This window comes from Anopheles bellator, chromosome 1 (assembly GCF_943735745.2).
Source record: "Anopheles bellator chromosome 1, idAnoBellAS_SP24_06.2, whole genome shotgun sequence".
Taxonomy (NCBI): domain Eukaryota; kingdom Metazoa; phylum Arthropoda; class Insecta; order Diptera; family Culicidae; genus Anopheles; species Anopheles bellator.
This window is the reverse complement of record NC_071285.1, coordinates 36753916-37035955: the sequence shown is the minus strand read 5'-3', so window position 1 is coordinate 37035955 and position 282040 is coordinate 36753916. Positions and strand designations below refer to the sequence as shown.

General features: G+C 48.5%; 17 protein-coding genes and 1 non-coding gene across 20 annotated transcripts; 7 read left to right on the top strand and 11 right to left on the bottom strand.

Annotated features, from left to right (window-relative positions):
* Positions 1–886: 886 nt before the first annotated feature.
* On the bottom strand, positions 887–1772 carry LOC131215527 (ovochymase-2-like). The gene is made up of 2 exons (XM_058209916.1): positions 1172–1772; positions 887–1098 (listed from the first exon to the last, which is right to left on the bottom strand). The coding sequence occupies exons 1-2, from the start codon at positions 1770–1772 to the stop codon at positions 887–889; spliced, it is 813 nt and encodes a 270-aa protein (XP_058065899.1).
* A 2200-nt stretch (positions 1773–3972) lies between these two features.
* Positions 3973–4844, bottom strand: LOC131215526 (anionic trypsin-2-like). The gene is made up of 2 exons (XM_058209915.1): positions 4808–4844; positions 3973–4739 (listed from the first exon to the last, which is right to left on the bottom strand). The coding sequence occupies exons 1-2, from the start codon at positions 4842–4844 to the stop codon at positions 3973–3975; spliced, it is 804 nt and encodes a 267-aa protein (XP_058065898.1).
* Positions 4845–8562: 3718 nt separating this feature from the next.
* Positions 8563–9405, bottom strand: LOC131205235 (trypsin-like). Its single transcript, XM_058197251.1, has one exon. It carries the CDS (start codon positions 9403–9405, stop codon positions 8563–8565), a length of 843 nt encoding a protein of 280 aa, XP_058053234.1.
* A 222-nt stretch (positions 9406–9627) lies between these two features.
* Positions 9628–10525, top strand: LOC131215524 (trypsin alpha-3-like). Its single transcript, XM_058209914.1, has 2 exons — positions 9628–9661; positions 9717–10525. The coding sequence occupies exons 1-2, from the start codon at positions 9628–9630 to the stop codon at positions 10523–10525; spliced, it is 843 nt and encodes a 280-aa protein (XP_058065897.1).
* Positions 10526–12069: 1544 nt separating this feature from the next.
* LOC131215523 (serine protease 55-like) lies at positions 12070–12929 on the bottom strand. The gene is made up of 2 exons (XM_058209913.1): positions 12893–12929; positions 12070–12824 (listed from the first exon to the last, which is right to left on the bottom strand). Exons 1-2 carry the CDS (start codon positions 12927–12929, stop codon positions 12070–12072), a joined length of 792 nt encoding a protein of 263 aa, XP_058065896.1.
* A 38813-nt stretch (positions 12930–51742) lies between these two features.
* Positions 51743–52495, top strand: LOC131215522 (trypsin-7-like). Its single transcript, XM_058209912.1, has one exon. It carries the CDS (start codon positions 51743–51745, stop codon positions 52493–52495), a length of 753 nt encoding a protein of 250 aa, XP_058065895.1.
* Positions 52496–54023: 1528 nt separating this feature from the next.
* Positions 54024–54725, top strand: LOC131215521 (trypsin-1-like). The gene has a single exon (XM_058209911.1). It carries the CDS (start codon positions 54024–54026, stop codon positions 54723–54725), a length of 702 nt encoding a protein of 233 aa, XP_058065894.1.
* Positions 54726–55977: 1252 nt separating this feature from the next.
* LOC131215520 (chymotrypsin-1-like) lies at positions 55978–56739 on the top strand. Its single transcript, XM_058209910.1, has one exon. It carries the CDS (start codon positions 55978–55980, stop codon positions 56737–56739), a length of 762 nt encoding a protein of 253 aa, XP_058065893.1.
* Positions 56740–83563: 26824 nt separating this feature from the next.
* Positions 83564–106146, bottom strand: LOC131205282 (homeotic protein empty spiracles). Its single transcript, XM_058197315.1, has 5 exons — positions 105429–106146; positions 95834–96382; positions 95652–95756; positions 95473–95576; positions 83564–84223 (listed from the first exon to the last, which is right to left on the bottom strand). Exons 1-5 carry the CDS (start codon positions 106144–106146, stop codon positions 83564–83566), a joined length of 2136 nt encoding a protein of 711 aa, XP_058053298.1.
* Positions 106147–152526: 46380 nt separating this feature from the next.
* On the top strand, positions 152527–167854 carry LOC131208400 (lysosome membrane protein 2). Its single transcript, XM_058201142.1, has 10 exons — positions 152527–152735; positions 159613–159701; positions 159780–159937; positions 160882–161020; positions 161087–161293; positions 165471–165726; positions 165797–165925; positions 166000–166118; positions 166181–166306; positions 166387–167854. Exons 1-10 carry the CDS (start codon positions 152612–152614, stop codon positions 166846–166848), a joined length of 1809 nt encoding a protein of 602 aa, XP_058057125.1. The 5' UTR covers positions 152527–152611; the 3' UTR covers positions 166849–167854.
* LOC131206761 (U12 minor spliceosomal RNA) lies at positions 153159–153343 on the top strand. The gene has a single exon (XR_009156817.1). It is a non-coding gene; the product is annotated as a U12 minor spliceosomal RNA (small nuclear RNA).
* A 1682-nt stretch (positions 167855–169536) lies between the features above and the next one.
* Positions 169537–182638, bottom strand: LOC131216167 (LHFPL tetraspan subfamily member 3 protein). Of its 2 annotated transcripts, none has more exons than XM_058210583.1 (8): positions 182582–182638; positions 178379–178973; positions 174560–174693; positions 174173–174299; positions 170737–170877; positions 170550–170651; positions 170386–170488; positions 169537–169860 (listed from the first exon to the last, which is right to left on the bottom strand). In XM_058210583.1, the coding sequence occupies exons 2-8, from the start codon at positions 178518–178520 to the stop codon at positions 169785–169787; spliced, it is 825 nt and encodes a 274-aa protein (XP_058066566.1). In that variant the 5' UTR covers positions 178521–178973; positions 182582–182638; the 3' UTR covers positions 169537–169784. The 2 variants fall into 2 exon arrangements, with proteins under 2 accessions (XP_058066566.1, XP_058066567.1); XM_058210584.1 differs by having other exon boundaries at positions 170562–170651.
* A 788-nt stretch (positions 182639–183426) lies between these two features.
* LOC131214980 (adenine phosphoribosyltransferase) lies at positions 183427–184446 on the bottom strand. Its single transcript, XM_058209337.1, has 3 exons — positions 184242–184446; positions 183941–184178; positions 183427–183874 (listed from the first exon to the last, which is right to left on the bottom strand). Exons 1-3 carry the CDS (start codon positions 184328–184330, stop codon positions 183638–183640), a joined length of 564 nt encoding a protein of 187 aa, XP_058065320.1. The 5' UTR covers positions 184331–184446; the 3' UTR covers positions 183427–183637.
* A 3450-nt stretch (positions 184447–187896) lies between these two features.
* On the bottom strand, positions 187897–205788 carry LOC131206501 (uncharacterized). The gene is made up of 4 exons (XM_058199075.1): positions 204923–205788; positions 188832–189018; positions 188293–188765; positions 187897–188206 (listed from the first exon to the last, which is right to left on the bottom strand). The coding sequence occupies exons 1-4, from the start codon at positions 205786–205788 to the stop codon at positions 187939–187941; spliced, it is 1794 nt and encodes a 597-aa protein (XP_058055058.1). The 3' UTR covers positions 187897–187938.
* Positions 189562–204846, top strand: LOC131206502 (carbohydrate sulfotransferase 11). The gene is made up of 6 exons (XM_058199076.1): positions 189562–189729; positions 194555–195131; positions 201762–202044; positions 202146–202351; positions 202907–203074; positions 203142–204846. The coding sequence occupies exons 2-6, from the start codon at positions 194997–194999 to the stop codon at positions 203517–203519; spliced, it is 1170 nt and encodes a 389-aa protein (XP_058055059.1). The 5' UTR covers positions 189562–189729; positions 194555–194996; the 3' UTR covers positions 203520–204846.
* Positions 205789–206782: 994 nt separating the features above from the next.
* Positions 206783–221200, bottom strand: LOC131216273 (transcription initiation factor TFIID subunit 4). Its single transcript, XM_058210727.1, has 11 exons — positions 220049–221200; positions 217542–217703; positions 216284–216538; positions 214624–215109; positions 214438–214551; positions 214023–214361; positions 210616–211113; positions 209983–210540; positions 209718–209891; positions 209515–209640; positions 206783–209451 (listed from the first exon to the last, which is right to left on the bottom strand). The coding sequence occupies exons 1-11, from the start codon at positions 221198–221200 to the stop codon at positions 209296–209298; spliced, it is 4020 nt and encodes a 1339-aa protein (XP_058066710.1). The 3' UTR covers positions 206783–209295.
* A 1238-nt stretch (positions 221201–222438) lies between these two features.
* On the bottom strand, positions 222439–242084 carry LOC131216284 (sensory neuron membrane protein 2). Of its 2 annotated transcripts, XM_058210738.1 has the most exons (9): positions 241810–242084; positions 232384–232541; positions 232164–232311; positions 231500–231634; positions 229061–229315; positions 228753–228982; positions 228484–228683; positions 223184–223302; positions 222439–223115 (listed from the first exon to the last, which is right to left on the bottom strand). In XM_058210738.1, exons 1-9 carry the CDS (start codon positions 241918–241920, stop codon positions 222765–222767), a joined length of 1707 nt encoding a protein of 568 aa, XP_058066721.1. In that variant the 5' UTR covers positions 241921–242084; the 3' UTR covers positions 222439–222764. The 2 variants fall into 2 exon arrangements, with proteins under 2 accessions (XP_058066721.1, XP_058066729.1); XM_058210746.1 differs by lacking the exon at positions 231500–231634.
* A 2409-nt stretch (positions 242085–244493) lies between these two features.
* On the bottom strand, positions 244494–274532 carry LOC131216301 (autophagy-related protein 13 homolog). The gene is made up of 4 exons (XM_058210757.1): positions 274211–274532; positions 262246–262603; positions 250686–250881; positions 244494–247456 (listed from the first exon to the last, which is right to left on the bottom strand). The coding sequence occupies exons 1-4, from the start codon at positions 274349–274351 to the stop codon at positions 246562–246564; spliced, it is 1590 nt and encodes a 529-aa protein (XP_058066740.1). The 5' UTR covers positions 274352–274532; the 3' UTR covers positions 244494–246561.
* Between the last annotated feature and the right edge of the window lie 7508 nt (positions 274533–282040).

Here is a 282040-nt window from a genome sequence, read left to right as displayed (position 1 = left end):
TGTTCGTAGTTTTAAAAGAGTTGCCAGCAAGTTTCCAATATTTAATTGTCTTCTTTGTGAGAGGTGAAATTTAAGATTTAAGACTATGAAACCGAACTGTGTCGATTGATGGCTCTAGCTGCCAATTTTGTCCTATACATTAAGTTAAGGCCACACGACCCCAATGTGTAATGCCAAATCGTATACGCTTATTTAAAATAGTTTATACGTCCACGGAGACGTAAAACCAAGCGTAACACCGAGCGTAAACACTGTTTGCAAATGCTTTGTTTACAAACAGAGGATAATCTAAGTTATTATTTGTGATGTTTTGGGAATTTTAACTATATTTTTGTTGAAAAAATAAAAAAATATTCAGAAATCAACTTACCTTTTCGATTTTTATTTTCTTGGGCCAAAAACACGAATATAAACACGTTTGACATGTCGTTGTAAATAGTTTTTATATTTTTAGCCAGCCACACGAAGCGTTAACGATCCGGCATTACAAATTAATATTACGCTAGGTTTAACGCTTCGTGTGGCCCTAGCTTTATGTTTTACTGGCAACATTACCTTGTTTTTACATCAGGCAAATGCTTTCAGATAGAAAAAATTAGTTTGCAACTTATCTTTGAAAAATTGTTTATAGAATACAAAATGGAATATAGAATTCTGTTACAATCCTGCCGAATATGCTCTCCTGTTACTTTTTCAATTTTCGAGGCGACAGTCCAGTGAAACCCGTTCGTTAATCCGTTGATTATTTTATTCGATAAAGTGGTTGATTGGCCCTTTTAACCATCTATTACAAGGTTTTTCGGATTACCCGTTCTCCTTTTCTTTCTTGGACGCAAATGTTGCTCTCTCAGCCGAATCTTAAGGAACGAAATAGACAAGTCTTCGGCTAGACCTTGTTGTTAGAACTTGCATTGGCAATGATTCGATCGATCCAATTTGTGTACTTTGCTGCGTTCAGCAAACTGGCCAAGGTGTTGATGCCGCACCGATACATTCCCTTCGCCAACGTGCCGAACGTGGTGATGCCCTGCAAATAGTAGCGGCCATCGACGTTGACGTAGAATCCACTGCCACCGCTTCCGCTGCATACCGGAGTAACTGAGGAATGGGAACCGCAATCGGGATTTAAAAATCTGACCGAAAATCAGCTGCAGCTGGTCGCGCTCATTACCCGCACAGAAAAACTGATTCGCTTCGAACAGCTCGGCCGTGAACAGTTCGAGACACCTTCGCTTGGGACACACCGTCACGTTGGCCACTTCGAGCACCGGCGTGTAGACATTGCCCTGTCCAATGCCCCACCCCACGCTGGTACCCCGGATTCCTTCCAGCTGCTCATCGACAGTTGGCCAAAGGCAGGCCGGTTGAACCAGTTCACCAAAAGGTAGAGGATCTCGCAGCTCGAGCAACGCTATGTCGTTGCTGAAATCTGGCGCACGGTAGTCCGGATGTGGGAAGATCTGCGCCACAATAATGCGACCTCCCTGGTCGGGGTTGCTCAGGTTGTAGGCACCGTAGCGTACCGATACCTGCTCCACCGGACGCCCCTGGACGCAGTGGGCCGAACCAACCACGAACCATACGCTGACAATCGTGGCCCCACAGAAGTAGTGCCATTCTTCGCCCACCGCTTCCTGCAACCCGACGTGAAATGGCCAACCTCTCGTCCCTGAGCTGCGCACTCCACACTCGGTACCGACGTCAACCTGCCCACGTACCAGAGACAGCGCCACACCGAAGCACACCAGTTGGCTCCGTGAGAACTGCCACATGTTTCCTTGAACGGGGACCCGGGGAAAAAACCGGACACGCTGACGCAATCAAACAGGTACACGCACCATACGTGGCTGGCAGCGAGTGAAAACGAACCTGAGAGCCACAGAAAAAAAACCCAGACTCTAAATCAAATCCTCTGACCAGAGCTGACGGGACGGTCTCGCCGGCAACCGGTACCGCACTGGGACTTTGGTGCTCCCGGTGTGACTACCGGCCCCGGGGCAGCGTCGGACGACACGTTGATAATCTAGTTTCGGCGAGCGAAAGCAGTCATTAAAAAGTCATTACTGTTTATCGCAGCGCTTAAAAGTATAAAAAATGGGATCATAACAAGAAGCGACGAGTAATAAAAGCCGAGAGTGGCCACACCGTGCGCGGAAACGAGATCTGCAGTGGCACACCCGGCAGGCATGTGCCGGCGAGGACCGAGACTCCGAGAGTGGAAAAACGTCTAGATCTAAGCTGGAAATGGTGAACGGGCAGCCGGAAAAATTCCCATGGCTGCGTTTAGGTTTAGGCCAGGGCCACCCCAGGACCGGGTGGACGAACGCTGTGACAGAAAGGCTTTGGGGAATATAAATTACCGCGGCTTTTATTCCGTATAAGGCGCTCGCCTTTGGATGGTGGATTTAATTTCAAAAACAAATAACATAAATTTATCCATTTGTTAGGTTTTGCCAATAGCTCATTCAGTTATCGTGCTATGCTTCAAACTCCTCCTCGGAGTCAGTGCTATCGAAAGCGAATATACTGTCGAAGGTCTCAGCTACATCATCAACAGGTCTTTCAGTATTCAATGTCTGTCACATTCATTTTGTTGTGAATTTGTTTCTATGCTCGTCTGTGCTTCTTGTTTTCCTTTACGCTGTCGCGCGACCTGCGTCTGTCTATCATTGCTTATCGACGAATCAGTCAGATCTGGTCTTAGCTCGACGCGTGCCCAAGACTTCTTGGGCACAGTTCTTGATACAGGTTCTTAAAGCGTTCAAAATATCGTTCGAAGTTGCTTCTTACGTCAGCGTAGTTGCTTGTGGGTTAACTAGTTAGATTATTAAAAACGGCTAAACGGTGCTGCTACGAGCCTATATTTTTTTGTTTCATTGGTACATCTATATATATAAAAATGGTTGTTTGTCTGTCTGTCTGTACCGCTTTTTCTCCAAAACTACTAAGCCAATCCGCGTGAAATTTTGCACAGCGTATTTTTGTGACCCCGGATTGTGAATAGGAAAGTTTGACCATCCCACACCTCCGGGGAGGGGGGGCTCCCATACAAACGTAACGTAACGTAACGTCCCATACGTAACGTCCCATTCCAACGTTTTCGAGCAAATCGAACCAAATTCGGTAGGCGGGAGTTTTAGGGGTGGAGAAATGTTCTGCCGAATGTTTGAAACCCCTCCCCTCTTTACAAAGGTGGGCTTCCATACAAAATCTAAGCTCATTTCAGTTAAACTCGGATAGTTTCCAAGGAATTTGAGCCAAATTCAGCTGGTGCAAGTTTTGACATGTATTCAACGGGAAGCCGATCATGTACGTCACTGAGAATCGCGATGAAAAGGGATGAAAACGATGAGTAACGGGAAATGAAAAGGGAAGCCGATCGTCCGAAACAAAGGAATAACGGGAGGTGGGAGGGGAAGCCGATCGGACCTTCATCTAGAAGTCCGATCTTCTGAAACGCCGGATAGTCGTGAAATGAAAACGAAATGGGGCGTGGCGAAGCTCGCCGGGACCTGCTAGTTCTTTATATGAACGTATGTGAAGTTTCATTTCAATCGCTCACTTAAAGCTTTGTTTATAAACCATTTAGTATTTAGAACAAATCAAGTATCGTGCATTGATTAAATTTTTATTTTTGGAAGGTTGCAAAGGAAATTTGTGAGCGAATGTGGAAAATGTATAGGCACACTTCAATTAGTACAGGGCTCCTCGACGATTCATGCGCTGTAACGCCGGAAGCCATCAAACTGAGGAGAGCTAAGCGAAAAATCGCGTTTTGTTCAATGGCCGATGGAAGAGAAAGATGTGGATAAGCTTCACCGGAAAAGGAAGTACACCAGCGATCGGTTTGGGTATTTTTAGAATGCCGCCCAAGCGTTGGAACTCGTTATAGACATGGCTTCGGAACAGAACTTCTCGACACATTTATTCATCCAAATCGTAGACCGATCCCCCGAGCTGGTACATCCCGGTCTAAAGCTGTCCCGGCGACCAGCCAAAGGGACGACCCTCGGTCTCAGTGAACTGCTGCTCGATCCACGGGTTGTTGAAGAGGATCTGCGTGAAGACGGGCAGATTGTGAGGAACGTTGCAGTTGGTGCCGTAGCTCAGGATGCCAACGAGTACCCGGTCGCAGTACAGGCCGGTGCCAACGTTCGCGGTGCACGACCCCGAGATGGTCGCACACAGCATGTTCTCCAGGACGCGGCCCGCGTGGAAGTAAAACTGGTTGCAGATGTCATGGTCCATCGGCGGCGTCTGTATGAAGCGCTGCTGCACGTAGTCCGGAACGAACCCACCGACGAGCGAGACGCCCCATCCGGCCAAGTAACAGTCTACAATATACGTTACAACGCGCCGGGTTCGGTTGGCCACGTTCAGTGTGCTGGAGGGCAGTTCGTACGGACGGTCGACGCGCAGCACCGCCAGATCGTTCTCGAGCGTCTGGATGTTGAACTCGGGATGCGGGAAGATCGCGACCACCTTGCGCGTCTGCCGGTGGTGACTGACCCCGCCGAGATTAATGTCACCTGCCACGATCGTGATCCAGTAAGGATCGATCAAGCGCCGGTTGTCGCCGAAAACACACTGGGCCGCCGTCAGGACATGCTGGCGATCCACGATGTCGCCGCCGCAGTGCCGGAACGTCGTGTTGATCGACACGGCCGACGGGAACATGCCCCAAGGCGCGTCGACGCCGTCGTTTATTCGCGGGGCCGAATCGTCGGCTCGGATCACCGCTAGTCGGGGAAGGAAACAGAATCAATTGATCCTCTCATTACATTGGAATCATTGGACGGTACCTTACCGAACGTCAAACAAAATGCAAACACCAGCCACTGCATCGCTTCCGGGCGTCAGATCGATACTGAATGTTCTAAAGACGAAATCGGATTACTCGTGCCGATCTTATCGGGATCGCCGGTTGCGAAATCGCCATCTTGTTTTAATTCGACCAATAGACCATGAGCAGTTTGGAATGTTTTACTTTTTGGCACTGATTGCGGGCATTTGCGAAATTGGAAGCTCGGACGATAAGATAGCTTGTCCGGCTTCCCGGAACCCGGACCCATGTTATCTCTCCCGGTCGATAAGGCAGGCTTTAAGAGGCGGGTCCGCGTCAGATTTGGGTTCCTCGCTGAGCATCAATTTATGCAATCGACCACAAATTACCGATCGAGCGGATGACGGATGTGGCTTCGATTTTCATTAAGCAAACAATTAAGGTTGCAGTCGCAGCTGATTGATGCAGTCGCAGCTGATTAGGGATGAATTTCGCGAAAGAATTGAGATAAGCTTAATTCCCATACTCTCCCAGTTGCTACTCCTGGAATAGCAGCCAAAAATAATGAATGTGAGTGAGCGAGCAATCTTATCGGCTAAGAATACAGATGTACAGAATACATACAGAATACAGAATACGAACTACATAATGATGAATGATTAAAAGTCCCACCTCTTATCCCTGCATAGGTTTGAGAAGGACGGACTTATCAATAGATAATTACAAAAATAACAAAATCAGCGAGAGGGGGCATGGGAGCAAACTCCTCAGAACCATGGCATCTAACTTTTCTCCTTTCTAATACAACGGTTGCCATCCCTTAAAGTGTTAGAACATGACAATTCATGATATCTCCCACTTAAAAGGGAGGGACCATTCTCCGGAATGCAGAAGGTATCTCTTGCTCTTTTAGTTGTTCACACCTCCAGTTTCCATTGGTTCATAACGTGGTGACACTATTAAGCATAAAACCTGATCATCTGCTTTGAGCTAATTGACACCAATGATTCTATTCGTACAGAATGCCCACCACTTTCTCAATAGCACGCGCGTGTCTCAAATCCATGTAGTCATTACTATTATTATTATTTTTGGTATATGTTTTCTCAATATTTTTTAATCTTATCATCATCATAATGAAAGCTGTTTTTGTTAAAGTTAAACGCAAGTTAACGAACCTCTCTTGTGTATGCGGAACACAATCGTTTGAAGTCCCTCAGATCTGCGGCTTGGGTGATGTGCCTCGGCATACTATTGTACCATTATACCCCTTGAAGAACAAGGAGTTACGAACGTTTACTGACAAATACGTTGGTAGTCTCGGATCCCCCGCTCTGCGATTATAGTAGCGGTGAACGTTTGACCCCACGATTATTTGCTCCCTCAAGTAGAATGGCACAATCCCTTTTACAATTTTATACACAAAAATGGCCGTTTAGTACGCGATTCTCTGCCTTACTGGCATCCACTGTAAAATATCTAGCATGACAAGCATAGATGAAGTGTACCGACCACAACCCAAAACTAGCCCCATAATTAGGTCCTGCAGGCTTTGCAGCCTTTGAAGCTGTGTTTGGTTTCCAAAGCACAAAATGGAGGCACAAACATCAAAGTGAGGAGACACTATCGATTTGTATAACTAAACTTTCGCGAAAAAAATCAGATTGCTGTTCAACCTACAGCTCAGTTCACACTTCTTTGCCACTTTTGAGATAATATAATCCAAAGGTAGTCTATACTTCGTTCTATCATTCAAAACTACTCCCAGATATGTCATTATTGATATTTCAAACCTTTTCAAAAATATTGACCATGTGGAACGAAACTCGTTCGCACTAGTAGCACCTGTCACTTTGGGAACAGGGATAACTGTCGACTCCTTCCATGAGGCCGGGAAAATACCGTTCTCCAGAGATTGGTTAATCACCGAAAAAAGCATCCGCCCGATCTCACAGAAACTGTCATGCAGTACTTGAGCGTTTACTTACTTTACTTTACTATGAGGTTTTTTCGGTGACCTGCTACCGCTTTGCAAAATTACCTTGTGGGTCCGTAATGCACTCTGATTCTTTTGAGCTTCTAGTATCCCTTTACGCTGTCCCTTTACGCCTGTCTATAATTGGACTGTATCTAATGTTTTTCGCTTCCGTCACATGTCTACACTCATCGTCCGACCAGCCAGATTTGGACTAACCTTGACGTGTGCCCAAGACTTCTTGCGCATAGTTCCTGATACATGTTCTTATAGCGTTCCATCCCTCGCTCGTGGTCGTTTCTTTACTCAGTGTAGTTGATAGCGGGTCAGCTAAAAGCGGATTAATATTTTCCGATCGTTAAACATTCATTTAAAAGGTTCATTCATAAAATTTCTGTATAAAATACAATTTTAGTTGCCAGAAATTGGGAAACACTTATTTCCAAAGTGGTAGGTCTTCAACTCAAACTGTCAAACTGGCCAAAACCCACACGTCGTGCAAGCCAATGCACCCACAACAAGTGACTGTTTGGTGCGGGTTTGATCTGGCGGCAACATCGGTCTATTTTTCTTCGAAAATGGATAAGGAGCCGCTACAATTGTCAACGTTAACGAGCAATGTTGGCTGATTGGTTGTTTGGCGAAATTGAAGCTTGGACGACATTTCGGAAACCATCTTCGGAATCCTTACACTACCGGGGTGTTCAATAAATTCGGGGCCTCGATAACAGAGGGCTCTGCTATGAGCCTAATATTTTTGTTATATTGGTGCACTCTTCATTTGAACGTATGTAAAGTTTCATTTCAATCGACGTGTCACAGTGTGTTTTAGAATGGATAAAATCAAGTATCTTGCACTCATTGAATTTTTATTTTTGGAAGGATTTAATTGGAAGGAAATTTATGAGCGAATTTGGAAAGTGTGTATGGATTCTTCAATAAGTACATTAAAACGGGGATTTCTGAGTTTCAACGTACCACGTCAGAGACGCCCAAAAACAGATACAACACCTGAAATCGTAGATAAAACAGGATACCGTTGAGGAAAATTTTCGAATCACTGAAAGAGATTTAGTAGAAGTCCTAGGCATCTAATATTTTGACCGAAGTATTGGGTTTCAGAAAGCAGTGTGCAAAATGGGTACCGCATTCGCTAACCTTGGAACAAAAACGCATTCGAATGCTACTCTTTGAGTAACTTTCAGATCTTTTCCTAAAGGATAAAGTGTATTTTGTGTATTGACTCATCACTATGGATAAGACTTGGGTCTTTAAACCTGGTTCTTCGGGTCCAAAATGAGTTCGTGTCCAGAAATCGCTCAAAAAGGTGTTGGCATCAGTTTTTGGGCTGTGAATGGAATTATGTTAGAGGGTTACTTGCAAACTAATGAAAAAATATGTTTTGATTGCTGTTGTAATCTTTTAGAACAGTTGAAATGAAAAAAATCGTGAAAAAGTACCCGGTTTGAAGAAGAAAAACATCCTTTTTCACCAGGCCAATGCAGCATTTTGAAAATAGTATGAAGAGCATTTTGAAAATAGGCAAAATCCATTAATTAAAGTTCGAATTGTTGAAGTATCCACCGTATTCACGGGATTTGACCCCTAGCGACTTCCATATGTTTCCAGACCCAAAAACTATCAAGTTTGGAAAGCCTTTTTCATCAAATTATGACGTTTTAACAGAAGCGGAAACGTATTTTAAAGCCAGTCCAGTTTCTCACTTCAGGGAGGGAGTTTCTAAACTGTAGTCTTGGAGCAACTGATGCCTTTATTTCACTGTTTTCGCCCGGACATTTCGATCTCACAACGGTTCCGGCGGAACCCAGCCGGCCGGTGGGTCGTCGGTGCGCGTGAACTGCGACTGGATCCACTGGGCGTACTGGCGCACGTCGATGTAGACACTGGGCTGGTTGGCCGCTCCGCAGCCCAACCCGAACGCGAGGACCCCGCTCAGCTCGCCATTGCAGTACAGCCCGCCACCCATATTGCCCAGACAGGCCGAGTTCTCGGATGCTGCCAACGATCCGGCACAGATCATCGTCGACTGCACGCGGTTGTTGTGCACGTTGGCCGCATTGCACGAAGCCGTCGGGAGAATCGGCTGCGTGATCCAGTACTGCGACGCCCGTACGGCGGCCGTCGTCTGGTTCTCCGTTGCACCCCAACCAGCGAACCGGCACGGCGTGTTGTCCGACAGGAGCCGCGTATTGAGGAGCGCCGGCTCGAGCGTGTTGTGGAACTCGGGGAACATCTCGGAGACGCGCAGGACCGCGATGTTGTTGTTGTCCGTCAGCCGATTGTAGTTCGGGTGGACGTAGCTCCGCATAACGTTGCGCACCACGCGCCTCACCGACACCGGCACGATGTAGACGTCACCCCCGATGATGCGCAACCAGACCGGGTTGATCATGGCGAAGGTGGTCGGGTTCATGACGCAGGAGGCCGCCGTTAGCACGTGCTGACGGTTCAGCACCGTCGCCACGCAGTTCTGGGCGATGAACGGAGTCTCGAGGATGACGGCCGCCATGAACTGACTCGGAACGGCACGTGTTCCACCGGTGATCCGAGGGCTGCCCTCATCGCCGAACCCACTGCCGGTGAGGGCCACCACCAGCAGGCAGGACACTAGAATCGGCTTCTGCATGTCTGCTAGGCTCTTCCACAGAAACCTTCCACACCTGGCGTGTGCTGGACGACTATTGACGGCATTCGCCACCGATTCAGAGGCCTTAAGCGAGGGTCCTAGAGTTCGCTAATTGGCCGGACGTTTATCTTATCGATCCCTGACCGTTCCCTGTGACCTTAGCGACCAAGGCGATCGCTCCCGTCAGTGTTCCCGTAGCGTCCGTTGGCAGCGCATCGAACTATGAAGGGAGTGGCGTACATTCTGTTGGCTCTCGGTAAGATGGAACACGGCGAAATACGAACTGAAACTGAACTGAGTGTCTTCCACAGCCATCGCTGGTCATGCGGTGGCCGGCTACCGACTGCAGGACGAGGAGGATGAGTTTGTGCCGTTCATTGCCAGCGGAACGAACGCCGTGCTGGGTCAGTTCGCGTCGGTCGTGGCCGTGGGTCTGCCGGCTCCCCCGACGAACGCATTCTGCGGCGGAGTGATCCTCAACGAAAACCACGTCCTGACGGCGGCCATCTGCGTGCTGACGCCTCAGCACACCCTACTCGAGACCAGCGCGGTCACCATCCTGTCTGGGGCGCTGCAGCTCAACTTTGCCGCGGATCGCATCGGGATCAGCGCCATGTACGTGCATCCGCAGTACAATCCGTACACGCTCGAGAACAACGTGGCGGTGCTGCGGACCAACACCAGCTTCCTGTTCCCGGTCGTGCCGGTGCCCAGTCTCGAGGTGGCCACCATCTACGAGGAGGTCATGTTCGACGGTCAGGCTTGCCAGGTGGTGGGTTGGGCCAACGGGACGGCCACCCCGGTCCAACAGTTCATCAACACGCCCATCCTGAACCGTGACACGTGCAACGAGCTGGTGGTCAACTTTGGCCGCGTCCAGGACTCGATGGTTTGCGCTGGAACCACCGGAACCGGACCGGGTGTCTGCGCCAGCAACCAGGGCACGGGTCTGTTCTGCGAGGGCCGGCTGGCCGGTATCCTGGTGACGGGGCTCGGCTGTGGCCAGGCCAACAATCCGGGCATCTACGCCCAGCTGCGCTACTACCTGCCCTGGATCCGGGAGCAGTTCACCCGACAAGACATTCCCGTCGCGGGCTCCTCGCCAATTCCTGCGCTGTAACTCCGATCAATAAAGTCAATAAACCCGGGGCGAACTAAGCGAAGCGAATCGCCTAATTTGTTTCCCTAGCTTCGGTTCCCCTTACTTAAGTTCTGGCGCGATAAATTACAAGACCAGAAGACACGAGCTTGGAATAAATATTCGGCTGTCAGCCGTAGGACTTCCACTTCTGAGTTTGTTGAAAGCATCATTCACGGTGGATACGATTGGCCGATGGAAGAGAAAGATGTGGATAAGCTAAATCGGAAAAGGAGGTACACCAGCGATCGGTTTGGGTATTTTTAGAATGCAGTTCAAGTATTGGAACTCGTCATGGACATGGCTTCGGAACACGTAACATAACTTTTTGACACATTTATTTATTTATTTATTTATTTATTTCGAAAGCGAATGTTTGGCCATATGATCGGCCTTAACATTTGGTGCTTGCGAACTAGGAGCGGACATGAACACATTGTTTTTAAAGCTAGCAACCGACATATTAAAATCAAATAAACTATAATTACTATTAAAGCTACGCATAACATTCGAAATTGGGTCATTGTTAGGGTGTCTTGCTGGTTGCGGAACAAGATAGTCACGGTTTCGCATCGGCCTGGAAGGCGCGTAAATATTTATGCGGGCCAATAGCTCCGCGGCGTCTATCCCTCCTTTTAGCAGCGCTGCCACGAATACACTTTGGGCCACTTTGCGCCTAAAACTAAGTGGTTGCAGTCCTTACAGTAAACATCGAGTTCTGTAGTCAAGATGAAAAGACACAGTAAGTGAAAAAGACCTTAGTGCAACCCTAGTAAATTTACGTTGTACGGCTTCAAATTTGTTAATCCACAAAGCAGTATTGGGGCAACATAGAACGCAGTTAGTTTCCAGGACGGATCGGACAAACGATACATAAAGAGCTTTAAAACATGTTGGGTCACTAAACTCCTTGGTCAACTTAAGTATAAAACCTAACATTCTTAGCGCCTGGTTAACAGTTTGCTTAAAATGTGCGTTCAAATTTATTTTACTGTCTAATATTACACCTAGATCACGCATCTCATTACAACGTTGAATTGGCGAGTTTAGCAGACAATACGAATGGTTCTATTAACCCTAAAGTAAGTGACTATACGACATTTATCAACAGCAATACAAAGATCATTTAGTTCACACCAGCCACAGAAGTTATCACATATCTTTTGCAGAGCTGCACAGTCCGTGGATATCGTGGAGACAGGCATATACAATCGGACATCGTCGGCGTACATCAAACAAGCGTTGGTAGGTGAAACAGAGACTACGTCATTAATGTACAGCGAGAATAAGAGAGGGCCCAGGTTACTGCCTTGTGGAACCCAAGACGTGCTCGCGAACTCTCTGGAGGTGAGACCTTCTAAATTTACCCGATATAGTCGTCCGGTCAAATAAGATTGGAACCAACCTAATAAATGCCGTTCAAGCTTAGCCAGTAGTATTTTAATATTTACGCGATCGAATGCTAGCTTTAGGCTTATTTATTCACCTAAATCTGAGCCCGATCCACCGAGCTGGTAGATGCCGGTCTAAAGCTGTCCCGGCGACCAGCCGAAGGGGCGACCCTCCGTCTCACTGAACTGCTGTTCGATCCACGGGTTGTTGAAGAGGATCTGCGTGAAGACGGGCAGATTGTGGGGCACGTTGCAGTTGGTGCCGTAGCTCAGGATGCCAACGAGCACCCGGTCGCAGTACAGGCCGGTGCCAACGTTCGCGGTGCATGACCCCGAGATGGTCGCACAGAGCATGTTCTCCAGGACTCGGCCCGCGTGGAAGTAAAACTGGTTGCAGATGTCACGGTCCATCGGCGCCATCGAAATGAAGCGCTGCTGCAGCAAGTAGATGGCGGTCATGTCTTCCCATCCGGCCAACTGACAGTTCTCCTGTAACGACACGACGCGCCGAGTTCGGTTGGCCACGTTCAGTGTGTTGGAGGGCAGTTCGTACGGACGGTCGACGCGCAGCACCGCCAGATCGTTCTCGAGCGTCTGGATGTTGAACTCGGGATGCGGGAAGATCGCGACCACCTTGCGCGTCTGCCGGTGGTGACTGACCCCGCCGAGATTGATGTCGCCAGCCACGATCGTGATCCAGTACGGATCGATCAGGCGCCGGTTGTCACCGAAAACACACTGGGCTGCCGTCAGGACATGCTGGCGATCGACGATGTCGCCGCCACAGTGCCGGAACGTCGTATTGATCGACACGGCCGACGGGAACATGCCCCAGGGAGCGTCGACGCCATCGTTCACTCGCGGAGCCGAATCGTCGGCTCGGATCACCGCTAGTCGGGGAAGGAAACAGAATCAAATGGTCCTCACATTACATTGGAATCATTGGACGGTACCTTACCGAACGTCAAACAAAATGCAAACACTAGCCACTGCATCGCTTCTGGGTGTCAGATTGATACTGAACGTTCCGGCCACGACGTGAGCTGCTAGAGAAGCGACTCCTGCGTATTCTTATCTTGCTACGAACAGCTTCTCGAGCAGCTGACGGATTCGAGTCGATACCCACCGGACGGATGATGGACTAAAGACGATATTGGATTACCCGTTCCGATCTTATCGGGATCGCTGGTTGCGAAATCGCCATCTTGTTTTAACTCGACCAATAGACCACGAGCAGTTTAGAGTGCTTTACTTTTGGGCACTGATTGCGGGCGTTTGCGAAACTAGAAGCTCGGACGATAAGATAGCTTGTCCGATATCCCGGGACCCGAAGCCATGTTATATCTCCCGGCCGATAAGGCAGGCGTTAACGGGTAGGCCCCCGTCAGATTTGGGTTCCTCGCTGAGCATCAATTTATGCAATCGACCACAAATTACTAATTGACCGATCGACCGGATGACGGATGTGGCTTCGATTTTCATTAGGCAAACAATTAAGGTTGCAGTCGCAGCTGATTGATGCAGTCGCAGCTGATTAGGGATGAATTTCGCGAAAGAATTGAGATAAGCTTTATTCCCATACATATTCTGTTGCTGCCAGTCGCCAAGACGGTGCATGTTTTGTTGCCACCTCACGAAGCTTAAGCGACCAATCTGCAATAAGTCTTGAGAGGAAAGCCGAAGGCAATCTGCGAGTCTCTTGCGAACGGATTTTCTCACGCGGAACTGACTGCGCGGAGCACTTGCTTATTTCCGTAAGTAATTTTAATAATCGGGAAGCATTTATCGGTAGGTATTTACTTAATAAAAGTGTACCGACATAATACATAATTAAGCTTCATGCGCGGTAGTTCATTGGTCAGGTTAGAAATGAATGACATACTTAATCGAGAATTGCAGGAATTAGATTTAGCAGTTAAAAAGAATTAACCCCGGTTGATTCCCCAACAATACGAAGTTTATGATACATTTATGAAGTCGGGTGATGATGGAAATGAAGGTTTATATTCCTTGGATGCCTCTGGTGAAACTGGTAAGACATTTTCAATGTTCAGTTTTAGCCACTGTTCGTGCGAGATCCAACATTGCGGTTGCAGTTGCTTTTTCTGCAACGTCTCGTTCAGCATTGAAATTGCTTTTAAATGTTCAAACTATTTAAGAATCAACATGTGATATTACAAAACAATGGCCACTGTAAAATGATTTTTCTGTCTGGCGATTTCCGTCATTGTGTAAGTAATTCCAAGATCGACGGCTGCCTATCGGTAAAGGTTTGATCAAGCGGATTTGTTTAATTTCCTCGGAATATCCGAAACTTTGTCTCATCGAAACTTCCAATCATCATTTCCAGCTCCAAAAATAATGAATGATTGAGCGAGCGAGCCAGTTACCGGTTTCAACGGTTAAGAATACAGATGTAGATAAACCACACAATTCAGTATAAGATCATTTGAACAAAGCATTCATTCAAATCTATTGACTGTGTAACAAATGCAGATGTAGCCACCAACTATACAATTGAATTTTCAAACTCTTTGGAGTTGTCTGGCTTACCATCGCACAATCTACGCCTGAGGGTTGGCTCCTAGTCATCATGCTTCGAAACATCGAAATCAACCAAAACTGTGCAACGGTGCCCGTTTGGCGGTAAGAAAATTGACTCACAATATGATTTGCGAAACGATACTCAAAGGAACATTCGAAGGTGACGATGTTCTCATTACCAGGATCCCGATGATCCCAACCAAAATGTCGTTTGAGTTTAAAAAGAATTCAAGTTCCAAACCGCCTTCATTCGCTATGACCATTATCAAATCCCAAGGTCAATCCTTGAAAGTATGTGATCTCAATTACGAAAATTATTGTTTTTCCCATGCTGTTTGTTCTTGCGCCTGGTAATAATACAAAAAATCTAGTGTATCATAAGGTGCTTAACGGAAGAAAAAAAAGAAAGCCCAAAAAGTCTGAAAAAGTCTATTAATGAATCGTTAAAATACTATATTTTTTTAAATTTATCCTAAACCTAATAAAAAAATAAACTTGATAAAATCCACAATCTTCTTATCCAGTTACATTTGCCTTTACTACAAGCTACAGAAAGCGTTAGGTAACTAAGAAACAATAGAATTTAATTTAACAATATCATCTACATTTGATGATCGTTTGTTATCGGTTGATCAACATTCAACGAACCGGTTGAGTATTTGCTGCACAGTGAAATATAACAACTCAGTATTCACAATTAAAATAAAAATTAAATTTTTTATTATAATAATATATTGATTTATGTTTATAAAAAATGGTAGCAATGTATCAACAATTCGTAAACTGCACTTGTGTAAGTCAAATGTTCATATTTCATTCATATTTCTGTTCCAATTGTTTAACAACTTGCCGATGACCGCAATCCAGAACTAGCTTCGTACTTCCAACAAAAAAAGGTAATCGTAGTGCAACTCCACACTCCTGTGCCGCTCTCAGAAGTTCTTGCGCGGCTTGCGTGACTTACAGGAAGCGACGGTCCCGCGACTAACTGTGGTTCAACCTCATCAAATCAGAATCACCCTTCAACCTGCCGGCTCGTGACAGGGTAAAAGGGTCCGAAAGTTTGCCTACTTTTTGAGTGCGTGCTTCGGTGTGATATTTTATTCCCCTTCCCCTGCCGGTGGGCCCCGCCAGCCCCAGTAGCCCCCGGTGATCGCGCATTAGGCCATGCCTAAGTGGTCAGCGCGCGGGAATTCTCTCTCTCTCTCACTCGCTCGGGACGGTGGGACGGCAGAGTCCCATTTTGGTCATTACCGTAATCGGGGTGTTTTGTGAGCCGCTTAAGATTAGATAATGACTGCTCATCGCAGTCGCGAATGCCGGGGCCCGCCGACCGGACCGGAAATGGCGCCATTGCGATGCGCTATTTGTGAACGCTTTGATTGTCTATTATTCAGGGGGTCTGTTAAAAATAGAGACACTGTTTGCAGTGGCCGGGAGTTTAGAAAAGTAGGCTCTCAACGAACGGTTGATAATTTATGGCCGCCGCTCGGGCACTCGGGAAGGCCTGCACCTGAATCGGACCGCCGCATAATCGTTTCACGGTGCAGGGCACCCTTAATGGCGTTACCGTCCGACAGGAGCTAGTGAGAGAGAGAGAGAGAGCGAGAGAGAAAATTCCACCCTCGGGTTTTTGGGGGAAAATAATCTCCAGATGCCACCGAAAGGAACGAACGATCGGTATCGGTGGGATGCCCTCGGGAAATCCTTCTTCTTAACAGGATTAGAGATTGTTTTTCTCCTCCCCTGCAGCCTGCCAGTACGCCGGAAGCCGGGTTTCGATTTCTCCGGCCGGTCTTCGAATGTTTCGGTTTCGGATTCCCAGGGCTCGGCCAGAAAATGCAGTGTGCGGGTGCATCGATTTTAGTTTAATTGAAATTTGTACGCCCATTCATCACGCGGAAATCCCTTCAAAATCTATTTCGGAAATTGCACGGCCACACGCGCCCGACCTTGGTCAGGGGCTTATTGCTGGCGATCCTCTGCGGTAAATCTCGTGTACGCCCAAAATTTATGGCTACGAGTTTTCAATTTCCGAAAAATAAAATATTCACTGCGGCAACTCGAACCCGTTCCTGGGGCCGTCTTCTCGCCGGCCGTCGACGCATATTAACTGCAGCGAGGAAAGGTTTTCGGGGATTTTGGTTGTCATTCCGAATGGCCACGTCCTTGAGCTCCGAACGTCAGAATGATGAAATCAAAATTGGGCGTTGGACAAAAAAAACGCTCATCTAGGGAAGGGTTTCAAGCCCGCCGGATGACGTCGGTGATGGGCTGCAAATTAAATGCTTTCTACCCTACCAGCCGTGGACCGTGGTCAGGGGCTCGGACGGAAGAAAAATGGCCGCCGTCGAAAATCAAATCAAAAAACCGACGGCGGTGACGGCGGGGACAGTTTTCGGTGTGATTAAGGTACTTTCCAAACCCGGCGAAGGGCGGGGGTCCTGGCAGGAAAAAAAGGGTCCTAGCAATCGCAGCGCAGGGTCCTTCTGGCCCGTTCAGCCCGGGAGCATCAAACGACGGAGAACGCGGAGAAGAAAGCAGCGAGCCGAGCTTGTTTTTCTTTTGCATCAAACTTGATGTTGGACTTCCCGGATTTCTTCGTATTCCCGGATGCTTCTGCTGGCTGGCAGGCTGGCATTTGCTGCCTTGCTGAACCGGCTGAAGACGTTGTGCTTCGTTTATTTGCTCAAGTTTGAACTGTTTATGCTGCCGGTTTTTTTTCTCGCTTTCCCCAAGATTCGAGATTGCTTTGCTCACTTTGACTCAACTTTGCAATTTCTTGGTCCCTACTGTTTGGACACTTGAGCTGCAATTGTTCTGGCCGGAGTTGGATTTATTTACCCTATACACTATGCCTCCAGAACGGGCCAGAACGGCTACGGCATCAGCAATGCTGCTTTACTAGCATCCGCAACGCCGGATCGCCATCTCCGGAGTCCTTTTGCCCGCACATCAGCTTTAATCACTTCACATGAACACCACTCGGAGTCCCGTTTCATGTGGCCCGTTACAGGGCCAGCCGCGGGTTCAGGGCCGAGGAGAAGCCTTCCCCGGGTGGGGCAAAAAACTCCAGCCAAGATAATTGAGGTGCTTAATCTAATAAAAATAATGAATCTCTCCGCCCCGAGAGCCGCGCGGAACGCGGCAAGCAGCGTGGCTACCGGAAGCTTTCAGCAGATTGAAGAACAGGATGCTCGGAGCACACACACACACACACGCGCGCCCACGCACAGACCGGGACACCCCCATGGACACTGTCCAGCGAGCGAAAGGCGAATCAAGGCGGTTTGGGCTGGCGGAGTTTGGTGTTTTTCTTTCGCCCGGTTTCGGCCACGGACACGGACGTCAAGGACGATAGCACGTGGCCTCAAGATGTCCACTTTTTGCTTCGCACGTGCCGGGGGAAGGGAGCAAGGAACGTAAAAACAGTAACATTACGCACCTCCGGCCAAGCGAAAGAAAAAGGGACGGTAGGCTCCGCCGTCGCTGCCGGGCACAATGGTTGGCTAATGAATAAATTAACCTAACAAGGGTAAATGCGTGCCGAGGGCTTCGATTAAGGGGCGTCCTTTTGGCACAAAAAACACCCCGTTGTCTGCGAAGGCCGCTACGGTCAGAAGCTCGGTGCGAAGTGATGTAAATTCCGGGCGGCTACTTTCAATTACATTATTACAGTGGAACATTTGCGCGTCTCTCGATGACGCACTTCGGGCAACGGACAGTGGCCACAGGAAAAATGGTGGCGACAGAAAACAAAAGGCTAAAGGGAATGCACTTTCTCTTCGACGGAGCAGCATAATTCGATAACGTCGGCGAAAGTTTTCTTTCCCCCTCAACCCTTGGGGTCCTTTCGACGACACGCTCCAAAGCCAAACAAACGCCACAGAAGTTGGGTGTAATTCGCGTGTGGCTCAATTGGCTTTATGTAGGTCGGCGGCTCGTCGGGTACCTCGGCCATGGCTGACTCCTGCAGCATGCCTGCAGTGGGGCCACGGAACACGGGCAAAACAAGCAAACCGCCGACGGGTACGCCGAAAAATGTTAAATTCCGCTTGCTAATTGCCACCCATTTGGCCCTAGGCCCCCGGCAGTGTTGGCAGGCCATCCCGAGGCCTCGTCGTGACTGCGGCACTGGCGATGGACAACACTGGCGATGAAATGTAAATTGATTAGCGCTAATGGTGCTCGCACCGTTCGTACATAATGTGGCCGCCGAGTTGCGAATGGAGCCGAGCACTCACATTTGGGCTCACAGGTCCGAATCTTAGATGCCGCCAAATGGGATGGACCTTTGACACGAACGCTTGGTTCGCTTGGCCACACAAATAGGCCTCGGTTTCTGTTGGCCACAGTCGGTGGAAGATAGGAACGAAGATGGGAATTCAAACGGAGTATCGATTTAACTTAATCCAAATGTGGAAGCGAGTAGCTTGTTTGAAGCCCGGAGGCGGTAGGGAGTGCATGACATGACCTTGATGAGCCAACGGCTGCTGTTTAGATTGAAATAAAACCGTGTTTATTGCGACCGCATTTCGTGGCCATGCGTGGAGCTAATGCGAAAAAGATGTCCTTTTAATTTCGCACCAGCCAACCATTAGCCGCACATAAGGGTACCGCTCGAACGACACCTTTCGCTGTCATCAGCCCCTCGAGTGCACCCCGAGTGTTCCACCGTGGCGCACATTATTTGATTTTCTCCCATCCCGATGCTTTGACCTCATAAAAAGGATCCGAGATGTCGCGAGTGCACGAAAGCAGATGGTGTGGCGCTCGTTTCGATTCAAGTTTTACGACACCGTTCGAAAGCCCCTCACATACTGGCACGCAATCCCGCTTTCCCGAGACGTGTCGTAAAACAATCATAAACGCTGTTTCGAAAGCGTGAACCAGCGTGTAACAGCGATAGTCAGGTCTAGTGTCGAAATGGCTCTCGATTTCGGGACGCCACCACCACCTAACGCTATCGCTCGGCTCGGATCCGTGAAGCGCGTGATTCAATAGTTTTAGCCATATCTTACGGCGCGGCGTGGCACACACGAGTTACACGAGAATTTATGCTCGGCTTGGCCCGATCCAGGGCGAACCCCGGGTGCACCAGCCAGCCCCAGAACCGAAGGTGGCACATGGCAGGCAACTTGTAAATTCAAATTATCTGCTCGTCGTAATAGAATCATTTATGCTAAATATTTCTTCATTTCCGGCACCATCCTGGCCAGCGGAGCGGTTCCCAACCGACTGTTGCCATCTGGTCCCGGGTCCCGGAATGGACTGCCAGGCCAATGGCAGGCCAAGGATACGTGTCCCACTAACATACTTACGAGCGGGCGACGCTAATACACACGGCCAGCCTGGGCCGTGATGCCGTTCGGCGTTTGCATAAAAGGCGCATAAATAAGGTGGCACACCCACCAGGGAGGCGACGGGAACAATACACCAATCGAGGGCCCGAAAGCCCATTTGTCTTCATTCCGATTGCAACGCCACGATCCCGGCCTTAAGCCGGGTTTTGGGCTGGTATAGTTGCCCGGACGCAACAGCTTCTCGGTGGCGTTCAAGAAACCCCGGCAAAGAAGCTGCGGAATTCTTGGCAGGCTGGCTGGCTGGCTGGTACCCGTCTTCCGGATTGTATTTTCCACTTTGCAGTTCGATTCGCGCCCGCGAACCTAGGCACCAGAACCCGAAGCTTTGACACGACGCAGAGCTCCTTTGGCAGGCGTTGAGCAGCAACTTTGCATAAATCGGAATGGCGTTCCGTTTGGTCCCGGGATCCCGCTGCTTAGTGCAATTTGTACGAAAGTATTGTGAGTTTTCCGTCGTCGGCAATCAGCAAACTAACGGGCGGGTCTGGCAGGCCGTACGCCACAGTAACCTGGGAGGGCTAATAAGTTTCATCATTGTGTGCCCCAAATTGGGGCTCCAATCTTCTCTCTTAAGGCCCCCCACACGGACGCCCCACCGTCGCTCGGTAAACATAAACTAATGAAACACTGAGTGAGTGTCCTTCTCGGTGCAGCACTGCAGACGGGCTGGCCCCGCCGACTGGCGGCTGACTTATAATTTCACCACAACAAACCGAAAAGCGGCAGCCCTCGGTTCGGTTCAGCAAACCAAACCCTTCAGGATGCCAGCTTGCCTTTATTTAAGCTTGTTTACGGACCCAACAGAACGACGGCCGAAGCCGGGCGAAGATGTTTTCCTCGGCCGGCCGCATCTACCCAGAAATCAGTGCCCCGGGGGAGGGCGTAGCGGGGCAGGAGTGTAACTGTAAGTGTGCATATTTTATGTGCATTGCGCTCTGGCCACTTCCAGTCCAACGCGCGTCCATGTTTGTTCCCCAGGCGGCCCCACGTTTGATGAAATTCCAAGATGGTTTTGCACTGCTAAATTGCCTCTAACTAAGGGAACGGAAGCTGCCCACGAAGCACACGAGTGGTGATAAAAACTGTGAGGAGCTCTGCAAACAGGACAGGGAAATGAGTTGAAGCGCTCTGGTCGGAGTTGATGTATGAAAGTAGCATCATTGTGGCCAACGTGCGACAGGCCTGGAAGGTTGGCCTCCCGTACAATGTGTGTGGTGGCAGGATAATCGCCGGCAACTGCTGGCTATCTTCCTGGGGATCGCCAGTTTGGGAAGTTCGGACGTGCAGAGAAGAACGATTCGGCTTGATTCGTAGATTAAAGTGTCAATGCTTGGGAGAAGTTGCTTTGTGGTTCCACGACGATGTGACTTGTGTTCTACGAATCGAATGGATGTGAACACTGCCAAATACTTGTTCCTTCTCGATGAGTGCCGTTAGGGAAATGATTAGGCGAATTGAGCGAATTAGGATGACTGAATTCAGCACGATTCTTTAAGTTCGTTCTCAAACTAAGGATAACTGACAAGTCAGCCTAATTAGGTATGGAGATTTCGCACATCAGATCTTGACTTCCCATATTCGGATAGAATGACTCGTTACTAGCTCGTTGTCGTACGTACATATAACAATTGCACGTCACTTCTTGGCTTCAATTTGTCCCTTACACTTTATTATTCGGTATGGTTTTCCCGAACACTTGTTCCAAGGAGATTTCCATTTATGAATTTCATCCTAGAAGTGAGAATCTGGAAGAGCTTTGAAATACGCTTACACAGTTTGTCAGTTAAGCGGCCGGCAATATCCACCTGCCCGAATAACTGTCGGCCACCAGAGCCCGCTCCAAATGGGCACCTGCGCGAAAAAGCGATCTCGCTCCATCTCTCGCGGCCCAAGCTAATCTGGGCCGATCGGGTGAATGTCCTTCGATCGGCCTGGACAGGGACTTGAATTCCGAAAGCGACCGCGAGAACACGGAATTTTTTATCCGTTGAGAGTGTAATAAGTGGCCGTTAAAATTGTAATAACAGGCCGTGAATAAAACCTAAATAAAACGCGTTAAGAAACGTGTCGTGTAATATTAAAACCGCGAAAGAATCCAATACAGTTGTTATGACCTCATCATTTGATGAAAAAAAGGCTTTCCCCGCATAATTTTTTTTTGGTCTGGAAAAAGATGGAAGTTGCTAGGTTCTATCCTGTATTTTTACAACGATTTCAGGTATTGCTACTGTTTTTTGGACGCCATAAATTAATTAATTCAGCAATTCATCTTTCTTCAGTACTGAAAATTGTAGATGAAGATTCGTTGTATTTTTTCAACATTCGTTTATAAATTCACTTTAAAGCCTTCCAATACAAATTAAATCATTGCACAACACTTATTTTTTTCAGTAGTAAAAAATATTGTGACAGTATCGACTCAATGGCTTCTTAACAAAAATTTAGAAACCGATTAAAATCAAACTTCACATACGTTCATATGAAGAGTGTACCAAAAAAACAAGATAAAATAGATTCAAACTCAAAATTTACCGCTACCGATGCCGCTGAACTCACTGTATTAGTCATTTATCAGTTCCTAAATCGGTAACCTGCTTTTGCTTTCGTGTAGTCAAAGAAGATCAGTTTTGCGATTAGTTCTAACGTAGTCCTTAGTCCTTATAGGTAAATAAATTAATTTCGGCAATTTATAGGCAATTTATGGTATATCCGCGAGTTGTATTATAAGAGATTCTTATTTTACTTCTCAAAATTCACAAATTTTGCATTACAAAATCATAAGCTTCCAGTTCGGTCTGACTACACAAAGTAAAATGCTAGAACAATTGATGGCTCACGCTTGTCACCGACAGATTTCAGGTAATTAAGCCAATCTCTTTTCTGGTGAAAACTTTAAGTAAATCCGTTAGGCAAAGGTATTCTTTTTCCTTACAATCTATGTTCTGTTTAAACTTTGGACAGAAAAGCTCGCTTCGTTCGTGTCCAAAAATCGACACTCCGATTGTATTGGAGCAAGACAAACTATCTCTCCCTAACTGTGCCTCGTCGAGCACTTCTTTTTAACCTCAAAAATCTGCACGCGAAAGCGCAAAGCACACCTTGCGACACACGGCCGCAGTCGCAGGCAAGCATCGACACCATCGGTGGCACGATCGCCGTATAATTCATCGCGTTCAGCCGTAGTTTCCGCAGATTATTTGCGGTTTAATTTTATGATAATATTTATGTTTCATTAAAAATCAAATTAAAGTGTGGCCGCACTCGACGGGCGGTGGCGGCGAGACCCCGGAGAGTGACGCTCCGGCAGACTAGAGCTTCGGGATCGCCGCGATTGTAGCGCTGTGGCGACACCTTCCCTGCGCGCTGATGGTAGAAAAATCGGTACGACCCTCCGTGCTATGCGCCACAGCCATCCTGGAAGGACGCTCGGACGCAAGCACTGCATTTCCCGGCAGTTCGCCGGGTGGGCTAGGGAAAAAAGCTCGGCACTGATAGCCCGACCACAAACCACCACCACCGTCGTCGTCGCCGTCGTCCTCGGTGTCGTCGTCGGGAACGGTTAGCATGAGAGGGAACCGCTGTCGCGAGCATAACGCGAATTGTGCTGCCACATGCTCGGTGCCATGCGATGAGGCATCGGTGGTTTTGGTTTTTTTGTCGGGGTTTTCCGTCTCGTTTCTTCCTGCTCTTGATTTCCCGTGCGATTTCTACGCCATTCTCTTCGCACGCGCCGCCGACTGTGCCGTGGCTTAGATTCATCAACACACATACCCACAAGTAGAATGGCCACCACCTCTAGACGAGAACATCGAAAGTGGTTGTTGAGGCAATTGGAGAAACCGTTTTCTTGTTCCGATCGCTGGCATCGCTGGTACCGTCGTTGCTATTTCGATCCCGAGGGACGTATAAACGGCGAAAGATGATCGGCCATTTTGTGGTAGTGTTAGTAGCGTCCTCGCGGCCCAAGGACCTAATCGGTAGCGACGGCTGCTCGTAGAGTGTTGGTTGAGAATTTAACTAACCATCTTCACGCGAACGGGGCTGTCCATTCACTCAGGCGACACTCCTTTCCGTCGATGGCATGCTACGTGGGTTAATAAGTTCCGCACCAGATTTCGGTAAGATATGATTCATTCGAATGGTCTCTTTTAAGAGCTGCACGGTCGCTCTGAAGGCTTTTCTAAATAATTCACAGTCCATTACGAACAAGATACCATTTAAACCATTTAAAATTATATGAAGCCATTTAAGGTTAGTGTTTAAAAGAGCCGCGTTAGAATCGCGGCTTATCGATCGCTGTGATATGCTTTTATCTTAGTATCGAAAGGGTGCGCCCCAAGCGCTGGCCCACCGACCGACGGCCGGTAGAGAACTAAATGTTTTACAATGTTGCAGGGATTTTCAGCGCAACAAAATGGACTGTACCCGCTCCGCTCCGCTCCGCTCCGCTGTGTGTTGCTGGTTGATGACGATAATCGTAAAGAATATGAAATTTAATTTCAAGCTTGGTTAAACAACCAACAACATCGGTCGTTCCTGCTACGCTCACTGGGGCGCTGATGGTCATAAAGTATCGCGTTGCACGTCATAAAGAACACCGTCGGAGGGGCCTCCGGGCCACCGATGTGCATTCGACGTGGTTGGAGGATGCAAATGGGTAGCCTGAGTGCTGCACCCCTTGAAAGCGTATGCCGGAAATCGATAACGATGTTTAAAACGGCTCGACCGTAGCGCGTGGGTAAAGCCTGTACCGTGGATTACTTAGCGTTTATGAATAAATGTAGAAAAAAGAATTCAACCTCTACAAACCCTGTGCTGTAACAGTGAAATGGCGAGGCATCGCTCACATTCCTCTCCGTGGGCTGTGATTTTGAGAGAAAAAGGATGCCATCGCTGAGGATTGCCCCATTCCGTTTCCGTGTCGGACCATGGCCGTTGGTTGGGGCAAAAAATTTAAATCAATTTTCGTTTCATTAGCATAATTATCGTCATCTGTTTGTTTATGCAACCCCGCCGTTCGAAGGACCGAGCCCATCCTCAGCCCATTCATCCGGATTCATTGCTCCGGGCTCCGAGACTTCGAGACCGTCTGGGACGCTGTACGTTGAATGGTTTCATCGTTGGCACCCGACAGGCAATGGTGACATTCGTAGAAATGTGTGTTCGCACAAAGGGCAGCTCGCCAACCGCCGTCGTGTTCTTACATTCCGCTTGCTTCCCCCCACATTTTACCGCCTTTTTCGGAGCGCCCTCGGTTGAGAGCAATTTTTCGTGGAAACGGCTTTTGCGGCCAGAGATTCGGTTGGCCCACGGGCACCAAAGGCTTGTGCCTGGCCCACGGCCCAGCATGTTGTTTGGCTGATTCATTCTGTTTTGGATCCTGAGCTCATCCAAAACGTAAAAAAATGTACAAAAATAAGAAACATAAAGCCAAGGACCGGCACGAAGTCGTTTATTTGAAGCTTGGGTGCTTCGCTGGGTATGGTCAACGCTACACAAAATTGGAACTCTTGGCGCTCTGCGAGTGTGTAATGTCATAGCGAACTGAGAAAGGACGAAAGGCACCGTTGAAGTCTGTCGAAACGGGGCATCTTTTTGGCCAAACTGACCCATCGGTAGCGGTAGACTGTGGACTGCAGGAAAAAAAATATTTCAACTATTCAGTATGTAAACAGCATGTTGCAGTATGTAAATAGATGTTTTTCATTAAGCTTCATGAATAAAATATTTCTCTCTCGCCATTTTTTTTTTGGATGTCGTTCAGTCAGCGGCGATGGAGGCGCCTGGTGTTTGATCTCCGTGCGAATGATGCACTCACCCGATTCGGGTTCGCAAATTTGTCTTGCCCACTCTGCCACTTGCCATGGGCGATCAAATATCACCAGTCAATTGGTAGAGGCTAAGTTTACTTCTAAATGAGGTTAAGTTGAGTTGAGGCCATCATTTCTCGTTGGGAAATTGTTTAAAGTAATTTATGTTTCCCGTTTTCGTTTGCCAATTCCCCGTTCGGTGGCCACCTTCCCAGAGATGTGTCTCCAAATGTCAACCACCAGGGGGTCAGGAATGACCATGGCACATGTATTTTCCGTGGAATGGTATTATCACTAATAACGAGCACTCGGAGAAAGCAAACGTAAACAGAAACTTTGGCCAGATTCCATCAGCAGCTGACACGTGATCCTCGGCCAAATGCCAAACCAGCAACCAGAAAAAAAGGGACAGGCTCCAAAAACGCGACAAACCAGGAAGCAATAAGCCTGTTGGCCACTGGGCCTGCGTCACTCCGCAGGCTGTCCACACCGAAGAAGAATGTGCGGGAGGGATGCCCGGAACGACGCAAAGCTTTCCCCAAAACTCCAACCCCTGCCGCCAGTTACGTGCGACGGGATGAATGTCTTTTTGGGCGGTTTAGTGCGGTTAGCAAGATATGCCAACGGCAAGGAATGGCTAGCCCACCCTGCACCATCCCGGCTTTCGCTGCCCCAAATGGGTGGATGCTTTATGGGGCCAAAGGATTGCTGGTCCGTGCAATGCGGTGGTGCAACATACCAGCGGCATTGGCATTGGGATGAAATAAATTGGACCAACCGGCTGTGCCGGGGCCGGGGCCAGGGCCAGGGCCATAAACCGACGGCTGCCGGCCGAAGCAAAAGCCACCATAAAACTAGCGGACAGCGATAAACAACGGCCGGTCCCTGATCCTGGTCACGGGAGTCACGGCTGGCCAGGATGGCATTCGAAAGCCGGCACCGGGGATCACTTATCGTTGTATCACACAGTTGCGCAGGACGAGGACGCGGAAACGATAATTGTTTTAGATGACTCCACGCTGGCTGGCTGGCTGGCTGGCTGGCTGGCTGGCTGGCTGGGAGTCGGTAGAAGATCCGTAGCGATGCTGCGTACCCAGACCCGGGCATGTCACATGCCGGCGTTCGGCTTCTTTTCGCTCAGCGCTCGCTCCGAACTTCATTATGCACGATAAATATTGTGACAGGCCGACGCCCTAGGGAGCGGGGCCGACCAAACGTCATCGCATCGGTCCATGCGTCCCGGATGGGTCAGCTAGCCCGGTCAGTTGGCCGGGTACAAGTGTCAATAAGCGGAATCGGTTAGCGTGTGTGGTCCCGGATCCCGGATATCCTTTACTAGCCCAGGATCCGATAGCAGCGTGGCGATTGTCGAATGCTCATCGCCTTCTCGGCGAGCCCGGCGAGTGCGGCTCCGTGACGTGTCATCAAATGTAATTAAAATTGGTGCATAAATAATTATGCTCACCCAGCGTGAGGCTACGTGAGGCTGGCGCGCATCGAGCGCGTTCGAGTGGGAATTTATTTCGACTTCGCAACACCCAGCACCCGACACTCCGGTCGGACTCAGACTGCCGTTGGGACGAGAGACTGTAATGGATGGTGTGGTGTGCATCGTAGATGAGTCACCTCTCGTCCTGCCAGTCCAGCTCGAGCTTACAACGACCGCCGTCGGCTCAGCTCGGTCACTGGGCCGTGTCACTTATTCATGGGCCAATGGGCGAAAAGTATGATTCGATGCGACTTCGACAACACTCGACACGAACGGCTCGGACCGAGTGACGACTCGGACCGGACTCTGGTTGCGTTCGACCAAACAACCCATTAGGCACGTCTTGCCGAACTCCACGGGCTGCACTCACCAAAACTCACCCGGCCTCGAGAGCTACCATAGCCATCGGGCGGGGAGGCAACATTTTATTCGAAATGGAATGAATAATTTATAGCGCGTTAACGAGATTCCGGATGCAGTTTCGTTTCCACTCTACACACACTCAGCTCGACCGGGCTGACCGCTGGGAAGTGCGACCCGTGTCCGCCTCGGTGAAGGGCATTTTGGCAATCAATTTATCAAACGGCAGAGCAGAGGCAGAGCAGTGACACCGTGTTCGTGTCGTGTAATGGGGCTTGGATTGCACCGCACACGCCTGCGCCCAGCTGGCACAGGGGTTGATTAAGAAATAAACCTAAAATTTACCACTACCAACTCCGACTCCGAACTCCGTAGTTCGGGGTGGTCATATTTCATCGCCAGTGAAAGTGCATCATGTGCAACAACGCTCACACAAATACCTTGCCTTGGGCAGCTTCACTATTTATGGTCGCATGTCAGTTCGCCCACTCGGCAGCCCGAACGCTGCGGAATGTGCTCGGTTCGAGCGAAAAAAGCTATGTAGGCGTCTTGCTTAAACCTCAGCAGCTGCGCCCAAGTGAACGGGATTTTTTTTCTAACTATCACTCCCGCTAGTTCGGTGAAAGTGCAACCAAATGGATGAGTCGGATATTAAAAACAATTTGCACGGGCTTGTGAAAAGATTTGCCTTTCAAAGTGCGAATGTTTCGAACAGGGATTGTAACAGGTCTCAGTTGATCATACTAATACAACAAAGTTGGTGACAAACACCTTAAGACAATAGATAAAATTATACAAATTATTTACTCGAGATTATTGGGGACTTATGATTTTACCATGACCGTTTAAGATATTAAACATTAATTGGAAGCTGAACAGTTGTAATTAGAAATGTGAACCAAAAGCTTTATGAGTGTAATGAATTCCATCGGAGATTGATTCACATCATTCAGCCATTCATCGGAAGCATACTCTCTGTCGATTTGACCAAACGAGGTAGCTTGTGATTTGAAAAGAGTAGTTTTTCATGGGAAAGATCTGGTATACTATGGCCAAAAAATATCGAGAAATCGCTCATAAATCGTAAAATCTGTCTATTTTCTTCTAAATCTATCCATGCCTATATTTGTTCCTAGATTTGGTACGGTCCAAAAAGTTCTTTTTATGGAATAGCCTTCAACACATTGTTTGTTCGATTCCTATCAAATCTATTGACTTTAAAATGGACGCTCACGGAGTGGCTTCTTGCGTTTAGTGACTAGCCAGAAGTCACGTGGTGTTGGGGAACGGTCATGGTCGAGTTTGTGAGAAATGATATGAAGTGATCATGCAAATATGATGCAAAAATATGATGCAATCACGTAGAAGTTGAATCCAGAATTGTTTCACCAGAAATCCGATCCTTTTAGGCCCTCATCGTTACGCAAACTACGCCCAACACTTAAATCTTATTGTTGTTGTCAGTTTGGCCGGTTTGAAAGAAATTCATGATAATCGACACCCATAAAAACCCTATAAAACCCTAGCTTAGGGATGAAACAGAAATAATGTCGAGACGAGGACAATGAAATGGTTACACCTTGAAGTATTATTAGGAAGACGTTATATGAATCAAAATGACGATACATGAACACCGTGAAGTTCGTGGACGTGGACACCAACTCTCCACCTTAATTTTTTTCCTTTTCTTATAATATAATCAGACGCCGATCCCTTGGCGCACGCATGCCAACGAACTCTGTTCCAACGAATACTGGGTTCTCTAGTGTTTTCATCCCTTATTGCGCCAAAATTTGCTATGATTCATCATGCCGCCTGCATATTATTTACGTATCCCGAGGTATTTCGTTTCGTCCTTTTTCTTATCTCTTGGTCGTTTCTCTGGTTTTTGGTGCAATTATCTGTCGTATCCCTTTTTGGGTCCTTCCTGTCTTTTTACTATATTGATTATTCCAAGGAAAGGCCTATCTAATTTATTTATTATTCAATTTATATATTTTTTCTAGAAGGGAGGGCATTTTCGGGCAACACAGATACTTTATAAGCTTACAAGGTGACCGTAAGGTTTCTACGTGTAAACAATGTGTTTGTAGATTGTAGGGTCCCGAGTTTTTATACGTTCTTCCACTACAAAGTTCGTGGCTAGCGATGGCGTGGCTAGCGAGATTTTTGTACCACGATCACCAAAACTATTTCCCGTTATTTTTTGTTCGCAGTAGTATTCAGTGGAAATTCGTGGATCTGGCGCCAGAACTAAAATCCAGGCTGCTAATAGAATTTCGCCAATGCACTGTAACATGGTCGTACTTCAGGAATTACCTAAAACAAAACCGGACAATTGTGAGTTGACAAACGGACACTGAAAGCATAGAACTTGCCATTCTGCTTAACGGCTCCCCAATCTATCTCCATTGTTGTCCCTTCTCCCATTTTTTTGTTCCTTCTTCAACGAGCCCAGAGGATGTTTGCTTTGCCCTTGGTTCACATTATCCGAGGGATTGTTGCGCTCCGCACGTCACACCATTTGGCCAACCGTCTTGATTAAGTTGCAGTTGAGCCTCGTGTCCGTGCTGCGGTTCGGTTGTTTGTGTTTTCGAAATCCTTTCGGCTCTGGTTTTTTTGTTGCTGGTTAAGCCCACGTCATACGACCCCGACCGCACGCCGATGTGGCACCTGGCGCAGGGGGTTGCACTCTCCCGGCACACGTTGTAAAATGGGTCCCGTGCCGGTGTGTGTCCCCGTACATCATACATAACTCAATTCCGCTTAAGCCACCCAACTAGTCACGGGCGGTGCGATAGCATAAACGGTTTTGGCAGAGCATGGCAGAAATGGTCAACCATCCTGGAGCCAAACGGGTTATCCACGGGTGGGCGGGTGGTGGACATTTTTCGAACGCGCCCTTGCAAATAAATTTATGCTGGCGTTTATTTACGTGGGCATGGTGTGGGTTTTTTTTTGCGTCCGCCTTTTATTCTGCCTTCCGCCTGCTCGTGTCCCATTTATGTGCGTTTCATTGGCCGTTCCGTGCCCTGGGCCGGAAATCCTCATTTTCGGGCTGCGCCTGGGAGGCAAACGATTTCATTATATTTTCAATTTTTCCTTGCCCGTTGTTCGTTCGCGTTCGTGTTGCTGGAGTGGCCCCTGGAGGGCCGCGAGCCACCGAGACCGTGATTGGCCACTACGACAGCACCGGAGCGTCCGAACGAGGAGCGTTTATGTTTTCATTTAAAATCCAAGCGATGCGATATTTGCATAAGCTGACCTACGGCGGCAGGCTCCCGGCCGGGTGGTGCAGGCAAAAAACGAGGCTTGTGAAAAGCTCGGGGATGAAAAGAGAAAATCCAAATTGGGTCACTATTATGCTGATTTCATATCGCGGATAAACAGTGATAAACAGCGTTTGCGTTTGGCATAACTCGATCCAGCTAAAAGGCGTTATGGCGGAAGACGGAAGACCTATTCTGATTTGTTTCCTAGCATAAAACCTTCATAATATAAAAAATTTCCACGAAGAACGATGCTTCGGAGGGCACTTTGCTGTACATTTTCTCAAGTCACTCAGGATGTCTGGATGATTTGACCGTTTTGCTGCCGTAACGATGATGCTGCTTCTTCTCAGCGAACCCGATCCGGAGCGGGTGATTTATGACTTTGCCAATTCGGTGCAATGCAATTGAAGTTTTCCCCCGTATGATGCCTGCCTGTATCGCAAAGTACTACACATTACACAATTAACCGACGATGTGGCTTCCGCTTGGCCGGCATCGGCTCGGTTGCTCGGGGAGCTCTTTTTAATATCGTGTTCAGCAAGTTTAATCTTTTCGGTACACCGGCGGCTAGATAATCCGCTTAAGCTGCAATAAATTCTCCAATAATTGTTTTCCTGCGTATCGGCGTAACGCTTTTCAAGGTATTATCTCTGCTCCGCCCGTGCTGGCCAGTCATCGGCCAACAGGATCCGATGGAGCGCGATGGTTGTTTTTCCCCAGCAAACAATCAACAAACGATTAAAACGGGTGAATTAATTTCTTTCACAAGCGAACGAAATGATTGCTAAATGATTGAACTGATTTTGTGACGGCCTTCAAGAGTGTGGCTGGAGTTCTCAACCGCCCGATTGGAAGACCCGTCCCTTCAATCATAATTATGTTTCGTTGGCCCACGTAAATCACATGATTCGTAGACTTACAGCGTATTAATGCGCCCGTGGATGTCACATAACTCGATGACCAGTCCGAAACCAGAGCACGCGCGCGTCACTAATGTCGGATCGAAACGGAACCCCGTCACGGGCATGACTGAACAGTAAGAACGGGAAAAACAAACACTAAATACCGGGAGTGGCACGGGATGGCGAAGGAGAAAAAAAATCAGTCCGTCACCATGCGACTCACCCGTCGACCGCCGTCGAGAGGATCAACGTTGGAAAGCCTCAGCTCCCCCAGGAGGCCCATTGCGGACCGACCAGAAACGAGTGTTTCTCGGACGCGGCCGACTCTCGAAGGAAGGATGTCAAGCTCGAGTACGATGTCTGACGAAGGGCCACCGGCATTCCGGCAGTCCGGCACTGCTCCAACCCTGGCACGGGGCTATAAATTCAACAAAGAGCTCCTACAGCGGCAAACTGTAAACCGGCGTTACTCGGCCAGCCTCGGCCAGCAAACGGCATGATGGGTCATGATAGCCATCACCGGTCTCGGCCGCACACGGTGCACCGTGGTTGTGGTGGTTTTTCGGTAAATCTCCTCGAAATTGGCGCTGCCATTGCACAGGATCTTGCGTCAAATTCGAAACAACCCAAATTAACGAACTAGCAACCAGAGGCGGTGGCCACCGTTTAACAGCCGCCTGTTCCGTGGCTGTCCTTTTTCCTTGCGATAAGGTGCCCTTCGGATGCGGCTCCGAGTGGCTGGAAAGGACTCTCCAGAGCGAAAGGAACCACGGCCCCGATGTCGGGGCAAGCGAGCAGATGAAATAATCGAGCAAACGGGCGGCATCTTTTGGACGTCCCGGGACACTCGGGAGATGATAGTGGATGGGTGGCTGGGGGGTCTCTCCTTCTCTCTCTAACCGGGGCATCAAATCGTAAACCAGGCGAGCAGAAAATTATTTACCACACCACATTCCGATCCGGCGTCTGTTCAGGGGCCATCGCTGGACGAGCAAATTTATTGCTGCGCTAAATTTGGATGGGTTTTATTTCTCAATTAAAAATGTTAATACCATGTCCGCTTGCACCGTTCGTCTGATGCATTTTGTTCTTTTTAAGGAACACAGAGAGAGATAGAGAGAGGACTCGAAGTGATGCTTCAAGTAATTGGACTGTTGCGTCGCGCTAGGATCGAGGCGGTTAATGCTCCGGACAATCAATGGTTTGACGAATCGTCCGTCGGGGCCAGTCGGTGATGAAGATGCTGCCCCGAAATGAGGCCAATGCGGTGGTGCATAGAAATGTGTCGCAAGCTGAGTCTGGGACCGAGTAGAGGGTTGTTGTCCGATGAGGTACTAATGCACTTTCTCGTAACGCTTTGGCGCATGAATTTTTGCAGCCCATTTCGGTATGCAGATGCTGCAGCCTCTGTGTTTCGAACGAGACACAAAATTATGTTGTAATTGGTTTGCTTTTTTTACATTCTGTGCCTTTATGCTTGCTCAACTCCAGCTCCCGTGGGGCCATGGATTAACAAATTCATTAGTCGGAGGGGTTTTGCCGGTGGTCTTTTTAATGCGAGCAGATAAACGGCTCATTAATGTTGCACGAGTGGTCAGAGCTGTTGCCGACTGCATTTTTACAGTGAACGGTGTCACTGCTAATTTTCAAACAATTGTTAAATAAATAATTAACAAAGACAAAAATGCACGAAACTATTCGTTGGATCTGTTTTGTCTCGCCGGATGGTCCTAGTTTAATTGAGCATGCTCTTAATTGGGTTGCCGGTAAAATGTTGAATTGATAAAAGTGGTCACCATCTCTCCATGAAATGCTGAACTTATTATGAATTTTACCAGCTTGGTATACAATAGTTTTACGATAAAAAAAAGAGATTTATTTGAAGCATTCAACTATGAGAAATCAAAATATTTTCAATACAACTATCTAACTCTAACTTTGACAAAGGTCTTCCGATTGATCCGAGTTGACTTCAAGGCAGCATTTGACAGAGTTTCACATCGGTTATTGACCTCAAAACTGGCCAAATTTGCTGTCTGTCCATTACTTGTAAGGTGATTCGTCCCACACCGTGTCATTCGTTTCAGGGGTTAATCAGACCTTGTCCTCTGTGTTCTCAAATGTCACCGGCGTTCCCTAAGGAAGCAACTTTGGTCCACTCTTGTTTTTGCTGTTCGTCGATGGTCTTACTCTTCGGTTTCCTTCTGAGTATGATTTAGTTCATGCTGACAATCTTAAGTCGTTTGTGCCAGTTCGAGATCCATCTGACCCGTCTCATTTTTTTATTTACTACATTTATTACCAACAATTATTTTATTAATTAGGCCTAAGACTATAAAATCAGACTCTTAAACAGAATGCTCTAGCTATCTTTTTGGTCTACCTAATTATATTTTTTTGGCAATATTACCTTGTTTTGACATCAGGCAAATATTTTCATGCTGAAAAAACATTTGGTTTGCAACCTATATTTGAAGAGGTTAGACCATATCGACCTCGGGTGCCTACAAATGACGTTTTGCGAGGATATTGAAGGAAACTGCTACAAAATCGCATCAAATGCTTGTCGCGGCTTGTTTGTGGAAGATTGCAGTACTTTAAGTGGTTAAAAACATTTGAAATTGACGACTTTGATTTAACAAGCAAAGAGGGTCAGAGGATTCTAAAAAATACTCTTAAAGTAAAGCTCTTCTGTTAGTCCCCGAGTTCAATATTAGGTTCGCTAGGATCGCTGCTCTTAGACTTGGTTGGTCGAAACCGCTGATCGACTGAGTTGTGTTATTGGTTCTAAGTTAATTCTTTAAGTTACCAGCCAGACTACGTTGGCCGTTGACTGTACTTTGTAATTAAAAGTACATAATAAACTATCATAAGAATTATTTATCCGTGATTTTCATCGGGAACAATGTCTGGTAAATATTCTATGGTGTTTTAAAAATATGGACAATGATAAATTATTTTCAATGCAAATATTAGAAATAACAAATAGATTCCAGTAAATTTTATATCCGATGATTGAAACTCAAAAGTGGCTGATATGTTCACTTGTTAAACTGCAGATATTACTCTGTAAATGCTCGTAACTACATATTCCCAGCGAATCGCTATTATTGCACAAATAATATGCACAAAAGACCATATTTGTAGGACAATCCTTCGCATGCACCATCGCACTGACGTTCGCCGACATACTGCCCATAAAACATCTCATTAGAGGCAAAGTGAAAAGATAGATATCAATTGGCGGCATCCAGCATTCCGGCTACGGTCATAAATTTATGCCTATCCTCCGGCCCGGAGCAGCAGCCGTCCGTGACCATGGCTCCGGCAAATCAAATCACTATAAATCGCAGCCGCAGTGTCTCGAGAACGCATACGATCACACCTCCAGCAGCACATCGGGCGATGCGGCCACCCATCCCAGGCCTCCTCCGGCCAAACATAGAGTTTATAGCGTCTTCATTGAATTACTTGCTGCAACTCGGCCTTCGCTGTCTGCATTCGCCTGCAGAGCCGTCCATTTGTTCACTTACTGCCGGCGGGCCCGGGAGAGAAGCTCGACATCCGTTCCAGAGACGAATGCGCCAAACCGAACCGGCTTCGAAAAGAAACCTTTAAGGGCCATAATCGTCTCCGACTTGCAACGGACGATATCGTTTGGGGCACCGGACGGAAGGAAGGAAGTCAGGACCAGGGCTGCTGGAAGACGACGCACAGACGACGGGTCTGTATTGTCCGGGTCTCTCAATGCCGAGCACTCCATCTGTGCCTTCCTTCACCAAAACCCGGAAGTCGTCACCGCAGACACACACCGATGCAATGTGGTCTGTAATTTTATAACCCCTCTCGCCCGGTTACTGGATTATCGATGGAATTTATGTCTAAAACGAGCATTGAACTATTATCGGCTTCGGTTCGACTCTTCGGAAGCGGCCCCATAACGTGGCGTGTTTGAAGAGACGGGTTGGTTCGATGGCCGGACAATACTTGAGTCACGTTCTCAGGGTGGAAGATTGCAGATTGCATGCCGACTACCGGAGGGCGATCAAAGGCTATCGGCTTGGGGCGGTCCAACAGGAATCACTTCCTCACCCGGAGCGTCAGAGGAGTCGAGGAAAATTAAATCGGATCGCTACCGTTTAAGTTGTCGGCACCGAAGACGTGCACGCATAACTTTAAAGACCCCGTTTCCAAGGGGTTTTCCTTGGGTCATTTCCGTTAGCTGGCGTGCCCCTTCGAATGGCAAGTTACGGGTGAATGTGCGTGGCAAAAATTAATAACTGTTCCGGAGGCCGCTTTCGGCAATGTCAGCCAGTTTCGTTCATCTTGACCTTCGGTAGTTGAAATGTATTAGGTTTTTTTACCTTTCACCACTACCGGGAGACTTTACCGAAAGCCATTAGCACCACCTGTTTGTATAAATATCAATAAATGGCGGTCCGTTGCCGATTGCTCGTTGACCGGTGGTTTGTTTGCCGTTCCGCTTTCGAACCCGGTACGCAAACGCGAAGGTCACGCCAAGGGTGACATTAGCAAGGATTAGAACTCCTCAAAAGCCAAACCGACAGTCGATTGAGTCGAGGATTTTCGCACCGCAATCGATTTCTCCCGAGCCGACGATGCGTACGAAATTGGAACAGTGTAGAGAACATCCCGTCGAATGTCAACGGCTTACGGCAGCCCACTAAGCGGTTGGCGGCCCATTGTCCTGAGCACCACCCGCCTGGAATGTGGTTTCGTACCGGTTTCCTTGAGCAGGGCAATATAAATCACTACCCACAATGGTGCGGCCGCGAACCGCCATAATCGAGGCATCAATATTAGTTTCCGCGATCCACTCGGCAACTGCGTTCAGATCTTGGCCCGCGTCCGTTGGAAATGGGCGAAATCAAAGGAAAATATTTCGTAACCAGCCGGGGCTTTTCTTCTTTCTTTGGCCACACCGAACTGGCCAGCGAATTCGCCGCGTTGACCCTGGTTCGGGGTTTTTCTGCACCTCCAGCAGAAAACAACTGCCGTACCGTTGGCCACCGTAACGCCATTTAGGAGGTTGCTTTCCGTACGCCCATTCTTTCGGGGCCGTTTGCTTGCGCAACACTTTATGGCCACCACCGGTGTTGGGCCGGTTTAGGCAGGGGGTTCGACTGGCGCGTAAAGGCCCCTATCACATTTCATGCGATTTTATTTGCGCTTCGTCCTTCGGAGATAAAACTACACCGTGGGCCGGCAAGGCCTCGGTGTATCGAAGACGGTTCGAATTTTGGTAATTTTATGACCCGATCCGTGGTCGTAAAATTGTCAAATTTGTATCGACGAACCCGTTCGCGACGGCAAAAACGCAGAGCTACCCCACGGTGGGGCCGCTCTTTTTATTTACCCATCGATGGACCCATAAAGGGGTCACATTAGTATCGGGGGGGGGAAAAAAGAAACAAACGGACAAACAACAAGGACGACGACGGCGCTATGGTAATGTGACAGATTTTATGCCGTCGTATGATCGATAGTGTAGTGCAGTCAGCCTTTTATCAGCTGGCCCGTCCCGATCGGCAACTCCTCACCCGAACGGCATTTATATAAAATAATTAATTTCTTTTGTTCCGCTGAATTTAATATCATTTTGCAGCGATCCACTCGCAACAAAAGCGGGTTCCGCTTTTGCGGAATAAATTAATCCGAAAGCCGAACATCAAGCCCGATCCTGAACGAACGGTTCGCCCGGCACAGCACCCGGTTGGCTATATTACACTGATTTATGATTATGTTTTCCATCATTTAGAGCTTAGCGGCAGCATACGCACGGGGTGTATGGGTCCTTGAAGAGCCACCGGCACCGATGGGGATTCAGTGAGCTACCCAGGACCGCAGACAAAAACCCGGTCGAACCCCGTCCCAGCATGGCCTCGGGACGGGGAACCGAGATTTTGATGTCAGCTTCGTGTCAGGCCATGTTTGAAGTTAAATGAAATGCAAATGATACATCACTCGAAATCAAAGCGCGTTCCGGATTTAGATGCGGTGCTGGCCGGTGGCGGTGCTTTGCGTGGTTTGCCCTCCTTTCCGACTGCCCGTCCAGTATCCGGTGCCCGGGTGGCCCCGCCAACTGGCAATAAAAGGACATTAATTTGACTCAACGTTGTCGAATTCCAATAACCAGCGCTCGGGCGCACTAGTTAATAATTCGCCCACCGTTTAGCCGCAAAACCGAAACACCACCGAACGCCGGTCCTTGTAATGGGACCTCCCTTAAATTCGAGACGATAATATTTTCGGTCGTTTATATGATTAAAATGCGCCGGCACCGGAAACGCGGTCCATCCACGCACCAACCATAAATTAGCTGAAGCGTTTCGTGCGTGCGACTCTTCGACGGGACCCTGGGGCCCATTCGGTACGCCGTTTTGTTGTGAGCAAAGGACATTCCTTCAAATTTAGTTCATCACACTGTGACCAACACCGGACACTGGACACGCCAACCGCATTCGGACGCTATCGGATCGGCTACGCCCGGTGCCAATTACCAATTTTCACTGCACCGACTTCGCAAGCCCACCAGTTAATCAGCTTAAATCCGCACGTCTCAACTTGTGTAATTAATTTTTGCTCCCAACCCACGTTGCTTGAACCGTCAACTTGGTGAGCGTTCCTTTTTGCATTCTGCCCCTTCCGGTTGGAAGGAAGGATAATGGAGAAAGCCACGCCCCGGGGGCCACTAACGTGGCCACTATTTACCCCGAGGATAGCTCGAGCCCGCGGAGCGTACACGACGAATCCTCCGCAATCTAATTAAGTAATTACACACATTAAATTTTATATACCCAGAACTTTTTATCCTCAGCCACTCGCGCCGGGAGAGACGGTCTTACGCTCGAGAAGGGCTTTTGTAGCCAGTGTAGGCGACTTAAAACGCGAAGTAGCACTCGCTACCTTCTTTTTTGCCTCGCCCTAACCTAGTCAAAGCTTGAGTCGCTTGGCTGCGACAAGACGTTCCGTTTCTCGTGGTGCTCTTGCAGCGACCATTAAGGCGGAAGCGGTTTCCGTCGGCTGAGAAGGTCCGGTCACTCCGGTGCCTTTCATTGTACTGCTTTCTTACCGACGGAGAGCGTTTTCAACGCACTGGACGGATGCAATCTTTTTTGCACTCCATTCCGGTGTCGAGCTTCGGCGGAAGACGGGGCTTACACCGAGCACCGCTGGCCTAAATGAAGACCCCGGTATTAGTGAGCAGCTCGCTGCATGGCGGGTTAAGCGAGACTAAGAAAAATGTAAATCTATCGTCGCTGCTTACGCGATTAATGCACCTATTTAGAGACCCCATTCTAGTGGCACCTACAAGCCAACAATGTTTCATTCAATGTTGAACGCCATTCTGTAGAACAGTGTCCCGTCGGATGGGAATGCCGTGCCTTCGCGAAACGAAGGAAAAAAATAAACATAAGCTAAGTTCGCCAGGGATTTGATTTTTTCCATCACCAAGGGCAAACGTTTCACAATAAAACTAATGGCTTAGTTTACAGTATCGCATAGCAGTCCTATTTTAAAAATAAAATGCGATCACTTCTGATAGTTCTTCCCCATTCATCATAATCGACGACAACTGACAATTTTTAACTATGTGATTGTTTCTGGATTTTCCATTATTTTTTGACTGAAATAGATTTTGTACTTATAAGCTATCTGGAGCTTCATTTATAAAAGGTTAGTACTAACAATGATATAATTGAGGAGATTCGCGCTACGGTGCTAGCAGCTAACATTCGGCAGGTCGTTCTACTTTTCACGGATTGTAATTCGCTCACATCGCGTGTTAAAGCTGGGATTATACAGTACTCACTTAAGCATCTGAGGCATAGACTCTGTCAAAAACTGATGAAACCCTCTTAGCCGAGTCCGGGAGAAGATGCTGTACAGTACGGAAAATGTTATGTTTCGTTTTTAATACACATTTTTAAAATCTCTTAATATGTGAACTTATTTGTAAATCTTTTTTTTTTTTAAGAAATATAAATTATTAAGGATTGTAAAGCAAGACTCAAATGAAAAAAAAAGCTTAAATAGTTTTGTGACAGAAACACTTCAAAACATATCCTTAAAGATTTTATGTTGGCCTATTTGGGACAAATCGGAATACGCACATACAATATTCATGTTGAACTTATCGATTTGACTTCTGCTAAAAACATTGAACGTTTCAGCGTTTAATGTAGAAATTCTTTTCGATTACGGTTCGGAGCCGTCAATGGCATGTTTCTATTTGCCCGCGCTTCAATTTGCATCCCTCCTTCTTCTCCCTGGTATCATGGCGATATCCGTTCCTTGCTCTGCCGGCTGCCCCGCGACAATCGCAACCGCGCATGGCACACGAATCATACGCAATCCAAATGCAAATGCGTACCGATAGAGCATTTAAATAAATCATGGAACACTCAGGCGAACATAATTGAATAAATATTTTTCGTTTTATAATGAGATTAATAATAAATTTAAATTTGAACGAATGTGAACGGCGAAAAATACTGTTTTAATGCACAAATTATTATTCACCCTCTCACCCAGGCCCCGGTACCGGCTCCCAAGTGGCTGGCGTCCGATTTCCACGCCGTGTCTTTTTTTTGTTTTGTCACAGGCCCACCCCGAAGGACACACGCCGTTCGAAGGTTAGCACGAAAAACAAAGTTTTGTGAAATATAAAAATCCATTTCCGTCAGTTCACCGTGCCGGGCAACACCAGCCCGTTGGGAATGGCTTTATTTCGAACAACTTTAACGGTCAGCCGCTGACGTAGCACTTGCACACCATGCCTTGGCCACAGTTCTAGCAACCATCTCACGAGCCGAGGGCGGGCAATTAACTCGGGGGCGCATTTGAATCGCATCCATATTTATAAATAATATGATACGAAAATGTCACCCGGTTGCACACGGCCGCGGAAAGTACCGACGAGTGTATTTCTGCATTTCCGAACGCATGCTGCGTACGCGACAACGGTCTCATTATTTGCAACATCAGCGAAGACCACCGCCGAAAGCTCAAAGCCAGCGCCGGGTTCGAGTGGCGCGAGAAGATGGGCGCAGCCGGCTCCGGCATTAACATCCGGCAATCGAAATAAATGAAATCGCCAACTCAATGCATGTGGGCCGTCGCTTATGTTGAGTGAAAAGTATACCGAGCTCAATTTATTAATCAATTAAAATCTCCATTAAGGGGCGAGCGCACGCCACACTTACAAGTGTACCCGACAAACCGACCGCGGCGCGTGGAACATGTTGCGACGCAGCACCGTTTTTCCATTTGCAACGTTTGCAGTCCTTTTCATTTTCGACTGTCAATTTGGTGCCATGTTTTTTTTTTCTCGTTTGCGTCCCGGGCAAATGCAAATGCCTGTCGGAATGGGCGGCGTCGACCGCGGCGGTCGAGAAGCGAATAATCAAAATGGAAATCTAAATCAAATAGCCACGCGTTCGTCAATCGTAAACGCGTTGACCGTTTGTTTCTTGTTTTTTCGCCACAATGGCTAAGTGCTAAAATTCATTTGTCGAATTTTCCGAATTGAATCTCCGTCGCCGGTGCGCTGCAAACATTAAATTGCAGCTGACAATCAATCGCTTTGATCCCGCCAATCGTTCCACGGCGACGGATACGGATTTTACAGCGCCCAATTGTTGTCCGAATCGAAATGGAATGACATCTGCGTCCGCATCGGCAACGCATCGATTTGCTGTTTGTTTTCTTGTTGTTTTCCGGGGTGAATTCTCTGGTTTTTTTGAGCCCGCCTTTTATTTTCCCTCGAATGATGGGGAAACAACGGTTTCGCTGTACAGTTTACGGACCCTGCGTGGCTCGGGGTTGAAGCTTACCACACCATCGATCAAATGTAATCAGACAATCGATGGAGCCACCGCAAATCGAACAGCTTCTAGTGCTCAGCGACTTTCCACGGAGCTTATAGGCCAAGAAAGTTTAGAGCGTTGAACAAAAAAGGTATTAAAGGTGTATTTCAGGACTATTCACCACCATCAAGCTGGGGAATCGTATTCCACCAGGTTAAGCCTTGTAGGTTATGTTCCCAGCATCCCACCAGAAGCATGCATTTCATTATTAGTTCCAACATAGTGAAGTAGTACCAACATAAGTGTTTAGCGTTTATTATCTCTTGGTGATTGCTTCTATTACCCGGCGTCCACACTATGAGAAACTTGGCAAAAATGTATGGTAAGCCTAGAAACTTTTCATTTTTTGCGGGAGTGCCGTGAGTTGCTTTGAGTTGCTTTGAGTTGCTTTTGAGTTCCTTATGTCTATCGGTTATTTTCCCGATGCGGAATTTTTTTTTTTAATTTCACAGATTACGCGAAATTTCGGCAAGTTTTTTTGCTATCCAAAAATATGGCCGGTTTTTCGACAGGGGATCAGATTTTGACAAAGATGCCAATAGAAGGAGAAAGAATAAGCTAACAAATAAGCTAACAAGAGGTGTATTTCAGTACTATTCACCACCATCAAATCGAAGTGTTGCTGTCCCCCGGAAATGTTGATGGTCGCACTGTCCGATTACTTTTAACCGCTCCTGTTGGCTACAGAGTAAGCCCAGGATCTGTTCCGTGCGCTCCACAAACGCGGCACGGCGTTGGTTCGGGATTATTGCGATATTGCGACTTCATCGTCGTTCGTACTTTTCACGGCCCAACTGCCACAGCGTAGATGTCACACGAATTTCGCACAACACACTGCCATCGTTCACATTGAGGCCATTTTTTTTGTTGGTGCTACCCGTACCTGCCTACGTGCGTTTATCTTTCACCCTTCGAAAATGGTTTGTTTATCGTTCGCCTTACGTGAGGCGGCACCAGGAGGCTGGCCTCCTGGTTCTGGTTTCCTCACGCATGCACGCCCCGATAAGTCCACCACCGTAGTCGGCATTGTGTAAGTATGTAAAATCCCGGACGCATCCCGACGCTACTCTGGCGGACGTGCTATGCCTATTTTTCACCATTTTATTATGTAGCCCAGCACCGCATCCTGGACACTGGAGCGGGAAGTGAATTACGGTCAATTTATGGAGCCCATGATAATGATGATAGCGTTAATGATGATGATCGCCGCCCACCGAGCCGGGGCCAGAGTTGCTGTTGTGCCGCTCACGCTCAATGAAAACCCTGCACAGATATGGAGTTGAGTTGTTTACCTTGGGTTTTTTTCCTGCGATGCGACGGCATTGCGATGATCGCCCCAAGTCTGCTGTCTGTTGGCCTCATTTGTGGTGTCAGTTTCATCGTCCCTTTTCCTTTCGCCGGCCTGGCCATCGCACACGCCTTCGGTATTAATTCTCGAAACTGCGGTACAATTTCATTTGCAACCCGCCCGGAACGTCGCGCGAATGGTGGTCGGCCTTTATGGTGCCATACGTTTTGGGGAAATTGCGCCCGCGGCCTCGGCCTTCCTTGTCGGCCGGGCTGTAAGAGCGTCTTCAGCTGCATCAATTAGCATTCCCAGCCCGGGGGGACCATTTTCCGCAGTACGGACCGGTAACGGCTGGACCCGAAAGTGCCATCCGCTGCGCTGCATGTGCCATCTTTATGCATTTTCACCAAGCGCCGGCAGCATCCCTCTGCCGGAGGACACGGCTGCCGCTTTTTGGTGCATTATTTAAATTTCGTTAACGGCGCCGGGAATCTTTGCCGCCCGGTGGCCCGGCCAAAATAATGCTTCGCTGCGGTTCCCCCTTTCCCGCTCAGTAATCTTTGGCCCCTTCTGCGGGCCGAGCAGAAGTTGAACCGGATGTTGGGTCCGTGGAGGGTGCTGTAATTTGATTTTGCATGCCTTTTTCCCTCCCGAGTGGTCCCGAGGCGGGCAGGGCGGTGTACATGCAAATTGCGGCTGCGAAATGGGGCGGCCAATTTTCCCACCCCCAACCACGGAACGGAACGGATGGAAAGCAACGGGGACCGCCGGCGGTGGGGGGCGGGCGAGTCTCAAGCCAAGCCGACCCATTAATTAGTTTACCGTAATTAAATTAGTTTTCATGGCATTCAATCACGTTTCATCCGTTAAATTGCGACGAATTGAATTTCATCACCTTCTGGCTCCTGCCAGTCCGCTCGGGCTCAGGTCGCCGCGGAAGCGAGCCGAGGGGGAGTTACTGGCCAGAGGGCCGGTCTCGGTTCTGGTCTCGCACCCCTGAGCCCGGGAACGTGCGTGCCGAGAACGCGGCGGACGCGCGTTCTTGCGTTCAAAGCTTCGCGTTTCCGGCGAATTGCGGGGCGAGACTTTTAACAACCGCTGCGCGTCGGGTGTTAGCCCTAACCTTAAGGCTCAGGTTCCGTTTCACTGCGACGCAACTGGTGGTTGGTGCGAGGGTTTACTTTTTACCTTTTTTTCCGGTACCGTAGCCCGAGATCGTGAGGGAGCGCCAAGCGGAGCGGTGTGAAACCTGAAGCAGTCTGAGGCAGGTGAAATGGCATTACATTTAACCGCAAACGGAAGGGAAGTCAAGGAAGTCACGAAACACAGCTCAACGCGCTGGCCGCTAGACACGGCGTAGTACGAAATTTTCCGATTACTTACATGCAGTAAGCATGTTCGGAATCATCAAAGTGATGTGCCAGAGAAAAATGACTGTTCCGTGAGCATGAGCCTTAGATAGGCCGAAACGTTAACGCAAGACCAACATTGATCGCCTCAAACCGAAATTTCTTGGAATAGAATCAAGCGTGACACTGACTTGGCACAGGACCCAATGCCCAAGGATAAGTCAAAGCTTCGCTTGAAGACTTTTGACTTATGTGTTGAATTTTTCTTTCGATAGAATGCTGCACGACCGATAGGAATATAAATCAGGACATTTTTTTTAAAACCGTAAACTATTACTGATTGATTGACTATTGCTGCCTCTGTGATTATCTTCCATTTATGATATTTTACAAAGTAGAGTGGTAGAAAAATTGCTTAAAAAAGAGAATCCGAACAATCGGATGCTTTGGGCCATAAAATGAAGTAGCGCGAATATTAATTGGTTCAGATCATGCACTAGAGCTGACCGGATGGGTTAACCCGTGTGACAAAGACTCGTTACGTCAGTCAGACTCAGTGCATCATAACAGCTACCTGAAATCCGTGACTTATTAAGTGCAATTTGGATGCGACAGAAACTCAAATGAGATCATAAAATATCAGAGCAGATAGAAACACAATTCAACAATCTGATCCAACAAAGGATCTGAACGGCTCAGAAAATAATACCGAATGGAAATAAGACTATCGCAACCAAAAATACGCAGAACGCAGCGTGGCGTGGCTAGCGAAAAGAGGTATAGGGAAATCCGTGGAATTCATAATTAGAACATTGACAAATACTGGAATAGAAACCTTGGTTTGCGTGCGCCACAGGATTCGCATTTTTACCATAAATGCCAACGCTGACTGTGTGATCTTAAAACACAGCTAACGTCAAAACGGTAGGTTGGGCACCTTTCATTCAAGCACAAAGCTCCGCAGCCCCAGGCTTTCTACATACGCTTAGGGCTTGGCACAGTTTTGTTTTTTATTGTATTCATAAAGAAAAAACCCATTTCTTTTGTAGAAGACCCCAGACCCCATAGCCTAATTGATAGCATACAGGCTTAACATACTACTTATAACCTCATTTGCTTGTATCAGTAAGTGCGATGGCATGAAGATAAAAATATTTTGAGGCTGTCTGGGCGACAAATTGAAGCCAAGAAGTGACGAAAAATAGGTAAAAGTAATATGAAATAGCTAATAGCGGTGAGTAGCTATATTCGGTGAGAAACGACCACGCCGCAATTCTGAGTTCAAGCTCAAAAGTGTCCAGCGAGTAAATACGTGGAAGGAATGGTCCTAAATACGAACACGGCCTGAGTCACGGCCGTCTACGATGCCCAAGGGACCTTAGGCCGAGTAGCAGGGACGGGAATAGGAACATAACAGAATAAGCAATGCACAACTAAATTTGGAATGAGTTTCTGAGAACCTAAAAACCTACCTAATTTGGTCTTACACTGGGGTGTTCAATAAGTTCATAGCCTCAATAACTCGGAGCGCTGCTACGAGTCTAACTTTTTTGTTGTTATAATGGTACACTTTTAATATGAAAGTAAGAACGCCAAAAATGGTGCAATGCAATAAATTGAAAAAAATCATGAACTAAAGTTCGAATTGTTGGAGTATCCACCGTATTCACCAGATTTGCCTCGTAACGATTTCAATCTGATTTCAGATCCAAAAAATCATGAGTGGAATGCGTTTTTCATCAAATGATGACATCGTAACAGCTGGGGAAGCGTATTTCGAAGCTCATTCAATTTCTCACGTAAGGGATGGAATCCATAAATTGGAGTCTCGTTGAATCAAGGGTATTGATGTTCGGGGAGACTATACTGAATAATACAGTTAAACCGTAAAAAAGGATTTTTCTCATCGAGGCTACGAACTTATTGAAGAGCCTAGTATAAGCTTTGTAGGTTATGTTCCCAGCATCCCACCAGAGGCATGCTTTTTATTATTCCAATATGAGAAACTAGGCAAATATGTTTGGTAAGCCTAGAAACTTTTGATTTTTTGCAGAAGTGCCGTGAGTTACTTTGAGTTGCTTTTGAGTACCTTATGTTTATCGGTTATTTTCCCGATTTGGAATATTTTTTTCAATATGACAATTTACGCCAAATTTCGGCAAACTTTTTAGCTATCAAAAATAAGGCTAGTTTTTCAACAGAAGATCAGATTTTGGCAAAGAGCCAATAGAATGCGAAAGAAAAGAAACTGAAAAATCAAAGCAAAAACAAACGAATTGTCATTTCAGTTAAATTTCACTCACTGGAGCTCACGGATTTTTCGCGCAAAAGCTGCTAGTGTGGCCGCTAGCGTAGCAAAAAACCTGTAGACAAAACTCATAGTGTGGACGAGGCGTTATAAATAGGCTATCGTGAGGTTACTGCTACAGCGAAATATTTGTCAAATAAGCTAACAAGAGTCTACGTCGAAACAACACAAAATCGATTCTCAGAGCAACCGAAACACAGTTCCTCGTAAGAAATTGAGCACAAACCCCTTTAAAAGATCAACGCCACCGTCTGGAGTTAAAATGTGAACGTCCATAATTCGTTTAATCTTTCAATCTCGGCGATTAAACAATAACGCGCAAACGCGTGTACTACGGTGGACCTTTCCACCGGTAATCTCATTTGATTCGTTTTTGATTGCCCGTTTCCTGGTGCGGATTAGGCGGCCACGTCAAACGCACGTCGGAATGTCGGTACGCAGCAGACAGCGATTTAATTGGTAACCGTTACTAAATGTCCGTCGACTTTTCACACGCATCCGAAGAGAATGGCGGGAGAATCGACGATGGAGACGCCTGGTAGGTGGTGATTTTAATTTTACGTAAACCGCCCGATCGGAGACGGTGTCAGGAGGGTAGGGGCGGTCTCGGGTGGGTGGTACGTTTTATGGTTGACGCGAGTGATAAGGCGCTCATATTTGCCCGCCAGCGATCCGAGTGTTCCAGCTCCAGGTGATGGACGATGACGATGCCGTGATTTATGCTCGTGGGTCGGGACCCTCGAGCTACCAACCAGGACTTCCAGTCAGCGACAAATGTGTGTTTAAGTGTGTTCGTCTGTGTGTGTGTGCGTTGGTGGGCGTTAACCGCGTACCTGTTTGCTCTGCGATAGCCTATCGTGATTGCTTTAGGAGTAATAAATTTCTTCTGCACCATCGTCCCAGATTCATCTGGAAGTGCTTCCGAGCAACGCCAGACTTGAGCATTGACCCTGGGGCCGGGCACCAGGAGCAGGACGCCCTTTGGCCTTCGCATACTTCACCCTACCCCAACCCCGCAAGTACGTGATTTTCTTTCGCTCGTGGATCACCTCGGAACACCGCCGATCCACGAGGGCTGCAATGACGTATTGACGTAGGGCTCCAACGGACTTTCTCCGACGCCGCGCGCCAACCACTTACAGCTTCGCATAAATCAGCCCTCGACTGGCGGTCGGTCCGTGCGTTGAGGTGCATAATTCGGTCGGCCGACTGTCCGACTTTTGGATCGATGCTTTGCCGTCGCGGCCGGCCATCGAGTGCAGAAAGAATTTCCAGTAGCAATGCGACGACCGCAGGCACACCCCGGCTTCGTTTCGTGCCGGAATCGAAACATTCTCGAACTCGACCCCTCGAGTGCAGGGCATTCTTGCGCCATCGACCAACATGCAATTGCAGGCACACGTGCCCCCCTTTAGGAGCGTGAGGGCTTAGAAGGGGCCCACCTCGTTCGCCCCGGTTTGGTGCAGCCATCGATCGGTTACTGTTCAATAAAATAATAATAATATCGCATTCTCGGTGAAGGAGTCTCCTCAGGGCGCTCAGGAGCACATTCCGATTCCGCCGTCTGCCTGCAGTTCGATGCACTCTGTCCGTCCGTCTAACGTCCGTGTTAGGGCTGAATGTCACCCCGACCCTGCACACTGCTTCGAGAGCCCTCGACTAATGCCCTCGGCACAGTCTCAGCTTCGGTGCGGTTTCACCAAGAGGTTACACTCGAGCTCATTGGCGTGCGGTGTGGCCTCGGAAGCATTATTGGCCGCCCAACACATCTTCGTCGGGGCGGCCAGGCCCGGGCGCCATTTAAATAAATCTCGCCTGCCAGATGGGCCAGATGGGTTGCCTGAATTGCTGGCCGGGAGTCGGGCCGGGCTGGAGCCATTCCGGGGCCGAGTGCTCCGGTGTACATAATGCTGTGACATGCCGACACCGCTGCCTGGCGTATCTCATTCCGCACTACAAACGTAAAGTACGCCACTCGGGAAGCACGTAAACGGACTGCAATCCCCCGTGGGTCTGGAGTGCCTTCGGCTCCCCGGAGGCAGTCCGACCGAGGAGCGAGTGAGTGATTTTTCTGGTGGCAAGTGGCTCACGTGGTTTGGTGATTTAAATGATGCTGTTGGGGAATTTATGATGAAATGAAGATAATCCCCAGACCCACTACGAGTTGGGTGCCATTGCTTGGTCTTATTTCGGAGATCCTTTGCAACGCAGCGGCACACCCCTGATCCCCTGGAGTCTCAAAATCTTCAAACGCCTTCCAAAACTCGTGCCAGCTCGAGCCATCCGGTTCCCGTCAGCGTTCCGCACATGATAGGGTAATTGGCCCCCACCGGAGCCAATTCTCCCGGGCCGGGGCCCCCGAGGAGATAGAAACTAACTCTCGCGGGATGTTTGAACCGTAGGCGATTGTAGTGTTCATTATTTCCTCGTTACGCTCGCTGCATCCGCGTTCGGCACATAAAAATCATCCGCTTCGCCGCCCGGCCCGGCCCGAAATCCGGGCGAAATCAGACACCGGAACGAACGAATCGAACCGGGAATGGCCACCGGGGAGGGGGGGAGTGAAATTAAACCGTCAAACCGACGACCGGGGCCCCACGGTCGATCCATCCCATCCGGTGGCCCGATCTGTTCTGTCTGTTTGCCGGATCGCTCAATAATGAAACACATTTCGCTGCTTCATCAATATTTGAAAGAATGTCAAAATTAAATTGGATTTCCGCTTCCGACGGCCGACCTTCGGGGCGGGTGGTGGCGACGACGACGACGACGGCGGCGTCCTTTCTCGATTTCATTCGGGACACCCGGAATCAGGAAGTCGGCTGGCGCAGCGCGCCGGATCTGCTACCTGATTGAGCCACAGGAAGGATGTGCGCGAATTGGACTTCTGCCGTTACTCGAGCCGTTAGATCTGTCGCCGAAAAGGGAGCCGCCGGCAGTCCCGAGCGAGCCCTCCGGGGCCCGCTGGATCGTTTTCCACCGGGCGCCCTTTTTCCCCGAGACGGCGAAGACACGCAACGCCAACGGGGTGCCCGGGGCCGGAAATGCTGGGAAAACGTCTGCCCTTTCCGAGAGCCGGGAGGGAACAATAGGGGCAGCATTTTTGCCGAACCTCCCTCCGAAGCGAACGTGGTTCTCGGTTCTCGATGATATTTCGATTATCTTCACTGCGGTGCCAGAGAGCCACCAGCTGGGTGGGAACCACGGCCAGGAGCCAGATAACGACAAATTAATCCTTGTTCCGGCACCCGTACACTGAAGGCATGGCGTTTCGGTGGCGTTCGTCCAGTCGGGGGACTCGGAGGTCGTCGAGTGGCGAAAAGTTTGGCTGCGTAGCCATCAATAGAATCAATTTTCCGGCCCGAGTCGAGTGTCAGTAGTGGAGTGCGCAGTAAAAGATCATAAGGAGCGGCCAACGTGTCCCTTTTTCGGGCTACTTCCATGAGCCGCCCAAACATCAACAAGCTGCTGTTTAGGTGATGTTCTGAGTTGGGAATAATGCGGAGTTGCACCTCCAAAACCTCGCATATTCCCTGGGATCACCACCAGATTATCAACCTGTTTTAATTGTTTTAAGGTCAAATATTCTTAAATAATCTGCACGGATAATTTTCGGCAGTGAAAGTTATTGAGCTACAACAAGCTAACTGAAGTAACTTTATAGCATGCTTTTGGAATTATTTAGTACACTTGAACTTTTAAAAGACACAACTTATTAAAGCATTTTTGTGAGCATATGAACAAATAAATAAGAGTAATGTTTGCTGTATTGTACTTTTGATAAACGTTTCGAAGTTTTCCAGTCGATTCAGTCAGCACACTGTTGCCTATGAGTAACAGTCGCTAGAAATAATTGTTACTACAATGTCAGCTTATAGTTTCATAGGGTAAGCTGATAACTACGGGCTTAATAACTAAACTCGAATCGAGAACTCGAACGGTCATTTGAGTTCATTTTGCTATGGCGGCAGTCGATCGACTTTCCGTGCGGAAAGGATGAACTTTCCGTGGCGGGAGCTTTCAACTGGATGAACTATTTCTCGGTTGTTGAGTATTTTTGGCATCATGAAACTCGTATTCGTACTCAAATTTGACAAACGGATTTCCGTCAACTTTTTGATGCGGAAAGAGCAGCTCTGTTAGGATGTCTTTAATTTTATCAATTAGTTTGTATTGTTTATGCTCCGCAGGGATAGCTAGGTAGGCCGAAAGGATACTGGTGGGTTTTTTTTTCATTCATGTGGTAGTTAATTACCCCGTAAAGAAACTAATTAGTTCGGAAGAAAGAAGGGCAAGAGGAGGTAAGTGTTTTGTATTCCTCTGGTTACCGCAGTCTCGAATAGACCGGAAAGATACGGGTAATTTTTTTTTAATCATGTTGCTACAGCAGTTGCAAATAGGGCGAAGAGATTCGGGTAAGTTTGTTTCTATTTCGGAAAGTAACATTTCTCTTGAGATGCGAAAATTTTTCTTGAACCTGCAACAACATTTTTACATAAAAGAAAAATCGATTGATCATTTTCGATTTTGGCAACACTTACCCCGGTGATAAAAAATTCAGTGGGTCGGATTTACATCGCAATGAATCGATATATTTTCAGTTTCTTCGCTATCACTGTCGCTATCGAAAACGTAATACGCGGAAATCATCTTAAAATTTCAGAAATATAATAGCAAGAATCTTACGCCCATCTGAACTGCTATCTGTGTATGTGTATCTGTGTGTGCAATGTTTACAAAAATGCACCAGAATGGCAGTTCGTACTCGAAGAGCTTGACAAGCTTTCAAATTTAAGCTTTTTAGCACATTTTAGCACATTTAGCCCTCGGAGCTTCTCTAATTGAAAACCGTGATACCGACCATCGAGTTCGACAAACGAGAACGAGAAGTTCACTTGAATCCGCCGTACGAGTTCTGTAATAGGGGGGTAAGACTCTAGCTGTTACTGGTCAACGTTTATATAAGATCGGTGCCTGCCTCTTATTGGTATTTATGAAAGTGTTAATTGGCCATAAATCGATTTATGCACTAAAGTTTATTGTATCGGCAACGCGATTACTACACCTGGTTTATGATTGTACAGTAAGTTTAATTAGCTTCAGGCTTCTCGAACCGATGTTATTTCGCGCAGCTAACCCGTATCCACAATGTGACGTGGAACGGACACGAAACCTATATAAGTTCCACTACGACTGTAATGTATGGCTATTCTAATTCAGCCGCTTAGGAACGATGAAGTCGATCGTAGTGTTTGTTCTTGCAGTGACATGCGCCATTGTTGGGGAAGTGCACGCGCAGCAGCGCATGATCGGTGGTAAGGACACCAACATCAAGGATTATCCCTTCATGGCCCATTTCACTTACTTCGGTGATCCGGTGGGCAACGGGGCCGTCCTCAGCGATACGTGGGTCCTCAGCGCAGCCATCGTCGTGCTCGGGACGCCAACCTCCGCATACCTGGTGCTACTCGGTTCGAGCGACTACAGGAACGGTCCGCAGAAATTCCAAGTCGAAAGAAAGTTTCTGCATCCCGAGTACGTGGGTTACGACTACAACCTTGGGTTGGCAAAGCTCGCCCGGCGAATCAAATTCAGCAACGTGGTTCGGCCCATCCAGATCGCCACCGACAGTCCCGACTACATCCGGCTGACAATGCTGTCCTTCGGACAAAACGACCTCGGTACGTCGCACTTGCAGAAAGCCGAGTTCGATATGTCCGTCGATCCGAACTGCATCAGCAAACTGAAGGAGTATGAAGCGAAGCTAGTCGTCCAGGTGGGCCACGGCTACTGTGTGACGTCGCCAGGTGGTCGAGGGGGACACTACTTTACCGACATTGGTGCCCCGGTTGTTTCGAGCTCCAATAAGCTGTACGCGATGTTCTCGTTCTCCGAAGGGCCGGGTGGTGTCACCGTAGTGTCGGTGGCCACACGGCTCCTTCCGCACAAGGAGTGGATCGACAAGACTATGGCCAGGTTTCCCTAAGCCCGGCACGTGGCATTTGTTTCTCCAATCTTGACACGAATAAAGTACTTAAGTTCACTTCCGAATGGAACTTTTGTCGTTACAACATTTAAACGCTTGATTTCACTGTGCACGGTAACGCATAATTTTTACTGTAGCTGTTGATGGTTCTTGGATATGATCGTAGGAAATCCTCTACCATACTGTAGAATAAGTAGTGCATGATCATCTACGACAGTGTCCAGCGTACTTCGTTAGATTTCCCAGGAGTTGATCAGAGGTGATCAATGTTACGATAAATCTACGACCTATAAGACGATCCAGCGAATAATTTGGATTGGCTAGCATTGCCGGACCACAAAGCAAATCTTTGATATTGTTCTTTTTATGTGGAACTGGGGGGCTACATGAGGCGTAACGTAATGTTTTTGATATTACAGATTAATGCCAAACTGCTGCGCCTCTTTCAACATGTTTACGGGTCGACCGAGGCGTAAACCCGAGCGTAAATACTTTTTGCATACGCTTTGCTTACAAACAGAGGATTATTTAAGTTCTTATTTGCTGGTATAGCAACAAAATCGATAAAAACAGAAAAAATATTCTCGAATCAATTTATTTCTCTTCTTTTTCTATTTTCTCGGACCAAAAACACGAACGCGCCACACGAAGCGTAAACGATTTGACATTACAAATTAATTTTACGCTAGTTTTTACGCCTCATCTAGCCCCCAGGAAGAAACGGTGATTTTTTGTACGGAAGCAGTAGTTTTAAATATCAAAACGGTGATTTTTTTTATTGAAACGGTTTTTATATATGGAAATGGTAATTTTTTATATGGATGCGATTTTTTTTTATCGGAACAGTAATTTTTTCTATAGAAGCGGTAATTTTAAGAATGGGAACTAGTTGTTCGCGGCGCGCGTCGCCACGCCTTATTTCATCCCTATTTACATCCGGAATTCTCGATTATCGGACATTTCAGAGTCGTATTAAAGTAACCGATTGGTTTCTCTTCCCGCCTTTCGTTATTCCTGCGTTTCGGACGATCGGACTCCCCGGTGCCGTATTCGATCGGTTTCCCTTCCCGCTTCCCGTTAGATAAATGTCAAAACTCACACCAGCTGAATTTGTCTCAAATTGGATAAAAACTATTCGAGTTTAACTTATATTAACCTAGATTTTGTATGGCAGCCCCCCTTTTTTAAAGATGGGAAGGATTTCAAACATCAACCAAAACATATCCTCTTTCCAAAAACTCCCACCGGCTGAATTTAGTTCGATTTGCTTGAAAACAACCCGATTTACATTTTTGTATATAGATTCAACGCAACGCTACCTGCGAAGTGTAAGTAAATTGCAAAACATTGTTTGGTTTATTGTGACGCTTGTACCACATCAACCGAGTCAAATGTAAACAACGTGGAAGAAATCTCACTACGTATATAAATACAAGTTTCACGCCGTGCATTGGAGTCAAAGCGTCAGTTGAATAAGATGAAGTCTACTCTACTGTTAGTGGTTACAGTGGCCTACGCCTTTATTGGTATGGTTCAGGCGCAAGATCGCATGGTCGGTGCATCTGATACAACGGTTGAAGAATACCCGTTCATGGCGGCCATCACTTTCCACCGCGAGCTGGTGGGCAACGGAGCAATCATAAACATGAAGTGGATCCTCACCGCAGCCATCACAATCATCGGCACTCCGGTATCCGCGTTCGATGTACGAGTGGGTTCGAGCGACTACAAGAACAACCCGAAAGTGTACCAAGTGAAGCGAAACTACCCGCATCCCGAGTGGGTAGGATACGACTACAACATCGGCTTGGTACTGCTGGCCAAGGAATTGGACTGCAGCCCAACTGTGCAGCCCATCCGGCTTACCACCGAGGATCCCGAGTCGATCCAGCTGACGATGGTGTCCTACGGGCAGAACGAGGCAGGAACTTCACATTTGCAGAAAGCGAACTTTGACATGACCAGAAGTGCATCTTGCTACAACAAGCTTGAGGACTTCTTGTCGAAGGAGGTGGTCGAGACGGGAACGGGATACTGCATGTCTTCGCCAGACATAACCAAGAAAGGGCACTACTACACGGATCTCGGAGCTCCGGCCATCACCAAAAATAAGCTGTACGCTCTGTTTTCATTTTCGGAACACTCCGGAGGCATCACCGAAGTTGCCGTAGCTACTCGTGTCTTTCCCTACATCGACTTCATCTCCCAAACGACGAATCGATTCAGTTAATTTTACAACCAACCAGAGGGGTCAATGTAATAATCCTAAAAAGGGACAAAATAAATCGAATCCAGGATCTGCGTGAAGCTACGTTTGACTTCATATTCTATTTCTATTTCTTTACGTTAGAACCTGTTTCAATGTGTAAAACAGAGTACACGTATAGCGAAACTAATGCACTTGGAACTAATTCTAAGATAATTTATGTTCAGACTACATTTCAGGCCTTTGATTGACAGTACCTTTTCATGGTTGCCGCAGTCTTCAAAGAGAGAGTACTTATTCCCAATGAGGCCATCAATAACCGATCGATCATTGCTGGGACCTTAGCGTTATGCTGAATTCAGTTCATCCTTACAGAATGTTGGTAAGTATTTTAAGTAGGTACCAATAACAAGCGCGGTTCAGCAAGGGTGTCGACCTCGAGCAAAGGTACCTCAAAGGCTGATATGATACACTACAACGTCGGATTGATGATTCTCACAATACAACTAGCTTTCCATGTCGTGCTATCCAACCGATACGAATGTTTAGTTGTAGCCCAGAGAAGGACTAGCTGACCATACTTTATGACGCTGCTGGCACGTTGGTTGTGCAGACCGTAGATTTTCGACGCCCAGAGCATGATTGGAAACAACCCTCGCAAACAATTCAATGAACCAAGTCAAAAGAGAATACGTACAAGACGAAGAGATCTTACAGTATGTGATCATTAAAAATTTCCCAAACAAAATTGTGGTTCATTTAAAAAAGAAGCTTTTTTATCGCGTTGTGTGAAACCTTCAATAACGGTCCGATCCTCTTTCACCTGTCTTAAATGTAAACCACACGAGTAAATATAGGCCTCTAGAACTATGAACCTCATAGACAAATGTGTAAAAATTGGAATTAATTGTGATTTTTAATACGTTTTAGAAATTATAATTTTTAAACCCAGTGTTTTGTTAAATTTCGCATCACCAAAGCGATAACTAAGGGAAAACTTGTAGTAATGACATTCGCTCCGTTCCTGTCCCGAACATGCATAGTTTCCTCATGTTTCCGTATAACATGTATAAAATAAAATAGTTCAACAATTGGATACAACATGTAAGTCACATGAGCAACAGAATCAATAACAACATGAGCCAACATGTTTGGTCATTTGTGACGCCTGTAACACATTGGCCATACTCAATGTGAAACAGGTTCGAACTGAACTCGGGAAGCATATAAATAAGCTCCCCGCCGGACATTGGTGCCAAAGTGTCAAATGGGAAAGATGAAGTCGATTCTACTGTTTGCTGTTGTGGTGGCCGTCGCCATCGTTGGTCTGACTCGAGCGCAGGAGCGTATGGCGGGTGCTAGTAATACAACGATCGACCAGTACCCGTTCCTAGCCGCCATATCGTACGCCAAATCCGGTCTGGTGGGTTGTGGGGCCATACTTACGGATCGGTGGATTTTAACTGCAGCCAGCGCCATCATCGCGGAACCTGCCAACTCCTACCTAGTGCGAGTCGGCACCAGCAACTTCCGAAAGGGTGCTACACGATACCGCGTCATAAGTAAAATCAGCAGTTACAATTACAACGGGTATGACTCCAACCTTGGAATGGTCAAGTTGATTCAGCCATTGCGTTTCGGGCGCACTATACAGCCCATCCCGATCGCCACGTGTTGGCCCGACACGGTGCGGGTGACAATGGTGTCCTACGGTCAGAATGAGCGAAACCCGAAAGGTGGGCCACTGCAACGAGCAGATCTGGAACTCACCATCAAGCCCGACTGCTACAAGAAGCTTACGAACAAAATGGCGCAGCAGGCCGTCAAATCTGGATACAGTTACTGCGTGAGATCAGCGGATCGCAAACCTAAAGGACATTACCTGACCGATGCTGGCGCTCCGGCGGTGGTGCACAATCGACTCTACGGCATTTTCTCGTACACGGAAAAGAAGGGTGGCATCGCACAAGCAGCCGTGGCCACACGGGTTCCCGATTTCCAGACCTTTATCCAGGGAACTATCGACATGGACCCGTGAGTTACTCGAGAAGGAAAGAAGAATTCTACCAACAACTATCAAATAAAAATGCTTAATGGGATCGTTTGCTCCGAAACGGGAGTTTAAAAATTGTATTTCTCGAATGTTGCAGCACCATCTTCTTCGTGTTCTGTCCCATGTCGTTCCTGCCACTCAGAGAACACACGCTCCAAACGAATTGAAATCCATAACCGGTACATTCAGTGTCCTCCAGGATCCGCACGGGCTCGGTGGCTTCGCGTAAACGATCGTTTAAAAACATAAATGCCCTGGGAATGTTGGAGTAATAATAACAGTAAACTTGAATAATTATACCACTGTCTTGTGCCTGCTGCAGCCAACTTCGCCAGCCCTGCGAGGCGACCACGAACATGGGCCGCCCCAAACACTTCCGGTCAGGGAAGGTAATTTTACTCCTGTTTTTTGTTCTTCCTGCTCCACGCTCCGGATACGAGGAAATTAGAGCACTTACCGATGGTGTGCTGCGTGACCTGACTCCAACAGCAGGATGGTGGCCCTCGGGCACGATCATTCAACGACCCTCGGCACGCCACCTTCGGTTCGGGGTTCGGTGTATTTAGCGTTCGATGAAAAGATAACTGGCGGATATTTATTGCACAACTGAATGTCAACAGATTGTGCCAGCTGCTCCCGCGGGAGGGAAAGCAACCTCTGTTCGCGAAGCCAGCCAACAGCTTCATTCTGCTTAATACTGCTCGGTAACTAAACTTTATTTTCTGGCAAATTTTTGGGCACTGTGATGCCACGTGTGCTTTAAACCTGGCCGACAGGACGCACGAAACAGCTGACGGGGATTTTCCGTTCATTTCGAGGACTTTCCCAACGTTGGCGTTGCATGCCGTTGCTTCCATTTGTAAACTAAACAAAATTATTCCGGCTTAGCACATCAGCGAATTTACATCAAATTTGACGGCGAAATTCCATATTGCTTTATTATATGAACTATACTAGCTGTTCCCGGCGCGCATCGTACTGTCTCATTTAATTCTCGTATTCTGACGTATCCGATCGGCTTTCCTTCTCACTTCCCGTTGGTTTGATTTGTTCGGAAACAACCCGAATTCTAGTGAATGTAATGTTACATTTGTATAGGAGCCGGCCAAACAATATTTTCGGCAATATTTCAATATTGGTGCGTGTCAAATATTTTGGTTCAATTTTCCGGTGCAAGCAAAAAGGAAAAATTTCATAATAATATTGCAAGGTACGGCCAAACAATATTTCAATATTATGCTTGTGAAATTTCTCCACGTTGGCAGCGTGTTACGAAAACCGCCCAAGATACAGGAATGGCTGAGAAGTGGTGCAGTATGCGAACATCTCGAGTTTTTCAAAAAATGCAAGTTTTAGGAACACATCATTGCAATAGATTAACCTTTTAAGCCTAGACATTGAGAATACCTTAATTAAATGTGGGAACATATTTTGATCATCATATCTCTTCAAAGATAAGGAACTGAATCTTAAGAAGGAAGAAGGAGATAAGGAACTAAATCTTAAGAAGCTACTACTTACCACTACTCCAGTTATCTAAGAATAACTTCGTGAAATTTATTTTAAATTTAGATTAAAAAACTAACTAATAAAATATAGAAAACTAGATAGAAAAACTCAGAAACCACATAACTCACCAATCTACCGTTGAGTTGTCAAGAAAAATCATTCTAACATTTTACTGTTGAATTAGGTAACTGTAAAGCTTTGGCTTTAGAAAGCTTTCCTATAACTAAAAATTACTCCATTCGTTGGTTTACGCAATTCCATTTAAGATTCACTACAAAAAAAGAAGTATTATTTTCGTATAATGAGGAATTTTGTATAAATACATCATTGTAAAACTACTAAAAATTAAATCATTTTATAACCAAATACGTCACTACTAATACTGCTACGCCAACCTGCTGGTTGGATGGCCTGGAATTGAACATGACCACAACAGCACACAAAGGACCAACAACGGCATCCCTGCGGTACATCCCACGCCGGGGACCGCCTGGCAAAGATAATGAAACAAGCCAACACCGTTGGAACAGGCTACTAATGCCATCCACAAACTATTTGTAATCCCTCGAAAACGGGCAGCAATCACAATTTAAAAGCGCCACCCAACACCAATTGCCGCTCCTTCATGTTGCTGTGCGCTATGCTCTTTAAAGTACGTGTGTGCTCTGGACCCTGTACGCCCAGCGGAGCATGGTTATGCTCATCCGCACGGTCCGCTGCTTTAAGCGAACGGAACTACACATTTCTAGGAATGCGCCTCCAATTGATGGAAATGAGTTATGTGCGCCACAACGGAGCCCATTCTTTTCATGCCCAGAACATTCCGCCCGATTCTCGAGTGCCTTGGTATGCCGTAATCCGGTTGTGCACTTGTATGTGTGATGGTGCACTTTGCCATTTCCTTATCACATGTCATCCAAAGGGGCCACTCCAGTGTTGACCCCTGACGTAGCAAATCAAATTTTACACATAATGAAACATTTCCACTCAATCAACTCGTACACTCGCCCCTCCGCCACCCCCCTGGGGGTCCGACTTGGCTTCACCCCTTTAATGATACGGCGATTGGCGGGTGGCACACAAAAACGGCTTCGTCAACAACGGGCCAACAACATATTCGCACCGCACTTGGGCCGTGGCTACGTGATGACCGAGCAGCCGGAAACGGCCATTCAGGGCGACCTTTTCGAGCGCTGCCCAAGCGTAAGTTTCGGCAAACCCTCGACCGACTACTATCTTGAGGTTCCTGTAACCACAATCCGTAGCGGAGTGCAATGTTTCGGAGAGTTCGGAGGGATCTCAATGGTACTGGACCGATTTGGGTTGTCCCGGGTTGCCGGGTTAAATAATTGTTGACATAAAAACGCTACAACGCATCGACGCTTCGTTGGGTTTCCGGTGTGTAAATAATGACCACGACGGAGGCAAAAATCGGAGCAGCGACCGACTCGGCTCCTTGTCGAACTTTAAGGTCGCCCTGACCTCAGCCAGACCCTCCAAGAACATCTCGTACACATTACCGTACGGCAGACCTATTGGGTTAAAGTCTGGGCACACAAGGATGCGATGCGGTGTAATCATGATAGGGCAATTTGGGGAACAGAGGGAAACTTTTAAGGAAAGCGGTTAGTTTCGAAGCATGAAGAGCGTTGTGCCTTTCATCTTACAATAATTAGTGCTGGTGCCGGACTGGATCTGTTTTAACTGGCTGAAACTGCGGTCTAGAGAAGAATGAGTCCAATTTTAAGAATGATCTGAAAATACAGCTAACTGACTGTCGAAAGCCAATCAAAAAACTGTGTACGACAGAGCTAAAAATAACTGATATTCACTTCCTGCTAGGTCTAAAGCTGCTTACCGGACGGGTGACGGTTAAGCGCAAAGTTTGTCAACTGTCAACCTGCCGCGATTGGAGTTTGACCCTTGCGACACTCATTATTTATTGTATCTGTCCATCACACGACCCACGCGCTGTCTTCCGGACGTTATGCTCGCTTACCTATGTCCAGGAAGGTACACTTTTGAGTGACAGCTGGACACATGATGGTTGCGTTCGTCAAAAAGGATGACCCGTAAGTAGCTCTGGCAGGCGGAGCGGAGAGCGTTCGACAATCGAATGTTGGTTCAGTGTCATCGTTGACATTGAATCATTTACTGTGACTAGAGAAACAGAGCATTATTTGTACAACAAAATCCCCTAGTTCACTGACCACACCGAGAACGTTCCAATTATGAATTTGGTCCCCCCGAAGTGCCGCATGTGGAAGGAAAGCACCCTCCCCCATTGATTATTGACAGCAGCATCTTGGGACCGGGACATTACTCGGTTCTAAATCCGTCGCAGCAGCTGTGGCAGCGTTCTTTATGGGGGTGCTTTGCCATTTTGTGGACATGTTTACGACTCGATGATGGGCCTTAGTTCTGGTGCTTCAAAAAGTAAATACCGAAGTATTTGCCATTTGTGTTGTTGTTTGAGGGAATTTATGTCGACAGCATTGTGACATTTCGACTGCTCTCCGCCGGTTTGCGTCAAATTGCGCGCTCCTGTGGGCGACGCCATCGAGAGTTGCGTTTCGTTGACCTCTTGAAGCTACCCCTCAAGCTCGGCCGAAGTACTAAACTGCAAACTCCAAATAACAACAAATCGACTGTTTCGCACCGGTCGCCGAGCTGAAAAAGAATATAATGACCGCATAAAATTGATAACAAAACGATGACATTATGATCCGCGGAGTCTACGGCAACGTTAGCCGCAGCAGCAACAGGCCATCGACGCTGAACGAGGAAAGATGGAAAAGATCAGCAGCATACGAACTCGAATCACGACCTGCCCGTGGCGATGGCCATGAGGGTAGAGAATCGGCTATTAAAATCTTGTTAACATGGTTATTTATTAGCACCATCGTAAAACAGCCGCGCCAACGTTACATTATGTTGCTTAAATCTTTTGCCTCGTGCCATTAGCCGCATCTCGTGGCCGACCGACGGAGCGACAGAAGAGCCTGCTCCGGACCGGCATTGCCGCCCTATTCCGCTAGCCTTCCGAAATGGCTTATGGGAATGGGCCATTTTTACTCACTCTCTCTAACGCCCTCGTTCTCTCTCTCTCGACCACGGTCGCTTGATAGGCGCTTTAAAAATTCCGGCCATCCCCACCGGAAACCGGGTGTCCGGCCCGGCCGAGGTCGATTCGGCATTGGCGGCCTCCCCAAGCACGCAGCATCGTTCCGGCACGAATTGGCGCTAAATAAATGTCAATAAAAATGATGAAGGAAGTGCCCGGAAGTGCGGCACTCGGGAAGTGTTGTTTGGCCACCGTAGGCCCCGTGGAACATATTGACTCGCTGCCGGAAGACGAGGCTGTTCCTCGTTAGGTTAGGCGCTTTGATGCGGCAACATCGTCGGCCACGGTCAATGTCGCGTTCGGGTCAGCCAACCGTGGCCGCTGTTCGGAGGTTGGACACGCGCGAATGTGTCATCTCCTCGGACCATCGATCCATGCTCGAGTAACTGCAGCAGCGGTTATTTGGCTTCGAACTGTTTTTTGCCCCCACAGCCGAACGAACGATGCGATCAGACACAACCCGGGGGCGACGTGTCTGGAAGAGCTGGCAGCCATATTGTATCCGGTTCCAGGCTCGGGAGGGAAAGAAGCGATCCGAAATGGGTAATCAAATTAAAGGACTTTGCGCATAAAAATGAATAAACTTTTCCCATCCTTTGGGGGGAGAGAGAGTCTGCATTATTCACAGGACACTTGACAGGGGCGCTCCAGCCCTAGTTCCCTAGGGGTCCGAGTTTGCCCGAGCGATTAACAACTCCAACCGACAAACGCGCTTCTTGCGGGTTAGTAATAGGGGAAGGTGTAACATAACCTAGAGAAAATCGTATTATTTCAAAAAGTACCTTTTTCCTATAATGGAAATGAAAATTATTTGCAACAAAACAAACATCTAACAGCTGCTTTACTTCCATTAGTTTTATATTAAAATGCAATAATCATCTTCTTTTGATTCAAACCATGTTATGTAACTAAAAATGTGCTGTTCGCATTGCTCCAAAACTAACTTTCAATCAATACAAATCAGACTGAATCAAATTCTCAAAATGATCCTAAACTTACACTGGAGAACACCAACAAAACTCGTCCTAAACCTCGCTGGCATGCAAAGACTATCGTTTGAAATTAACAAACTAAAACAAGGCCTAATCAATAGATGCAATAATTCTATCCACTCTACAATACAAGACCTAATTATCTGAAGTTTTTAAAGTTAACTAGTTGTAAGATGTTTTTAGTTATTAGTTATTATTTATAAGTATGATAAAATGACTCAATGCCACGTTGCATAACATGTAATTTAAATAGATTTTAATCGAAATATTTTCATTTCAATCATTTTGATACCTTAGAATTATTAAATAGCTGCAATCCCAATGTGGGGATCCCCCCTCTGTACTCTTATGTAACCAAGCATTTACGTAAAATAAAGATCCAAAAAATCTTTAAAAAATAAAAAAATTTAAAAAAACTGAGAATGTGCTGCGTTTGGAGAACTCATTTGGATTTCTTGAGGTATCTTTCCTACTGACCTAGGATAATACTAAAAGATGTTTGAGCCACTTTCCGGATTAAACTTATTGTTTCGCGCCATGTATTGAAACATCTGGAGTCCTATTTCTCGGCTCCAAAGAGACACTTCCTACCTGGAAATACTTCCTCCACAATAATTGGAAATTTGAGCCACGGAGTTAGGCCACGTGATAATGGAGCGTTGGCAGACGGATCCATTTCGGCATGAGCTCTCTACCGATGAACTATATTTTCGTGGCCCAGAAGGAGCATAGGAACGGTACCAAAAATGGTGCATTGTTCGTCGCTCAGGACGCTTACAATGAACGTTTTCCGAGCATCCTGTCGCTGGTGGTCCACTGCGTGTGAATGACATCGTACCGGTGACCAGTCTGCCTCGGCTCATTTGCATGAACGGGACCCTGGCGACCATGGAGTGGACGGGAACACTGTCATCAGCGTGACGCAGAACGAGCCACTGATTCTGGCAGAAGCTCGGGCAGCACCAAAAACCATCTTTATTCATACACCGGAAAATACGACTTTAAACGATCTCGTCACGGGACGAGATAAAAGACACTTTTTTCCTCACCGATGGCGACAAGGAATCGCACACCAATGGCTCAATGTTTGACGATTTACCGAAAAGGAAAAAGGAACACAGCAGAGAGAGAGCGGGCGGGAAACGGAAAACCGGGCGATGTCGGCCGTTCTGCCGAGCCTTTTGAGCCACGCAAAGGCTGAAGGCGACTTTCTTCTTTCCGCGATTCTCCTGTCTATGCTCATGAATTTGCCACATTCGTAATCCGCATCCGCATGGCACATCATGTGTCAGATGTTTCGGGTTTCGTTCGCGCAACTTTGCCAACCGGGAACGGGAACCACCGCCGGGAAGGCGAATCTGCGAATGCTTTCCCCAAAGGTGCGTTTCTTGGCGGCGAGCAGTTTCTTTTTTCAAGAATTCAACCCACGGGTCGGTGGCATGACATTTGCTGCGTCACTAAACTTTGGCTTTCATGCCGTGGTGAATGTGGCGCACCAAGCAATCTGTCAATTCTCTGAACCTCTGGAGCATCGGTTTCCAGTGACAGACTCCGGCGCTTTAGTGTGGTTGGCGGAAGAATCCACACGGAAACTACTTCCTGGGTTCTTTTGGTTTCGTTGTTACTCTTTGAGCATGCATGGAGAATTTAGTACTGAAGCTGAATTCCAGTGGATCCTACCGATGCGAACCAGTGTTCAAGGTCTGGCTAGGGAATGTGTGCCGTTATTATGCCACCATAATAGGTCTACAGCGATTTAATTTCGTACCAAAAAGGTACGTATTTGAACGTACAATGCTGAGGATGTACGCTAGGCTTTCGTACTGCTCAACATTTGGATCAGCAGCGTGTTGTGGAGGATTCAATCGAAATTTAAAATAAAAACATGTATTAGCAGGAAGCAGGACGGGAGAGACATACGACAACAGGACATTAATAATTCATTAGCTAATTTCTTCGAAGCAAAATGGGTCTTCCGATACATAAATATCAAATAGAAACGATAGACTAATGACGGCGTGTACCATCTACTCCCTCGAACTGGATGAAATGCCTGGCTTTGCTGAGGCTGCATTCAAGTTCGGGCCTTTTGGCTTTAGCGTTCGATTGATCCCTCGCACGCGCTGTGGAGCGAAGGTTTCCCGGGACCTGACAGTGAGTGAGGGCAACTTGAGGGCAAAAGCTTAAGTTAGTTCTACTGAAGAGCCCCAACTTGGAGTCTTTCGATGGAGAGATCTCAAACCGAAAATAATACGACGTGTATAGCGTGACGTTCAGATCAACTCTCAATCAACCATAGTTTTTTTCCGTCTCTTATTTATAGTAACATGCCGAATTTCCGGATCGTCTGTTGACGAACTGTTTTAACCTAGCATTTGGCATCCAGCCAAGAGTGGAACGTATTTTTAAGAAGCGACATCATCATGTTCTATTTTCATGTTTTCCTCTGACAGCGCACCTTTTTGCCGCTTCGTCCTTTTTTTCCCATCCTTTGGCCGTTATTCGACCGCGGCGTAATATTTTCACTGCAGCCATTTTACGAGTCTTTTTTCAGCTTTTCGACTAATTTTCCTCTATGGATTTTCCAAGACCAAGCCGATTTCCTATTCGATATCCTTCGTCATATATATTTTTATTGCAACTTGGTGAATTTGTTGAGTGCGTCTTGTTATATGTTATGTCGGTTTTCTTGATTATTTGAGGGCAAGATGCTTTTAATGACTGGCTTTGTTCTTATTTTTATGAGTTTTTCTGGAAAGCATGACAATCTTGTGCAATTGCATTCTCATGTAACTACATGCTTTGTCCTGGCCGTACAGTTTAAGTGTTGTTGATGTTCTTTACAGATGTTTACTTTGTGTGTGATGCCTTTTGTCTTATGCAACTGGTTAGGGTAGTTTCGTTAGGGTGTATGGCTTTGCTGGATAGAATCCGTAGCTGGTGCAGACCTTGTTCTCCGCTCTACCGTTCTAAATAATAATTTATTTATTTTTTTATTTATTTCGTTCAAACCGTCAACGGGCTAGCCTAGTTGCCTAGTTGACCCTTAAATATAAACTTAAAAATTTAAACATAAGATAAACCTAGCACAAGCACAAGTATTAAGAGCAATCAGACGTTGAGTAATAAACAACACGAAAGTGCGCGTCAAAAGGAAAAGAATTAAATGCTATGTTTGTAATGGTTTACGGAAAATTTGAAGTTCAGTATCGGTGATGCACGGTTATAAGCTCTAGCGATATTGTTAAACGGGTCCATCCAAGAGAAGGAATGACTGGAGAAGACATCCAACTCACGTGTAGCACGTCTGCGAATGACTCGCGCAGGTGCATAAATGTTAACCTTCGCGAGCAGGATGGGAGAAGTAATTGTAGCCGTAACGAGTTTAAACATAAAAAGATCACCAGATGTCATACGCCTTTGATTGAGAGGACGAATACCAAGCAAAAGACAACGTGCATTACAACTAGGAATATTATTAAAAGAGTACAAACCTGACCTAGCTAAGGCGACTCTTGTAAATCTTCTCTTCAAAGACTCGATAGCGTCCAGCCAGCATTGAACCTGAGCGTGCTCAAGAATTGGACGGACATTAGAGCACAGTGTAGAGTCCTACGGAAAGACTCTTTAAACATTCGTAATACAAAACCTAACGCTCTGTGAGCTCTGCTAATTATCTCCTCATAATAACTCATAAAATTAAACTTAGAATATAAAACAACCCCAAACAATAATGCATAACTGAACAAATAGAAAAGCTATGGCAGTTACGTTTGAAAATAGTTTCACTTCGGAGTTTTCCGTGTGTAAAAAAAAGGATAACGAAACATTATCGCGAAAGCTCCGTTGCACTCACAAGAACTTACTCCGAAAGGCTGCCGGGCTTGTGACCATCGAGTCGCGTGCGAGATTCTCTCCAGTTCAGCATAGTTGAAGCATAACTTCAGCATTCAACAGCACCGTTGTCCTCGTACGTCAATGTTGAAATTCAATAACTTTATCCATTGCTGCGACAGCTGGGAGAAACATTATCTGTGGAATAAATACAATACTGAACCTTGGTCTGTTTTTCACCTTATCCCACACTCGGTCGGCACATGTCGGGCACAGATAGATCCAAATGTGGACACAACGCGTGGGCTCTCTTGTGAGCGACGGTGATCAAAGCTTTCGAAGCCGAGCATCACGATGCTGCACGCGACATAATTACTCCGGACGCATAATACCGCGAAAACGAACCCGAACGGAAGGGGCCTTGGCATTAGCACCAGGCGCACAGGATAGCAGTCCTTCATTCGCGTTCCGTGCCTGGTGGGTCTCCTCGGTTTCGAGTGTGATACTATGCCGTGATTATTGGGCCGTTTTTTGTCGGACCGTAATTTTGATTATAACACTCAATCAATCCGCTATCAGACGGTGCCACGGACTGAAGTTCGTTTGATTTTCAGTCCCACCACCGAAAACGCAATACGGGCGCCCGAAGAAAGAACTAGACGAGTCCCGCTGAACGTCGTTTGGAGTTTCGGATGAGCAGCGTGTGGGCCGGTCGAACACACTCGGTCCGAGCGATAATCACGCCGGAACCGGAAGCACCGGTCCAGTTTGAGGTGGTTAGCGGGGCCGACATGATAGGCTCATCCCGCACCCCGCGCGAAAGAAGGCGAACCAATTTCGATTCATAATCCACACTCATTATCGTGCGTTAACATTATGCCATTACGATGATGGCCGGGCCGGAAATTCGATTAGCGCTAATAATCGGAACGCGTGACACGTGGCCACCGTCGGGGTGGGTACGTGCCGAAACGGCGACGCCGGCTCGCGATGTAATCGCATGGCGCGAACCACCGTTTTGTCCACCGATTGTTTCGTCCATCAATTGTCGTTTGATCGACGATATGCCGACGGCCCACGCTAACGACCCATCGGCCGCTCGGTTTAGGAGTGTGCCATTCCGCGCCAATTGGCCCATCCAATTCGCTCTCCAACTGCACCGCCGGACCACCCCCGGGACAAGGATTCCTTTGAGAGCTTCCGCTGCACGGTGGTGCACCATTTGTTTGATTTGATTAACAGCGACGCTTCGCTATCGGCCGCATTAAGCTCGGCCGGCTATCGCACCATCGAAGGATTATTGTGCACCGCGCGGTGAATTTACTGCACCGGCCATCAATTGTGTGGCCGTCGGACCATTTGGTCACTGTTCATAATGTCTAATTGTTATCGGGCCAAGCCCATCGAAGACTGTATCATCGCCGAGAGTGCTCCAGACTCCGAGTTCCGCCAAACGCCGGTACATTCACGTGAAGTGCATCGCAAATCGCATCGATCGGAGCATCGTTTATCCTTTTGTTAACGTTTCGGGAGATTACACCGGTTGCACCGGGAATGATGATCACTTTTGCGGGCATCGCGGCACCGAATGTTATCGTCCGCAAACCAATTAACGTCACAAAGCATTAACCTGGGCATGGAAAGCCTCCACGCTGCTGCATATGCGACGGGTCCACATGTTTAGCGTTGGGACATTTAAGGACCCGGAACCAGGCTTCGTCTCAAACGCTCGTCAACGCGAGCGAAGTGAGCCACTGAGTTGGCCCCAGACCGGTGCTAAATAAATGTTAGTAGGTAGGTTTGTAGTTCTCGGGAACATTTCATTTTTTTTCACCGTTCGCCGTTGCCACAGACCGAGGGTTGAATTAATTAATGCGAAAAATTATGGTTGCGTGCGTTAGGTGGATGAAAGGGCCTGTGCATAGAGCTCTTAGCGATCAAGAGTTTGATCATTAGGGGTCCCACTTCCCCATAGTTTCCGTTGGCTTTGAAATTCCCATTCCTTGCTGGATAAAATTCCACAAAAGGCCACCGTCACGGATTTTCTGCACTGCGTTACGTAAGTGTAGTGAATATTTTTTAAGCCAAAGATTCGCTTTTCCCTGCCACTGGCATCGGGCCAGCCCGTATTTGAATAAAACTATTGGAAAAGTCAACACTTTTCCACTTTTTTGCCGCGCTTTCCGGGCAACCGGCGATGTTTTCTTACAACGAACCGGGGGATTTTTTTTCGGTCCGGGCTTTCGACACATAAATCCGACGAGGTCGTCGACGAGGACTCGCGTTATATAAGGGCCACACATACACGCGCAACGGCACGAACCACGGCAGCAGCGGCGTGGACCACAAAATTCATGCCGGGAAGCGAGAGGTCCCGCGGTAGCGTTGAAAAGCATTTCACTTAATTGCATTTTCTATTATTTCCCGGCAAACTTTTGTAAGTTGCCAACACACACCGAGACCACGAACAGGGCCGGGCGCTGAGCACACCACCCACTTGCAGCTGGACCGCGACCGAGACAGATGGGGTTGAACTTTTCGGGGGGAGGAATTTATGTTGCCTATTAAGATATGCAAATGTACGCGCCAACGCGCGACTAGCAACGACCCCTGTGGCCCCGACCCTCGGGAGAACCGGTCTCGCGGATCCTCACGCCAGTGTGACAAGCCGAGCGCCGCCGATCCTCCAGCAAAAGTGGGAGAGAAGGCGAAAAAATGCGGGATACCCACACACGTGGACCCACAGACTGCACCGGCCCCTTTGGGGGAACCGGAAGGAAGTTTACGAATTGTTTCGAGGGCACCGAGGGCACCGTGTGGCTGAGCGGGAAGCCGAGTGTTAAATTTGTTGAGAGTTTTTGCTTATTGTGCTGAGTGATTACTACAAGTAATGCCCGGAGCCACCACCACCGAGCGATTATGATGCCGTTTCACATTTTATCTCCGGCACCGGAAGAAAGTTCGCACCGGAAGTTTGCAGGCTCGCGACGCAGGCTTTGCCGAGTTTCCAGTTTCGTGTAAGGGCTTCAATCGCGCAAGTTTAACGCGGATAAAATGCTGAATTATTACCGTTCTCCCGGCACGGTTCGGATCGATTCGAGAGCAACGGCAAAAAAGCGGATCCTTCCGCATGAGCTGGCCAACCGCAATTGACATAGCCTGTGGGCTGATCCGTATGGTCCGTATGGCCACCATATTCGTGCGCTAATATGCGCTGGCTCGGTGTGGGCCACACTCGTTGTGGTTAATTTTATCTTCAGCCCATCGACAGTCCGACAGCCCGGCCTTGGCCGGCCGCGTCTACCGCATGTTTTAATCAAACAATAACCCACCATATAGCTCTCCCGACGACGACGGCAACAACCGACCACCGGCACTCCCGGGCGCTGGTAAACTCGATTTCTTCCACTGCGTTAAGCTTTACTACAACCGACCGCTAACATCCACTAACTCCCGTGTTACGCCAACCGAGAGCCATTCTTTGGCCGCCATAGCAGCGCACACGACGGACTGTATGGTTTATCCTTTGGCCCGCAGACTCGGAAACCATTCCCGGTCAAGTCGGTATGTACGACCCGCCGGCCGGCCGATGGAGGAATCCACCAAGGACCGTTCAGCCCGCCGGTGGCAAGGACAACGCGCCAACAGAGAACCACATCCACCGTCCAACAGCCAGAGAGGCTCAGCCCACTTGAGGTCACCGATTGGCAGACACGGACACGGGACGGGTGATCCGGTCGCTAGCAGTGCTCTTATCTGGCCGGCCCTCGGATACACGAAACCCATTGATGGTTGCGCATTAGCATTCGTCGGGACCGGTACTCCGCTCCGCGTGTGAAACAAATCCGATTCCTGGCTGGCTGGCCACCACGGTGCACGGTGCAGCGTGCGCGGCGATGCTCGCAGTGCTCACTGTTCGATGGCCGCCAGCATTCGCCAGCGTCCGCGCTCGAAGCACCAGCTAATGGAAAAGGCATTAGTTCATTATAAATAATTCTATTTTCCAATTTATCGTTTAATTAATACGCGGAGTTAACGGACCGGAAGCGATCCGATCGCGAAACTAGCTTGCTTAGTACTAGTAGTAGTAGTAGCAGTAGTCGCTCCCGGCGGGCAACAGATCAGAGACCGAGCTCGTGTCGTGGCGGTGGTTCGTGTAGCGAGGGCATGCTACAAACGGACCTCACCGGGACACCGGGATTGGATTGATTTGGCATTTGTTTTCGGCGAAATTGGTCGGCGATGTTTTGAACATCAATTATTGAGTACGACAGATTGCGACACGTCGAACGTGGATGGGTCTCATGAATTATGCAGCAGACGTTAAGGACGGGTTATCTGACCGCTCAATGAACAAATGGCTTTAATCAATTGACCTTAAGAGTGGGAGAGAAAACAAGCTGGACAACGGTGAATTTTATTTATAAAATAAATAATCCATAAAGCTGTAACTCGAATCGACGATACTGTACATAAGTTATGTTGTAATCGTATAAGCCTAAAGAAGCTTAGTTCAAGAACACAAAAGATTTTATGGAATACGAGGATGGGAAGTTCGCTTTAGTCAATCGTATCAGGTTGGGGAAAAAGTAATCGACGGTTTATGCGTGTACTTCAAAACTTTATTTAAGATGCTTTCAATGGTTCAATTTGCATAAATTTGTTGCATATTTTTAAATACTCTTATAATGCCTCTTTTGTAGAAGCTTTAGTCGTTATTGGCGAAAAACTCGAGCAATCCATTTTCACAATCCTTTTATGATCTCAGCTTTTCATCACTCAGGAAATGTTGAAATGCGTGGAAAAGGTGTGAATCGTTAAAGGTTTTCTCTGCGTTTCGCCGTTGGACAGTTTGTTAGGACTTTTATCAATTTGTATGTTTGCTTAGGTTAGCTCAGGTTAGGCTAGGTCTTTTATCATAATTTTGGCAACTAAGCAATTTGTGCCCATTGCCTGTATCGGAATAAATAAATAAATAAATAAATATACTTAGTAGAACCTGCCTAGTCATTTTTCCTGGTTTAGCCACCGGTTGCACTGCTTTACCACGCTTAAACCCCGACCGATTTCACACAATATTGTCGTAAGTGACCCATTTCTCATCCCCAGTACCCATACGCTTATGTAATGGGTCGATTTCGTTCCGTTTGGCAAAAACTTAGCAGATGGCAATTCGATCCATCGTGTTTTTTAGTGTCAATTGATGTAGCACCCAAACCAACTGACCCAAACTGTTATATCATTATTTCTGTGATTTTATCAACATTTTAATTAGTGGCCATAATACCATGGACAATTCAGCGGCTTAGCTTGAATTTTCGCCTTTTTCAAAGAAAAATTGTAAAATGTATCCAATTTTCTCTACGGTTACATGCATTGTTAACACCCTGTGACTCATAAACGAATGAAACAAACAAAAAACAGTGAAAGTACAAAACGAGCCTAACTTGAAAGTGTACCATCGATACTTCACGAAATATAGATCACTGAAGGCATCTATCGTGAAAAACGTAGATTATTTTCTCCCCAACCTGATAAATCCATCAAATACATTGTATTATGTTAGGCTGGTTAAAAAATCCATTATTTTCTAGATAAAGATCTTTAGCGATCGATATCTCGTAAAATATCTATCTCGGTTTAGGCTCGTTTTGAAGCTGGCAATTCACACTTAAAAAATGCTTTCACTGTTTTGTGTTTGTTCCATTCGTTTGTGAGTAACAGGATGTTCACTAAGGAAGTCACCAAAGAGAAGCCTAAAACCTTGACATCATCCACGAGGAACGGCAACCAGAACATGGCCAGATTTGTCTACCTTCGATAGACTATCTTTGATCTCGAAGGACATGCACGGAAGGGAGTTCTTTACCTTCTGATTTTAGCTTTTGTCGAATATGTTTGGCAGATTGAGAAGAGTTTTTCGTTGATGTCTTGCGCCTACGAGCTTTAATATGATGAAAGCGACCATCGTTTACATAATCCTTGATTATTTAACGGATTAATAGTATTTCACTTTGGACGAATATTTTTGCACTATCATTGGTACCACTAAAACTTATTTTAACGACCAAATTTAATTTAATTATAGGTTAGGTGACAATATTTCAAGGTTTTTGTCATTTTACAAGCTACGAAACAGCATAATGTTTAGTGAATTCTTCACCGGTACCAGTCTACGAGATTAAATCAAACTGTCCCTTAATCGTCACACTTTGGCTCATATAAGCTGAAAGAAACACTCAACGTCTCAACAGAGCGATGTCAAAAGGAGATACACTCATATTTTCACATATCATTCAAATGTTCAGTAGCGTAAGTTCTTTTTGCTTTCCAACGTATATTCGGTGGAGTTTTTTAGAAACATTCAAAACGGACCGTACGTTACATTTTCACTCGTAGTTATGCACAGCTATCAACCCAATGGGCAACATAAAAAAGGACGATTGTGAGCGGACAGCGGACCATAACGGACTAATTCGAAGTCAAGCCGCTAATGCATGTTATCCACCCGCGAACAAGCCAAAGCCATTACAGGATTATGACGACGGCGAGGAAAAATTGTCGAACCGAGTCGAGTCAGTCGCCGGTCAGGCAGTTGCCGGATCGCTTTTGGTCACTCCACTCCGTTCCGGCGGATGACCGAACGCGGATTGCTTGGCCGAAGGAAGACAACCTTGCACCAATGCACCGCGACACAGATACACGGGAAATCGGGAATGGAATGTCGGACAGCAGAAGCAGCAGCAGCAGCAGCAGAGAACCGAACGCCCGCAGTGACCTAAGCGGGGCTATTAAAATTATTCATACACGTTATCCGTGAGGAAAATTCAGTTTTCGCCACATCTTTAGTCCGCCTTTCAACGACTTTTTCCGAATTCTTGGCGAACGGAAACACAACGGAGTGGGAGCATTTTCGCACAATCTCCTTTTTATAATTTAACGAGAAAATTTTTTAATTCTCGTTTTATTTCACCCCAGACCCGGGCCGTTTTGTCGAATCTGTCTCCTTCTCTAATCTGGTTCGGTTGGCGTGCTTTTTTGTCGGTATCGGTTTTTATTTCACCATTTTTCGCAATCCTTTCGCCCGGTGCCCTTTAAGACCCCCCCTCGCGGGATAAGCAGAGTGGCGTGGCGGATGTGTTCTGTACTTTCTCGCCGTTCAGGTGTTTCCCGCCACGTAACGAAAAACAACGGAAAAGCCCAAAAAAAAAAACGGAGGCCCAGGATGAGAGAAAAAGCTTTCGTTTTGTGTCCGCTGTGAAATTATGGCATTTCTGCAATTATTTCCCGTGTGCCTTTCCAATGCCTTTTGCGAAGCGAGCCGACACAGCTGGGAATGGACAAATGGGAATCGAGAAAAAAAAACGGTAGGAAAGTGTAGGAAAATCGGCCTGTGAAGAGGGTGGAAGAAATTTTCTCCTTTCTACTCTGTTGGGGCACTCTCGGCCGGTTGTTGGATGGAAGAAACGTTAATTTTAATGAAACATTTTCGAAACGCGCGCATGAATAGCGTGCAACACCGGCTCCGGGAACGAATCTGGTGCTGCTGTTTTTATTTCCCATCTTTTGGGATTTTCACCGGGCGCTCGGGCACGGATTTCTTTTCCCGTACCCTACCGATGCCCTATTGAAAGCGACGGCTGGCCACTGTCGTTGGCCGAGATTTTTGTCAAAGAAATGAGCCTTCAACTATTGCATTCACCGATGGAAATGGGGCGGATAAAAATTACATTTTATGAAAAGAAACATCCCCATTAGTGAGGCCACTTGAGGACCATCGAGGGCGAAATATTTCATTTGCATTCAGCTACAAAGTGCAACATTTATGGGCTCGCTTTCGGGAGTGCAGCACGAAAATTTACGGACACATTGCACATGCACTGGGATGTCCGTAAACGACGGCTTCACTTTCGGCATTCCGACAAACCCGAGTATGCAATAAAAGAAATGAAATGCTGCGAAAATTAACCGAACGAAAGCACGCACAGAAGTGATCTTGCAGAACACAACAAACAACGGGAAACAACGATTTGAGCAACGTGCAGAGAGCGAGTGAAAAGCAAAATCCGATGGAGGCGCCTTGTCACGTGGAGCACCGTGCCGACTACGGAACGCCAAGAACGCGCTCTGTGCGCTAACGAGTTGCACAAAAACAATACACAATAAAACAAAAGGCGTCCCTTGACATGCGAATACCGGCAGCCGGATGCATTGCTGCTCCTGCTGTTGCACCGTTTTTTCCCCTAGGGTTTTGTTCGGTCCTCGGCCTCGGCCTCGGCTGCAGCGAAGTGTCATTGAAAGCTGCCGCCACTGTGCGCTACAAAACAAAGCCCGCCGTTATGCAAAATCTTTCATTTTCTGCTAGAAAGACACGCAAAGCGAACCGGAATCACACGGGAGCACTGGCGGCAGGATCACTTCTTGGCGCAGAGCAGCGAGTAGTCGAAGAACCGGTTCGGTTATCGCAACGCGAGACTTCTGCGTGCGCTAGACGCAGCCGTCGGTGTCCCGACGCGCCGGCACCAGAATTAGCCAATCAGCCTGTGTGACTAACTTTTCCCATTTGCCAACCCGCGGCAGCGTCCCCGGCGCATATGCATAAGCCGGTGGTGAAACTGTGGAAAAATCCGCACGACGGCCATGCACGCGGGCAAATATTGAAAAACTTTCGCCACCGCCGCGCTGATGTAATGTTCTGTCAAGCGGCCGCGAGATTGCAGCTGGGCTGCTCCGCGGGAAAAAGGATCCGCTGACAAGCGCGACAAACACAGAACTGCATCCAAACAGTGGCCGTTGATCGTTTTCACCCTCCGGTTGCAAAAATAAGACCAAAAAGTTTGTCGATTTGCAACCGACCGGGCTACCGGAAAGCAATCTTCCGAGCAGCCGGGACGACTTATGTTCTGAGTCCGCTCCATGTGAGGGCAACATTTCAGCTACCCGCCGAGATTTATTTCACCCGCCAAAAAGTGTCCTTTCCCGGTTCCCAATTTTTAAGTCTTTTTTTTTCCTGCACACCGTGGCCACTGTCCGCGTGCAGCTTGCACACTTGACGATCCCTACCATGGTCGCTGTGTCCTCGGTGGCAGCAATAAAAGCCAACGATGCAAAGCAAAGTGGAACGCAACACGACGACCGACGGGTTCGGTGGACCGGTAAAAATGGTGTCGTCGCCGAAAACCGAACGTCTTCAGAACCGGCACTCGGCAGCAGCGGCGGGGCACGTGCCGCTCTCGAGTTGCGTTGTCACGGACGTCCCGTCGCCTTATTGCCTTCGCCTTCGCGCGAATCCATCACGATCCGGTGCTGTAATATGCAAATAAGCACTATCACTGTCTATCGGCGTTTGTTTCGCTGAGTGACCGTCTTTCTTGTCGGTGCTTCCAGTTTTTCTCCATTCCCGCTAGAAGACGCTCACACCATCAGGTGGCTGGGAGAACCGATGTTTCCTTCGGATTTCAAATCTGCTTCGTTCTCGCCGTCTCACAGACCATCGTGTTGACCTTGAGTGTGTCAAACTGTCCTGACGGGTGGGAGCAGAAAGCTGCCAACAGCTTCGATAAACCCGGAGCGACTTATATAAAGGGACTTAAAGTTGTAAGTAGCTTCGGTGGTGGTTGCGGCCAGCCGTAAGCTAATTTCTTGTTTGCTTATCCACCTTTCGTTTTCGGCAACAAGTATTTAAGCAGAGGGTTTTGTTTGCTTCTGTCGTTTTTTGCTGTTGTTTCGGGCACAATTCGAATAGTTTGTAAGCAAATTCTGCCTGTTCGTTAAAGCTGTTCAATTGTTCATCAACCTATTGATGATTGATGAGTTGTGAATACACACTGAATTCTGGAGATGGATTAAACGGAGATTGAAAAAAATAACTTGGAAAAAGAAACAGGGTTTTTTTGATGTTTTGCTGTTCTGGTGAACAGGGTGCGACCATCGCAGAAGGCGATCACCTTTACGACTCGTCCATACTATGAGATTCTTCTGCTGTTTTTTTCGCTGGCGTCCACACTAGCAGCTTCTGCGCGAAAAATCCGCGAGCTCCAGTGACTGAAAAGACAGTTCGTTTGTGTTTGCTGGTCCGCTGTCAAAAAACTGTCGCTTTTTTGGACAGCCAAAAAATCTGGCCGAATTTGGCTCCAACACCCAAATTGAAAAGATGTGTGAAATATTTCATAAACACAACGAGCTCAACAGCAACTCCAAGTATCTCACGGCACACCAGAAAAAGATTGACAGTTTCTGGGCCTATCCTACATTTTTGCCCAGTTTCTCATAGTGTGGACGCGTGGTTACGGGTAGCTGCCTGGTGGGGGCCAGTGGGTGATAAGGTTGTTCATTGTAGTGTTTCTCCTTAAGACCCTCGCCCAATAAATTCAAATATATTTTTCTTAAAACCATCGTCATTGGATGTTTTTTATTTCAACCGGACTGTGAAAGAAATTGGCCACCGGCCAGAAACGGGGAAGGAAAGTTAGGTAAGACTCATAGCAATGCACGAAAGAAAATCAATTTCCGTCTGTAGCTTCAGGGAAGTTATTGGGGAAAATGCTACTGGCGGTTTTCTTCTCGACCTGACGCAGAGGTTTTCGCATGCTGCGCTACTTTTTAGTCAGTTTTTAGTCAGTTTTTAGTTTCTCCAAAATACCTGAACCAATCCACTTGAAATTCTGCACAGCGTAATTTTGTGACACGGGAAATTGAATACAGACAAACGTGACAAAAAATTCAGTATCATTCCGGTTGTTTTCGAACTAATCGAACCAACGGAAAGTGAGAAGGAAAGCCGATTAGCTTGTCATGTATATTTCTTATACTTTATTGTTTGTGTTCAATCTGGTTTCATTTGCTTTTCTAATGCTTGTTTTCCACTTTTAATAGTTCTTGTCCGGTCTTGAGTAACTTTCATATCGCAACGTGTTCTAAAAGCACCAACCGGCGTAAAGACACAAAAGACGGCTGAGATCGCAATAAATCTTCCCCATCGCAGCGGATGACAGATTCTCCCGATGCCGGACTCAAATGCTGAAGCAGTGGGCGCGCCTACGCTCAACAATCAATAAAAATCGGATTAGCTTCGATCACGGAGCACGGATTGGCGTCGAGGCCAACCAAAGTGGCCCTCTTCGATTTCCCAAAGTTTGCCACTTCCCCAAAGCTGCCGACTGCAAGTAACGACTCCAGCTGCTGCTCGAAAGCGAAACGACCAAAGAGGGATCGGGAAAACATTCTTCGCCCCAACGCAGGGACCGGTTTGGCCGGATTTGGCTGTGCCCCGTCTCAATCCGAGTGCTGGAAATTGGCGGACTGTCTGTCGGAGAGAGTTTGATATTGTTTCGCCAAAAATGCACGGTTGTCCTGGTGAGCCAACCGCGATTGCACCCTCCGTCAGGGATGCATCCTTGGCCGGTGCATGATGTCGCAGCAGAACGGAGTACGGAATTTAATGAAAATTCCTACCCGTCGTCCTGTTTGGTGACCAAAGGAAAACACTTGAGCTTGACGCACAAAACCGGTGCGCAGGTGACAGCACTTGGGAGTCGTAATGTCTAGACCCTCGGGGACCTCTCGTTAATGTGGCAGAGACTCTCTCCCTTTTCTCTCTCGGGTGTAGGTCGCCAAAGGTAGGCACTTAACCAACTTTGCTTGCCAAACTCGGGGCGTTCTTCGAGAGTCGGTTCTTAATTAGCACATAATTTACCGATCAAACAGCCCGGTGGCCGGTGTGCCGATGAGTTCCGGGCTGTGACGCAATACACGCGCTCGGTGGCCACTTCAATGGCTTAACCTCCGTGCTTAATGATATCATCATCAAACATCAGAGTCCCGGGCGACCACACGCGGCCGGACGGCTCAAGGCTCCTTCCAGACGATGTGTGTGTGGACACAAATGCGTTTCGTGTGTTTATTTTCAGGTGCAGATGCAGGCAGCTCAGACCGAAAGCTGCCTCGATCGCGGCCTGTTCAACGATAGCGACCGAGCGACCGGAACGTCACCAGACTCGGCTGTAGGGACCGCGCAAGGACCTAGCCACCAAAGAGCGGCCACTTCCTTACGGAGCTAATTTGAGGTTTCGAGCTCGTCGAGTGTGTTATCGCGATGCTAATTTTCGGAATTGACCCCCAAAAGGTGGACACCGCACCGTGGGCTGAATTGGTTGTGATGTCCGAGGCCCTCGAGTGCGTCACTTCCTGGCGGTTTCGGACCGGAAATCTGAAACCCGCCATGTGTTTCATTTCGATGGCTGGTCTTATTACCTTCTCTGCTCCATCCAACACACTGAACATGAAACACAGACCGTTTGGGCAGTTGAGGGCATATAAATGTTGGTTTCTTTACGCCAAGCATGCCTTGTGTTAATAGCGTGAAGAGCCCCAACTTGGGGATTCTATTTTTACCTAAATAAAACTCGTATAAAAATGAAACACGTTGACACGCTTCAATCCGTGGTATCAAAATGCTCTCCGTTTTTATTTCTCCTTCCTTATTTATAGTTAAATGGTGACCCTGCAGCTCACACATACCAACGAAATTCCATTCCAGCTATGATATAAGCTTCGCGTTTTTAATGCCCTTATTTGGTCCGAAATTGTGAGATGCCTCGTCCATGTCCTAGCCTGCGGTCAATCAATGCCTTATCAACCCCAACCAACTCGTATGGGCCGTTTATCGTATGGCTGGATGTTGCATTGCATCATGCATTCTTTTGGAGCGATTAGAGATTCGGTCCCTTCCGGTCTCTTTTGCCGTTCCATTTGAGCAGCTGCATTAGTTGAGTGCGTTGCATCTATATTTGCTTAGGACGCGTTTTGACTGCGTCTTCGATGTTTCGTTTCGTGGGAGATGTAAATAAGGCAACTCGTCATGCGCTCGTTTCAATTAGCTGATAACATGTTTCGAGAGCGAGCCGTTCTTATTTTAATGCTCGCGATCCTGTCTCTCGCGCTTATCTTTGTTTAGGACGCGTTATGACTGCGTCTTCGATGTTCCGTTTCGTGGGAGATGTAAATAAGGCAACTCGTCCTACGCTCGTTCCGATTACGAGTTTCCTGTTGGGAGGTCTGTTGCCACATACATTGCATTACGCAAACATTGTTTCCTCTTTCTGGTTTGAGTCGCATATCGATAACGGATCCGCTTTCTCATGACTGGATAGAATTCGTGGCTTGCGCTGGCCTTGGTCTCTGCAAGCGATGAAAAACAATAGTTACAGTTGAATAATGTTGAAGTAACAATTAAATACACTTAATATTTTAAACGAACTACTTCAAGTTCAAGTTCAAGTTGGAAAATTGGTTGCCTTTTTAAAGTTTTAATCAACTTTGCAGATCAACTTTAATTATTTCTGTGATTTTGTCGCCTTTTTCGAAGACGGTTCCACTTCTTAGAGGTGCATCTTTAACATAAAAAATAACTGAACCGGGTCGACGAAATGACAATTGCACGTAACTTTTACAGTATCGGCTCGATCGGCTCGACACGATCAAGAACTTCAGCAGAATAAAACAAGCACAAATTTGAAACTGTATGATCAATACTTTACGAGATATCGATCACTAAAGCCATCTACCGAGAAAATAATGGATTTCTTATTCTCCAGCGTTATATTTGGTTTTAAAACTATTTCCAAATTAAAATCTCCCAGCAAACCTTTAGCCACTTAACATCCGGTTTTTGGTGTAATTTGAAGCATTACGTATTAGTGAAAACCCGAATGTATAAAATTTTATTCTTAGTACCGAAACCGACTAACGGTACAACGCAGACGGATGCTCTTCGAACGAGCCACGATTTTAAATAGTTAATAATACTACGATCCGTTCAAAGGAGTTTCATTTGAATTTTTACGCTGAACCATTATTTATTTGCACTCACTTGTACGACGCTCGCCATATTGAAACTCAAACTCGAGCGACGTAGACAAGCTCGTCCATATCTCGGCTGTTCATCGTGAAAAAGCGCACAGAGAGGACCGATTTGCAGTCACCAGTTCCTGCATTGTTTCGATCTGTTTCCGCTTTTCCATCTCGTGTCTGCTCCGCCGCGGCACGAGACACTCCATTAAGTCAATTCAGTTGAACATTCCCCTGCCGATGGTTAATTAGATTGCGCCTCGTTCCTGTATTGTACGCGCCAAGAGGACACCAACGTGCCGGGTGGATTCTCATTTTCCCGTTCCAGGAACTCTCCTGCAAGTCTGCTAGTTCCTGTTCCCGTGCCAACGTAAATAGGATCCGCTGGGAAACGTGAGCTCTGGATCCGTTATGGCGCGTGGGAATGATGAATGCGTCAGGATGAATGTCTGTCGCTAAACATTTCCTCTTCGACCGGCCGACACTCTCTCCGACCATATCCTGGCCACGACGGGTTCATTTATATACCGGAACCGGAAGTGTAAAAGTCCGCTGGGGGAAGACAGGATCCAATCGCAATTCTCCATCATGCTCCATTATTTGAAGCCGGTAGTTGATGTGCGAGATGCCGTCAGCAGGATGTTTAGAAAAAGAGTCCTGTTGAGGTGGGACGGTCCCGGCCCGGTGCCGGTTAGCGGATCATTGTCTTTCAACTTCCGCTGGACGCGGGAGCTACGGAAAAGTCGTCAACCTCAGGTTCGGCCAGGGATCAACTTGCCACCGCCGGCACTCTTACGCCGAAATCCATTTTCATCCCGTCAATTATGTTGCCATTAACCGAGCTCTGGCCAACCTACCGACAAGAGGACGCCTTGGCCCTTTCGGGGGGCGCTACTGAGTTGAAGTGTTTCGTCCACAAAACCTTGGTCGGTGTCGCTCGGTCGGTGAGTACTTGCTGCCCGAAGATCAACGCCCTTCCGGATCGACCGCAACCGGCGTTACAAGAGCCGTGCATTAGGAAAACTGAACGAATCCACCGCACACGGCTCGCCTCGCCAGGGGTCATGTGAGCCGGAGATAAATCAGGCGAGAAAAGGATTAAAGAGCGGAACAGGGTATGTGCGGAAGGGCGGTGCATAGGAGCTGTGGATGGCAGTGGCCCGCTGTCCCCGGCTAGGCTCGGCCGGTGAAAGGCTCACAAAATGAACGAGCAAGATGAATTAACTCCACAAGGCGCACGAGGCGGTTCAAGTGGATTCCTGAGCCGGCGGAGGTTCCGAAAGGCCGGACGTAGCCCTCGGGCAGGAGGAAACCCGGGGCCTGATCTTGTTTCGTTGTTTATCTATGGCCCCGCTTTTCTGCGACGCATCCTTTCGCAACGGACGCCTTCTTGCGGAGGACGACAACGGCGACAAAAATCGAGTTCTCGTGTGTCCACCCGGCCCGAGACCCGAGCGCTGGCGCATATTTTAATTATGAATTGCATTTTGAATTTCAATTACGACACCACGAGCGGGTGCCTCGAGAGCGACAGCGAACGGAGAGACAACCCCAGCAGCATCAGCCAAGAGTCTTCTCGGTGGGCCCGTGTGTGGGTGTTTGCGAAAACCTCGATTACAAAAGAAGGCGTTCGGCACGGCCCGGACGAGAGGACCAGATCCTTGAGCCACCGACGGCCAGACACCTAACGCGTCCTGTGGCGTGCCCTTTTTTGCGTGTTATGCTGCGTACGGTGCTGCGTGCAGTTTTTATGCTCTCCACCCGCGTCGGCGCTTTGTTTGGCGAATCAACGCAGCCACCCAGCCCCGGCTCCCCGGGTCCTGTCGCCGCCCGGAATCGGACTCACTGACTCTCGGCGGTGGCGGCACCGTTTGTGTATCGCTGCATTAATTAAAATCAAGAATTCACTCACTAACGACGTTCGCAGTGTCTTCGCTGGAGCATCCTCCTCTTGGCCTTTTTTTTGCTGGCCCTTGCGCCGTCCTTTCACCGACGGACGGCGACCGGATGACACACTTTTCTTCCGCTGGTTAGTGTCTCCTGTGGTTTGGACCAGCGTTCCAGTCCTGTTGGCCGTGAATTCTGCTTTGTTTGGCCGGTGAGCCGGTTTTCATTGAAAATGAAAAGCTTTTTTTTTGGAAAAGTTGTCGCTTTCGCTTCAGCGTAATTTTCCTGACATTCCCTTTGTGGCAGTGTCTTCGGGCCGTGCCATGGCATTGAAACCGCTCCCGTCAAATAACTCGCATGACGATCCAAGATGTGCCATTCGGCTTAAAACGAATCAGAAAGGCGTGTGCAGGGTGTGCTTTCGTGGATGGCAACCACACGACAAACATTTTAAATCCATTACAACGGCAAATATTAACAATAGGAGAGATGTTTTGCAATTAATGCTACTCGGGCTAGATTCCGTTTTAATTCGATTATTGTACATTACATCTTTTGGCAGTGCACAAACTGAGTCCACAAATTGCTACAGAACCTATCACAACGGTTATCTATTATTATCTGCCAGGGGAGATACATTTATCTACGAAACAAGAGAAGAATCGATTCGCTTCGTCCATTTCAAACGGACTCGATGAGCATCAGCTTCTATCTCCCTTTTGGATGTTCTATTAACGTTTGTGGTAAACTTTTAGAGGTATTTTCAGTAATTCTACTTTCTTTCTATTGTTTCCGGGATAGTTTCTTTTCGTTCTTCACTATTCAATATTTCCTTTGTTTGAGGTTCGAAGATGTTAGCGTAAATAACTGAGCCAAAGCACTCAAGCAAATTTTGAAAAAATATTAAAATTAATTTTAATGAACGAACAAAAAAATTTGAAGACTTTTTCCTTACCCCAGCGCCGCTTGTGGAATTTTCTACGAACTAAATTAATTAATTTTATAGCAACGTACCTTTATAGCATAACTTTCCTGAAATATTTCATTGCATTATTTCAGGCTCTTTTGTGAAAAGGCCGCAATTCAACGGCGGCGGTAGTAGCACATAAAAGATAAAACCTTTATCCAAGACAACAACCTGCGAAGTGGTTGCATGGAAATTTATTTGAATCCACCATTGAACGCAAACAGCGTATGGCCAAAGTTGCTAAACACGCTCCAGGGATGGTTCAAATTTATTTCTCAAAATTCCGCAAAATTCCTCAAAATTAAACAGATCAATTAGCTTCCGTTTCGTTTTAAACCTCTTTTTATTTGACTTTATTTGAGCGGTGCTGAAATTACATTGAGTTAGGTGTGTCGGCGTTTTCAAAAATTGTTAATTTTTTTCCCCGAAAACTTAAATAAAGGACCCAAAAACAAACCGATAAATGGGAGGAAATTAATCGAATGACTTGCGGGCGGTCTTCTTTGCGGCCCCCGTTGTACCACTCCTTTCTTTTTGGCGTGTGTAATCATTTTATAATACAAAACCCCAACGCAAGTACATTTGATGTAAATGTTTGCCGTTCGAAACGGTCGCCGATCGCTATGTACACCGTGCTCCGTTCCGCTCTCACGTGACATTGATCTCCTTGTCGCTATCATCGGAGTCGCCCTCCGATTCGTACTCGTCGTAGTACATACTCGATCCTCCCGCACCGCCAGGACCTCCACTGTTCGGGTCGGACGATGCGCTGCTACTGGAACGGACCGATCCACCGGCGACGCCCGTTCCGGGGCTCAACCGCAAAAGGGGCTCTCGATCGAGGGCTGAAGACGGTGGCGGGTAGAACCCGGCCAGGGGTCCTCCGAAATGCGCCGCAGATTCCTGTCTCCCTGGCTGACCCGTGGCCAGCGGTGGCGGAGGCCTTGCCGCCGTCGAGTGATCGTCAAAATCGTACTTAAAGTCGGCCCCGGGTTTCAGCAGCTCGAACTTGGACTTGAACGTGATCATCGGCGGGCTGATCTTGGGCGACGAGGACGGGGTTGTTGCGGTAGGTTGCGCCGCCGAAACGGGCGGTGGCGGCTGCTCCGGGCCGAGGGTCACTCCTGGCGCCGGGGACGACGGGGTAGGCGATAGGGACGACTGCCGATCGGTCCGTGCGTCCGACAGGTCCGGGTTGGGGTTGTTCTTGTTCGGTAGCGTTTGATCTCGCGATCCGCCGTTCGCCAGCAGCTCTCGTTCCTTCGAGTTGCGCCACTTCATGCGACGGTTTTGAAACCATATTTTCACCTACGGAAGAACGGAAAACAGAAAGGATAATCATTAGCTTGGGTAATAGAAATGGAATAAGAGTATGCAAAATTATGATTTCATTTGATCTCTCAGCTGAAAACAGAGAAAGGATCTCCTGGTTCAGGACAAAACACTACATTCACCTTCGTCCATATCAACTCTCTACGCAAAAACCCGATAGAAGCAATAACGCAAACGATTGCTGGCGTCCAGTATAAATCCCTCCTACTTGTCATACTTATAGACTCCTCAACGCTACTCAAGATGGCCAACAGTAAGGGACCTTCACGTATTCCCAAGCCGAAGTCAATGCTGGCCACCGAGATACGAAATCCAGCGGAGGATCCTTTTATAAGCACATTTGTGGTTTAGATCGGCCATTCGGGACCGTTGAGGCTTTTCTAAAGAAAATAATTATAATAATCTTATTTATGGAATGCAATTGACGAATTCATTGGGATGCAGGCATTTGTTAAAAAAAATCAATTAAATGACGTTTAAGGATATTAACAGCGTAAAAATTGAAGACAGGCGTTGTGGCAACGATCGTGTGCATAACAGAAATCTGACTGCTGTGCACTTTTGATAGCGAAATTATAATTTGATTAGTTTCAGACGACAACAAAGCTAACAAAAATGATAAAACTTTTCTCAAGATGATTCAAACTTGGTTCATGTGTTAGCCAAATTTAGACGAAGCAAACTGAATGAACTTCCTTCCTTAATAAGTACCGTATTTTTCCGTGTATAACGCGCACCCATATTTAAGAGAAAAAAATTGGAAAAAAAAGTTTTTTATTATACATTTTTCAGATATGTGATATCCAACAAATATCAAATGATAATAATGTATTATTCTAAATATTCTTTAAATATTCTAAAGTAGACTAAAGATAAAATGCGTATACATTGCAAAAGACATACTAGACCATTACAAGACCATCCATAGCATTGCTCATGCCACATTTATTAAATGATTTCACAACAACTTCTGTTTTAACTCCCTGCCATGACTTAATGACGATATTGTATGGATAATTATATTCCTAAAAAATGTTTCATTTTATAATTTATTCAATATGGTATTATGGTATTATGGTAAAATATATACCGAAAAGGGCACATTTATATGTTTAGAGGAGACAAAATTTTTACTTTCCTTGCATAACGCGCACCCAGATTTTGGAGCAAAAAAAATTGGGAAAAAGGTGCGCGTTATACACGGAAAAATTCCGTAACACATCGTTCAATAAGTAGCGGGACTAGGGTAGAGATGGCGCTAATAATGCCATTTATATACCAAGCTTCAGATAAGATGTGTCAAAATTTGATGTATTTCGAAACATAACCTAGAAAGCTACAGTGGTTAAAGTGACGCTACTTTTGCAATCGTGAAACAATGGACCAAAACGAGTTTCGTGTGCTATGATAAAATATTGTTTTCTAATGAAAAAAAAAACACTGTTCAAGCTTAGCAATGGCTTGGAAAACGTTATCCGGACTCTATTCCGTCGAAAACAACCGTTTGTCCGTGGTATGCAGACTTGAAAAAAGGTCGTACTGAAACAATTGATGCGGAACTTTCGGCCAAATGAGACAGTAACTCCCGAAAACACCAAGAAAGTATTGAAAATCATGATGGGTGACCGCAAAATGAAAGTGCGTGAAATAGATTCGTTGGTAAATAGATGGTGAACATATCAACTGGTAGTGTATTTACTATTTTGCATAAAGAATTGGCTACGATAAAAATTTTCTCCAAATGGCTGCCGCGTTTGCCCGCAATGGAACAAACGATCACAAATCAAAACGAGGACCAAATTCAACGAATTAGGCTTCCAAATGCCTTCTCATCCTTCGTACTCGCCGGATCTTGCCCCCAGCGACTACTGGCTCTTTACAGATCTCAAAAAGATGCTCCGGGAAAAAAGATATGGCTCGAATGAGGTGGTGATCACTGCTACTGAGGCTTATTTTGTGTCAAAAAACAAATCGTTCTACAAACATGGCATTGAAAAGTTAGAGAATGCTGGAATGACTGTATTACATTTGAAGAAGATTATCTTGATGAATAATAAAGAATTTTGCCGATAAAATGATGTTTTCATAGTTAGTACCGGGACGTTTTGAACGATGTGTTAATGCGATAAACAATGCGAACGCATTGTGAATCACACGTCCACAAAGAATAGTCATTTCCTCAATTTGCCTTTAAAATGTTCGTTTATCGGCAACGATTTGCATCGATTTTCATCACTAAACATGATGACTCTCGCGGACGTTTCTTTTGCGGCCGATGCTCAATTTTGCACCCGAGCGATGATTGCGGAACGGGATAGTAATATAATATTACTAGCTGGCTGAAGCTGTCCAGACGCGTCCTTCCGTCACGCATCACAATCAGCATCAGCTCTAAACACAACGGTTCAATAAATAGATAAGTGATGAACTGTCAAAACCGTTCCGATTGGAAATGCATCCGTTCCGTCGGCCGGGACCACCGATCGATCGGGTGAAGAGTCCTTGGGCAAACACAGCCCACACGATCCCACACACCGTTCGATGGACACTCGAATTTCACAAATTGCACACATTTTGTAGCGAACAAACCCCCCGCAAAACTGTTTGCGCCGCGCGCGCGCCTCGTATTTACTGAGCCTCAAGTTTCACGCCAACCACAGCAAGGACGAAAACTCGTTGACTCGTGCTCCCGTTCCGCTGTGAGAGTGTTAAAAGCTGCATGAAATGGAGTTTTGCGACCGAAATTCAATCAAACTTGCCTCGGGAAGGCCACCGCCCGCTCGATGGATGGATTTTTCTCGGAAGACTCTCGGAGTCCTTCTCTTGCGGAAGGAACGCGCGCGCAGGACGCCCGAGGGTCGCATTGAGGCCACGTCGAAACGTATCTGGCGTTCATCGATTTTTTCGCCTTCCATCCGAACCGTTGGGCTGGGCTCGTCGCTCGGCCAAATCTGCTGCGCTTCCGCATCCTCCCAGCATCGTGCGGCTCTTCGTGTTGGAGTATGTGTTTATGTTGCGTGTATCACTCCCCCGATAGCTCCCACGCTCCCCACGCGAAGGCGATAAAAACGCATCTTACACTTGCAACAAAATAGCGCAAGGCGTTGGGCGCACCGCATCATGTGCAGTGTGTGCGGGCGAAACTGCAATTACTCATAAACAGAATCCAACCCCCGGCTCAACAAGGCCCCCGGCCTCCGGCCTCCCACACGGCCCTCCGGGCAGCACAGAGAGACAACAAACACAGAAGATGGCTGGCGTGGGCCACAATCCTTCCGATAGAACCCGGCTGCCCGTTGGATACAATGTGCTCTGTGTGAAGCGACTTCCGTTCAGCAGCGGAAAGGATCGTCCCCGAAGTCCAAACACCAACACACTCACACACCCACACATTGGTACGGTTCCGACCAGTGCGAGCCCCTTTGGGCCAATGTCGACACCGGGAAACGCTTTGGGAAGTGCCAGAAAAACCGAATCCCCGAGTACCCGTGGCCGGCGGGAAACGGGACCGGGACACAGGATCCGACACGTGCGCGGAGGGTGGTGGCCGGGGGGTGGCCCCGGGTTGCGAGTTGCGTGCCGCGTATAATTCAAGGCAATACATTCCCGCCTTTTCTCGTAACTGTCACCGGCAGACAGACTTTTACGGGTGACAATTACGGTGGCGACTGCATTTTGGAACAAACGGAGTGTCCCCGTGGTCCTTGCGGCTGTGTGTGTGAGGATGCTAAACATTCCACACCTCGGCCACCCACTCTCTCTGTCTCTCTCCGTGTGGTGGTCAGCGTCGTCCTTGGGCCGAGAACTAATGACTGTCATTCCGGATCGGTCACCCCTTCGGCAGGACCCGCAGTGGTGGAGCGCGCCGTCTCAAGTCAACCCCCGTCACCGGGGTGGTCTGGCCCCCTGAGTGGTGGCTCTGTAAATAATTACTTCAAAAGACTGGCCAATTATCGTTGAAAAGTGTTGCAGATGGTGTTACAGAGTGCCATTGTGTTTTCGCCCGGAGAGGCGACTCCCAGGATCTGGTGGCCCGAGGTCGGTGCGTAAAAGGTTAGAGCCCCAGAGCATCGGGAGGAAGGATGATTGGAGATCGGACCGCCAGTGCCAACGGTTCAGGACATCAATCATATTTTGCAACCAAAGCTCAGGTCTTCTTGTGGCATTTATTTTCCTATCGATCCGTGGTACCGTTTGGTCGGTGGTTTAGAGCCGAAGGCGATCGTTATCTTTGTGTCACATTTTGGGTGTCATCAATCGAGACTCAAAGTATGGCGGATGTTCGAAAAACAGGACGATGCTTTCATTGCAATCAATATTCGCAGACACATTTTCATGGCCAAAGTCATAAAGATCGGTTTCGAGCTTTATTCAAATTAAAATAATCGTTTGATTTCCAATAATGGTTTGGTTCAGTCCCTCTACAGCCGATGTGTTATTCTTGGACCTGGTGCACTACCAGAAATAATAGAGACGCAGTGGTGTTTCAGTTCAACAATTGGGTGTGATGTGGTATCAACAGTGGATCATAAGAAACAGCACTAAATAAAATTGCTACATTGCTTATTAAGCTTACGATATTGAAGCTATTTTGTACTGATATGGGTCAGGAGCAAGTTGATTGATATCGTTCCGGTAAATCCAAAGATGTACCTCTCTATGGTCCCATCAAAGGATGGTCAATATTTTACCAATCAGCTATGGGATTGTTTGGATCGTTTGAGGTGCTTAAAAATAAGCTGCAAGGAGTTCGGTTGACAGAAATTCCATCTAACGAACGTTACCAGCTCGACTTACATATTCTTGGACGTGGCAATGAAAAACAGATTTGAATATATTCTGCCTTGTAGCAAGCGCCATTCAAACCATTATAAACGACTCTACAGAAAAGAAAACTGTGCAAAAGAAAAGGTGCTTCATGAGATGGTAAAAATTCGTCTGATGCTTAACTATGATGTCTGGTGAGGTTTCGACGACAAAATATAGTTCACAAGATAGCTTAGGAAAATGAGTTGGAACAGTGCCTCACCGATAAACCACAGATGCTTTTCAGCGAGGGAATTTTTCCATTAGTCGTATGACTTACGAAAGTTTATAATAAAAATTTGGGTAGCTACAAACATGATTACATTCGTTTGTGAAATTGTTCAAATCATCATCACGATGCACAAAGGCTAATATAATGTAAAGACAACTAGCTCCACATGCTTAAAAGAACAAGGCTATTTTGTAATGCATTTTTAAATCAGTCCGGTAAACTATGCGAATACGTTCTAACTACCAATAATAAATATGTAAATATGTCCCAAAATCAGCCTTTTCGTTGCCAACCAATGTACGTAACAAAATAACTCATAATACGTGTTAGAACTCAGAATTGGGGGACAGCAACTAACTGAAGAAAGACATGTTGTTTTTGTATGTTGAAAATTACAATCTTTGAGGTACTTCTTCGCGGAAGACACACGTATAGATATTCCCAATTTTCATCCCGGATTTAGATAAGAACACCTTCGTGATCAGTGCTAAATGTTCCAACAAACAGCACAACAGAATCGACCAATCCCAATCTCGTCTCATTCATATTCACTTAGCACCAAACTGGTTACGTCATCGTAATCGAAACTTATTTTTATCATTTCGTTTATTTACTACCACCGGAGAGATTATAGCTCCAACTGTTCATTTCTCATCCCGCAGGAACAGTGGCCTCGTGGTCTGACGCAAAACGAAGACCGGAACCACCCCGTGAACGGTTGAAAGCTTTCCCCGCTATACTCTTGATCCATGACGGGGAATCACCATTTTTGCGTCAAAATCGAACCGCGGATCGCAGATGGAAAAGAAAATATTTGCTTACTCAAAGACGTTCGGCTCGGCGAGAGTTTTAGCCCCAAAAGTAGGGATTTGTTTATTTGCGCACCGTTGGTGGTCGATCGGTGGGCCTGCGCTGTCTAAAGTCCAGTTCCGAACCGAGAGACCAACAAACGTAGAATTACGCGAAACCGTCGAAACTGCTCGGTGTCAACTTTTTCAAGGCGCTCCGATTTATCCCGCCAAAATGGTTCATTAGAGTGGCCCCGCCATATGGTCCCGAATCCCGCCGAGAGACATCTCAATTCATTAGCCGGGTTCGAAGTTCGGAATTTTTGCAGCGTCAGAAGAGTGTGACGAAATGGAGCCCGGAGTTCCAGATTCAGCGATTCGCACCGTGACCGACCGAGGCGCGGTCGTTTGATCGATGAATTGTGACAGCATTTTATGGTGTGTTGTGTGACGTTCTCAGAATCGGCAACCGGAAGGATGACTTCACGGCGTTTCGACGAGGGCACCCCGGCGGCTGGCTGGCTGGCTGGCGCTGGTGTGCTGCGGTCTCATTTGTCAACCGCCAGAATGGGATATCAATTAAATTAGTTCCGGCCGCTTCGCAGCTCTCCGGAAGGTGCGAATTGTGTCTGGCGATTCGGTACGCTTTTTTAACCAGTTTTTCGGACCGTTGCCGCAGCGCTCATCAATCAAATCACCAAATCATCACCCGTTCTGAGGCGCGGTCCCAGGTTCTAAGTAAGTAAGGACCCTTCCGACGGGCGAGTAGTTTCCCACCGGGATCAGAGAGCGGCGAGCTAAGAAACCCACTCGAGGCATAATCAGATAATCTCGCATTGTTCCCTCGGCGAGCATCAGATTTACATGCTACAGACCACCGAAGGATTTCCCCGAGTGGGTGAGCAAATAAACAACCGAAACACCCTCGCGCGGTCCGCGACCAGAAAGTGTCCTCGAGGGGCCGAAGGAAGCCGCCGGCAGTGACAAGTAAATATTTGAAAAGTTCCTCGTAAACGCTTCTTCCGTTCTCTGGCTCGGCCACACGCAGCAGCATATGCTGCCGAAGGCACGGGTGGCAATCAATTGCAGTGATGCTTGGCGGGTGCGAGAGCCTGTGGTTTTTGGTCCCTTCCCTTCCCCGGGCAGGGCGGAAGAAAGGACGTCCGTTGCAGGCACACCATCGTGCCGTGTCCTGAGTGATTCGAGGCACGTGCGCGTTCGGGGGCAGCGAATTTGTTATGTTATTAGCGTATGCTGCGCCGTCGTTCGCCATCGCCACCATCGGCTCAAATTGAGTGGAAAACGATCCGATAACGTAAAGCAAATAAACAACATAGAAAGTGTACATATTGGATGCGACAAGGCGTCCGAACAATCCCAGGATTAGCGGCATAAACAGCCACGGAATCGAAGCATCATGAACATTAATTGAAATCAGATTGATCGCTTCGTCCAACGGTCTTCCATCACGGTGGCTCTCATTTGATAAATTTATCTAAAAGTTTTAGCCACTGACACTGTTCCTGTTAAAAATGGAAAGCAGTAAAAGAGGAAAAACCGGACTTCCTTCAAGAAGTTCCTCGTTGTCGTCCAAACGCCACCACCGATGGCGCTTTCAATTGGGAAATTAATGAACGATTAATTTCCGTCCCTTATGCAAATCGCTCGCGGGCGCTCCGTTTCCTGGCCTCTGCCAACCGGAAGGCGGATGTGAAGAGATTCATGAATTTATTGAAATATTTCTTCTCCAGTATCGCCCGAAGCGAAGAAGTTCAATGGTTCCCATCAGCAGCAGCAGCAGCAGCAGCAGCGGCCACTGGACGTCCTCCTCGTTGCGAGTGGAATGATTTCACGGATCATGATCATCAATGAGATTACTTTCCGCCTGCCCGGCTTCCCCAGAAGACTTCCCCAGAAAGTTTTTCCTCACATTTCCTCCGAAGAAAAACACAGAAAGTGAGAGAGAGAGAGAGAGCGAATGGTGGCATGGCAAATATTCATTACGGTTCTATCCGATAACAATCGGATTAAATCAATTTCTAGCTGCTGCTTCACCGAGAGCGAGACGGAACTCGATGACATTCGCTCCCATGCACACATACAGGCACACACAGAAAGACGTGTTTTTCCTTCCAAGGAATGGGAAGAAAAAAACTTCAAAGTAGTGGAAAAATGTCAGCACCAGACGTCGGAGGAGTTTCCAGGACACTTTTCATTCGTTCGCTCGCTCGCTCGCTCGCTCGCTTGGCTGGCAGGAAGGAAGCACCACATACATGCGCACATACACTGAGCGCCGGCCTGGGGCATGTGGAAAATCGGGCCAAGGAAATCCCGGAAAACCCCGGTGCAGCGCCGCAACGGCAACGAAGGAAATAATCGTTTCTTTATTTGTCATGTCGTACACTCGGTGATTGTTTTTCCCTTCGGCCGGCCCACTGCCGCGTTTTCCAGCTCCCGTGGTGGGTGGTGGGTTTTGTGTGTGAAGTTAATGGCTTTCGGGTTTTGTGGCCCCCGTTTTCCACTCGAGTGCCGCTTGGATTAAGAACCCCTCGGGAGGAGATCGGATCGGAGTTTGCCGGAGCAAGAAGGACGACGACTAGCGAGAGGCGAGATGTGAGTGAATAGTCGGAAAATTCGACGTCTGCTGCTTGAATTGTGTGTTCGGGTTGTGCCACATCATCGCCGACCGGTTGGCGTTCATTTTTCAAACGGTTGGATTACGGTCAGATGAGTGCAGAGGATGGTGAAGCAGCAGAAAAATGCGACCGCCCAGCCCGATTAATCAGTTCGTTACACCTTCGATACAAGGAGCAAGGAAATCTTTTGCTAGGAAATTTTTGAAACATTGGTAACAAAGTGGAGTTGTTAGCGGATAGCGCTGGACTTTGGTTTTGAAATAAAGCGTCAGCGGATTGTTCCAAAATTTCGAACTGAACATCTGAACGCCTTTCGAAATCATTCTGAAATTTTAATGGCTGAAGAACCAGCAAAGTCTAGCTAGACCATCCAGATTGACGCATGTGACGTGTTAGTGGTTTGAATTTGGGTGAAGGCATCGATAGCAGATGGGTGTCCATTTTAAGCAGTTGGCGGACGAAGGCGCTCAAGTCTCCGTTGAAGGACAGGACCACTTCAGAGTTCAGAGCAAACGAAGCATAACATATTACAAAACATTGAAATATTTGACAGGTTTGTGTCTAATTTAACACAATGGTTTTGAAAGGCACACATTACATGGAATTTAGGACTACGGCTAATCGATCCAGTGAAACCTGTTAGCTGACAAAATGCAGAAATGTCTTCAATTTGCCTACGAACTTTTGGATCGCTTTGCAGTCTCTAACCAGAGCATGACACAAGGTCGACAGAGGCAGAAGACCGTCGTCCTAGAGCAGATCTGAGAAGAGTGTTGTGCGCTGTGTCGACTGTTGTAACTGTATACATAAGCTAGCTATTTTTTCTTTTCCCCTCTTTATACAGGGAGCCCTATTTAAGATTCTTTTTCCATAGGGTTACTGAAAAACCAGCTTAATACTTTTCGATGATTGGACTTGATTCTTCAATTCTTGATTGATTCTTCATTTTTTATGAAAACCAATTTTGGTCAAATGTCCACCACGACTGGCTTACCACGACTAGCCTATTCGATCGACCTACTTTTGACTGAATTTCGGTCTTGAGGTCATCAATAGTTGCTGGTATGTTCGCTCTAAAATTTATCTTTCATCGCAGCCTAAAGATAATAGTCCCATGGTATCAAATCGCAGCTTCTTCAGTGCCAATTCACAACACCATTTCTGCTGATTATTTGATTTCCGGAGATGGGACGCAAAATATCGATTATGGCTGACGCAGTTGTACACGTAGCGCCATCCTGTTGAAATCAGATGTCGTCCGACTTTTCGGCTTTCGAATTTCGTCGAAGAACCAATCAGCCAACATTTCTCTACGACGACATTCCTCGACGGTTGCAGCTCCTTCTTCATTTTCAAAGAAAAATGAGTCGATGATGCCCCCAGATCAAAATCCGTACCATCCGTGGAGAACAAGAATCAAACCCAAAAACAAGAATTATGCTCATCAATACAGCCACCGAGGTGAAAATGAGTCTCAATGAAATGTGCTTTTCAAATATCGTATCGTTTGAGTTGAAGACCTAACACTTTGGATAAATTTTTTTCATATTTCCGAATATTCTGCAACCAAAATTATATGTTACTCATACCTTTGGTGAATCAACCTTTCAAATAATAGTTCAAGCTTCGAAAAATATAAAGCCAGTTTTTTAGTAAGCAAATGGAAAAAAGAATTTAAAATGGGTCACCCATTACAACTCATTTTGTCGATTGACACCGAACGGGGCTGTGCAAAATGGCGAAACATCAACAATTGAGACCGAATAAAGTAACCATCAATGAACCAGCAATAGACCACGAAAAACTGCGATAATAAATACAACAGGAACACTACAGGAAACCCAACCGATACCGGACAACCTACGAAACCCGAGACAAGTGACAGGACTAACTCTTTAAGAGTAAATGTTAATACTTCTTATGTCATTTCGTAAACCAATAATTATTGCCAATTATTGACACAAAATCAATAAAGAGACAATTTGCAAGTAATTTTCAAATTAAAACACTCTGCCCAATCCACGTTGCCCCTTCATCGGCCGATTGCTGTCGGTCGGTCAGACAATGCCCATAAAGCTGCACGGACCTAACAAGGAACCAACGGCCCGGAAGTCGACCGATCGGCCGTCGGACCTCTTCGGCACGTTAGCCCGCCAGTTGTCCAGTATCGAATTAATAAAGTATCATGCCCCGCCACAACAACACGGAAAGCACCACCATCAACAACATTAATCAGCGGTCGCCGCACGCGTTTCGAATGCATAAACCCCCCCCGGCGGGGGGCCAGGGCAGCATAATGTCGGCCGAGACGCGACACGGAGTCCATTTCGGCACCACGGCACTACATAACCGCCGATTGGCACATCCGTACGAAAAAAAGCGGAGAACTTCCAAGAAAAGTCGGCCACCAGTCCCGGTGTGGGTGTGAGTGTGTCCCGGACAACCCGCGTGTGTGCGTTGGCGTCTGCGCACCATCCTCTTCGAGGGGGGGGTTGAACCGGGCAAATGGGCCATCGTCTCGCTCACTCTGCCACACCGGGAAAGCGGTACATAACGGTCATGCCGGGGCTGCCATCTTCTTCGAGGAACCCCACCGCCACCACAAGGATCTGCGGAGAACGGAATCCACATCCTGTCCCCGACGGGGCGGAGCTTCCGGACGGAAGTGAGCATTCCGATCGCGGTCCCCGAACCACGGTCTAATTGGTCGATAATGCGCGCGCGAAATGAATAAATCATTGGTGATCCCGTGCGATTCCTTACCTGAGAGTCCTTGAGGCCCAGTCGCTCGGCCAGCTTCTTGCGGTCCGGTTTGCTGATGTACTTCTGCAGCTGAAACCGCTTCTCCAGCCCTTTCCGTTGCGAGTCTAGGGAGTCAGAGATGGGGCGCGCAAGAATTAGGTTCAAGGTCCTGAGGAGCTACCCCAATTACTGGGACCTACCGGAGAACACGGCCCGACGCATCATCCCCCGGCGCGGTTTCCCTCGCGTCGAGTGCGCCCACGGAAAGCCCTGTCCGGGTGGAAGCGGAAACACCTGAGGTCCTCCTGTGTGCGGTGGCCGGCAAAAGAAGTTAGAGAAGTCGGACGAGGTGGGACCGGCGAGGATGGCTCTCTCTACTAACCTGGCATGTACGGGTTGCGGCAGTGGGCCAACAGCGAGTGCAGGTGCGGGTGATTGAGGCTGTGGTGCAGGAAGGGCGTCGGCCGACTGGGGAGTGGTTTGGCGATGATTTTATTATCTCTCGGCTGGAGCGCGGCCACGGCCAGCCGGTTGGCTGGGTCGTCCTGTAGGTCCGGGCTGTTCGGTAGACTTCCTGACTCGCTCGCACTGTTACTGCTGCTGTGGTGTTGAGCCGTGGCCAGTAAGCTTCCGGGTCCGGTTGGACTACCACCGGTCGGTCCGTTCCCTACCATGCCGCCATTGACCGCCAGATGGGGCTGCTGTTGGGGATGATTCTGAGGAGACAGTGGATGCGGTCCCTGCTGCTGGTGATGCGGATGGTGATTGTTCGGGTGCTGCTGCTGCTGGGGGTGGTGGTGGTGGTGATGCTGCGGGTGGTGGTGTGGATGGTGATGCGGATGGCCGGCCAGGAACGCCGGGTTCGCCAAATGGTTCTGCTGAATCAGGTTCTGCTGGATGTAAGGCCAAAGGTGCTGTGGTTGAATGAATTCTGCAACGGAAAAAGGGGGGAACGCCATCAGTTACTAGTCAGCCTAGAGGTCATCGGTCAGCGGTTGAGTTCGACGCAAAAAAGGGTCATTTGTAGGTCATTTTAAATTGGACCCGCGATCTGTAAACAACCTCTCTTATCACCTCTCGTCGGTAGAACCAGGAAGTAGATCCACGCTAATGGAATTCACCAAAAAACCTGCCCAAGTCTAGAGTGCCCCATTCAGCGGATAAGATATACGGGCCAGAGGCGTCTTTCGTTGCGGTCTCCACTGTTTATGGCGCCACCTAGGCATCGTAAAACTTTTCCCATAAAAACGGCCGCGTTAACACCTTGACTCGGAATGGCGGAACTCGACGCGACGCAAAAAGACGCCGTCCGTATGTGGGGAGAAGCTGACAACTCGGGTCCCCAAGAAGTGTTCCCTTACGATACGCGGTATCTGATATCCTCATCGCGCCTTGTTGACTTTATCAACGATGGCCCACAGGCCCGAAGCCTGTTCAGATCCTCCTAACATCCTAATCATCAGCTTGTACTCCGCCATTTCCATCCCAACCAAGTGACGATGGCTTCCGGCAGCTAGCGTTACGCTTAATTTCCCCACACATCCCCAGAGGAATCCTGGCAACAGACAGCCTGACAGCTCTGGGGGCCGATGATGAGAGTACCTTCCGGAAACTTTCCTGCCTGCCCGCCGCACCGCCAGTACCGGAAGTAATGTGCCCGCCAGGTATTTGCCTTATGTTGGACGTTGGGCGAGCTGGCTATTTGCATAAATGGCACCCGTCACTGTTCGGATTCCAGGCTGTCAGACTTCAGAGGGTCGACGTTTGCCCCAAAACTAAATTCCGATCAACGTCGTACGTGGAGAAGCTCATTTCATATTCAAAGCCAACGCACTCGGATCGGATTGTGGGAAGATGTGCCTTCGATTCGTGTGGACCAATTGCGGTTTCTTGGCGCCGAGACCACCGAAGACCAAAGGGCTGGCTGTCAATTAATCCCAGGCTGTGGCTGGGACGTAATGCCTTCGCTAAATGCCACCATTTTAGATTCCCTTCCGCATTAATCCTCAACAAAAACAAAAGCGACGTCCTTTTCGAGGAACGCTGATCCGGAACCGACCAAATTCCCGGCTCCGAGATCCTTTTTTACGCAACACTCGCAATGTTTTTACTAGGAACGATTCCTCGGTGGTGGGTTGCCCGGGGCTCCGGAACCCTGTGGCTAACAGCGCGGAGTCCTGTGAAGGCTGTGAAAACATTGGATTATAATCATGTTTAAATTATTGTCTATCGGGGCCGCTCGGATGGCAAGCTGCAAGCCGAACCCCTGCCGGTGCTGCTGGTGCCGCTTGCGGCCAGTTTCACCCTCCTCACGACATGTGTGTGTTGTTCCCATTGTTGCCAGAGCCTGTGTCGGGACCGAGCGGTGGTCGTGAAGCCTTCGAAGCTGGACGGGGCTCTGGAGTTCCACTAAATGTTGTGATTGCGTCCGTTCCGGCCTGGGATCAATGATCCAAGGGATCGGCGCACGGGCTCCGCCCCGTCGGCCCGGGGTCTTCAATCAAAGCGGCATCTCTAGCGGAACACCGGAGCACCCCGAAGCCGTCGGTCCAGCTTGCCACCTCCCGTTTTATTGCTCACTTTTTTACCGATTTAACGATTATTGTCCTTCGGTTCGGGGCTTGGCACTTCTTTAAGGCCTAAAACGGCATAAAACGGAACCAACGCACTCCCGGGGGGGGGTGAACATTACGCCGGCAGCTTGTCACCGGTCGCAGGCAGGTCGAGGTGATTATCGACAGTTAAACGATGATTTAAGTGCGACATGGAGTACAGTGGGCACATGTTTGGAAGAAGCGTTCTCAGGTAAACACAAGGCTCAGCAAACTTCAAGCTTCGCATTCGAAGAAGTCATTTAACCAAAAGGCATCAACCGTCCTTACAGATCCGCTAATTTGCTAATGGCTCCATTGTAGTCTCGAAATTGAGTGCGACTCACGGGACATGCAAAAATGGGCATGTTCTGCTGCCAAACACGTTCCACTGATCGTGGCCAACAGGTTTGTGCTTGAAAACGTTCAACATCAACTTAAAACAAAGTTAATTTAAATCCCGCATAAGGCTCGTGGCCCACGGAACTGGAACGTGTTACACGCACTCAGCACACAATTAATAAGCAATTAATTTAGCCTCCGTCATTCCGTGCTCTGTCCATTGGTAAACCACAAACGGGGCGTCATCGGAGGCCCCCAGCATCCGGCCCGAGCATCGTGGTTGGGACGTTAAATTAACGCGCCTCCCGGCGGCGTGGTTGACACTTTTTCAAGGATTTTTTCCTGCTTTTCGTCCTCGTCCACCAAGAGGCCCGGTGTCGCGGTGTCAGGAGCACTGCTGCCGGCCCGAGGCACATCGTGTATTACAATAACAAATTACCGAGCATAATTTATATGCATCGCGTCGCGCTCGGAAAACATAACACTGAGCGCTCTCTTCACGGGCCCAATCCATAACGTGGCTCAGTGCAAGCGACACTGCACGTTGCACTTTTTTTGCACATTTTAATGCATTTGATACAAGCGACACACACGCATACACAGGGCTCTAGTTTTCTGGGAACATCCCAGCATACAATGTGTCCTTCGCTGGGCCAAAAAATGTGGGACAGCGCAGTCGGGGCCAGGAGCGCAAAACAGTGTTGAAAAACGGTGTTCGCCAAAACGGCCTCGGACTCGGCGCCAACAAACTATGCTGTGGCATAATTATTTGCATCAAAAGCTATGTTTCCGGTTTTTATGTTGTCTATGGATGTAGAAACACTCGGCGGCGGAAAAGAACACTCTGGCACAACTTTACATAACAGCACTTGATCGCTCACTCTAACGTTTGATAACACGGTTTGGATGGGTTTCGATGTGTTTTTTTTTATTTCGGGCGAGAGGACCAAACAAAACCACTGACGACACGAGGGAAATAAATACACAAAGTGATGTTGGATGTTTTCGCGTAAAACGTTGTGTTCCGAAAACTGTTCCCAATCCCGGCCATTAGTGGCGGAGCCAGGTTGCTATAAATATTCATTACAATCCTGTGCCTCGATCGCCGGACATCGCCCATCGTCGGCGGTACATTCGTGGTCGGTGGTAAATGATTTCCATCCGTTATTTTTGTTTCACAACAATGAATCACACAAAAACACCGCAACATGGCGATGGCGAATCGGCCGACAGTGCGGTTTATCCCTTTGGAGCTGCGTGTTAATATTTGCTGGGTTTTTGATAAATTGAATAATTTAAACTCTCTCTCTCTCTGTCGAGTGGCAGCGATCCCCCGGCTTTCCACGGCATTTCATGTGTGAGTGTGGTGTTTTAAGGACATGTTTTGATACAAGCCATTTACGGGCCCATTTGCATGATGTATTCAAGTGCATCGATCAGCATGTAATGTTGCTTTTTAAAGCCACTCAGTTTAATGTAAATTGCCCACCGATTAAAGTTACTTTTTCATGTCAAGTGTAAACAACTTAAATGAGATAGTGAAAACGAACCTTAACTAAATCGTTCAGTTTGGATCAGTAATGCCGACTAAATGACTCTCGCATCGAGCAGAAGTTCTAAACCAAATCTCTTTTTTCCATTCACCGAAGACAGTTGATTTTTGATTAATACCACATTTTTTCAGAAACCAAAAATCAGTTTCAAACAACGATTAAGTTGTGTACTTATGCTTTTTAGGGATTCTAGTTAGAACCCTGTCCTTTGATCAGTGTCGTGATGTTTTTGCTTTCATGTCTTCTTGGTAAGCGTTTCGTCCATGTTACCGTCGTCTATTTTTTCTGCTAAATATCCGTTACCAGCGTCGTCATTACGTTTCGTTAGTTGTGATTAGTTTTAGTTCTAAGTGCTAGATTAATTTTAATTTGTTAATTAGGCTAAGTTGCCCGTTGGCTGTTTTTTGGGACAAATAAATAAATGAATTTAAATAAATAAACAACCTATATTCCAGTGTCTTGTGGATTGGTTCAGAATACTTTTGAGGGGTAAAATCTTGGCCAATAAGACGTTTTCCTTGATGAATGATTACTTTTCCCATCTCACATTTCGAAAGTTTTTGATTCCTAATACGGCTCTACCCGTTCAAATAATGGATAAATAAATAGGTTTTTGAGTCAATACGACCTAGAAAGGTTACTAGTTTTATGAAAAAACGTTATTATTGGTTCATAATGCCTTCGTAATTTGCCGTCCTCATGTTGATGGTGGACACTCATAGGAGAAAAGTTCAACTGCTTAACTGTAGTTGAGTCTGATCAATAAATCGTTTATCGACAGCATCTTTTCCGAACCTAAGGGATGTGTCAAACCTTTCCAACAGCAAAATTTCAAACTATTTTCCCAATTCGCTCACTTCGGTTCGTAAACTTTTTGAAAACAAGGCCAGCTTTGCCTGCATCACATAGAATATGTTGAATCACGATCCGTTTTCTTATGATTGAAGTTTTGGTTAAATATTTTTACCAAATAGAGGAGAATTTTTAGGTGAGATGATACGTTTTTGTTTATCAATTTGTTTTGGGGTCGATTTCACACACCCAGCACCTTCAATACGATAAACCCAACAATCGTGACCCTCGCTTTTTGTGCCGACTGCTGCCTACTTTTGTCAAATATTTATGCAATATCCTCGGTAATGGTATTAAGATTAAAGCTCTTATTAATAGAATATTCAAAAACATACAAGAAACTGTGGTATTTTTACTCGTAAACAATAAAATATACTCTAGTTGCTTTAATACTAAACTTAGTACTCAGCAAAACGAAGAAAATAGATGAGAAAACCCCATAGCTGCAAAAAGCGATTAAAAGTGTGATTCAAAATCTTCTTCTCATCAAAGAAGATTTCGACTTATTAATATTTTCACGTACCAAGTGTTATTGGTATTACTCAATAAACTTTGTTCCGCCATCCACTGTATGTACAAAAATTCGTATATTGATAGATAAAACTGATTAGTATTACAAAGAATGGTAAATCTGGGCTTTCGTAAGACAATAAGCACTCAAAGCTGAGAAAAAAACGTCTCGAAATTGTGAGTTTTTATCTAACTGTCAAGCTACCATGCTGCTATTACTTCGTACTATGACTTATCCGTATTTCTGGGAGATTATTTTCTTAATTTATTGAATTGGTTTTCATCATACTATTATTACTTCACATTCACTAACTCATTATTAACTCGACTTATGTGCTTCTACAAACCCAAAGTCTTTAGAGAACGGAATGTCGCAAAATAAATAAACATCACAGCACAGGGTTGAAAGAAATATCTTTGAATTTGAAATACCACTAATCCTCAAGAAGCAATAGTCGTATATCTTAAATTGTTTACTAAATATTGTAATTTTTGTTCGACGACATCCCGCAGCATTTAAATAATGCTTAAAACTAACGATTTTCGTTACCGATCTGAGGTTTGCTCGGCACATTCTTTCCATTCCATAAACAGCCAATTCTCGAGGGCTTCACGAAGTAGCTTTAACGAAAAACTTTCGCTTTGCGTGCGACACTTGCGGCCAGTGCCTTGTTTCGCTTAAAGCGAACGAAATTTTCCGGCCCGGCCCGGCCCGTTTTCCGGTGTTATCGATCCGCTCTCTCCGGGCGGCCGGAACGGGGTGGCGTCTTATCGAGTGCGAGAACGATGATCGTCGTAATCATCAGTTGGCGATTGCCAACGTCTGCACCCGGCGTCCCGGGAGTCCTGAGTCCGGAGCCCCAGCCCGGGAACCATATGCTCATCCTAAATTGAGTTAAACGAGAAAAACACTTAGCACGTAAACTGTACCAGATTTCGACTCCACAAAAGCTGTTCGCCAATCCGCCGGATCGGTGGCATAGCATCCCCTCCCGGCGCCTCTCGCTCCCCTTACGGAACGCAAAGTCAACGAGCGGCGTCTAGAAAGCGAAGGCCCACGTAGACAGCCGCAGCCGGAGCGACGGTGCGAAATACTACACCCGAAATCCAACCCACGAACGTCCCTCCTCCCGGCCCGGCTAAAGACCGTCCCGAAGGATTTTCCTTCATTTTGGCAACCCAAACCCAACCCCGATGGTGGAAAATAATATAATTTGCGTCAGCTGGCGGCTCACTTAGGCGACGGAGACGTCCCCGGAGCGAAAGTTGAGTTGTCGGAGGCGACTCTTGGTGTCGCGAGCGGTACTAGGAGGGGCACCCGCGCCCTTCATCCCTCCGCCACCGTCGCCACCGCTGGCTCATTCCGTTTTCATGGCGCACCTCATAATGCGTTGCTCCGCCGGTGGATTGAAGAGCAGCTCGTTAGCAGCATAAACATGTTCATACGCCTGATGTGACTTTCCGCCCTCGCGCCCCGCCACCGTCTCAAGCCACGTTCCGGCGGGATATCTGGGCCGGTAGGGTGGGGCCACCTCCAAAGGTTTTTCTCCGACCGAAGATGCCAATTTTTCGGCCTCGGCGGCCACCAGACGGTGCCCGGTTTTTCGGACAAAGCCATTATGTGGTCATTGGTTCGTGTGCCCGATGTGTTTATAATTTCGTGTACCGAACCCGAGGACACACGCACACGGACGCACCCGAAAGGGATCCTGTCCGAAAACAAAGACATGTGTAACACATTTCCGGCAACGTCCGTTCCGGGGAAGCTGCATCGAGTTCTGCATCCACAGCAGGAGCCTAGACCTAGGGATCGAGATGACGACGCTGTGATGTTCGCCGTCCCAACACCAGGACCATCGCCCAGGACCAGGTCAGCCACCCTCCAAGCAGATGTCACTTGCAGACGTCGATAATCATAAACGAAGGCATAAGAATCGTTACCGAGCCCGGGCCGACCGTACGATCCGCGTACCGGACTCCTGGCTGGGTGGGAAAAGCCCCAAAAATCGACGCCCGGGCGGGCGGAAGGCGATGAAAATCAAAGCGATATAAATGTGATTTTCCGGCCCTTCCGCTTTGGCCGTCGGCGTCGGTGTCGATGTTTGGGGCAAATTAATGCGAAACCCGGTGCTTCCGGGGTCCGGGCAAAGTTTTGTCGCCCGAGAAAACACACCGAAAAGAGACCCGGCCGGTCGGTCGGTCGGTAAGTGTGGCATAAATTATTCCAAGCACATAATCAATTTCTCGGCGGCGCGATTTATTTGCCCTCGATTTTCCACTTTGTGGCTTAAGGCTTTTCCGGTTCGGTTTTTTCGTCTTCGAGGATTGCCGGGGGGGTCAAGCTGGCCCGATTGATTGTTAATACACTGGCGCGGACAGCCGTTTGGTGGTGACGTCTTATAGGGAATTGAGTGACTGTAGCAAGATTTGTCTTTTTGGGCTGAGGACATTTGTAAACGGCACCGAAACCGAGTGCGCAGTAATAATTCTGGCAAACAGCATCGTGACTGGCACTTTTCTATTTAGATTTCCACTCTAACGGAATGCACTTTGTGAGATGAATCTGCGGAAACAGCTAAAAGTCCAGCAAACAAACGATAAAATCCAATCGGACGATCGGCTGTGTTTCGCGCACAATAATTCCTGCGACATGCCGAAAGCTACGTCAATCATCCGAAATACGTCATTTGCAGTCAGGAACCGGTGTCATTTACCGGACAACTTATCCGGTGGGGTTGCCCGTCGAAACTCCCATAAAAATTAAACAAACCCACCGGACAAACGGCCCAACCCGGCAAACGGATGGTCGCGGCCCGCCACAAAGTGATTGCTTTCGATGACCATCAATCCCGGTCGAATCCAGCCTCGCGACTGATTATCGACTCCCCGCCCGAGTGGTTCATTTATTTGTTTAAATGAGGTGTTAATTGCATATAAATTATTCCTACACCACTCACTACCGCTGGGGCAGGGGTGGCCCCAGCTCCGAGCGCTCCACGTCCGGTGCAACAAGAAATCGGCCGGCACTGCACTGCAACCGATGCAACCGGTGGAACTATAGTGTGTCGCAGAGAACGATCACCAGGAAGGATACGGAACGGTTGTTTGTCCGCTTTACACGCGTACCTCGGTGGGCTCCTCTGCGATCCACCCCTCCTTTGTGTGCTCGAGTGTCCACAGGATGACGGTGAAATCAGATCATAATAATTACACGCAGCAGCAGCAGCAGCGCCAGATAATGGGATGGCCGAGTCCAACCCCCAAACGCCGACCGACACTCAGGCCTCGGTCAGGGAGCCTGGGGATAATGGGGTTTTGCAGTGCAGAGTCCGAGCAACGGGCCGGCAAGGACCACCACCCACCGTCACTGACCCCGCGTCTGATTGTTGTTCCTTTGCTGCACTCACTGCACTTGTGCTGCGATGCGCTTTTCGCTGCAATTTGCATCGACCGACCGACTGCGCGCTGGTGGAGTGTTTTGCAGAGTTCGTCGTGTTGAGCAGTTTGTAGCAACAACCCCGACCCAGACTCGTTGATTAGGAAAAACTCAACATAAGCTAAGCGGTTACCCAATTCACAACGATGTATTGGTTTTGGATGGAACGCTCTTCCAGGAGTCAAGTAGTCAGCAACGAAATCAATGATGGATATGATTTATGGTTTCGAACGTTTATGGCCTGTCGGGAATTTAGAGGAAACTTTTTGTACTATTTATTATCATTCGAACGGACAGAGCCGTATCAAGGACCAATTTAAAGTTTTGAACATAACGGATTAATAGCTTAGAAACGGATTAATCGAGCCACAACTTTTTGTACTTTTTGTATGATTTATCAACAACTTTGTTCTATCTTTCGGGTAGCACATGGGTAGCACTTATAAAATAAAATAAAATATTAAAACTCTGAATTAGTGAAGCTCAGAAACTCGAAATTGAATCAGAGCCGGTCGTTAAGAATCATATTGGTCGTTAAGGATTGACAGAATATAATTCGTTGAATTGGCCCCATACCAGCTGTCCGTTCAATCATGATTGGATGTCAAACTCGTAATGCTTCGAAAGGGGTAGCATAATTGCATAAAAAGCCGCCGGTTGGTTTTCTCGGTTCCGACGGCCACCCAAACTTACCATTCCTCACTTTCACGCACTCCTTCCTGTCGCCAAGGATGGCGGACACGCTGAACTTGAGCACCGGCTTGGTGCTCTCCTTCAGGATTGTCTGCTTCGGGGTGACGTACTCGGCGCACCCGCACTTCTCGCACCGGAACTCGTACTCGCCCGGAACGCCTCCGTCGCTCCCGTGGTGATGGTGATGGTTATTGTTACTCTCGCCCGCCGACACCCGTCGGGGTGACTTGTGGGGTGTTAGCTCCGGCTGGCAGTGGCCACACTTGGCGCAGCAAAAATCCATCGGCTCCAGCGGCCCTCCCGCGTCGTCCGGATGATCCCGCAGGAACGGGGGCACCCGCAGCACTCCGGCCGGTGGCCCTGGCACTAGCTCGTCGTCCGAGTACGACCCCGAATGGTGGTGATGGTGGTGGTGGTGAAGGTGATGGTGGTTCGGGTTGTGGTCCAGCAGATGATGCGTAAGCCCACCCGGAGTGTGGGCCAAACTGTGGAAACTTTTCGGCGAATCACATACACTGCTCGAATCCTTGGGCTCCTCGAACTCGTCCGAACTGTCCGAGGCGGAGGCGAGCGAGTGGTCGGCCGGACCACCGCCGCCGGGTTGGTGGCCACCGACCGGTGAGCTGGCCCCATCCGGTCGCCCGCTCGGATCGCTCACCACGTCCTTATCCTGCAGGATACTATCGACCATGAACGCCGTCGACATGACCGTAGACATGGTACAGATCTGTTGGACCCAACGCACGCACCCAACACTGCCTGGCCCAGATCTACTTACTGCCGATTGCGGATTGCACCCGAAAACCCCACCACACTCAAACAAACGCAGCCCATCAACACTCGACGCACGATCTTCACACTGTTGAAGCCTCAGACACAGCACGCTTTGATTGAATTAAATCCTTCTAAATTATTATATTATTTTCCCTCCACGTGCACACACACGCATACACTTACACACTCACACGGGCTCAAGAAATTTAAATCACAACAATAATGGCGATAGAAGAATAAATGCTATCGAAGCCCCGGCGCCACTCGGACTGCTGCGAGGACACACCGCACTGCACAGGACGAGTCTGCGTTCACGAATGCGGCGCGCGAGTCCTTACGGCTCACCGGTTGCATCCGGGGGTTGCTTCGGTCGGGCGCTGCAAGGGCGATTGCCGAGGCGAAGGCGAATTCATATTCATCACCGCAGCCCCCGGAGAGCGCGACGATCGTCCTTGCGTCCTGGCGCGGTCGCTCTCTAGTGCCCACCTCCTTTTCGGCCACCGGCCACCGTGTGCGCGAACGAGACCGCACCGGGACAAAGAATCCTTTTGCCCCTGCCTCGGCCCCCGGTGTGAAAGAAAGTGCGAACACCAATACATGCGCACGGCACCTCTCACAAGACTGGCTCATCCTTTTCTCACCACCCCAAAACCGGTTGCAAACCGCGTGGTTCTTGCAAGGATAACGCGCGCCCTCCCCGGACGAGTGGTGCCCTCTCTGTCGCACGCGCGCACACTCGTGAACCTTCTCTCTCTCTCGCTCCGTTCGTCCTTGCGTGTGGGAAGTGGGCGGAGCTACGACTGACGCAACGGATGCTAGCGCGCTGCAAGGACTTCATTTTTATTTGCGTCGCTCCATGAGCCTTCTCCGAGAGGGGGTGGGGGGCGGCGGGGGTATTGTTTTGCGGGTCGGGTCCTTGGCCGCACACCAATAAAAATGCTCCAAAGCAGCTCCGTCAACGCACAAAAAATCGCTCCCCATCGTGTGCGCGCCATCTTTGTTACTCATCCTGCGGCCGACCGCTCCTGTACATAGAGCGCCAGCGAGGCCGACTGTAAAAAAAAAAAAAAGGCCGACTGTGATCTCGCAATTTTATCCTTTCCCCCCTCCTGGGTGGGTTGGGGCGCTCTTATCTGGAGATATTTTTCCATTAAATCATGCTTTTTCCTACCGATTTTCCGGCCCGCGGCACGGCGACGGCGGTGATGGCGATGGAACCTTCACACGACCGCACAACATGCTACCGATCCTGGACGCGGACCTGAATCCTTCGCCGGAAAAAAGAGGAAGGAAATCGAAAACAGCACCAGCCAGCCAGACTCCGCAGTGCTGGAACTGGGGATTTTTTCAGGATTTTATTTTTTTGCCGATGTACTTAGAATTCATCCTTTCCCGGTATTCCCTCCCCGAGTGTGTGTTTGGGTGTGGAAATGTGGAAAAAAGTAATGGCGACGTTTTCGGCTTCGCCCGACGCCGAACCACTTCAACTCTCGATGGCCACCACTTCAACACCATTCTCGGGCGGGCGAAGCGTTTTGCATAATCTCATTTAACTTTGTCCTCCGATGGCAAGATCGATCGATGTGTGTGCTCCTTTATACGCTTTTTCTCTTTCTCTCTCTCTCTCTTGCTCTCTCTCTCCCCCTTTCGCTGGAACGTTTTATTTAATTTTCCATTCGGTTATTGTTTTCGCCACGGTGCCTAGCTCTGTCCTGGCCTGTGCTGAGCTCCTTCTAGCTATCGTCCCATCGGAGCACACGTACAGCGAGTGAAAAATAAAGAACTCCTGTATGGGGTGGTAAGAACCGGGGAGGTTCAGGACCCTCGCCGAATGTTTATGTATTTATTATCATATCGTTTTATTAACATGATGACGATGACGGGTGCCCCATTGTTGTTACTTTATCTTTCCTTTTTCCCATCAAAGTGGCGCGAATGAAAAAGACATGCCCATTGCTAGTGGCTTGAAGATGAAAGCTCGTGCTCTGGTTTATGGTGGACCCATCACATGACAGCTCAATAATGGGTCCGAAGGCATAAATACCAGGCTGTTCAATAAGTTTCGAGCTTCAATAACATAGAGCGCTGCTACTACTACTACTACTACTACTAACCTCATATTTTTTGTTATGTTGGTACACTCTTCATATGAACGTATGTGAAGTTTCATTTCAATCTGTCACTTTATTCTTTTTTTAAACACCGTTTAGTATCGACGTGTCACAGTATTTTTTTAACAATGGAAAAAAAAAGTATTGTGCAGTGATTGATTTTTTTGTATGTTTTAAAAGCTAATGATATTGTTTTGAACTTTGATATTGTTAATGATTATGAACGAATGTTGAAAGTGTATAAGGGTTCTTTGCCTTCAATTAATACTCTAAAATGATGAGTTGTTGAGTTTATACGTTATTGCACGGGCCGTAAAGACGATCCACGTTGTGGATGTCCAGAAACAGTTTGTTTTTCATGTATTATACAGATTTTTAGCTTAAGCCAATTCGTCTCCTTTATGTACTAACTTAGCTTTAATTAATTCTAATTATATTATATTCTATTATATTTTAAATTCATATAGTGTGATATGAAAAAAAAGATAGTATGATATAGAGAATATGATAAGGTATGATATAGTAATACTTATAATAGTGCTCTAGGACTAGGTATTCCGTTCCAATCCAACTAAGTCGATTTTTTTTTCCAGAAACAGTAGCAACACCTGTAAACGTAGGGAAATTACATGATATGACTCGAGACGAGTGACTGAAAGAGATTTATTTAATTTTTTTTATTTTCGTTGGCACTGCACAATTTGTTTATTTCTAGTGTGTTTATTTGTGTTGTTGTATTATTTTATACTATGTTAACCTTTTGGGACAGCTGAGCAAAAACAATCGTAAAAGAAACAGATTCGCAGAAGAAAAAATCATTTTGCATCAGGACAATGGACCAGACCATTTTGACAATGGTAAAAATCCATGAATTAAAGTTCGAATTGGTGGAGCATCCACCGAGTTTACCAGATTTGGTCTTTTTGGCGACTTCCATCTGTTTTTTTTTATTCATTCCGATTTCCATCCGTCCATGCCTTTCGTCAAATCTTGACGTCAATTTTCACTTCTAGCATAGAATTCATAAATTTGAATCTCGTTGGAACAAGTTAAGGCTGTTAAGGGAAACCATACTGAATAATAAAGTGTATTTCAAACCATGAAATTGTGTTTTTCTTATCGAAGCTCAAGACTTATTAAACAACCCAGTATGTTTTTCGGAGCATCAGAAATTGAGACAACCAATTCGCAACCAAATTAAACTAATTGAAAAGATTATTTTCTGGCTCTATAGAACGTACTAAAACGAAGAACTCAGTAACGTGCACCGTCTTACTTGACGAATGAAGCACTTACGCTAAATAATATTTTGTTTGATAGTTTACTAGTACCTCAAAACCTAAACCAAATGCTCCCCAAGTCGTGAAGTTACCTCAATTCAACAACATTACTTTGCGGCGGTTCCGTGGTGATATGGTTTCCAGTCTGTCCAATATTGGACAGACCCAACCCAACCCGTCCCGTCTAGGGGCTAGAGTGAATGGCTTCCCGATGCTACCGGTGCTGCGATGCTGTTGCTGCTGCTGCTGAGTATGTTGTATATAAAAGATTATGATTATCATCGCCCGTTTGCTTTGATTGTGCGGTGCCTCTTGCTGCTGGCCATGAATAGAATGAGCATTCTCGGTGCGGCACTGGCGCTCGAGTGGAGCCCGGCTGGAGACCGACATGAATTTCGGCGACCCACCAACAACCAACTGGCGACCAATTTCTTTTCTCTATTTTGCGCCGACGCTTCGAACGAGGGACGATTAGAGTCACCCGGCCCGGGGTGAGCTCCAGTAGCGTTTCAGCATAAGCCTCAGTCGTAGTTTGTCGATATAATCGACTCCGGCGACCGGCCTAAGCACCCCTTTCGGGCTGGGGCCGTACCGGACGCGTCTGATGCTGACAGTTTTTTTCCTGTAATCTGTCGACACCATGTGTCCACCCGGTGTCCATCCGGTGCGGGCCGGCAGCTCATCCGATGGTCACTAATTCATCGCCCAAGCAATTGGACCATTTTCGAACCGCGCCAGGTTCAGGGGGTTTGCGAAGGCCCGGCCCATTACTAATCCGTTTTGTGCCGTTGTCCTTGTCGTCGGCTCCCTTAGGACCGATTAACTTTCACCAACCGTCCGGATCCGGAAAAATCACCCGTCCAGCCCGTACCGCCGTTCCGTTCCACAAAATCGGCCAGGCACCAACTTCCGCCCAACAACTCGTCAGCGCGTATTATTATTGCTATCGTCATCGTCCTCGACGTCGTTATTATTATTTCAACTTTTGTAATAATAATATATTTTATCATCCCTCTTAAATAGCAATAAAAATGAAAATTTTATTAAAAGATGTCTAAACCAGATGTCGCCGCATAATCTTGCGCCCGTTCGCTCGTGCCGCCTCTCGGCCCACCGGAACCCTCTCTCTTCCGTGTGCCATGTGCGCGCACCGTCGTCGTCGTCGTCGTCGTCGGGGAGTGTCGGGAAAATAGCACGCGAACGGAGAAAAGCCGGAAAATGGCGTGTGCTGTGTGGGAGTGGGGACCGTGGCCATGCGAGAAGGATCTGCGCGTTCGCGCTGGGTGCGTGGATGCTTGCGTGTTTCGACGCGTAAAAAAAACCCGTGCCGCGCACTCGCGGCCGGCGAATGTGCTGCATTGCCACCCACTTTCATGGACTGAAAAAGTGATTTTCTTTTCCGACTGTTTCCGCGCGCGCGGACACGGACGCGGGCAGGGAAGCATAATTTGATTTCACTTTTCGTCCTTCTTTTATGGGACCCGCTTTATTATACATACCTTTCGGGAGGGTTTTGGCGCACTGCTTTTTACGGTTGCTCCGCGGGCTTTTGTTCTCGCAGACTTCTCTCGGAGCTGCCTCGTTTTAATGGAATTTCTTTCATCACTCAAAGGCGGCGCAAAGGTACAAAGAAAAATTAAACCGAAAAAGAAAGGAAACCCCAGAAGTTGGCAGAGCACAAAATTATGTGCTGCTGCCGCCCGGCAAGGAACTCCATCCGTGGGCCGTGTATGCTGTCGTCTTTTTCTCCATTATTTCGTGACGCATTTCACTTCAGCCGCTGACATCATGGCTGCTGCAAAAATTATTTTATGGTCGCACATAAAAATGAAATTTTGAAGATTGGTTTTTTAATTTTCCGCCACGATCACACATCGATGCCCACGCCGGTGAAGGTTCCAGAGTTATGTTGGTTGCATTTGATGAACTCGGTTCACTGGAAACGATCAAGAATTTAGTACTTTCTTACGGTTTCTCAAAACGAAGGTGAATGGTGAATAAAAACAATTAGAGCGAGAGCCTTAGGCAATCCGTTACACGATCGACTCCTCTCAATTGACTTACGGCGTGACGCGAGGGTCCTGGACACTAATGTGACGACCGTAACATCATCAATCTCGTTTACCCATCACTGTGTAGATTACACAGTCGTCATCGACCTTCCTGAAGTCGTCCTCGGGACGCCCATAAAACTCACTCGCAACGACAACGTTCGGACCCGGGACCCGGACCGATTTTATGCATCGCGCATTGTTAACCCACACACAATATGTTCGGCTCCTTAGCGCCGGATGATGGATGAAGCGATGGACCACGCCGATTCCAAATTATTTTCAGCTAATTTCGCCGTTGTCGATTGTCGGTTCTTTGCCCAAAAATTTCGTTTGATTCTCTGTTTTCTCGACGATAAATGAAGCAAAAAGGAAACACCAAAGCACCACCAGACACAGGCGCGTTGGCGACGCGCCCGGTGTCAGAAATCACGGCCGGACACGGCCGACGGGGACTTCGGGGTGGGGTTCATTTTTCAACTGCCAAAACCCACCCACCCCGAATAATGCATCCCCGTCCGGAAAATGATGGATGCCCGCCAGCAGACCGGACACGAAGACACGGCGGTGCGCCGGGCGCGAGATATTGAATGGAAATTGATCGACCGGAAATTTGCATTTAATTAGTGAGCGCGAACCACGTTCCGGCGCTCGGTTCGGTTCCTTTTCGGTTTCGGACAGCACAGCGATCGTTAAGGAGGGCGCGATGCGAAAATGTCCACATGACCGCGTTCCGGCCTGATGGGCCTGACGCGCTAAATAGTCTTTGAGGCCGCCTGGACTGGCGGGAAATGAATCTCAATGTCCGAGCTGGTGCCGCCCAGGATATTGGCAATTGCCGGATCCGGATTACGTCTTCCGGCGCTCCGATGCGCCTCTTTGAGGTCCGAAATCGATTTGGGGCCTCATTAAGGATTCGACCTCATTAATTCACAGTGGCGATGAGTGACAATCGTTGCAATAGGAAAATTGCCGGCTTGGATGGCCAATTGGAAACTCCAGACCGGAAGATGCTACCCATGCTCTACAAGCAAACTTGTTTCCGAATGAAAATCGTTCCTCTGTCGTACCGTTGGCCGTTGGTCTTGGACGAGCCCGTCTGCGGATCCGTCATCGGGCGTCTCATATTTCTGGGCGAGCAAACAATCGCTGGCTTCGGTGTGTCCCTGCGGGCCGTATCCGTTTTCGCAACGCACAATTGGCTGCGGCGATCTATTAGCTGGCTCCAAATGACTGTGTAACAGATGCTTTCTCGCTACCCTCGGTCTTCCCGGCCGTCAGCCGCAAGACTCGGTTCGGAAGGGTGAGTCGCAGTCACGGGATTGCGAAAAGTCGGCACTAGAGAATTGCCATCATCATAAAAGGGAGGGTCTCGCCGTGATTGTCCTTCCCGGGGTATCGATTCCAGGGCTTCGAGGATGTAGTCAATATGCTTCCGTCCGTGAAGACAACCCGACACCGACCAAGCCCACAAGTCAACCCCGAGGGAGAGGGTTCTCCCGCGAACACTGCCTTCTGTTTTATTGTTATTGGCACGATGTGTGCCAAGTCCGGTGCTTTATGCTGGCCACCCCCCCGCGGTCGATGTGAAAGATGACACTCCGGGGCATCCGAGAGATTTAGCACTCACTTGGAGGTTCCATTACATTTCAATTACCGATCGATGGTTCGGCACCGCGCAATTTACACCTCATTCCTAGGCACGCACGGCTTCCCGACCATCGGCCAAGATGCTCCTGTGCGATCTGGCTAGAAAATTATCATATTTTCAGGATCACCTCCCAGCCATGAACGCCATTCTCGGGAAGTCCAACTCGGCGAACTTTGGAGTAGCTTTTATGATGGCGGAAATTTCGCTTGCCGCAAAACTGACCACCAGCCAAGCAAGGAGAGGCTCTTTCGTAAGAGGTGCTAAGTGTCTGTGTAAACACACCGAGAACTGCCTCGTCATTTGATTATCTTACGCTGATGGGAACTTCGAGTCCCGGGCTCAGACGTCAGCTGTTCTGACTGGAGCTAAATGCAACTCTCGCCGCGGACAACAAAAGTAGTCAATTCTGGGAAACTATCCCAAGTTTGTAGAGTCAATCATCAGTAGACTTTAAGCTCAGATTTAAAGAGGAACTCGATGCAACGCTTCCAACATTTTGTTTGATCTTTGTGTCCCTGTAGCTGTGATGGCCGATCCAGAATGGCCCGCTCAAGTGGAAACATGCATCGATTTGCCCAAAAATGAATAATCATAAAAAGTAAGCATTTCCTGCAGCTGAAATTCAAAATAAAACTCGCGGTTACCCGAAAAAAAGCACATTTGAATTAACCAATTCATCTGTTAAATTGAAGCCGCAGAGAATGGCGTCCGCTGTCTGCGGCGGAAAATGCGACCACTGACTGCGAAAGGCACAGCCCAGGCCCACTGTAAGGCCACTCACAGAAAAAAAAACGGAGAACAGACAAATTTTCGGAACGCAGTTCTGTGGTGATAAAAAAGCGTTGCCCAAAATAAACCGATCCGAGCGGCGTTTGTATGGCGGGGGGGGATGAGGCACCGGCAAACAGGAACATGCGGCCTGGTGACTGGCGCACAAACGCAAGTGCCAGCCCACAGGACCAAAAATCCAATCACAAACCATTGGACCACCTGACAAATATCACCTGGCAAATGATCATGGAAATGAAAATTCAATATTCGCTCCCGGTCTGGCCGTGCCACTTTGGGGTGGGAAAATCGGGGAAAACACGAACCAGGGAAAATATTGCGCCCGACAAAAAGAAAAGCCCCACCAGGCTCGGACGCATGCATGCAAAGTGCACACACTTTTTATGTGCGGCCATTTATGCTGCGGCTCTTTTTGCGATGCGTAAACCCAGCGTCGTAGAAATGGTCGGAAAAATCTACGATTTTCCACCGGGCGTATCGTTTGGCAGCCGGCAGACTGCATAATTGCAGCCCCAAAAGCGCCGCGCCGTCGTGCCGAGCCTATCCAACCACAATTGTGGGGTAGTTTGTGGCTTCAGGATGCGGATGCGATGTTGTGAGAAACCGAAAAAAGGGACACCATAACTGCATCCGCGAATGTGGCCGGCAATAGATCTTCATGGGCCTGAAAAAGTGGCAACAGTTTGTTGTTTCGAAGGCAGCGGCGAAAACGACTCCAGCATAAACGGGATCAATCGATTCTCACTATTGGTCGGTTGGCGAAGACACTTTTGATTATTGCTTCTTCCGAATGTGAACGAATCTGTGTCATCTGCTCGGCCTCGGCGTTCAGCGCTTAAAGCATAACCCTCTTAACAACCGTCGTTCCGTACGAGGGGTCGTTCAACATAAACGTCACCAACAGCCAAAGGACATCGAAAGGCCCACCCCGTCGTCTGCGCCGCCGTCATCATCATCCTTCATCCGCCAGGTTGGGTTGCTTCGGGTGAAATCGAAAGTGTGACGCTTGTAAGTGACACTTCGGCTTGAATCCCAACATGGCGCATGGCGTCGGCAGCATAGGATGTTGCGCCAAACGGCACACGTCACCACAACCCGGGGGTACACAATCCGGATTTATTCTCAACCAGCGCACCGGCCGCAGCGTGCCGGTGGAAAACGGGAAAAACCTCAGCCGAGCGGGTCGATAAATAGGATCATACGATCGCTCGAGCATGACAAAAAAGATGTCACCTTTCTGGAGCGAATGTGTCGGTGCTGCAGTTTATTGCCCCCCCTCCCGGGTTCCACTCCGTTTTCCGGGCAACCTGACCCGGAATGAGAAGATCCCTGAATCTACATTAGTTTGTGTTTTTGCGCCCGAAAAACGTCCCATTCATTTTTCCCCGAAGAGACTACAGAGCCCGCCACAGCATTAGTGATGGCTCATTTTCGTCGCTTTATGCGTTGCCCTATTTAGCGGCCCGGTCGCTGGGGTGGATCGGCCAATTGTAGAGCCATAAATCAGTTCCCACAATTAACTCGGAAAGATAAGGACATTTTTTACTGCTCTCAACTTCGAACGGTTAGTGTTTTGATTTTAAAACCACCCGGATCCGGAAACGCGAACCAACAACTCGTCGACGCGAACCCTCTTGGTGGATCGGTGAACCCAGACACTGCCCGACCATCCGGTCCGTGGTTCCGTGGCCTAATCCTCGCCCATGTTTCGTCCCGGTCGAGTTCCGTTCCCGGCTCATACGAGCTCAATATAAACAAATCAGTTATGGTCACGTGTCAATTGCACGGCAAAAGTCGCAGGCAACTCCTAGTCTTAGCGTCCAGCCCGCCCCTACTGCGGTGGGCTGCTCACCGTTCCGAGGGGCGATAAAACCATATTTGGCCTGTTTTATCATTTTTCATGACCATCCGCGGAACGGAACGAATGCCGGGAGCGGCAGGAAGTGATTTTTATGCCCAGCCCTCTCTGCTCATCATCCGAGCGGACGGGGCTGGCGAAGCCATCATCATTTGAATTCCGTGCCCACGGGGGGCACCGGAACGAAAGTTCCGGACCAGATTTAATCGGAATCCCGTTGGCCGTTCGGCCGTGCGGACAGATTTTGTAATTTTCATCCTCCCGACCCGAAATTATCTACGGTGTGGCGGCATCAGGTTCCGTTGGTAAATTAATTAATTTGGCCCGTACCGAAGTGGAAGCGGATGACAGCGGGGACGACGACCAATCCTTCCGATTTTCGGGCCCGGGCACCACGGCTTCATCGGGTGGATCATCAGCTCCTCTGCTCGGACGCCCCGGATGGGTTTTAATAAAAGTCAGCCCAAACTTTCTGGAGCCCATTCTCGGAGATTAGGATCCGGGGACCGGTGGCCGGATTTTCACCAACAGACCAGCAACGAAAAAAAAAGGAGACGCAAACGGAACGGAGCCAAATGTTGTTCGCTGCTCCTTGACCAAACGCAGGGCGAGCAAAACGAACGTCGAAACCGAAAAAAGGGCAAACGGAACACGGAAAGTCCCGCAAGGAAACCCTTTCGTCGGGCAGCGCACCGAAATTGAATATTGAACCGAGTGTGCGCTCACGGCCAGTTATGGCCCTGCCAGCGCAATCCCAAACATGTCAAATATGTAGTTGTTTGTCCATCTGTGGGCCCATCAAACGTCACCGGCAGACAAGAGCTGTGGAATGTGAGGTGCGAGGGTCCCGTTTTCCGGTTGGGCCTCTTCTCAGTCGACACTCAGTTCGCCGAAACCGATTCTTGACTTCTCGAGCGCAAACACAGCCGGATCCAATTAGCATAAATCTCCATCGAATAGAGTCATGTTTTGATTTTATTTGATTTTCCATGAATTTTCCATGAATTCCGTCCGTTGAGCGTCGACCGAACGAATTAATTTGCAGCCCACAGAATTTAAATGCGCTGCGGCACGACACTCCCCGACCCGACCTCCAGTTCCCTTTAATGTGGCCAGGCTATGCTGGTGCTGCAGGAGAGGGAGAGAGTTAACGGTGGGACGCGCTTGAACACCTTTCCACCGCTCGGGCCCAATCGCGCGGTCCCTGAAGGCAAATTACGGATGATAAATATTTCCCGACAGCGACCATAGAGCGACCCGGACCCCTTTTTTCGGGCGCCGATCGAATTTATTAACAAAAATGGATGAACGGCCAACATCGGCATATTTGCATCGTTTTAATGAGCCGAAGCCTCCCCGGCGCAACTGCGCATCCTTCCACGAGCGACACGCAAAACACGATCTATAATTCATGTCGCGCCGGAGTGTAAACATATTACATCCCAGCGCGCGGTGACAGGATGACAGCATTGGCCTTCGAAACAATTTAATAATCTCCGGAGCTTAAAAACCTTCGACGCTTTCGCCGGAGTAAACAAATTATCCTCGACCCCTGATCTGTCGTTTGGCCGGCGCCGGATGCAACAAACGCAATCTGCGTCTCGTCTACGTCTGTTTGAAGATAACCCTTTTAATGACCCCGTTTTGTTCGAGTCCGAGAACTAGTCTGCCGCGTCACTCTCTTAGGTAACCCGGAACTGATCGGAATCTCCCGGGCCCCAGTGATAGCAAGATCTGGCCCCATCGTCATTAGCGCTCCAGCGCGATTACTAGCGATTGTTGCCCTCTGACGAACGGACGGGTGCTTCCCAACGGCAGCTACGTCTACGAAATGGCAATCAAACACGCCAAATCGGTTGACGAACACGCTGCTCGACGCATGGCCCGACGCGTGTGTGAAAACTCGAATGAGATGTAATTAGCGGTGTAATTGCCATAGCAACATCCCAGCATGCGTGGCTTCCGGTTTTACGGGTGAGTTCATTAAAGGGACAGAGCGAGAAAAAATACACACAAAAGAAAGAAACAGACGAAGAGGCGCTTCGGAACATTAAATCGAATGTTGTTGCTGCCAAAGCTGACGCCTGGCGCACAATGCGATTTCCCAATAAACTCGTGCGCCAATAGATTCGACCATCAATTCGTTGCGACGTTCGTTCACGCCCTACGACGACGACGCCACGGTCGATATCTTAGAGTTTTGGCAAGCTTTGGCACACAATTTATCGACTCCCATCCGGTGGCAGTTATGTTCACACAAAATATGACAAATGTGATGGCTTACGGTGCCGGTGTCCTTGTGGGGACTTTTTATGCACTTTTCACCCTCGTAGGTTGTGTGTAATTTTTTTTTCGTGCTTACTTCTTTTCGGGGATGTTTTTACATTGCGAATAAAAAAAAGCCAGGGGATCGCACGTTTTGCAATTATCACTATTAATTATGTTCTGGTTGCGATTCTTCTCTCCCCTGGGCGGGGAACACCATTTGCGACATACGTTGGTCCGTTGGCTGCTTGCTGCCCGAATAAAGACGATCTAAGGTTAAACCCATAACGGTCCCATATTTGATATGTTTTGTTTAATGCTTAGCAGGCCTCGTCGAACGGCTGGAAAACTGTTGCGGAAAAACCAGCACCTAGCTCAAGGAGCCGTTTCGAGCGTCTTTTGCGAGCGGCCATTATTTGGAGTCCCGACCATTTGGCTGCCCAGTAACGCCCGGGATCACACACTTCACGCGCTTTGCGTCGACCTTCATCAAACGATCGTAAATCACCGTGCTCCGGAAGGTCCTTTTTGAAGGAACCGCTTTCGAACACCTCACGTCGATGAAAAGTCAACCCGCTCCTAATGTGCTCGGCTTTCGGGCGTCGATTTGGTGAAACACGGATCACACCGGTTTTCGAGCGGCAACACAACAACCCATTATGTATAATGATGGAAACTAATTTTGCTTTATTAATTCACTCTCCAGGACAGCATAAAGGAGGGGACGCGACAGGAGTCGCAGTTTAAAGCGATCCGACCGACCAACACACAGCCACCGTCGGGAATGGCTCTCGAAAAAGGGAAACCCTGCGCAGGGCTGGGAAAGTGTCGGGCCGCCAGCCAATTACACACGACCCCGTAATCAACAGGCACCGACACACGGGTGGACACGAGGGTTGACAGTTTTCAACGATCGCGGAACGGGTCCTGTCGTGTTTTGTTTCCTTTTCCGTACCGGTACCGGTGTACTTTTGAAAGTCATAAATTTAAAGTTTTACGACACTTTGAGATGAATGAAATCGAAGTTTAATTTGTCAAAATATTGTCGTTACATTCTTTTCCCTCGGGCGGAGATCACCCCTTTTTCTAACGACGGGCCCGGGTTGGGCATGTTTCGATGACGGATTTACCGGGACCGGGACACCGGGGATTGAGTCACTAATAAAGAGCGCGAGTTAGCCTCCGAAGAAAGGAAGTTTACACTTTTACACAAAAGCCGCACAAAAAACCCTCGGGAACGAGTCGTACACGGAGCGTAAGTATTCCGGGTGAATGGTTTAATTGCGGATCCGAACACGGACACCCCTTCCCGGAGGCGAACGGGACGGGGCAACGGAGTGGAAAGATCGAGCACCACGGTTCGGTTCGATCCTCGCCGTCCTGGGTGGCGTATGAAAAATGTGACCATCGGCTGGGCGAACGACCGGCAATCCTTGGAGCGCTCGGAAAGGGCTCATAAAAACGCACAATTATTCAGCCGACGAAGCCTGTCACTTACACTTGTGTGCGATTTTTTCCCGTTTTCGCCGGCCCGTACGTGAAGAAATCGCACGGCTTCGCACGTTCCGTTCGCTTTTTCTGCTCCATTTTCCACTCCGAAAAGCCTCGGTTCTCTGTGTGTTGCGCCACACGCTGTCGAGTTTATGCGAAAATGCATAATTTCGCACTGTTAACTCCGATTTCATAAACAGTCCTGTAATCGGTTGGTGAAAATTTGATTTCCAAAAATAGGACCGTTGCTTGGGGCGTTAGAAATCCGTCTCCCCATCCCGACGCCGGCCACACGAGACGTTCGTCCGTCGGTTCGGTCCCGTTCACACATGGCTGCAATTTAAACACACAACCCGTGTCCTCGGCAGGAGGTCCTGCTGCCGGTCAGCGAAGCCAAAAAGTCACCCTCGTCGAGCGACACCGTCATAAGGCAAACATCAAAGCATTTCATCATGTGTCCCGCTTTCCAGTTCCCGGGAACGAGGCGGTGTTTTTCCAGTTTTTCAACGGGGGCCAGTATTTTTCGCCCCAGTCCACTCGAAGTTGGTGCCGATTTGCGTAGCGTCCGACATGTCGCCGCCCGTGCCGATGGGTAGTGTGATGGGTGTGTGAGGGTCGCCTGGAGTTCCTTTTGACGTCACCTCCATGCGCGGCCAAAACCGCCACCGCCGCTTCTCCGGGCGAAAAAGGGTGCCCCACACGGTCCCACGGCGCAATGGTGTGGAAATCTCCAGCCAGCGCCATTTTTGGCACTCCGATGTTTCGGTGGAAAACAAAAACCGGCAGGAACGGCGTGCCCCTTCATCATCACGCCCCAGCTCCGGGACGCGATAGTCACGCGTGTGAGGCCACGCCGTTGCTGACGGCAAAGCAAATTATTTCTCACTTGACAAATTTTCACTCAACACTTGCCGCCGGGGGAGGCGTTGGGCGACTAACAAGGAGTGTTGAGCATCAGCAATGGCCTCACCCGACAACCGACGACGAGGAGATGGCGTTTCGATGGCGAAAATCCAGTGGATGGATCAAACAGTTTGGGGGTCGTGTAGGCAGCATCTCCGGTGGCGAGGAACTACGCATTCAAGTTAACATTCATAAACACATAAACGCAACGCCTTTAAATCAATTCAAATCGCACGTGACAATAGCACTGTGTAAGAGGGAGCACTAAAACCATTCAACCGACCACGGTTAAAAAGAATCACGGGCTGAATTATTGACAAACGGAACATAAAATAGGAAATCCGATACGAAACTATCAATCAATCAAGCGAATCAGATGATAATGATTCAAAACGCTGATCTCTTTTTGTTGGAGTATTTTATTAAAATTTCTCAGATTCATCTTGCTACCGAGTCTTGTTTCAAACAATTTAATTTCTCTATGTATGCTGTAAATGAGTGCGTAAAATATACATTTCTTTCAAAATTTAGTTTATAATTAGATTACAAAAATATACATTAAACTGACTTTGGAGACTTTACATGAGATCTATCGTTTGTTTAAATTTCTCAACACATTTGCTCAACGTTAGCTCTTTCGTTTGCCTCTTTATAATTTGTGTGTTCTAGTTTAGATCTTTTGGTTTAAAGTCTTTAGTTTTAAGATATTCCTATGTTCTAGGATTGAGTGTCAGCAAGCTTGTGTGATCGATTTAACGATAAACGATTAGCCTGGGCTTTATCATTTAAATAAGTTCCAGGGCTGTTTGAGTTATGTGAATAAAGACATAAATAAATCAAACAATAAAAAATAACAAAAAACAAAAATATAAGAAAAGAAACTAAAAATTTAAATAATAAATCATTATTTAAACCATAAATAAAGTAAATAACTGAAAAAAGCCAATAAAAAAATTATGAATGAAACAATGAATCATTAAAGAAGTGTACGGTTAGCCGTGTTAGCCGTGACGCGTCGTGTTAACGTATAAAACAGGGAGAATAACGATAACTATTATACAATCATGATCGTTGGTTACAGACAATTTTTAAACAACAATTGTAACATTTTGTGAAGTGCTAACTAGTTTTCCACTAGTTGTCCTGCGATGTCCGGATACGGTAAATTGAGCTACAGCTTACTAGGAAAATGTGCGTGTCATTGTTAAGCGCGGTACCCAATCGCAGGTTGGTTATTTTTTGCACAAGCGCCCGTTTTTTTGCACAACCACCCGAATGACCTAGACAGCTCTAAAGAACGGCCACACATATGCTTAATGCTGCATGAAACAAAAGCACGTGCCCCGCTGGAGGAGGTTGCAACGACAGTCCGTACCGGCACGCCGGGCGATGATTGCTTCTTTCGTATCGTTCGGCCACGGCATCTGCCCAGAAGGTGAAAGAAAGACGGCAACCGACCAACCCACGACGGCGTGGCGATGTACTTGAGGCGATGTAGCACACGCAATGCGCATTAGAAATGTTGGTTAACAATTTTGGCAGTGAACTCACCGGGTTGGCTCTCCCAACCCAAACCCCAGGCCCATTAAAGCTCCTGTCGGCGCAGGATAAGTACCTTGCCGAGCGCACCCCTTAGCCACGGGTGTCATTTCACAACTTATCAGCGGGGTTTCGGGTTGGGTTACCGCCTGACGACGTATCGTTAAATGTATTGCACCGAAAGTTGGGCGAAAAAACCCGCCAAATACGACGGCGAACGTGGATGGATTCCTTTTGTTTTTTGTTGCTAATTTCTTTATTTTGTACATCAGTTTTTCAGACCCAATCTGTTCCTAGTCTGTTGCTAGTCAATAAAATGTTGCTGTTTTTATTTCGGTGTCCCCACTCAGCTTATGCTGCCAGGCGTCGCCGTGATAGGCCGGGAGACACGCGAGAGTGCAGCGAGCCAGTCTTGTCGAGAGCATCCCAAGGCGGTACTTCTTCGGGGCTGAAGCAATTTGTCCCGGCCATAATGGGAGATTAAGGAGATTCGTATCGAGTGCGTTTAGTTTGCGTTTACTGCACGATGTACCAACACGGCCCACGACCAGGCCCGTCCCCGCCCGAAGGGAGCCAGAGCATATTTTTGTAGGTCACATAAAAAGCTGCGGTTGATTAGATGATTAATGAACTGAACTCGGCGGGACCGCCGAACGGACAGCGGACAAATGCGAAAGCGGTGTGTGGAAACTGCGCTGTTCTCCACCCAGATGGTAAATGCAATTTTGTTAAACTGCATTTGACGTGATTACGCTGAGCTGAGCTTTCGGCGATTTTGGAGATGAACAAACGCCCCGTCGTCGTCGTCGTCGTAATTTTCACAATTACTTTACCAGGAACATGATTGCCCATTTGGCTGCGCACTGAGTTTAGGCAATATTCAAATATCGTAACCATTATGGGCAGTGTTTGATTTGATGGGCCGATTGCAAAACATGGATCTCTGGCGTGAGCCATTTGGAGCGACGTTATCTGACCTATGACAAAAATATAGGGTGATTCAGCAAGTGTTCTCTTTTTCATGTGGTTATAAAACAATAACGACTGAATATTTTTCAGTGCTTCAACTTTTATTTGAAAGAATAACTCATGACATTTATGTATGAAATACAATTTTGGGTTGCAGCAAATTGGAAAATATGAAAAATGTATTTCCAAAGTGGTAAGTTGTCAAATCATTCGTCGAAACCACATTTCATTAAAACTCAGTTCCATTTCGGTGGCTTTAAAAATGACTGCATTGTGGTTCGAAAAACCCACACCTCGTACAAGAGAAGCCAATGACCCCACAAAGAGTGACTGTTTGGTGCGGATTTTGGCTGATTGGTTCTTCGGCGAAATTGAAGTTGAAAACTAGAACGGCATTTGGTTTCAAAAGGACGGCGCTACGTGCCATACAGTAACCAGTACAATCCAAAATTTAAATTATGCGAACATACCAGCAATTATTGACCATCTCAAGACCCAAATTCAAGTTGCTATTGCCAACATAGGACCAGATACAATCGAAAATGTACTCAAAAATAGGTCGACCGATATTTGATCAGATTTTTTTTACATTACAAATATGTTAAGAATCAACTTTTTTAATAAAATTTGAAGCCGTTTGAAATTGAAAAATATTGAGCCGTTTTAGTTTTATAACCAAATGAAAAAGAGAACACTTGCTGAATCACTCTGTAATATCACTGCGATCTGAACCAAGAGTGGAGTAAAATAATTGTTCATCGTAATATACTTACGAAAGCTATAAATGCTCATAAATTGGCTATTGAACTACTTGTGTTATTTTGCTGACAAACGCATCGTTCAATAGAAATGTTAAAAAATGTGAGTATTCGAAATCGGCTCCAAAGACCGTTAAAACTATGTTGTGAGCATAATTCTTTTGAGATAGCAATTCGAGAGGTTTTATTTTTAAACGCTGTCCCTATGCTTCGTGCAGAGAACAGGGACATCCGAGACTCCATCCAGACACCACATTCTTTATGTCGAGTAGAATCCAATTTTCACTTTTGCGTCGCTAGACCTCGCCCGAGGATCAACAATCGCACGAGCATTAATGATTGCTGCCGGCATGACGCATGCCGGTTGCAAACCGCCGTCTCAAGCAGGACGACTGAGCTGTCTCTAAGACTCGTCTAAGGTCTATGCTGCCCAAACCCCAACAGCCAGCAGACGAAATTGAAAGTAAGCCAATGGCGCAAAACCAAAAAAAAATTAAGCAAATGTACCGATTTTGCTCAACACTTTTGACAGCTCCCACCGGCACGCTCCACGGCCGGCTGGCCCACTGCCTTTCGACACCGGCACCAGCCACCAGCGCACCACTACCAACACACCACCACCGTCATCATCATCATCATCATCATCGTCGCCGTCGTGCGCTTCGCTGCCGGTGCTCGCCGGTCGTTAATGCTGCTGGCGAGCAAGTAATGAGCGGGCAAGTAATGGCATTTCCCTCCTAATGCAAGTGGCCCGGCCAGGGCACGCGTGCCACCCTTTCGGCCATTCCGATTATTGCCGCCCGAATGGCCGTTCGGACGCTCCTCGAGTGCCTGCGTCCCCGCGGTGCGTTATATCACCCGAGTGTGGGGCGGACGCAGGGCGTCAGATTTATGTTTGAGGTTAAGCAAAGATGTCCGGCGCTGGGCGCGACCGATTAGTGCTGCTTATCGTGCGCCCGGCGATTGACCCACAGACCCCACGGGCGTGAAGTGTCATCGTATTGAACACTGACACGATTGATTGACGAAATTTCCCACAATTGATTCTTCCAATTGAGCATTGGTGATTTCGAGATCTGTCCAAATCCGAGACGAAGACCAACCGTGGAACGAACATCTTCATCGACAAAGACCCGATAATGTGTTCGGTTACTTCACGTAAGTCTGATTTAATCCAAAAAAGATTCGAACTTACACTACTAAAAAACAACATAATAAAGCAAAATTGTAACCTCTTTATTCTTTTAAAATTAAAACTATTTGAAAATTTCTTCCAAAATTCATTGCCATTTCTTACAAGGTACTACTACTAATTGAAATAATCCTGCGACACTAGCGAACGGTGCAAACTTACCGAAATCGAACCATCGGATGGCGTAGACCAAAATAATCGCACTCCTCACTTCACACGTTCCAAGGCCTCATTACCGATTCCGAAAACAACCGTTGGCTGGTCGGTTTCCGGAAATGGTATTTGCGCCATGTTTGCTCGCCCGCCAGCAACACCCCACAGACCACAACTTGGTCGTCCTTCCGATCGAAAGTTCCTGCACACGCTGATTAGCGCCGCCGATCTTTCCCGTTTGCTCAGTCACTTATCACCGGTTATTCGCCACTCGGTTCTTCTGGACACTCGTCCCATCGGTGACCGACCACTGTAGTGCAATCCGCTCGAATAGAATCCAATTTGTGACAAACTATTAAATAAATTTGGATGTTTTATTGGCAAAAAGCGTTTGCCCGCCAAATGACCTTCAGCCCGAGTGGCCAAAGTACTCTGCGAAATGGTTCAGCATAAGACTCGTGCTCGGTACGCTGGAAACGAAACGAACAGGTATTCACGCACGTCCAAATAGCATAACGGCACATTGTTGACACCTTTCAGCGATTCAAGGTGACGACTGCGACCTATCGTTGATCTTTTACCGGGGTTTATGTGTGACCACTTTTTCCCCCCAAAACAGCATCCGTCATAATAGTTAACGTGGAGAAACCAACCTAAAACCCGAAATAGGATTCGGAATTGATGTTTTTATCGAAAAATATGCCTCATGTTAAAATATTAGATACATTTTGATTAAATAGAAGGTGCAGTACAATATTTTGTAGCGTAAGATCGCGTGTGGCCTGGCCGTCCTCGGGTACATAATTAAAGTTTCACATACGTTTGATCCAATTGAATCGGTAATGATTCGGAGCGTTTGTCAATCATCCCGCTAATTGCATTGTCATGCACCTCGGCACCTTCCGATGCACGTGCAGTCTGAGATGCAGCAGCAGAAACGCAAGAAAGTGACCCGACCACTGGAAGCCACTTGCCCGGCGAGCTCGTTCCAGAAAACCTGTATTTCAGCGTTTGACTATCCGTCGGCTATCCACACGGTCCGCACGGTGCACCGGTGCAGTTGCAGCTTGCATCACCCGAAAAATCTCGCTCCTCGCGTTTGCCGACTGTGCCGACGTTCGTTTCGCACATTTTTCGCCATCAATCGCCACCAAGCGAGGCTACTTTCCAGCGATGGTGCGTTAGATAACACTCGGTTCTGCAAGATCATTTGACCCACATGTGGCCGTGTCCCCGTCCCCGGGCTGACCCTCCCGGTTCGATCACAAAACGGACCATCCTGTTGGGTGCCGCGCCGGGGGCTGCGCCACAGTGCCATTCATGTCCCACTCGTCGGGTTTCGTTCGTTTCACTTTCATGTAGCCGATGGCCCGATAGCCAGAACCTACGCAAGGCATTTGGAGGGGGCTTCCCAACCGTCGCCATAAGGCTTTGGCCGTTTTAAAGAATCAGTCGTCATCATTTCTGATTATTAATCAAATATGTATGTAATATTTGTGCATGCTTCTTTCAAACCGGAATGATTTTTTGAAGTGTATTCAATTCATTCGGGTGGGATCAACTGAGAACGGTCCATTACGAATCTCAGGAGAGGCACTACATGCGAGATGATTCCTATGATACTTTACATTTGTGATGTCTAATCTCTTTAAATTTTTTAGTTTTAATTTTCGATTTTTCGTCCCATTTGCAATGCTTCCTAGGAATTGTGGTCAATCAGCTGGATACGTTAGTTTGTTATTACGTTGTCAATGTTTATTGTAACTTAATCAGCAACTTAAGAGTTTGCAATCAAGTTGATGCGCTGTCAGGGTTCGAACTGACACTGTTCGCATAGAACGCGATCTGCGGACAAACCACCATTTAATAAACGATCTCTAAGAATTACCATCATATCGTTCACGCGAAACATATAAGCTGTACCTGTTGATTCACCCTTTGTAAACATTGTAATTGAATGTCTAGCAACCGTTCAGTTCCTCGATAAATTCATCGCCAAATGATCGTGGGCTTGGGCTTTCCCTCCGGATCGTCTCCGGCGGCCAACGTTCTGACGTCGATGCGACGCGAAAGCTCTCCAATTTATGCAAATTTGCACCCAAGCCCAGCTAACCTACCAATCAGCTTGATTTACGGCGCGTGTTCCTGCGTAGCGTCTTGTAACCGTTGCCTAGCGCCATTCATGACGTTAGCAGGTGCTTTTCCACCCACCGGGAGCATCGCTCACCAAGGACGGCGCTAGTGATCGCGGCTGTAGTCTCCGATCGGTCCTGGAGCACGCGAATTCACCACCCTTCCGCGACGACGACGACGCTCAGCGGCGTGAGTACCCACCACGAAATTTCCACTGAGCGCCGGCGCGATCGCCACTCAGTTCGGCCGAAGCACACGATCACGATCGGGACGATGCGATCCACCGAACTCCCCGGCGGCAAAGCTCTAAGTACACACGCCGCCGCCTCGCCTCGATTGCGCTCTCTGTCTCCCTCGCTCTCTGTAGGCCTTTTCACTCTGGCCCCCCCGTGGTGCGAACGTGCGATGTTGCGTTTCATTCACTTTCTACGGCGTACCTCATCACACACGTTCTGGCCACGGTGCACTCCGACCTCCACCGCCGCCGCCAGTGTGTACGCACGCCGATCTTTAGTACACACGCAAAAGCACCCGGAGCACCCACCCCGAGCCTGTGGCCCCGCGGCTGGGCTGTGTCAGTAATTCGTTGGAGGTACGCGCGTACGGATCAGCGTTCGGGGATCGCGGAGCTAAGTCAGTGTGAAGTTAGCGTCAGTTGGTGTCGGGCGGCTCCATCGAATCATCGCGCCAACAGGGAGCCAACGCACGGCAGGATCGTGACGCGAGCGTTCATTCGTTCGTTTGCCGTTTTGCGGTGTGCACGTGCTGAGGCGGTCCAGCCTGGTGTGCCTGTGCCTGTCCGAAGTCTAAACTCGCATGAAACGCTAGAAAATTTAAAATTGTCTTGAAGTTTAACCTAAAGAAAATTTATAATTGATCGGGGCCAAGTTCGAAGGGCTGTGGCGCTCGTGCCAAACAAGTGACATCAACCGGCGGTAACGCGACAAACCTGTGCGCGCGAATATTGGGCTGAATTTGGTACGTTTGGCTGTGACCGTCTTGCCTTGCCAATACCGCCAAAAAAAAACCTACAATCCGTCGCTGCCGGACGATCCTATGAGTGCGATGCTGGGCAAATTGTTGACTCGATTGGTCGTGTGTCGCGTGGATCGTGGTGCTACAGTACAGTCGAGTTCAGTTACGTTTCTAGTGCAGCTTTTATGCTGAGGAAAAAAAGGCTCGCCCCAGCGAGAGTGAATTTTCGTTCGTTCCCTTTTTATGATCCTGTCCTGTGGGTGTGTGTGGTGCGGCAAGGTGTTTAGTGGCGAAAGCTGTTTGTGTGGTTAGAGATCGATTTTATCGTTGACCAAGCAGCTAGGGTGCTAGTCAGTTCAGGCGAAGGTGGTGAAGCAAAACGTGTCCCCCGCATGTGTGGTGAACGTATTCTGTGATCTGCCAGCAACCGTTTTACATCATTGTGGTGGAGCGACAAAAAGCACAAATCCTGCCTCGTAATTTGAAGTCAATCCCATTTCGCTTCGGGTAAACAGTAAGTGTATTTTGCTTTTGTTTCTTTGTCCCAAACCAACTGATGCAAACCGACTGGTGGTCAGCTGATTTATTTTTTCGTGGAAAGGGCGCCGTTGTCACTCGTAGAAACTCACTTTCTAAACATATGCCGTCGGAGCACTGGCAGTCAGTTGGGTGTACTTTTAAGGACAAATGAAGCCAATCCGGAACAGAGAGGAACGCGATCCGAGTACCTTGTGACACAGCCTGACCCTATAAATAATGTCTTTTACAAGGAGACGTACAAACGTAACAATTTCGGGGTCACCGTAGCGATCAGATGAATTAGCATGCTCTGTCCTGGGGTAGGTTTATTGCTCTGCAATGCGTGGACGTCATTCCGTTTCGACGCTTGTTCTCATTTAAATAACCCGTAACAGTGTGTAGAAGGTTGGCCCTGCTGACGGTGAAAAAGTAGAAGAAAAAAAGCTCAACGACTGAACGATCACACTCAAACGTTAGACAAAATAATTTTCTAATGCTGCGATCAGTCTGCTACACCAGCAACTAAGTTTTGTTTGCCTAAATCAGTTTCGATGGCCATTGATCAACTGCCATCCACCAGCCGCGGATCAGTGGCGCGGATTGGTGAGAGTTGAAAACCCTCACCGAAGGTTAATCGAACAGCACTTAGCTACCTACTTACCCAGAGACCCCACCGGACGGATCCCCGAAGCGTAACCCCGGCCCGGCTGGACGTCCATTGCCATCCGCGGCTCGGTCACGAGACTCGCCCGACACGCGATCGCGGTGGCACGGTGGAAATGGAAGAAAAGTGGGCAGAAAAGTGCCCACCGGAGAGAAGCACGGGTGGAATTTTCCTGACTCACCGACGCAACCTCGCCAATCAGCTGGCGCGCAGTTCCGGAAGCGTGTCCAAGGGCCGAGTCCGTATGTAAACAAATGAAAATCCCCCCGAAACGGGTGACGATCGATCACGTTGCTGCGTCGATGAGGGAACCGGTCCCATCACGTGGTGCCAGGGAATTCTGTCATCCGCGTGTTCGGTAGACTAACATTCCGTTGGTTGCGTTGAGTCGACGGCGCCGACAGGAAGCTGGGAGTATCTGGGAGATCGCGCACGATGTTGGGCCGTAGCCGAGCTGAGCCTGAGACTCACAATTTATGCTAATCGCATACAGTGCCGGGAGGGCTCGCATATGCTAAGATGCTGTGGACGAAAACGTGGTGCTTCTCTGGCTCCGGATCCGGCACGGAATCTAGCGAAGTACAAGAAACCTCAACTAAAATGCTCTTTTCTAGCACTTTGGCTAAACTTCTACGAATGTGTTCAAAATACGGAGACGTTGGCCTTGCAACAAACGTTGACTTCCCGGTGCTGACTATCCCGGGCGCCAGGGAACTGCTCGCTAACGAAAGCAAAAGTCACTAACATTGGCCGGTTTGACTGATCACTGATATTTCCCGTCGTACCATTGACCTATGTCTAGCCGACGGTCAACCAATGCCGTGGTCTGCCACCCACGAGCGTTCCCAATTCGGTGGCCCAACACGACGAAAATCCTGATTCAGAGCTGACCTTGCCGAATTCGTACAACTTCCTAGCGGCTCGGCAGCGGCAAAGGCCGATGATCTCTTCCTGGACGGGAAACGTTCCCTCTCCTTGATGGTATCGCTTTCTTTTCCGCCGTCTCCGAAATCCGGTGGGCCCCAGCCAGCCATTGAACCGAACGGGAGGTTTCTGCCAAAATTACGCTAAACCGGAATCCACATCACGCCGACGACGGGCGGACTGCGGCGGATTCCGAACATGTCCACGAACAGTTCGATTTGGAGGACAAACTGCTCCGATGACGAACGGTGCGAACCATCTACCGTTCCGTCAGGGTCAACCACTAGGAGCCAGCCCCGCGTCCGGTCCACTCATTTTCCGCGTCTCGCGTGCGGCCTGACTCACCGACCTAGCTTACGGTGTAAACCTGTTCCGCGAAAGCGAAAGCCCTCGTCCTGTGGCCGCAGTGTGCGGTGTGTTTCATAACGTCCACCGCACCGGTCGCGTCCAAAAGAATGCGTCCTACGATAATTGGGTCAGAAGATCACCGCAGCGGACGGAAGATGCAAGTTGGCAGTTGGTGGCACCGAGCGGCCCGGGGGCGATAATTGATTTCGAAGTGACCAACCTCCGCTGCGGTTTGCGCTGGGCCTGGCGGGTGCCGCATTATCTCATCCTTAACGACAACATTATGCTCCCGCGTATGTGGCTCCCGCTGGGATGTCGAGACCGCGACGAACAATATTAATGGCAATGGTCAGACAGAGCACCGTCTTCAGGGACTCGGTGGCACGCTCTGGCCGTAATTGACGATGTACATAATATTCGCCCCGACCAACTCCCGACCACAGGCGTGTCTCGGGACGCTCTCTGTCGCACGTTTCACGCTGCTCCAACTGACCGGACCGAAGCGGACAACCCCATTGCCGGTGACACTGAATTACATTGTCTTGTTCGTGGGCCATCGAAAAGTGTAAAAATTGAATAATTATTGACATAATGATGCCATTTATCGTACGGCTTGTGTCGCAATCAATCTTTGCCGGATCAAGAAACTGAAACTGATTCCGCGAGAGCGGAAAGCGGAGAATACATTTGCATTCTATTCGCCATTCAGTTTCGGAGAAAAACCCCAAACGGAAAAGGGGTGGAGCACGAATCCGGCTTAGGTCATCCGGCATCAGCGTCACTCCGTCATGACAACCGATCGCGGATGGTACGCCGCCTGATGACAGTCATTAGCGTAAAGCGACTTCGAAATCGGCAATCGACAAACAGAACCGACCCCAGAAACGACGGACTTCCATTGGACCGTGGGCAAACGAGCTAACATCTCGCTAACCGTACTATTTGCCAAACACTGTACCCATTTCTCTTCGTCCGCCGTTCGGACGATATCGATCTGGGGAATCATTACTGCCGTCTGCCCTTGAAGTGGACATAAGAACGTGGGTGATAATCGGTTCGCTTTATCACAGTCAACCCCATTTTTGGGAGCTTTTCTTACCAGATGCGTGACTGACTTTATTTCTGCATAGCTTCATTCGACTTCTTGGCCAACATTAACATAAGCATAAAACTTATCGAATATCCGGACCATAATCGTATTCGTAGCACGAATTGGCATCCACAGTTTGTATATCTGGCCTTCAAAGTGGCCCCTTTTTTTATTCCTCATTGATCTTGGCGAGAAATTTCGAACAATTTCAAATAAATTGAATTCGTGCACAGCTCGAAAAAAATTCTTCACAAAAACTAGGAACTTTCAAATGTCGTGTTGATAAAATTAATCAATAAAAGATGCCAATAAATTGGTTCTTGCAAGTTACTGGAAATGTTTTTTTAATACTACTGTTGGCAAAATCTGCCCTAGACCAAGGCGATAGCTGAGAACCGTCTTCAGTGGAGATCTTTTCTATTGGCCGTAAGCACCACTACGGGCTTCCGGAAATCATGACGGACTGACTGATTAACTGGCTGTGGCCAAAAGAAAATAGGAAACAGTTGTCGTCGATGTTCATGATGTGGCGTGCATTATGAATTCCTTCGAACCGGATTTCTGGAGAGACAGTTATTGGTTCAATTGCATCACGAAGAAATTTTGGAATCTCATTCTCGTGATCGTTTCGTGATCTTTTCGACACAAATTCGACCCATATTGTTCCGCCATCGTATCGTTCCTTCCGGCTATTCGCTAACCTAAACATTGAATTGTGTGTAGTTCATTTTGGTAGTTCATTTACTTACTATCCGGCGTGATTTTTTGAACACTCTTGGCTTAAGTTACAAGACAAGGTACAAGAAAAAAAAGAAAAGTAAAGTAAAATACAATTTTAAATGTGTCAGCAATTAATTACAATTTACTTATTCATTACAAACCACAATTTCTAACGGGCAACGTAGCCCTGATTGAATACTTACAGGACTAACTTAGAACAAATAGCGCAACTAATTACAACTGGCGATCCGAACGAGCTTGTATATTAAACGGTATATTAAAAGACACATGAATGAAACAGTGTCATAAATTTTAAACGGTGATGTTAGAAATAACCAATCGTGAGATAAATAATTTATCCGGATAATACATTATCCACAATTTATTATGAAATGGCAACTCTGTTCGGTCCATTACTTAAGAAAGGGATGTGAAAATGAAGAAATCAACGAAGCAACGAAAACGAAAAGATAAACAACCAGCACGTATGCTGGCGAGAATGCGGCCAAGAAGATTCCAGAATGCCACGTGCCACCCTAACACCCGACTCGAAGTGATAAATCTCGGGCTTGGCGCACTTAAGAAGCCGCGTGGAAAGAGGAAACGACAGCGCAAGTGTCGTGGCGATGACATTTCATTTCGTTACCAGCAACATAAAAAGTAAGGGTCAACCTAGGCACGGGTCGGGCACACTCGGTGGGGCCTAATTTGCGCTCGCTCTGCGTTGAACGTAGGAAGAGGGCGCGTGTCCCTAATCTGGCCTCCCAAAAGCCCACTCGTAAAAGTTCACTTTTATTGTGTTGTGTGCCCGCGACGGGTCCACTTTTTCGTCTCAAGGTCGCTCACGGCCGGGGCGGCAAGAAAGTGGGGCCATGAAGAGATGAACACTTGTGTCTGTACCTCCTCCTTGCCGTCCTCCTTCGTGGCCGGCCGGTAACGCCACATGTTATACTTTCGGGCGGGCGGGGACTCCGGTGCGTCCGTCAGTTCAAATGTCATGCGATGGCGAGGTAGTTATGAGTACGAGGTTGTGGCAACGATTTTTTCTTTATGCAAATGATCCACATCATGCGCACTGAATGGTGTGCGGTCGCGTTTCGTACCTTCCATCCATCCTTTTTGGCCTGTCTCATTTCTCTTTCAGTTTTTGCGCATTACTCACTTGCGAGACAAATTGCGACATGTCGAAGCGGACGAACCTCTGACAGGTCTTTTGTGGGTCAACATTAGGGCAGTAAGCAGAACCGACCGAAGAATCAAGGTTTTCGTCTTCACGGGCTTTCTTGCCGGGGGTTTTCTGGGAAATTCTGTCCAACAAGTGAAAGACTGTGTTTCAAGGTCCATTGTGTAGGATTGTGTTGTCCAAAGTATGCCCGCTCCTCGTATTCGCAAGCTGGAAAGTCGACAAGACACGCCATAAACCACGCAAAACTATTGCGACAAGTGGCCCGAACCAACGGCTGTAACTGATGACTTGAAGCGAACAGAAGCTCTCTCTCTCTCTCTCCCTCTCTTTACCCGGGAGCATCCAAGACATTTGCATCGCTGAGGACCCGAGGCCGATCGAAAGCGCGCGATCGCCATCGATGGCCTCGGACGGTCCCGGGGAGGATTAGAACGCTCGCCACCAGGCGATGTGCCTGTCGTCGCCGTAAACAAGATCGATTAGAAGCATAATAAAGTGCAATCGCTGCGCCGTGCACCGACGAGTCCCCCTTTCGCCCCCGGGGTGGGCCGAGGCCCGCGGGTTCGTCGCTTGGAGTTGGAGCTGTCGTTGCATAAGCGAACCATCGGGTAGCCATCGGTGCATTTGCCAAACGGTTGCAGTGCCCGGGTCTGGGCCCGGGGGGCCCACTGCAACCGGCTCGCTAGAAGCGCCAGTGTCACCATCGCGGCCAGATGACGAAAAACGGTAGCAGCGCCGGCGCCGACGTAGGTCCTAGCGGGCGCGCGAGGGCGACTATAAATTTTCGAACCTCCCGGGCGCCCGGCTTCGAAGGAAGGAATGTTGGAACCTCCGACCACGATGTCGTGAGCGCGATACGCTACACTGCGCCGCACTCGAACCGAAGCTGTCGCCAGTCGCCCAGCGCACCAAGGAAGTGGACAAAGTAGCACTTGCGGTGGTCGGTCGAAAGAATCCAGCGTTGATCATAATTTATTAGAAAAACTGTGCCAACACCGAAAATGAGGTGGCAGGTGATGTATACTAATTTTAATTGGAACGTGGACGCAGGCGCAGCAATGTAGCCCTTCTGCGTTTTGCACGCAGCCCGCAATACGCATGGCAGGCAGGCAGTGTACGAGGTGTGTTCAAAAAGTTCCGGCAATTTTGTATTTACTCGGGCTACGTATATCCTATTTTCGATTTGTGGCGTTAGGTTGCTACACATGTCAGTGATTTATGGTGAAAAGTTCGGTCATTTTGAGTAATCGGTCAATGTTTGACAACTATTTTGCTTGGACAAGATTCGATTCATCGGCGATGCCGTCATTACTCCTAAATCGTATAGTACCGTCATTCTTTCATGGCCCCTCCAGTTTATAGAATAAAAAAATTAACAGGGGGCCAGATCTAGAAAATATAGTGGCTTTGACATCATTAGAGTATTGTTTTGGCTAAAAATTCCCGCAGAAACCATGATGTGTGAGCAGGGACTCGATAGTCGATTTTGGGTTTCCCACAAGTCCGGGCGTTTGTGACGGATTGCTTCGGGCGGATTGCGCATAACTTGCAGAAAATATTCTTTATTGGCCGTTCTATCTTTCGGCAACCACTCATGATGAACCAAGACCATGCAATCGAAGACAACTATAGGCAAAAATGTTCACATCCGATCAAACTTGGCTCTTCGTCGTTCATATCTTCTTGGTCCTCCGAAAAAAATTTGAACCACCGATAAACGCTGTTTTGGGCTAAAAAAGCTTCACCACAAGCCATAGTCAACATTTCGAATTCGTCCACGAATTCGTGTTTTACACAAAATATGACACAGATTGTTTACCATTCACTTTTTTGGAAGAGACAAAAATCGCCGGTGAGCCAAATCTTGTCCAACTAAAACAGCTGTCACAAATTGATTAATTACTCAAAATGACCGAATTTTTCACCATGAGTCACTGGCACGTGTAGAAACCTAACGCCATAAAAAATCGAAAATCGGATATCGGGTAGCCAGAGTAAATACAAAATTGTCAGAACTTGTTGAACACACCACGTACTTGACGCGTCGCGACTGGGCCACCGGAAAACAGGTTTCTAAGTCAGCAGGTTTGTGGACCAATTCTTCGGTCTTCGGTCCGGTACCGGTCCGAGTGCCCCAACCATATGCTGCTCGGCTGCCCTTTGCTGGCTCGCACTGTCCTCCGCTGAGATCTTGGCGCGGGCTGCAAATGAAGAAATTAAGAGTCGGTGGCCAGAAAATTCAAAGCTGGCGCGTTCTGAGCATCGGACACTGCAGAGCCCACTGGCTGCGGGAGGATGGATTTTCCAGTTTATTATCTAACGCTGCGTGGCCTTCCCTTTCACCAGTAACTCCGGTGCCACTCCGGCTCGTGAGCTGAATCCGTGTGAGTAGCTTCGCAGGTGTAATTTCAGCCCCGTGCCAAAGGGAAATGATACGCCATCCCCGGGAGCCCTAGGGCCGTGTCTTCCTGGAGCCTGACAGAAAAGAGAGACAGAACTGTGTTACTAAATTTGAACGGCCTGAATGCTCACGAGCCGGTCGCATATAATGCTGAGCCAACGCTGAGCCCGTGGCAGATGATTAGCAATCGACATCGAACCGGAGAGTCTTCGGTGGGCACGTTATGCAACAAACGGCACACGGCGCAGGCCCGTGCCGTGGAGAGGAGAGGCCGGCAAGTGCATGTAGCGTTGCTAAATGCAAACAATTCCACCAAGACGCGCGGCGTACCATCTTCGGCAGCGTCGAGTGCGTCGCGGCTTTGTCACCAGCAACCGGAGTTACCGCGAGCGAATAGCGTGGCCAAGCCAAAGGTTAAGCCACCCAATTGACACTGTTTTTCCACCGGCCAGCCGGTGGCCCAGAATGGTCATCCGGTAGGTCATTGATTGAAGCAACACTTCACCAACTTTGCTGTCCTTGAAAGAAGGATTCCTCAGTTTTCGACCCAAAGCCACCGAGAGCCACGGAAAGATCAACATAACAATTCCAACGAACGAGTCGGCACCGTTTAACAGACAATCGTAAAACCTCGACTCATCGACGCGATTCCGGTGGCGATTGAATTGTTACATAAAAACGTCACAAGATAAACACTGCGAACATCGTTTATCGTGCTTATATCGAAAGCGTGATCGCTTTCGTTTCGTCTTCCTTCGCCGTTTGGCCTCTTCGTCGGCAGTCCAACCCATAAAAAGCGGGGTCCCTTGGCTCCTCTCACGAAACTCGCCCTAGCGGAACCGGGAAACCCCGTGGCGGCGGCGCTTCCGTCTTTCGAGATCGGTGGCGCGCGAGATCGGTGACACCCCAAAGCGCACACCACAAACCCCGGGAGCCATAAATTCGACTCAATTTTCCGCCCATTTAGCACGCCGGAGCGCGTGGCACCGTGAAGAGCGAAGTAAAACGGGCAACATAAACCCGAAACTCCAGCCACTCCGAAGAATGGTAACAAAAGAGCGTAACCGATAACAGAGCCATTCAAGAGACACTGCAGACACATTTTTTGGCGATAAATCGGTTACGATGCCGATTTCGAGTTAATGAACCATCAAACCGGAGCCGGTGACGCTTGTTTTGCATAAAGCGCCACCACGGTGCTTTGGTGGCCCGTTTATTGATTAGCTTTCGGGTGTTTGGCACGGTCACCGGGTTTGTGGTGCCACCGCGGGGTGGAAGTAATATGTTGAAGTGATCAAGTGATCTGATCCAGCATAAAAGTTGTTTTCTATCGATTGATTCCCAACTACGCTCAATTCTCGAGATCCAATCGGCCCTCAGGACTCAGGGTTTTATTACATTATTATTTTATAGTCTCTTTTTTTCGTTTCACGAGACCATCGTCATCCATTAATTTACTAATTCTATTTTAACACTATTGTTTTTGCGGTTTGGAATTGTGCGCTTGTTGTACTGACAAAATTCTTCATAGGATCGGGTCCTCATCGGTTTGCTCGGCTCGTCGTTGAGCTTGCGACCGCGAGTGCTACAGGAAATTAGAGTCCTTTCCGACAACTCATAGTCGCTGACTCCCTCAGAGTCGGGTCTCTCGTACTTCACTTTTGCTTTCGAGTAGAAATATTCGGAAAGACTAGGGCCTTAACGCTCAGGGTACCCGAAAAACAACTGACATTCAATTAAATAATAGAATTAAAATTAGCATTAAAGTTAACATAAGATAGAATTAATTTAGTATGTAAAAAGAAACGAATATAAGACAATTGCAGCACAAACCATTTTGTACATTATTTTTGTGTGAATTTCAAAACTGTATTTAAGATGTTTCCAATGGACGGATTTGCATCAAATATACAGCGTTTTGTGGGTAATTTTGTTGCTTTTTTAAAAGAAGCTCTATAATACCTCTCTCATAGAATTATTGATCGTTCTTGAAGAATGACTCTAGCAATTTACGGTCTTGGTGGATTGATTGACCCCTCTTCGTTGATGGGGTCGGAGTCGGTAAGGCTCTTCGTTTTCCAGCTGCCTCATCTGAGCTCAATTCCCTAGACCAAATCCCCTCTGGCGTGAGGCCAACAACCTCGCCCGTAAAAACACAACGTTACAGTAAGCAACAAATATTAGCATAGAGAGCTCCGTTGCAGGCTAAGACCGCTCGGCGGTTGCCGGATAAAACGAAGAATTAGTTATCACGACAAAGCCCAAAAAAGGAGAATATTAAAATCTCCCTTCTTACCCAATTCCTTATCCTAATCCTCAAATCACTTAGTATCCGCCATGCCCATTCCAATCGCCTGCCGATCGGTAAGACCACTCGATGTCGAATGTCGCAAACATTCAACAACTCCACGATCACCGCTCTGGGGGGGCTCGATATACTGCTCCACTTTTGATATGATTTCAGACCCAATCGGCCCCCCGGACAATCGGCCCCTTGCTGCAATCTTATCGCCAATTCGCATCTCCCGGTGGCAATGCTTTCAGCATTAATGCAATTAAGTTTGAAATATTGCTGCAAAAATTCAGCTCCCATTACCCAGCAGCCGCTGCAGCAGCCATCTTGGCCAGGCCGCTGCTGCTGTGGGGTTAGGAAACCCCAGCGCTAACCTTGAGCTATTACCGTTGACCGAATCCCCACGCTGGCTGCCGGCGGCTGTTGCTGGCGGGCGAAGCAAGCAGCTTGCGCACCACGCGCCCGGGGCATACATGCGCTAATGCTGCGCAAACATGCTGCGACGCTCCGGTTGACCTCTAGCAAGCAGAAGTGTTTGCGCAAATGATTCCGAGCTTTGTCTGCAACAACCTGATTTATTTGTCATCTGATCGGATCGCATCTGCGGCGTGATTGCATTAGCTCCAGCGAATCCTGTGCCAGTTTTGCATACAACCGTTTTATGTCACTCGAAGGTGCAGATCTGTCTCACCGGCAAGCGTCTTGCGCTGGGGTCCCGTGATCCCAAGGTGAAGTACCCTCGCCACCGGCAGTCGACCTTCGGCAGGAAGATGGGCAGGCTACCGAAATTGCGTAAAAATGGAGTAAACCGATCCATGGCGCGGTTGACCGTAGCAATTAGCAGCGTTTCGTGAAATCGACGCCCAAGCCCAACGGTTCATCGTGCCCGGGACCCCGGTCACACACCGGAGCGGGTTTGCACGATCGCCATTTCTTCGCCAGTTTCCCACTTCGGAAGGTGTTCCCTTTTGGATATCCCAAAGACCTGCAGACAAGCGTTCGAATATTGGTTGCTTCCCCAGTGGCACCCAGTGAACCATGCGGGTCGGAAGCCTCTAGTAAACAAGTGACCACCACCACCAACACGTGTTCTATTGCTGTGTGCGTTAAGACAATATGACTTCGACAAGTGTAATCGTACTTCAACGGAATCTGAAGGTAAAGACAACTTCACCGACCAGCCACCGGCCAGTGTCCAAGGTCTGGCACACATTGCTCGTCGTCAGCCCCTGTAGTACATCAGCTACCAGCCCTCCCCCCCTCTTGCCGAAGGTGCATGGCCAAGGTGGCCAAGATCCTCTCCTTCACCTTCGACCACTCCGCTCGTCCGAAGACCCGCACAGGGCGCAAGTGAAAAATCCAGCCACCAGACGTTATTTCGAAAGATCTCCAAGCCACCCAAATCTACCCCAAAACAAAAACCGGCCCCAGTCCTTGGTAGGGGCCATTGGTGTTAGAAAAGTCAGAGGAAAACTCTCTCGCCCCCAGGCGATCTTCGGCGGGCCCCGAAAACAGCCTCCAAGGACAGCCGCGTGGAGTCTGCCGGCGTTGTAATTGATTCAATTAGAGCCTGCACTTCGGCGGCGCAAGATCCTCACGAGTGGGCAAGTCGTGTGCTCCGGCCGGGGCCCAGCAGCCAAACCACGGCCAAGTAAACATCGGGCCGGGGCCCCGGTTCGCGGCCAATCGATCGATCTCACCCCGAGACGAGCGCCAAGGGCAGATGCGGTTGCGGCAAGTGATCTCTAATGGTGATCGTGTGCCGCTCCGAAAGTGAAAGACTCAATTTTACGTCCTTCGGTACTGCTGATGGCCAGCGCTCCCCAGCCAGCCAGCCTAAAGAATCCATCAACGAGCAGAGCCGAGCCGAGCGTCGGGACCCCTGAGCCGATGACGCAAGGGTTCGCGAAACGGCTTAAGAACGCCGAGCGGACGGATGAGTTATGCCGCGGATGCAAATGAGCGGCACGTGTGATTCGGAGGGGTGGTCCGTTGCGTTGCTGCCACCGCCCGATGATGTCAAATCCCAGAACTCTGTGGCGGCCCCGGGAGCTCTTTAACCGGAACTTCTGCCTTGGCCGTGCGATCTTCGACGCAGACCAAACTGCGCAGCACCACCAAAGAACCGGGCGGGACAACTTGTTCGGTGTGCGCCTAATTTCTCAGGCCCGCACTCTGTCAGGTACTGTCAAGGTCTCTGTCAAATCACCGTGACCACATCGCGCCGTCGCCCCGAAGACACACACGCGTGCGACATCCTGCCGGGGTGTTTATTTGCTTTCTACACGCGTGAAGAATGGCCCCAGGTGTGTGTTGGTGCGAACGAGGATGACTTGTTTGCCATCCGCCTCGCCGACGATCAATCTTCGATCTTCGGCGTTGCGCGGCTTCTTCTTGCCCGCCTCGCCCGCTGAGGTGAGCCAAGTGCGGCCAAGTAAGTCCAGCCACCCCGGGTATGGGAGACTCCCTCGCTTCATCGCCGAAATCGCGATGGATGTCACGGACGTGGCTAATTGTTTCGATGGCCAGCCCCCCGGCATCTTGATTGGCAAAATTGGCACTTTCGAAAATTAGCCTTCCGAGAGCCCCCCCGGTGTGAATGTCGCACATGGTATCCTGTGTGCCACTTTCTGCGGCGCTCCGACGTGCTAATGTGGCCGCTGTTTCGTCTAATCAGCGGTTTTCCCTTTCGTCGTCAAAGTGACGTATGGATTCGACGCAATGGGAATGCCCCAGCACAAATAATACTATAGAGTGGTTAGATTCCGAAACCAATCAGCCAACATTTCTCGATAGCGGAGGCTCCTTTTCCAATTTCGAAAAGAGGTGAGCCACGTGATGCCAGACTAAAAATCCGCCTTAAATAGTCACTTGTTGTGGGTGCATTGGCTTCTCTTGAACAACGTGTAGGTTTTGGCGAGCCACAAATACGACAATTCTACATATTAAAATAACCACCGATGAGTGGAAATAAGCTTAAATGAAATGAGCTTTTAAAATTTCTTACAGTTTTAATTGAAAACTCAACACTTTGGAAATAGGTTTATAATATTTGCCCAGTTTTCTGCAAGGGGTCCACTTCTTAAATTTCAAAATGTTTACCAAATGTTTACATATTTCAGAATGAAGTTTGAAGTTTGTAAAATCAAGTAATCGATAGTTTAAAATCCAAACACTCGATCACCCTCATATTTCTATTTCATATTTTAATTGCTCGATCACTTTTGGTTGTTGTGCCTCGTTTACATAATTCGGTGTGTCAAAATAGCACAGATTTGGGGAAAGCCAGTTCTTGGTTCTGGAATCACGAGGATGTTTTTTTACCACATTTTCATGATCAATTCGAGATGTGACTTCTGGCTATTCACTATACTCAAGAGATCACTGGACACTGTTATTGAGCCTATACAGTAGTAGGTTTATGAGTCGAAACAACGAATCTGTTGAAAGCTATTCATAAAAAGAACTTTCCGGACCGTTTCGTAAATTGGAGCAAATGTAGTCATAAGTGTATGGCATAGAGAAGGTTTCCAGAGTCAGAGTATCCAGTTTTCAAAACATGCCGTCTTCCGTTACAGCTTTCAGTGCGTTCTTCGTTTCGGATTCTCTATCTCTACTATACTACTATATTATCTCTAGTATCGGTTCGAAACGGTTTCCAAGAAGCGGCCTCTTGACTTTAATGAATACCCAGAAGTGCCATTCTGCTAAGTTAGATTAGTACGGAACTGGTGGCTGGTGAATGGGTCGAGTTTGTGAAGAAATGATCACGAAAATATGATGCAAAACTATTATTTTTTTGGAACCAATCGACACTTCACTTTTCTGTGGTTCAAATGGTTACTCAAAGTGGGTTCTACTCATCCTTTCGATATTCCAACAAGCTCAGGAAGATCTCGGTCTGTCAATGGACGATTTTGGAGCACCAATTCTTTGATTTTATTGACGTGTAGCTCATCAGCTGATGTCGGTGGTCGTTCGTTTTCGTGGTCGTTTTCGATAGAAGGCCTTCTGTAAAATTATCATCCTTTTTGGGAGCAGAAATTTCATTCCACACACAACATTTAATGGCGTTGTGAAAAACGAAGAATTCACTTTTAACTGCTTACAAAAGGACTCGTATCGCAAATACGAATCATCATTTCGACGTATAATTTTAAAGACACAAGTGTTGGTGATAATATTGCCAACTTAGAAATAACAACCTTTGTCTCTATCGGAGTCACAAACAAGTTCAAAATGAAATTGTCCTTACTGTTTGGCCACAGTAGCATGTCGGATGAACTTCAAGTAGGTGAACTTTAAAAAATCCCAATGATCGCCCGTAAAATCGAAGTATTAAAACAGCTCAATCGCAACAATAATCCCACTGATTGGCCCCTGAGATGCTCAGCTAATGCTCGACATGAACGCAAAGACCACGGTCTCCAGCCGTTCGGTTCGGTTTAACATAAAAGCCCAAAGCCGTTCGGACCTGCCCCATTCGGTATGCTGCGCGTTCGTTTCACGCCCGACCCGACCGCCCGAACAAAGCAAATGAGCTATAATTTCATCTAAAAGCATTAAAGTGATGTGTCTGGCGGGTGGCGATTCTCTTTTCTTCTCTCTCTCTCTGGCCAGTTCTGACATTTACGACCCGTCGGTCGCGTGCTTCGACACTCGACATCGGCGAGTCGTTTTGCTCGATTTTCTATGCTCGCCACCCTGCGGCCCGAGGAGGAGGCCAGCATAATCAATTCGACAGACCGGCGGCCCCGGTTGTGTCGATGATTGACTTCAATCAACGATCGGTGGACGCGATCGATTCCTGCGGGACACCATCCTGCTGGTCAGTGGCGGGTCAGCTGTCGACCCAGACGACTGTTCCGTTCTTGACCGTTCTTGTGTTGCGTTCGCGTGTGTAGGTTGCGGAAAAAAGTCACCCATCGGTGGGCCTCGTTATGGCTCGAACCGCTACCGACCATAACGGAACCGACCGATCGAAAGTCGCTCAAGATCGCACGAAGATCTCGAGTTCGGGCTAGAATGTAACGGCCGCACGTCCACCAAGGCTGGCCAACGGGTGTCCTGGAAGAGGGCTCTCCGCGCCGTCGCCGTCGTCGCATTCCAAGTGACACCACTCTCGAAGGGCAGCGCTCGGCTCTGGCAACTGGCCCTGCGCTGGGTCCACGCTGGTGTACTGAAAACGAAAACAAATACCCGTCCGTCCCTGCCCCGCACAACCCACCCGCGGCTCGGAACAGAGTGAAACGGAACGAAACGGAATCCTTTTGCAATGCACTAGGCGCCCCGCAACCTCGCTGCTGGGCCTGTGCGAAGTGGGCGAGTGGGAACCTTGCCGATGTCGGCGATGCAAGTATTGCACTTGCCGCGATTTGTGCCACCCTCCACCGGCGGCCACCGCCACCTGCACCATGCTCGTGCAACACTCGCAGCTGCACTCAATAAAAGCCAAGGTGAGAATCACCGAAGACACTGCAGCGCGCGGCGCAAATGGAGTGGACCCCGTTCGCGGTCTGCTCGATTTTATTGCATTCCACCTGATGCTTTTACGCGCCCTGCAGCAGCACCGAACACGTGTGATTAATGTGCGTGCATAGATCAACGCGTTTTCCACGCCACGCGACGCGCAGAACCTCTGATCGGCTATCGGATTGGCGTGTGTTGGTGCCGTTGGAAATCGAAATCGAAACCGAACGGCGATGTGTCTCTGCCAAGGTTGGCAACTCGTCCGAGTCTACGATCAGGAGCCTTCCGGAAAACCCCACCGATGGGAAAACTGGTGGTGCCGCGAATGCGTTACAAGGATACGGCTCACCGCCCGATCGGTGATGTGTGTTTCGATGGCAAGAAGAAGAAGAAAAAAAAGACGGTTGACTTTAATTGACCATTCTCGGCGGTGGATTCTGACGACGCTCGCGACTGATGATGCAGCAAACCGGTGCCGAATGGCGTTATTCAATGCCGACGTGGCAATTACGTGGCTGCCATTAAATGCTTTCTTGTGAACCTGCGCCTCGGAGTGCATCGATCATCATCGATACCCGGGAGGGAGGTGAACACGGTTCCGGTGCTGTTGTTGGGCGTGCTAATTGCAGTAGCAGCCGCAGCGGACAACATTGTCTCTCCGGGGATGGCACCCTGTTACTACTTCCGAGAATAGCATTCGTTTTCGGGAAGAATCATGGCGGAAGGCTTGATGGTTGAGGTCATCGGTCTCATTATGCTTTTTCGGCAACATTACTTTGACGTCTGGCAAAGCATTTCAACATCAAACGAAACGTATTTCTGTCGAAAGCACCTTACGTTTGAGAGCGTTAGAACATACCCACTTTTGTGCCTGAAATGTACGAATCGTGCTAAAAAATCTAAACATAGTGATTTTAACTTCACAAACAAAGAGCATCGGAGAACTCCAAAAATGTTGAAGAACGCTAAACAACTAGAACTTTCGGACGAAAATGACACGTAAGATCTAAAAGATTGGCAAATGAGCTGAACGAAAGACAGTAGGAAAACCGAAAACTGTGAAGATCTGCTCACCAGGATCGAAGGAAATCATTTCTCCATTTCGTGATTGGGAATAAAAACTGGATTTATTTTTAAAACCCAGAAAAGAGAAAACATAGGTCAATCCGGGAAAACCATAAACTTCGACTGTAAAACATGTGTGTCTGATGGGACCAGAAAGGTGTGGTGTACCACAAGCTCCTAAAACCTGGTGAAATCGTTAATACAGATTCCTACCGGCAGTAAATGATCAATTTGAACCTTGTATTGATAGAAAAAAACGATCAAAATGGGGACCAAAATGAGTCAGAACCAAAGGGTGGTAACTTTGTTCCATGACAATGCACCTGGGCACAAAGCAAACCTGGTTCAAGATACAACCAATGAAAAAAGAATTTTTCATTTCCTTTTGCAATAAACCTGTGATTTCTTTGAAAAAAGTAAAGTCGCACTTTCAGAATTGGTAGATCCATTTTGACCGATGCCACTGTGCCATTCACAAAAACTGACTGCAACGCAGCCCAGCGACTTCGCGCAAATGCAAACCTCGTCAGCCTTGAACTTAATGCACCGACATCATCATCTTCCTTCTAGCGCCAAACCACAGGCTGACTTCGAAAGTGAACTTGACTGGCGTGCTATCCGGTAGCAACCTTAGGCACCACGTCCCGGACATTGAAGTCTCCGCCTCTAGCCTCGGTGCTCATTAAACCGTTAACTTGCGGTGAGGCTTCGGCAAATCGCACCATCAATCGCAGAGTTCGGCGCGGGCACAGGAATTTCGCCGTCCGCGGAGCCACCTCGGCGACGCATAGCAACGTGGGGTGTGTACCGTACCCCCAAGAACTCCGTAGCAACTCCATAGACCCCGGATGGACCTGTGCAGTGATCTAATGTCGCGGTTATTTTATTCGCCAGCCAGCGTTGCGTTATCGGCCGTTGAGTGGCGGAATGTTTACACGGGCTGTACAAATGATTCTCGCCCCGATAGTCGGAAGACATCGGCGCTCTAGACGGATCGCTCGCACACGATGCGCCCCGAAAAGGCGGAATCGAATGTGTGAGAACGGGCAAAAGCGAAACCGATGATGGGCCACCATCAATTATGCAAATTTCGATTGTTTGTTCGGCTGCTTTATGCTTGGGGCGCGCGTTCACGCTTGGCCAGCACCAGCCAGTATGCTACCCTCGCACGTACGCACCCGGCCCGGTCTCGCCACAGCCTCGCAGCATCGCGATTCATCGCGTCCATTGGCGATGGCGTGAGAGATATGATCTGCTCAGACTCCGACTCCGACGGTTTGCCCTTTCGGTTGCGTTCCGTCCGCGTTTCTTCGCTCGGTAGCATCTCCCGCGGTGTAGTCGGCCGCCGACGTTTGCTCCGATCACGATCAGCCGTTAAGTGCACCACCGCAATCTGCAACGTTTGTAGTGCCTCCTAATTGGCACACACGTAGCAGTTAGGAGTTAGGTAAGCTCGGTGCACGGCTGGTGCACTCCTAGTAAAAGAACGAAAGTAAAAGTGGCCATTCTTTTGAAGCGCGGTCACGAGACACAGGGGGGGCACGCAAACAAATTAATACATGGGATGAAAAGTTCCGGGTCTAAAGGAGAAACCACGGTTTTCTTTGTCAAGGTTGGATTTATTCATCAACCGTATCTCCTTCTAGAGCCACAGAATCCAATTCCATTTCAATACCACTCTTGTAGAACGATTTTTGGTCTGCGAACAGCCATTAGTTGTTGGAAGTAAAATCTGACGAATACGCTGGATGTAGGAGCAATTCGAAGTTCAAGTTCATCAAATCAACAATTTGGCCTTCAAACGCTCCAACAGCGTTAATTAATTGTCACTGGTGATGGTACTTTCCTTCTCAAATAATATTCTAATATTTTTCTAAGGACATCCTATAATACCGAAGTCATAACGAGGCGCTTTGGACGAGGTTCGCCAGTTGCACTACATTCAGATGACGATCAATTTGGTTCCGGAGTGAAGCGATGGATGCATGTTTTATCCATTGTCACATAATGAAAAATCCAGTTAATTATCTTCAAAAAGTACTCAAACACTGCTCAGAATCATCAACACGTTCTTTTGATATCCTTACAATGTCTGCTAACTCACGCAACTTCATTTTTCAATCATTTAAAACGATTTTGTGGATTTTTTTTATTGATTTCTGCTGTTAGCATCTCATTTGGACGTCCAATACGTTCTGTATCATTGATGTCTCTACGACCACGTTTGATGTCTGCAAAGCAACGTTTTATCCATTGCTTCGCTTGAACCGTTTTTTTTCTCATCAAAAAGCAGTACACGATTTTTTCATCGATTGTTTCAAAACCAACAAAAATAGTGTCACTCTAAGCCATTGACATACTCATTGAGTAGAATATCGTGAAATTTTAACATCGTTCTTTTGAAGGTTAGTACTAACTGAAAACGCGATGAAAGCGATCATACCAGTGCCATTAGACCCGGGACTTTTCAGCCCATGTGTTTCAAATAAAAGCAAAGGCCAAAAACCGCTTGCGTATGTGAACCAGATCACCTAAATTACCAAAGCGCGACACATAAAGTCCGTAGGCCACTGGAAAAAGTACAGTCTTTCTCGGGAATTGAACCACCGACAAGCTGGATCTCGATACCGAACGCCAACACCTAAGCTAGCACTGGTCCAAATCGCACGATTAAAAATTGTTGTTCATGAACCTCACAACACACGGGGACCAAATAATAAACGTTGGCATTGCTCTGAATATGTGGTCCACAGTCACATAACAGCGCCACCGTTTATCATACATAATGGAGATGCCCACCGATGGCGCCGCAATTTATGTTAACCGACCTGGCAACAGCCTGGGCCCCCCGGTTGAAGCCAGCCGGCCGTGAAAGTGCATCGCACAGTGCGTGGAAAAGTCGAAAACGTGTTAACAATAATTGCTTCACGGCGGGGAGGAAAGAAATCTGCATTTCTTTCTGCGCCCGGTATGTAGAGCAAAACCGTTTCGTCAACGAAAGGAAAAGCGACCGACGCGGCGACACGAATCCAGCCGGCGGCCGTGCCTTGGGCCGTGGTTCGTGGTTTCCCTTCCAGTGCCATGGTTGGGTAAATGATTCTGATTGCCACCCCGGGGCCGAGAGCCTAGAAAGAGGGAGCGTGCGCGAAAGGTTGCGCTGGGCGTAAAACACTGCCACCCGGCTGAACTGTCTAATAGTAATGAGCCTAATTATGATTGCGCAATGCCCGTGCATGTGGGGCAGACACGATCGGCAAACAGTCCTGCCCGTGGCCGGCCAGCTCCGTGCAAGAAAGGTGCGCGAGCCTCTTCGACCACCGCCGATCGCCGATGAGCGACTCCCGATGAGCCAGTGGTCCACCTTCGGTCCACAGTGGTGTTGCCACCGTGGTGGGCGCTTCGCGGGCCTCGCTTTCAAGTATCAAGTTTACAATAATTGCGTACCTGGTGGCTCCGGCGGATCAACGCATTCGCCACGCCAAGCCACACCGAAAGGGGCGCCGCATACACCGGGCGGGCTGGCGCATACTTTTATGTAACGCTTTGGCCTACAAACGGCCAATTGGCGAGCAGAAGGCACTCGTCAACGTAGCACGCTGCAACGCGCTAACGCAATACAGATCGTTCTAAGCCAAACGGTGACCCAAATTCGGCCCCCCTCCGAATGGGGCCGACATGCCGAGTTTCTAGTGCATCCTTCACTCGGTGCACTCGGTTTCGGCTGACGGAAGCCCACGGCGCGTCCGTGTGCGTTACGCCGTTGCCCCACGCTGGCGACCTTGCGCCGAATCCCTTTAAACCGTTTGAGCTGAGGAGCCGTGAATTCAACGCCTCAGCACTTGCAGCCCACACGAAGAATGTGGTTAATTGCTGCTGCGGACGAATCATGTCCGTACGATAGTCCTTCTTCAACCCACAGCAAATAGAACACCACCACCATCACCAGGCCGGCTTGTGTTCTGGACAACCTCCGGGCAGAAGGGATTAGAAAACGGCTCCATTCCAGCAACAAATCAACGCTGTACGCAATACGCACGGGGGCGCGCAGTCAACCAAACGCAACAGAAACGCGCTACAACAAAGGTTAAAAGGCTCCAAGGCTTGCGCAGCCGGTGAACGGTGAAAAGTGCGCATTGCCGGCCGATTCGGAAAAACCACCGCCGACGGGCCGGCGTGTGGTTCCGATGGTCAGAACAAGAAAAGCGGCCTCCTCCGGTGGAAGTTTACGGATTTCCTTTACGCAACTCGCCAATCACCCCGCCAACCGGCACGGCACGCAACGTGCTGCGAGGGGGCTGCGTGTGGTGCGTTACGGAAATGGTTTACATTTGCAAATCCGCTGCCAGGTGAGGATCAATCCGGCGACTCGGCGCTCGAATCGATCGAAGAACGTCCGCCTGGCTAACCTGTGCCGGTCCACGGTGATTAGGTAATGAGGTTAAATCGCGAACAGCGCGAGGCTTTGCCATTGAGAGCACATCGGCCGCGGCAGCAAACGGAACCTGCCCGGTGGCCGGTGGACTCGAGGGAAACGAAACTTTGGGTTTTGTCATCTACTTATGTAGCTTAAAGTAAACGCCCGCCACAATGTTTGAGTGGGGCCAACAAAGTCTGGCGTGGCTTCATTAACCGTTAGTGGCTGAAGGTGTTCGATGCATTTACTTGGGATTGAGTATGCTCTCGTCGCTGTCGTTGCTCCATCAGTCAAACATTATAGTGAGTTCCGAAACTTAAGCCCTTTTGGAATTTACATGCACACGAAGGTGCATCTCAACATAATGGTAATACATTTTTCTTACATTTCTACGTGAGGGCATCCGCTGTACGTCAATACGATTAATCGATTGAATACATCGAACAATTATGTCATTAGCAGTTTGGGTAGGGATTAGTAGGGAGTTTCCCATGCTTCGACAGAAATTAAGCCGAATTTGGTTGAAAACCAAGATTTAAAGTATTACGAGCGTAAGGAATCATTCACACGATTGCATCATTTACCTCTGACATATTGAATTGTCAGTGCAGATCTTCGCCGATCTATGTTCCTTCGAAGCTTATTGTACTACTGTGACCAAACAATACCGGGAATTCGCTTCTAGCTCGAAATTGTTTTTCAGCTTTAGCTCTAATATTTAAAAAACCTTTATTCTTCTAAATCTATGTCAGCACCTTTGAAATAATCCTTGTCTACATTTATTCCAATTTTCAAAACGGCCCGAAGTTTGTTTTCAGTCCAAAATGATCACGACATGATGATGAAAACATTATGCAAAAATGTGATGCAATCACGAGGAAGCTGAACAAAGATTTGTCTCTCCGCTTAAGACTAAAATAGTATTTTTGTTGACAGTTGGGCCGGTTGGAAAGAATTAATTGTAAGCTCCATGTGAACGCGTCGTTTCTATTAATTCAATTGTGGTAGCTATAAAACGAGCTGTTACAAAGTTTGTTGAACTATTGCCATTGGTCATTTGAAAGGATTTCCAAATCTATAGCTTGAAGTTCTTCCGAACCCTTTCTGTTATTATTAATTACAGCTTACTTACATACATTCCACGAATATTACAGCACAGGGTAGAAGTTAGGTAAATGAACCAACATTTCGTAATACACAGTTATTTGCGGCGAGGAGCGAACGGTCAAGGTCATCTGCAAACATGGCGTTATTGCGCAACAAACAAGGGGTCACTTCCTTCTTCACACCAACACCAAACCAACTGCCACGAGCTCTTCGGTGGTGCCCAACTCTAACTACCGTAATTTAATCAAACCATACGGCCCGGGGAAAATCCCATCTAAAATTGCTAATTTGCGTATCGGATCAATTTCCTTCACACAGACTCACATATAAAGGCACGTCGATGGGCTGGCCGGTGAGATCGTTTACCGACCGGCGGGGTCGGATCGTGTTACCAGGTGGCGACGTGAGGTACAAGATGATGCACATAAGGCTGCGGCGCATGAAAAAAGGCGAATGGTTTAATTAATTAGCCAGCCGGCGGCAGCAGGTTTTTGCATCAGCGCCGCTGCTGGCTGAAGAGCGCCAGAGTCCGGCCAGAGTGAGGTCTGTGAGGGTTTACCGAGCACCTCCGGCCCAGAGCAGTGTCCTTCTGCGCGTGTGCTTGGCGCTCCATCGCTGGCGGAACTAAAAAGAAAGCAAAACCTTTCACCTTAACCCACTAACGGACGCCAGTGACCGACGCCCATATGTTAACCCTCGATAGCGATCGACCACCCAGCCGGCCGTGGTGTCCGGCCCCGAGCAGGCACACTAAAATAGTGGCCACCGGTCGATCAAGGAAACACCTCCGGCCCACGTTGTGAGGCAATTGTTGTAAATGGTTATGGTGAGAAAATGCAGCACCTGGGGTCCGGTGGCGACGGCGGCGGCGGCGGGACACCGCACGGCGAATAAAACTGTAAAAGTTATCGCTAAAAATTATGATCCTACCACCGCAATTATCGTCCTTAGTGTCCGACCTACGCCGCCACGCTGGTCAAGACGAGTTAAATTTACTCCCCGACGGGGCCTGGGGAACCGGTCCTGGTCCGGCGATGCATTTCTTGTCGGGTGACCTTTCGCGCTGTACCGACCTGACCTGCACCGAGCGCAGAACGCGGATCACGAAATCCTTTATCTGGCCCGACGATCGGCTGGCTGCGGGGAAAAAAGGCAAACCGCGAAATTAAGCCATTTCCAGCCCGGTTACGTATTCCGCGCGTCCATCAGACCGGCCCGGCCAGTCAGTTGAATCAATTTCTCGCCGAAAATGGCACTCCGCAAGGACACGCGGACATACGCGGAGCCAGGACACGCGAACCACAGGTTAGTGGCCACGGGCTCGGCCCCGTGCCAGCCGTAGTGATCACCATAAAACCGAACCTTTACGTCTTCATACGCTCCGAATGGCGTGTCGGAGCTCAAAGACACAGGCAAGGCTCCGTGACAGGTCGCATAATCATGCCGCCGTGCCGTAGGGTCCGTGTTTTCGCGCCCGTTTGACCATCGTCCTATGCTGGACGCCGGGCCGAACCGGTGCCGTGCTTTGTGCCCGCCATCAGTCAAGGTCATCTTGCGTGTGCCGCGGCCCGGCCTCAGCCAGCTGTTGGAACGCCCTGCCGGAGCATATGCGCCGAGGCGCGTACCGTTTGTTTAACCAGTCCGCACCACCAATCCGGCCACCCGATGCAGCTTCTCCGGCTTTCTCCTGCCATTGTGTGCCGCAGCATCCGAGACGGCGCGCAATAGGAAGTGTCGTCGGCTGTGGTGTGGTGTGTGCCGTTTGTCACACGTCGGAATACCAAAACAAAACACAAGAGGTGCGAACTTGTCGAATCCGGCAACGGTGTTATGTAATGGTTGCGGTTGGCATTGAATTCCGGGGCGCGCTTCGACGGCACTCCCACCCCGACGGTTGACGAACCGGGAGGGTTTCCTTTTTACGTTTCCGTGGGTCACTCAGTAACTTCAAATGATAATCAGATGTGGCGATTTCTTTGCAGATCTACCGGACCGGCTGACGGGTTGCTGCTCGTCTTCGGCGAGAATCGGCGGCCGGATCGGAACCCGCGAGGACCGTAGTGCGACCGGAACAGCGCACCACGCGATACGATGAGATTTCCCAAAAACGTCTTCAATGTCCGACAAAATGCTACGAATCCGCTGTTTGCACCGAACGACGGTGGCCGCACGCCGCTATCGATGCTCATTTCGCAGGGAGCGAAGATAAGCACCAGTAAGTAGCACCATCTATTCTTAGCGGGCCAGTTTGTACTGAAAGAAAAATATAATAATATCAGTTCGTAGTCATTCTGCCACTAAATCACTCATGTTTACTCTCACTTTGTATCATCCAATCTGCAAAGTAAATAATCAAAACAATTTATTATGACAGATCCAGCGAAGTAAGTGTCAGAAAAAATCAACTTCATAATTATTTGTTTTGTTTTTCCCCGTTTGTTTGCATAAACTTAATCCAATTGCGGTGCAACGGATGATTTGAAAACGAAGCATTGAACACAGAGCATAGAACCCTACAACAGTCCTATGCTTTCTATTTCACCCCATTCGTCATCTCTGCGTTTCTCAGCAGGCATATGTGTCGCTAGCGCGACGGATACGGCGAAGGGGTTGTGGCCGCCGTTGCCCGGCAATCGGCGTGCCTTAAACTAATGAGTAAGGAAAATTACGGGCCTTGGTGACGCTTGGCTCAGCCTACGCACAACGGAGGGGCCTTCGCGGGCCACCTCCGGTAGGTTGAATTTTTGCTAGAGGCTCAGGTCGTCCCTTCGAGCTTGTCCTGCCTACTTTTGCAGGATGCTTGGGAGATTCGCGATCTGCCTCTCATCAGCCGCGAACGGTGCGGCGATAGAGTCGCCGCGAAAGAGAAGCGCGGACGGATGATTTTGACAGTTCCGTCCTAACGACGCTGTTTACGTTCCGCGCTGTAGCTGTAGCGTAACTCGCGCACATTGTTATTCGGTGGGATTATATGAAAATAAGGTTTTAAATGGCTATTTTAAAGAATAGATTCAGCGGAACTACTACATTTTACTTGAAAATATATCCACATATTTTCTTTCATTAGTTGATTTTACTTTTGGAATGATTAGGTCCTGGTATGTTTTTATCCTGAATTACGCTTTATTTTTTCAAAGAAAACGTTCATTACATGAATGAATATTCAATGTGATAATGCAAAAAGACGTGTTTCTCATGCCTCATTCTTATTTTCTTCTGTTTTTTAATTGGGCAATTATTGTCTGATAAATATTGTTCGATTTAATACTTCACTCGTTACTGTCTGGAGAATTGATCTTAATTGAACCTTTTCCTGGAATGGGTGTTAGAACGTAATTTCTTCAAAAACCGTTACTCGAAGTCCTTGAGTGTTTACACTTCCTATTGGAAACATCCGATAAAATGTTGCATGATTAGCTCCACGGTCCCCGGTCTATTAATCGCCCACTATTAATATTGTTGCTTCTATCAACTGCCCGACACCATCTGTGCTACGCTTCGCTAAGGCACTGAGGCAAAAACGGCCTCTCTATTACTCCTGTACCTGTAAGTGGATCGTGATTCCCCAGGCGCTAGGACCGAGAGACGATCAAGACATCACACAGTGATACATCGCGTCTGGCGATACAATTCACCACGGCGTCGGCGCCGGCAGCCACAGGCAATCAGCGGCAATCAAGAAAACCCCCCGCCGAGCACTAATGTATCATGCCCACCCGAAAGGGCTCCTGCTCGCATCCTAAGTCGTTAACCCGGCGGCACGATTCTGTTCACTTCGCCTGCCGATCGTTTCAAATAAGTTGTGCTTGCCCTAATCAATTACCGGGGGTGCAAAAACGAGTGCGCTCCCGGATGGAAACACAATGGCCGATTGGTCGATAAAAAGGAGGAAAAAACATGTTGATGTAAAGCCCCGTGTTGCCAACATCCCGAAGAAGGCGATTGAGATCATAGCACTTCACTTCTAAGCCGGCCGCCGCTGTTTGCGATACTTTGAACCGTCAAGAACCGTGTCCGCCCAAGTGGCTTACTGGTTCGAAGATCGATCGCCAGCACCGCCACGATGATGATGACTCGCGGGAACGCTAATCAAATCAGCATCAAATCATGAACCTGAGCTCTGGCCCCGCCGTTTGATCGGCCAAATTAAATTACCGTATCTTCTTCCCACTCCGGTGGCTCCGGCCATTAAGTGCTGGACGCCGCTGGACTCACTTACTCCCTGGCCCGGGGTTTGCCAAAACCTGCCCCTTTTCGCACAGAATACGCTGTTCCACACCCAACTCGTGGAGGAGTATGTTAATAATTTTCCACGCCTTTCGCAGACAGGTGGGCCTTAAACCAGCTGCTGCAGTGCCTGACCTTCAGCAGGTCTGGAACTCCTGCGTAGCGTACTTCATCCCGACATGCTTCATGGTCCAGGTCCAGTCTTCAGAAGTCAGATTTCGAAGCCATTTTTAATTGAACCCAGCGCCTCGGGGCTCAATGAACAAATTACTGCTAATGACGATCGAGCGAGGTTTGTGCGGCTCACCGGGACACCACACCGGGTTTGATGATGAGCGTTATGGACAAATATTTGATGTTTGATCGACTCGACAAACGGTCAAACCGGTTGGACACTTGAACTTAGGACGGCTCGTTTCCGGCGAAATCGTTGCCGTGGAGCTCATCACCAGGCAAACCCAGACACAGGCGTAGTACTGTTGACACATCCGGATCAAATTCTCGCTGCCGTCAGCACCAGCAGCGCTGCGCTACAAAGTGACACGCTATCCCTTGGCCAACTGTTTGCTAAGTGAGTTAGCGAAAAGCGGCGGAAGTTTTACGTCGGTTGGCGATTTGCTAAATTTGGAAGCTAACTCGGAGGGCCTCACGTGCAACCTCGTTAGAGGAAGGGTCTTGGAAACAAGACCACTCCGGTTACGCAGGATCCGTTCTAGTCGTGGACGGTGAGTCGCTGGCAAAAGTTATTACACACGCCACCAATCTGCATCCAACGCCGCGATCTGGAGTGTGGCAATCGCTCACGATCGCTCTCGATCAAACACTATCACCAACCGGCCCTCGAGCTCTCTCGAAAGGTGCATGTGAAAACTGCATCGCGTAACCGGGGCGCAGCAGAACCATAAACAAACCATTTAAGCACGCGCGGGAAATTCTTAAGCAATCTCGCCGCCTCCGCCGCATCCAGCAGCGGCCTGACTCCGTAACCTAAAAGCCAAAACCGGTGAGCAACCGGTGTCAACGCATTGGAGCCGGGTCCATGGGTCTCAGACGTTCGGTCGGGTGTCGATCAACGGACTGTCTTACGTAACTGCACCGGACGATCATCCAGTTGCTGCGCACTCACACCTGTATGGCACGCCAAGCTGGCCGACACTCCGAGATGCACGCAGAAGGGTTTAACTTGACACCGTTCAAGGAGAAAGATAGCGGCAGCCCCACCCAGCCCAGGTTCTCAACCGGGGTCTGCTAGAGGCAGTCCATGGCCCGCAGCCCAGCGTGCTGAGTCCAGCGGCTAGTGAAACGACCTTTTCCACCCGGGCTCCGGCTGAAGGAAGGTGGCCGTCCGGTAGGGTGAGTAGGTCACATCAATCGATTGCATTCGCCCGGCCGATCATCGCCCGGGTCGGTAACGCGATCTGGCTGCCAAGAGCCAGCCATGCGAGTCTGGCAGCCATCAATTTCAACTCCGAAGACCCCTCGGTTTGCACGGTTAGAAGAGGCGGGATCCGGCCGGCTGATCGCGGGGGAATGTAGCGCTTTGCATAAACATACACACCACGATCACCGGGTACTGAGACGAAAAAGTTTGTGCAACTTTAGGTAGTCACCGGTCGGTTGGCACACCACCATCCGCCCGCCAGCTGATTGGTCGTTTTTCCAGTTTCTTTCTTATTGGACTCTGGCGTCACGCGAGGACTCAAGGGTGCAGCGAGAGCGAGCGAGAGAGACCCTTTCCAATCAGTCACCCTCTGTCCTTCACCCGGAAACAGGACCCCGAAGGCAGCTTTCGTTGACCCACTTTCTGAGGGCTGGCGCGGCTCGCTGCGATCCTGGGACATTTCGCGATTTTTGTACGATAGAAATCGAAAACGTGAAACAAGTCGGCCAGCCGTCGGCGAGCCGCGTGGAGTGCAGACACTCTCAAGACCGACTCCGAGACCTGTCGGCTAGGCGACTCCTTATAGCGCGCTGTGTGCATTTGTTCTTGTTTGATTTGCTTTTTCCGCCAGCCGCCGAGCCGAGCAGATAGGGGGCCGTAAAAAGTAGGTTTCGATTATATAACCGAAAAATCTGGCACCCGCATTCGCAGGCTCGCAGAGAGGTCCATCGCCCGTTTCGGAGTCTTGCGTAGCACGCTCTGTATCGACCGTAAGATTAGTCGGACCTTAGGGTGGAGATGCGAGCTACTAACTCAAGTAGCTGACGGGGACCGGCTGACAGAAAAAGGGACCAAAGCCTGGTGCCGGTCAAGTGATGTAATTATTATTCAATTAAAACATTGCACATCTAGCTACGGAGTCGGAGAACACCGCGCTGAGAGGCGCCGGAGGTTAGTGTAACGAGTTTCGTGGCCGGGTGAAGATTTCGCAACACCTCGCGCTGTACCCGGAGCCGGCCCTATGAAGCCGCACCGTGCAACGGGACCACCCCGCAGGACACATCGGAGGGCGGTGCTAGCTTATTAGCTAGAAAAAACCCGTTAGCAAACACGTGGCCCTACGCAAGGCCAACCCGGTAGGGCCCCACAGGTACACATGATTACGGGTTTTGGGTCAGGTTCGAAGCAGGAACACCACCAGCCGGGGGCCACTGAGAATCGATTAAGCACAACCCCGGGGAGGTCAAGCCTGGGCGAAAGGGAAACCGTGTTGCTCCGTGGCATCCTGCTCAATGCAAACTGGTCACCGGGCTGTGGGTGGTTGGACCCGGTTGTCCAATCCGCCCTTGGACTGGTGAAGGACTTTTCACCTTTCTGGTACCGTAATTGGCCACCGATCGCTTCCGTGAGTGTATCACAGTCCACACAGTGCCTCTTATTGCATGCCAGGACCTACGGCATTATGCAAGTCCGTGTTGTCAAAAGGAAGCTGGAATACTAGGCGGCTCATTAAATTCGGAGCCTCGACAACAAAGGGCGCTTCTCCGTTTTTTTATATTGGTACATTCTTCAAATGAACGTATGTGAAGTTTCATTTCAATCGGACAATGAGTTTTTTACAAGCCATTTAGTATCGACTTTACAACATCTTTTACAACGGAACAAATCAAGTATCGTCCATCGATTGAATTGTTATTTTCGGAAGGTTTAAAAACAAAGCAAATTTATGAACGATTGTTGAAAGTGTATAAGGACTTTTCGCCTTCAATTAGTGTATTGAAAGAAGGGTTTCTGAGTTTAAACGTGGTCGTACTAGCCTTCAAGATGATCCATGTCAAAAACGTCAAAAAACAAACACAACGACTGGAATAGTCGAAATGTCGAAAATAGTCGAATCACTTAACGAGATTTAGTATAAGGCCTAGCCATCTCATTGTACACTATAACCAATATTTTGACTGAAGTTTTAGGTTGCTAAAAACTGTTTGCAAAATGGGTGCCTTCATGACAATATTTAAAGCGTTTTTGATAGAATAAAGTGGATTTTGTGCATCGAATCATCACCGAAGGAGACTTGGGTCTATCACCATGATCCTGAATCAAAACAAGAGGCCACTCCTTAGGTGTGAACCTTGTTCTTCGGCTCCGAAACGTGTTCGAGTCCAGAAATCGCCCAAAAAGGCGTTAGCATCAGTTTTGAGAGGTGCGAACGGAATTTTGTTTGCTGATTACTTTGAAACTAGTAAAACAATAAATTTCGATAATTGCTGTAACCTTTTAGAACAACTGAAAGAGAAAATTCTTGAAAAAAGATACGGTGTGCAGAAAAAAACATCCTCTTTCATCAGGCCAATGTCACAAGAGAATGTCATCCAAGAATTAAAGTTGAAATTTTCGGAATATCCACCGTATTCATCAGATTTGGCCCCTAGTGACTTCCATCTGTTTTCAGACCCAAAAAAATCATGCGTGAAAAGCGTTTTTCATCAAATGATGACGTCATAACAGCCGAAAAAAATACTGTGACATGTCGATACTAAATGGCTTGGTGACCGATTTGAATGAAACTTCACATACGTTCAAATGAAGGGATTACAAAACAAAAAAAATAGGCTCTTAGCAGTGCCCCCTGTTATCGAACGTCTAAACTTAGTATACAACCCAGTAAATGTCTCCCGAGTGCCACACAACTCGGCCATCAAAAACCGTCCATTACATCCCACAACCTAACCTTCGAACGCTCGGAAGCAAACCCTTCACATACGCTCCGTGCGGGCGTGGGAACAATCCGGTGGGTGGCCACCGATGCAACTGCACTTATCCCTTTCCAGAGCCCACAGCCGGTTACACTAGCGTCCGGCTTCCGGTATAAGAAACGCACTCCACCCGGTCATCCGGTGTCCTACTGAGCCCGGAGTGGTTTATGGGCTCGTCTCCGGTCCGAAGAGGACGGGTTACGACTCCCCATCCGGAGCGGGTGGCCGGCCGGGGATGGGTTGTTTGCGGTTTGCCGTTCGGTAATTAAATTGTCCAATGAGGTTGAGACCTTCTTGGGGCTGTTTGGATGACTTGCCAGATACGAGCCTAGAAGCTGGGCGTTAGAGCATAAGAAGAAACAACATGCCCCGCCACCGCCACCGACATCGGGGAGGGCACCACCCTCATCAATCACCTCACAGACAGAAGTGTTGGCCCCTTTGTGGCCGAAGGTCTGCCGGCTACTGCAAACTGTTGATTAATGCGATTCGTGGGGGCAAAAAACACCGAACGACAGACGGTGGCCGGCAGCGTATATATTGTTTGGGACAACCGTCGGGGCAACTGTGTAATGTTGGAATGTTGCCACATCATTTCGGGGGTTTCGGGGCGGCTGCCGTAATTAGTCAGCAATCAGGTCTAATAGCAAACCGGGTTGTTTGAGTAAAAATAATGACTGACTTGTGAGTAACTACAACGCTAACAATTCCTCGTCCCTTTCTTCCAGACTTCCCCGTGATTATCTTTGGCATCGTGACACTTATCGCCGGGGTCGTACTGTCTTCCGTTCCTTTGGTAAACATTTTCATCATGAAGGTAAGTTCGGAGCTCACAAGGATGGTGGTGACCAAGAGGAAGAGTCCATTTTTCCCCCCATTTTTTCTTCCGTTTCAGAATCTGAGGCTGTGGAATGGCTCGATCAGTTACCACTACTGGCAGCGTCCGGGCGTCACTAGGCTAACTAAGGTGTACATATTTAACGTTACTAACCCGGAGAAGTTTCTCGCCGGTGAAAAGCCAAAACTAGTTGAAGTAGGACCGTTCGTGTACAGGTAAGCCATACAGAGCAATCATCATCCGGCGCGCGATCCGGTTGCCGGATGCCCAGCACCGGTTCTATTTATACATCCCGTGAGTTCCCGCCCGATTGAATGGTTCGAGGAATCGACGAGACTGAGAATTTCAATCGACCAACAGCCAGCCGCACGACGCTCATTTGCAATCACGTTCCATTTCCGCCTGCGTGCGTAACAACAAACGGACCCGGTACGGGTTTTCCCGACTTCCCAGCTATAGGGAGGGATTCCTACCGCGATTAGTGTTTGCATTAAAATTGACACAATCGAGACTATCGGAGGAACGAAAATCCGAGGAACTCCGCTCCGGGAAAAATCTAGAACACATTTTCCCGTCTGAGTGCCACTGACGATTGTGCAACAGTTTATGTAAACTGACCGACAGACAAACCCAACCCGAGCTCATGTGGTATGGTTGTACCGAAAACGGCTCGTTCTAGGATCTAGGTACGCGCGTGGCCACCACTCAGGGCCGAGATCTCCACATCGCGCATCAGGAGTTCAATGGTTCAATGTATCCACCGGTGGCCCCGTTCAAGTACGACGGGTTGTTACGGACCCCACCGTTCCCCACACTAAAGCACCGAAGCACCGAAGCTCGGGGAGTCCAACGGATTAGTTTATTAGACAAGTAATTGCGACGATCCGACGACGCGAACGAAGCGGCAGCACTTGTTTCGCTGGAGCCGCGGTACTTTGCGAGACGCGCATTAGCGTAATCAAGTTCGTCGGCGACGCTTCCAAGCGAACGCAACGCAGAAGATCATGGCCGTCCGGTCTTTGTCGAGAGCCGGGTCTTGCCCGCGGGGCGGCTACGACGCTAATGTTTGGCATTTGTTTTCTTCTTGCAACTTGACTGCCTTCCAGCAGCAACTTCCTTTCCTGACGCCACTACCCTTTTGTATCTGTCTCACCACCAGGGAGGACATGGAGAAAGTCAACATCAAGTTCCACGACAATCACACCGTGACGTACCAGCACAAAAAGATTCTGCACTTTGTTCCTGAGCTGAGCGTAGACAAGAATGTACGCATCACGACACCAAATATACCGTTGCTGGTGAGTTACTTTGCCACACGAGCCCAGTAGAAATCCTAACTCCGGAATTCCGGAAATACTCGACAGACCATCTCGACGCAGAGCAAGTACTTACACTTCCTAGCAGCAAAGACGATCTCGGTCGCTCTGACGCTGATGGGCAAGCAAGAAATGTTCGTATCGCTGACCGCCGACGAGCTGGTGTTCGGCTACGACGATCGGCTCGTCAGTCTGGCGCACAAGTTCTATCCCCGCAACCGACGGCCGCTGGAGAAGATGGGACTTCTGAATGGGGTAAGTGGTCCCGAGTTTTGGGCAACGCCAGACTGACGCCCAGCATCACCACCTGATACGCTTCACGCTTGACCATTGCCATCATCATCCGCAGCATCACCAGTAGCCAGCGGTAACGATCGTCGGTGCCAAAGTGTTTGTCCTGTCACAGATCGTATTTGTTCTTGGCTGGCTAGGACCCAGGACAATCAGAAAATACTGCAAGTTCTCGATTGAAATTTTAAATCTTGATCCTGAACCTATTTAAGCGGCGTTAGTTATCCAACTTGCAGATTTCTGGTTGTCCTGTTCCTAGCCTAGTAGCAGCTTCCATCCTCCGACACATACCGAAGCGTCAGAGCGGCCACTTCCTTCTGATTCAAGTTTTGTTCGTTTCAGCTATAGACCATCTATCATGCGCATCGCGATCAATCATCAACTGCACCACTCATCATTATCAGTATCTTCACCACTTCATTGATCGACCGACTAATTGACCATCATTTCCACCATCGCCCGCCTTTGTCGTGAAAAGGCTCGTTGGCTCGTTCCTAGCTAGAACCTTGAGGCGTTTCACTTCGGCGTCCCCAGCGTACCCTTGCTAACGATGGCTTCTCCACTTCCGGTGTCTAGCCGCCTGGGGAGGATACCCGTGACCGTGACTGTTCCACGCTAATTCAGCTATTCACGCAGCACGCATCTCGCACACGGCCGAGCATTTCCTCCGCCTTCAATCCGACGGGCAGCCACGACGATTTTCTCATTCCGAGCGTCGACGATTTCCGCGTTTTCCGTCCGCATTGTGGCTGTGTAATTGCCCCGTTGTCTGGGTTGGCGCAGCTGGAAAAGAATTTCGACGGCCGCCCGGCTAGCGACGCCGGCGATGGGTTAATGGATTAAAGGAGCTGAGGCTGGCTTGGGGCAGCGGCGGATTGGTGCTTAACATTCCGTCAGGCTAAGGTGTTATTATTTCACGATGCTAATTTGCTTTGTTCGACAACCGCTTTTAGTGTAACAACAAAAACCTGAAACCGAACCACTTTTTCTCGCGTTCCCTATCGCGGTGCGGTGCCGGTGGAGAAAAGCAATTGAAGTTCGGTGAGATCACCGAGAGCACCGAGAGCGGCCAGAACCTTTGCCCCCTCGCCCCCGGGGCCAGCCGCATACCTATTTATCGTACGTGTGAAGTTTTGTGTAACTTTGTAGCGCGTGTGAGCTATCGCTGGACATTGCGTATATGTAACCATGCTCTCATCTGCATGCTCGTGGGAATCTCGCCTCAGAACTAGGGGGCGTTAGAAACGAGCAGTGTACCGGGTTCGGAGGAGCTTTGAAATCGCTGTGGCCCCGTGAACGAACCGCAACGCACCACGAGCCACGCCTTGCCACGTCGAGTTCGTGGCCCTGACCAACGTTTTACACAGGAAGAACAAGTAGCAATTACATCGATTACAACATGCACCCTCATCGGAATCGGGACGGTATGCGAGAGAGAGAGAGAGAGAGAGAGAGGACTTCAGCTCCCCTGGTGCCGAGACCAGGGTTTGCCAGTAAGCACATCATTACGGCCATCTCAATCAATCGACCGGCTCGTTCGCGTGCCCGGGGCACCGTCCGTCTTCCGCAAGGGTTGACTGGCTGGCTACCAAATGTCTGGCGTGTCCCCTTGTGTATGGGATGGAAACGGGCCGTACGATGTCTCCAGTAGACCATTACTTCAACATTGAACTTTGGTATGCGCAAAAAACGCATTGAACCACTCTATGGCCGACGGCCACTCCGGAACATTGAGTTTCAGAATGGCCATCTCGATGCTAGTAATCAGCAGTAACTTCCTTGATAGACTACGATGAGTTATGCGACAGTATTACGATGGTACTTCAGGGCTATCACAATCATTAGATGCAACGCCGATCGATGTATAAACACATCGTAACAATTCGAATGCTGTGGGACTTCTGCCGGATGCGTTTTGACTACCGCTCTTCTTACCATATATTCCAATCCCGGCAATCCCAAAAGCCATGCTGAAGATGGGAGACTTTTTTAATTATGTGATAATACCACCCTAATGAGCCGTGATTAATTTGCCTACGTCTGCGGCAGCCAACATAGGGGCGTTCAGTGCAGCACAAAAAGCCCACTTCAAACGTGTAATTGACTGCGCACAGCCAACCGTCTCGTTTTACTTTTTAATAACCGTATATCGAAACCGAAGGCGGTCCCGTTTGATTGCTGAAAATGAGCCACGAGAGCGAGAAGTTAATCAATGCTCAGGATCACCTGAACTTCTGGGGGCGCCCCGAACGTGCCGCGGACAGCTTATTAATTCGTTCACCGAAAGCATCCCTTAAACGGGCGGGGGGAGCCTGCGGCGAGATAATTTACCTTACATTTGGGCCATACGAAACACGTGTTTCTTTCAGTTATCCTTCCTCCGCGCTACGCTTCTGGCTTCTGGCGTGACTTCTTACCGCGTTTATAAATGTGCTACACGACGACGGCCTGGCAGGACCGGGAACCTTTGAAGACAGCCCGGCCTGGTAGCCCGAAGGCTCCCGCTCCTGTGGGTAAACAAACGATTATTGCAAGCTGCCGGTGGCTGTCCCACATCGAGTGTCCTCGAGGCGGGCTCTGTATTCGGCTTATGCTTATTGGTTGGTGAATAAAGTATCCTACACGATGTAGCTACTGCATCATCGTTAACCGGTTCACGCTGCGTTTGATCTCCACGGGGGGGCTTAAAGTGTTCGGTGTTCGGTGTTTTGACTGCTACATTACGCCTGGTTTTGACAACCAGCCTACAGCACGATTGTCGCACGCAACATTGTCGTCGTGCACTTCGATTGTTTTATTTTAAGAGCCGTTTCATTTGATTTACGTCAATCATTAAGCTGATCGTAGCAAGCGTTTAACGGCTTCTAGATTGCAGCCATTTTCGAGTTGAGGAACTGATGCCACGGATGCTTATCTGTTCATTGCATAAGACTTATCAGAGCGATCAAAGGGATTACATCAACAAGGAGAGGAGCTCATCTAAATAGAATAGAGGTAGCTCGAACGGGGCGTGTTCTGGTAAAAAACTACATTCTGACACATAACGGAACCGCAATCGATAAGAACAGTTACGCGCCCGACTCGGCCGATGCGATAATATTACATCAATTGCGTGCGAAAAGCCAACCGTTTCCTATGTTTGTCTTACAATGTTCCCTAATGGTGAGTTATTACGTGTGAAGCGCAATATCGAGAACCTTCTCCACGATCGCTATCACTGCACCGGCGATGAGGAGTCGCTTTCGGTTGCGTGACAGGGTGCGAAAAGTTTCCTTCCACCCGAACATGCTAAGTGGCACCGAAGCTTACTCCCCGAGCGGGTTGTCCAGCCCGGTTTAAGCGAAATAGCGTGATGATCCCGGCTACAATTTGGCTTAGACACTTTTTCCTCCACCTAAACCACAATTGTGGACGGCCATTGGCTGGGTAATCAATGAAAATAAATAAGCGAAACCGCGCGGAAAAAACCAAAGCTCCCGGATAGCATCATCTCGTTGGCCCCACTCGCCTTTGTGTTTTTTTTCCACCGCCTTACCCATAAATCTTAACACACAATTGGTTTTATGGCCGCTTCAGCCGGTCGACTAGTCGACGGAGAAAAGAAAATCGGTAAACAGACGAGCAGTCGACGGAATTTTCCATTCATCGATGGCGCAGCTAATCACCCGCGGGAGATGATTCCCTGGAACCTTGCTTCATAATTAAGCTGTCAGCAAGCAATTTCTGGGTGGGCATAGAAAGTATAAACGATCGTATCTAACCCAGAGATGCTGGTTTTTGTAGCGTCTTCATTCAACGTCACCCTGCCATTAGCGATCAACACGAATGTATCCTTTTGTTTTTCTTCTCCTTTTTGCGATAGAGAATCTCGGGTTGATTAGGTGGAGACGCCACGCGACACACTCTAGGAAATTCATTTATCATTTTACTCGTTGCGACTCTTCATTTCAATTTTATGCCAATTATTGACCTATTTTTTATTATTTACTTTTAATATCTCCCACTCCTTTGAAAATCCAAACAACCGCCCCGTTTTTGTTTTTTTTTCTTTCTTATTTTTACACACACCTTACCCCGAACGGCCATATCCTTAATTCCTTGCGCCAACCAAAACAAACAAAATGTGAAATGTAAAATCCAGCGGAACGGTACTCTTACCGAGTACGCGACGATGCACACCGGGCACACGGGCATGGACAAGTTCGGGTACTTTGACAAGCTGAACGGTCTGGACCATTTGCCCCACTGGGACGGTGAGCCCTGCCGGAACCTGGAGGCGTCCGAGGGCAGCTTTTTTCCACCTCGCGACATCACGCACGGCGACGTGGTGTATATCTACGATAAAGATCTCTGTCGCAAGATACCTCTGGTGTATCGGAAGCCGATCGAGAAAGATGGTTAGTGCCGCGTGGCCGGTCCGTAGTTTGCTTGATCTGATTCCTATTTTTCATCGTCCTCTTTTTGAAGGAATCGGTGCCGATCTTTACACCATCGCCGATGACGCGTACGGTCCACCGAACGAGAACAACAGTTGTTACGACCATGTGTACTACCAAAAGCGTAGAGGGCTGCAGAACATTAGTCCGTGCCAGTATGGTAAGCTTTGGGTTTGGGGGTCATTTCATTGCTATTCGTATTACAAATCCGCCTTATGCCTTACTTTTTTACAGGAGCTCCAGTGTACATCTCCAACCCACACTTCTTCCAGTCCGATACCGAGCTACTGCAGGCCGTGGAGGGCCTGGAACCACGGCAGGAGCAGCACGAAACGTTCTTCAAAATTCAACCTGTAAGTCCGAATGCCTCCAAATGTCCACGAGTGTGATGTTCATGTGATCAATATTTTCGCAGACATTAGGCGTCCCGCTGGAGGGCCAGGTACGGGTGCAGCTCAATCTTCTAGTCGAGAAAGCGCCCCATATAATAGCAACCAAAGACTTCCGTGATTTCGTATTTCCCATTATGTGGCTCGAGGAGGTAACTTACAAGTGAATCCCATTTTCCATATCAGAAAATTCATCCCAATTTCCCATTTCCTTTTCGGTCCTCTGTACCAGGGTGTCAGCGAGCTTACGCCACCAATCCGACGCTGGATCTACCTTGCCACGGTGTTTGCACCGACTGCGTTACCAATCCTGTCGTTCGGCATGATCATTACCGGTACGTTTGCCTTGATCTACGTCTTCGTGCGGGCGTACAAAAACTTCATATTCGCGGACGACCCAGCGGCAGAGCTTCTCGAAATGGGTCGTCGATCGTTACGCAGAGGTAGCCATCTGATCGGCACCGTACAGCATCGTACGCTGCCACGAGAACGACACAGCTTGCTGCCCCAGATTCCTCCTACCGATCCAGTTGATGGCCCGCTAGAAACTGGCTCGCATCCCCCGTCCGGTCACACTCAACATAACAACAACAACCATCTCCTGCACAACCACAACTTGCTGCAGAGCTACCATCATCTGTACATTCAACCCAAGGACCAAAGTCTACTAACCGAAGAGAACACACCCGCCTAGAGGCGCATCAGTGACCCTTTGTGAACGATCCTTTAGGGCCACATTTGTGCCTTCTTGGCACTACGCAAGTTGTCCGGGCAAAAGATTTTAAATTGAGATTTGTTTTACTGCTCCGGACAACGACCACATTCAACGATCACCTCTCTCCGACGCTGTCTCCCGCTGCAACTAGCGATGGAGGCTGCTACCACACCGACCTTTTACACTGCAGTCACCAGCCTGGCGCTGGTTCCTGGGCGACTGTTCACTTACCTCCAGTGCCGCAGACTATCTCTCTCGGATAAGGTTGCGTATTTCATGCTCGTTTTAGTTCTTAAGCCTATTGCGAACCGCTCCACCTTCGGGGCATAAAAGCCATGCTATGTACTTCAAAACGCAACCCCCGACTTCATCGTCATCGTCGCACATGTTCATTGTGCTAATCTAGGATAGATCGTTACTACCGATGCGCTAAGCTAGCTAAGGTACATCATAAGCTCGCGTTTGGGATGGTGTCCGTCTACGAAGCAACCTTCCGGTTCCTGGTGCCCACTTTCGCTGTTACTCTCTCTCTCTCTATCTCTCATGAAGTGTCGCCCACAGCAGATACTGAATTTTTTCTTGCAGCAGTCAAAAATCGTGAACTATCGTGGCGATGTACGCACCACAGAAATTCGTAGTTGAGTAATAATTAAGCCCTAAGCGTTGTAGTTGATAGTAGCTAAAGGTTAAAGTAGGGTGTAAGTATCATTATTTGCTCAATCGACTACAAGCCACACACCCATCGCACATGCATCGTAAGTCATTTCGAATTCGATTTTAGTCCCACTGGTCCTCTGACGGACGAGTCTGTAAATATGATTTAGCCAAAGCGAAAGAAAAGGAAAACAAAAGTGGAACCCCTTTGGAAGTGTAATGTATATGAAACCCATTTTCGCTCCAAAACGAACGTTAGCGCTCATGTACTGTATTGTAGCTAGGACCGTAATTTAGTTGTAAGGTAGCTATGAAAATCTATTCAACGACTGTGTGCGAACAGATTGTAGGTAGGAAATACCTTTTGTATCATTTTGAAAATAAATTCATTTCTTGCTGCTTTTTAACCGTTGCGTTGTTGCTGTGGCAAGGGATAGGACGTTAATTTTGCGGCGCTGTTCAACTCAACTCAAGTATCTATACACCTCAGTAGTTTCAGTAGCACCTTCAAGAACCGATATTCCCGTGTAAGTCTTGGTTTATAATTAGCTCACGAAATACGGTTATTTACCAAGCCGAGATTCTTTGATGTGCAAAGTTTTGCTCGTTCGATGTAGCAACCACCGGTGAACAGATAAAACGCCAACACTTCGACAATAACCCGCGTCCTCTGCATCGCGTAACGACGGTTTTAGCTATTTAGAAGCTCTAGAGTTCCCCGGCAACAGCGGAGTAAGACGATCCTTCCACACGGAACCTCCGCGATTACTGTCCAGCGTTGCTGAACGTTAATTAAACCGCCTTTCTTGTTAGCCTCACGGTGGTAGTTTTATGAAAATCCCATCATCACCGATCGTCAATTAAATAATTAGATCCTAACGAAGCGGTCGCAGACCGCAACACGCAACATCCGCTCGTCCATGTGGACGCCTCATTGTGCTCCCAGGTGGGCACGTGGCTTCCCATTCGCGCGCGAAGTGAAAAGCTTCAACGTGGTCGGTTGCGGTCCCGCCTCCCCCAAAGGGTGATTGCGTATCTGGAGTGTAACCTCTTTCGGTTGCTTTTCTCGCTCTCGCCGAGGACACTAATTGCGAGGCAACGTGCGACAGTGCACAAGTTCAAGAACACACGAGTTGCCCTGGAGTCGGGTTCGGAAAGGTAATTAAGCCGTCGCATGGCGACTACACGCTCGCCATTACGATTGTCGGTGCTGTATTTCCACTTATCCCGCGTTTACTAAGCTTTTCATCACCTACTGCTTCCCGCCGAGGGCGGCCTGGGCGGGCAGGTCAAGAGGGAAGCTGCATAAAAAGATTAATTCCTAGCGATGCTTACGTGAGATCGCGCACGTTGCTCTCCCATGACGGACCCACTGCAGTCGTCAGAAGACTGCGCTCCCCGGCCATTAAAGTTGTTATGCAGTACGATCTATTTCCCTGTGGTTAGCGCGAAATTTATGAATGAACAGCGTCAGAGGTAATACAACCTATCACTTTTAATAGCCTCTCTGCGATTAGCTATGGCAGTCGAATAGTCGCTCGTCATGCGGCGCAGCAGAAAGCGCACGAGGTGGACAATGTTGGCGGTCGCCGTTAGTACCAATCGATATCGACGGTTCGACACGAGTACAGATCAAACGATGTACTCCGATCGAAACGGCGATGATGCGAAAAAAGAGAAGAGATAAATAAATTTATTCAAATGTACGTGCTGTACGAAATATGAATATTCAACGGTTCACACATGATTAACATTTGCATGTGCTCTGTGTGGCTGGCCAAGATGTCGCGCCCGAGCCCGTGGTTGGACTAAATAATGAACCCTAATCAAAGTCACCCGATAACGGCCATGAAGTTAATGAAACATTTATTTAGCACCGCTAAATCGATGCTAAATTATAGTCGCCGGCCATCAACCTAATGAGTCAACGGCTGTGTTTCTTTCTCGCTCGCCGTTGAATGAAAACCATTGCGATTGGGTAAGAAAAGGGTTTGCATCCTTTTTTTGGTAGATTATCTCGTTACATAGGTCTAATTTTCGCTAAAAACCGAAAAAACAACTCTACCCTAGCGATTAAAATATTTATACGTAACAAAACAGAGTCAGGGGAAAGCGGACAAGTTGAAACTAAACCTACACGTTGCACTTTGCGTCCATCTCTTCGGTTTTGTTGTTTGCATAGGTTTTCCATTTCCTCCGGTTTCCATAGGTTTTCCGGAAGTTTCGCGAACCGGCTCAATAAATTATATGCGTTAGCTGGCTTACAGTTGAAATTGGTGGTAGTCGGGACGCAAAGCATGTCCGTACCGGCTGGCGGCTCTGCTCGATAGCGTATCCCTACGGAGGGAAAAAGGGGAAAAAGCGGTCATAAAAAAGAAAGGATTTTACTTAATAGTGGTTTTCATTATTTTCTCGGTAAATCCTTCTTTTCACACTAAAAAATTCAGTTACAGAGTGTATCAAGTTTGTGTGAGTTTAAATACTGATTTCGAACAACGGTAAATCATCTTCATCTACTACGAGCACCAAAACAACATTACCGACTGCTCTCTCAACGGGGATCATTGGGTTATCGGCACCGAAAAAGATTTATGTAAACTAATAAGTATTTCAAATGTGGTGGACGAAGGCTCTCGACCGCGAGTTGTGGAAAGGTTCCTTGAAGCAGGTAAAGACCGCTCGGCGGTTGTAGCCGGGCTAAGTAAGTTAGTGATAAGTATTCTATCAAACGTTTAAATAATAGTTCATGGGTTGGATACTTCGGATTGCAAATAATAATTACTTGCTTACTGAGTCCTACGGAGATTCAAAGGGGAGTTCAAAGAGAGATCCAAAGGAGGCTGGCGAGCTTGATCTACTTACATGTGGTGTGGAGGCGCCACTAGCAGAACCGGTTGAAGGTTCAACGATTTCCTCGAGCCCGCAATACTAACAGCATCCGTAACGTACGCATTGTTGATTTCCCCTAAAACAGAAACAGTGATTGGAGCGGCATGTAGAAAACCCTTGCGAATCCTTGCGCCAACCTTTATACATACTGCTTTGATACTGCGGTTCCGGCTGCAAGCGTACGTGTCGTGTCGCCAGGATGAACGAAAGTGTGGCCAAGATGAAGCCATCGATGCAAGCTGAGGCAAAAGCGAAAGGATGGGTTAGTGAATTAAAATCAGGTGCCCAGTGATAAGGAGATGCGCCCAATCAAATGTAACTTACCAATTATTGCCAGCGGGTAAGCCCAACGCATGCTGCACAGCCCAACTTCGAACCGATTCGATTCGGGGCCGCAAATTTTACGAAACTCGTCCGAGTTCCATCCGAACGGAAACGAAACGCAGGCAATCACCATGCACAGGGCTGTGAAGTAAATGACCGAATGTTAATCTCCAACGTTCAACTTGCTCAACTCTTTTAAATGATCTCATTAAGTCCCTTTATTGTAGTAGCATCTACTTCGCTTGCTCCCAGAAAAAGGCGGCAGAACCGGGTGAAGACGGGGTGTGCAGTATTGCACAACACTTTTACCCATCCCAGGCTGCAATCCCATGCACGATCAGCATCGCCATGAAAAGAATGGCGTCGTTTGACATTTGCGAACCGCGGCCATTGAAGATCGTGCCACTGCACAGAAACTTAACCGCAGTCGAGTGAGGTAGCGCCAACAATCTTCCCCGGTGGGGGCCCCTGCGCATACCTCTCCCTAACCGAATGAAAATGCTCACCCACTGCTAAGTCTTGCTCACATACAATTGTATCAGCATCATGCACTGACAACCGAAAACAAGTGAGCGAGGAAATGCCAATGGGTTTCGCACAGCCCACAGGAACACAATGCGAAAACTTACGGAGCCATCAGATAACACAGTGAAACACATTACGCACTCACGCCCGATGCCGCGCTCAAACGTTGTCCGCTGGCCAGGTGGCCAGGGAAGAAAAAACAAATTTGCATACATTACCCTCTATGGCCCTTTTTGAGCCCTCCGCATCAGAGCCACGGATTAGAGCGAATCCATCAGCCGAATGACTAAACCGTCCCTGGAAATGCGCCAAATGGCGGTGAAAAGCTCTAAAAACGTTTCCGACACCATTTTTAGTTTTTGTAACGGTCACGAAAACGAACTTCCGCTAGAGCACAGAGAGACGTGAATAACAAATTGCAAACAGGGCGACGCTCGCGTTAAAAAGACACACCGCCCCGGATCATAACTGGCCGCTTCATTTGCGGCTCATCATAAGTGCTCACGACGCAGCACCGGTCCACCGGAAATGGAGACGTGTTTAACGACGCTCAGGTCGTGGCCACAGCATAATTCAATCTGCCTTCGCCTCCTTTCGGATCTCGCCGGATATCACAGTGGAAAGTTTCGACACACCAGGAAGAAGCCATTAATGCAGCTCTTTGATGGCCAAGCAATGAAAGTGTCCGCTCATTTGAAACAATCGCCGTCGCGGTCTCAGTGAAAACTTGTCAGCGCCACGAAAATCACAAAAAAAAACAAATCATTTCGAGCGCCGATTGTCCCAAACGACGCGGAATGTTGTTCAATGTGCTCTTCCAGGCGGAACCCGTTTCCTCATCGGCTTCGAATCCATCAAATCAAAACCGATTTAAAGCTGCGCAGCAGCGTTTGCGTATTTTTCTACCGCGCCGGTTACGTCATGGTTTTTCTTTTTTACGTTCGAAACAGGACACGCAATGCCGCCCGGTAATGGTAGACCGTAAAGCCATCCGAAAATTGTGTTTGGCATTTCGCCAGCCAAAGCGCACCGCAGAGTGGGTCATACGAATGGAAAGGAGCGAACGAAAGTGAGGACCAGACGGCGTCTTATGCACCTCAGTCGGTTGCCTCAGTGTCCTCAATCATATTTGTGGCCGAGCTGTGGCCAATGGCAAATCGCTGGCTGCGCAATTTTCAACGGTAGATGAAATGGATGATTTGTTGGCGGACCACCGTATTGGGTCATAAGCTCTTACACATTGGTCCCATCCTTTCGTTTTCGCGAACGTATTTTAAGCCATACCGCTCATCCTCAACTCAAACACTGCCAATAAAAATGTATACGCATGCGAAGTGAATGTTTTATTACTTCAATGCTTAAACTCGATCACCGAGCCGATCCGCAAACCGGATAGACTGACCGATGGAGGGTCCTAAAAAGGCATATATCTCCATGAAACATCCGTTGTTTAGATCCCATTTTACTTTCAAATCCACTTTCACTGTGCAAGAAACAAAAGTGTAAGCTCCGGCGCCGGCAACATTGTCCAGGACGAATTAAGAGCACGCCGGCACGGGTGTGCAAGCTTAGGAAAAGTCAACAAACTTGGCCAGCCTAGCGAAACTAGTTTCCCGACCCATACCGCTGCACGATAAACCGGTCGTTAACCACGATAAAGGTCAGTTCCGAGCGGGCGGAAATCGACATCTGGATCTACGCGCGGTGGGCCGCGACCAGATCGCATCGGGCCGTCCGGGAAACCGTCGTCGTCGTGATTTGGATGCTTTCATTTTCCACCGCTTCGACGGTCGGTCGGTCGGGGGAGAGAAAAGTCGTCCTTTCACTGCTCGAAACTCGAGAAGGCCACAGCAAAACCAATGTGTCCACCGATGATAGGCCCATCGCACATGTTGGAAGCGCCATAGTGACAATGACCCACTTCCGCGGATCTCTCTCGAGTGAAAGACCACGAGCAGCATCGATCGATCGAACTGACCCACTGTTTATGTGTGTGAGTGCATGAGGGGGACCCGGGAGCTGAGACGACTCACAGCAATTTCTCTTTCTTTTCCGGAATGGAAGAGCTTTCTTTTGCACGATCGGTCCCCCGGGTCGGGGCCACCGTCGTTCGTCGACGTTCGCCAGAGACCAATTTAAGAAACCGGTCCACTCACAGCGCCAATGACGATGATGATGTTGAGGCTGAGGCTCAACGCTTTGCATCGACTCGGAGTGGCCTAATCGTCGGCCTTCAAAGTGGATCGGGCACCTCCCGCCACAAGAAGCGAAGCTGGGCGAAGCAGTCACAGTACTCGAACTACACATAAACCGGATTCCGATCACGCCTTCGGGAAGATGGGCGGCCCAGATGCGGGCGGTTGAGTAGCTATTTCCGACCGAATAAGTGGAAGCCTTTTCAATGCCCTCGCCAGCCTCTTAGTTAAGATTCCGTTCGAACACTGAGATCGCCCGTCAGGACATGGTGGAAAATTGGCAATTCAACGTATCTTCGGTCCCGCGGCTGAGCGGCTCTATCCGGTTTATCTCACCACACCGACCTTGCCCGGCTTCCGCATGCGACTGTGAACCGCGAACCCGATATTGCTTCCGCCTTTTTGGCGAAGAATCGAAGTAAAGCTCCGATCTCTCCACCGAATGACTAATTGTAGCCAGGAACCGCTAATGAACTTTTGGGAGGCCCTCACCCTGAGAAAGAAGTGTGCGCAAGCGCACGCGCCTGAAAGACCCACGATGCCGTAGCCGAGCGTTTTGTGAGCGTTTCCCACAAATTATCTGCCAAATTCCCCACAAACGGCTGGCGGGTTGTCGGTTTCACACACCATTGTAGAGCGTTGAGTGTGCCATCGAGTAGCGGAAGGAACGGGCGCGGATCCGCCTCTCGAAGATCGCGAGGAAGAAAGTTACTTACCCGAGAGCATCTGCATCCAGCCGCAAATGTGAAAAACGGTCGTCGACTTCATGAACACCATCAGGAGCAGACAGCAGATCGCCAGCGCAGCGGTGCCTACGGCCAGTCCACAAAACACGGTCGCTACCTAAAAAACAACGGTGCAAACGGGAAGATTAGTTTCTAGAGCACTCTCTAAATGCGGTCAAATCACGGGCGGGGGCACCAGGTTAAGAACCGTTCACCGGATCCAAAACAAAGAACCTTGTTTTCGTCTGAAGCTGATTTGCATCGCCCTCGGGCGTGTAAGTTATTCCGTGGAACCGCTCTCGAAGGTAACGGTCCCCCGAAGGCTCACGTGAGGCAGGGCTCTACTAACTTGCTAATCTACCTCACCGGGCCACTCACCTGAAAGGCAATGGATTGCATCTCGAGCAGTTCTTCCAGTTTCCCGCTACAGCTATCGTTGAGATCGTCTTTCTGGCAGATCTGCCACAGGCCCAGCCGACCGCCGGCATCGGAATCGGAGTCACCAACCCATTCTGTAAAGTAAGTAAAAATTAACGCTCTCGTTCACCATTAAATGCCTCACTGTTAGAGGTTTACAAGTTTGCGTCACAAACGCGTCCATTTGCCACGCACCATTACCCGGTTAGTTACTGTGCGTGCCTGTGTCAATGGAACCAATTACACTGCGCCTGGTCCCTGGTCCACACCAGACCGAACATTTCCTGTATTTCGTTCCAAGACCAATGTTGAATAACGTCTCGTCGTCTCGTAAAACCACAAAAACCCGAGCCGGCAGCAGAACGAAGCCGAAATCTCTAGCCGTGGCCAACTGGGTTCGCTGCGCGCCATTTTAAACGGCGTGCAACATCAAATCGGACACTAACCTTTCGTTGTTCGTGCAGCAGGACGGAGCACTTTCCAGTGGCCGCAATGGAGCACACAAACTCCGCGCAGAAAGTGGAGGCCCCCCCCCACCCGAGAAAAGCCTCGCCAGGCGTGGCATTCGCCAAGGGTCAAAAGGGACCACAAATCACCGCACCAAGCGCATTATGCTTAAACCAACAAATTGTCCAAGCGACCGGGCGATTGCATAAAGCCGAGGGGTTTAGTCTAAGAGTTGGCCGCTAATCGCAAGTCAGGCACGCGGTTGTGTAAGAATGGATTCGAACAAATGTCCTTCGGCCCTATGCAATGAGGTTTAACGCGATCATTCTTAGCCAAACGGAAAACGCAGACTTGAAGCCACATTTGCACGTCAATTGAAGATCTACGAAACGGGCTTGATTTTAAACAGTTACACTTGCGTTAAAGAATTCGGTAGAGACAGTCTTATTCGATTCCCGCTTCGCCAGCGTTAGTGTTTCTCCGATTTCTTCGAGCGTTTGCACCATTAAGTGGAGCAACGGGAGGTAATGATTGATTATCGCAAAAAAAAAATCAACCAACGCTTCATCTCTTCTGCCTTCGCGTTAGATAACCGTCGACCAAAAACCATTTTCTCCTGCCTTCTGACCAAATATGAGCCGCCATCTCGATGAAATGATTGCGGGGCGCTGAGGCCGGGCTACGAAATGAATCTTTAAACATGCAAATCATCTTTCTTCGCCAGCCCACCCGCCGATGACCAGCGAGATAGAAAAACCGGCGCCCGCCATAAACCTGGCCACTAATTAGCCTGCCAGCGCAGTGCCAAAGCGCCGGGGTGTCGCACCAAAGCGAAAGGCTCGAGGTTTGTATTATTTTCCTTCATTTTCCTCTTCCGGGCGCGAGCTTAACACTCAAACCACAAATTAGCGCCGCGCAAGTGAACAATGCAATCGGTTCAATTCGTCTTAATCAGACGACGAATTAGCAGCAGCAGCAGCAGCATACCGCTCTGTTGCCCGGTCTGTGGTCTGCGGCTCGCCGGGAGCCGCCATGAATGAAATGGGGAAAATTGGGCGCGATTAAAAATTTCGCGAACCACCACCGCCACAGCCATAACTTCCCCCCGGGTGGCTGAAGATGATGGTGAAAAACTTTTACTTTCCGGTCACGGGCGATTTTATTGCATCACCCGGGCCGGGTTTCTTTCGTTCATGCTTCTTATGTACAAAACGAGAAAGGGGCCGCGAACCGCGATAATCATTATGATTACTATGATGGATTTCAGCACCCTCTGCGCTTCGGAAGGGATCCGAGGTCCGATGTTCCGAGCCGGAGTGCGACGACCGGGAAGCTTTGATTTATTAGCTTTTATTTTGCTAGGAAAATGCACAAATTGATGAACGATCGCTGCCTGTCATCGAGGTGATCGAGGGGTCGATGGCTCCTCGATGCCTAACAAATAGAGTATTGCAATAGAAAATAAAGATTGTTGTAAGAGTTAGAACGATTAGTGTGGATTACCGCACAATCCAAAAGATTCCTTGAGTTCATATCTTGACATTAAATTTAATTGTAATTAAAGTACAAAAAATAAACGTGTAACAAACCTCGCATATCGGTCTGTTTTGTTTGAGCACACATTAAAAACCCGCTCCACCCGTTGGCAGCACCAAAATAAAATATCTCTTACAGATCGTTTGTGATCATAATCTTTGCTCGTTCTATGCTCAAGAGTAACAGCTTCTCGGGGACAGTATCTCGTTGCCTAAAAGCGAACTAGTATAAAAGTGGGCAAATCAAACGCTGCCGCAACCAAAACAAAGACCCCAATCCGAATGGCAAACGGAACTCGTTGGCTCACGACAGCCATATAAGTAAACCGGGGGTTTAAGTGGAGCTTGCGAAAAGCTGTCCAATTGCCGGCACCGTTTTGACCGTCTCGAACCATTATAGCTGCGCAATGTGTTGTGGCACAATTGGGTGGTTCGGTGCAATAGACGCGGCTCCACCTCACCAAAAGTGAGGCGATGTTTGGACACCAGCCTCGGGCGTAGAGGTCACGAACGATGGACAGATCGATTGGCGGACGGTACAGCCTCCGGACCGTGTGGACACTTGTGCCACGCTTCATACCATCCACCGTTCACAGCTGACCTCTGGCTGGGTGTTGGGAGTTGTTTCGGTGCAAGACGAAGACGAGACGACCTCGTTAACGGGCGTGGCTGGGAACTTTTCGACAGGTTGACGCACCACCTGACGCCATTGAATCTCATTTTCTGAGCAATGGCCACCTGTTATTTCGGTGGAAAATTACACCATATCATTCGTTCACCAGCGGGAAACTACCCATTGTCTCTCTCGCTACGTGCGAACCGTTGAAGGGAAGTTGTTGAAGATCCTCCAATCGCCACAGAATCTCAACAGGGTGTAGAAGGAATGAAATGCTTTTTGAAGTCTATAAAACTCATCCAACTGCCCTCCCTTATGTGAAGCACTAAGAGCTAATTTGCGCAAAAAGCCCTGTAGCATCGGAACGTTGGTAATGGAGCATCCTACGCGAAGAGTCCTGCACCTTCACAACCTTACTTTCTCTCTTAAAAGTAAACCCGATCTGACGGATCGCCACTTCATCCGGGTGTCCAATTATCCGATCGATGCAATTAATACAGTGCACCGAAACGAAGCCAGACGCATACGATTCTCTCACGATTTCACTGAACTCATTTGATCGTTGGACAACTCAATTTCAATGTAGACACTAATCGAAACACTCTACTATGTTGTCGACTCGAGGTATATTGATTTATTCGCATAACCTCCGTTAGTCACACGATAACGTCGTTGAATTCGTTTCATTGTCATAACACCTCGCTAATTGCTCGGCACATTACCACGGAATGGAAATTGCCACGCCATTTGCTTTGACACATTTACCATGCTCCGGTTTTAAAACAAAAGCGTACCCGAAAAGGCATTCATGCACGCTCAAAACCCCCGGGAGGTTGCGTTTTCAGCATATTAATTTCGACGTTTTGCACCGAAATGTGACACATTTCGCGATACCGCGGTCAGCGGAGCGTGCCCGAGTTACGAAACACACGCTACACACAGGGGAAAAAGGAAGAATTCAATCAACTACCATGCGGCCCCGTGAGGTGCGATTTCTTGCGCAACTATCTTGATGTTCTCTGAAGCTCCATTTTATTGAGAGTTTATCCCAAACACATTTTTTGCATCTACAAGAATATGAGAATCCGAATTTAGTCATTCTTATCATTAAATCTATCGACTTAAATAGCTTGGAGCTTGAGTAGCTTGAGAATACTTTACCGGCTGTTTCCGGAAACTTACCTGGCGTCACGAACGCCACAACACTAATGATGGCGTAGCAGATGCTGAAGATCGCCCAAAGGACGGCGATCGCTTTCGAGTTGCGAATGTAGTTCGTGGCGTACATATGGCTTGAGTCGACATACTCGATCTTCGTTCCCATTGCGAGCGCTTTTTTACGATCACGGTTGTTGTTTTGGATGCAAACTACGCCGATGACACGCACGCACGAGTTTCACGAAGCGCAGAGCAGCGAAAAGGGTCTTACAAAAACCTTATACGCCTTCCACAACCTTTGGCCAGGGCAAAACGGTACACATACGCTCCAACATACACACTAACGAGACACCAGTAGCCACATTGGAATGGTTCACTCTCACTCCGGCAAACTTGGCGGCACTAAATTGTCGCCAGCGTTGGTTAAATTTTCACTTGAGCGCTTCGAGCCAACGATGACGACGATTCGCAACGGTTTCCTAACCACCGCCGGATCATACACCGTGAAGTGGTAGCTGGCCGGCTCCCGGCTTGCGGGATTGAAATGGACGCCGCTGGACTCGCCGCAACTGGACGACGACGAAGACCGCAAACGCTGGCTGGCTGTGGGTGTTGATTTCTGTCGAAAGAAAATATGGCGTCAGTAAGGGCGATCGTTGCGAAAAGCTCACTCTAGCTCATCACGGCCCTTTCCCCCATGCCCGAGCGTCAGAAAGCGCTAGTTTTGCGTCGACGTACAATTCGAATGACCGTGGATCGGGTGATACGATCAGTAGCATCGAAGAAAGGCTAGGAGATCGGTGTTTGCTTTAAATTTCTCGACGATCATCCAGAGCGCTGTCTAAGTGTATAGCGTCTGGTAATTAATACTTAATGTAGATATCGTTACTTCAGCGAAGGCTCAAAACGGGATGCTTACAGGCATAGTCGCTCGTGGTCCTCGGAATTAGACTCCATCAATAATCGTCTGATCGCCCATTTATCGATGCTTCGGTCAATTTCCATTGCCAGCTCTATGCCAAGAGTACGGAAGTTATCTCCCGATACCGTTTTCAACTTCCAAATGAAAGCTAATTAAAACATTTACCAAGCGATCGCAAAAGCCCATTACCTTCCGTTTTGTTGATATTCACCACTTCCGACCACTTCCGATTAAACAATCTCAACCATTCGCGGCCTGTGTTTGTTTGCGCCCGAAGCACAAGGCTCTCGACAAATCAGTTAACGAACTTCACACAACACCAACAGGATGCCCCAGCTAACACCCCAAGCGAGGGGGCAGACACATGTTCGCCCGGCTCTGCTCCTACCGCGTGCCGATCTCGTAATTTATGTAATCAAAATCAAATCAATGGCACCACTTTACAGTCGCCCGCACGCTGCAAGAAGGAATCGTTTCATTGCAGACAAATTTCCTGCACACTTCCGCCAGCCAGTCGAGGAAGAGTGAAGTGAACGAGATGAAATAACTAAATACTTCACTCCGGCGCTGTCGGCACGACGGCGATTGCAACATATTAACAATACAACAACTGAGAAATGTTGGCGGTGCACATGGAACCACCGTGAGATACCGCGGCCCTGTGTTACATGAGCATTAAAACCCGTGTTCCGTTTCGGTTCGGCCAGCAAATCACTTTTCCATATCGGCGCATCTCGCAGGCCGTTCCTTTTCCTTTCGGTGCGCGATGGCAGATCACCAGGTGGCGCTCTCGTGTATGTGTACTGTTTCATTTCCGAATAGTTTCTGGGTTAAAAGTCCCTCCACCACATTTTTTTACTGTTCCAGCAACCAATACGCGAATACGTAGGTTCGTATCATTCACGCTCGTTGAAGTCTTTCGTTCGGATCGTCGGGCAGCTTGCGTAACCTTTCCAATGCACACCCGCATACACCGTTAGCTCAACGCAGATACGATTGTGATGCTGCCGGCACGTCCTCAATGATCGTGATCGGTAGCCATTTGGCGTGTAAACTAGGCTCTCGATGCTAATAAACTTCCTAACTCGCCCCGTTACGCAGAGAAGTGTTTCTGCTGCCGACCGCCGCCGACGAGGTCTTCTTTCTGCCTTGTTGTCTCTCTTTGCAGCAGCAGCAAGACATGACCTCGTTTCGGTGAACCCCAGTTGTGGTGGTAAGGGCACATCTTCTTCACATAAACGCGCTCCGACAGAAAGCTTCGCCGTGGCATTCTTCCACCACAACCGGGGGCTGCTGTCAGTTTGATTAATAGTCCTGCGCCTAAGCAGATCTTCAGAATTGTGAAATTCGTGCGGCCCAAATACGTGTTTCGTGTTCGAAAAGTTGCACATACTCCTGGTTATTTGTTTACATTCCCTAACCCGTCTCGTCAGCCTTTCGATTGAACGATAACGCGCGTGTGTGAGTTCCGCCACTGCGACGATCTTCGGCCGCGATCTTCCCGGACTACCTGCCGATACTGGTCACCGTAAGCTTTGCGGCCCACCGGTGAAGGTAGCTGGCAACCAATTGCGATCTGTCGCTCTCTTCCCTCCTACAAGCCACGATCGCTGTAGTAGTGCTTCGCGGACGAACCCAACAACGAGAGAGAAGGAGAGAAGGATCGGGTTGCCCGTCAGGTGCTGTGGTTCTTCTTCACTGCCCTACTGTTCCAGGCCCCGCTACCGAAAGCCTACACGAAAGAAGAGCTGACACACCACAAACACCGGCCGCCGTCGTCGCAGGTATCTTTCCGTACCGAAAACAACGTGCGGGTTGCGCGTCCTCGTGCGCTTCCCGTTCCCATGGGGCCAGAATGTGGCCCTGGGTGCAAGTGAGACGGAACACTCCCACCGTCGGCGTCCGCCGGGCGTTCCTCGATCGACGCTGCACCATCCCGCGCCGCATGCTATGCGACTTTGACTTTACCACCTTTGTCCGTCCGTAAGCGCTTGCTGCGCGGCGTGCTGATCGCCTGGTACTTTTAAGCTTACGAGCGGGTAAACTGAGATCACCGCAGAACGCGGCACCAACACCGACCGGCGGCCCCTTCGTCATCGGATGGGCGAGAAAGCCCAATGATTCATCGCGTCGCGTTGGAATGGAAACTTGGGGTCAACAGAACAAGCTTAGTGGGTGCAAAAGGGCCGGCTTTACGTTCATTGGCGGAGCTTTCCCGATGGGGATTCACCTTCGAAGCGATCTTCCAAGAAACGGGAAAAATCAGGGACGTATAAAGTTGGGCCCTATTTAGCGACAACATCCTGTTATTTTTATTAATTCCCTCTCCCGAAGCGAGTTCGGGCTTCACCTGGCTCGCACTCAAGGCCGACTCCTCGAAGGTGTTCCGGTCAATTTGTCCGGTTTGGCGCCGTAAAAGGAATGCGCTTTTATCGTTTCGAACGAATGCTTCGAGCTGGCAGTTGGCGCCCTTGTTGCAACGCTTCGTCGATCGAAACCAAGAGCCCAACGAGGTGGCGAAGGCCAAACACATGCTCACACAGTTGCAGATAATGAGCCACAGAGGGCCGATTGTTAAAATTTCCTTATACGCTTGCACGATGAATTCCCACGTATTGGCAACAACACGGAATGGTTTATGTCTTCATTCTTTGCGTGTTGACCGCGGCACGTCTCGTAAAATAGCATCACAGCGCGCGGTTCTTGATCGCCACCGTCTTCTGTGCGCAGCAGAGAGCGGGCTGCTGGCCGTTGATGCTGACGCAGTTGACCTCCTTGTGGGGTAGATTAGCGTGAAAAATTTTCGTTTGCGAACCGCCTGAACCCCTGCTGTGGTCAGTCGCAGTCCGGTCCATTGGCTCCAGCCCGTAGCGCGTACCGTTAGCAGGCACAAGTTAGTAAGTCCGCAGACGCACAGGAATTCTTTTCAACCGGATTTAACACACTTCCACTGCCGTCACGGGTCGATTTCACTCATCTTCGCCCGTTAATCGTGCGCTATTTTCGAAAGGCCGCTAGCCTGCATGATGAACCTTTTCTCACGTCTTTAGGAGTCGATCGTGCTGATCGTATTAGCCAGTGGCTGAAGTTGTTGGGAAATCAACAACAGGCCGACAGGTCAGAAAGAACGAAGCAACGACCGTCCTGCCGATACCACTACAAACGCCGACAGCACCACAAGCACACAATCTTGAGCATGCAGATGAGAGAATGATCGCACTCTAGACCAGGCACATAATGGAACGTACGATCGCGGCGAAACTTGAGCCGAACTTGAGTTGAAAGGCAAAGCACGCTACACAAACCTTCGAAGTAACACCGGACTTGGCACAAAACTATCGTGAAACTCCTCTCAACGCGGCTTCTCGTTTGAAACTAACTCTAGCGTTGAAGTCTTTCGAACGTTTATGCTGTGCAGCCACATAAAGCGAGGATCGTTTCCTCTCTGGATTTACCTTGCTCTTTCTCCGTCTCTCTCTCCCTTTATCTTTCTCACTCTCTCTTTCTCTCTATGGCGGCAATTGCAACCACCAATACCACCGTAAGTGTGGAGTTTGTGGAAAATGCGCCAGAGTAACATATTTTCAAAAACTCCGTAGCGACTATCTAAAACTCAAACATAACTAGCTAGTAGTTTATCTGCGGTTTGCTATTCTTTCATGCGCAAAGATAAAATTTATCCGTTTGCAATCGTATAAGAAACGAAACCTCTTGAATGATCGTTTTAACCCTTCAAACCCAAGTCCTTAATATTACATTATACTAACAGAGAGTTGAGACTTGTTGAAATGATCACTGATATTTCTATAGGAATGTTTCGATTTAGTCGTGGTCTTAGTTTTTTTTCGATTAATCAACATAAATGGGTCAACAACTTGATGGCAACAGAATAATATGAACAAGTTAAATGAAAACCGACTTTAACTAATTTTACAATCTTCCTGATTTTCCGTAAAAACTGATTACACGTGCTCATTACACGAAAACTTATTGTTGAACCATAGACCGGCTTTGACTAATGTGTTTGAATAAAGAAACATGTTGAAGAAAAGAAAGCTGTTGCATTGAATTGAGTTTCGATTATTTAGGCTTTAATTTTGGTCAGTCTTGAACTATATAAATTCTGATTCATACAAGTTTACAAAACACAAATGGAACAAAAATCGAGCCGGTTCGAGCTACTTTTTATTCCTCGGAAATCACTATATAACAAAAAAAAATCTGTAGTTAGGTCAATCATTTTTCGCAAATGGCATGTACACACAGTACAACGAAAATAAACAACCTTAATTAACTGTCTTTTTGCGCTGAGCTAGTTTAGAATAAAGCAAATAGGACCAGGGCAATATCTGAATGGTTTATCACTCGATATCGTCGTATTGTATAAAAGAAAATACGTTGATCCCGGCAGCTTCTAGTTTCTTCCTTCCCCCTAGCTCCGTTAATTCTATAATAACAACATTTTGCGCCACGATTCCTCCCAGTTGCTGTACCAATTTATTTGCAGCATCCATTGTACCGCCGGTGGCCAACAGGTCGTCAATAATCAACACCTTTTGACCGGAGCTTATGCTACCCTTCTGTATCTCGAACACATCCTGTCAACGGAATGGAAAAAGAATGTTTAGCAAACACTGATAAGGGTTATCTCGGCGTATACGTACAGTTCCATACTCCAAAACGTACTCTTGCTGAGCGCATGAACCCGGAAGTTTACCCTTCTTGCGAATCGGCACCGAAGAGATGCCCAGCTCGGCAGCGATAAGCAGACTGAACAGAAATCCGCGCGCTTCTAAGCCGACTATCACTTGTACATCGGGACATTGCTCACGGACGTACGATAGAAGCACGTTTTTGATGGCTTTGCAAACTTCCCCATGTCGGAGGGCGGTAAAGATATCTCTGAAATGATGGAAACATAAGTTTATTATTAAAATTTTTACCAGTTTCTCATAGACAACACACCTGAAGAGTATTCCCTTCTTCGGAAAATCCGGATACTCTCCGATGTGTTTCTTAATCAGCTCCACAATTGCACTTTGATCGGAAGACATTCCTTCAGGAATCTAATGGTGGGAGAAAACCGTCGGAACTGGCAGAGGGTACACTGGAATGATTATTAACACAGCATCCCAATCAGACCACCAGAACTGATAACAAGCAGCAGCAGCAGACGTTGCAAAGGAATGAAACATCTGTGTTGAATGTAAACATAAACATCTGGCATGTGAATTGACAACCAACAACTGTTATACACATTCGTTGCACGTATAACAGCAACAGTTCAAAACGCAGGTAGAAAAGCGTTGGCGGTTTTTCGTTAAAAACAAACAAACAACACAGCCAAAGGAAGCACAATTGAAGGAGTAAGGGAGCGAGTCCATCCATCCGTAGGCAATTGTAGGATGGCTTTTTTCGATTTGGAATCGTTCCGTTTTATTTCGCTTATCACACTTGAATGTTTTGCTAGATTGCGCGTTCTTAATGTGTATAATTCGTGCTTTCAAATCGTTGTGTGGACTGCCGTTTTAATCACTAACATTACGATCCTCTTGGAAACACACCGAATACACTCCAAAAGAACTGATGGTGACCGAGGGACCCGGCAATTCTGTCCATCAGTGCATCGCACGGCGACCGATCGATGCTGGAAGGATACTAGCCGAAGGTGCCGTGGATCGTTTTAAAGCGGGTCTTCCCGAGGCGAATTTTGTTCAGAAATAGGCAAACGGCGGCGACGTGATCAGAATGCCCGCAACCGCCTGCAGTGCCTGCAGTAACCAGTTAGCACAACACCAAGCATAAACATTGGTGAGCATAAACAGTTAACACCGCTCCGACTGTTAGCATGACTTCAATAAGGCAACATAGTTGTATATTAGTAGTATATTAGTTTGTATATTAGGCAACATAGTAGTATTGAGCGTGACTCCAATATAACAACATAGTTGCATTCATGCATTGAGCACGATTCTAATAAGACAACATAGTTGCATTCATGCATTAAGGTCCAACATAAACATCAATGCGATCACGAACCACTCTCAGCTGAATGTAAACATTCACACGGTCACCAACAATCCGTAGCCGAGAGACATATAAAACGATCAACCGATCAGATCGAGTTTGTTCTTTCGAGTTGTGCCTTCCATCGAGCTACTTCGGTTCTACGGTCAGTGCGTTCCAGCATCATAGGGTATTCGTAACGTCGTCGCGGTTAGTGAAGACAACGTAAGATTGTAACCCGCGAAGCATCGTGTAGTGTTAAAAGGAGTTGAATAAAGAATACATCCCTTTTTTAAAAATCACTCCACACGGTCTCGTGCTTAACTAACCCTCGTCCCGATGGGTAAAATAGTTTTCTCCGATCAGGACAAGATACTCTGGGGTATTATCCATCAACAAATTTGAGTCGGAAACATGATAAGAAAAGATAAACTAAATTCGTGCGGCTTACCGAATAGAATGCCACGAAACAATGATACGTGATGAAATCAGTAACGGGGTCACGGCAAAAAACAAAAGCCTACGACGAAATGACCTCCCGCGATCCAGGTTCTCCGTTTCGCTTGCTCCGGTCCATCTGTTGATCCTCGTCCTGCGCCACCGGAAAGTCTGACGATCGTCATGTCACGGAACTGCGCGAATTCCACTGGATCTCACCTGACGGATTACATCTCTCTCCTCCGCCTCCGCATTCCCACTCCGCTCGTAGTTTCCCGACAAATCGGCTAGTGAAAACAAAACAAAAAGAGCAGTTTAGATTGGTTCATTGCATGATGAGCTCACTTACCTGCACATCTCGTAGATAAGGACAGTTTGATGTGGCACAGGACATTCGCCACATTTCAATCCCATCAGTTCCGCGTTAACACTTTCCACTTTTCCGGTGTGCACAGAATCAGCTTAGTTTGTTTGTTGTAGCGTGGAGGATGACCGTTTTTCCTTCCCTTTTGTTCATCGCACCTTGATGTTGGATGTTTCATGCTTGATTCGGCAGGCGATCAAAAAACCGACCTAGGACGGGTTGAGTCCTTGGAATCTTTGTTGGAGGCCCAAGCAAAGGAGCTGGAAGAGCCCGAAGAGGCTATGCAAGTGTAATAACCGACTCCGTTGCACTGTCTTATGCAAAATGTAAGTTTGGAAGTTGGAATGTTCTATGTTTTCCACGTTGTAGCCTAATTTATTTATATGTTACAAGAAAAACAGCTGGAAATGGCTAAAATGCATGCACTTTGTGCACCATTAGGTGGGCGAAAGGAAAATCACGCTACGTGCTACTACTCTGAGGATCCCATCCCCGCACGGTTTGGATATGTACGCCATCCCCGCACGGCTCAAACTAGATTTTATAAATGGAAAAAACTTGACCCAGCCCGTGGGCTTCCCCCACTAACGATATACAACGCCGTTGGTGAACTTGCCAGTAGACCATATTATAAAGGACGTCTTGGTCGGGGAGGATTATCATCTAATTCATGTTGGAGTATTAAAAAAATTATGCCTATTTTTGTGAAAGATATGCAATGCAAAATTTGAAACGTAACATGGAACGTAAAGTTGCCTTGCGAGAGAATGAGCTCTACTTTTGCTCGGTATCCAAAAGTAGAATTTGTAGGAGAGGAGGTATGGGGCTCAGGATGCAAATCCGGTCGGGGTTCCTGCTGAGATGCGCAAATTTGGCAGCGAACCCCGACGACCTCACCAAGTTTATGGTTGTTAAATTTGAACGAGCTAGAGAAAACACATTAATTATACGTGGGTTTCCAGTCACAAACATAAAAGTTATGCATCATCATCCGATTCAGGTACCGATGTCTCTAAATGTTTTTGACACAACGACAACAGAGCCAAAACTGGGACCGATAAAGATGTTTAACACAGAGAATTTAGTCTGTAAGCTTAGCATAGTTAAAATGATACACAAAAATACTGCGTTCTCGCCGATTCCGGAATCATTCGCGAAATAGTAAAACAAGATGCGTTAGATGTTTAATTTAGATGGTTAATTATTGAATAACTTATTAGATATTAGTATTAGCATTGCGTTTTGATGATTTGATGATTTTGATTTAACGATGACTGTCCACCGGAAGATGATTACCTTTGCTATCTGGACGGCGTTGATAGCCTAAAAATAACACAGACAACCAATAAATTGATAAAAGCCATCATTTTACAGCCCACGAAAACGCCTATATAAAGGTCCAGCAAATGGATAGTCCATTTTTGTCTAATTGATCTTCTAATAGCAAAAAGGAGTCGCCACAATTTACTTATAATCGTCGTGTCAATATGGCTACTAAGATTTTGTTAGTGCTACTGTTAGTTTCCTTGGCCGTGGCTAATCCCATCCCGCTACTGTCGGAGGACGCTGACAAAAGGATGCTAGTGCCAGATTACAACAGTGTAGTGTCGAGTGACGCACATTACATTCCGGACAACGAGAACCCTGCTGTTTCTGTCTACGTTGACATACTGAAGGATTCCGAGCATGTGCAAGATCCACAACCTTACCTGACGCTCGATGCCGAAGAACCCGAGGCTGACGCGGAAGCTGACGCGGACGATCCCGGTGTATTGAGCCGCAATCCACCGCTGGTGAATGTACACGTTGGCATCGACAATCGCGGAAATGGAGACGGAAATGGACTGGTCAATATTATTGGGGGCAATAACTAGCGACAGCGTTTGGCGCATTTTGAGTTATTCTTGGTAAAGCGCAATAAATCATATCAGTGCAAAACTCTCTCTGGAGTACTTCGTCCCGGTCGGCTGGCTTTTCAATCTTGGTCCGCAATTCCTTCAAAAGATGTTGTTTTAAATCCAGCGCGGTCACATTTTCACCGGTAGCGCAAACTTCGATCGAACAGCTCTCCTCATAATCAGCATAAATCGATTGTATCAACGTTGGCATTTGATGAGGGTATCTGTTTTCATAAAAAAGAACCAACAAGATAAGACCATTTATATGGGACATTATCACTGGCGGAGGGGACGCTGAGACTATGCTCACCTGCAATACAGTTTCAGCTTTATTCGTCGTTCCACCAATCGGTCCAATCTTATCAAAGTTTCCTGCCAGTACGTTCCGTTTCCGCAGTACAGCACCATTCGACCTCCGACGGTCGATAACATCTCCTTGAAGCCTAATCTACCGACAAAGAAGTCCCTCAATTCTACAGCAATGGGTTCACACTTGTACGTTATGTGCAATGAAAGGTATTCCGAAGTGCATGTGATTGCCAGTAAATCGCAATATAGCTCGCCGCTGTTGAATTTAATCCAAAGTTGGGAGCTGTACAGCTCCGTTCGGGGCATCGCTATCGTCCCTACATTTAGTTGTAATTCAGCAATCTCCGATTGGACCGGTGCAACTGTGTACCTAACGTAGCATTTGAGGCACACATCTTCAGCCTGCAGGAACAGAGCGGATAATTCGAAGCACGCTACAAACATAGCCGTTTCCTCCGCAAGCAGCACGTTGCGCTATTGAAGAAGGTAAGATAATGTCATATAGGTTTGCGCCAATTAAAGATAGGGATAACTGTGCACCTTATCAACTGTCCACTCCTGCGCGAAGTTTAGTGGACCTCTAGCGGCGTCTTCCATGGCCATGATTTCATCGTACGATTTAAAATCAAACTCATCATCTCGTAACCGATAAAACCGGGTGGTGTATTCCATCTGCTTGGGTGCACTATTTAGTATCACAAGTGCAAGATTAGCCAGTGCCAATCGCCTACGGAAAACAGAGAGAAATATAAAAAATGTTATTCCCATCTCAAGCGTTATACATGCGGAACAAGTTAAATATACAAAGTCTCAACGTATGGCACAAAACTACCGCTTTTGGGTTTGGTACCGTGAAAAATTCCGTTTTCCGCCGGGGTGCTCATTTTACTCGACGAGTGCCGTCGCCTCCGGTAACTCAGTAAGCGGTGAGCCATTTTCGCAAAGGGTGTTGGAAAAACGAGTACCATCTCGGACACATGGCGCGCCGCGAAGTAGCGCTGAGAATCAAGCCATTCCGGTGCGGACGTTCTAGAGACTCGTTGAATCAAATTAGCACTCTCGCACTGCAGATTCTCGCCAAAACGTTGCTATTCGACCCCGTTGCTACGGGGTGGCCGCTCACTTCCCAAACGCTGAGCGCCGCACTGCAGCCAAAGCCGAACGGCGGCGGCACGAACGGATCGAGCCCGAATGTGGCCGCTCTACGCGTTGCCACGGCATGCCAAACGCGAGTCACGGGCCGCGCGCTCTGGTCAGTTGGACGGTAAACATTGCGCGATTCGCACATCGCGGCCCCAGGCCGCCAAAGTCGCACGGAACAGGCGTAGAAAAAGCCCTTCGAAACACGAAACAGACCCGACCCGAGCGGACAAAACACAAGCGCGAACCGCGCGGAAACAAGAACAGGACAGAACGATATGAACTCGCGCAGCGCCCGGTAAGTTGTTGTGCGGCCTATTATTTTGCTCTTCCGACAGAGTTCTCGCCGCTCACACAATCTCTGTGGGGGCCCCATCGTGAGTAGTTTTGTGTCAAAAACACACGATTCTCCTATTGCGACGGCGGTGGCGCATCGGTGACAGTGGGTATCTGTTTGCCGCCCTGACCGTTCGCCCCGCCGTGCCGTGGTTCTATTTTCGTAAGTGCGACTTTTCATATTTTTAACCAGCCTGACATTCTGAGTGCGCGTATGTGTATGTTGTTTGTGTGCCCACCGCGCCCTTGCCGCCCATTATCATTGTGTGTTGCGCGCGATCCAATCAAAGATACGCGGCCCGACGCTGCTGCCGTTGTTTCGTAACGATTTCCGTAGAGTCCGGCGCTGCAAAACGCGTGCACTGCATCGCAGTGAGCGTTGTCCAGGTTATCATCGAAGGGGTTGTTATGCTTCGCCGCAGTGTGCCACAGCCTTCTACCAGGCCGCCCATCGGTCAGTGTGCGCGGTTGGCTGCGGGAGGTTCACTGCCGGGACCGGAGGATGGCCTCAATTGGTGGAGAACATAATTGCAAAAGGCCATCCAAATTGTGACGAAGGTTTGCGTTTTCTCGTTCCGAATCCGTTTCGATCGAACGAGGCCGAAACTAACAAACCGTGAGTACCGAAAAATGAGTGAAACACGGTTCGTCGGTCGGCGGCGTCCCCCATGTGACACACACTCTGCCGAAGTGCCGATTGCAAAGAAACAATAAATAAATACTGAAGCAAGAGAGCGAGAGAGGGACCGGAAAAAACACGAGAGAGTGAGCAAAAGGCTACTAGATTGGTGGAGGTGCCTGGTGCTGCTGCTACTGGTGCCAGGAACAATGCCGGGAAACTTCAAACAATTATCCTTACACGCCGTTCGCCGTCCTCCGGTGCGTTTCCAGAGACCGGCTCGCGGTGAACACCGCGGAAAAGCGTCAAATACTGAGTGGACGGTACGGAATGGTACAAACTTGACGGTGCTTGGTGCGTGTTTGTGTTCAAGGGTGGCAAAAGTCGTTAGCAGCCACTTGCAAAAAGCATCGAAAGGCAAACAGTCAGGGGTTTGGAGCGAACAGTCAAAACTTGGACCACGAACGGAATCGCCCTTCAGTAACCACGGGCTCCTCGTTGTTGCAGAATCGCAATACACATTGAAATAGTTTAGTGAAACGGCATTCAGCGAAATATAGCAAGGGCAAAATACCCTCATAAGTTGGAACCCGCACCCGCAAAGGCTGCAACAAAAATTCTGATAAAAATAACAGATTATCCTAGTTAAATCATGTCGGGACCGACGGTTTCCTGTTGATCAACAACGTCAATGTCATTTGTGGTGTAAGATGATACCCACAACGAAGACGGAACTCCTCGATAAGTGGTCTGCCAATTTGATGACTCGTGTGAAAGTCTCATCTTTTTTATGGTTGCTCTCCGCAATAATCCATTCCTAACAGTTGGTCGCAGAATCGAAGCGAGAAATGTGTTCGCTCCGTTTCTGACCATACAGTTCAGGTTTTTTGCAATCGAAGGCTAAATGGCGAATAAATGTCTAACCCGCAGAACATTAATTACGGCGAAAATACCTCGCGCCTAGCCAGGTGCCGGGAGTGGGTTTTCACATGGCGGCCCCAACGAGCCAACAAGGGGTGCCAAGCGCCTCCTTCTGTGAAGGGCTACATAAAAGGTTAATTTGCATATCATCGCGCCCGTGATGAGTGCTTTCACCACCGATATTGGTTTCGCCGTTTTTCCATTCGATAACAGTGACGACTAAAAAACGCGTCACAAAAGTAAACTTCATTTCGCACTCGAGCCAAGCCACTTCACTTCACGAACCACGAATGCAGAGAGGCGTGTGAGGCGCGCGCTTATCACGATTGTTTTTGTGCGGGGCAGAGAACAAAAACAAGTGTGTGGAAAAGTTTTTAATTGAATTTCGAAGCTAATTATCCCGCGCCACGGCCCGCCGCAGCTCTTGCTGATGAGACTGAGGCTTCGCCATTTGACGATAACATCATTAGAAGCGTGACACAGTGACAGAGATAAGAGCCACACGGCATGCACACGGTGTCTGTCTGTGGCTCGCACTGCACTTTTGCATAGCGCGGCCACGAAGTGCATGGAACGGGCACTGAAAGAAATTAGAGCATAAGCCAAGGAGCGCCTCCTCACTGAGATGAGGCTAAGGGCAGCGGTGTGCTGTGGGGAGCTGATGATAACCGAACCAATTGAGGCGCAAAATTACATTCTGTAAGATTATGCGCCCGCACACGACAGCGAATGCGCACACGAGGCAACCCCGGCAAAGCTCAATATTGTCGTGTAACGATATCAACACGGCCAACAGGCTGGTAGTCATTGTTGCCCGTTGAAGTACTGCCACCTATTCTTCCAGTAAACGGTTTAAACATCAAGAAGCTCTTGAAGCTCGTCCAGTACCTCAAGTTCCCATTAGAAGGACTAATTGATTGAGCGTCACACGCGCCAGTTGTTTCGATTGGCGCAACCGAAAACTGCGACCGAACGTCGAACAATCTTTTCGACAAATGGTACCCGCCGGACAGCCCGAAGTGTTTCCGAGAATGTGACACTCTGAGTTGACATCTTCAAGTAATCTATTGACCGCGGCTACTTTCAGTTTCCGCCCCTACTTCGCTACGACGCGCAAAACAGCCGCTACCTCGTGTCCGCGCCCACTTCCCAGCCACTGGCGGAAGGCGGATGAGTAAGTTCCACCGCCGCAACGGTCACGTTTTGTACCGTCATTGGCCGCCTTCGTTTACTTCCAGCTCCACTAGTCTCGTCACCGAGCACCCGGCACGGACGGACCGACGGATCGCGAATCTTATCAACCGTGCGTGATCAGATAGCATGTGTCTGACGCGATCGTGGGCACACTAACGCATAAAAAGCGCCAGCATTCGCCCGACATTTGCGTGGAGTGTGCGTTCGCAGGGGGCATTCGCTCAATTAAACTGATTCGTGGCGTATTAAGGATCGTAGGGGCGCAATTTGAGGTGGAGCACGGAGCGCACAGTGTTGTCAGAATCTGGACGGCAAGCTGGCATCACGCACATCACGGGCATTCGCCGTGGTTTAAAGCCAGTCGCTGTTTATCTTACTTGCAACGAGCCCATTATGAAATCGCTGATCGCGCATTGTGTGTAGTTTAGTGGAAGTATAATTTACCGGAATACTAGAAGTGCACCCGCAATGGACGGTGGTCATAAAACGTTTACCTTTTGCGACTGCCCAGCCGGGTGGAACCAGTTTTTGTGATTCCCGGAAAAGTTTACCTTTTCACAATGCAGCATCAGTGACGATGTTGATGATTCTGATAAATGATGAGCTGCCTTTTTTCACACAAAAAAATGTTGTGGCGAACAACATTCAGTTCGGACCAGTTAGAAACTTTGCAACGAGTTCACGGACTTGCGCCAGGCGGCCAGACACGTGAAGTGCGTCCTTCTAAACTGCTTCGTACCTAGCAAATCGGATCCGCCGGCGGCAATGGTACGTTTTTCTACAAGCATCCACTGTAAGTGCACTTAGAGTGCAAAAACACCTGCGATGCCTCTGATACTCGTTCTCTACGCGGCCGCTCAAATCGTGAAACAAAACACCCGACGGGGAATCATATTTCGTTTGAAGAACTTTGTGAACCTTTTCGGTCTACTGATTTCGCGCTATTTAATCTGCATGGTTACGCTCGATTTACGGTGCAAAATACAATCCCGGCCCGGGTTTTCTGTGAACGTTTTAAAGTCATGAAAAAGGCTTACCACTAGAGTTCAAGGGTTTGCCAGAGGCCGTTACCCAAATTTGCATGCAGTAGAACAGACTAGAGGAACAGAGGGCAATTACTTTAAAATAAATTCACGTTTCCACCATCTACTATTGACCTATTGTTTGCGCCACTACTAGAGGAGGAACATACAATCGATTAGGCACCAGAGCCGGCCCGGATTCCCAAACGCATAATAAAACTAACTGTCCACGCACACAAGCATTGTGAAGCGGCACGTAAAACCGTTGGAACCGTGATTTATTTTTAATTTGATCAAACAACATACTTCTTATTGGTGCCATCGGAACCAGCCTAGATCTAGGAACGGAACGCGCAGTGCGCTGCGTATGTTTGCGCTTAATGGTTTACCTAGTTTCAGACGACGGCCAGCTGAGACCACATAGACCCACCTGGTAGCCGAATCGCTACTACCAAAAATAGCACATTTGAGAAGCAATTAACGTGTGCCTCATTTGCATGTGGCTATTATTTTCGACGAAGGTTTTTGGGCCTTTTTTGAGTGTCTGTTTTTCTCATCTCGCGATATTGTATGGCTTAGTCAGGGTTACTAACAGCCGGTCGGTACGGTTGAAGGTAGCAGCGTATAATAGCGTGAACTTACCATTATGCGTTGGGGTCTGTGTTTCATATGGTGTCAGCATTGTGTTTGGTACATAAATCGCACTAAAACATGCTACCATCCCCCCGTACAAAACGATTTAAATTGTCCCATTTGGAAACGGGAACTGAACGTGGTGGCGTAATGGGACACTAGTCTGTGATTGTGAACGTAATTATTCAATCCAATGCTCATCGCCACGAATTACGGGGGGTTGCGTTGCAGCAACAGTGCTGACCACAGTGCATCCTCTGTCCCTCCGGGCAAAGGAATGGCATAGCAAAATGTTCTTAATTAGTTAGAAGATTCAACGATGGTGTGTCCAGCGCAGCTCTCATCATTGTCTCTGTTTTCTGGCCTCGCGGCACTTTGGCGAGGCGTGTTTATTGCAGATGGCGATGGTCCGCTGAAGCTGAGCTGTGAGCCGCACGGAATCGACGGAAGACCGATCCGCTAATCACAGCGCACGCCATCAATCAACGGCCCCCGGCAAGCCCTCCACTGCCGGATCACAAATCGTATCGCCGAAAACCATGCGGCACCTCGAACCCGGAAGCCCCACTGCGACTCGTGCGAGGTCGCAGGTCTCCTGAAGATTGCCCTCCGCTCACACCGCCCTGGAAAGGATCTTCTTTTCTCCTCTCTTCTCACGGTGGCTCGCGGCGAGCGAGTTCGTGACGTCGACCGAGCGTGTTCTTGCTGTCCCTTCCGGCATCCGGCAACGTGCGGACCGACGCGTTCCTTCGGGCACCATCATTTGGCCTTCCCTCCTCCTTTCGTCGACGTCTAATCTGATCGACGGACGATCGATGGACGAGACAGCGGCACGGCTACATGAAAGGACATACCAGGACCAAATGGCGCATCATTAAGCGCCTGTTTCTATTCTTTACCACCCTCTCAGTTATCCCGCTCACCGTGCTCTACCTAATCACCTCCGATCATCTCTATCGATTCCGCCAGTACACGGTAAGTGACAACTTTCGAGACAGTTTTCTTTTATTTAACTTCGCGGGCTCTCTACACTGCCATTCGCTTCGCCCCGCCGTCCGTTGGCCCCGGAGGTTTTGAATATTTTAGTCCTCTCGCCATTACCGCCATTGGTGGCTAGGGGGCACTGTCTTCGTGTCAACTTTCCAAGCCGAACAAACAACCAAAGTGCAACTTTGGGCCCGTGTCCTGAAGCGTGATTTGAAATCGAAGAATTATTCATCAGCCACCGGTAGTGTATTGATGAATAATCATTACGGCGTGATTCGGTGCAAAATCAGTGACAACTTTCCCAGGTTTACCGAGGTGGCACGGGAGTGAGCCCAACGCGACTGTCCCACGTGGACCTGTTCGTAGTCGACAGTGGGGCTTTCGAAATAGTATTGTTTTCATATGCCTTCGTCCGCCTGCCAAACAGCTTGTTGCTGTAAAGGGCCGAGATTTAGCGATGAATTGGCTGCTGAGTTTGTGAAATGGTAAACGACCGAAGTCCCCGACCGGCGCTTTAATCTTCGCATCCACCGCTTCTCATTCATACGACGCCGTGGATTATTTTCGTCTTTTACTCTCTAAGCGCGTTGCGTAGCAGCATCGAAAAAGCATCTCAATTTGTAGGGGGAAGTTGTTTCCTTAGATAATAACGCGACACCATCGGTCGCCGCGGCTTCGCGTCGACTATGGTTCGCCCAAAAAATCACCGACGGCGAGAGCTATTATGAATAGATTACAGAAACATTCTTTGTTGCTCGATGTTGTCAGGGGACACTGCTGAAAATAGAAAACAGTTTTACCAAAGCCTAACGGATACTTGTGGGGATGGCCATTTGCCTCACCTGTGGAGCTGCTTTGCAGTGAGTAACGCAACAATAAATAAATCGGCAGCGCGCGTTTCAGACGCACTGGTTCGAAGCATTATTGAGCTGAACAATTGATGGATGGTTTCCATATCCACTCCAATCGGTACGACGTTCGTTACAAACAACTTCCCGCACGCAGGTTCGTCCTAACCATTCAACGCATCGGTGACAGTTCGTGACCTCAATTCCAATCTGGAAGGTAAAAGGAATAGGCAAAAACAAAAGCACCCCACAATATGCTGCCACCATCCGCTTGTTTCGTGATCCGGGGCCCATTTTCCCGAGGTTCGAGCGAATCCCAGCCTTAGTTTTTGGGTGCGACGAAACGAAACGAAAACAAAGCCCGGTGGCGGTGGAGCCTTCCACCAAAAAGGACCACGACACACGTGAACTGATGCGTACGGAACATCCCCCCGCCCCACTGGCACACAGGATGTCCCATATTTCCATTCCGGTTCGGCAGCCCAAACTTTAACGGTCGCTTGAACTGGACCGAAAAGGTAGCTGACGCTTCGAGAGGCGGGTCGAACCGAAGAGAATCCATTTCAAAAGATTCACCACCAAAAGGCCAATCGGCGGGGATACCGAAGAGTTTTTCCTTGCATTTTCCAACTGCTTGACTTTGATGGAGGATGTTTTCTTGTTTTACCGCCACGATTCCGTTTTTGCTTCAAGCAGCAGGTGACACAACGAACCCGCTCTGTTTGGTGGGCCATGATGAGAACTGTTGATGCGAAAACATTCCACGAACGATGGACGGTGCCTGTTGTAAGGTGAACCGGGCTAATCGAATTATTTGTCCCTGATCCACAACCGGTGAATCTTTCGGTGACTACACCTAACGAAAAGGGATACATCATCGAGCCCCATCCGATTCTCGTCCATTGCGTAATCGTACGATAATCGATTTATTGCACTGACCGTCGAATAGCTCGCCGCGATCCGATGCTGAGAATATCCGGGTTTCCGGGTGTTTTGTCACCTAAAACGAAGGTCGGATGTACAGATCTGACTATTTATGAATAGCATTTTCCTAGATATCCTCGTGCTGCTTTCCGCCAATCGTTGGCAAAAGAACGAGCACAATTTACATACCCCCATCGTACATGCCGCCCATCGGCATCGCAACTGCCGGCCGGAGAAGAGCCGTCTACGGGACAGTGGAGCAATAATTGCCACATAAAGAATTCAACGGAATGGAATGGATTCCTGGACCAGCCAAGCAAATGAAAAAATTTCTGTCGCGCATGAGTCGTAGAGCATTTGTTGAAAATAAAACGCCACACGGCACTAAATATGCTTTCAAAATGTGTCACCACACGTTTTGCGAATCGAGAAAAAAACGGTTCATCAATTCCACTCCCCCCAAGTTGTAAATCGTAAATAAAGAAAAATCGTCCCTACTGGGAGTTGTCGAAGGGAATTCTTCGAACTGGAACTGGGTGAACCCGGGCGCAGCATTCTAGGAAAGAATCCAAGGCCTGTAGAATCGATAAACCATTTCCCACCACTTACGGTACCGTTTGCAGCTTTGACAATGTAGCATAAAATGAAAATTATAAAATATTCACCGATCAATACCATTAACAGTGGAGAAGAAAATGCCACACCGGTTTCGAAGAGCAGAGAGCACAAGTTAAATAATGGCACAATTTTCCGGTGGGTGGAAGAGCGTGTGAACGAGACGCCATTTCTATTCGAAAACGGAAACGGAGGACATCCGCCCCGCAGGCATAGAGAGACAGTTAACATTTGCAACTCGGAAGCCTCCCGCCGGGAAAGGCTCCCAAGTATCACCGGCCTCTGCTGGCCGGTAATGAATGTTGGAGAATCCTGACACTGCCGTACGCTTCTCTGTTGGAATGAAAAATGGCCCAGTGACGGCCACCCCGAACCAGTGTGACGAGTGTTTACCCCAAAGGGGTGCGAAATGACAGGAGCCTAGCTCGCTGTCCGGCCTCAAATTCCTGGTCCCTTTGCGGAGCTGCATACACGCTGGAGGGATGGTCTTTTTAATGTTTGCTCAGTGTGGCTTGCCACATCCGCTGCACAGACTCCACTCTGACAAGTGTAAAAGCTTGTGCAAAGCATTCCGCAACGAATTTCCTTCCCGTTGTGACGCCCGGCTCATTTCGGAAACTTTTTCCATCCGAACAAATGTTGGGTTTGCAGCTGGCACAAGGGAGTGGATTTAGTTTTCGCAAAACTGTGACCGTGCGGAAAAGTCGACGCTCTGCGACTGGTCAGATGTATGATCTGTCTTAAGTCTATGTATAAAGACTTTTAAAAAATTATCCGTCACATTATACTTTATATTTTAGTAAACGAACCGTTCATAGGGAAGCAATCCGGAAAAAGGCAACATCACGAACAACAGGCCTCCAAAGAGGAGCTACATCCCCCGTTCGGCTTGCATTTTCCCGCCACTGGTTTAATGAAAAAAGCTCACCCATTGTTCTCCGTTGCTTGAAGTGGTTGGCAAAAAAGATAAACCCTCTCCTACAGTTCCTAGATAAACGGCCCAGGAGTCCCTGGCACCGTCGTTCTCTCGGCCGTGCAGCTTCCACGATGCACCACAAGAATGCAGGGTGGCAAAAAAGGAACCCAATCCTTCGCCTCATCATGGCGTCCGTTGCGCTTTTAGTGCTCTAACCTCTTCTCATCGGGACGGGAGACACTAGAGGCGTGGTGTCACATTTACCACATTCTTAATTACGCCATAAAAAGAGGATGAACGGCCAGAGGCCAAAGGTTCGGTGCAGAGCGGTGCAATGCCTATGCACGTTGTGGCAACCGGCGGTGAGAGAGCAGAGCCCAAAAGCATAAAAGAAAAACACTGTGCTGCTAGTGCAGGAGCACAGCTTCCCGGGGCGTCCCGAGGTTGTAAAATCACCGGAGCTACCGGAACCGACATAGGGCGATTTCTATTGTTTCCCCCTGTTCCGTGTGGTGGCGTCGGTGACGGTCTTTTTTTGTCTCACAATCTCTTATGCTCCCTTATGCACCACCGGTTTCGGACCGAAGGTTACACGGAAGGTGATAAAACAAAACTATCTGCACAAATCTGCGTCGACGTTGGCTACCAAAAGCCCGAAGGCAGAATGTGACGAACTGTAACGCCACCACGATGGTAGTCAAAAACAGAAAGATAGTGCCGTGATAAGATGCTGCTTGAAATTGAAAAGCGCTCTAAAAACTGACCGCGGTGCATAAGGAAATGTGGTAATTGCAGGTTGGCAAGTGACATGGACAAAACTGTCCGGGACATTTATCCGAGAAGAGATCCTCCAAAGCTGTTGGAAGATATTTGCTTTTATTTCATGGACCTTTTCGGTGTGTTAGGATGGTAAGTCGTCGTAGAGCGCAAAGACTCGTAAATGTTTCCACAAAGCGTGCTTCACAAAACGTGTGTCGTTTTGACACAAAATAACAAGACAAACTTTTAGTACCCAATTCGCCATTACACAGAAAAAGAAATAGAGACCCGACAAATGCGAAACAAAATGGAGACGACATTCGTTCGGGGATTACACCTGAGTGTATTGCACGCAAAACCGCACATTACGCAACGCCCAACCAGTCTGCTGGTACGGTGCTGAGCTGGCCACCAAATCAAACGGATTGCTCGTTCGGGTCAGTGCATTTTGTCGTCCATGGCAAGGACACCCGCCCCAAAAGGTATCCTTTCAATAGTGCACGATAGACATAGCCTCTCCTCGTTTGATAGATCAACTTGAGCCATCACGGGCTGGCACACTTCCAATGCCCGGTTGCACCCTCCGTACCCCGTTGCGTCGCTTCCGGATAAATTTTGCAAACTAAGCCGGCAAACGGTGCCGCAGCAAGAGTGGCCGCCACGTAGTGGCCATTTTTGACATTGATTTCTCGACATCGACATGAATTACGGAACGCCCTTCCGAACAGCGACAGCGATAGGGCTGAAAGTTTATTCTCTTTCCCTCTTCGTTTTATCTGCACCCAACATCCGGACTCGAGCGAGCCGGCTCGGTTCGAAAGCAAGGCAGGGCAGAGATAGTTTGGCAATCAACCGGCCCGTGCCGGCACGTGGCGTGGGAGCTTTTTGCTAAACGATGCACTTTCCTATCGACCACCGTGGCCGGACGGACCGACCCCGGAACATGGTGCACGTTGCGGGGTTTTTGCGCAATCTAGGTCACCCGGACGGACTGAACATGCGTTTTTTCTTTCTCGATCGAACATTTGTCTGCGAAGGTTGATGAAGGTTTTCCACGTGCCGCAACTCAACCGATAAGGTAGCCTTCGTGTCTTTCTTTCGCTTGTTTCAACAATCGTTTGGTCATCCGGTGCCGTACACATAAAAACCTCTTCAAAGATACCAAAGGCACTTCCACTTTGTACACAAATTTGCGGTAGGACTGACCAGGCGCCTCCATTCGGGGGACTCTACCCCACATCGAACCGTATAATTACGCGATACGACAAACGGCAGGCCCCGCCAATATTTACTACATAATAAGCCTAATGAAAACAGTAAAATTTGCATAATCGGAAAACAACTTATCTGTGCCGCAGACGGCCAATGAGCCACACGCACTCGGCCGAGCCTGCTGGAACGTTTAAAGGGTGTGCTCCCCATAAGAAAGGCCCCAATTTGCCATTCAAGCAAATTTTGTCAATAGTTACAAGACACATAAACCATCCGGAGACAGCTTACGCCGGCCGATAGCATAAAGACTACGAGGGCGTCGTGGTACGCACGGCACCGAATTCGCCTCTGAAGCGCGGCGACTGAAGGGCGACAAAATATGCCGCATAATTAGCAAACCCGTTTACCCATCTCCGCACCGTGGTTTGCACCGTAGCACCTGTGACACATCCGCTGACCGTCCAACCATTTACGTTTGACCACCGGAATACTCTCGCTGCTACAGCATAATGTGTATCAAAGCCGCGTGCGGAAGTAGTGAATATTTGGGAACGGTTTAAATCGTAGTGCAGTGATTCTCAAACGGAGAACCGACTTTTACACGTCCATAATGATGCACGAATTAATGAAACCCGCAAAAGAGAATTCCTTTCGACACTGGTTTCTGTTCCTCAAGTTCTAACGAAAAGGTTCCGCAAGGACTTACTGACTACAAAAATGTTTATCTACGCCAAACGATAGTGCTCACTTTCTGCTATCTTTTCGATGGTAACCGGGAGTTTGGGAACCACCGACCTTACCAGGTCGGCATATGGGCGCATGAAGTTGAAATATGGTCCGGGGGCATAGTCGATAACGCTGTGGGCCGAACCATACGGTCAGGATAAATAGTGAGCAGATTGTGCGGATGCCTTCGCAATATTTTACCGTAGCCAAAGCTCGACACTAACGCATTCACGGCACCCGCTCTTTCACAGTTCCACGTGCCAGCCAAGCACTCTTAGGAGTATTGCCTCTTGTATATATGAGGCCACAATGATCTGTGGCCGTGGCTTTATAATGTGCATACTTTGCTCCGTTCTATCCAATAAAACACTTTTTGCTACGGTTTCATGCCATCGATCATCCGGACAGGATGCGGTAGTGTTATGGAACTCGTTTCGCCGTTGAGAGCAGGTCGATGGCGAAAAGAAACCCACAGCAATCAATACTACCGGCAGGAGTAGGAGTCCCGAATGAATTACACAACCGTCGGTCATATTCTCCTTTCGATATGTCCACCTATAACAATGAGGGTTCAATTAACGTGGCCTATCCTGTGCTCGCTCCTCGTCCCGTGCTCAGTACGGTGCCATCATCAGCAATGGATCATCACGCCAGCAATTGCAGCAATTTCGGTCTCCGATCCATCCGCCGGACAACGTCTTCGGTGTGCACCATCTCCGGCTGGCGCAGCAACAGCAGCACCGAGTGCACCCACACGATAAACAGACCCGCGACCAGCTGTGGAAGAACGGTACAATCGGCAATCAGTACCGGTTCGACATGGACTACATGAAGCGCCGCATGGAGCATCGGGTCGAGCGACTGCAGAAGAAGTGCACCGAGTACCGATTGAATGAACCAAGTACGAACACACCGATGCCTCGGCAAGGTCCCCTTTCCAATTGGTTTGTTGACTAACGGCTATTTCCTTTTCGGTGCACATTTCACGCGCGTGTCCAACAGAGCACAACTACAAACCGAAAGCCTGGGAGTATCTGATACAGCATGAGTACCACCTCGTGTGGTGCAACGTGTTTAAGGCCGCGTCCACGTCCTGGATGTACAACTTCAACCTGATGGCCGGCTACTCGCCACATTTTTTGCGCAAAACCAAAGATGTGCCACTGCAGCTGGCGCGCCAGAAGTATCCGCGGCCCACGGTGGAAAAGGTAAGCTCCTGGTGGTAGAGGCATGTGCCCTGTCCCTTAATCCGGTGTACACGGTGTCTCTCTTGGGCTACTGGCACGATTTCTTTTATGATTTTGTTACTCCTTTACCATTTTTACCTTAAACAATACAATAAGTAATAATTGGGGCCGATCATGAACATTAAATCTTTGCAAAAACGTAAACTTGGAATCTTTAGCGTGTTATGTATAGGCAATACGTAGTGAACAGTGACTTTAGATCTGCAGCTGATAACTGTATCGATTTTCTTTTTGTTATGACCACTCTTACGGCGGGAAAGTGATGTGCGTAGGAGATAAACCCAACAACCCGCCGGATGGCATTCAATTTTCGAATCGATATGCATCGAGAGCTATTAGGCTTCATGCGTTCGCAAACAGACCATTAAATATGCAAACATGGAACCGATACTGTGAAAAATGATAATTACGTTATCGATATTGGGTTGTCGAAGGCTGACATGCAATGATCGCTACTGAACCACCCCATTTGACCCAGGTATCTAACATTTGTGTGCACACTTGGTCCCTTCGCAGCTACAGGAAGCCATCAACGAGTCAATATCATTCATCATCGTAAGGCATCCGTTCGAAAGACTGGTCAGCGCGTACAAGGACAAGATACAGTATGCCCTTCCCAACTCGCACCATCACAAGCTCGGCAACCGTATCATCCAGAAGTATCGGAAAGCCATTAACGGAAAGGTATGTCAATCTTCGCCCCATTTGATTGCAGGGTAGAGAACTAAAGATGGCCCTTTCCCTCCGCCAGCCGGTGACACTTCTCAAGTATCCGTTGTTTTCCGAGTTTGTCAATTATCTGCTGGACGAGATCAAGCATCCGCATTTCGAGATCGACATGCACTGGGTACCGATGACGCACTTCTGTACGCCTTGCTTCTTCCATTACGATGTGATAGCCAAGTTTGAGACGCTCGAGGAGGACCAGAACTATCTCATATCGATCGCCCGGCTCGACAGCGTCATCAAGCCACAGTGGAAGAATGCCGGGAAGGGCGCCCACACCAACGAGGTGCTGCTCAAGTTCTTCGCCGAGCTGGACGGGGCGCAAGTACGCGGTCTGTACGACTACTATCGCTTCGATTTCGAGCTGTTTGGCTACAGTGCGAAGGAATACTTTAAGGACTAGAGGAACAGCGGAAGGTCGTGTACCGACCGACAGGCAGGCAGGAAGGCAAGGGGCCACTGATTGGTAGCAAAATTTTTCACAAACGAAATTATTCCAAGCGTCCCTCCCTGCTGTTGTGTGATGATCTCTCATCAGAAGCCGAATGGTTCATTACCTAGCGATGAATAGGGAAACCATGATTGCGTCAAATTACTAGCGATAGAGCGTTCTTGTCCCACTTCCGCACAGTAAAGGGCCAAGGGTCCGAAACAAAAAAGACACAACTGAAAGAACCCACAAAAGACACACGTAAACGCGTTGGCGACAAAGTAAACGATGGTTTATCAGCGAGCGTACAGCGAAAGACATGAAACCCAGCGGAACATACAGCACTAGGATTTAACGTAAGGAGCAGAAAATTAACAGAACAGGCAAAGAGCAAATATTTTATACATATTCGAAAAGATAATCAAAAGCCCTCTAGAGTTACTTAGAAACGTCCATTAGCGGTTAAGTGACGTTTAGCAGCGCGTAACAGAAAGCATATTTTCGGCGAAGAATTGCTCCAATTTTTCCAGTTCAATTAACATCGCTATCAATAGACGCGCGTGCGCCGCCAGCAGACAATGATGTAGATTTTGTAGAATATTTAAATAATTCCAAAGGTCTACTATACAACTCTCATTCCCAAAAGAGAGAGTTTAATTCAATTTTAAACAAAGTAAAGGCTCCCCAACGGGTAGCAAAAGACAAGAGGCGAGGATTATGGAGCTAACGCTACTAAGTGAATTGCGCGGTAAGAAAAGGAAAAGTTTTGAAGAGCAAGAGGCTTATGGATCAAGTGAAACGTGATTGAACTAGTTTGTAAGCTAGATAGCGTGCTCGTTTGGTAGACACTCTAGCCTTTAAATGAAGTTGTTCATAAGTTCCCCCGTAACCGCTTGTAAACGGAGTTACCATACAGTGTTTTGTTTGTCAAACAATTTAATTTCCCCCCTCGCTTAATCACTAGTCAATTTTCGATATACCTTTTACTTGTAACGGAACACAACCGTATCGTTATTGTCTTCACAACCGTAGCACGAACCGACTTCTACCAAAGCTTTCCTATCTTTCGAATATTATACGGAATAATACAAATTTGAACACCAAATTGTTCGCGGAACAATCGTGGAGTTTGCAACAACTCCGTCGAGGTCAAAGAAGTTTTCAAAACCATTTGACGACAACAGAGAATTTAATGTCTAAAAGCTCCTCCAAATCATACTTACCGTTGCACTAGGACGCAGAGTTATCGCTCCACTTCTGTAGCAACGTAACCAAAGGCAGATGGCAATAATAAAATAAAAGATCGTCAAAGTGTCCGCTTGTGTTGGCCTTCTAGAGAAATAGAAACGGGATCCTTGGCGTTCGTGCATACTTACCTCTTGAACGTCCTATTGTACAGCGGCACACCGATTACTAGCCGATCGTTGTGAATCCGGCGCCAGACTTCCCCGTAACGCACGAGCGGGACTTTTTCCTCCGGCAGATACGAGCGCAACAACGGAGGGACCGTTTTCAGGTTGTGGTTGGTTTCGTTGAACAGCTGGCCGACGGAATGCCGAAAGCACTCGAGCTGTGCCCTCCGTTCGCCAGTCTGTTGCTGGACAGCTTTCAACACTTCATCGAAGCAGGCAAAGTTGTTTGCAAAGGAAGTGTCTACTTCGCCCGCTGGCTGAGCCGGGCTCAGAAAATCGGTCACGATCGGTTCGTCACGGCCGTGAACCTCTATCCGTAGGGCACACGATCCGAGGCGGTGCGGGTGGTCCACTAACGTAAACTGTCGCAATTCGTCGTATCGCGAGTGAACAACGAGCGAGCCAAACGCAACCCGACCCGTTCCTTCCTTCGGAGGACGCCTTTCGACAACGATCAGCGTTTGGTCCAGCCGTACGAGAACGAAAACCTTCCGGCAAGCTCCATCGTTGGCGCGATAAATTTTCACACAAACGTGCCGCTTCTTTTGGCTCTCCATGGTTTCGGATTCCACCAGCATATCAACATCCTGCGACTGCGATGTGTCGTCAAAAAACAGGCTGTTGGCCGTTGGTTCTGTCGCCTTAGCGAACCCGACTCCAAGTGGAACCGACCCGTTGATGTCCCTGCGCTGCAATTCCAGCAATCGGCAATCCTTTGTAACGGCATACACCACGCACGTGCGACGGTCCAGAGTAAATTTTTCACAAAACAGTAAATCCTTTTGCAAATGAGCAGGAATCTCTTCGTCGTGATTGCTTCCTGGATTCATTTTCGCTGCAGATTCTGACGAAATTCGCGGGAAATTCTCTCGCGAAAAGTCACAACACAAAGCTGTCATTTTGACAATGACATACAAATACCATTGACTGCCAGCACTGACAGCATTTGCAGTTTAAACATTTGAAGTTTTAAAAGTTTTAAAGGAAGAGGAAGCTGCCGAAAAACTGTGATCTGCAGTCACGAAAGAAGAAGCAGCAGCAACAGAAAGAGCTCCCACCTCTGCAGTTACCCATGCCCGTCACGTTGAACATGTCCTTTTGTACAATAAATAGAAGTACAAAACGGGAAAGAAGCTACTCCCCCTTCTGGCATACAGATTTTTCACTCCCGAATTTTTGACGAGCACGTGCACGTGGAGGCGGCAACGAGGCAGAAACCACGGTTAATGGAGCGGTTCTAGAGCTATTTCCGGTCTAAGTAAACTTTGGGCGTTGGTTTGTCGTGCATCATTTACCTCGAGTCATTTGCTGATCGTTTACTTAAAAAAGTTAAAACTCAACTAAAAAAACCATAGCTTACCCAATCTTGACCCAAATGTATATGAGCTGAGCGATCTCTTATCGCCCTATTTTGGGAACTAAATTCCATGTTTATGAACAAAGATATTAGTAATTAATTTCGAACGTTTTTTCCCTAGCTTGGTGGGATTCCCGGTACAAAATGATGGTGCTTTCCACTGTTCTGACTGACGATTCTGTTGATATTGACATCATTTCACAGCTTCCGCCGGGTGGGGAATAGAAGAAAAACCAAACCAAATTGACGAACAATAGAGCCTTCTCAGAATTCATTCCACAACGGCCGTCAATTGGGCTATCTATCAAACAAACAAAAACTGCCGAAAATCGGAGGCTAAATTTCAATCATCAATCGTGCACTCGTGAATTCAAATAACCAGAGGTAACCAGTTTTTAAATTTTGGATTCTTATACCACTTTTCGTTTTTATTTTTTCTTACATGAAAAAAATATTTATCGCTCCACTATTGTTGTGCACGGCACACACATTGCTTCTCCACGGAACCGTTTCTTCCTCTCACTCTTTTTCACCTTTCTTGCGCACAAAAAAGCGCCACAAAATTACGTATATGAGAAAACTAAAAATAACGAAAACATGAAACACAATCAACAAAACAGAAGACGATGAACACAAGAGATGCGCAACTAAAACAATTGACCTCCAAGATATGCTAAATTTGACGCACACAACACGTTGTTGAACACCTACCATCTCTCTCGCTCTCTCGCTCACTCGCTCTGCAACTCGTTATTGTTTCGTAACTGCAAGGTTGAAATGGTCGAAAATGTACACCCATACTGTTATAAATAATAGCTCTATAAACAGACAAAAGATGCAGCACGTGCGAAACGCTACGAAAAGCGGAAGGAAGAAACTGCTTGGAGTGTGGTGAATAATGCCTCGCGTGCGCTGATGTACCCCCTTTTTCCTTGCCTATCGCCCCGTTAGCTAAAAGAATAATTACAAAACAAGTGTAAGAGCTAACCGAATAACAGTGACTTGGGAATTTTTCACCTGCCGCAACAGCAACACGTGGTATTCATTTGTTTCTTCTTGTCACAAATCCTTTCTTAAGACGAAGTTCTGTTTCCCTGTTCGCCTTTCACCACTCTCTCAATGCCTGTATCGCTCGTTTCTGTCTCTTAATTCGCTAGAGGTCTCCACCCTAATTACTAGACACCAGAGTTTTGCTTGCCTTCTACTTTTGAACTTGGCAACTTTTACCTATTTGTATTCCACTTCTCTATGTTATTATGTCTATTTGTTCTGTTTCCGATCGCGCTTCATATCACTCGATGTTTACGCGTCTATGTGTGTGGGTTCTTCTTCATCGAGCAGCGCGGTATTTGGATGTGGTTTTATTGTAGCGCCCAGTTTTATTTGGTCTGTAATTGTGGCAAAAGAATAACAAACACCCGGATCCGAACATGGAGACAAGTCGCGGTTCAATTAAATTAATATGAAACTATGTGTTAGCGAACCTTTGACTTAAGTGAAAAAATTTTGATGAATTTGAATGCAAACTGAACGATGATCTCTCTGTCTCTCTGAACAATGGACACACTTTCCGTGTAAATACAAGCTCTAGGGAAAATATATTTTAACGAAGCTCATTAACTAATAATCAACTAAAAAGAGGAGACTAGCCTAACATGCTTCGCTTAACGATTTGTTAGTTCTACTTTCATCCTCTTTCACTATTTCAGCTGTCGTAAAATTTAATTCGATCTATTTACACGCGCAACCACACACACACATCACACTCTGACCCCGAAGCTATCACAAGCACACGAACGCGAGCTGCTGCAGGTTATATATTAACACTATTACGCATGCTTACTTTCCACAGGTCAAATATGTTGCCTAACCGAACAACCGAAGAAAATATGTTCCAATCAGTGGACCCCATACTCTGACACACTGTCGTGCTGCACCATCTTTGAAAATGTCTGCGTATTGTCGTCGATTCGCAAAAAAGGTTAGCATCGTAATTCGTTTGCTAAAAAGTGTTTTCAACGTTCTTTGTAATTCATTGCTGACTGCAAACCTAGTAAATTATTCCAATATTGTTCAGGATTTCATGAAAAACCCACTTTTCATGGTTGGACACTTTTGACCAGCAGACACGACCACTGGTCAATCTGATTTCACTTTACGCTGCACGCCAAACTGCGCTGCTTTCCATGCCCTGCGCACAGGTTGGGATGTTGGATGTTGGGTTGGTTAGTAATTCCAAAATATCGATGAATCTTCGATGAACTTTCGCAGCCCTCGCGCTTCTTTTTAGGATGCGACAGAGACATTCCTTGGTTGCCACTGCTGCTGCCGACAGCACCACCAGCGACCACCACACAACAACCGCAGAAAAAGGAGCGTTTAGGAATCCTATCATTTAAAACATAGAAAATCAGTTCTATCCCACGACTCCTTTTGCTATTTCGCTCCACGCACTTACGCAAATAAGCGCACACGCTTTTACCAATCTATTCCCCACTTCCCGACGGTGTTTTATAACCATTTGCAGTATCTAGCTTACTATTTTCTGTACAAGTTTTTTCTACTACTATTTCAATCGTTTCGCCGATCGCGGAAAAAGTGCGTAACCAAAATGGGGAGCTTCTGACTGCTGTGTCCGTGGTATTTGCAATTTATTTTAAAGTTCCCCTTGTTCGCACGGCCGAAACAGCACAACTGAGTCTCGCTACTAATGCACGCAACACAAACACACGCGCACAAAACGAACCTGAACGCAACTGCATCATCCTGCTGTGGGTTGCTCGCATGACGATCAGCTGACACAAAGATCATCATTCTTCATTGAAAATCTAATTCTATTAATGTTAGTACCTTCCACGTCGTCTTCGTCTTCGTTGCGCTTTCCCGAGAGCCTCTCTCCGCCAGCCCGGCTTCGACGACCTGGCCAAGCGGGACTGACTTGCAGCAACCATGCCACAACCACCGTCATCAACACGATCGATCACTTGAGGTAGGCTTTGTAAAGCATCTGACTTCGGCAGCTTTCCCGCTCCTGCTCCATGTAGAACAGCATATCACGCAGATTCACTCGCTTGATCCGTGGCCGTAGCGGAGTGGGCGCTTTCCCACTCAGTGACCCAATACCAGACACTCCCGGCTGGTGAATAAAAAGAAAAAAAAATCAGAACCTTCACACCGCTCGCTCCGGCATATCACTTACGGTGGCAGATGTGGACGATCCTTCCTCTAGCTTCGGTTTCTTCCGCGGGCCAATGGCTTGCAGAGCGGTAAGGTTAGCATCCCGTTGCCGCAGTTCCTCCATTTCCGCTCGCTGCATTTCCTTTGCCTGCAGACACGAAAAGCAATTCCAATGTTAGTCGTGCAAAAAAAGCGTTACACCTTCTCCCGCCGTCGTATCCTTACTTTCGCCTTCAGTTTGGCTTGCTCGGGATCTTCGGTTTTCGAGCGTGATTTGGCCGCCCGCATTAGCATCTCGCGCTCTTGCTCCTCGTGGCGCTTCTGTTCCGCTTTGTCCAACTCCTCGAGAAACTTTATCTGCCCTCTCACATCCTTCGTGACTTCGTACCGTGGATCAACCTGCACAGGAAGAGACACCAGTCAAACTCTACAATCCGAGATTCCCTATGGCTAATGGCCAGGTTGTGGCTCCCCGCCTACGGCATCGTACCTTAATAATATCTATCCGGTGCTCGGCGACGATGGCAAGCTTTTCGACGACGTTCTTGAGGCGCTCTTGACAGGCGTGCGATATTAGTACCGCCACCTCGTTGCTGGGCTCCTCAAGACCGTGGCGGGCGATGATGGTGCGTATGCGCGATTGAAGCGCCGGCAGGTGCAGAAACACCTCGTCCTTGCACGAACGGATCTGCGTGCCGACGAACTCGGTAGAACCGAGGATTCGCTGCGTTTCCTCCGCCAGATTGACGCCTCCCATAGCGGCCACATCGTTGATGTCGTCCTCGCCGTACATGGACGCATGGTGATGGTAGAACTGTGACTGTGCCGATGCTCCCGCCCGCTTGCTCACTTCCTGGTCCGTACCAGCACCGCCGGCCGATGATACTGCCGTGAACCCACTGGCTTTCTTTTTGGACGCCGCTGACCCGGGCCCCGAGAGGTTCTGCGATTTGGCGGTGACAATTTTATTAATCGTAAGGCTAGGTGCTGTCGCCGTTCCGCCACTGCCACCACTACTCGCGGATGTGCTGACCACCGTCGTTGCCTGCTGGTGGTGATGGTGTTGCGAGGTGGTGGTAGTGGCAGTGCCAGTCGCAACCAGATGTGCACCACCGATCGAAGCACCTGCTGCCCCCACCGTCGTAGCCGCGGACACTGAGGGCGAAGAGTTAACAACGACCGTTGCCGCTACGGCACCACCGCCGGTGACACTACTCGCACCAAACCCCGCCGCAGTCGCTGCCGCGGACGTCAACGTCAGCGCAGGCATGGTCTGGGCTCCGCTCACCGCCGATGCGGACACCGGTTGCATCGGAGGCGGAACCTGGCTCAAACTAACCACCACGTTCCCTCCGCCGGTAATTGCTGTCACTTGCTTAACCTGTGTCGCCGACGAGCCGGAGGCGGCGGCCGCAGCCGCTGCTGCCACCGCCGCTACCGAGGCCACCGGTGCCTGGCTGCGGATTTGATTAACTTGCGTTTGAAGGATCTGTTTGCCTGCCGCCGCCGTCATCGTCGTCCCACCGACCGACGTAACGGTGCGCGACGTGACCGGCGTCGTGGTGCGTATCTGCAAGGTGGCCCCCGTGCGCGTTATCGACGTGCCGGAAGGTGCACGGATCTGGTGGCCAGAAAGGGAGAGAGAGCGACAAGTTGCCCGTCACACCGAACCGAACCCAGCATCGCGGGGATGGTGATTCGTAAGAAAATGAGCATCCAACGGGCCAAACATGGACATGGACGAGGTATGTGAGACAACATTGTGGTACAAAAATGAATGGAAGGGAAGAATTTCCGTTTTCGTCCACACGCGGGAATCGAATGGGAAGAGAAGAGATGTGAAGGAATAAAACTGTTACTGACGATCTCGTATCTTACTATTAATCGGGGAAACACACGGTGGTGCAGCAAGGAGACAAATGTTTCGACAGAAAACCGACGCACGAATCGCAAGAAATCTGCAACCGGAGAACCAGTGATTTGGTGCCTCGCGGTACTACAAAAGGTTTCTAAGCCCTATTAACTCTACATCCAACTTTGAACGAATTAGGCGAGATATTTTTTCCCGCATCTGTACAGCTTTTAATGTAAAGACTCAGACTTCAGACAGCATTTGTCTGAGGGAAACAAGTTCCAAGTGCACTAGACATGTGCACTGAATTTTAATTTAACTAACTCTAATAAAATAGGTTCTTTCTAAACTTAAAGTATTCAAAAATTAAACGGTATTGCGATTACTCTCGACTAGAAAATTAGAACAGTACTCTGCGTCGAAGAGCATGATTTTGGTCCGCGTTTTTAATAGTGTCCAGGCACTAAACATACTCTGCGCCCTTTTGTAGGGTAACAGTAATTGAAAGGCTTCCGAAAGTTCGCGTCGCACGTCGTGTGTAGTGATTTTCATCGAAACATTGCTCGCCTGCAACAACAACGGCGTCCCCCCGTCTTTTGTTGCACATTTGCAGTACCGAATCGTAACCCTTTTGTGAAGAGCTCAACGTTCGCGTATCCGCGTTTGGATAAATGTTCCATTCAGCAGCAGAGAAATTTAGTATTGAATAAAAAAAACTATAAAAGTGTGTACAAACTAAATAAAACTAATTTCAAAAGAAAACGGGAATTCAATTACAAGCCATACGATATAAGGTAGAGATAAGGTAGTGTTTGTCATGCATCTGGGGTAACGAAATTAGTATATTGAACAATGGGAAGTAGTATCCCGCGGGGTGGTAGGTGGCATGAATTATCAGCATCTTACGCTGCATTAAATATGGCGCGCGCAGGTAGCAACAAAGCATGTTTTGTCTCTTGTTTGCTTTGCAATCAAATACAGATCCAGCACCACGAGTTGATTTGTATGCAGTAAGTATAATATAGGGAAGGTGTGATAATATGACTGGTCAACTTCAAAGCGGGAGATTACGTTTGAATGTTTTGCGTTTTATCTTTCCAGCAAACAATTTCGGTTAAAATCTATTCCAGGCTATCCGTTTTTTTTGTTCTCTCCAAACACTACTAAATCAATTTCATTCAACATTCCAAGTAAAAACTACATAAAACAATAACTCCCAACAGGAAAGATAAAACAACAACAAACCAATTTTAGTCGTTTGTATGTAACGAATAAAATAAAATTAGAAATAAGCAATTTTTACATTCATAAATATCTCTCAAAATGGATAAAATTTTTAAAAAATATAGTTTTCCATTCGTAACGCCTAGTTAAGAAATAGCAGCAAGTAACAGGTAACAGCAATTATCGGAGGGTGGTAGGAAATACACAACAACCAGGAATTTCATACGTCTACCAATACTCTAGTAGATGCGGGAAGAGAATTAGGAGCGATCTCAAAAGTAAAAGTAAACATCGTTGGTAAAAGGGAATGATCAGAGAGCAAAATGATCAACCGATCATTGTCGATAAACACAAAAATCAGCTCCAGCGTTAATAGCCCAATTTAAGGGTCAACTAGGCTTTGCAGCCCGTTGACTGTTGTATGAAATAAACAAATGATGCAGTAGTAGCAACGTAAAAAGTGTGGAGCAGACCATCCTTTCGACTAGGCAACAACACAAGGCAGCGGGCTTCGATCGAATGAGACTACATTTAGTGATCAATATACACAACCAGCAGAGGTTCTTGGCAAACGAGCTGTGCTCCTGATTTGTGAGGTATTTTGTGAAAAAAGTTTAGCCAAGTGCCCTCTAGTGCCACAAATGACTTCTAATGAATGTTAGCTAATGATAAGTGTTTAAAAGCACCATACTTTGCATAGACTATCGGAGACTATCAGAGGCTACCAGAGGTTGCTTCATGTTGAATTGAAGGTTGACGACAAGATCAAACAAAGCAAAAATTAAGTCATTATTTAATTTTTAGATCGAAACACAATTTAAGATTGTGGTCGAATATATCACAGTTGGAAAGAATAATCTGAAAGACGTATCCTTAGGATATGGTGCTCGGTTTACAATTTACCGATGTTCTAAGTGCCCCAAAACGCTAACAATAGTGTGGGTAACACAGATTGGTGCAACATTCGTGTAGAAAAGTATAAGATCTTAAATATGCAGGCACAGTACTTCAAAGCATGATACCGAAAGGACCAATAAGTGGGAGATTGTTCTCTGACACTCTGGGTGTGTGGTTATCAGAACTCATCGTAATACGGGGTTTAACTAATCATACATCGGTGGAGTAGCAGGTGAGGATGATAGAAGGGAAACTAGCGGCAATACTTGAGGTAGTAGCGGTGGTAGTAATAGTGGTTGTTATAGTATACGCATCAGGAGGAAGAGCATAAATCAAACTAAAACCAAAACAAAGTCCAAAGTTTACAGCAAAACAGATCATATTGGGGTTGGGGAGTTCCAAGCTACCGTCAACGACAAGATAAGCGAAAAAGACGAAATTGGCAAACGAAAGATCAAATAATAGGAGAAGGAAATAAAACACCCCAACAAACAGTACTAAATTTCTCTAGATACCTGCTGAGCGGAGGAGGAACTGAACGTAGCATTCCCACTCACCGGTAGCAAGGCGGGAGGTGTTGTGGAGATGGTTTGGGGTAGCTGCTGCTGACTCGTCTGTACGATAGTCGTGTGGCCAATGGTCGTCGCGTTTGGTCGTATTTGCTGGGCCGTCATCGTTGTCCGAGGCGGCCCAACGATCGTGGTCCCACCTCCGGTTATCGTCGTTTGTTGCTGCAACGGCGTTTGTATTCGCACCGGGGCCGCCGGTCGGATGGTGGTTTGACCGATCCGCGGTACGGTCGTCACTCCTGACTGCGATGTTAGCATGCGAATCTGCGTCTGACCGACCATACTGCTCTGCGACACAATCGTCGGCGCTACGGGCCGTATTTGGGCCTAAAATTTCAAATGATACGTAGTTAACATAGTGGCATAGTGAGAGGGCACCTTCCCTTGTGGCGTTCACACTTACAGGAATTTGGGATAAGGCGGTGCCAGCGAAAGCTACTGATGCCGATGGTGGGTTGATACCTTCAATCGTAATCTCTTTAGTTACTAGCGATTGCCGTAGCAGTGGTAGACTTTTCTGTTGAGCAGATTCGTCGCAAACGATGAGTTGCGCGGTGCCATATGAAGGTTACACACGTTAGCAATTTACCTTTAAGAAACCAATTAAGCAAGGCTGCGGACTGGCGTTCAGTAGCCGCTCGAGTCGCTCACAAAACTCCGCCGGATCCACGTTCGCATCCACCAGCTCCTGTATCAGGGTTCGCACATTCTGCTCCACCTTGGCCGGTTCGCGCTTCGAGAGCTCGATCAAGTTGGTCAAAAACTTGCTGCACTTTTCTTTGGTATTATCTAAGGAGTTTCGCTGCTGCGGTGTAGGTGCAGCTGCCGGCGGAGTCGTAGTCACGACGACAGTCGGTTGTTGCGTCTGGCCACCGCCAGCCACGGTGTGCTGCTGCTGCGTAGCAAGCATTGGCTGCGTCGACGAGGGCGTAATGGTGATATTTTGCTGGGCCGCCAGAGCCGGTACCGGTGCCACCGAAGCGACCGGAGTTGGTTGCGTTGAGATGTAGCTCGCCGGCGCCGTCGTGATCGACTGCGAGCTTACGATAATCGCTCCGGAGCCGGATGAATGCGTCTGCTTGATCGATGCGAGAGAAAATAAAACAAAATAAAGAACATTATTGAACACTTTTCGTACAATTTGCGAAGAGCGCCTTACAAGCACATCATATCGAGGCGCTAACTAAATGCTCCTAACGCAAGCGCCCCGAAGGGTAAGAGTATTACCGACATTCATCATTTTTGACGCAATCGAAAGTTGGGTTGTTGAAAAAAAACCCTAAAGGCAGGAAACATACACTATAGCCTAAGTGAACGATTATATTGTCAGGCAATTGAAGACACTATAAATAAAATGGAAAAAGGACGTCCACAGCAACATAATAACAACGCTAGTGTCCACGTACCCACACGATTGCCGGAACGCGAAAAGGCACAGATTATTGCAAAACATAACCACCAAATTAAACTGAAGATGGAACATATTTGAAATGCAAAATATGATTCGATAAGCAAAAAGCATTTAATCTTTGGTCTAGTCAAATAGCACCTATGTTTGGGAAAATTCCTCCGCCTTTTCTGTTAAAGTTATGTGATAAACGAATTAACGTACAAAACCAAACCATGCTTTTTTGTAAAGAACGTCACGATTGTAAATTTTCAAATCCATCCCTAAACATTGTCAGCGGAGATTAAAAATTTGAATTGAAATGGTGGTGGTCCGAATTAAATTGAAACCACAATTCAAAAGTAAACACCATCAAGCAAGATGCAACAAATATATACAAAAATACTTGACGAGGGATTTAGTTTGAAGTACTTTTGCCATTTGGTCATGTTTACTATTGAACCGTTGAATGTTTGGATTTAGAAGAGTCGGGTGCTCTGTTCTTTTCGGTAAAAAAATCTAAAACAAGTAGACATAAAGCAGAAAAGAAAACGTCTTGGAAAAAACTAAGAAGTGTACGTTTCTGGATTTGATCTCTTGATAAGAGAATCAATCTTCGATTTCTGTCCAACATGAAAGCAAAGGAAAATGTGCATTCCGCTGAACAACTGAACAAAACTAGACACAAAATAACAAAATTCTTCTAACAAATCATCAAACAGTCAATAGCACAAAATGAGAAGAAGGGTTTCTGAAAAGAGAGGTAACTTAAAAGATACCACAATAGAACAGAAGAAAAACAAAAGGTTTTCATTGAACAAGATCGCAAACGAATAGTGGAGTTTGTTGTCTTGGTAATTACATTTTGCTTCTGTTTCCCCTGTTGCGGACTGGTGACAATGGTCTTTCGGAGGGCTAATGGTGGACCGGTAAACCTACTTACAGCTGGTACAGTTTGCAACCGTATCGTTTGATTGCCGGACGATGCCGTCAGATTGGCGGGTGTGATTTGTGTTCCGGTCGGAGCCGGACCAATCCGGAGCAGCTGGAAGTGGCCTTGTTCATTCTTCAGTAGTAGCGTCGAGCCTTGCTGTCCTTGAAGGGCACTTAATGTGATCTGCTGAAGTTGGTGTATGGTGATCAATCGTCCGCAGGTTCATCGTACGCCACAATTATTACCAGGATCAATGAAGAGAGACGATGGATGGATAGAAGAAAACGATTAGTTTCACTGGCATTTTGTCTCCCGGTCTCACTACTAAACAAAGTTAGGACACGAAGGAAACGATTATAAGCAATCACATCCCAATGTTAAACGAAAACATAAATCTAACATTTTTTACATTCCCTTTAAATGGCAATCATTAGACGAAGAGCTAGTACAATGGTCCCCTGTGGGGCGTTTACATCAACTTATTCCTGAAGTAACCGAGGTTTGCGAAACTAGTTAAAAAGCATTATGGCTCATTCAAGACACAGAAAAACGATAAATGACGGCTCACAGTAAACCCAACCATTATGACACAATCCTTGTGTGGTGCAGCACCGCAAAGCATGAAAAAGCAAAGCATAATTCGTAAGCTGAGAAAAAGAAGCGACACGATTAATTTACAATTGAACACAATTTATGCGTTATATGTTTGATATATCTTAACTTTGGCGAGTCATGAAATCCAAACGAAAAGCAATTAACCAGCAACATAGAAGACAGCATTCTGATGGAGATCGCCAAACTGTCGTTTCGCCTTGGCCCAACTTACACATTCACAAAACATACAGAAAAACAAACCATCGCGCCAAGCAGAAGCAGCAACAAAGACTACACAATGCAAAAAATCCACGATTTTATGTCTGACGAAACTGATAGTAAACAGATGATCAACGAAAACAAACAGCACCGACAGAGCCACGTACACAAACACAAAAGCAATATTCCCACAAAAGGAGCGCGGTAGCACGGACTGGTAAGCGTATTGATGCGTGCGGGGACTTCTAATTGATAAAAACACATAAAATTAAATAGTATGCACAGTAGTTTAAAACCAAGGGATTCTAATGCTTATTCGAGTAACTCTAACTAACGGGTAATAATAAGGGTAAAAAAATGTTTTGATTCTTACAGCGCTTGCGTTTGGTGGTCTAGTACTAACTATTGGCTGGCTACCAATGACAACTCTAGGTGATACAGCGGCAACAGTTTTTTGCTGTGCTTGTGAGGGTTGTGCGCCAGGTCTAACATTTACAATTTGTACACCCGGTAAACCGACTATGTTTGGTGTTGCCTATGGATTGTGAGGTGTAAAATGTGATTAGTTTCCCGAATTCACTCGCGAAAGTATTGCTTAACCTACTAAACCTCGAAAAGGAGCCACTCAAATCAAACTAACAAATCTAGCGCCCTCGGTTGCATCCCCCAAGCAACTCACAAACAGGGAAATGAAAACTCGGGATAAAGTAGCTTTGGGTTGTCTAGTGTTTCATTTCGGAGTAACATCGGTCAGTTGTGTTTACATTGCCTTAAAAGAATGGCGTGAAACCCAAAGAATCGGTTCGACCCCCTATATCATTCATAAGCATCGTAGAAGCGCGAAGACAAACATTAAATCCATCACCGTAATTGTCGCGAAACAAAACGACACGGGCATTGAACTTGATCCAATCGCTTGCCAAGGTCGATGACATTTAGTCTGGACTCCGATGACAGGTTCACAAAGAAAGGATATAAACCTGCTCGCCACATGGTGGGTCCGCGCGCCAAATTTCCGCCCGATAGCCATTAGAATCAGCTGCGCTTCCCGTTGCGTGTGAGGTAGGCAATTCGAGAGGAAAATAAGAAGCTCAAGAACACCACCACCAACACTACGTTATAATCCGAAACGATATCAAAACCGAGCATATTCTCTCTCTCTAGATATCTCTCTTTTTAGTTTTCTCTGCCCAGCTCTCTTTAAGAACGAGAGATGAAATCCACCATTGACAATTCCGTAGTAGACAAATACTTGTTATTGGTGAGCAGAGTGCGGTTGTGTGATGTGTCGACAAACAGCGCGGAGCGATTTCCGTGGGATAACCAGTTTCAACGTAATTCCCGTACGCCTCGGGAATCTTGAAGCTTTGGACACTCCTTTCCGAGCAACATTCGGGGACAGTGTTACGTCAATTGGTCCCTAAATTTGCCAGCCGTTTATCATGCTTCTCCAAATAACGAATCCTTGCAGCTAAGAATCTCATTGAAAAGCATCTTTTCTTCCAGTGATCTGCTATTTGGGGGATAAAATATGGGTCATCTGTGATACAAACGCACACAGAGAGCCAGCAGTGGACCTTTTTCTTCGGTAGTCCTGTCCGTAACGTCGCGACACGTCAAATGAGGTCACATGAAATGCTCATTTACACTCACAAACAATTGAAATAACGGCACAGGCATGAGCTATACTTTGCATTCATGATCGAAATGTGAATTTCTTTGTCGATTTTCTCTCTCCATTTTGGTATATAACAAAAACACACTCGCCAGTGAATGTGTCTCACAGGGACACTGCGCAAGGTGAATGGGACTGTATTTCTTAACGACATGACCTTCGCTACATATTTTCACACCTTTTCACCTAAGATCTGGAATCTAATTCAGATGTTCGAACATGTTTTCCCCATAATCGGGTAGGGCATCGTTTTCCTGGGCAGAATAAAAATGGTACTTTGTGATTGTCCCAGAGCGAGTGGCTTAAAGTAATCGTGATTGGGATTTGTTTGGGGGACCATCCTCCTTTCGATTGCAACAGGTGGTTCGTAGGCTCACAGAGCATGGAAAAGTCATTAGGGATGCAATCTTCGCACACCTTGTCCAGCATCGAAGGCAGTGGTTCCTTGTTCACGGCTTGCCGGTCCTAGTTTTAACACTGCACGATCAGTCGCACGATCATATGTTATATGACCACCGACCGTCGAGGATACGCGGCCAGTGACGATGCTTTCGCTCTCTTCAACGCCCCATTGGTCGCTTGCTGCTCTTTCACTCGCGCTTCCTTTTCATCTTTGCGTAAGTACAGCATCACATAAAACGCACACTCTTGCCCCAATCTCTTGTAGTATTTTTGACGCTGCTGCTGTGTTGGTAATGTTTACATCCTGAGCCACTCCCGGCCTGAGCATCGGCCCATCGGAACGCTGGAGAGATAAAACGTCACACTGACAGATTGCATTTCGAAGGAAGCCGGGTCCGGACTTATCTCAATAGTATATATCCAGTTTGTGTTGAAGAAACGATGTGATCCACTCGGTATTGTTTGTTCGAACCAACCGCACACAGCACAAGCGCCCAAACAAGGGCTCGTCCATTGATTAGACACAGTCAGGGTATTAGTGGGAGAAAATGGGTCGATTAACGGGCACCATAGATCGGTTAGTGAACAACCGGTTAGCTGGCCAAAAGTTGGCGCAAATCGTTAAGGACAAAAATATGCTTATTCACCATAAGTTTGGCGCGAACGATTAGAACTCAATTATCTTCAACCAAGAAAAGGGACACACGGGGGCGCGGGAACGCGCGCGCGCACACACAGCCACACACACGCACATTAGTACACGTTCTACAGCAAAACGGAGCGGGGTAGAAATCTTGGTTTACCTGATTGTTCATCGGCTTCGAAACCGTCACGATGCCCGGCGTGCCGGGATTCATGACCGCGTTGGTTTGCTGGTTTTTGATGATCAACGTAGGCGCCGGCTGCCCGCCACCGCCTACCTGCTGCTGCTGCTGGAGCGTGGCCGTCGTCGTTGCTTTGCCGATCTGGGCGCCGCCTCCGATCGTTTGAATCAGCTGCGGTTGCTGGGACATCGAGATGGTCCCGTTGGGCAACCCGGTCTGGGTTAGCGTCACGCGATTGTTGTTCATGTTGAGCACCGCCGATTGTGGACCGCCAGCAGGGTAGACCAGCTTCACAGGCTCATTCTTTGGCATATTCGACGCCGTTTGAAGCTGCTGGTGGTTGCTACTGCTGAGAACGATACTTCCGCCACCGCCGCCGGCCGACGTGGTCAACACTTGGTGATGGAGATGATGCTGCGGAGGAACGCTGAACGGCGGAGGGGGCTGTCCCACGGTGGACAGACCACCCGGCGGCACCACGATCTGGTGGCTGATGATGTTGATGTTTCCTCCTCCGCCGGTGGAACCTCCACCACCACCGCCGCCACCAGCAATCACCGTGGAGGAAACCGTGTTCCGCTGATGTTGCGATTGCTGCTGCAGGCTCACGCCGCTTGGCAACGACACCACACCACCGCCGACCAACTTGATGGTGGGCTTGTTAGCCACCGTCGGTGTCGTTATCGTACTGCTGTTCACACTAGCGTTCACTAGAAACGTTTTGCCAAGGTTGTTATTGGTCGTAATAGTATTGTTGTTGTTGTTGCTGCTGTTACTGACGTGCACCGCTGCACGGGACACTACGATTTCACCATTCGTAACGGGGCCACCGAGGTCGGGCTTGGCCGCTTGGCCGACGTGGGTTTCACTGGCCGTCGTAGTCGTTGCTGCCGCTGATGCGCTGCTGGTTGCCGTACCGCCATTTGACACGATTGCCGCCACGGCCGCTGGTGCACTAGATTGATTTTTCACGCCACTCCCGTACGCACCGGGCTTGCCAACGCTCCCGACTTGTTGCACTTCGTCCGTGTTCGCGTCCAGCTGGTTTTCCAGTGTACCAACGATCGCATTCACCGCGGATTCATCGACGTCTGATTTAAGAGCTTCTTCCAAAAAGTTGGCAGACGCCATTTTCTGTTGAAAACCCACGGCCCATTTTTGGTCGAACACAACCACCGACTGGCCTATCTGGCGCTTTTTCCACAGAGCTCAGTCGAGCACTCACACTCGCTCCCATCGTCAATCGTCGCGCACTGTCTGTCGGCGGGACGCTGCACCTTTCGGAAGCTGTTTACGTCGCTGATCATTCCATTTTGTGCGGCAATCACGAAACCAGCATTATCGGATTCTGCAAATTCGCAACAAGGCTGCCGAATAAAAAACGGCACTTTCCCAAGAAAGAGAATTCGCCAGCTTCGCTCAGTCGCACTCATACGCGGCGTTTCTCGCGCACACACACAGCTTTAGGTGCGAATCGACACTCACGACAAAACACTAGCGCCCCGTAGCGGATTATTGGTTGAACTGCACACTTAACCCTTCTGCACCGCTGGCCCACAGTAGCAATGCTGCGAAAAGAAACGGAGCGGGTTAACACACATGTGGCAGGCATGTTGACAACACAGGGTAAACTTTCCACTCACTATCCCTCTGAATGCGCAGTAAAATTAAACAGTTTTTACATAATTCCGCCCTGAAGCCGCGCTCAAAAGCCCTGTCCACGGATGCCAGCGCGCTCTGTGTAAGAAAGTATTGTTTGGAATCACCAGCAGGCTCTTTTGGTGGCCGGCAGCACTGCTAAAGGCTTATCGCGGGCTTCTCGTTGTCATGTTTCTTCTCCCTCTTCGTCATTCTCCCGCACGAGTGGTTTCCAGGGGCACGAAACGGCGAAATGGTGACGGAGAGCCAGCACTTCAAACTGAATAAACACTAAACCTAAGCACGTAAACTTCACTTTAACGCACAGCAGAACTTCTCAACTCTCCCGCCAATACTTCACCGGGCACATTTCTTTGGCAACAACGCACATCAACAGCCTTTCGCTCGCACCAACGCCAGTTTACCGCATCGAATCTAATTTCCCTTTGTCACTCGTGAGAATTTTGTCTCGAAAGGGAATTTGAGTGAGAATTTTGTCTCGAAAAGGAATTTCGCTTCGGGAAAACGAAAACCAAGCGCGCGGTAGATGGCGCTGCTACGACTAATTCGAGTTCAAACGGTCTGTTGCAAACCGTCGCGCCGTTTATTATTAATCAGTCAGTTTGTCAATCGCAATTGTCAGGCAACACCTACGCAACAACATCGGATTATTTTGCTCACCCAAACATTAAAAAGTAAATTTAAAACATTCGATTTATTCATTCCTTCGCTCTTACAGACAAATATAACGGTAGCTATTTCAAACGCAATCATTGCCTTAAATCATTGCCGTTCGTAAATGGACGGTATCATCAGTTTTTGACTCGGTTTGGGGATGGAAGCGCGCATAACGTTTCTCATTCGCGGCATTCGTTCGCTCCTTTTCACGCGTACAAAATCCTCACACTCAATCCTCGCTCATGCACGCTCCGCAGACGCACGCGTATCGTTGGCACCATAAAACGGTCCATCAGTTCTCTGGCGGACTCTGGCGATCCTGCCCGGCTAGTCCTGTCAGCTTCCTTAGTCAGTCAAGGCTGAGCATCGTGACCGACGGTCATTTGTTACCCGCCGTCGACAGGCTGGCCGCGCTGGTGGTGGCCGTTACCGCCGGACTAACCGATTTCTGGCACCGTCTTTTCACAAAGTACACGATCGGCATCAGAGCGGCGAGTGCAAGTCCGACCCCGATCAGAACCCACTGCACAATGTCCAACAGGCTCAGCACCTTCATGAGACTGTCGTCAATCAGTTTCACCATGTCCTCGTTCAGCGCGATCCCTTCGTCGATCCAAATGACCGGAAATAGTGTCGGCTGCAATCGGTCCGTTAGCTTGATCGCGTCAATCCTCCGCAGGAACATATTGAACTGCACCCGTTTCCCTCCGTTCAGTGGCGTTCCAGTGTACTGTTGAGTAGATTCGAAATGCTTTTAGCATCGCAACCGTTATCAGCGGCACCATCGCGGTTACTTACCGGTTCCACGTCCACGAAGATTTGATGGCGATCGGGGTCCGGCGCCAGGCCGTCGATCAGCGCTGTGTACTCCTCGGCGGCACCGAGCATGTGGGGAAGCGTTAGCACGACCGGTGCGTCTGAAAGGAATTGCCGAGCATAAAACGTACAATTAATCACTCACCATCATCGATGTGGCAATGTCCTTGGAAATCTAAACATTTATCTGCCAATGACGGACGACCGTGGTAGTAATAAAAGTCGTACGAGGTACGGGCAGATGAGCCAACGACATCGAGTAGGAAAACTTATTGCCACACAATCGGCATTGGCATCTGAGTGAGTGACCTTAAAAAGTCAGTAAAGATCAGTGTACACCAACCTGGTACTTCAGCTTCCTCTATCTTTCGCATTTCTAACGCACGCATCAACAGGACGATCGACGATCCGCCTCCCAAAGGGCAGAATCCCCTGTCGTTTCGTGTTAATTAATCACATTGTAGCGATTTGATTTCATAAACCGCTCATTAAGAAGCAAACGTGTCGAAGTCGTTTATCTGGCGCTTCGCTCACTCATCTCCATCGTCGCATAGGTCGTGACATAAAACAGTCGCGCGAAGGAAGGAGTCACTGGACTGAACGGTCGCCATCCAGCGATAGTCTATTCTCGCGCTCCCGAAAGGACAACCGGCTAACCAGGCTCTATTTTTACATATCTGGCTTGACTTTGCGTTGAGATGGGGGGGGGGGCCACCGACGAATGGCGTCATGCAGACTGGTTCCCATCCCGTCCGTCCGACTCGCCGTTTGAGAACGGCGCAACGGCTTGCGGCCAGTCAGTTGATGTTGCGCAGCCGCCGCCGTCGGTCGTCGATCGTTTTCGCGTGCTGACCTCGCGCAGTCTGTGTTTGTGTTTGTTTTGTTTATTTCGCAGCATAAAACCGAATCATGAGTGAATCGCGGATCGCGCCACGCATTTAGGTCATTCGGTAGTGGTCGCGCTCCTCGTTGAAATGCATCGCTCCGGTCCGGCCACGCTGGCGGTGGCGATCGTGGCGATCGTTGTCACTCGACCCCCGCCGGGGGCCACCGATCAGTTGATGACGAGGTGTGGCGTGGCCCGGGAACTGGCGCTAAGACACGTGCCGGAAGCGCAGATCAGTGACTGGCTGTGTATCGCGGAGCGCGGATCGGGCTACAACACTTCGGCGACCAATCTGCGCTTCAAGCGCTTCGGTGGCAGCGGATACTACGGTCTGTTCCAGATCATCGATCGTTACGCGTGTGCGGCCTACGGATCGATCTGCGCGCTGCCGGCCTGTGATGCGCTGCTGGACGGCGAGCTGGACGATGACATTGAGTGTATGCTCAAGATTCACGCCGCGTACGGTCGCGAGCTGGGCGATGGGTTTGCCGCGTGGCCCATCCACAAGACGGCGTGCCGGGACGGGGAAGCCAAAGTACCCTTCGCCGACTGTCTCGACGACGAGGTGGTGCGAGTGCAGGCCTACTTTAAACGCAAGCGGGCCAAGGCGAAGAAGGCGGCCAACCTTGTCGTTGCATCGCGCCCGGGGAAGGTGTATGAGCGGTGTGAGTTGGCCACTGAACTCCGAGACAGGCATCGGTTGCCGGTGGAACAGATCGGGACGTGGGTTTGCATCGCTTACCACGAGAGTCGGTTCAATACATCCGCCGAAGGACGACTGAATGCGGACGGAAGCGGTGGTCACGGGTTGTTCCAGATCAGCGATCTGTACTGGTGCTCGACGGATGCCGGCAGACCCGGCAAAGCGTGTGGTGTTACTTGCGAGGCAATGCGTGATAACGACATCACGGACGATGTCCGCTGTGTCCGGGCAATCCACGAGGAGCATCGGCGGATCTCGGGCGATGGATTCAACGCCTGGACGGTGTACCGTCCGTACTGTGCCGGGTCGGAAGCTGCGAGCTTTCTGCACAATTGCTTCGACCAGGACGAACACCCCACAACGGCTGGTAAGCCTCGTCCGGGCATCGTGGCTCCGACGGCCCCCGGACGCCGAGTCCCGGAAGATGGCGAGTCGGGCAAAGTGTACGATCGGTGCGAGTTGGCCAACGATCTGCGGCACAAGTTCCGCTTCCCGCCGGAACAGATCGGAACGTGGGTTTGCATCGCTTACCACGAGAGTCGGTTCAACACGTCGGCCGAAGGACGACTGAATGCGGACGGAAGCGGTGATCACGGGTTGTTCCAGATTAGCGACCTGTACTGGTGTTCCCCGCCGGGCAATGGGTGGGCCTGTGGAGTGACGTGCGCCGCACTGAAAGATTCCGACATCAGCGACGACGTGCGGTGTATCCGGACGATCTACGACGAGCATCGGCGCCTTTCGGGCGATGGCTTTAATGCCTGGTCCGTGTACAAACCGTACTGCCTCGGGCGTTCGGAAGAGTTTGTGCGCGGATGCTTCGGCGATAGCGCACCGGAAGCCGGTGGTCTGGTGGCCCCTCCGACCGTGCTACCCCGGCCAGCGGTGACGGCACCACCACGTCCAAGGACGTCGGCAGCCGGTAAAGTGTTTGATCGTTGCGAGCTGGCCCAAGAGCTTCACCTGCGTCAGGGCGTTTCGCTTGACGAGACGGCCACCTGGGTTTGCATCGCGAAGTACCAATCGAACTTCAACTCGTCCGCCATCGGACACGGCCCGGAAGGGGTCCGGTACCACGGGATGTTTCAGTTGAGCGATGAGTTTTGGTGCTCACCCCCGGGCCGTGGTTGGGTGTGTGGGGTGTCCTGCGAGCAGCTCCGGGATGTGGAACTGGCAGATGATCTGGCTTGCATGCGGCACATCTTCGAGGAACATCAACGGATTTCGGGAGATGGATATAACGCTTGGGCGGTCTATCAACCGCACTGCAAGGACAAGGCGGCCCCGCTGCTCGACGGGTGCTTCGAGGAAGGTGAAAATGCCATCATCCCCACACCGCCGACTACACGGCGTCCCGCCACCCCACCGAAGCAGTTCCCGCGCGGAAAGATCTACCAACGGTGCGAGCTGGCCCAGGAACTGCTCTACCGCCACCGGCTTCCGTTCGCCCAGATTGCGACCTGGGTTTGTATCGCCCACCGGGAGTCGAGCTACAACGTGTCGGCGATCGGACGTCTGAATGCCGACGGGAGTGAGGATCACGGGTTGTTTCAAATCAGCGACATCTACTGGTGTTCTCCACCCGGCAAGGGTTGGGTTTGTGGGCTCCCATGTTCCGACCTGGAGGATAACGATCTGACGGACGACGTCGAGTGCATGCGGACGATCTTCGAGGAGCACACGCGACTTTCGGGCGATGGCTTCAACGCCTGGGCGGTCTATGGGCCGTACTGTAAGGGCCGCTCGGAGCACTACATTCACGGGTGCTTTCCGGAGGGTACCACCAATGGAGTCACGATGGTCACTTCGACACCGCCGTTCACTACGACGGCTACAACTCGAACGACTACGCGGCGTACCACGGCAAGGCCACGGACAAGTGCTGCGGCAGTGTCCACTACCTCCACGCCACGGAAACGGTTCGAAGCGATCGGATCGACGAGCACTGTTCGGCCCGCAGCAACCAGCCCCCGGAAGTCGTTGACGACGACGGGGCCACCTCCTTCGGCCACGAAGACTACGACGAATTTGTATGAATTCTATCTGTACCACTTTGGCCGACGTCCAACGGCCAATCCCACTGCCAAGCCGGTGTACACCTTTAAACCGTTCGTCTCCCGGCTCCGAGCGACCAGCGATCGCGGGCCGGCAACCGCGACTAGCACCACACCACTGCCTTCAACGACTACCGGCCGTCGAGAGAGCTTCAATCGATGGTTCCAAAGTGGGTAAAGCTTACACCCGTGTTCAGCACATGGTTCCTGGTCCTTATAATTAGTGTTTTCGTTCCCCGTTCCCTCTCTGATAAGTAAATCCAATAAATCATTCCAAACTCGCGAGAGATACGGTTTCGGACATTTTCCTTCGATTTTGGCATTCCGGACCGCCCATTTCAACGGGACCGACGGACGACCGGACGAACGACGCCGCTGCTTTTGACTTCCTGGTCGGCGATGAGTGTTTGTTTTTCGTTTTGTTTTTCGAGGAATCACATTCCTTTTCGTTATTACTAAATCAATTCCAAGGACTTACAGAGACAGGGGGCCCCCGGCCATCCGAAGTGATTCATGGTGGATGGCGTAACAAAAATTGGTTATCCGTAAAGTATTCGAAACATTTCCGTTTTTGGGAGTTTTTGGGAACTATTTGCATAATATGGCACCTATTTGCGCTCGGCCTGAGGGATTTTCCCCGGTACGGTAACTCCATACAGAGACAAACATCTGGTGGAAAGAGTCTGGAGTTTTTACGATTCTTTTACCCGGTGGAACTTGGGTAAGGAAATTTGGACCCGCAATGTTCAGAGGGCCTCAATTGATTTTCAATCATGCCTGAGGGGGACGCCACTGGACGCTGGCCTTCGACCTTTCCAGCTGCGTATCAATCAACCCTCAGAGACGATCATTAATACCGTAATACCTCCGGCACTCAGACCCTGTTTGCTCAGAGCACAGGACAAACACAAACAGGCCGGTGGCCGGTGTGGCAAACAAAGCGACTTTTCGTCGCGTTCCGCAACTCCCACGGCAACCTGTAATGGCGCATCAGGGAGCGCGTGTGAGAAAATGGCCGATCAGAGGCGTCCGATTAGACGGTTCACGAGATACCGGGGCCGACTTCCTCTATCGATTGCGTGAATCATTCTCGAGCTCGCGGGGCTGATCTTTCACGGCACCCCCTTGGGGTGTCGATCGAGTTTGAGGTGTTGGCCCACGATCGGCGATACTGACCCGGTGATAGCGAGCATCTTGATTATCTTGTTCGGTTACTCATAACACACTCTAAAACATCTGTTCTCAAACGTCGGCTGGCCGTGACTCAATTTTCAGCACCGAAGGGCCCTTGCGCTATCATAATGCTCCACGACTCCAACCAGCTTCGCAGGTTCAATACGCATAACATTAACTCGAAAGGCTTATCTCGAGCTTATCTCGCTATCGTAGAGGAGTTGTTCATCAATATTGTTGATGGTGGGTATTGTTCGAGGTAGGAAGCAACAACAAATCGCAGACCGTAAGGAAAAGCGGCCCCGTAAAGAATAATGGTTTCGTAACCACTCAATAAGGCTTCGTATCAGATGCGAGCTGACCGATTTTTATGACCCACGCTGGGCGTGACTCATAGCTATAAAATGGCGCATTCCAAACATTGTATCCCGTAGACGGGCCCATGATCGTTCTAGGTTCTACTCACCGAAACAGTTGGACAGATCGAGCGCTCCACGGTAAAGGCAGCCATTGCCTTTGACGATGGATTTGGGAATTTTGTTCACGCAATAGCACTCGTTCCCGTACTCGAGCCCGACATCGTGAACGAAGTTGTTGTCGATCTCGTACCGCAACGCCGGGATGCCTTCGTAGGACGAGGTCCCGGTCATCTTAATGTCAACGGTCCTGCGGAAAGAAAATTCAACCCCATTTAACAGGCGCCGGAAGGGACACTCGATTCTGTGCCGAGCCTACCGACAGATATCGGTGCTGAAGATGGTCATCCGTTCGACGTTCGCCCGGAACGGTGGATAGCCGGAACCGTCGGTGCCGTGGATTTTGTTGCAAACCGACGTCAGCCCGCTGCTCCGGTTGTTCCACACGTCCAGCGTTGTCCTGCCGTTCCACTGTTCGATCATTTGTGTCCGCGCCGGATCCTTGATGCCGGTGTTGATCGTGAACGTTCCATCGTCGGTCATATTTTTCTACAATTAAACACCGGTAGGTGCTACAGTCCCGCACCGCTTACTCTCTCTCCCCCCGTCTAAGCTCGGGACACTCACATGGCTGAAGAAGGAAAACCGCAAACTCCCGTCCGGCATGGTGCGGATAGTTTTCGTGTTTCGCTTCTCGATCTCCTTGCAGATCGCTTTCGCGATGCCAATAACGTTCACGCAGAATGGCACGCCATCGAACAGGAACTGCTTCGGCGTGGTCCGCAGGAACATCGTGTCCGGGCGGCCGAAAATGCGATTCAGCTCGACGTTGATCAACCGCAAACTGTCGTACGTTTCATCTTCGGCGATTTGCAAAATTGACTGCCCGGGTGAACCGATTTCGTGTCAATGTTTGAATTGAACGGTAATTGGCAAATTTTATTACAACGTGTGGCATACCGACAAGACAAGTGTTGTGGGTTTTTTCAACCATTTTTTTGCAACGATTTCGCGAAGCGAACCGGTAGCGGCGTGCAGAAAAAAGTGAAGAAAAAAGATGCAAACATTCGGATGATAAATGGTGTGAATTAAACAGAGAAATGAATGATTGGGGCAGCGGCAATCGTGAATGTCTGACACATGGTTAAAAATGATCGAGTGCTTACGGTACTAAATATTTATTTTTAGTATGGGCCCAATTTGGGGGAGAAGTCTTCGAAGCGTTAGATATGATTAGCTCGTTAGCGTGTTAGAGCCTAATTTTGCCAGCATGTTTGATTGATACGGTCGATCAATAAGCTATGAGTATGAGGATGCGAGGTACTGAGGGGAGTGAGGATCATATCAGGAAGGTACTCGTACACTGGTGAATGGTAAGAATGATCACGTAGAAAATGCAAACGATCTGTCCGTTTTCCGACGATTTTTGTGATTATTTTACGAAAGGACATTTCAATGTTATCGGAAATATAAAGCCAATCGCATTCTGACGTGACTCAATTGACTGTAACAAATGTTACCGAACTTAAGAATGGATTTGTCTCGTATAATTTAAAATATTTTTTTTCGTGTCAATCCCTAGTGTAACCTTTTCTGCGCATAACTTGACTGGTAACTCTTTGATTATTCAAATCGACAGCCAACCTATCAATGTGAAATATTACACGAAACAGGCAGGCGCCGTGGCGGCTTCTTTACGGTTTCACATTACACTTTAACTGAATTCGAGCCCCTCAGCGACACGCAAGTAAATGTCCTGCCGAACATCGAAAAGCACTGTCTGCCCATGAAGGAGGACAAACCGGGTACCGGTTGTGAGTACAATCGTCGGATTTGCCAAACAAGTTTTGGCGTCTTATTTCTGTGCCGTTGGTCACCTTCACTTCTGACATTAAATGGGAGCAACGAACGCTTCCTGTTATTCTTACGAACGACCCACCAGAGTGGCTTTTCGGCACAACATACACCTTCTTCGAGTTACTAGAAAATTTCAGAAAATTTCTAAGAAAAGATTGAACCAAATTGAAACAACAACGGAAATTAAACGCAAGTTGTCTGCGCGACACAGCGCTGAATGCGGTTACTTGCGCCACCACTTCCAACGCAAAGCGTTGTTTGTTGATCAAAACCCTTTCGAGTTAAGAGTCTTTGCAAACTCAACAACGCAGCGGTTTGTCGTGGTTTCGGCTGCCGCACGTTGTGTGTGTTGTGAGTGGAACCTAGTGTTTTGTGTGTGGTTTCGACTGGGCATCGCGTTTGCCATCACGATCGGTGGACGTTGGATGCCCAAACATTGGGTGACTTGAAATGGGACGGTACGGGCTGGTTGATTGGGAAACGGATGACTTGGCGGGGTTTGATCAATGAACATGAGCGTGAAGATAAATGGTGATGGCAATCCGGTAGTCTCCACCGAGATTTGGACGAAAGGGATTTGGGGGACGCAAGAGCACCCATTAGTCCGCCACCGTCCGAACCGTGATGGATTATGCACACAGGAAACCACACACATACACGCACTACAACAAGAACACCACGAAAAACACAGAAAGCGCACACAAACGGAAGCAAAATGGCGCCACGGAGTTGGTCGGTGCTTTGCCGAGGTCCCCAATGATCGTCGAATGATCCGAACCGTAATACAGTTACGATACATGATGATGAAAGATGGAGCAAAGAATCGTGAATGAGAGAGAAAACGATTAAATTAGAAAGAAACACTAGAGCAAAAATGATAAAAACCAAACTCCAGAAACTGCGGGACCAGTTCAAATTGGGCGTCAAGATGCATATTGGATGCCAACACTTGATCGCCGGAACTACACCGGAAGTATCATAAGAGTACTCCACACCCTAGTATACCCATCCGGCTTCCGGCAGAAGGGCCAACGGTAAGATTAATGACAGTAAGTCAGTACCACTAGCACCACAAACTAACCGGTGAAGGACAAGAGCGTGCCGAGAACGTTTAATGAACGGCCCACCGTTTCCGGTGCTCGAAAATGGGGGATGCGTAAAGCGAGACAAGTAAAACGGAACTAAATAGTGGAAGCAGCGGATCATTACTTGGATCGGCGTGGTGCGCTCGATGATCCTTTTAATGACTCTGACTACAGGAATTTTCTCGAGCGTATTGTTAACGTCGGAACGAAAATTGGTGATCGTTTCCTTCGCTTGGTTATCGATTATTTGTAAAATGCTCTGAAAACAGAAGAGAGACACAATTTCAGAAGTAGGAACAGGAGGGACAGTCGAGTGAGAAGACAGAGTGTGGCCTGTGACAAGTTGCTCTCCTTGTTGGGATATAAGATGACAGAACTGATGGAAAATTTGATAAAAGGAATCAAGTGGATAAACAAAGAGGAAGAGCAACAAAAACTAAGGGCTGGTGTTGTGTAGAGTCTGCCACTGTTAGCTGTGGGGCAATCAATTTACGCGATTCACGCACTGTGTACGAGTGTAGCTGTGGGGTCGAGTAAAGGATGCGGATTAATCCAGGATATCCCACACATTGTAGAAAGGACAGATAGAGAGAGGACTGTGTATGTGTAATTGTGGATGTGGTTGTTCCCTTTCGTGTTACTGGAAATCCTGTGATTTGGTGGTCTGTTAAAATAAAGTGTCTCTTCCTCGAGTTACATTTTGATAAATGCCAACAGCGGAAGATTTCGACACGGGCCTTTATTTTGTTATCAAGCATTAGTATTAAAGCCGCCTTGCACACACTCACGTTCATATGCATATTCAAAACCGTCAGCTCGTCATTGTCCGTCAAAGGATAAGATGATTCCGCATCGAAGACGTAAATTTGCTGCTGGGTGAAGTGCACCTTCGACCGGTCTCTGCTAAACCGTATGTTATCCTTTTGCCGGTACTGACTGAAAGGGTCCGTAACAACCATTAGCCGATGTAATAGGTGCCCTGCTTCATCGGAAGCATCCACTACTTACAAATAAACGTAGGGCCCCACTTCCACCACCTTCGGCCGCCGCCCCTGCATAACTTCGTACGGATTGGTCACGTTGAAAATGTAGACCTTAAAGTCCAGCGGTTGTGGCAGTGCCTCAAAGCGTTTGAACTGTTCCGTCCCTTGGCGTAGTTCTGTGTTCTGGAAATGAAAAGGAAAAAATAAATAAACACAATCGTCACCATCGCCACAGAAAATGGGCGTAAGGTCAAGAAAATGTGCTGAATGTAAAATCGATGACCTCCATTAAGCCTTACGCAGAAAACCGTCGGTCGATAGTGGCCATCGCTGCGACCCACCCAAAAAGCAACTTGCTTCAACCTTGGCTCTCTTAACGCAGGAAATGAGGTCTTGTCGTGCCTGATTACAATTAAATGCTTTCCACTTGCGAACATTTTTTTGAATCGTGAACCGACCTCGATGAGATTTTGACAAATAGCATTAATTTTAGCGTCCAGTAAGGAGTGGAAAAGGATTGTTGAAGGATTTCATTGGCTCTAGATTGGGTTTGAAATACTATTGGAAGTAGTCTTACACTTATGACCACTACTGTAACGTAACAACTCTCAACCATTGCGATTTGCTCGGCACGTTATCTACCTTTAGGCGCGATTGGACTCACAAGATAGCAGTTTGATTTTTAATTATTTGTAATTTTTAGTTGGGTTTGAACAAATGAACAATTTGTATAAGAAAACATGAATCAATATGCAGTTTAAATCGTTACAAATCGCTCCATGCACTTGGATTATTTTTGTGTTATCTAATATAATTTGTTAGTCTAACTTTGAAATACGGTAGTTTTTAAAGGATAATCAAATCAACAACCAACCAGCCAGTATTTTCACTTTTGGGCCACCTACTGCTCCACAATGCAATGGCGTGAAAGTCAGCAGGGAACGAAAAGTGGCGCGGAATATTCTGTACTCACGTATGCTGTCGAAGAGTCACGCAGTGTCAATGAATGAATCCATCATTCAAACGAATCGTCCTTCGTCCTTTCGACTACTAAAATGATTATTATCATCAGCGAATGGTGGGCAACAACTGATGATTCGGTGCGATCAAATCAACCCGTGAGATGCACTGATAAAGCGGTCATGGCAAAGGGAAACGATTTAATTGTATATTCTCACGGAAGTAGAGTAATTTTCCTTCGAAAGGCGGCCAGGGTTAAAACAAGGGGGGCCGGTATTTTGGGGGTACAAGGACGACCGCTATTGACCATCGCGATGGAACAACGCGTTACTTTCGGTGCTAGATTTCCTAAGTGATTATTCAAGGATTACTAGTGTCATACGTGTTTGCCGATAATGATCATAGATTCGATTGAATTATTAATAAATCTGACCCTGTCTCACTGGGGAGTTCAATAGAAATTGATCAACTTGTGTGTTGAGCTAGCAAGCTCCTAGTACGTATGGTAACAAATCATCATTCAGAGGTAATAAAAGAAAACCGCAACGAAATTTCACTGGCACAATCACGGAACTAACGGTTTTTAAATAATTGATTGATTAGTATCTGCCCTTTCTAGAATCAAAAGTCAAAATCTTCGTTTGTCACAGTCACAGTTTCTCATGGACACGAATTTGAAAGTTACACCGTTCTGGGTAAATGACGTATAGCCAGCCGCTCGAAGGATAGTCAACAAAGAAACAGAATGTTTGAATGGTATATAACGAAATTGGCGGAGCAAGGGTTTGACGTCTTTAGGACTCTGGGTTGTGGTGACATAATCGGTAATAAATTATGGTAATATATCCCGAGAATTCCAAAAGCTAATCGACGTCAGCGTGACGAACGATAGAGTGGATAAAAGTAATACTGTAATGGAATAATAAGTAACGATTTTGAAAAATGGGAAGAGGATTCGTATGTAGCAAGTTTCATCTTCGCAGAACTAGCTACATCTTGTTATTTCGAATGATAAATATGCCACCAATAGTTTCTACACGATGCTAACGGAGTCATGGTGGTGTTAACAAGAGTGTTAAACTGGCATCAGTCGTCGCGCTAACCTAACGCAGCTCCAGAAGAGCAAAGCAAATAACGTACCGTTAAGCAAATACACTGATTTTGGACGAGGTGAAGCACCCGAACGAAAATATGGACAACACAGGGCTCTGGTAGTAAACGTGGACCTAGAAACAGACATCAGGAAAGTACTTTCGAAACGCATTCTGTTATTGCATCTTCAGGGACATCTACAGCTTGGCCGGCAAATAAAACAACTTTCAGTTTTAAAACCCCAAAAACGGTTACGTCGAAGCATACGAGCTTTTTGGGGTTCTCAGACCTTATGGCAGGTACTCCTCGAACGAATTGATCGGTTTATAATGATGGCACCATTCAGTTTACAACCTCACTTCCGGTGTGTTGGGGGTATCTCTACCAAAGCGATTTTCTACTGGTCCCAGAGCAAAAACGTTTAATGTATTCCCATGTGCTGTATTGCTCAATTGCACCGTGAAGCTTCGTTTCGGAAGCAGCCTTTCGGATTTTACGACATTTCAGAAACGTACCGGTAGCTCAAGGTATTGAATTGTATTCCAGCTTAGTGCCGAAGCTGGTGACTTCAAAATCCGTAAAGTACTTAAAGTGTCTTCGGTTCGGGATGCGGTTGACTTTCTTTCCTTGCCCAAAGGGGATAACAATCGCAACTCGTTGCAACATCCAGGTTGCGAGCGGGGACATCGTTACGCGCATAATTTCGGCATTGCGAGAGTTGCTGTCCGGGCACGAAAGTCAACTGCCTGCGGATGGGAAGGAAATTGACCACTTTTCCCGACCGTCCTTCTTCCGCTAATACACGGGAAAGTTGGAAGCGCTCGTTTGCTCCATGGACTTAAGTCACTGGGCTATTGACGATCGCCATTGCTCCACTGGATTGCTTCACTGAACGCAGATACTTCGACACGTTGGTGGAAAGTTTCTTCCTCTCTTGCCCTTTTGCTGTCGTATTAGAGACGGGAGGCTGTGACACGCTGTCACGGTTAGGCCTAAATACTAAGCATTTCATTTCCATTGTTTAATGCCGGCGGAACTGCGATGGAAATCCAATCGATGATGGCCTGCTATTACACCTGAACTGCGAATCTAAGCTCCCTTCATTTGCTTCACTGTTAATGTAGCAAGTACAGCTAAGGTAATTGAATTCGTTACACTAACTAACCCGTCTTATTTAGCCTCAGTTGAGTAAGTTACTAGCAGTGTAATCTTATGCAATAGTTCCGTTTCGATGGAATTTCGTGTGATTTATTTTCACACTACGTGTCAAGATATATCAGTTTCTGTAGCTCAAAATATGATAAATGTGGGAACCGAACCAATTGAATGATCGCACCAGGAGTTAATACTTGGATCATTTCTCGAAATCTTTTCCCACGATTATTGTGAACTTGGCTTCCCATGAGTGAAACGAAACCATTTTAAATAAATGCTTTTGGCGTTAGACGACCAGGATGTGTATCTAGATTGCTCATCTAGAAATTCTCATTACGGAATCTAATAAGTGATACAACTTATGAAATACCCTTAAAATCACAGAATAATTACAACCATAGAATATAATCGAACAATGGGTCACAACCTTTCAGAATTGTTTTTGTCCGCATTTTTCGTTACAACTTATTTAGGATGCTCGTAAAAACCCTAAAAAAGCATAGCGAGAAAATGTGAATAATTTATTTGATACAACGCATATATGATCTCTAAGGTCCAAAAAATTGGAACGTTTACCGCCTCAGAGGCTAAGAAAGTGACACGATGAAAGTAACACACGTAACGCGCCATTTTATTCCAGTCTCGTTTCGTAAGGGATATTTCTTGACATGACGTGAATTCATACTTTCTTCCTCATTTTAATATTTGCTCCCTCGATCGTGTGGTCGAACCGGTTAGTATTCAATCTGGGGAACGATCGTAGCCACCCCAAGCGCACCGGTTCTCGTGAATAGAAAGTTAGCATTTCTGAACCGTTGATCGCGCGAACAGAAATGATCAATATTTTTTGTCACACATGAAGCAAAAGCAGTGTGTAACCAACTTCAAAATCAACCCATCTATTTGTATCGAATTTCTGACTAAACCACCAACGATACGATGACCCTGTGGGAAGGATCCTGTCCTTGTCACATAATGTGGTTTCGCGAACGTCTTAAGGAGACATATTTATGAGCTTCAGATTAAAACGCGAGGTGACAGTGTGCATCTATGCTAACAATGCCACGCAAAATCGATTAGGACGCACCGTCGAAGGCGTCAAAGCCAACATTAAACACTGGCACGGCGGCGGTTGCCTTGGCCGGTCGCCGGTCGGCGCAATGTTTGGCGTATTGGCCGGCCGTTCGATCAAGCTTTGGAGAAAAAACCGTTTGGTATTCCTCATCGGTCAAAACGGTCAAGGTTTGGCAAGCCGCATAACGCATCGCCTTCGCCGCGATCAATAGCTCAACGCCGTCACGTCGGCGCCGTGTCACACAGCCGCTCGGTTGCGGCAATGTTTCGATTCGATTGTTGGTTGGATTTCGTCGGGCGAATATCGTCGTCGGTAGCCGTGGCCATCCCCCCGTACACCTATGGAGGAATAGTCCAGTTCGAGGATTCAGCAACGGCGTGGTTTTCGCTTTTCTCTGTCATCGTCAAGTGAACTGACCGGTACGGTGTACTAAAACAATCCGCACACTGGAAAAACAATCGACCATCCACGAACTTGGCCGGACGTGGAAAGTAAGCATAAATTGCGCGGGCACGATCGCTTTGTGCACGTTCAGCGGTTCTCGCTGTGGGCGTTAAGTATGTTTATTTGTTTCGTTATGACGACCTAAATGCTGTTGGGGGGAGGTCTTTCTCCCGTTCCCGGTGAGCCACTGTGTGACGTGGTTTATTCTACGCAACGCCAGCGTATGTCTATAAAAATGAAAAATCTTCCCATAAAGCGGACCATTCCATTTCGAGCTTTATGAAAAAGAGAGACCCCATGAAACATTAAAACCTGTCTTAACCTTTCAAGGGTGTTGACAGCGGTACATCGTAAAGATCTGTGCAATTTGTGTGCAACTCGGTGGCGGCGGTGGTATTAGGTCAGTTCGTCGTTCGTACATCTCCGCGTTGGCTCGATGTTTTTGGAGTTTCTTTGCGGAAACACAATAGCCGTACAAACTGGATACAAACCAGTCCTACAACCACTCACTTTAATAGTCGATTGTGGCGTCTGATGGACATAAACAGCGAGGTATCGTTGCCTCAATCCGTCAAGTTGCAGACAAACTAAGATTTTGAATCCGCCACTGTGGGTCGGATGGGAAACCGGTAATAATGCCACAGATGAACCTGATGCTGATGGCTATCGTCGTGCGATGGAATGACCGCAATACTCCATCGACCTTTTGCCAAATGAAGAATTGTCGATTAAATAACCTCTGCTGTGTGTTGACAGCACAAGAGTTGCAATTTATGAGAGGTAGCCTCACGGAAACGAATTCTAGTTGTCAAGCCCAAGGAAGTCCGCACCGAAGCCCAAAGAAGGCTGGATTTCTACTCGCACGGCCGTTGGTTGATTGAACGGCGAGAGTTAATTGCACGAGTCTGCATGCAGAATTGTGCAACGAGTTGACTGATTAGCCAGAACCAACCCTTCGACGTAAGGTACTTTCAGTTTTATATCAAGCAACCGTCAAGTGGACGGCTCGATGTCGAAGCAGTACCACGAGTACACAAAAATACATGCAAATCGCTCGTGCGCTCGGCAGTCGTAGAACAACTTTTCCTTTTTCTTTCCCTTTCACGGCCAGCGACCGATCGGCGAATCGTGCGCGCCCTCAGTACAAATGTGGTTGGCTACAACAATGAAAAGAAAGGGGCATAAGAAGACCTCGTGATGGATGAAATGCTTGTGTATGATGCGAAATGGGCAGAGTTGTGGGGTTCGTCTCTTGGTGTCTTGTGATACAGTTAGCCGTTGAAGTCTTTTGTTTAAAATTTGAATATTTTAAACTTAAAAATCCGGAGCTTGAGCGTTACGAAGTTAATAACTTGCTTTCAGTGTGTTGGAAGCGCTTAACTTCTAGTACAAAGGCGTATTCTCCGAAGCCCCGTAGCTCCCAAGCCGCGTAGATATTTTATCGATGCAGTAAGATGCACTCGATCAACACAATAGCAGTAACGGTGATTGATGTCCGCATTACTCTCGGCGTGCCTCTTGACTCGATCTTCCGGCATCAGCAGCTTCGGAACCAATAGATTAATCAACCGAATTGGTTGTGGCGAACGATCCTGGTAACCTATTTTTCACGGCCACAAGGCTTTACAAATAAGAGCTACATGCTTTGAATCATTTGCCCGAGTGAAAAAAAATCTTTCTTAGAGATGATTCATGCGGCTCATCAGGGCCGTGGTGCCGTGAGTGCGCTTTTGACGAGAGAGAGAAAAGATAACCCAAATCGTACGGCCAGTTTTAACATTTGGCCACCCTAGGTCACTGACCGGCGGGTGTGGAGAGTAGCACGGCTTTTCTTTATTTACTGCCGGCGGAGTCTGTGTGAGGTAGCACGAAATGAGCTCAACGCCACGGCAACAAAGCCACGAGAGAAGTGCCTGCGGTGAAGTTAAATAGGATCGCTGGAAGCGATGAGCGTTGAGTGATTGATCATAGATTTTTGGGTCACTTAATAACAGTTTTTTTGGTCGAGTGTGTGTTTTTTCAAAGGATAGCGTTACCATTTCACACTGCTAAATACTAACCTCAACGACGCGACGATTGACTTAATTAGTCAGGCACTCATTTTATGTCGATTGTGCAGCCAAGGTTAAGGTCAATCATTCTGAGAGCGAAGTACCATAAAAGTGCTTTTAATTAGTACTATCAGTTGGACGTCCCAACGTTGTTTTGTGACAAATTACAGTTCGTCCGAATAATATGCAAGTCAAATAACGACAACAAACGGGTCATGATCTTGAACGATGCCAAGGGTCTGCAAGTGGGATGTAATCTGCAATGCAAAGAAACCTAATCCGTGCCCCTACCGGAAATGATCTTGAACTTCAGTCACTACACGTGACCACGGTGGGACGTTGAATCAATTCAATTATGTCTAGGATTGTCATCTAATGAAAGTGGCTGTGGTCGGCGTGTCAACAAATTTGAGTACCCTGGGCGCGAGGAAGTTCATGGCGAAAGCTTCCTTTTCCATGCGTCCATTTCGCTGCCCCCAAAACAATGCCGGTCCTTTATGTAGCCGTGAGACGTCACTGAGCCGTTTCAACCTGGCTGATACTTTATGCCCGTACCTGAGGATCATCCGATGATATTACTCATCCAGCACGATTCACCGGGCAGCAGCTGGGGATAATTGGCCCGACAAGTGGTGTGTTAATTGTGTTTCGCTCAAACAGTTTTCACGCAACACAAGCCACAATTAAAGATATAACACAGCATGGCGATCACGCTACAGCTTCAATCGCTTCCTGTCGCAGAAGGAAGTGTCGGAAAGTTTCCTTAGGAATGAAACGCCCAGAAAAAGCACCGATCTTCGGGCGATCGGGCGCGATCAAGGGTCCAAGGTTAGGGGAAACAATGGTGCTACTAAAAAATTCTATCGTTGACGTCAATTACAACGCGCGAGGAACCGAATGGGAATAGTTTAACCGCAACTGTTGTGACTCACCGCTCGGTTATATTGTGTTCTATGAAATCTTACAATCTCCAACGAGCGCTTTTACGTAACAAGCAAACGAAGTAAAACAAACTGACCCTGAGAGTTAGAACAACCATCGTGGCGATTTACTTTGATGTGTTATGGTTTGCAAGGCACGTCGCTGAACTGCGGTCACTTCGCAAGCGAAGAAATTCGTCACAAAGTAAAGCAACTGGCGATCGTTTCGCTTGAAGTGCGAATGGAAAGATCACATATTGGAACTAAAGGAACCGCCGAACCAAAGAGTACCGATGTTCGGTTCGGTGTAAAAAACAGAACAGAAAAAAAGATTTAGTTCGCTTGTTTTTTCCCCGATTCATCTAACCGTGAAGTTCGGTCCATTTCAGCCGGTGCTCGGTCGTGTTGCCAATTTAATTCACAAATACCTCCACGAAGCGTTCGGGCTCCCGGTGTAGCTTTCGTGGGCTAATCGCACCGTCATCGAAGTTATAATTGAATACTGACCACCTGAATGACGTGTTGAGCGTTACGCAATTGCTAGAGCGCCCCGCAAGGGGTTCCTTTTCAAATCTGAAAGGAACCCCCCTTATGGTCGATTGCCCTTTTTGTTCACCCGCCACATATTAAGCACCGTGCTCGTGTTGCGTTGTTTTTCGGCAGAAAGTGAGCCAAGTTGAAACACAATCCGAGGATGGTCTTCCCTCGGCTGGGAGACCGATCGAGATGACGCGCTTCCCTGACGGTGGGCTGCGATTCTTTCATTTTCCTCTTCCTGAAGTGGCAGCTCCGAGTGGCAGCGAAATTATGTAAAGCCCAGCGTTGAGGAGAGCGTGACCGAGTCATTAGTGGGTTGTTTGATTTTGGGCCGAAAAACGCAACGATTTGTAAGCTCCACTCTGGTGGGAACTTGAAAAGTTTTCTGGGCTGGCGATCGTTTAGGGCTCCCGTACGCTAATGAACCGTTTCGTTGTGGTTGCAGTCCCGATGTGCGGGAGTAAAGATCAGATCAGTGCCCAGACACGGTCATCGGACGGATCCGGTTTTGTACGGGGCGCGGCGAACGCACGGAATGGGAGTACCGAGCAACAACTGTGTGTGTGCGGTATCTGATCACCCTGTCGCATGCGCCTGCCGGGCAATGGAGGCGGTTGGGGAAATTTTTATCATCACGACCAAACAACAAAAGCAGGAAGCTTCGAACGTGTCCCGGGGCGAGGTTAAAGGTATGTTGTCGTTGCGCGGGAGAGCCCGGGAGCCCTGCCTAATGGGCCCGCCTCATATTAATATGATGTTTTGTGCGTGCGCTGGCGGAGCGGCAATAGGGATCGGTTTTGTTGTTGTTGTGCGAGTTCTCACCATCACAAAATGGTCGGTCGCCGAAAAGCGCATGATGAGCATTCGCTCGTAAATGGGCAATTTTAGACCGGGTGGCGGACCCGCCATTTGGGAGCTCACCGAAGTATGCAAATTATCCCGTCGCTTCATTTTTTGGTGTGGCCCAACCTATACAATCGAAACTTTTCGCATCGCCCAGCCAAAAGCAATAAATTAAACGATGATGATCGTTGGTAGTGCGTCTGGAACCTCTCGAACCCCTCCAGAGATTGGAATGTGGAAACGGAAGGGGTTTTATTGTGATCTCAAAAAACCCGGCCTGAGATGCATTATGAAGATGCTGTTATTCAACAGCTCGTTCGTTGATCGACGATCGAGTCACAGATCGAGCCGGAAACGAGCGCGATCGCACTTACCTCGATGATTTTCTCGTGCACTGCCCGCGGAAAGACGACCAAACCGAGCAGCACTCCGGATGCGGCCATCAAGGCACCGATGCCGGCCCAGATCAGCGTCCATTGCACCATCGTGAGGCGTGACACCGTTTAGCGCGACACGGCCACAACCACACTCTGCACCGCTTCTTGCCAATCCTTGCGAAGACAACTGGAAGGCTTGGAATCCCTCACTCACTCACGGACCCACACGATCGCCAACGATCGGTTTAGACTTTCAACACCGCCGCCCTCTATCACACCCTCTCTCTTTCACTTGGTCTCCTCACGTCTTACGCGACTATCGCGAGGAGATTACAACACTGAAAACCAAAACACACAACCGATTGAACCGACACACAACCGATTGATTTTAATCCGTTGAAGTCCCGCTCGAGGATGGAGATTCAAGAAACAAGCAAATAAGCATCGCGACACACGCGGTCCTATCGGGAGTCGCACATTTCGCTGTCGAAGGGGCTGAAAATACAATCACCAGAAAACAATATTTACACAAACATCAAGCGAACAGATTGGCAGCTTTTGAAACACGGCAATCACCGCGTGCGTGTCACGCATTCGCCTTAATCTCCCGTCACCTGGCTGCGACTCTATTCGCCGATGTAGCTTTTCTGTCTTTGTGGGAAGTCGGCCCCGATTGGAATGGAATGCCGAAACGTGTTTCGAAAGAAGCCACGGCTCCGACGAGCCCCCACAGCCGAATTGGCTACGACGCCGCCGGAGGACGCGCCGGATACTGTTGCGCTAATTCAATCCACTCCAGCAGACGCGACCGTTTTTCTGCACGACGATAATCGGCTTGTGATGCACGTTGTGGGTTGCGTCGCTTGGTTGATAAATAATTCGTGCACCACATTTCCCAGTTTCCACCGCCGCAGGGAGACCTTGAGATGGCGCGCCGAGTCCTAATTAATCCAGAAGGCGAGTTTCAATCGCACTCGCGACACTTTACGCGACGCTCGGGTCGTTGGCGCAATGCTTGTCTGGGTGGCGCTTTAGACTATCAATCTTTAATCACACCCAGCACACACCTAGAGCCGCCAGGTGTTCCACAGTCGGTCTTAGACGGGGATAAGAAGGAGGAAAAAAACGGAACACTACAAGTCCGAAACTGCAGGCGTGTCAGAGTGAATCACGGCCTCGGCGCTTTTAGGTCAATCGCGGTCCGCGTCCGTTGGGCAACTGAGTCGAACGACGGTGGCTTGCCTATAGTTAGAGCTGTGTCGGAACAGCAGCAAAAACCGCAGCGGCGGCCAGCGTGATCCCCCACTCCACGTGGCCGGCGGGGGCCACCGGCCGTGTTCGTGTTACCTCGTGTGTTACCAGCCACGAAGCCGCCACGAACACCCAGAAGAGCCTTCAAGGCGCTTTCGGCCACCGGTCACCGTTTGTTGTGGTGCTGTTATTAGATCGGTCGTTTGATAAGTGTGGTCTCGTTTTTATTTGCCCACTCGTCACGTGTTTCGTGTGTGCTTTCTCGCTCTCACTCGTTCCCTCCCTCTCTCTCTCTCTCTTTTCTCTCCTGGTGAGGATTGAAAGGAGCCAAAGCTTTTCGGAAAAGCTCCACCGATGCCTGTTGGCGGGAAATTCGAATTGGATTGTGACGTGCGTTCGACAGAACGCCCAGAAGGTGTTCGTTTGGTTCCTGGTCGGAACGAGGAAGCTAGCGATTTATTTTAATAATCTATCGCACGCCATTCAAAAGTGTCCTTTTGGAAGTTACTCAACCAAACAACACAATTTCAAGGCGCCCGAGCATCTTCGTTCGGAGGGTTTGATGTCATTCGTCGGAAGGAAACGATCCGGAAGCTACCGTAGCCACGTTTTCCGGGTGCGTGTGTTGCCCGAAGTCAAGTGCAAATTGGCGTTTTCCACTTCGCTGGATCCTTAAAATGTTTAGATGCTGCTCGCGGCCAAAATACAGCTGCACGAATCAGCTGGTTTTGGCTTTTCGTCGGCGGTGTGCGCTCCGCGTCGGATTCTTGAATGAACGTTTCGCATGGCTGCAGTTGGGTTCATGTTGCAAGGTATTCCGAGGCATGCGAAGGTGGACCGCAAATCAAACAATTGTAAAGCTTTAAAAATACAAAATGGTTATCGGATGAAAATTATATTCATCTCAAAAATAAATTTATAAACGATGATAAAATAAGAAAGTTTTACAATGATAGATGCCCTTGATTTCCGTTGGAAAACGGAAAGCGACGCAATTGATCCTCGAATTGATGATTCGTTGTTCGAAATCATTATTAACTGAATTTTGCAGTAAGTTCATAATTTGCCATAATTATCATTTTTCTTACGGCACGTAAGCGAAACCACAAACCCACGATTATAGCAACCGGCGAAAACTCCGTTGTCGTGTGCCCGGTTGCATAGTTGCAGGCGAACGGATAGAGAAAAATCGGAAAATTGTGAAAAAGTGGACCGAAATTACCGAAATTACCGAATTCCAAGAAAGGTTACCGAAAGAAATTACCGAATTAGGTAAGAAAGGTAAACCAAGATCAGTAGAGGAGGTTAGGTTGGGGTTTTTGCTATTTCTAAAATCTATTTCTGTTGTTCTCTGAACGCACATTACTGATTTGCAAGGTTTCGGATTATAAAGTCAAACGATAATATGATTTTTTCTGTTTTCTTATCAATTTGATTTTATTTCATTGTTGCTGTGGTTGATGGTTGCGATCCTTTTTCTTGGGCTAATGTTACGAATTCGACTTCCGTGATGTGCCGATTGACTTAATATGCCTGACATAATGCCTATTGTTTCGATTTACTGTTTACTGTTTTACTGTGAGCATGAATGGGTTTGTTTAAAGAAAAGAAAACACATTTGATTATCTAATAAATATTACATTTGCCGTTCCTAAACCATTTCCTTTGAAACAGAAAAACGCCCTGCCAATGATATCTTTTATTCCCTTTTTCCAATTAACCTTACTGAAATGGTTTTCCCGCTAGCTTTAAGCACAAAAGTAACTCTGACTCGGTCCTAAAATTTTGCTATCCAGTATAAGGCCCAAAAAAGCGATTTAGCGACATGTTCCTCTCTCTCTCTCTTAGGCTGATCAGTCTCTTTGAAACGAAGACAAGAAAATAGACGGCCTATTTGGCAAACAATTTCGCACCTCTTCTTTCATTTCTTATTCGTAAAAGTTTGGTCTTTCGTATGGTGGTAGTAAAAATGTACTTTTTGCATTGTGTGGCGATAGAAAAGGAACCGATTACAGATACTGCGCTACTAACACTAAAATGTTACACAGTTTTATGTGTGTGAAGTATCGAACGCAAGCCAAATTTTAGATAGCTGATGATAACCCTCTCTTCTCCCCGATGCTCACGAGGGGTTTCTATGAAATAGTAACCAGAATTCGACACAGATCAGCTCAAACATCAGAAGATAAAAAATAATTGCTGAGTTATATTTAAACGATACAGTATCCCATCCCTGCGCCTAATCAGCACACGTTTTCCCTTACGCTAGACCGGCCGCTAGACCGAGTCGAATATAAACTGACGAAAGGATAAAAATCGTGAATAACAGTAAGTTTTCCCGGCGTAAACGGCAAATTGTTCTCGACCACGACACTAACGTTCATCGCCACTGATTTCTGCCTTCGAAAATGTTCTGGCTCAAAATCTATTTACTGTTTTACGTTCGGTACGAGAAATGTTTCCCGGCGCCCCGAACCGGGCATTAGCACCCCACCGCTGCTCGCTGACCCCCTCGCAACTAGCATAATGACCCCGAAAGTAATGCCAAAACATTGGTAGCCAAATAATATCGTACGCCTATTTACAGGAGAAGCAAGGTCCGGTTCCTTGCGATGATTTTAAGCCTATAACAAATGTTGTACTATTTACAAACACGACGCTAGCGGCGGGGCTTTACAATGGGGTGGCCGGAAAACAGTTCCGTGGTGAGCGTAAAGAGCCTAGCTACGTTTGTGATCACTCCTCCGTTTCAACAATCCTTCGCCATCCATCTACTTCCTCCTCAGTTGCGCTTAAAGCAATCGAACAATATTAAAGCCAATGTCAGTCGGTAAATGACCACCAATGCAATGCGCCGGCGAAAGCAGCATCTTCTTCAAGCGAACAAAAGCTTCACTAGTATATGGCGGGGAAGAATATACTTTGGATTAATTTGGATTCAATGCATAAATATGTAGAAAATAAGGGACCCCTGGGGACGATTGAACTTATTTTGCTAATCATTCGACGGGCGTTCTGACACACTGCTGCTGCTGCCCCGCGCACACAATAAGGAACATTTTCTTCAAAGCCGCTTCTCATTCGCTGCAGCCATTGGGCTGCCCGAAATAGTAAAAAAAACACGTAGATTATGATGGCTCAAAAGGCAAGGACTCTGCAACAAAACACACACAACCTCCTCTCGAAACGGGCACATTGAAACATTAGTACAATCGTCCCGTTCCGTTCCCTAGCAGTGCCGTCCTTTGGACCTATCGTTTCCTGTTCCTTCTGTCGCTCGCAACATCCGCCGTCTTGTCTTTCCTACTGCTCTGTGGTTGTGTTTGTGGTTTTCTCAGTGTTTTATGTGTGCGCACTGTGTGTGTGTAATGTGGAGATGAATATCATCAAAAAATATATATCAGTCGACACAGGAGTACAGAAGTGTGTGCTCTCTCGAAAAATTAACAATAAACTCGCCACCCTCGGGCGGTCGGATTCTTGGCCGCCGCCATGCATTTAGCTGTTCGAATTGCTGTCCACCGTTTGGCAAAGCGATGACACGAGGTACTCGTACTCCGGTAGCGAAGTTTCGAACTGCTCGAGCTGGCGCGTGAGGTCATTGATGGCATCGTCGTCGTCGTCGTCGTTATCGTCGTCGTCGATCCTCCGCTCGCAGGGCTCACAGCAGGTGTCGGCTTCGGTCAGTATCCGGCTGCCGTCGATCGTCGCATCGGTAACGGTATCGCCGCCGCTCGAGCGCATCATATCAAACTCCTGCAGCGTGGGCGCATTTTGGCATTCGCGCAAAAACTTTGCCAACTCGCCCTGGGCTGTCGATTCGGCAAATGCAAAGTGTAGCTCCTTCAGCATCCGTTCGTCCTCGGACGGATCGCGCCGGATCGACCAGCGGGATGAGCGTCGCAGTCCACTATCGGCCCCGAGTGAACCGAGCGGTGGAGAGGTCCCGGTGGTGGTGGTGGTACTCGCCGGGACTGACATTCCGATACTGGACGGTGCCAGCGGTCCCACCGTTGATTCTCCGCTGCCGGCGTTACTTTTGGGCGACTGCGACAGCCGGAAGTGCATCGGACCGGCTGCACACGGCCCCGCCTCGTACGAACCCTTGCCCTGGGGCTGTTGGATATTGTTGTTGTTATTGTTGCTCTGGTTCTGGAGGTTGTTGATGAGATTGTTGGCGTTGCCGGAACAGTTCTCCGCGTCCACCACGTTCGTCGGCGAGTGGAGCGAAATTCGATCCTCGCCGTTCTCGTCGCGTGGTTTCGGCAGCAACCAGCTGAACGGTGGCGTTTCTGGCAGTATGTAATCGTCCTCGGTGTACTTCTTTACCCGGGACGGATCGACGAAGGCACCACATCGCATCGGTTTGTCCAAATCGATTATCTTTTTATCACTGCAAATAAAGGACCGATCAAAGCGAACACACATTAGCTAAGTGATTCTACTATCAGTCGTTTGTTGGTTAGCGAAACTTAATTGTCTGTATAAAAAACTGATAAGAGGGAAACCATGATGTGCAAGAAAAAGACTGCCACCGGCTACGGTATTTGCCGATTGGACCTTTTACTTCTGGAGGGCGCGTTGGCGACCGGACAACAGCTTGCTGCTTAAATGTCTCCAGTAATCCAAGAGCAGCCACTGTTTCCAGTGATTGGTCGGTTGGTTCCGATGAGCAACTGCCTTCCGACCATAAAAAGTCATGCGGGACCGGTTGGTCGCTCTGCCGCCTGATCCGCAGCCGGCTCCATCAATTAACGAACGTGGTAAGTCAAGTGGACTGGTGGTGGTATTCGTGTGGGCGCCAATATCGCGTCGCTTGCAGAGACAGATTAGGTCTGGATGCCGTTCGTAACGTTATTTCACTTTTTTCCGCCTCCAACCATTAATAAAGGCTGCAGATCGACGCCAGTGTCCTGCCAGCATTCGAAAGGCAGACAGGCAAGCCTGGTTATGGTTTTTAATAAAGGAAATATCGATCATCGGTTGACAGAAAAGAGAGAGGAGGACCCGAAACCTACACAACGGGCAGACACCGGTCTTGAAAGGGCCCCAGGGGAACCGCGCCAGCCAACAGCTTCATCGCCCACATAAGGGCCCCCGACGCTAGGGAACTCTCGCGCAAGGAGGTGTGTTGTCTCCCACACTTCTTCGCTGTTGGTCTGTTAGGCGATCGTGTGGTTTATGAATGAATCTACCCACGGATACGAATCGCTGGCCGTGTCGCTAGACTCTTGATTGGCTGCTGGAAACCCTACGGAAGCCTGTCGTGCTCAGTGGAACGGTGCACTTCTGCGTGGTGTGGAGGTCAACGCAGCAGGATGGCGGCGAGGCGACGTGGAATTGATTTTCTCCATCCACTCCGGACAACGCGGCAAGGCGCACAAACTGGAGCCCACTCATCCGTGGGCTGGAGGTGATAAATTATGTTCCACATTCCATTTAATGGCGATCCTACGGTGAGAGCCCGCGCTGAAGGGGATGCAATTTCGCTCCGAGGCGAAAATAACGTTGGTGGTGCTTTAGAGACCATCAGCGATCCTATTCGGTGTGCGATCGATGACCTCCGATCGGTAGGGCTTTAAACAGCAGATTTTGTAACAAACTTGGTGATTGCAAACCTGGCCAGTTCATTATCTTTCAGCATTTTTTTTTGCTTCGCAAAAGTCTCCTATCTAAAGCTTACGTTGCAAAAGATAGGAATAGAGTGTGGCCCACCCCACGTTGGCCTCCGAGGCTCCGCGTGATTATGCGCTCCCTTCCAGGCGAACCTGGCTGTAATCTCGTCGGAGAAACATAACACACGGTCGGCGGGCCAACAGAGCCGCCAGGACAACACAATCCGGTTATCGTCGGTCAGTACTTGCTGGCTGTAGGCTGCTGCAGTTTTTCTGTTGCACCATTTCCACTTTTTAAGATGATGACATTGTGGCAGCGACCGATAGGAGCCGATATGCTGCGTTCCCTTTCCCAGCAGTGCTTTTACCCTCACGACCTTCGAGGAGCGCCTTCCCTCTAGTGATCGGTCCCCTTCTTTGCTACTAGAGAACGTAAGTACTTCAGGTGCCGTTACTTCCTGAAGTGAAATTCGACTCAAGTCGTAACGACTTGTAGCACTGCACGGGGCTGCTAATCTCAATCTGGATTGCGGACGCCACTGAGGTTCTCATATCTGAGGTTATCAGGTTATCTGAAGGATTAGGGCTCGAGTAGCGAGATTTATTGCTGCAATTCTGCTCGAATGAGTTGCGAGATCGTTCTGCCTCAGGACACCCAACACCTTGTGACACCAAGCTGCATTACTTCTTCAGGTTTACATCACAAAACGGATTCAATACCGACTCACGTACAAGACGGTGCTGCGCTGTTGATAGCACACAACTTTCCATTTCCTTTGCGGCTAATCGGAAAGTGACACCGGCGGGGATCTTCTCTGCTGTGCCGATTCGGTATCGGCGGTTCCGTTTCCAAGCGGGTATCCATAGTGCACAATTCAGACTGCCGCCGCCGCCATGTTGGAACTGCTTGCTTGCCAAAAGTGGGGGGAACGCAAAAACCTTCACAGCGTTGCCAACGCAACAAGCGCGTTGCGATTAAAAACTCCGAATCAAACCGGTTGATTTCTCCATCCGACGGGCTGTGCCACGCACTCCACGGCGCCGCACGAAGGTCCCAATGTCACACTCTCGATGCTGCCCCGTCATTTGAAATGTAAAAATCCACACTTTTCGTCCTTCGAACAGGGCCCCGTGAACGATGCTCAGCATCCACAGCACCGTTGTTGTTGTTGTTGCTAATGGTTTCGCTTCGCGCCTCTACACCTGCCGCCTCCTTTGATCGGGGGCAAGCGAATCTTAAGTTGGTGATTTTCAACATCAACAGCTCCATCTGCCGACAGCTCGATGCAGCTAACGGTACCCCGAGGGGACGCACTCACTTCTTCTCCACATCCGCCATCACCCGGAGGGGTCCACACGATCACACAAATCATCCACAAATCCGACGAAGACACAATCAAACGCATTCCGTGGTTCCCAACCGCCGCAAATGCAGCTCTTCCGCGGACTACAACATTCCAACCACACACACTACCACACCTAGTGGTTAACTCTTCTTTTCGGCCCCACTCGCTCCCTGTCGCATTCAGGTGATGTCCACCGAAAGGGTGCGAGGAATGCGCGCCAAAACCAGTGTGTGCGTGCGTGCGTGCGTGTGGGAATGCCACCCTGTCGGTGACTGGTGACGGGGCATAATTTAAAACTTCACACACAAAATATGACACCCATCAGCGTTAGAGAGCCGACAGATGATGATGATGAGGATCGAGGGGCTTGATTGTCATTCCTCCTCACGACCACCGGATGTCTTCGTGATCGTCTCGCGCTGGGAACGTGACGCAAATGCAGGCCGCACGCCGTGGATACCAGCTAAATGCATGAATCAGCAACTATTCCGACGGCAGATGGGGGACGGCACTCTCTCGGTTGCCGCCGGATTTTCGGTGGGTTTTTTTCACGTTTCAAATGTGTCCACACGGTCACTGCTGCTGCCGTTTGTCGTCACACTCCGATCACTTGTTGTCGATTCCCGTTCGATTGTTTTGAGTAGTTCGCCGCGTTACTTACTTCTTTTTGTTGTAGTTGTAGCGTACGTGCTTCGGGCTGAGATCCTTCAGGAAGTGATCGCTCTTCAGCATGATCGTGTTGTCGCGTCCGGTTTGCGTGGGCGAGAACGTAATCTTCGTCCGGTAGGCCACGGCCATGTTTAGTGTTCCGATCTGGGTGCACAACTGTCCGACGCGCACTTGGTTATGACCATCGCCTGGTGGAAGGGTCGAGAAATGAATGAGAGTAAACGGGTGAGTGTGGATTGCTTTTGCTTCACGACGACGGTTCGCGCTCGCGCTCTCTCGGTTCTCGCTCTCTCGATCCCCCAGTGGGTAGTCGTGGCGCACTTTGGCCCCTCGCACGATCCCCCACTCTGCAGCCCCCTTTCCGAAAACAGAACCAGTCAACGTGTTTCGCGGAACCGCGATCACCAACACACGCGCAGCCGAGGCGTGCGACAATCGCGGTTGTGCGTGTCCCGCGAGCGCCGATTTGAATGGCCTCCCCGTTTGTGACTCGCCGAGTTCCACTTACTTCGGAGAGAGAAGGATTATGCGGCCGAACGTTGGCGCCACCCTACGAGGCGCCCCGTGTGCGAGTGAGATGGATGTGCAAAGTGTTTGTCCAGATGACGGTCCGAACCCGTTGAAGTGGGTTAGATACCATGACGGGAGGATCACATTTTTCCAACGGTTTTTTTGAGTTGGCGAAAAATTAAAGACTCTGTAATGGAACTTCTCCGCGCAAATCAACTCCATGTGTGTGTGGGTAAGCGATAAGAGCGCAGGCAGGCCTTACCCGGGGACATCTTATCGCTCGGCCCCAAAGGCTGTGTGTGGACGTGTGAGTTGGGCCAGGGTGCGAATCTAGGGGTGAAACAGTCATCGGCGGTCGCGGAATTCGCCACGTAGCAGTAGTAGTAGTCGCCAGTAGTGGCGCCAATGATCGTAGTAATGATCGGACGTGGTGCACTACTAGTGGTTTGTTGGGGTTCCCCCCACGCTCGGCCTCAGTTGTGTCCCCGGCCAGCTGTCGGCTCTCTACGACATAATGTGCCACGCCTTCACGCAGCAGTCCGCCGCCCCGATGATGGGTTGGAGCGGGTCTAATCATTTTGTTTTGATACTTTGAAACCTCCCCCCGTGTGCCGGTAAGTCGCCCCACGCCAGGGGTTTTGACCTGCGTTTACGATTGTAGCAAGCAGAGCAAAGAAAAAGCGGCTCTTGATGGGTGTTGATTGGAGAATAGAGTAGGAGCGACCAGCAGAAGAGGATCCACCAGAAGAACGGTGGTCCTTACATAACGCCCGGAGGAACAAAACACAATGGGGTGGGGCTGGGGCTTTCTATTTCCCGTTCGCGATGATGCTCGACGCGTCAGCCGATCACGCGGGGAGAGCTCCGAGTCCCCGAGTCGTTTGGCTGTCATCGGCGCCTGACAGCCCGATGATTATCCAATTGAAGTCCTCACACTTCCGTCAACCGATCGGGGGGCCAGATCGTTGCAACCGTCGCCGGCAGCCTTCCGCCTCGTCGCCGTCACGACGACGGAAGTCTGTCTTGGTCTGGTGGCGTAACCCGTGTTCGGTTGTTGCTATGCAAAGCGCCGTCGTGACACGCCACCCAAAAGAATGCACACACGTAAAAGGACGAAGGGATGCAATCGGTGGCGACCACCTGTAACACACCCAAAGCAGCTAGACACGAGAGGAGTGCACACACGCGAGTTGGGAAGATATTTTGGGTGATCCCCATTTCGAAAGCGTGTCCGTTTTTAGGCTGACCGCTGACTCTTGGCGACGGTGACCGAGACCGAAACATTCGCCGGCTACTCGCCGGTGAATTTATTTTTGGCACGCCCAAACCTTGTCTGTCAGCGGATTGCGTGTGGTGGCAGGCAGATGGATCTCTCGCTGGTCCACGAGAGATCTTTCGATTGTTCGACGGTGAGTCAATGTGCGGGGGGAGTAAACATTTCTCGTAGCCAAATTTGACACGATCCAAGATGTCAGTCCGATTCGAGCGGCAGGAGATCGCGAGTAAGAAGTAAACAAGAAAGTTGCAAGGGCGCGACAGAGTTCGACACAAAGACCCCTGAGCTGTGGGGATGTGTTCGTGGGAGAGAAGGCCACCGGTCAGCCGTCAGGAGAAACGGCCAGCTGGCGCCACGAACAGATTAATTAATCACGAGGGGGGCGGGCGATCGTTTCTCAACCCACCATCCCATCTTGGTGGTAGGCGGGCCCCACGCCATTGTCAAGCTTGACGCGAGCGAAATGGAGTGGACAGGGTGCGGCGTGTGAACACTACCACACAGACCGCTATTGTTTCCCCCCGATGGGTCCCAACTGTCGTTGGATCTTGCCTTTTTTTTGTTTTGCCCCGTCAAAGGGGCGTTTTTACTGTGGGGAGGTGATAAAGAAAGTGCCGCGGACACCCGGGGCGCTATCTCGTGCTTTCCAAAGGGCTCTGACTGCTCTAAGCCCTACACACTCCTGACTGACGTCAATCGTGCCGGGCGCATTCGGTAGATAAGAGAGATGGTTGCTTGTTTGTTTATGTTTTTTTTCTAGTCTATTTCCAATTGTTTGACAAGCTGCTGCTCGGAAGCTGCACTTGATCAACACGTTCTTTTACGCTACAGGGGACTACGGCAGCATTGAGACACACTACACGAAAGGACCACAGGAATTTGGCTGACACTTTTACCACTCGCGCATTATCAGGCGACAGGTTGCGATGGTTGTGGATTCGTGGATATCAGTCACCGAGTACCGGCTGATAACTGAGTACCACCAGATGTGCACGAGATGTAACATTGCCTTATCTGCGTACCCTTTATGGGGGGTGAGCGGGAGGACCTCTATGTTGACCACAAAATTGCGGGAATAGTAGCGCAGATAAGAGTGAGCGCCGTGAGCATGACCGATGGAAACGTGCCACGCTGGACAGCCACAGGTAAAGGCGATAGGAGTTTTGACCGAACGGTTTGTGGTCCGGACGGACCCCCTATCGCCGCAGGAATCAAAATGAACTTGTTTCTGTTGTCTGTTATTAGTGGCGGCGTTGCCTGTTGTTACTAGTAATGTTGGCCGCTGGCACGAAGGGTTCTTATCAACAAATTGGCAACGTTTTTTTCCAGACGACAGCTAGCCAGCAATCATCACACAATGCGGAAGTCGAATCATACTGCTGCTACTAGGCATGAAGTCATCTCTACTTTCTCGGTGACTCACAGCAGCTCACTCTGGTAGCGCCGCTGGTCATACAACTCTCTAGGTCACGCGGGGGAGAGATAATTGGAAACATGATGCTCGGGGCGCGGGAAGCACTGTTTTAAACAAAGACACCCCACACCAACGAAGGCGGTTCGCGATCGCGGCCGATAAGCTGCTGAAGTCCGGTGCAATCCAACACCAACAAAACATTGTAGAGCGGGACAGTATAGCCGCCGAGGATGCCAAGTTTTTTGGTCAAAGAATTAAGGACTGCATTTTAGTAGTTGCTTTAACGTTAAATCGTTCACTGATCAAATCTTCACTTACGTAGACTGGTTTTTGGGTGGAAAAGCGAACAGTCTAGCTTCAAAATATTAAACTATCGGGGCGTAGATTGTCAACCAAACGACGATGTTTGTTCATGCGTTCGATATGCTGACCGTACGTCATCGCAAACAGTCCACATGTAGGTTTCGAATGAACGTTTGTTTCATTTTCAACATTCGCAACATTCGGAGGCATTGTTTTACAAATTCAACAAGCAGGTTAGCGTTTACTCAGTTGTCAACGGACAGGCCTTTGACCGACGATCGCAGGACGCAGAGGGTGAGCTTGTTTACTCCGAGAGTCCAATACCGAGTGTCGCGCCCACAAAACCCGATCCGAGTGCAAGTGTGCCAGTCAGCGGTAGCTAAAGGGCCATCAAAAAATGATTACGATCGAGCGAGTCACGGGAAAAGTAAACAGCAATGCGAGTGGCGAACAATTGTCGGCCACGTATGTTTACCTAGCGCGGCCGCCGGCTAAAATGGCGCTCTGGCCCTCCACGACAAAGTCGAGAACGGCAGCATTACCGAGGAGAACTACCCCCCGGACCGGCACAAGGAAGAAGAAAGATCTATAATTTCCCTCGCGCGTTAAACCGGCTCTGCCGTGACATTGGCGGAATCGCGGCTGTTGTTCCTTCGCTTGGCTGGGATTAAAAATAGCCTTCACTTGAACGGCACCCCGTGCACCGTGGGGCTATATTTGTACGCCCGCCGCGGCACTACGTATGCTGCGCCGGGCGAATGGACGTTGCGAATGCGTCGAGTGCAGTGCAAGTACTGTGGTGTGCAACGGACTCGACCGGCTTCAAGGTGGCTCCAATCGGAGAAACCGGAGGAAGTGCACCAACCGAACGCTATCAGACGGATCGCAGAGTTCTTGCTTCATTTCGCGCGGATCGCGGACAATTTACCAGCATAGATACGGACACTTCGTGCATGTAAATGGTCACTGAGACATCAGACTCTCTCTCGCGAGTGGCTGAAATGTCAGCCAAGTGTCAGTTACGGCGGAAGTGTGTAAACGTTTGCATTAAAGTCACTACGACATGATCGAGTCATCAACACCACCAGCACTGCAAACAGCGATTCGTTTACCCTCCTGGACCGGTATCCCACGCTCCCGCTTCCGTCGGAAGTCGGAAGATGACGGGACGTTAAAATTTAGTACCGACTGCCTAGAGACAACGTGGTAGCTGATGTTTGTTTTTTTAATTTGCTGTGGATGCGCTGTGCCTCACCGGAACTAAACTGAGGGGCCACCGGGTAATTAGAACCCCCTGGTGGCGATAACTGCGCGATAAACCCGGTGCGAACCGGTTTGGAGCCGGTGGATGTGGAGAACGTAAATCGGGTAAACACCGTTTGTGTTCCTTTCGATCTCGTCACCTTCCGCTGTCAACAATTCCCGGTTCGATTGCCCAACTACGAATTATATCATCACCTGGGAAAACTCCTGCGCAAAACGTCAAAAAGTGCAACGCACGGATTTGCAACCTCCTTTTATGCAACCCAAAAAGGGCACACCGCCGACATGACACTTCCGATGAGCCTGGTGGCGCCGGCCCTGTCTGAAAGCGAAAAGCGTGGAAACCCTGCAGGTGCAGCCAGTAGACCGCAGGAGGAGACCTGGGCGGACTTGGTCGTGCGTCTCCAGCAGTGCACACGGCGGGAGACACATTTGCATTGACCACTGAGAGAGCGTGACTAACCTTGACACGAAACACCTTTTTCCCCAATCGGTCGTCCTTGCAGCGTTTGCCTAGTGCCTTACATTCTTTTGCGCTGTTTGCGCCAAATCGATGGCCACTGAAAACGCGCACCCCGCGGGCGGGTGTTGGCTCCCCATCTAATTGGGTTACCATCGCGAATCGGTACAGGCCGTCCCGAATGACGGAGAGACAGAGAAAAAAGGATCACGAAGAAGGGCCGGACACGCGAATTCAAGGTCAGAACGGGGAGGGCAGTACGTAAGAGAGAACATGTTAGATAAACCCATTAGCGTAACACTCGGGAAACAACCACCGGGGGGGCCGGCCACTATGACCACTTGATGCGATCATCAGCCGCGCAACACGCCCCACGAATACGAATATGGTGTTCCAGAGGGAACAGCGTTGAATGCCGTGGAGTGGTCGGGAAGAAGATTCTGGGCCCAATGTCAGTTTAAAGGCATTGCGTAATGGAACGACGTTGAGCGAAGGAAACAGCACAAAAAAAAGGTCACATCACGAGTGATCTCCGCGAAACGAAGCTGCACGCGAAGCAATCGAGTGAAGAATTTTGGCACGAGGCGCGCACGCGGATTGTTTTGTTTGGCGCGACTCCGATATTTGCCCTAAACTCCACACCGATATTTGTCCTAAACAGCGTTTTCTTGTGCACATAAACATAGTAGGATGCGTCCGAATGACAATTGTAAGTCAAATCGGTCATACTTCGAACAGTCGCAATAGTAGACAGATGGTCGCAAGTTCCAAGGAGCGCCAACTGAACGCGGTCGACAAAAGCCCGTCTGGGCATTAATCATCTAAATCTTCTGCCGCCAAAGCGTGGCGAAGCAGTAGAGCAGTTTATTCGATGCCCCATGTGGCCGCGTCTTCAGTAGCTGTAAAAGGAAAAGTTTGCCAATATAACCGAGTGTCGAGTGCCTGGGAGCGCCGCCTATCGACAGCAACCTTTGGATTTATCACCGTCCGGTGGCACTTTCAGACGCCACACATCGAAACGTGCTCCACCCCGGTCCACTGCCGTGAACTCACCCGCCGGGAACGTGGCTCTAGCGCAAAAGCGTGCTCAACCGGTGACAACCGGTGGTCACAACCCGCTCGGACGAGGAGATGACACGTTTCGTTTATTACCGGAATTCCCTGCCCTCGATCAGCCACGCCACTGTGGGGGGCGAGAACCGGGTTTTAGCGTCCATTAACATACACGACCGGGTGGTGGTGGGGATTGTAAAAACACACTCCAGCAGCACAGTGCAACAACAGCTAGCAACAAGCGGGCGCAACGAAGAAAAAGAAATCCCTCCTACTAATTAGTATTTTATCATCGTACGGTCAGGTGTTGCTGTCCTAAAGCGGCCCCGTCGTATCACCGGCTCTCTCTGTCCGACGTGGACTTATTAAACGGGAAAATAATTCGCAACCTTCGCAGATCGCGCTGGGATGATAATTTTTGCACTTCCTTGACGCCTAAGACGGACTTAAGAGCCGCACACAACTCCTCAAGTGGCAAGTTGAAGTTTCAAGTTTCGTTTAATGCCACCAGGTCACCTCTTCCTGCTGGCTCCTTTATTTACTCGTACACTCCGCGCATTCCGCGATGAAGTTACTTCTTCGTCGGTTTGTCAGGCGTCACAACAAAAAAGGGATCAAATTAAAAGAAACAACGAGCACCACACGACGACGATTGTGAAGGTTGGCGTGTAGGGTTTTTTGCTTCACAATCGTGACGAGTGCCACCATACACCAGCTGGCCAGTAACTAACCGGCTGCAAAAGTACCTCCGTGGGCACGTGCCAGACCGGGGGTTTCCTTAATTGACTTGTTTGTTGGGCGAACAATTTTCTTACCCATTACTTGGCACTGCTTTAGACGGGTTCCAATAGACGCTACACTTTCTGGATGTGACTGTGGTCAGAATCTGGAGAGAAACTTTTCCCTTCCCATCGACCCAGAACGCTTAACAATTCGCTTCACACGCAAACATCGGCGGGAAGTTCGAGCGTGAAATTCATTCAGTTGTAACGCCACCGAAGATGGCACACGTCTCCGAGGGTAAGGTGCGCACCGTAAATTAACGCCAACGTGGCGCCTGGTCCACGCAAAGCGGAAACGGTAACCGGTTTTGGTGAAAGCGAAACACCAGAAGGTCCGGAACCGACTCAATCACGTGGTTCTCGTGATTTTAAGGCTTTTTTTGCGGCGGCCGCAGTTTGCAGTAGAAGCCCGACGGTGGCCACCCTTTAACTGCCGAGCGGACACATCGGATTTAAATGCCGGTCTTTATATGGGCCAATCGCTAATGAGGCTAAAAGCCGCCGATAAAAGCCTTTTCCTATCGCGAGACATCGATACGATTAATTTAAAAAGCAAGACCTTCGGCCCATTGGCCGCGGCTAACCATTTTTTGGCCACAGTGTGTTCGCCGCTTACATTTAATTTATTCGCATAAATTTCATAATATCATCCCTGGCCCGGGTTATCGGTGCGCCCTCGGGTAGTCACATAGGTCACATCTTCCCTGCATCGGTTCGACCGGTCAGTAACAACACCGGACCAGCTACCGAGGCTCAGGTTGTCGCGTACGTCACAAGTATGCTAATAAATGACGTAGACAAATCCGATACTGCCTCAGGCGGAATGGAAACTTGTGTCAGTTAGCAACACCTTTGCCGAACCTTCCGTTTTATCTAATTTGACCCAGTTCCAAAGAAAATAATAATAAGCGCGCAGCACACTCAATGGTTGCATACAACTTGGGTTGGGTTTTCGATTTCATGCTTCACGGTGCTCGTGCCGCTGGAAGGTGGAAATCGACGATTACGGAGTTCGTATCGCGAGCACCGAATTAATTACCCGAAGGATTACCTTGGCAAGGTTGCGCGGAAGGTCGTCGCCATGCCGGCCGCCGGGAGACGCGACACACCCAGTTTGGCACACGGACCTCTGCTGATGGAAAGCGGTAACCGGAATTACGCGCCACTGATCGCTTCTTGCCCTGAAGACGATGGCTTCTTCAAACGGACATTCTTCACATTCCATTCCGGGCGTCGAAGACACGCGCCAATGAGCGATTTTTCAGAAAGTCATCAAAATTGGAATGCGCTTCTATCGACCAATATCGGCGGCGATGCGGCGGGCCTTCACAATCACCAAGCGACGCCAGTTTTTATCATTTTACGGGTACACTTTAACGACTTGCAGCCACGTGATGTACGCCAGACACACAAAGAAGGCTGCAAAACAAAAAATGGATTAAAGATAATTTTGCACGCGTTCCGTTCTCGAATGTCCCTGCCAATTGCCCTAGGTTACCATGCGGGTGCGAGATAAAGTAACGAATGCTGTCATTCGTAAGTCGGCTAATGATACCAGGCGATGATTTTAATCTCGCTGTTTTACGACAACACAAAAAATGTGCCAAGTAACAGCATCGTCCACCGTGTAAAGTCCGCAGATAAAACACCCTCCGCTGGCCGGTTGATTAAATTCGGACGGGGTTCACCCCATGGACGCAAGCCCACCGCGGCCTACGGAAAACGAGCGGAATTTCTTCGCGGAAAGGTGATAGGAATCTCACACCTTAAACGAGAGCTTGAATTGTTGAGCAGCATCTAACCCCTTCGCACCACGATATTTGCATCTTCCTTGACACCTTTTAACGGCCCATCCGTTCGGAAGTTTATTGTTACTAGCTTCACGTGTTCCGGTAGAGCGCCGATCATTGTTTGCACAGCGTAGCGGGTGCAAAACGTTGCACTTCCGGCGCCAACTGCAACGAATGCAGCGAGATGCATCTGCAACACAACATGTTCCGCTTCGGAGCAGAACTGATCGGCAGCAATCCGGTATCACAGCGAGCGAGAGAGAGAGAAGGGAGTGTACGTACGTACCGCAACTACTGACCTTCGAATGAGCCCACCGACGGATCATAAATCAAACGTAATTAAAGCCAATTACTGCGAAACCGTCTTTCTTTTCCCGACCCAACCCAGCGAGAATGCGGGAAAAGGCCGCCAAACACAGAGAGCGAGAGCGCAACCGAGCAGTGCCAAGTGAAGGGCGACTTTTCACGACCAAAACCCACCAACCAGCAGCCGCTCAAAGTTTTAATTGGATTAGAAAAGTGCCGTCTCAGCGCGCCTCAGCCGGAAGATTAATATAAACCGATTTCTAATTCTGAGCGGTTCCCACACGCGATACAGTTCGGCTTTACAACCCGCGCCCGTTTCGTAATTGAGTTATCTTTGAGTAGTTATGTTGATTGAACCCGACGTTACTTTTAAAACTAATCCACCATCGCGGGCGTACCGCTCTCTCTCTCTCTCTCGATAGAGGTATAGGACGCGGTAAGATCAATAAAGTGGTCACTCAAAGCATCTCCGAAGGCGTTTAGCCATTGCATCACTCGAGGAGGCGCAGTTGCGTTAAGCATTGTTCAAATATTCAACAACTCCGCACACGTTGGGCTCCCACCCACGAGGAGATGATGGGTTGCGAAAGTTAAGCGCGGCGCCGTGCAAGATGCAGTCACGATGCGCCAGGTGCATCACTTACGGGGCTGGCAAGAAAACAATGATTTTCTCTCATTCCGGCGCGCGATAAAGCACGTCCTCGTTGGTGTGTGCCGAGAGTGTTGGCTTATGCTTTTAAAAGGCCAACCGACCGAGGGAGGCGGAATTTTAAGCAGCATCCAGCAGGCAGGCGGGCCGTTGCGGTATGCTGCGGGAGGCACGTGGTATGCGCGGCTCTCTCTCTCTTTCCAACGCAATCCACGGTCTTATCGAACGTGACGATGATGCTGCAGCAGCAGCTCGTCTGACGGCAGGTCTGAAGGTCGTCTGGTGAGGCCTAGTGTTGGAAGCACCAAGACCAGCGCGCATTAAGGCCATTTTTCGCTGCTTACGCTAACACCTGAGCTGCTGCTACTGTTGATGGTGGAGTGTGTGAAGCGTCGTGCTTGGTTTACAGTGGCCGAGAGGTTGCTGTTTGCAGAATCTTGCCACATGGTTTCGGCACCACTAAACGATGAGAGCTTAGCCAACATCGCAACGCTGCTGCATGAGTAACATCCGCGAAGCGAACCTCCAAGGGAAACAGGTTCTCCGAAGACATTCCCTCCACGCGATTGATGTGTTTTTTCGGTGCGCCAAAAACCAGACCAGGCTAGTTAAACAAAGCTACAATCAACGCTGTGTGAGAATTCACTTTCGATTAGGGGGGGGGGCGAACTCCTCGCACCGTTAACATTGAATAAACACGAGTTGCCAAAAATGCCGCGGGCCCCAAAACAGCCAAACATGCTAACCTTGAACCTATACAACTCCCCTTGGCAACTCAACTTCCCATTGCGAATTGAAGCGATGGTCGTTGACCGGTGATTGTTGCAGCAAAAACCATTGTGGTTCTGTGACATCACGCCGAAGAACGCTGTGGAGAACCGATTTTTAAATCCCTTTTGGTACGTGGCGCTAATTAGCGTTTGCTACGATCCGGAACCCGGTTCCTGGGGGGCGCCATACCGAGGTGGAGCGTCGACGGCGACGAGCGGCGGGAAACCCCATCATAGTTGAGAGGTCGCCTGAAAAAGGAAGGACACACCGGCGAGCCACCCCGTTGGTGTGGATGTGTGTATCGCCTTACCCGTCAACGCGGACGTGAACTTTGGAGCCCCACAGCGAGTGAGGCACGTACCCGCGGGGTCCACTGCTGCCGTTCACTCGCAAACGGGTGTAAAAAGTAGCGGGTTTTTTACCGTCGTAGTAAAAAGGTCACTCAATAGCAAATAGCACCCTGTCTGACTGCAGCACCACCATCATGCGAATGCAGTTCTCGCTCGCCACCTAAGGGGACCACCACTGCCCGCGTTGGCTCTCGCGATCTGACCAGGGCAACCTCCTCCCGGAACCGGAATTCGCTGGATCGGCTCGGCTCGTAAACATGTTTACGGCGCGATACCGTGCGAGGAACGTGATGGTAATTGCTCGGCATCGTCACGATTCCGACACGGCTTCATTCAGATCCAAATTGACACCATCGTGCATCTCGCGCACTTCATGCCACACATGCGGGTAGGAGTTGAATTGTACCAATTTGTTTTTCCATCAACGGCCTTGTGTACAACGGGGACCCGTACGGCGGAAGGGCCTCCGCCCCGGGTTTGGAATGTGCCCCGGACGATTCGAGATCTTGAAAAAATAACAGATTAAATCGTGGCCCTCCCCTTCCGAGAGTGAGATCGAGGACGTCGTTGATCATCGGGGGCCTGTCGTCGCCAGTGCATACACGCGGCGGGAACTGATACTTACCCAACTGATGGGTCTGAGGGTCACCGATGTAGATGCGGTAGTAGATGTCGTAGGAGTCCGAGCGCTTCAGGCGTGACACTCGATAGGCGGGCGTAACTCGCGTGACCGATAGGAGCGACTTGAGCAGCAAGCCCATACGATTGTAGATCACATTGGTGGCCCGCTGCGGGGCGTTCGTCTGGTCGGTTCTGATGCTCAGCGACCAAACCTCCAGTATCATGCTACCACCCTCGGCCGTTTGCAGCGAAATCTCTACGCACAGTGGCAACCGCGAGATGATCGACTCATGCTGGCTGCCCTGGAGCGCTTTCTTCGTGTCGACCAGCACGTCCGGCTGGTCCGTGATTGCGATGTTGAACTGTAAAGACGGACGGAGACACGGGGAGAAAGTGATTAGAATTTTGCCCTTTATCCACCTCGAGGACCCGCAAGTGGACGAATTAGTTGCAGACGTCGTTAAAGCCTGGTGGGAAAGGTAAAGTTTCCCAGCGGAAAACTCGGATCGATTGGACAGATGGTTCACGCCTCCAATAACACTGTGCATTAATGATGGCAAGGTGATGGCGAACCCTTAGGGATATAGAAACTGGAATGAGGGCCCCGCACTATGCCGTTATCGATCGATCAGCTCGATTCCGGTTGTCCTGTCGACCTTGGTCCAGATAGAGGCGTCGGAATGAGGTTAGTTGTAAGGAAAAGGCACGACGCAGTATGTCTTACTGGCTCTGTAATTTGTGAGCAATCAGGAAAAAATAGTACATCTATCCACGCATCGAAACATTAGTCTCTATGTAAGATGGAACAATAAAAGACTAATTGGAACCTATTGCAGCAGTGAAAAATTGTTTCAGCAATATTTTTTTGCGCAAGGTTGGGAAAAAAGGTTGATTGGATTGCCCAAACAGAAAACTTTCATCGCAAAAATCGTGCGAAATTTTCCATCCCTCTGCGGCCACCCCGATTCCCCACACTTTAATCTGAGCGCTTTATCTTCCAGCTTGTCAACACGCCGAGCTAGCTGAACATTCGCCGTCCGCCGATAAGGTGAAAACACTGGTTCCACCGTTGACCCCAGTCGACTTTCCTCCCTGCGAAGATTTACTGGACGCAAGATAAGCTTCAGATTATTTGAAAAAAAAAAAACAGAAAACTTTCTTACTATCAGCTTGACCTTCGTAGAAGACACTCGCCGCGATCGCAAACAACCCGAACCGGCTGGGCTGAGTTCGGCTGAGGGAGCTACCTGTAGAGTAGCTCTACGCGTTTCTTCGCCACAGATTCGAAACGGCGATGACCTGCTGCACCTTAGACGACCGGCCGACCGGGCGTCGATGCGTCGTAGTAAATCTCGATTGCAAGTATGGAATGGACAAGACACGCGTTTCCGACGAATCGATCGTACGATCGTCACCCGGCTTGAGGGGCTTCGGTGGAAAAGTACGCCACGATCCCGGGGGTCGTCAGGTCGGTCGTACGCCGCAGTGTACACAACCCCAACCGAGTGGTAGGAAAACAAATCAATCAGAGTCGTTACATGAGAGGGACCCGTAGCCTGCCTCCTTTGCCTGTGACAGAGCCGCTTTGCCGTTTTCTTGGCCGCTGATAGATAGTGAGCCCTCTCTCGGGTGTAATCAAAGCAATATGGCAAGTGCGAGTAAACAACGGTTGGTCCGCTGTTTGCAATTACTCAAGACGGAACACCGGTGGGCAATCGGGCGGACCGTCGAAGGGACGTCCGAGCATCGAGTATTCAATTGTTTGATAATATTCCATATGGACTATGTGAATCATGGATTGCTAGTGACTATAGACACACCTATGCTGGTAGTCACTGCTAATTACTAAGTTACATTACGACTTACAACAACAACTTGAAGAGATCCTTAGAAATTGATGTCCACCGGTCCGGTGACTGCACTTGGAATATTTTGTGGCTTGCACGATCTTGGCTATTGAAATACCTTCCCCGATTGGATTAAATTTTCACGTAACTTTCATGACGTTATTGAAGCAAACATAAATATAACGGTATTTTTTGTAATGCCCTATTCAATTCACCGGCTGGCAACACATGGTTTAGTCATAACAAAAAAATGAGAAGAAAACTCAATCGGTAAAGGGTCTTTATAACGCAGCTCGATAGTGCCGCAGGCATGTGGAATTGTGCCCATAACCATTGTGGTCATTCGTCCATTACAACAAACCATCAAAAAGCAGCTGCACAGCGCAGACTAGCCATCAACATTATGTTTCCATTATCATTTTCTTATACCGTCCATATCCCCACAGCAGCAGCAGAAGCAGAGAACCAAAAATAATCTATCTTCATTGCACTCGAGAGACCTCGACGTCGCGTGGCGCATCCGGTCCGACACACACCACCCCCAATTTAAACACAGCATTATGTTGCATTTTCACGCTCCGCCACGAGAGCATCACAATAAAGAGCCGAAGGTTTACGCAATGGAACCGTAAACAAATGGGCCCTCCGTTCCGCCGCAGCAGTGATGGTTTCTGAGGGTTGGTCGCCCCAGAACGACAATCCAATCGCCTGACCTCGATACGCACGCCGTACCAGACGCATTAACATGTGACGTTTTCATACACTTAACAGATGCAGAATCATGCAGAGTCAGCTCAGTGGCTTCTCCAGTTACCATGGATCGAACTACCGCCCGCTTCGGTACTTAGGGCCGTGTCTTGGCTCGAATCGCACGCACCAAATCCCTTGGTTTATTGGTCCAGCCTCCACAACCAGTGGGCTGTTCCTCTGGAGAAAGGTTCGCGAGGCGCTTGACAATATGATATACGATACTTTCACGTGCCGGGCAGCATAGGGCACCCACTTTTCCGGATCGCGTCGTCGTCGGTCTCTTGCTCTCGAGTCTGCAATTTATGCGTAGCAATAAGCAGACGTCTGTTCTCCTCGCTCAAGTGGCAACATCCGGTCACACACAGGAACCCTCGGCCCAAAGGGTAATTTCTTCATCTATCATTCTACGAAGTCAAAGTACAAATGTCAGACAACCTTGGGTCCGGGGGACGCAACGATAAACAACGATTTACTTCTATTGGCTGTACTACGGCCTGCGAAAGCGAATATTCCGCGACTAGCCTTTGGACCCCAACAGTATCCGCAAACAGAGATCTGTGGGTAAATATTGATAATTGCACACACATGGGTGTTTATCTTTTGCCGTCCTTGTCCGCGTTTAATTCGCGAAACAATCTGCCCAAAAACGACCTGCACTCGCAGCGCGGGTTGAGCAAATGTTAAGACAATTGTAGCTCAAAAAACTGCACCCCGGACCGGACCGAACGGTGGGGTGGCATTTGGCACAAACCAAATAAGGGTGTGTGCGGGCGCGGACTGTACGCCAAATTCCGTTTATGGTCACGGGAGTCACGGAGCGGAGTTCCTTTCGCTTCGCATGAGTAAAGCGGATGTTTTACAGCAAATAAATGGATCCCCCAAAAAGGTAGCACAGAACAGGACAGCAGTGGGCCGATGGAGAGCCGTCGAAAATGACAATTGAAAGTCGAAAAAAACCGGTGTCCTGGAAGATTGGCCATCACTGATCGTTTGTGTGTGTGGGAGAGGTCCACGTTGAGCAATGGCGGATGACTCATCGCCTTTTTCCGGGAACATGTCCAAATACGCTACGCTACGGTCAAACGTACTCCACGTTGGATCTCGCCCTCTCTCTCTCTTGCGCTATGTTTCTCTCTCGATTCCTGTTCGCCAGGACACGTGTACACGTCTGGTTGAGCGGCTAAAAATAAAGAGAGAGAGTGAGCGAGCAAAGGACGCGCCTCTACATCGCTGTCTCTTTCTAGCTTTTCCAGAACGTTACATTTTGATACGACGCCGAGTCGCCATCGACAGGATCAAATTATGTTTCATGTTTCAAGTTAACGTGGGGCTCACCTTTCACGAGCAGGAAGCTGTTGAGGAGTCGATATTCCTGTTACGGGGACACGGAACGTCACAAAATAAGCTGTCTTGGATTGTTCCACACTTTCGAAAGTCACACGCAGTAATATGTCCCGCCGGAATTAGACAGCGCCAAGTAGGCGTCGACCGTACCAGTTTCTACGTAGCGCCGCTACCAATCCTACACACGTCACAATTGTCCAGTAATTTGGGCGGCAGCCCGAAAATTAGAGGCCCTCGCTGCGGCGGGACAGACGCACTGCACACCCAGGTTGTGGGCAGACCGCAATTTTCTCACTATCAATTTCTTTTCCGATTTTCAGCGATAATGATCGAGACCAGAGATTCCAAAACGGGAACAGTGGAAATTCACAACGCCGATAGGCGCACGAAACAACAGGCACACACACTAAACTCTTGCTCTGCTCCGGTAGAACTGCGAGATGGCGAAGGCACCTTTTTTCGAGACCAACGCTACAACGCCGGCCATGGAAAGCACTTTTCCCGATATGCTCTCGCACACAAGAAATGTCGGAGAGGAAATCGCACGCACACACGTGCAACGGGCGAGAACGAGAGGGAGAGAAAGCGGTTGCTTGCAAGAGACGGTGTGCATTTTTTACGCACTCCTCTAGCATCTCTTTCTTCCGCGGGAAACGCGGCTCACGCACACCAGTGAAGAGCGTGGTTTCGCTGCATCGCCCACTGTGTGTGCGATGGTTATGTTGATCCGTCCGTGAAGAGAGGAGCGAGAGGGGCGACGGCAGCATACGAAGAGCGCAGCATAAGGCCATCGAATGTGCATCGGAGCGTGCTACGCTCGGCATCCCGTCTCGTTTTCGTGCCCAGTCTACTGCGACTTGGAAGAGCTGGATGTGTGTATTGGTGGAAGCAACACCGTCGTCAACGGCGCCGCCAACCGTGCGACAAGCGGCGCTGCAGCAGCAGCATAAACTCCCGCGCCGCCATTAAGAGGCCACCATCAAAACCAAGGCCAAAAGGTCTACGAGTAGCACATTAAAAATGAATCCGTCCGTCGCCATGTCCGGCCCTGTTTACGATCCAGTGAAGGCTTTACACACGCCCGTTCGCTAAAAAAACCAACGAAACGGATTTCATTTCGCGAATATTATCGCCATCTGGTCCGGCGGTCGGTCTGCGCAAAAAATTGCCCACAGCTGCGGCCACAAAAAAGGGAAAGAGTCCCTCCGGGGGGCGGTTGGACGTATCGAGAGCGACCCACGCTGCTAATCGCCCTTCCAGGAGGGCCTCCTCATTTTCGCAACGGCCCACCCCACCAACCAGCATGGAACACGCATAATTGCATTTCTATCCGGCTTGGGCCCTGACTGGGTCTTGCGGCCGAGTGCACGGAAAGTGGACATGATTTATTTTCTTCATCGACCGCCGACAGAGCATCGCGCGCGGAGCGTAGGTTTCGCGTGCAGAGGCGTAAAAAGCCAGGCAACCAAACGGAGCGTGAGTCTAATATGTTGCCGGCCAGTCCCGCGGATCGAATCCCGCGAACTGCGTAGGCGCGGGACATCCAGTTTCCCACCTCTGACTGTCTCGTTGAGCGCTCTTTAAAGGGTACTGCGATTACAGCTGCTTATCCTGCCGGGAGAGGCATTCGGAACGAGGCATACTTGGTAATGTTTTTCTATTCGTCAGCTTGATTCGGCTATCAATTCAGAAGAACTACGGGCCGATCGGTGGAAGGCCGCTGCAAACGCGTAATGGTAACATTACTTACATCTTACTGTACATGCTGTTTAGGCTAGGCTACCCATCGGCCTGCATCGGTTGTATGTAACTAACTCCGTCAATGAGCGGCCCATCCGGACACACAACACAACATCACGCTCCGTCAGCATGATTCGCCGCCGCTGATCCATTATCGCTCCCCGGCTGGTACTAAAAAAGCAAAACTCCAAAACTCAAGCCCAGCTGTGGGTCCGTCGTCCAGGCAAGGCAGCTGTCCCCGAGCAAACCGTGACCCATTCGTTGACCATAGCGCCATAGCGACTGTGCGCGACACGTTGCACACCGCGGTCGGCGAGGGCTCTCTATGCTTCGAGAAGACGGTCGAAGACGGTAAAATCGTAAACAAAATAAAGTTGTTTACAACGAGAAGCCGGCTTCTGACTGGCTTCCTCGGGTGTCCTTGGAGTGTGATCAAGGAAACGGGAAAGATCGAAAACAAAACCCCCGTTCCGTCCTGAAGCAAGTGCGCCTATTTCGGGAGAATGGAATATTCCTATGCCCCGATGTGTCGACGTGACGCTACGCATAGATCCGTTATGTTGGAAGTTTTTTCTGTGCCCTTCTGTTTCACTCTCGTTCTTCCTAGGGGGTCTCTTTCCTTCCTGGTGTTTAGCAGCCACGCATAGTGCCCACGTGTCGCTGGTCACGACACCCACGAACGGGCCAGACCAGACACATCGAAACGACGAAATTCCTTGGTGTGGCAGATCTGGCCCGGTCACAGACTGCGCATGCCTACACCTCCGGCGGTTGTGTCCGGCTAGAGGGACTCGCCACCGGTGCGTCGTTCACGAGAAATTGTTGCCATTATGGCGTTGTCTGCCAATGTCTGCGTCGTCTGGAGTGTATCCGGTAGCAAGATTCGTTCTCTCTCTCCTGTCTGTCGGACAACGTGGCAGAACTCTCAGCTATTCTCTCCAGAACCGGAGCAACCGAAAAGACCACGTGTCGGTCAATGACATCAGGCATGGGCCGATGGGACGTCCGATTGCGCCGGAACACGATGAGCTGGGACGCGACGAGGATTACGTCTCCGGTGCGTAGCCGGATCCGTTCTGCATGATGACCTTGGCGCCGTCTGCCCAACGACCTTCGACTGTGTAGACTACCACGCAGAATTCCGATTCTCGGATGAGTCATAAACAGGTTACGAGCAGCCGGAACCAGCCATTATGTCACAAGCCGGCCGCCTCTTCGTCGAGTCGAAATTTGTTTGGCTAAAAATAAAATCACTACCGCCAGGATGTGGCAATAACTGACCGTGCCGAAATTGTTATCAAAACATACACAGAAAGGTCTCCGCCGAAAAAAAAAACTCTAGTCTTCATGGGGGGTGGTGCCTTCCGAGTTCGCGATAAGATTGCTGTTTACGCGTCTGAGAAGCAACCGAAAAAAAGGGTCACCCCTACCGAAAGGCCACTATCGGAACGCCGCCCGAAGTCTACGTGCCGTTTGGCGTGTACGTGTCACGCACGGACGCAATCCGTTGGAGCTCACGCATACAGCATAGTGCCGTGTATCTAGCGGGGCATTTCAACGGCTGCTGGCAGATACAGTGTTGCGTTCCCTTTCGCGCGCACGGAGACCGTCGATCGCTCCCCTCATTCCGGGGCTATGCTTCTGCAATTGGAAACGAGGTATTTGGTTCATGGATTTATCCTATGCTGCGTGGACAGAAGAGTGCAACGGTGACGTCGATAGACTGAAAAGCCCTGAAGGGCCATTCAAGATGCCGCGTCGAGTAGCTCATCAAAACAAACCCACCGGGGTCCATTCAGTCGCCAGGCACGATCAACCGAGCCCAGCGTTCAACCGGGAAGGGGACGGGCCGTTGGAATTTCCGGCGAGGAGCGCGAGGCCGATTGTTGAATGAATGATGCTGGAATGTGGCGCGTGATGGAGCCTTGCTGGGGCCACAGCGCCGGATCGATCGGCAGCATCATTTGAAGGTTTTCATTTGTGAGTCAGTCGGTTTCTCATTCCAAGTAGAGATTATGCATTGGCCGCTTTTGCAACACGGAGTCGGCATACTTTTCCTGCCGTCCACTGCGGTAGTGTTTGGCGCGGCTGCGGTGTAGCTTTCACGATTTGCTGGCGAGTCCGAGCACCGCAGCGAGTTGTGGTGAATTAAATACGTTTCCGATTGAACAACAAACCGCTCGCATGGCGTATGGGTGCGGGCCCGCCTTCCGATGGGAAATCGTTATCAATCAACTTAACCAGTTCGAGAGAGCCTTCTCGCCATGGCGGCACGACGGCCTCGGAACGTGTCTCTAGCAAAGTGGAAAGCGAAAGCGTCGAGTTACAGTGAGAAAGCATGAACAGAACTGTACAAGATAGCATTTTTCTTACCCCCGATTCAAGCCAGCTGAATGGCAGTCATTAGTTGGATCCGCAAGCGACAGTCTTGTGGTACTAAAGAATATGCGGCTGCCCATTTATGGCTCGATGCAGAGGCAGAACTGCCTCTATCCGTGGGTCTATTCTTTGTCTCCATGTCCGCGCTGCCCGCGGATTAGCGGATTAATCTCCAAGTTGCAAAGTATGTAGCTTTTTTCTCAGATTGCTTCACAAGAGCCGAGACAGGAAATCGTGGGTTGCATAGCGTAGAGTGCTCCGTCACAGCCAGCTGGCCACGCGGTTGGGAAGGTCAGTTTCAACCTGCCAACACGGCGATGGCGACGGTGACGGTGGAGAGACGATGTTGCAACACACCAACACGGACCGAACTGTGGCGCCCCCAATCACCCAGAACGGATGGTGGTCAGTGGCGTGAGGCACGATGTAACTCGGTCGTCCCCATCGAGGGCACAAGTTGGGAACAAATTGCGACAAATTGCATCTGCAATCTTGCATTTCCTTCCGAACGATGGAATGCCGGGAAAGAAATGAGGCACGAAAAGAAGCGCAAGATGGGCGTTGGCGGTCATGTGAAGACAATTACAATTCTCTGAACCATAGAAAGACATAGAGAGGTAGGGAGGGTTTGTGAAGAGCATCATTTCGCGAACTGCATAAGAGAAGGTCAAGGACCAAATACTAAATTGATTAAATAGGCGAGTACTAATTAAAAATGCCGCTAATCGATTGAGCTTCTTCAGGTTACTGAAACAAATTTCTACTATTACTACTGTAAAATATGTTAGGAACTTCACTTAGCGAAATCTTGAACAGTTGAATGGCGTGTTAAAAGCGATTGCAAATAGATGCAGGAAAATTGCAAAATAGCGTTCACGCATACACGTGCACTTGGTCAACATCCTGTCGAATTGCCAACTGCATCCCATCGACGTCAATGCGCCGGTGCCATCATCTTTCTTGACCATTTGCACAAGACAAACAGAATCATTTACACCCAAGGCACGGTTAGTTTGCGTAAATAATAATAAAATTCCCATAAATTCCCTCTCTTCTGACGGCGGCAATTTATGCTCGGGGCGTGCCACGGTGCTGTACCAAAAAGGGCGACAAAGCTCAACTCAAAGATAGTGTGGTATCAACAAATTGTGGCGATAGCGATTGTGGCAACTCATGCTCACTCAAACCAACACGCCACGCACAGTGAAGTGCAAATCATTGCATCTGATGTATGTGGTTACTGGAACACCGATAGCATAACGCGCGAGAGATGATATGTTTGGAGCGAATAATGTTCACACCACTGTGCCGCCGCGACTGATTTCTATTTCACGCAGAAATTTCCATGTCATCAAATCAATCATCAAACGAGCGGGCAGATGATGGCTTGAGATATTGCGCCACAACAATGTGGGACGGTTGGCCGGGAAACTCATCAAAATGTGCTTTCATAACATTTGTCGGCTGGACTGGACAAGTTTATGGCCAGCTCAGCAAACATTGAACCGATTCTGCAAATACGGCCATCTCCCGCTCCGGGTGACGACAATGCGGGCGATGACGTCCACTCGTTAGCGTCCCACGGTTTACGACCGACAGCCGGGGTCTCAGCAAATGCAGCCGAGAATAGTTCTTGCCGATGGCGAATGTGAATAAAATGTGCTGTGCAATCCTGACGGCAAGCACCGCCGTCGTGAGAGAGCTGCGATGCAGACGACAATGACCGCAGAATTCCTCTTAATGCAATTTCATCACCGAACCGACAGGGGAACGTTACTCAATGGGCAAAAGTGGACCTAAAAATTTAAGAAATGTTAAGAAAATTTAAGCAATTCATATATTGGAATACAAAACATATCATAGTTGATGTGAAGGAAACATTGAAATAGTACATGTACATGTATAAAGTGATTGATAAGATATCGTACAATGTGTAATTGTTTCAAGAGGCACCGGGAACACAGTATCTGTTACCAATGGGGTGAGCAAACGACATTAAGTATAAACTTCTAATCTTATCATGCACTTTGCGGGGGCTTGTTGAGTTTAATCCCCCTTTACGTACTATATTCCTTTTCTCTGAGCAGCCTTCGCCAGGGGAACCACCACCGAGTTCACTGAATTGCCAGTTTAACGGTGCTGTTACTCCTCGCAAGTGCACCGTATATCCTGGGTTTAGATGTGCAAACGAACCGGTGGACTGATGATTATTATTCCGCATAAGTGTCCGTTCGAGAAGTTTAAACCGCCTTTCGGCGGTTCTTGACTAGCCGTGAAAACGTCATTTAAAAGCACCGGTTGCAACCGGAACGAACCGGTTAGCGTGTTGCTGGCGCCGGTCGTTCCTCAGAACTAGCGAGTAAAGTAAATAGAAACAGTCATGCATCTTGCAAACTTGTTGCACTCTACAAACGGGCACCGTACGGGTGCCGGTCCCGGGTCGGCGATAGGCGATAGGGAAGTGGTTTGCTCTTCCTGCAAAACCCCGTTCCGGTGCACTCAAACACTGCTCTCCTCTTTCCGAGCCGACGATCGATGCCTCCAATGCAAATCGAAGTGCCGTTGCGCAACCCGGGGGGAAGTTTAGCTAATGGTACAACACGGAACAACTGCACGGTTTCGCCTCGTTCTTTCCATCACGAACCGGTTCGAAGGGGTTGTGAGTCGTTACTTAGAAGATGGCTAATCAGCTCTCAGCTGGATGTGAAATTCGTGAGATCCCTCTTAACACCAAAGGCGGTCGCTTTTCCTCGCTATCGGCAAAATGGTCTCAATCATTCCTTAGAAGAAAAATCATAAAACAACAGTTTGAGAAGCTAACGAGCAGTAAGTTCTCGTCACTATTCAAATACAATTTTATACAGTTGGAGTTAAGATATTTCTACAGGTACCTCAAGACGATTAAACCGATTAGGTTTTGAAACGACCGAACCTGGCCAGCGAGCTTAAACGTGTTCAGAGCTTACGAGCGTTTCCGCGTTGCATTAAAAATTAGAATCTGGGGTGATGTCCACCCGATGTCGGTGACATCGAAGACAGTTCAACTTTCTAGTTTGCCCCCGTCGATCGACGAAGCGCGCCCGGTTTGTTTATTCATCGCTTGCACCGCAATGCAAAGAATATTATTCAGCTAATTATCACTTGGCATGGTTGTCCGCGTGGTCACCGCCTAGAAGCGACCAGCGGTCAGCGAACCATCCATCGGTCGGTGGCAAAAGTTCATCCATTAACCTACATCCAGCCCTACGCATCGATCGAGGTAACGATGCGGGTTTCCGGGAATGAAGGTGCTCGAGAATTGGCAACCTGGCGGTATCCAGCCCTAAACACGGTTCCATTAGCTAAAAACATGGAAAGGCTTCTGAAGGTATCCCATTTGCAGCCTAGCGACAAGGTTGCATCCACGGTCCGGAGCCACTTCGTACGCTCCGTTGATTTATGATCAACGATGATGCAACGCGCGGCGGCAGATCGAATCGTGACCGATAACCGGTACGGCGATCGGGACTTCAATCGTTAATAATTGCTCCACTCTCAGCTCGGCCATCGTGATGGATTGCTCTCTCGGCGTACCATCCAATCTATGCCGCGCTTCCTGCTAATCCTAGATGGGCCCAATCTTGACAGCTCGTCCAGGCGTCTTTGTGATAGATGTTGCCCGCCCTTCACGGCCCCAGTTGGCTTCCTGGTTTTGCATAAGAAACCCCGGGAGAATGTAAAAGCCCGACCGCATAGCAATAGGAGCACAACGCTAATCGCTTATCACCCCGTCGTGGCCCACTTTTGGTGCCCTCTTCTTCGAAAGGGGAATGTTCACCGCACTCCGGGTTCGCTTCCACCTCACCGTCCAACGAGCGGGTAATAGAACAAAGAGACAAAATTGAAAAGAAGAACGCTGGCCATACTTACCCAATCGGTGGCCGTGTTGCTTTCGGTGGCAATTTTCTCACCGAGGCGCGACTGTACGATAATCTGCGCCGATTTCATCGCCAGCTGGCGGATGAACTTTTCCAGATTGTTCCGATCCTGTAGACTCACTTGGCTCGCCATAGCTGTTTCGTGTTGCGTTCTCTTCTATGGAAGCCGTTTCCGTCCTTCGCTAATCGACCGCACACACGCACGCACAGCACCCGACACCGCGTCCCAGCTGATAACGGGGACCAGCTTCTCCTTTCTCCGGGAACGATCCGAGCAGAGCGGATGCAAGTACGATCGACACAAAACAAATGCTTTCACCACTGGACACAACGCGCAGCAGATAGATGGAAAATGGCGATCGCCATTGTTAAATGCACCGACACGAAACAGCACGCTGTGATGTAGACTGAATTTCACCCGAAAAGCGGCGTCTGATGAGCGAAACACTGAGACAAGAAGGTAAAATTCACCGTTTTCCCAGCGCAAGATTGAGCCATTACACAAGAATTAGCGTGAAAACACGTACGGGCGGAATGTTGACGTTTCGGGCAGCGAAAAGGGGCAAACGTCAAACGAGCTGTCACTGAGAGGCACTTTAAGGGTTTAAACGTTAAAGAATCACCGTTGAGACACGGAAATTACATGGAAATGAAAGAACCTTTCACATTCCAGTGCATAAATGCATGAGTTTGTGAATATATTTCTATGATACTAAATAATTGTTCATTAACAAATTATTGTTCGATGCTCACCAATTCAAGTTGCTACTTGTCTCCGCTAGGTGACTCTGTCTAGACACCATTCCAGACACGAACCACTCGGTCAGGCGGTTTGAGCAAAAATGAGCAACATTCAACAGACATTTTTGAAGTTTCAATTTCGTTGATAAATGTCCCTTTTTCGTTTGATTTTTGGGCACTGTTAAGACCTGGGCGCCAAAGAGCTTCAAAAGGAAACTTCTGTCTAATTGCTGTTGAAAAGAACTCACGTCGACTGTTAAGGATTCTGCTAAAACAGTAGCATTTATGTTCGGGTTCTTATTCAGATCTCTGTTGGATTTGGATGGATCGTCCTTGGCCAGATCGCGCTTGATCTCGATCTGTCTGTCAGTCTTTTCGCACACATTCGATCAGATTACTCAGGAAAACATCGACGAAACATCGAATACCCCTTTCCCGTACCACTAACCCTTCAATCTTCCCACCGTAGAAACATCATCAAACAACCTCATCTTCCGGCCAGCAAGATCGATGGGCCTATCGCTTCGAACACCACGCCGTAAATCTTTTTTTCTGCGCCGGAACACTATTCCGGCTCGGTCCCGGCGCCCGGCGTGGCGTGGACAATTTTTTGGCAAACGAACACGATTCAGCTTTCGTAAATATGCTAATCGTCCGCGGGTCGCGTAGCACGCACGCGGCGCAGCAGCTGGTTTGCGGTTCTGGTGGCCTGGTGGTTAACGCGATTGTTTTGCGGGGCACGGAAAATTTACTGCCTCAACCCAAAAGGCGGTGGCGGCGGCGGCCGACCAGGACTTAATAAAATTCGTCCAATATTTTACGCCACAGCTAAACAAACGTAACGCACAAAATATTGCCCATGAATCATGCCACCCTCGGTCCCCATGTATGCCGCGTGGGAGTCGCCGCTACAGGTTCTTGTGCTTTTTTCTTTGTTGGCTTCACGCATCGCAGTCGTTACCAAGCGTCCTTTTGTCGCGAATCATAATTTTCACAAATTAGCAAACCACCCACCGAGGGGCCAACCGTGGCCACCGGCGAAGAAAGGTGCGAAGTGAAGGTGCGGCGATCGTTCGCGGTGCACCGTGGGAAATGCACTCCCCTTTCATGTTTTCTTTCATTTTACGGCTACATCTGATGCACCTCAAGAACTTGTTCGATCTATGTTGATATGTCACATCTAGCTATTATCTTTCCAGCTGGATCGGAGCAGAATCATGTAAAGGTTCTCCAAAATCCACGCCGGTAAAGATTCTGATTCTTCTCCATCCAGAATGCGCGGTAAGACGATACTGCGTCGAGAAAGCGGCATAAAGAAAGATATCACCGGTGATTCCCATAAAATATGGCGTTAGACCGAGGTGTGACATAATTTTCGGGCCAACTAATAAAATTTCACTTTGATCGCGCCCTGACGCGCCGCGCTAAGGCTGGCAACAGTTTCAGAACCCAGCACACGATCTGTGAACGTGAACAGTCAATTTATTACGATAGCTTACGCACCGATCGATGGACGATCATTTTACGCGCAATCAAATCATGTCACTTTATGTCGCGCGTGCCACGTGTCCTCGGGGGCCGGGGATGAATGGAGTGTCAGCTCCAGTGCGACGCTATCGAACTGGTGTAATGGATGTTTTCTGGTTGCCTTTCCGGAGGAACCGAATCTAGAAGTCTTCCCCCCGCGGGAGGTACACTCCCGTGGAGGAGTTTTTTTTTCTGTCTCCCTTCCCATTTGAATGCCGCGATCCGATCAGAATCCGATGCGTGCGAGCATGGTGTCACCACCGGGCCCGTGGCTAGAGCACGCTCCCACTTTGTGTGGCCGAAGACACACCAAAACCTATGCTCAAATGTGACCGTCTACGGCGATCCCGCCTTCAGTCGTCTTCGGTGCGTGATCGCGATCGGTTCGCTACGGATCTCGGAAACAGTTCGCTCCGCTCCCCCCCGGTGGAAGGAACTTTCTCGATGGTTGGCTGAGATTAGAACACGAGCTATGATGTTGGGCCGCGCACGAGCTAGGCAGTGACCACATCCGTCATCTGTTGAATCCATAACCCGCGGTTCGCGATTGATGCATTTCGCACATTTTTCGCAAACACTGTGGGCTAGTGAATCGCATTAACATTCCGCCAGTTCGCGGACTAGTGGTGGAAGCGAAAAAGCATCGAAAGCATGCTCCGGGCGCATAACGGTGACTCTACGCTTCGCGACGGTTGCTAGGTGCTGGTGCTGAGATCTAGTGACCTTAGCTCAAACGAGTGCGTTTCCCTCAGTTACTAATTTTCGATCGAACCTAAAAGTTCCCGAGTACGGTACGAGTGTGTGTTTTAATGAATAACGACTTGATTTTCGCCTCCGACACGCCGCTAATCGTTTGTTGATTCGTTTATGGAGTGCTGAAGTGCTGCACCGGAAAGAAACCCGGAACGGAATCGGAATCAATGGAATCACACCGTTCAAGGCGGCCACGGCGGTGGACCGCTTCTCGAAGACCCGGCCGCTGGATGGCTGCAATTATTTTGGGTGCCGTGGCCGTTCTATCGACAGCCGGTAAGTATGGCGCCCCGGGAAAGCAATCTCCTTCGCTTCGCTGCAATAGATCGCAATCGAATCGGCCACCGGGATCCCGGGAGCCAGGCCCAGAGGACGACCGGTCCACTAAGTCCACTTAGACCGGCCGGCACGTCGTCGTGCAATTTATTTTACGCTTCTCCCGTGGACGACTTACCCGAAAGGGGGTTTGATAGTTCTTGTTCTTGAAATGGTCGTAAATTCCTTCGGCCGGGTGCGGGAAAGTAATTAGTTCGTACCGCGCCGTGGTTGTTGGGGCCCTCAACCTCAATCGGTACCATCGGTTGGTAATGGGCAGCCTCCGCTTTCTTCGCGTCCTTCGCAGCGAACGCTTCGTCCCTCCGTTCGGGCGAGAATCCTTTATGGGCGCTACTCGCTTCTCGGTACGCTGATTGACATTTATGGCTTCGGGGCCAGTCGGGCTGCCCGTTACTACGTGTGACGTCACTCGTAAAGTGAAAAAATGCACTACAAGTACCAATTATGTTAATTACCGCCCGAAATCGTCGCCATCGACACAAGAAACATCGGCGCTACGCGAGCCCTGCGCTGCTCCCGGTTGCATCTTGCGACTGTGCAGCTTTTCGGCTCAACACCTGTTGGCCGTTGGCCGCGCTGTGATGGCCGATGGCGTTGGGATTGGGGTTAAAAATAAAGTTTATGTTAAATTTATGAGACCGTAGGCGTTCGTTTGGGGCCGCGCCGTGGCGACAACCAAAGGGAGCCCAGCGATAGGTTGGTAAATGATTTTTAATTTGTTCGCGATCGAACGGGGATTGTGATTTGTGCGTGAGATGAGCGAAGTTTTACGATTTCAATGTAGCATCATCATTCCGTTCACTATTAATAGCCAATTGGTTCGGTAATTGCGCTATCGTCCATGTTTACATCGACATTTATTTCTCTACCTCATTATTGCGCTGTGGTGGGATTTTTTATGTTGCAATCATAAAGTCCTTCAAGCATACGTTCGACCAATGTGAAAAATGTCCTGAAGCGCTATCGAAGAACTCGTCGGAACGTGCCTAAATGAAACATGGAGGACGTTGGTCCGTCCCACACCATTAGCCCATAGTGCGGGCCGCGGCCATCTCACTACCGGCGTACGGGTTTAAGCGGTTTGCTTTCCGATTGCCATCATCTCGATACTCGGTAACAATGATGGTTAATTTTCTAAACCGCTTTTCCAACATTTGGCTCGTGACATTCGCTTCCCGGGTCGCCGCCTTTTTGTGTATATGTTTTATGCTTCCTCGGGCCAGAAGTGGGCAGCCAGCAACGGGGAACCGGATTGGCAACCATCATCGAGTGTTCGTGATGTTGCTGAAGTGGTGAGTTGAAAGTGGTGCTTCGGCTAGCTCGCCGTTGCCGAGGAGGGAAAATAAGCCAAAAAAATGCTCTGCTCACTCGCTACAATTGGTCCCTTTTCCGAGCTTCCGGTTCATTTGTGCGGTACGGCGGCTGCTCCGTCCACACGTCCGCTGCATCCACTTCTTGGAAGCGAGCGAGACCGAAAACGGAAACGCTTGAAACATTCGCACAAATCGTGGCCCTAGCCCATTGGCTTTTCCGGGCTCGAGCACGCCGATCGTAAAGCATCCCCGAACGATAAGGGGATTTATTTTTCCTCCACCATTGTGTCACCTACAGAGAGAGAGAGGGGGGGAGTGGGGGGACGGGGACACAACCCCGATATGGACCGGGGCGAGCAAAAATCATTTTTCATCGACGGACAATCGCGCGGTGGCCGATCGTGCTCTGTCGATGAAATTTTCCACCATCTTTCCACTCCGTTCCTTCGCGTTGCTGTTGTTGTTGCTACACTTTTCCTTTCGCCGGCCAGGAAAGTGCACTTCTCGGTAGCCCCTTGCCGACCGAGGCAGGGGACGTGTCCAGTCAGCGCGTCAGCTCAATATATTATTGGCCGCGGGCACGACAAATGTTTTCCTTCGGGTCAACCGGTTTTCGGTGAGGTCCTTCGGAGGAACGTAACATATTTTGCTGCTGGTCCCTCGCCAGTCTGGGCCATATGGTTTGGCTTTAAGCGCTTCAGGTGACCGTAAAAGGTCGCTCTAATGTTTACACCACGGCCGCGATGACCCGCGGACGTGGAATTAAAAGCGAGCAAATATGGCCCCCCCCTCGTGCTTTGGGGGATGCGTAAAGCAGAAGCAAATAAACATGGTAAATAAAGTTAAATAAATTGGCAACCGACGAGGTCCGAATGCGCAGATGTTGTCGAGCGTCCGCGTGAACATCTTCGCCGACGATGAAGATGCATGACAGCACATTAAACGGAACAAGCGCGCGCTCTCTGGATTGGGATTTATGCTAAGAAGCGGATATGCTTCCCCCCCGTCAAACCAGACCCGCGGGTATGTGCTTTGGCCAATCTTAATTTCGTTGATCATTTGCGGGGCGAGCTTAAAAGCGCTCCCGGCACGGCCTAGCACCCGATGCTCGGTACGGTTGCCAGATGTGGTTAAAGTTTTATCTTTCACCGTAATTTATGAGACCAGCTCCGGCTGGTACCGAATGCTGGGCCCAACCGGCCGCCCACCTGGCCAAGTTGGTTTTATGTTTAGTTTTTCGGAGACTGTTTTCTTCTGCTGGAACATTTGTTTATGCTACGACGGGTGCCATTTGCCAGCGCGCCCCAGTGGCCCAGGAGCGACGGGAAAGCACCCCGTGTTTTCTTGTCCTTCCCGTGGCGTGGTTTTACTGCAAATTGTGAATGGAAATTTGCAAATAAAACGAACGGAGCCGACCTCGGAAAAATACATTCCGCCCGCCCAAAAACTGACCCTCCGGCGTCGGGCGCCGGGGATGATGAAGATGTATGGACGACGCTGTCCTGTTTGCTTTTGGGGGGTCGTTTTTCAAATTAAAATTATCTTTTATCCCTAAGTGGAAGCATGATTTACCATAATGATACCTAATTCGTCAGAAGCCGGAGAAGCCTTGTTCGCTATGGCGGTTGTGCCATTTTTTGACCCGGCCGTGGCCTTTTCATGCTACTGAATTTCGTTTCATCTCGGACCGCGGAACAAGAAAGCGAAACCACCGCTTTCCTGGGTGTTAAGACACCGAGGCGCTTTCTAGTTTTCAATTCGCTACTAACAGACCAAGTGCGCCGGGACTCCTTCGCGAGCGAAAGCTTTTAGAGACCTCCTGTGCAAACCCCTTATTTTGCTTTGGCTTGCTGCAAAAGGGGACCCGAACTAGTACAGAAACACTATTGTGGCCAAAAAATAACGGGAAGAACGAGATCTATTCTTCTAAATTAATTTTCCTTCCTCAATGTCCCTTGAATTTAGCTCTAATTTAATAAAATCGAAACGAAATTATCATGAAAATGTGATTTCAAACTATTATGTTTTTGGTACCAACCGACATTTCACTTTTATGGGCTTCAAATGATCAGTCAAAATTGATTTCCACTGGATCCTTTCGACGTTTAAACAAAGTCATCAAGGTCTGGAAGTGTCAATCGACGATTTTGGAGCAACCTTTTTTTTTATATTGTAGCTCGTCAATTGATGCTGGATGTCGTCCTGGTCGTGCCTCGTTTTCAACGCTTTCCCGATCCTCTCTAATGAACTCTTGTTTTCGATAGAGCTTACTCACCGAAGGCCTTTTCATTCTTCACACAAAAAAAATGCCACTGCTTTGTTGAACAGTTTCTGACCTTATCAAAAGCGTAAAATTCACTTTAAACTGTTCACAAAAGGACCCATATCGTAAACACCATTATGAGGAATCGGAATCACAAAAATGTTCGAAATAAAAAATCCCTTTACTTGTTGGCCACAGTTTTAAGTTTTCTTGATTTTTGTCCGTCTCCGGATCGTGAATTATCGCGCAAAGTTATTTGCTCGGTGTAAGTGATTACTTACCGAAGCCCGAGACCGTACTCGGTGGGCAGTACATTAAGCGGCCCCCAAGTTGCTGGTTTCTGGCCCACTCCATCACGTCACAACTTCACAAACCAACACTGGCCGCGCGAGCCCGGCGCTGCCTAGAACTGCGAAGATTGAACGCAAGAACCGCAAAAGTAGAAGTTTCCGAGTGGCCAGCAGCAAAAAAATGCTTGCGGTTTAGCATACCGGAACCACCGCATACGGAGCCGAACGCCAGTTAACCGAGCTGGCTGCAAACATAAACCACAGTTGGACTCCTGGACCTAGGCTAGAGGAAAAATTAAAATGAAATACATACACAACGACGGCTTGATAGATACTTTAGTTACGGTTGGGCTTGCTGCCTACGTTACGCCAGCAGGACGTGCGGATGTGGCATTTTTCTTGCAGTGGGTGGAAAACCGGACCGGTCAACGGAGGCCGAGAAGCGTAAACTACGGGGCCACAGCAACAAGAAACCCACCGGATACACATTACCGTGCATTTGTTGTTGCCACTCCATTCAGCACGGACGTCCTCGTCGTCCGGCCGTGGCAATTAAATGTGGTTTTAACTTACATGTAATAAATAGGGGTTTATCCGCT

Excerpts from the sequence above, each read along its gene's own strand:
- LOC131215527 (XM_058209916.1), bottom strand. The coding sequence starts at position 1,772 with ATGTGGCAGTTCTCACGGAGCCAACTGGTGTGCTTCGGTGTGGCGCTG. Across the intron at positions 1,099-1,171 it reads GAATCAGTTTTTCTGTGCGG|TTACTCCGGTATGCAGCGGA; the intron begins GTAATGAGCGCG and ends CCCATTCCTCAG.
- LOC131215526 (XM_058209915.1), bottom strand. The coding sequence starts at position 4,844 with ATGCAGTGGCTGGTGTTTGCATTTTGTTTGACGTTCG. Across the intron at positions 4,740-4,807 it reads TGCATTTTGTTTGACGTTCG|CGGTGATCCGAGCCGACGAT; the intron begins GTAAGGTACCGT and ends TTCCCCGACTAG.
- LOC131205235 (XM_058197251.1), bottom strand. The coding sequence starts at position 9,405 with ATGCAGAAGCCGATTCTAGTGTCCTGCCTGCTGGTGGTGGCCCTCACC.
- LOC131215524 (XM_058209914.1), top strand. The coding sequence starts at position 9,628 with ATGAAGGGAGTGGCGTACATTCTGTTGGCTCTCG. Across the intron at positions 9,662-9,716 it reads GTACATTCTGTTGGCTCTCG|CCATCGCTGGTCATGCGGTG; the intron begins GTAAGATGGAAC and ends TGTCTTCCACAG.
- LOC131215523 (XM_058209913.1), bottom strand. The coding sequence starts at position 12,929 with ATGCAGTGGCTAGTGTTTGCATTTTGTTTGACGTTCG. Across the intron at positions 12,825-12,892 it reads TGCATTTTGTTTGACGTTCG|CGGTGATCCGAGCCGACGAT; the intron begins GTAAGGTACCGT and ends TTCCCCGACTAG.
- LOC131215522 (XM_058209912.1), top strand. The coding sequence starts at position 51,743 with ATGAAGTCGATCGTAGTGTTTGTTCTTGCAGTGACATGCGCCATTGTT.
- LOC131215521 (XM_058209911.1), top strand. The coding sequence starts at position 54,024 with ATGGTTCAGGCGCAAGATCGCATGGTCGGTGCATCTGATACAACGGTT.
- LOC131215520 (XM_058209910.1), top strand. The coding sequence starts at position 55,978 with ATGAAGTCGATTCTACTGTTTGCTGTTGTGGTGGCCGTCGCCATCGTT.
- LOC131205282 (XM_058197315.1), bottom strand. The coding sequence starts at position 106,146 with ATGTCTACGGTCATGTCGACGGCGTTCATGGTCGATAGTATCCTGCAG. Across the intron at positions 95,757-95,833 it reads CCGCAACCCGTACATGCCAG|GAGGACCTCAGGTGTTTCCG; the intron begins GTTAGTAGAGAG and ends CACCGCACACAG. Across the intron at positions 95,577-95,651 it reads GCGTCGGGCCGTGTTCTCCG|ACTCGCAACGGAAAGGGCTG; the intron begins GTAGGTCCCAGT and ends CTGACTCCCTAG.
- LOC131208400 (XM_058201142.1), top strand. The coding sequence starts at position 152,612 with ATGAGATTTCCCAAAAACGTCTTCAATGTCCGACAAAATGCTACGAAT. Across the intron at positions 152,736-159,612 it reads GGGAGCGAAGATAAGCACCA|ACTTCCCCGTGATTATCTTT; the intron begins GTAAGTAGCACC and ends CCTTTCTTCCAG. Across the intron at positions 166,307-166,386 it reads CCATTATGTGGCTCGAGGAG|GGTGTCAGCGAGCTTACGCC; the intron begins GTAACTTACAAG and ends CCTCTGTACCAG.
- LOC131216167 (XM_058210583.1), bottom strand. The coding sequence starts at position 178,520 with ATGGGAACGAAGATCGAGTATGTCGACTCAAGCCATATGTACGCCACG. Across the intron at positions 170,878-174,172 it reads CTGGATGCAGATGCTCTCGG|CCCTGTGCATGGTGATTGCC; the intron begins GTAAGTAACTTT and ends TTTACTTCACAG. Across the intron at positions 170,489-170,549 it reads TCAAAGCAGTATGTATAAAG|GGGAAATCAACAATGCGTAC; the intron begins GTTGGCGCAAGG and ends TTTCTGTTTTAG.
- LOC131214980 (XM_058209337.1), bottom strand. The coding sequence starts at position 184,330 with ATGTCTTCCGATCAAAGTGCAATTGTGGAGCTGATTAAGAAACACATC. Across the intron at positions 184,179-184,241 it reads AAGAAGGGAATACTCTTCAG|AGATATCTTTACCGCCCTCC; the intron begins GTGTGTTGTCTA and ends CCATCATTTCAG. Across the intron at positions 183,875-183,940 it reads ACGTTTTGGAGTATGGAACT|GATGTGTTCGAGATACAGAA; the intron begins GTACGTATACGC and ends TTCCGTTGACAG.
- LOC131206502 (XM_058199076.1), top strand. The coding sequence starts at position 194,997 with ATGAAAGGACATACCAGGACCAAATGGCGCATCATTAAGCGCCTGTTT. Across the intron at positions 202,352-202,906 it reads CGCGGCCCACGGTGGAAAAG|CTACAGGAAGCCATCAACGA; the intron begins GTAAGCTCCTGG and ends GTCCCTTCGCAG. Across the intron at positions 203,075-203,141 it reads GGAAAGCCATTAACGGAAAG|CCGGTGACACTTCTCAAGTA; the intron begins GTATGTCAATCT and ends TCCCTCCGCCAG.
- LOC131206501 (XM_058199075.1), bottom strand. The coding sequence starts at position 205,788 with ATGAATCCAGGAAGCAATCACGACGAAGAGATTCCTGCTCATTTGCAA. Across the intron at positions 188,766-188,831 it reads AGGAGTGGACAGTTGATAAG|CGCAACGTGCTGCTTGCGGA; the intron begins GTGCACAGTTAT and ends CTTCTTCAATAG. Across the intron at positions 188,207-188,292 it reads AAGCTGAAACTGTATTGCAG|ATACCCTCATCAAATGCCAA; the intron begins GTGAGCATAGTC and ends TTATGAAAACAG.
- LOC131216273 (XM_058210727.1), bottom strand. The coding sequence starts at position 221,200 with ATGGCGTCTGCCAACTTTTTGGAAGAAGCTCTTAAATCAGACGTCGAT. Across the intron at positions 209,892-209,982 it reads ACCGGATAGATATTATTAAG|GTTGATCCACGGTACGAAGT; the intron begins GTACGATGCCGT and ends CTTCCTGTGCAG. Across the intron at positions 209,641-209,717 it reads AAGCCAAACTGAAGGCGAAA|GCAAAGGAAATGCAGCGAGC; the intron begins GTAAGGATACGA and ends TCGTGTCTGCAG.
- LOC131216284 (XM_058210738.1), bottom strand. The coding sequence starts at position 241,920 with ATGGTGCAATGGACGCTGATCTGGGCCGGCATCGGTGCCTTGATGGCC. Across the intron at positions 231,635-232,163 it reads TTTTGAATATGCATATGAAC|AGCATTTTACAAATAATCGA; the intron begins GTGAGTGTGTGC and ends TTCTGTTTTCAG. Across the intron at positions 228,983-229,060 it reads GGTTTTCCTTCTTCAGCCAT|AAAAATATGACCGACGATGG; the intron begins GTGAGTGTCCCG and ends GTTTAATTGTAG.
- LOC131216301 (XM_058210757.1), bottom strand. The coding sequence starts at position 274,351 with ATGGCGAGCCAAGTGAGTCTACAGGATCGGAACAATCTGGAAAAGTTC. Across the intron at positions 262,604-274,210 it reads GCAACACGGCCACCGATTGG|TTCAACATCGCAATCACGGA; the intron begins GTAAGTATGGCC and ends CCGTCTTTACAG. Across the intron at positions 247,457-250,685 it reads TACAACTACAACAAAAAGAA|TGATAAAAAGATAATCGATT; the intron begins GTAAGTAACGCG and ends CTTTATTTGCAG.